Source organism: Macaca mulatta, chromosome X, assembly GCF_049350105.2.
Source record: "Macaca mulatta isolate MMU2019108-1 chromosome X, T2T-MMU8v2.0, whole genome shotgun sequence".
In the NCBI taxonomy this organism is placed as follows: Eukaryota; Metazoa; Chordata; class Mammalia; order Primates; family Cercopithecidae; genus Macaca; species Macaca mulatta.
Genome location: NC_133426.1, coordinates 76,734,428 through 76,965,640, shown reverse-complemented (window position 1 = coordinate 76,965,640; position 231,213 = coordinate 76,734,428). Strand labels below are relative to the sequence as shown.

At 42.3% G+C, this 231,213-nt stretch overlaps 8 protein-coding genes and 1 pseudogene across 18 annotated transcripts; 4 read left to right on the top strand and 5 right to left on the bottom strand.

The window, feature by feature from the left end:
* Positions 1–4,367: 4,367 nt before the first annotated feature.
* Positions 4,368–16,187, top strand: LOC106995235 (uncharacterized). Its single transcript, XM_028841917.2, has 4 exons — positions 4,368–8,854; positions 9,260–9,662; positions 12,221–12,337; positions 15,628–16,187. The coding sequence occupies exons 1-3, from the start codon at positions 8,654–8,656 to the stop codon at positions 12,319–12,321; spliced, it is 705 nt and encodes a 234-aa protein (XP_028697750.1). The 5' UTR covers positions 4,368–8,653; the 3' UTR covers positions 12,322–12,337; positions 15,628–16,187.
* On the bottom strand, positions 10,137–20,342 carry GDPD2 (glycerophosphodiester phosphodiesterase domain containing 2). Of its 4 annotated transcripts, none has more exons than XM_077988030.1 (17): positions 20,163–20,342; positions 18,798–18,939; positions 18,452–18,565; positions 18,084–18,187; positions 17,688–17,781; positions 17,434–17,493; positions 17,076–17,174; positions 16,804–16,897; positions 16,534–16,679; positions 16,326–16,408; positions 16,081–16,231; positions 13,835–14,056; positions 13,487–13,635; positions 11,065–11,212; positions 10,855–10,937; positions 10,577–10,605; positions 10,137–10,483 (listed from the first exon to the last, which is right to left on the bottom strand). In XM_077988030.1, the coding sequence occupies exons 2-17, from the start codon at positions 18,876–18,878 to the stop codon at positions 10,431–10,433; spliced, it is 1,710 nt and encodes a 569-aa protein (XP_077844156.1). In that variant the 5' UTR covers positions 18,879–18,939; positions 20,163–20,342; the 3' UTR covers positions 10,137–10,430. The 4 variants fall into 4 exon arrangements, with proteins under 4 accessions (XP_077844156.1, XP_028697749.2, XP_014983118.3 ...); XM_028841916.2 differs by having other exon boundaries at positions 18,798–18,914; XM_015127632.3 differs by lacking the exon at positions 18,798–18,939.
* A 2,290-nt stretch (positions 20,343–22,632) lies between these two features.
* Positions 22,633–154,582, bottom strand: KIF4A (kinesin family member 4A). Of its 2 annotated transcripts, none has more exons than XM_015127630.3 (31): positions 154,428–154,582; positions 154,000–154,140; positions 153,771–153,885; positions 147,484–147,674; positions 144,507–144,596; positions 141,342–141,508; positions 141,010–141,104; positions 106,791–106,907; positions 105,981–106,156; positions 102,305–102,366; positions 93,817–93,949; positions 92,012–92,070; positions 91,791–91,896; positions 85,019–85,075; positions 83,850–84,035; positions 71,425–71,528; positions 70,339–70,483; positions 69,482–69,592; positions 58,966–59,049; positions 58,368–58,481; positions 47,277–47,432; positions 47,054–47,154; positions 41,095–41,224; positions 39,748–39,918; positions 38,969–39,076; positions 37,911–37,988; positions 37,464–37,559; positions 36,737–36,925; positions 25,468–25,584; positions 23,676–23,798; positions 22,633–23,397 (listed from the first exon to the last, which is right to left on the bottom strand). In XM_015127630.3, the coding sequence occupies exons 2-31, from the start codon at positions 154,117–154,119 to the stop codon at positions 23,194–23,196; spliced, it is 3,705 nt and encodes a 1,234-aa protein (XP_014983116.1). In that variant the 5' UTR covers positions 154,120–154,140; positions 154,428–154,582; the 3' UTR covers positions 22,633–23,193. The 2 variants fall into 2 exon arrangements, with proteins under 2 accessions (XP_014983116.1, XP_077844155.1); XM_077988029.1 differs by having other exon boundaries at positions 154,000–154,321; positions 154,428–154,548.
* Positions 75,861–76,244, top strand: LOC106995233 (trafficking protein particle complex subunit 2-like protein pseudogene; annotated as a pseudogene).
* Positions 154,583–154,649: 67 nt separating the features above from the next.
* PDZD11 (PDZ domain containing 11) lies at positions 154,650–157,981 on the top strand. Of its 2 annotated transcripts, XM_077988034.1 has the most exons (8): positions 154,650–154,717; positions 154,984–155,059; positions 155,226–155,325; positions 156,075–156,158; positions 156,415–156,471; positions 156,760–156,858; positions 157,247–157,307; positions 157,463–157,981. In XM_077988034.1, the coding sequence occupies exons 3-8, from the start codon at positions 155,239–155,241 to the stop codon at positions 157,495–157,497; spliced, it is 423 nt and encodes a 140-aa protein (XP_077844160.1). In that variant the 5' UTR covers positions 154,650–154,717; positions 154,984–155,059; positions 155,226–155,238; the 3' UTR covers positions 157,498–157,981. The 2 variants fall into 2 exon arrangements, with proteins under 2 accessions (XP_077844160.1, XP_014983107.1); XM_015127621.3 differs by lacking the exon at positions 154,984–155,059.
* Positions 157,982–160,348: 2,367 nt separating this feature from the next.
* RAB41 (RAB41, member RAS oncogene family) lies at positions 160,349–162,358 on the bottom strand. The gene is made up of 6 exons (XM_077988035.1): positions 162,235–162,358; positions 161,988–162,043; positions 161,724–161,777; positions 161,205–161,310; positions 160,954–161,065; positions 160,349–160,628 (listed from the first exon to the last, which is right to left on the bottom strand). The coding sequence occupies exons 1-6, from the start codon at positions 162,356–162,358 to the stop codon at positions 160,487–160,489; spliced, it is 594 nt and encodes a 197-aa protein (XP_077844161.1). The 3' UTR covers positions 160,349–160,486.
* Positions 162,359–162,735: 377 nt separating this feature from the next.
* ARR3 (arrestin 3) lies at positions 162,736–179,295 on the bottom strand. 3 transcript variants are annotated; one of them, XM_015127617.3, is made up of 17 exons: positions 179,119–179,295; positions 175,343–175,380; positions 175,045–175,075; positions 174,834–174,894; positions 174,592–174,636; positions 168,265–168,464; positions 168,052–168,111; positions 167,805–167,872; positions 167,033–167,168; positions 166,762–166,846; positions 166,425–166,497; positions 165,923–166,060; positions 164,292–164,375; positions 163,988–164,011; positions 163,755–163,807; positions 163,467–163,476; positions 162,736–162,898 (listed from the first exon to the last, which is right to left on the bottom strand). In XM_015127617.3, exons 1-17 carry the CDS (start codon positions 179,164–179,166, stop codon positions 162,808–162,810), a joined length of 1,245 nt encoding a protein of 414 aa, XP_014983103.3. In that variant the 5' UTR covers positions 179,167–179,295; the 3' UTR covers positions 162,736–162,807. The 3 variants fall into 3 exon arrangements, with proteins under 3 accessions (XP_014983103.3, XP_077844158.1, XP_077844159.1); XM_077988032.1 differs by lacking the exon at positions 163,467–163,476; XM_077988033.1 differs by lacking the exon at positions 163,467–163,476 and having other exon boundaries at positions 174,997–175,075; positions 179,119–179,290.
* Positions 179,296–184,796: 5,501 nt separating this feature from the next.
* Positions 184,797–195,348, top strand: P2RY4 (pyrimidinergic receptor P2Y4). Of its 3 annotated transcripts, XM_077987486.1 has the most exons (3): positions 184,797–184,887; positions 185,427–186,473; positions 191,583–195,348. In XM_077987486.1, the coding sequence occupies exons 2-3, from the start codon at positions 185,434–185,436 to the stop codon at positions 191,641–191,643; spliced, it is 1,101 nt and encodes a 366-aa protein (XP_077843612.1). In that variant the 5' UTR covers positions 184,797–184,887; positions 185,427–185,433; the 3' UTR covers positions 191,644–195,348.
* Positions 195,349–205,696: 10,348 nt separating this feature from the next.
* AWAT1 (acyl-CoA wax alcohol acyltransferase 1) lies at positions 205,697–211,875 on the bottom strand. 2 transcript variants are annotated; one of them, XM_028842011.2, is made up of 8 exons: positions 211,724–211,875; positions 210,663–210,770; positions 210,350–210,420; positions 209,243–209,447; positions 208,118–208,289; positions 206,422–206,621; positions 206,060–206,220; positions 205,754–205,917 (listed from the first exon to the last, which is right to left on the bottom strand). In XM_028842011.2, exons 1-7 carry the CDS (start codon positions 211,797–211,799, stop codon positions 206,066–206,068), a joined length of 987 nt encoding a protein of 328 aa, XP_028697844.1. In that variant the 5' UTR covers positions 211,800–211,875; the 3' UTR covers positions 205,754–205,917; positions 206,060–206,065. The 2 variants fall into 2 exon arrangements, with proteins under 2 accessions (XP_001083656.1, XP_028697844.1); XM_001083656.4 differs by having other exon boundaries at positions 205,697–206,220.
* Between the last annotated feature and the right edge of the window lie 19,338 nt (positions 211,876–231,213).

Below are 231,213 nucleotides of genomic sequence, written 5' to 3'. Positions count from 1 at the left end.
CTTTCTTTCTTTCTTTTTTTTTTTTTTTTTTTTTTTGAGACGGATTCTCATTCTGTCACCCAGGCCGGAGTGCAGTGGTGTGATCTCAGTTCATTGCAACCTCAGCTTCCCAGGTTCAAATGATTCTCCTGCCTCAGCCTCCCGAGTAGCCAGGACTACAGGCTCCTGCCACCATGCCCGGCTAATTTTTGTATTTTCCTTGTAGAGACAGGGTTTCATCATGTTGGCCAGGCTGGTTTCGAACTCCCGACGTCAAGTGATCCACCCACCTTGGCCTCCCAAAGCGCTGGGATTACAGGTGTGATCCACCATGCCCGGCCCTCAGAGATTCACCCTTAATTCAACAAATATGCATGGAACACTTGCTATGTGCCAGACACTGTTGTAGGATTTGGGGATATAGCAGCAAACAAAATAAAACAGAACAAACAGAACAAATCCCTGCCCTTGGGGAGCTTACCTCCTAGTGAGAGGACACAGACAAAAATAAACACAATAAATAAGTGAATTATGTAGTACAATAGGTCCTCATTTAATGTTGTTGGTAGATCCTTGGAAACTGTGACTAACTGAAACAACGCATAACAAAACCAATTTTACCATAGGCTAATTAATATAAACAAGAGCTAAGTTCCTATGGCATATTTCTGGTCACAAAACATCACCAAGCTTCTAAATAAAGACCCAAAACACTTCTGATATTAAACATTGAAATAAATATGAGCTATGCACACATATAGAAAGATTAATGAAAATAAGTAAATAATTACCTAATTTTTGGTGAACCAGTGAGTGACAGCAGTGGAAGTGGTGGTGGGTTGAACCAAGGAATAAATGTATGCCAAGTGAAAATTGTGAGGAGCACCTCCCTACCACCATGCAGTTCAAAAGCAAACAATCACGAATATGGTGGACTCGATGAGCACTTTCTTACCTCATAGTTTATTGTGCATTTGTATGATTATCAACTACTTTACACATTTTTATTTTACAATACTTTGTATTCATCCATCCATCCATCTATCCATCCTTCCATGCATCCATCCATCCATTCATTCATTTTTCAATCTGCTTATTTCAGTTCAGGGTCAAGGGTGGCCAGAGCCTATCACAGCAGCTCAAGGTACAGGGCAGGAACCAATCCTGGACAGGATGCCATTCCGTCACAGGGTGCACTCACACACACACCCACACTCACTCACACTGGGACAATTTAGACATGCCAATTCACCTAACGTGCACTGGGATGTGGGAGGAAGCGCAGTACCCTGGAATACCCGGAGAAAACCCACACATACATGGGGAGAGTGTGCACACTCCACACAGACAGTGGCTCTGGCCAGGAATCATTTTAGTTTTTTCTTTTTTTTTTTCCCTCATCAATGTTATAACAAAATGATGTTGAAGGAAACAACATTATTCAAAGACGTGCTGTGTATATGGTGATAAGTGCCATGGAAAAAAGAAAAAGTAGAGCACAGTAAGATGGATTGGGAAAGGTAGGGGAGGATACCAAGTTGTGATTTTTTTTTCAAGTTTTTTGCCCCCACAGTTTAATATGAAAGTTTTCAAACATACAGAAAAATTCAAAGAATTTTACAGTGAACACCCAATTACCCACCGCCCAGGATTCTCATTAACATTTTGCTATGCTTGCTTTATCATATATCTCTCCTCCACATATCCTCTCCAACATTTTTAAAAATGAAAATTTACAAACATACTAAAATATTGGAAGAATAATACGGTGGGCACCACTGTATGTCTTCCTCATCAAGTCAACAATTTGACTTGTTTTGACTTGTTATATTTGCTCTATCTATGTATCTATGTATCTATCCATCTATCTATATTTTTTGAACAGTAGGTGTTGCTCACTCACTCAGGCTAGAGTGCAGGGGTATGATCATGGCTCACCATTATTCATCTGTAAGTTTTGATAACTTCCTTTAGCCATTCTTTGTTTGCTGGCAAGAAATTCTCTTAGCTTTCCTTTGTCTGAGAATGTCTTGATTTCCCCCTCATTTCTGAAGGATATTTTCACCAGATATAGCAGGCTGGAGTGCAGTGGTGTGACCATAGTTCACTGCAGCCTCGAAACTCCTGGCCTGAAAGTGATCCTCCTGTCTCAGTCTCCCAAGCAGGCTGCTGAGTAGGTGGGACTACAGGTGCACACCACGCCTGGTTAATTTTTTTATTTTTAGTAGAGACGAGGTCTCATTATGTTACCCAGGCTGGTCTCAAACTCCTGGCCTTGGGTAATCTTCCCGCCTTGGCCTCCCAAAGTATTGGAATTACAGGTATTAGCCACTGTGCCTGGCCACATTTGAATTCCTTTTCCTCTGTAGGTAAGGTGTTGTTTCTCTCTTGCTGCTTTCAAGTTTCCCATCTTTAGTTTTCAGAAGTTTGATTATGGTGTGCCTTGGGGTGAATTTGAGTTTATCCTATTTGGGGTTTGTTCAACTTCTTGAACCTGTTCATTTATGTCTTTTTCCAAATTTTCAGCCATTGTTTCTTGAGTAATTTTTTTTAGCCCCGTGCTCCTTCTCTTCCTCTTCCACATCTCCAATTACGTAAATGTTAAGTCCTTTGTTATAGTCCCAAGCATCCCTAAGGCTCTGTTCATTTTTTTTTTTCTTTGAGACTGGGTTTCATTTTGTCACCCAAGCTAGACTGCAGTGGCACAATCACAGCTTACTACAGCCCCGATCTCCGAAGCTCAGGTGATCCTCCCACCTCAGCCTCCTGAGTAGCTGGGACTACAGGTGTGCATCACCACATCCAGCTAATTTTTGTATTTTTAGTAGAGACAGGGTTTCGCCGTGTTGCCCAAGCTGGTCTTGAACTCCTGGGCTCAAGTGATCTGCCCACCTCAGCCTCCCAAAGTGCTGAGATTACAGGCATGAGCCACTGTGCCCAACTCTGTTCATTTCTTTTTAAGTCTATTATTTTCTCATTGTTGTTCAGATCGGGTAATTTCTAATGTTCTATCCTTATGTTCACTGATTCTTTTCTCTGTCCTCTCCATCCTCCTTTTGAGCTCATCCACTGAGTTTTTTAGTTTGGTTATTATAGTTTGTTATAAAAGTTTTGTTTTTGTTTTTGTTTTTTTTTTGAGACGGAGTCTCGCTCTGTCACCCAGGCTGGAGTGCAGTGGCCAGATCTCAGCTCACTGCAAGCTCCGCCTCCCGGGTTTACGCCATTCTCCTGCCTCAGCCTCCCGAGTAGCTGGGACTACAGGAGCCCGCCACCTCGCCCGGCTAGTTTTTTGTATTTTTTAGTAGAGACGGGGTTTCACCGTGTTAGCCAGGATGGTCTCGATCTCCTGACCTCATGATCCACCCGTCTCGGCCTCCCAAAGTGCTGGGATTACAGGCTTGAGCCACCGCGCCCGGCCATAAAGTTTTATTTGATTCTTCATTGTATCTCTTATTTATTTGCCAAGACTTGCTATTTTTTAAATTTGTTTTAACCTTGTTTGTAATTGCTCATAGATTGCTCATAGAAGCATTTTTTTTTTTCTTCTGTTGGCCACTTTAGAATCTTTGTCAGATAGTTGAAATCTTTCTCTTTCTCATTCAAATTGAAGGTCTCCTGGTTCTTGGTATAATGAGTGAATTTTTTTTTTTTTTTTTTTTTTTTTTTTTTTTTTTTTAAGACACAGGGTCTCACTAGATTGCCCAAGCTGACCTTGAACTCCTGGGCTCAAGTGATTCTCCCAACTCAGCCTCCTGAGTAACTGGGACTATAGGTGCTGGGCTTAGATATGGAGTGATTTTTATTGCATCCTGGGAATTTCTGGATATTATAGTATGAGACTCTGGATTTCATTTACATCTTTTGTTTTTGGTAGGCTTCTTCTGACACCATTTTCATCAGAGGAAAGGGCCACTGCCTGGTTACTGACAGGTAGAGGTTCAAGTTCAATTTCCTTCCTTGGCCTTGGTTGGTAGGTGTAGTGGGGGCTTCTCCTTTTTACCGTGCAGGGGTAAAAATTCCAGCTCCCTACTAGGCCTCCACTGATGCCTCCCTAGCTGGAAGGGGCAGAAGTGCCTTTTTACTGTTCCCCAGGTGGGCTTCCACTAACACCACAGTCAGGAGGTAGAGAGATTTTGGGAGGGGAGGAGAGGGAGGCTAGTGGCCTCACTAAATGATATGTTGTGGTGAAAGTCCTGACTCACCACCAGGCCTCCTCTGACACTGACACCACCCAACAGGAAGGGGGTCTTGTTATCCCTTGGGGATGGAAGTTTAGGCTGTATACTCAGCCTTCTCTGACACTACCCCAGAGTACGGGGGAGCCTGGCCAGAGTGAAACTCTGGGTTATCTACTTGGCCTTTGCTGGCTTGGGTGCAGCTAGTTTTTTGTTTTTTTTTTTCTGTGGTGTGTGGTTGCAGTGGGTGGTTACTGTCTAAGAGTTTTCTGTCTGGCCAAACTCCATTTCCTGGTCTTATGGCTAGAGAGAACAGGCCAGTTATTGGTGTTTACATTTTTTTTTTGTCTGTGCCCATTGGCATTTCCAGGCTGCTGGCTTCTCCAGTACCTGGTCTGGAATATTTGATGCAACAAGAAAACCCAGGGAACTCATCACCTCGAGTTCAGGTCACTGGGGTTCCTAGTTAGTCTGCCCCCTTCCTCTTCTTTCATAGTCTTCTTATGTTTGTCTTATATATAATGTCCAGAGTTTTAGCTGTACTTAGTGTGAGGAATAGGGAGAGGTGTGTCTATTCTAACTGGGTCCATAACTGGAAGTCTTCCATCTTTTTTAAAAAATTAACTACATCAAGTTTTTGAAGAGTGCCAGTCAGTTGTTTTGGATTTGTCTTTTTCCTCATGGTGTCATTTATCTCGTTCCTTTATACAGTACTCCCCCTCTTATTCATGGTTTTAACTTTCCATAGTTTCAGTTACCCATGGTCAACTGCAGTCTGAAAATATTAAATGGAAAGTTCCAGAAATAAACTTTTTATAAGTTTTAAATTGTATGCCGTTATGTAATGAAATCTTGTGCTGTCCTGCTCCATCTCACCCAGGATGTGAATCATCCCTTTGTCCAGTGTATCCACACTGCATACACTACACACCTATAAGTCACTTAGTAGCCATCTTGGTTATCACTTCAGAAAAATACAGTATACATAGGGTTTGGTACTATCTGCTGTTTCAGGCATCCACTGGGGATCTTGGAACATACTACCCATGGATAAAGGAGGACTACTGTACCCTGTATTTACTGTAAACTGGAAATTAAAATAGAGGGAATCTTAAATAGGTTGGTCAGGGTAGGCTTCACCAAAAACGTGGCATTTGAGCAAAGAATTGAGGAAGGTGAGGAAGTGAGCCATGCAGAAGAGTAAACCTGGCAAGGGGAGACCAGTGCAAAGGTCCTGGGTAAGGAGTGCAAAGGTCTTGGTAAGGAGTGCATCCGGCTTGCTCAAGGAACAGCAAGGAGAATCAAGTGGCTTTAACAGAGAGTAAGGAGGGGAGAATGCCAGGAGACGAGATCAGAGATTTAATAAGGGACCAGATTGTGTAGGACCTTGTAGACCAATGTAAAGATTTTGGCTTTCCTCTCAGAGAGATGCAGTGCCATTGGAGGGTTTTGTGCAGAGAACTGGCATGATGTGACTTGGGTTTAGCAGGATTGGTATAGCTTCTTTGCGGAGAACAGGCCATGGGGCGAGGGTGGAAGCAGCGAGACTAGTCAGGCAGCTGCTGAAATGATCCAGCTGAGAGGTGGTTGTGCCTTGGACCAGCATAGTAGCACCAGAGATGATGAGAAGTGGTTGGATTCTGGGTGTATGTTGAAGGGAGAGCTGAAAGGATTTGCTGACAGACTGGATACAAGGTGTGGTTCCAAGGATTTTTTGCCAGGACAACTGGAGATGTGAAATTGCCATCAATTGAGATAAGGACAGTTTTAGGAGGGGTCATTTTTTGGGGAAAAGGTCAGCTGTTCAGAAATGAGCATGTTGGGTTTGGGATGTTTATTAGATATCCAATTGGAGATGAACACAGGCCCTGTCACCAAGGTGCTCAAAGTGAGAGAAATGGAAATATGGAAGCAGATCATTACCATACCCGTGAAAAGCGGTATTTCAGGAGGGTGTATAGAAAAGCAAGTTATCAGTTCTGCTTGTTGGGGGGAAGGGGACTTAAGAAAAGTTTCACAAAGGAGATGATATTTTCAGTTTGGTCCCAAAGGGTGACTGGGCGTTCATTAGGCAGAAAAAAGAAATGTATTGTTTTCTGTACTCCTAGAACTGGCACACAGTGATTGCTCAATCAGACCCAATCCAGTCACTATTTTTGTGTTTGGACATTACTTAACCTCTCTGAGACTTGGTATTGTAATCTGTGAAAAGGAAATAATCACAATGTTCTTGTGAGGGTTGAATGTAGAACACTTAGCACACTGCGTGGTACATAGTGGGTTAGTGTTAATTATGGTCAAATGAATGGATGAATATCTTCCTTAATGACCAAATCTAGGCTGGGCTGGTAACCCAGGAGCCTAGGCTTTTATATGATTAACAGTTTGTCAATAGAGATTGCTAGACTCCTTTCAACCTCTGAACTGCTCTGATTGAAAAATAAGCATTGATAAGCCTCGATTGAATGGAGAGGGTCAAACTGTCCTCCTCAGGCCCCTTCCTTATCCCCTTTTTTGTCCTATCCCCTTTAACAGGTTCCTTCCTCCCTTCCTCCCACCCTCCCTCTCTCTTCATTTTTTAATGATTGTGAGCAAAATCCCTTCAGATTCATAGCGAGCTTCTCCTCATTCCATAGGCTCCCTGCCGCTCAGACTGGACTGGGTTGACAAGGCTGGGAGGAGGTCAGCCACACTGAGACACTGTGACACTTAACTAGGGAACCCCCCTCCCAACTGCCAGGGCTCCAGTCTGAGACCCCAGGGAGACAGTCGCCCCCTACGGACCAAAAGCAGCCCCACACCGCTGCAGGCAGCTCTGGTTGCTAGGCAACCAGGCGATGGAGGACTTCAGGAAGGGATTTTCAAGCAGAGAGACCATTTCTCTCCCCTTCCACCGCCTCTCCTGCTCCTTCAGCAAATAGACGGGGTTGAGACCGCGGTCCGCTGCTGTCTGATAAACTGGGCTCATTCTTGAAAATAGAGTTTCACTGGGTGACCTCCATTTTGTGTGTGGTGAAACGATCTCTCTTGCCCCAAATGTGGTTTCATCTGGGGGCTGGAGACTCGGGTCGCTGAAGGTGGAAGTTTCTGATTTGCAAGGAGGGGAGGAGCATTGTTGTGGGTGTGCACCCTTAGTCAATGGGAATTCTAGCAAATTGAGCTTGCGTGGGAATAATTTTGATCAGTCCATCAAGATTTCCTCACGATTCCCAGTGTATACATTAGGAATCTCTTACGTTAGCCCATTAAAATAAAAAGGTCCATTGGAATGACAATATATAAAGGATCATTCATACCTCATTGGGGACAAGTTTTCCGTGGCTTTCATGAATACGGTTTCTCTCCAGACAAGGGAGAGATCATGAGGTCTGTGAATCCCTGTGAGTAGGGACAGAGCCCAACAAAATGGAAAGAAATAAAAAGAATGGCGGGGTTGGGGGTGTGGTAAGCACAGAATCTGGCAGCTTCTGAGCTCTGTGTCTGGTTTGGGGATCCCCAGCTCTGTGCCCCCTGTGTTAGGACCATGCTGAAGCACTCCATCCTTATGAAGGCTGTGAGGGACCAGAAATCCATAGCTTTTCCTTCTAGTAACCTAGCATTCTGGCCCAGGAGTGGGCCCAGGCAGGCCAAGGCCATGACCAAAACAATCTTTCCACTTGGGACGCATCTCTTCCTTCTCAGCTAGTACAACAGAAGCTTGATTGTGGCAGAGCCCCAAGCCATGGCAAGCTTAGGGGAGAGCTGTGCCCAGGAGTCTCCTCGTGGGCTTTCCCTCCAGAGTTCCAAGGTAGAGATACCAGGGTGAGGTAACTGGCAGCCAGAGAGCATCTGGCCCAGCCACTGCTCAGTCCACATCTCCACAGGGCATGGTGGCAGGGGACGCTTCTTGCTCTCTGTGTTTCCAAACTGAACTGGGTCGGGGCTGTGCTCCTGCTCTATTAATAGCCCCCTAGCCCAGCCTGCTAGCCCCAAACCCGGATGCCAGGAGCGGTGAGTCAGCAGCTAAAAATAACGAAGAGCAACTACATCCGAACCCCAATGAGCAGCTCCCCCGGGTCCTCCGCCCTTAAGTTTTTGTCAGTGTCAGAATCCAGCCCAGGGCCTATAGGTTAAGCCGCTATAGCTGTCCAGTTCTCCTGGGAAGAGAGTGAGGATTTCCCGTGGCAGGCTCAAGGTTGCGTACCCAAGGCTAGGGGCTAGGAGAAAGGGGTTAGAGGCTGGGGCTGGGTGCTGTCGTTCCGGTTGGGGGGCCAGACGCTGAGGTTAGAGGACCACAGCTGAGAGTGTGAGAGCTGAGAGGTTGGGGCTGCAGGGATGGAGTTACTGGAGGTCTTCAAGGTGAGGTTGGGAGGTGAGGGGAGGAAGAGACTGGGCGATTGGGAAGGGACATTAAAGTAGGGATGGGGGAGGAGGTACGTGCTGAGAGGTGACAGCCGGGCAGTACCAGGCCGACTGGGGGCCCTAGAGCTAAGGCTGGTAGCCAGTCTGACAGAGGGGGTATGGATGGGGAACCGGGAAAAGTAAGGGAACGCTGCTCGAAAAGGCGGAGTGTGGGAGAGACCTGCCCGGTACACAGCGGCGTGGACCCCCAGGAAGACCAGGACCGGAGCACTGATTGCGGCGTTCGTTCTCCGTGCGCCTCCAGCCTCCCCACGCGTCGCATGCTGGCACCCCCGCCCACCGTGCCAGCTGCAGGCCAGGTACGTGGGCGCGGCCGGCCGCCGGAGCCGGAGTGTGCAGTGATACGCAGAGAGGGCGGGGCGGCCAGAAAGGGAAGGGGTGGGCCCGGGAGAAGGGGGCGGGAACACGGATTCAAACTCGCTTGCGTCCAGCCGGAGACCGGAAATGGCCGGGGACTCACTGGGAACTGTAGTTCCCGCGGCTGCCCAGCAACCGAGGGTGGGGGGGGCGAGTCTTGTCCCGATGATGCCAGTGCTGCCCCAGGGTCTGGCGAGAGAGGAGGAACCGAGAACCGGACCTCCCTACCTGGCCAACTCCTTAGTTCTACTTCCCTCCGTGTGGAGATACGAACTAGGTCGAATGTGGGTGTGGCGGAAGACTGTGGGGTCACCACAGAGCCCCTCTTGTCCCCGTTTTTGCCTTAGGCCCTCCCTGCTTCTACTAGACTCTTCATCCTCGGTCAGCTCCGCACTGGCCACCTTAGCTGCGGAGCCCAGGGACTCCCGAGCCGCAAACGCATTGGGGAACTTGCTCCTCGAAGGGAAGGCTGGGCCGGAAATTGGACCCTGCTCGCAGCCCAGAGGAGCGAAAACTTGTGGAAATCGGACCTTGCCCTCGGAGTCCTGAGTCAAGGACACGAGTCCCCAAGCGGCACGGAAAACAGGTGGCATTCAGCAAATACGTCACGGCGACAACGGATGCGGCCCTCCTCTTGGGGCGGCCACAAGGTGGAGCTACAGCGCAACCCTGCACCGCGCGCCTGGCCTCCGGACGCCCCCGAGGTGGCTGCTCTCCCGCGGGCCTCCCGCGAGTCCTTCATTGCCGCAGGTGATTCTCCTCCCACCTCCAGTCCACCTCCTCCCATCTCCCCATGATGGCCCCTCAAGGTCGTGTCCCATCCAACCACAGATGGAAGGTGCTTCCTCTCCCCAGCCCCTGAGCCAAAAAGATTAGGCTGTGACCAAATGGAGATTACATTCTTTGAGTAACAGATTAAGACAAGATACAGGAACCAACCTGCCTTGAAGAAAAGGCTGCGCACAGCAAAAAGCCACCTGTAAGCACAGAATTACATGGCTAGACGGGCTCTTCAGCTTCTGGCCTCTAGGCACGAAAACAGCTAAGTTGCAAGGGTCGGGGAAGACAGTATATCGTGGAGTGGCGATGGTGTCTCTATCATCTTACCGTTCTCCGGGAAAGACCATTTCGTTATCTCCTTCAGTCCCTCTTCCAAGCTATTCCCACCCCGACACACCCTGTGCCTTCTATGCAAGAACACGTGCACACAAGTCTGAGACATTATCCGAACAATCTCTCTTTTACTTCCTCTGTTCTAGTTTCATCTGGAGAGAGACCATTCATGACTCACTGTGTTCCCAAACATCTCAGGTCAAAACCCCAAGGGGAGCAGATTCCATAGCAGCTTAGGGAATGCCCATCACCTAGGCAAGGGGCCCTCATGGTTCAAAATCTCCTGTTGGCAAAGCTCCTCTCACTGCAACCCACCACCCCTGAAGCATTCCATTTCAGCTGCTCTCCAACCCTTGCTGTTTGCGCAATGTAGACTGCCTTGGGTGGGGAGGCAGGGCAGGGCATTCACTCCATCATGAAATTGTTGATCCGCGTCAGCAGCACTGCTGTTTCCAAGCCTGGGGAGGAGCGGGAGGGTAGGTCATCTAGGGAGTTAAGCAAGGGGAAAGCTACAGGAGGAGAAATATGAGGTGAGGGGAGAAAGTTCTTACCAGTTTTCCCTCTCTTCTTAACAAATCTCCTGTGGGGAGAAAAGCTTCCCATTGTGAGTTCAGCTAGCTTCAAGCAGGCCCTTCCAGCCCCCACACCTGCTCCCCTAAGTGCTTTTCCCATGTTCAAGCCAATTTGATAGTATAAGGAAGGGCCTAAGAATCTCAAAGGAACTAAACAGACCCTCAGCCCTGGGCAGCATATGTGAGTCTGAAGCAGCCTCATCACCAGGGCCCTGGAGAAAGTAAGGACCCAGAAAGCTGAGGCACAAAGCACTCACCTTTGGAGGAGGAAGGTCCACAAAAGCAGCGTGGTGGAGACAGAATTGGTAATGACCCATATGATTAGGTAGGTTTGAGGGGTCTGTGAAAATAGGAAAAGGTCCCAAGGGTAGTATATCAGGGGAAATAAGTAAGGAAGAGAGGGACAGAATTAAGGAAAACCAGGGATGGGAGAAAAAGAGGAGAGGTGACAGTCCCAGGGCCCTTACAATAAGCCAGATAGGGTAATGCATCTGCTGCAGCAGCTGGCAGTCGTTGGTGGTGACCGAATCCACCCCTGCACACCAAAGCAGGGAGAAGAGCCAGGGTTTGTTCACTACAAATAGGTTCACCGAGACATTATCCTTGTGCAATGCCCTGTGAAGGTGGGAAAGAAAATAGGGAACATCCAGAATCATGGTGCACGGGACCTGGGAGGCAGCCCCCTGCCTGTGCTTGAATCTACAGTGCCACTGCCAAGGAGGTGTCAGCTCTGCCTTTCCATAGCAGCCCCTGACCAACAGTGATTTTCCTTTCATAGCTGAGCTCTGTCTTCTGGTGGATTCCGCCCATGGGTACTAGCTTTGCTATCTGGGGCCACACAATGTCTCTCTCCCCTGGGTCCTGAGCAGAGGCCCTGTCTCCCTGAGCCTTCTCTAGGCCCCACAGCTCCAGCTCCTTCAGCCATTACTCTTATTATTTCCTTCCCTGTACAAGCCTCTCTAATACGATATATTCCAATTTATCAATGTTCCTTTGAAAATATGGGGCCTGTCTCTGAAAATAATATCCCAAATAGGCTTGGACCAGCCTTTTTTTTTCGAGACAGGATCTTGCTCTGGAGTGCAGTGGCACAGTCTTGGCTCACTGCAGCCTCGACCTCCTGGGCTCAAGTGATCCTTCTGCCTCAGCCTCCAGAGTAGCTAGGACGATAGGTTGGCACCACCATGCTCAGCTAAGTTTTTTTTTTTTGGTAGAGATGGGGTTTTGCTATGTTGCCCAGGCTGGTCTTGAACTCCTAGGTTCAAGTGATCCTCCCACCTTGACCTCTCAAAGTGCTGGGATTACAGGTGGGAGCCACCATGCCTGGCCAACTTGGGTCAGCTTTGAATAGAGCAAAACTATCTCCTCCTGTCCTCTGGGCACTATGCCTGTATTCAGGTAGCCCAGAGTCAGGTTAGCCTTTGGCAATGTTACATCCCACTGATGACTCACTACGTATACTGTTCGATAAAAGCCCTGATCTTTTTCACACACGTTCCTGTTGATGCCAGTGTCTCCTCTCTGGTCTTCATGCAACTGAAATTCTTTTGGGCCCCAAATAGAGGTCTTTACATCTATCCCTGGTGCATATCATCTTGCTAGATTTGGCCTATCTTTTCACAGCACCTAGACCTTTCAGGGCATCGATTCCATCATCAGTGTATTCATCACCAATTCACATCATTTGGAAACGTGATCAGCAGTTGATTAGCAGCTGGTGTTGACCAGGACAAGACTAAGGTGAGAGCCAAACCCTATGTCATGTCTTCCTCTTTGGGGATAACTTGGGGAAAGAAATACTTATATAGCTAGGTGAAGTGGCTCATGCTTATAACCAGGAGGCTGAGGGCGGCAATGGCTCAGGCCTGTAATCCCAGCACTTTGGGAGGCCAAGGCAGGAAGACTGCTTGAGGCCAGGAGTTTGAAACCAGCCTGGGCAGGTGGTAGGAACCTGTCTCTACAAAAAAAAAAAAAAAAAAAATAGCCTTGCATAGTGGTGTGTGCCTATAGTCCTAGCTACTCAGGAGGCTGAGGTGGGACAATCACTTGAGCCCAGGCGTTCAAAGCTGCAGTGAGCTATGATCAGGCCACTGCACTACAGCCTCGGTGACAGAGCGAGACCCTATCTCTAAAAAAATTTTTTTAATTAAAATTCAAATTAAAAAAAGAAATATGTATGATAACTGGGCTATCATTCAGTTCACATTTTTCTATCTGAACACAAGGACCTTATAAGAGGCTTTAGCAACCAGATGCTTTGAAGTCCGTCATGGTTCAGCTGGGTCAGCTTCTGGGGTTCAGCTCACATCTGGGACTCTCCCCGATTCATGCTGTCTTACCCTGATCTCTTTGTTGTGGAATAAAATCCTTCCCATGGCCTACAAGGTCCTACCCAATTTGACCCCTGCCTGCTTCTCTAGCTTCCCCTTCCCCTTGCTCATTAGGCTGCCGTTCCTGTTCTGCAGCTCGTAGTTAGCTCCTTGCGACCATTCAGGTCTCAGCTTAGATATCACCTCTTTAACCAGCCTTCCTAATGTGGCTGCACCCACCTCCCTGCTCCAGCCCATCACTCCCAAACCTAACCACTCTTCTACATCTCTCTGTTTTGTCTTCATAACACTTTTTCACTTTCCAATATGCATGTATTTTGTTAAGTGACTTATTCTCTGTTTCTTTCAGTAGTACATGCATTCCACAAAAGCAGGAACCTTGTCTGTCTCATTCGTGTTGTGTCCCCAAAGCCTGCAATACTACCTGATACATGGCAAGTGTTCCGTAAATACTTGTTGTATGAGTGAATGAATGAAGAGGCTTTGCTCTCCCTGAATTGGTTCTTCCCTGCCATTAAGCCTCATGTGATCCCCTTGGTTCCTTTCCTCTAGCGCTCACTTGATATCCAATAGTGGCAGATCTTGATAGGGGAGGTTGAGAAACTGGGGCCTCTCAGTTCTGTTGCCTCCCTGATGTCCATATATCTGGCGCATTCCAGGTGCCCGTCGTTGGACATTAGCACGATCTTCATCTGGTAGCCAAAAGACCTGTGGTTCAGGAAGGATGGGTGTGAAGCTGGGGAAGACCTAGGGATTCCAAGGGCAGGGACGGGGCAGAGAGGTTTGACCACAGAATGGGGTATGTGAGCTGGGGCAGGGCCCTGGGGCTAGGGGCAGCCTCAAAATCATCATCATCATCATGGCCTAGGGAAGGCAGGGTGGGGAGAGGGGGTCCTGGAAACATCACCATGGTTTGGGGCACCCTTGCATTCAGCACAGTCTCCAATGTCTGGATCACAAAAGTGTCATAGTATGTGTGGTTTTGTGGGGGTCGGCGCAAGTCGAACATGATGGAAAGGTTGAGGGCTGCGGCTTCCTCCAATAGCTCTTCTAATGCTGGTACTGTCTGATTCTCAGCCTCTTTCTGATCAGGGCCTGCCAGCGGTTTGGCACCCCAGAAGGGTCGCCTCTATAAGAAAGAACAATTATTTCAAGACCAGAAGAGGCCTCCCGGCCTTGCCCCCATCCTCACTATCTTCACTCATATCTTCCACTTGGTGTCCAGCTTCTTTCCACCTCTGAGCCAGGGCCTTTTTCCAAACCGTGGCCTTCTTCCAGACCATCTAACAACTTACTCTGTGACCTCAACCTCCTGCCCTTCCAGTTTCCTAACTTCCTCTCTCCCACTACATCTTCTCGTTGGTCTCGAGGAGACCTCTGCAATCTTGACGCTTTGGTTTCTTCCCAGTTCATCAGCCCCTTTCTAGCTGCACCTACATCCCCTACCCATGGTTCATCCACAGCTTGAACTACTTTTCCATAGCACTCTCAGCTCCCTTTCTGTCCCACTTGCCCTACAACTCCCAGACTGATTCAATTGTACAATTGTCTGCCTCCTCTACCACTAGAACTGGGGACTGAGCACTGCCACGGGCAGAGTACAAAATGTGGGCTCTTGGCACTGCAGTCCTTATTTTTCGCTCTCAGCACTGTTTAGCAATCCTTTTACTTGCTTTTGATTTGCTCCCTCTTCCATTCCCCCTAGTGTTATTCCCAGCCTCTGCTACTCTCCTCTCCTCTCCTTATTCTCAATGAATGACCTCACTTCCTATTTGCTGACATGGATAAAGCTAGCTATCTAACACTTATTAAGTACTTACTATGTGCCAGGCAGTGTTCTGAGTACTTTATGTGTATTAACTGATTTAATCCTCCCGATAACCCTACAAGGTAGGTACTGTTATTATTCCCATTGTACAAATGAGAAAATTGAGGCACAGAGAGACTTAAGAAATGCTGCCTCGGGTCACACAGCCAGTAAGTGGTGGAGCCAGGGTTTAAACCCAGACATCCTTTGCTCTTAATCACTCTGATCTGATATGATGTAAAGAATTAAATGGAAAAGAAGCAAATTGCAAAAGAGTCTGTGTAATGATTCTATTTGTGCAAAATAGAGAGAGACTGTGTGTTTGTGTATGCAGATGCACCTTGACTTATGATGGGGTTGTATCTTGATAAACCCATTTTTTAAGTTGAAAAGATTGAAAATCAAAAATGCATTTAATATACCTAACCTACTAAATATCCTAGCTTAGCCTAGCCTACCCTAAGTGTGCTCAGAACTTACATTAGCCTACAGTTAGGCAAAAATCATCTAATACAAAACCTATTTTGTAATGAAGTATTGAATATCTCATGTGATTTATTGAATATTGTACTGAAAATGAAAAACAATTGTCATGTGGGTACTCTAAGTATAGTTTCTACTGAATGTATATCAATCTCAAATCATCATAAAGTAAAAAAATCATTAAGTGGAACCTCAGAAGTCGGGAACTGTGTGTGTGTCTGTGTGTGTGTATCCAACTGTTAACAGTGAATATTTCAGAGGGATTGGACTATGGGAGACTTTGATTTCCATGTTATTTCTTATTTCTCTGATGTTTTACTTTTTACAATGAACATGTATTACTTTTACAATCAGGGAAAGAGGAACTGAAAAAATTCAATATCCTTTTAAATATTTTGTACCACTTACAGGATTGAAGTTGACACTTCTGGGCCAGGCATTCGGAGATCTTCAAGGCCAAGCCTCTGCTCCCTACCACTCCCATGAATTGTCTCTCTCAGTTACATTCAGCCACACTTTATTCCTGGAAACACCCTTTTTCAGACTTCTGGGTTTTACATGTCCTCTTCCCTCTGATGGAGTTCCCGTTCCCTGCTTTGTGCATCTTAGGAGAAGACTCTCATCTTCTCCTGTATGAATCCACTCCTGATTCTCTCCCAGGCAGGAAAATGTTTTTCTTGCTCTGGGTTTCCTGAATCGTCTGCTGCCTAGGCTCTCTACTAGGTGGAAGTGACTTGAGTGAGAGCACAGACTATGTTCTTATTGCCTAGCACAGGGCTGAGCAAATGCTTATCAACAGAATGAACTCTGCCCTCTCTGAGTGTCCCTGTAGGTGGCTGCCTCTTTGCAGAGGCTGTCCTCACCTCTAGGAACCAGGACCCAGCATTGAGTCTCTTCAGTTCAGCCCAGGAGAAGTCACTGCTGTGGGCTGTGATTCGGGTTGGGAATACAGAGGCTACATTCGTGGTCCTGCTCAGGTGCTCATCATGCATGAGGAAGGGGACCCCGTCGGAGCTGAGGGCACAAGGGGTGTCAGAGGGCCAAGCTCTGGGGCTGGTCATCATATCCTTCAGCGCCCCCAGGTCCCCTAAGCCCCAGCTTCCCTCACCTGACCATCACATCAGTCTCAAACACAGTAGCTCCGCATTCAGCTGTCTTCCGCAAGGACATCAGGGTGTTCTCGGGAGCCAGCTGTGAAAGGGAATAGGCGATGAGGTAGCAGGGGAGGGTGGGAGACTGGGAACCCACAGGCCTGGCCGCTGTAGCGTGGACGAGCAGACCTTCCTGACCCTCCCAGCATTCTGTCCAACACTCACCATGGGGGCCCCTCGGTGTCCCACCAGCCCAGGTTTGGGTGGTAAGTCACTGGGTTCCATGATGCAGGGTGAGGAGATGCATAGTGGGGCCAAGTAGATGACCAGGACAACTCCAAAAAATAGGAGCAGTAGCAGAATCTTGGGACCTGTGGGGAGTGGGGGACAGGCTTTCAAGAATGGGCAAGGGGAGAGCTCTGGGGACGGAAGGCAGAGTGCAGGTGGCAGAGCAGGAGTGGCCAGCAAGGGTGAGTGGGGCAGTGGCATTGGCACCTCTTCGGTGGATACGGTAGAAGGTATCAGCCACAGGCCAGGCCAGGAGGGTGATTCCAGCGGCTGCTCCAATATGAAGGAATGGGGCTGTGGCCTGTGGACAAGAGCTGGTGAGGCGGGCTCTTCTCCAGTGCCCCTCCCCGCTTTCCTCTTAGGGCCTGACTGCTGGAGTTGAGAGCTACCTGTAGTCTTGGGGGAATAGGAGCAAGATATGTTCTAGAGTTGGCTGCAAGCCAAGGCTCCTGCCTAGACACTGGAGATTGGCCACTCACCTGCAGTGACACACGCAAGCTATGCCACTCCTGCTGCCATTGGATGTCCAGTCCCACAAGGCCAGCGGCCACAAGTAGCATAATGAGGAGCAGCAGCACCTGGGGGCCCAGGGATGAATGAGGCCTCTTGGTCAATTTGGGCTTATGGTCGGTGAGCTGCTCCTTCACTCTCTGGAGAGGGGACTCGACCCTTCCCTTCCCCTGACACATCTACTTTCCTCCTTTCACTCAACAAATACTGGGCTTCAGGTCCTGGGCTTGACCCCCCGGGGGTATAAAAGTGAGGTCCTCAGCAAATAGCCAGCCAAGTGCTGGGCCCAGTGGCCCCCTCTCCCATGCATTCCCATCCCTACTGTACCTTGTGGAGGCTGTGCAGATGCAGGGGCTGTCTACAAAGCCGCAGGAGCAGGGCCAGGACCTGGGGGCAGAGAGTGGTGGGACTGATGGGGCACCAAGAGGGGAGCAAGGTTACTGAGGTGGGCTTCCCAGGCTGGTACCTCCCTCCTGCCCAAGAATTAGCCCCTCCCTCAGTGGCCAGGATGAGAATAGGGAGCTAGAACTAAGCAGGAAGGAAGGCAGAGGTGGGGTTAGGCCAGCGGCCTCCAGACCCACCAATAGCAAGGATGCATATGTGACCAGTAGAGAGATGACCAGGAGGAATGCCAGGGACCAGTCCATCCAGTGTCCCCAGCGGCGGAAGAGGAATCTGTGGGAGGGGAGAGGGAAGTGTCCAAGTGGGGGAAGGGGTGTCAATAGTGGCCTGAGGGGAGGTGGGGTGGGTGGATCCAGGAGGACTAGAAGGGAGTGAGTTCTCCTCACGGGGCCAGGGGCTCCAAGGATTGAGATTTTGTGGAGGGATTTTCTAAGGAGATTGGGTAGCAGCAGAGCTGGGTTTGAGGAGCTGGGCAGGGCTGGGGGATGACTGGCAGTGGGGCACCTAGGGGTCCCAGGGTGGGGAGCAGGTTGACATGTATGCTGGGGAAGCGGCGGGGGGAATCCATGACACACTCATTGAAGTTGTGCAGGTCATTGAGAAGGACGAGCCCGATGTACAGCCAGCCCAGGGAGAGTAGGAAGGTGAGGAAGAGCAGGCCAAACCAGATACAGTCACACTGCAAAGGGGCAGGAGAGAAACTCACAACCAATACCTACTTGAAGCTCAGAGTCCCCAGCAGGTGGCAGCTGAAGGGAGCTGCCTGCCCCGTGTTGGGCTGCTCTGCTCAGGGGGCAGCTCTTTCCATATTTTAGGGAGATTTTCTTCCTGGGAGAGAGAGCCCCTTCCCCCAAGCTGTCTATGAGCACAATTGGCCTTCTTATCCCCTCCAGTGGGCCTCTGCCTTCTGACTTCCAGCCTCCCCCCTCTATCCCTACTCCACCTTGCTGGTTTGCATCCTCTCTCTGGGGCATTTCCTCCAGTGGCAGCTATACAGGCAGTGGAGGCAGCGGGCCCAGACGGAGCAGCAGCCGGGGGACTCAGCCATGGTGAAGGCCTGGGGGAAGGGACACTCAACCATCAGGGACCCTGGCAGAGGGCAGATCCCAGTCCCCCTCCCAGTGTATCTGAGGAGCCCGGGGGAGGAGCAGAGGCCTGGGCCGCTGCTCAGCAACGGAGGTCACGGGGCAGGCCCAGAGTGCCAGACTGGATGAGGCGAGCAGCCCCAGCTGCAAGCCTGGCAATGGGAGACAATCTCCAGAGCCTTCGTTTCCCTTTAATCTTGGTACCTGGAGAGTCAGTGGGACACCCAAGAGGTCCAGCCTCTTTTCGGGCAGGATGCATATCCACTGTCTCCAGCTTCTCCCCATTTAACAGCACACACCTCTGGGGATGGAGTGCTTGCCCTGGGGGTAAAGAACTCAAGAGAAACTGCCCAGGGTGGGGCAAACTCAGTTCAGCAAGTTAAAGCAGGTTTGGCCAAGCTGGAGGCAGCCCCATGCTGAATTGCTTTCCAGCCCAGGAAGCAGAAGTAACCTGAAGCAAAGGTTCCAGTTCTGACCTGGGGCTAATGAAGGCCCAGCTAGTTGGCCAGTTGCTATGGTTATAGAGATTATTCAGATCACAAATCTCTGAAAGATCCTCTGTGTCCACCTCCCAGGGGACAGAGGGCACTGCCAAGAAGAGGAAGACTTGAGGTGAACGTGTTGCCTGGGTCACTCCCAGTCTTCTAAAGGAATCTTTGGATTTTCAAAATCCAAAGCCTCCCCCTCAAGTCCTGCCCTTTCCTGCCCAGTCATCCCCCCACCCCAACCAGAAGCCCAGACCCGCCTTCAGGAGCCCCACCCTCTAAGTTAGCTTTGGTCAAAGGACAACAAACGCAGGGCAAAGGTGTGAATGCGGGGTGTGGTTGTCTTGGGGCAGGGGACCCCTGTACCTTATGCTTCTGGGTTTGGCTGACTGAGCTGATCCCCAGACTTGGCTGGGTATGTGACTGATTCTACACGAGAGGGTGTGCGATTTGTGTCAGCATTTGTACTTGTGTTTGCACAACTGGCTGTCGGTACAATACGATTTCAGGTGACTTTGAGTATGTAAAGGAGCCCCTGGATACACCCAAAGTGTGTGAGCATGTGTGCATGTGGGCTGAGGGACAGGACCCCTTGTCCTCCGAGCTCCCCAGAGGCTATGGAGTCTTAGAGGGGTGCACAGTGGCTGGGTCCGGTAAGGAGGAAGGTGTGGCTGCTTCTGAACTGCCCTCTTTATGCTGCCTTGGGAAAGGAGGGTTAGGGTAGGGGTGAGGAGCTGGAGCTGGGGGAAGGAAATCTCTCCCCTCTCTGAGACCCTTCCCGGTAAAAAGCCAACCCAAAGGGAAGCCCTTGCCTCTGCCCATCTTGGAGCTGGTTTGATAGCCTGCCCTAAGCTCTTGCCTCCCCTGGGGTCCTACCCCTGTGCCCCAGACACTGCCTTCCAGAGTCCCCTCCCTTCAGGAGCTGTCTGTAGGATGGGATCAGGGTCTGAGCAGCCTGAAAACCCCAAGTAGGGGAGCTGACAGGGGTGCCATTCAATCCCCCGGTCCAAGCCCAGCGGGATGGAGCTGGTCTCTGCTCCACAGCTCCCATCTGTAGCCCCCCAGCCTTCCCGAGCCCTCACACCTTTGCTCAGTGGCAGCTCCGCTCCACTCTGCTCTCTGCACTGCTTCCCAGCTCCTCTCCGAGTGGTCTGCCTCCTCCCTTTTTCAGTCGTCGGTTCAGCCCTATGAGTCAAACAGGTGGCACTGTTGCCACCTACAGGAGGCTGTGTGGGTCCTCTCCCTAGGCCTGCAGCTGCTCTGTGGCCTGGGCACAGCCCGGGTGGGAAGATGGAAGGCAGGAAGGGGGAGGGAGAGCAAATCTGCTTCTTTACTTGCTGGCGGTCAGGGGGCTTGGGGTGAGGAATTCCTTTGTGCAGCCTTTCCCATCCCTCTGTCCCTCCTCCTGTTCCCCTCCCAGTCACTGCCGGGGCTTTGTCCTGGCTCAGGGAGGCGAGGGCTGAGGGCACAGGCTGGCGGGAAGCTGGGGGGGAGGTGACCACACAACTTTGCAGCTTGGCAGTGAGGAGAAGAGGCCCAGCCAGCCCACTGGAAAGGCGTGTGTGTGTGTGTGTGTGTGTGTGTGTGTGTGTGTGTGTGTGTGTATGTATGTGTGTGTAAGTCTAACATCAAGTCTCAAGCTCCCTGGGAATACAGCCTTGATTCATTAGGCCCCCTCCCCTCTTGAGCTCCTACTTCTAATTCAGCAAGGTGCATGTATAAGAAGCTGCAGCCTGGAGCGGTGTCTCACACCTGTAATCCCAGCACTTTGGGAGGCCGAGGTGGGTGGATCACCTGAGGTCAGGAGTTCAAGACCAGCCTGGCCAACATGGTGAAAAAATACAAAAATTAGCCAGGCATGGTGGTGTGCACCTATAATCCCAGCTACTTGGGAGGCTGATGTGGGAAGATTGCTTGAGCCCGGGAGGTCGAGGCTTCAGTGAGTTGAGATTGTGCTACTGCACTCCAGCCTGGGCAACAGAAGCTACAAGCTACTTCCTGGACAGCAAGTTGCCCTGTTTCTGGACCAGAGGTCCCCATGGGCCTTGTGGATCCTGGGTGACACTAGTAGTTCTCCCGTCTTCCCTCATCACCCGACAGGAGATGCTCATTCAGGACTTGTGTCATTTCTGCTGCCTTGTCCCTAAGGCATATGAGTCTCTTTCCAAGAATCCTTTGAGGAGTGTAGTGTATATTGGGGTCACAGGCTTTTGGAAGATGAACACATACAAAAGATGCTGTTACTATAGCATCAGCGGGGAAGGGCTGGTTAGCACACTATAGAGTTTGCTTAGCGCTAAAGCACAGGGGTCTGGGTGGGATGGGGGCCAGGGGCTGGCTTGATTGACCTCTCCCTCTACATTATGCCTGATGCGGTGACTCGAGGTCTGGGGGCTATTAGTGCAGTGTTGGTAGGAAAGGATGTTTTCTCTGGGGATAAGTCTGCTTACCCCTCCCCCACCACACACTGGCTTTCAAACAGTGAGAAGGAAGACTGGCTCTCTTATGCCAAGAGCTGGCCCCCCTCCCACTCAGCCTTCCCATTGTGTCCAGAGGCTCTAGTTGGCAATGGCAGAGGCTCCTTTGCTCCCTCGGCATTAAAATGCAAAGAGAAGCAGGGCTGCTTGCTGGCAGGAGGCCAGGGAGGACCAGCAGGTCACCTAGTCCATTGCAGGCTTCATTCTAGGCAGACTGTTGCTCAATTTCTTTTGCTTGGGCTCTGGTGGATTCTAGAGGAGTCTTGGCTTTTGAGTTTTTGGGGATGGTTTGGGAGCTTTTTTTGGAAGAAGGGTTTTGGAATTCAGAATGCATAGATATGAAGCGCAGGGCTTGTGAGCACCTCAGAAGACAAGGCCAGTCAGCAGCCTGTGTATGGTATTCCAGGGCTGGCCCCCTTTTAGCTTTAAGCAGAGATGGAGAACCTGATACATTGTAAGGCATAAGCATCTTTCAAAGGAGAATGCAAGGAGCCAGTGCCGTTCTGTCCTGGGACTGGACAGCAGTATGGTGCAATGCCCCTCCTGCACTAAGAAATCAGGCTGCAGGGCATTAGAAGTGGCCGCTGCTGGCACTCTAGAGAGTTGGCTAGAGTGAAGCTTGGATGGTAGCTCTGCATTCGGGCCCTAGCTCACTAACTTTGTGACTCTGGGTAAGTTACTTAACTTCTTTGTACCCCAGTTTCCTCAAATGCAAAATAAGGACATCTATCTATGTTGACCTTTTTGTGTGTGTGTGTGAAGAACAAATAAAATTGTGGCAAGAACATGGAGATGGTTAGTAAACGTGGTTTCTTCCTCCCAAATCTGGAAGCCAGGCAGGTTCTACAGTGGAGGTCAGGCCACTGGCCTTGCTAACGTGATTCTGATTTCTTAGGGTAGCAGAGCAACATAAAGACATGTCACACTCCACACTACCTTCTGGGAAAGAGGGCGGCTACAATAAGTCAGGGAGGCTCAGGTACTTGTAATGAATCCCCTTAATAGCTTCCTCAGGGGCTCAGGAACACAGGTTGAAATTTTATTTCTCCCTCTAGCACAGAAGGATCTTCCCGAACAGTAGATGGGCTAAGGTTTATTTACTTACTTAACATTTAAAAATAATTCATTTACTTCAACAACATGGAAGACAATCGAGAGTACTATTGAAACACAATTCAGAGAGGGTCAGGACAGTACAGATCACAACCCCATTCCTGAGGTGGAATGAAAGATCTAAACCAGGCCTCCGTCCTAGGCCAGGCTCCTCCGTTAAGCAGAGACAACCAAAAGATAAGAAAGCCTTGGCCTCATCCCCGTCATGAGATAGCCTGAACTGCTCACAAATAAGAAATAACTTGATGATTTTGAGGACTGGTTCCTGATGAGTCATTAGGAAAGTCAGTTGGTTCTCTCTTCAGTAGGTGGTTTGGCACCCTTCTGGAGAACAGCGAGTAGTAGTCTGGAGCTGGAGGCTGAGGGCCAACATCCAACAAAGGTTACCTTCTTTTCAGTAACACTTTTTTCCTTTTTTCAACAGCAAGAAACCTGAAATCCAGAGAAGTCATTTAAAAACCCCTTCTGGCTGCAACCTGAAAGATCTCCCAAGCCAGACTGAGGGTAGAGATGATGACTCCAACTTCAGTGGGCCTCTTCTTCGATAGGGGAGCAGCCAGAGAAGAAGCTGGTGTTGCTGGCCAGAGCTCGTTTCTTTTTCTTCCCTGGAGCCTTATTTTCTTGGTATTCTGTTGCTACATGTTTCAACTCTGGGAGGTCAAAAAGGGAGGGAGCTGGGGGAGTCTTCTTTGACGGCACCTGCTCCACGTCGCACATCTCTTTCAGGATCTAGGAGGGACAGAGACAGGTATGAATAGGCTTTAGAAAGGGGCAGAAGCTCAGCCCAGCCGAGCTGCTATAGATGCTCGACATACTCCCAGTAGTATGAGGTATTCTTTAAGATCATTCCATGGAAAAAACCAGACTCTAGTCTATGTGCGACCCCTAGTTCCCAGCAAACTGATTACACCTTTACTTCACCTGCCTCTCTTCTACTGGTCCGTCATAGATAACGCAGAGAAGGATGCTAATCCAGTTTTCCAATGCCTGCCTTTTAGCCCACCTACCTTGCTATTGGGGGTGGCACAGACGGGATTAAAGAAGCTTAATCCTGGGGTCACCTCCGTAGGATCCTCCAATTTGAAGGAGCCTTCAGAATCCTGGGTCCGTTCAACAGTGCCCAAACTATCCTGAAAATCAAGCAGACAGGCATATTATAAATTTGGCTGCAAATCAGTCTGCTCCCATTCAACCAAAGAGGTAACAGTTCTAAGTGCCTGATTAGTCAGCTGAAGCAAGTCTTAGGGAGGCCCTGCTTGGGGAGGTCACAGTGTTTGACATACTCTATCCCTGAAGGAATGGAGCAATGCTTGTAGGTAGCCTCTGAAGGCAAAGACTAGGTAGTGGCATGGGACATCTCACAAGGCCAGGTTTAAAGCAAAGAAAACCTTGGTCATTTGTTTGACTAAACTCCCCCTCTCTACAATTTGCGATATCCCTTTTAGCATCTATACTGGGTGTTGCCTGTATTAGTATTCCTTTCAGTTAACGAAACTGATTCTGAGAGAGACAGATAGAGATGGGAGGAGGGAGGGAGGGGCCATGCCCCTCTGCCTGGAGGCCCTTTCACGGAGCTACTACATGACTCTTGAACCCAAATTGAAAAACCACAGGAATAGAGGATCCTCAAGGTCTCTGCTACTTCTACAGTTCTTAGCCTGACTTCTGGCTTGCCTATGTATATTACAAGTTTTTTTTTTTTTTTTTTTTTTGAGATGGAGTCTCACTCTGTTGCCCAGGCTGGAGTGCAGTGGCGCGATCTCAGCTCACTGCAAGCTCCACCTCCCAGGTTCATGCCATTCTCCTGCCTCAGCCTCCTGAGTAGCTGGGACTACAGGCGCCTGCCACCACGCCCGGCTAATTTTTTTCTATTTTCAGTAGAGATGGGGTTTCACCGTGTTAGCCAGGATGGTCTCGATCTCCTGACCTCGTGATCTGCCTGCCTCGGCCTCCCAAAGTGCTGGGATTACAGGCGTGAGCCACTGCACCCGGCCAGAGGTCTTTTTAATAGAAGATGCAGGCTGAAACTTTTCACATGTGGATGTTCAAGAAATGCATGATGAATCATCATCAGACCGTGCTTGCTAGAATTATTGTATATCACATAGAGAGCTGTAGTAATGCATTTTTGCTATTGCACAGGTAGGTGTAAGGCAGGTATAGGGATCTGACCTGCTTGGTGCTGCTCTTCCCAGGGCACATTTGGTTTTCCTGAGTTTGCTATTCCTGGGAACAATATTAAGAGGACATTTAGATTAACTTGGTTTACAACAGTGACTATTAGAAAGGCCTGGTTCCTGTGGGTCTTTTCCTAGAGCCATGGAATAGCTAGCTGGTTGCCATGGAGAGAGTCTAAGTAACGAATGTCTCAAGATGTCAGAAGGATTAACTTCCTGGAAGCTGCTACCTCAGCACGTGGGTCTTACAGTTCCAGTTAAACCTCTGGACTAGTTTCTAGTTTGATCTTACATGTCTATATGCCTGTGAATGCCTGCTCTCTTGTCCTTGTCGTCTCAAAAACAGTACTGAAACTTTACAGCCAAGCCTGGGGGTAGGGAGCTCTATACCTGGGAATCTCCTGGGAAGCACTGTGGTTTCTGAAAGGGGTATGTGAACAGGCGAGCAGCAAGGAAAAAGGATTGAGAAGTGAACTGTCTCTTTTCCTGGGTTCAGAGGGAAGGAGAAGGGTAGGAAGAGCTGTGCAGGAGACTCCAGGTTTCAGGACGGAAGACAGAAAAAGAGGGTGGAAACTAGTGGGAGGTCTGAAGGGATGGGGAGAGGAAACAGCACTGATCCTACCTTGCCTTGCTGGCGGTTCCGACACTTTGTGGGGTCACAGCAACAGTCCACACCACAGTCTGACTTTTGCTTCCTGCACCCACACTGCTTGTTTCCACACCAGCCCTTGCAGGAACACTGCAAAACAGGTTTGCAGAAAGACACATTACTGAAAGGGTTAGAAGACTAGTTTAAAATGACTTCCCTTCATTTGCAAGCTTTTCTAGAAAAAAATGGAAAGTACTATTATCTACCAACCTTCAATCTCCTTAGTCCTCTCTTCTTTGGTGAAACAATAATCACCAAGAACTGTCACAGGTTTAAAGAGAACAAGTCTTGCAAGACAAATCCATTTTCTTTTCTTTTCTCTCTTTTTTTTTTTTTTTGAGATGGAGTCTTATTATGTCACCCAGGCTGGAGTGCAGTGGCACGATCTCTGCTCACTGCAACCTCCACCTCCCAGGTTCAAGTAATTCTCCTGCCTCAGCCTCCTGAGTAGCTGGGATTACAGGTGCACGCCACCATGCCTGGCTAATTTTTAAATTTTATTTATTTTTTTGAGACGGAGCCTTGCTCTGTTGCCCAGGCTGGAGTGCAATGGTACGATCTTGGCTCACTGCAGCCTCCGCCTCCTGAGTTTAAGCAATTCTCCTGCCTCAGCTTCCCGAGTAGCTGGGATTACAGGTGCCTGCCACCACGCCTGGCTAATTTTTGTATTTTTAGTAGAAACAGGGTTTCACCATGCTGGCCAGGCTGGTCCCGAACTCCCGACCTCAGGTGATCCACCTGCCTCGGTCTGTCAAAGTGCTGGGATTACAGGCATGAGCCACCATGCCTGGCCACCTGGCTAATTTTTGTATTTTTAGTAGAGATGGGGTTTCACCACGTTGCCCAGGCTGGTCTCAAACTCCTGACCTCAGGTGATCAGCCCGCCTCGACCTCCCAAATTGCTGGGATTACAGGTGTGAGCCACCGCGCCTGGCTGAAAAATCCATTTTCTTTTGGACAGAATACTTGAAGGACGGATCAGAGGGATAGCATAATGCAAGGCAACTGACAAAGACTCTTGTGACAACTTTATGGGCAAAGTGAAGAACTGTGAGCTGGATGGTAGTATAGTTAAGTACATTTAAAAACTGAGTGTAGTTGCTCAGTATTTTTAGAATTACCAAACTGTACTTTCATCCAGCTCACATTTCTGCATTTTGTCCAGTGTTAGTCTGGGCTTTGTCCTTACCACATTTTGATAAATCACTGATGATATGAAATAAAATCATTTACATTTGATAGCACTTTACAGTTTTCAGAGTACTTTCATGTACATAAATACAAAATCTCATTTGAATCTCATAACTAGTCTATAAGGTAGGCATATTTATCAGCTCTAACAATGACAGAAAGCTGGAAGGATGAGTAATATGTAAGATAAAAGAATCACAATTCAAAAATATTTTGACAAGCTGGACTTAAGGTGTGAAAGTAGAAAGAAAGAAAGTTTGTAAGTTTGGTATTTAGGTTCCCCTCAACTCAGTCATAGAAATACAATATGGAGAGTGATCTAGCTTAAAAGTAGACCGTGCAGTGGCTCATGCCAGTAATCCCAGCACTTTGGGAGATCAAGGCGGGTGGATCGCTTGAGCTCAGGAGTTTGAGACTAGCCTGGGCAACATGGTGAAACCCTGTCTCCACCAAAAATACAAAAAATTAGCCGGACATGGTGGCAACCTCGGGAGGCTGAGGTGGGAGGATCACTGGAGCCTGGGAGGTGGAGGCTGCAGTGAGCTGAGATCACGCCACTGCACTCCAGCCTGGGTGACAGAGTGAGACCTCATCTCAAAAAAAAAAAAAAAGACTGTGTAGAAAAGGGCCTAGGGATTTGAGGTGTAAGCAAGCTCTGTGAGTCAACAGCTTGAAATGGCTGTCCCAAAGCAAATGCAGTCAGGTAGAAATCTGGAGTTCAGAAAAGATGGGGAGTAATTATTTCACTGTACCCCGGCTCAGTAGGATCCCATTTGAAATAATGCATCCTGGCTGGGCACGGTGGCTCATGCCTGTAATCCCAGCACTTTGGGAGGCCGAGGCGGGTGGATCATCTGAGGTCAGGAGTTCAAGAACAGCCTGACCAACAAGGTGAAACCCCATCTCTACTAAAAATACAAAATTAGCCGGGCGTTGTAGCGCATGCCTTTAATCCCAGCTACTCAGGAGGCTGGAGGCAGGAGAATCGCTTGAACATGGGAGGCAGAGGTTGCAATGAGCCGAGATTGCGCCATTGCACTCCAGCCTGGGTGATGGAGTGAAACACCGTCTCAAAAAAAAAAAAAAAAAAAAAAAAAGAAAAAGAAAGAAAGAAATAATGCATCCTATTTCAGGGCACCATAATTTTGTTCATGCGTACAAAAGCATAGACAATAGCAATAAAAAACCTCACTCATGCCCCCACTAACCCCCCTTAACAGTAAAATGCAGATATAACCGAGGTCTCCTATGTACTCCTTCCTGATCCCATTTGCGTCCTCCCTTTCCAGGGATAAACAGTCTACTGAATTAGGTATTTAACATTCCTATCACATTAGTTTTTTTTGTTTGTTTTGTTTTGTTTTTTTTTGGAGACAGGGTCTTGCTCTGTCACCCAGGCTGGAGTGCGGTGGCGCAATCATAGCTCACTGCAGCCCCAACCTTTTGGACTTAGTGATCCTCCTTCCTCAGCCTCCAGAGTATTTGGGACCACAAGCACATGCCACCACGCCTGGCTAATTTTTTGTTTTTGATTTTGTAGAGACAGGGTCTTGCCATGTTGCCCAGGCTGGTCTTGAACTCCTGGCCTCAAGCAATCCTCTTGCCTCAGCCTCCCGAAGTGCTGAGATTACAGGTGTGAGCAACAGCACCTGGCCACACATATGAGTTTTTGTAAAAAAACAAAAATAAACAAGAAATTGTCTTACACATTTTTAAACTTTGTATAAATGACATCTTACATGTTGATACATATAGCTCAATTCCGTTCATTTTCACTCTATGAACTTGCCACAATTTACCCATTCTCCTGATAGTGCCATTTTCCACTCTTATAAACAAAGCTGCAGTAGTGATGGCTAACATTAATGTGTGCCAGGCACTGTTATAAGGGCTTTCCGTTTATTAAACCAGTTTAATTGATAAGCATGTTTTCTTGTATGCACATTCAGGAATTCAGTGTGTATGTTTTATAAAGAGGATGTTAAACAAAAAAGAGGTGAGTGATCAGAATTACAGGAAACAATGCTATAAGAAAAATCATAGAAGAAAGTGGGATAGTTTGGCTTTGAAAAGATAGAGGTGGCCAAGCTCACAGGATGAAGGAACAGAGTGAGAAGAGACCTCAGCAACCATCTAACGACTGGTTTGATGTACGAAGCTCCTCTTAACATCCCTGGTCTAATTATCTGAAGCTCTATTTATCCTGAGGTAATAATAGTTTCTATATAACTTCTAGTCATAGAACCCAATTCTGCCATCTAAAATGACATGGAATGAGTTTAACCCCACTTCTATAGAATAACTGTTAAAACCTGAACATAATTTCTACTCCCCAGTCCCCTTCTGTCCAAATCCTCTCAAAGTTAAATGTACCTAGTTCCTTCAATGATTCACCACATGACATGGTTCTCATGTATCCTCACCACCTTGACTATACACCAATTTGTCAAAGTTCTTCAATTGTGAGATCTAGAAATGAGCACAACTTTCGAAATGTGGTGTGGACTATGATAAACACCTCCCTTGTTACGGACCCAGTAGTCCTGTTAATGAGGCCTAAAATCATTGCTTTTTTTTTCCTGTCACATCTTTGTGGATTCATACTGAGCTTATAGTCAAATTCAGGCCCTTAAATTTTTTTCATATGAGAACCATCACCTTTGCTCTGTAGTTGCTCTGTAGAAACCACAATAACATCTTTTTTCTGATTAGCAAAATAATATATATCACTTTACAAAACTTGAAAACCAAAACACTTGACTTTTAATAGTTGTGTATAATATTTCCTCATGGGGATAATGTCAATTTATTTAACCAGTCCCCTAATGTTAAATATTAAGATTGTTTTGAAAGAAATTGTTCACTATTATCAATCATGTTTTAGTAAATATCCTTGTATAGAAATATAATCTAAACTGTACTACGACTGACAAGGCCCTCCATCATCCGGCCCTTGACTACCCATCCCCTGACTGTAGCTTATGCTCAATACATTCTAGCCACACTGGCCTTTTTAGTTGTTCCTCAAGATACTAAGCTCATTCTTGCCCCGAGGTCTTGCATTTTCTGTTCCCCTTTCCTGAAATGTTCTTCTGATGCTTTTCCTGACTTGCTCTTCACTGTTTAGGCCTCAGCTTAGATATTTCCTTCTCAGAGAGAGCTCCGCAAGCACTCTTCTTTAAACAAAAATTTTTTTTAATGAGGTGGGGTCTCGCTGTTACCCAGCCTGGTCTTTGTAACTCCTGACCTCAAGAAATCCTCCCAAAGTGTTGGGATTACAGGCATCTGCCACCATGCCCAGCCTCCCGAAACACTCTTTTTTTAGTAGAGATGGGGTTTTGCCGTGTTGGCCAGGCTGGTCTTGAACTCCTGACTTCAAGTGATCCGCCCACCTCAGCCTCCCAAAATGCTGGGAATACAGGCGTGAGCCACCACACCTGGCCCCAAGCACTCTTCTAAAGTGCTCTTTTCCCATCCCACATTCTCTATGACTTCACTATTTTCTTTTCCACTCATCACTATCTAAAATTATCTTATTTTTCTGGTTACTGTGTGTCTCTCCCCACAAGAATACCAGTTTCATGAGGGCAAAGAATCTCACCTGTCTTGTTTCATGTCTTCTCAGCAGCTAGAAACAGTGCCTGGCACATAGGTGCCCAGAAAAAAATTTGTTGAACGAATAAATATATTTACATACCAATGTCTATTTCCTTAGTATAAATTCCTATAAATTACTGGGTCAAAGGATAGAAACATTTTAAAGGCTATTGATACATATTTTCAAGTTGCTTTCCTGAAAAGTATACCAATTTATATTCCTAATAGCAATACAGAAATGCCCTTCTTTTTTTTTTTTTTTTTTCAGACAGGGTCTCACTCTGTCACCCAGGCTGGAGTGCAGTGGCATGATCAGAGCTCACTATAGCCTCAACCTCCAGGGCTCAAGTGATCCTGTGGCCTCAGTCCCCACTGAGTAGCTGGGACTACAGGTGTGTGTCACCACGCCAGGCTAATCTTTTGTATTTCTAGCAGAGACAGGGTTTTGCCATGTTGCCCAGGCTGGTCTCAAATTACTAGGCTTAAGTAATCTGCCCACCTCAGCCTCCCAAAGTATTGGGATTACAGGTGTGCGCCATGGTGCCCAGCCAGAAGTCCCCTTCTTAGTCACCCTTGCCAATGCTAGACATTATAATAACAAAAAATCTTTGCTGCTTTAAGACAGGATGAAAGATGGAGTTCTATGACATGTCCTGGTGATACTTCCCCAGGATGACAGTGATCCACTGATTGCTACAGCCTGGGTAAGGTCCTTTGGCCATTTACAAATTCATCTAAATGCTCCAAAAAGGCTGTTACCTCGTCCATGTTTCTCTATTTTATCCAAGGGATAATATCATGAGAGCAGTATCTGAAGGGCTGTCATAAAGAATGATTAGGCTCTTATATAGCCAAGACCCATTGGGATGATGTATAGGACAGCACATTTCAGCTAAACAAGAAGGAACTTTCTAACAATTAGTGGAGTCCAATGGGTTGTCCTGTAAGACTGTGAGCTTCCCCCTATTAGAAGTCTTCAAGCAAGAAGAGGTTAGATAAACACCTGGTAGTGGTATTATAGCACAGTCATGACATACATGACAGATGTAGTTGCATGAATGCCACGTACATGAGCTGTAACTTCATCCTATTCTCTCTCACACCAGGAAGCAGATTAGAATGTCAAAGACAGAATGTGACCCTATCACAGGCATAACTACAAATGTATTTACTACATGTATACAGGGTGGTGTGTGTGTGTGTGTGCATGTGTGTGTGTGTATATCACAACTGCTGGCAACCCACCAGCATGTTCCAGCACCATAGTTGAGAAGTAATAGGGGGACTCTTTTTTTTTTCTTTTTCTTTTGTAGAGATGGGATCTAGCTGTGTTGCCAAGGTTGGTCTTGAACTCCTGGCATCAAGCAATCCTCCCACCTTGGCCTCTCAAAGTGCTGGGATGACAGGCATGAGCAACCACACCCGGCCAAGGGATTCTTTGTAGAGAGTGGAAAGCAGAGCTGAAAGACCTCTGTTCTCAACTTAAGCCAGTTGTTTTCAACTCTAGCTGCACATAAGAAATCTCTGGGCAGCTTTTCAAAAAGGCCATGTCCTACCTCAGACTAATTACATCAGAATATCTGGGGGTGGGGTCCCAGGCTCCATGTTTAAAAGCTCCCTTGGGGGTTCCAATGTGTGGCTAGACTTGAGAACTACTGCTTTAGAGTCCATAATTCCTCTAGCACTAAGCTCAGTGTTACACTGTACCTCATACTTCAGAAGGATAAGATCTGGTCAAAAAAAAAAAAAAAAAAAAAAAAAAAACCAGGATTGGTAAGTGATGCTGTGGCAAAAACAAAAAACAAAGAATACCAGACTAGGAATTTGGAGACTCAGGCTCTAGTCTTATATTTAATGCTTGGCATGACCTTGGACAAGTCACTTCATCCAAGTTAATCTCCATTCTTTTTTTTTTTTAATTTTTAAATTTAGAGATGGGGGTCTCACTCGGTCATTGAGGCTGGAGTGCAGTGGCACAATCATAGTTCACTGCAGCCTTGAACTCTGCGCTTAAGTGATCCTCCCACCTTGGTTTCCCAAAGTATTGGGATTACAGGTATGAACCACTGTGCCCAGGCCATTCCTTCATCAGTAAGGTAGAGGCAAGAATACCTGCTCCCTCTTTTCTGCCAAATGTGACAAATGAGAATATTTGTAAAATGCTTATAGTGCTTTAACAACGATATCTGCATGATATTGTATCCTTCACAAGGTGCTTTTGCATATATTCCTCCTAACTTCTCAGATAACATATAACACCATATAAAAGCATTGTTATGGCCAGGTGTGGTGACTCATGCCTGTAATCCCAGCACTTTGGGAGGCTGAGGCGGGTGGATTACAAGGTCAGGAGATCGAAACCATCCTGGTTAACATGGTGAAACCCTGTCTCTACTAAAAATACAAAAAATTAGCCGGGCGTGGTGGCAGGTGCCTGTAGTCCCAGCTATTCGGGAGGCTGAGGCAGGAGAATGGCGTGAGCCCGGGAGGTGGAGCTTGCAGTCAGCCGAGATCGCGCCACTGCATTCCAGCCTGGGGGACACAGCGAGATTCCATCTCAAAAAAAAAAAAAAGGCATTGTTATTAAAACCCATTTATACAACTTTGACTGTTACTTTGACTCAGGATATTAGTCCTAGAAGGAACCTTATTCATAATCTATTCTAGACCAGGGGGTCCACAACCCCTAGGCTGGGGACCAGTACTGGTCAGTGGCCTGTTAGGAACTGAGCCACACAGCCGGAGGTGAGCTGCAGGTGAACAAGTATTACAGCCTGGGCTCCGCTTCCTGTCAGATCAGTGGCAGCATTAGATTCTCATAGGAATAAGAATCCTATTGTGAACTGCGCATGTTGCGCACTCCTTATGAGACTCTAACTAATGACCGATATCTGAGATGGAACAGTTTTATCCCCAAACCACCCCCACGACCAGTCTGTGGAAAAACTATCTTCCATGAAACCCTGGTACCAAAAAGGTTGGGGACCGCTGTTCTAGACCCTGCATTGCATAGATAAGGAATCTGAGGCCCAGGGAGACTGACTTACTCAAGGTTACTCAATGAACCCGTGGCAAACTCAAGACCCATGTCTATCTGGCTTCTAGGTTACTACTTTTTCTATGATAGCACATGACTTACCCCCCAGCATCTCCTTAGTACCTATAGGAAATGTGGCTGAGTAAGGAAGCCATTAACTCTGGACAAGTCATCATTTTGGTGCCTGCTTCAGTCTCCTTTTCAGTAATCTAGTGATAGTCCCAGCCAGCTTCAGCTGGGTTGAAGCAGTAATAATAAAGGTCCTCTGTGAAACATCAAGGTCTACAGGTAATACGTCTGCAAGCAGTCTGATCAAAGAGCAGTCATAGCATCCATGTACTTTCAGATTGCCAAAAGGTAACTTTAGAGAAACTAGATTTTATGCTAACTTGCTCCCTTTAAAGTCCAGTTATATTCACTTTCCAAATTATAAAATCAGGAGAAAAGCCTAGAAAAGAATAATTCCTCATTGTTTTAGACATAGGATTTATCACTAATAGCAAATATTATTTACTTGCAATATTTGCTATATACTTCTATGTTGCCCTTTTAAGCTTAGAGCAACAGTGCTATAATAAATATATGAAGCTTTCCGTGAGGACAAGTATACCTGTATTCACCTCACATTTGGAAATTCCTTTCCAGAGCTTTAGGCCCTCTACCATTTTTCTTTTTTTTTTTTTTTTTTTTTTTTGAGACAGTCTTTCTCTGTCTCCCAGGCTGGAGTACAGTGGTGTGATCTCAGCTCACTGCCATATCCACCTCCTGGGTTCAAGCAATTCTCCTGCCTCAGCCTCCCAAGTAGCTGGGATTACAGGTATGTGTCACCACGCCTGGCTGATTTTTGTATTTTTAGTAGAGATGAGGTTTCGCCATGTTGGCCAGGCTGGTCTTGAACTCCTGACCTCAGGTGATCTGCCTGCCTTGGCCTCCCGAACTGCTGGGATTACAGGTATGAGCGATGCCTGGCCTCTACCATTTTTCTGTGTGTACTTCTCAACTCTGCCTCCTATTACTTAGCTGACCTTTTAATCTACATTCAGTTCATGCTCTCTACTTCAAGTATAGTAAAACATCCATAAATGTTTGTTGAGTAAATGAATGAAAGACAGACACTCTCTGCCCCATTTTCTCTAAGTGTCCCAACTCTGTTCCACTACCATCTTCAGGTCTTAGGAATATGCTATTCATTGTGCCAGAAATGTCTCGCAGTTGCTCCCAAGACTGTATTTCCCTTTCTGTCTTACAACACAGCAATAGTCACCTCTTTCATGGCATTTTCTTAAATTACACCTCCTTGGTTTGGCTTTATAGTCACTCTTAAAAACTTGCGCGGTGGCTCACGCCTGTAATCCCAACACTTTGGGAGGCCAAGGTGGACCGATCACCTGAGGTCAGGAGTTCGAGACCAGCCTGACCAACATGGAGAAACCCCATCTCTACTAAAAATACAAAATTAGCCGGGTGTGGTGGCGGGCACCTGTAATCCCAGCTACTTGGGAAGCTGAGGCTGGAGAATCACTTGAACCCGGGAGGAGGAGGCTGCGATGAGCCGAGATTGCACCATTGCACTCCAGCCTGGGCAATAAGAGTGAAACTCGGTCTCAAAAGAAAAAACACAACAAACAAACCAAAAACTCCCCAGTCCATTTCCCTGAGATGAATATGCTACCATATTCTCTATGGTAGGCTTCTATTCCTTTACCTTGTTTTCCCATTAGATCATAAACTCTCTGAAGCTAAGGATGAGTTCTTAGTTTCACTACGAGCACGATATGTTGCATTCTTGATGATTCTGACTGACCAAATGACTTACCACCATGGCTGTCTATATCTTATGACTTGCTTCATCCTGGTGCTGTGGGTTTATAAGGCTCAGTTCCCCAGGTGATGAGCTATAGGCTAATCAAATCAAATAACGTAGGAAGCCAGCTAAGGTAACTTGTGAACTGTTCTCTTTAAGTGGAATGTGGCTGCAGGGCACAGTTGGGGGCCAACTGTAATGCCTGGGAAGTTAATGTTTCAACATAAAACATCTAGGTTTGAGTAGGACTATCATTGTGTAAGCAAATAAAGCATGCCTAAGTCAGATTGTTCCTAACTAGCCTTAACTTAATGTGTTTGAACTTAATTATTAGCTTTTTCTGTAATTCCTTTTGTTCCTTAGCCTAGGGAGTGAAATCACTCTGTTAGGCAAAGATAAAGTACACATTCAACTTCTGGTCTAAGGTTTTTACTGACATAACCATGATGTGGGGGAAACAAACTGGACTTGGAGTCAGAATATTTGGTTTCTAGTCCTGACTGTCACGTAGTTTTACGACCTTGGGCAAGGTCGTTTCCCTCCTGTGGGTCAGGGGTCCCTCTGGAAAATGCAAATAATAAATATCTCACAGGATTTTTTTTTTTTTTTTTTTTTTTTGAGACGGAGTCTCACTCTTGTTGCCCAGGCTGGAGTGCAATGGCATGATCTCGGCTCACCAGAACCTCCACCTCCCGGGTTCGAGCGATTCTCCTGTCTCAGCCTCTCGAGTAGCTGGGACTACAGGCATGTGCCATCACGCCCGGCTAATCTTGTATGTTTAGTAGAGGCGAGGTTTCTTCCTGTTAGTCAGGCTGGTCTCAAACTCCCAACCTCAGGTGATCTGCCTGCCTTGGCCTCCCAAAGTGCTGGGATTACAAGTGTGAGCCACGGCGCCTGGCCCTTCACTGGATTTTTTGTGGTGATTAAAAGTGGTAATATATATGAGAATGGTTTATAAACTGTAAAATGCTATAAAAACATGAAGAATTGTTATGATCATTTTGGTATCAGCTTCAATGAAATGGTATGGAATATTACCTATTCAAATTGATAAGCAGCTGAAAACAAGAAGAGAGCCAACTTGTGCACTCAAGCAGCCCTCTATACTAGCCCCAGGTTCTACACAGAGATGGCCCAACAAGTCCCCCCTTTAGTGGAGTCAGCGCCTCTAAATGGTAGCTAAAGGGTATGGGGCCGACACATTCCTAGATTCAGAAAACTATCCCAGTGGCAGTGAATGAATACTAAGAATTAGAACCCCTGACAAAGTCGAAGAGCTAGGCCGGGCGCGGTGGCTCATACCTGTAATCCCAGCAATTTGAGAGACCAAGGCAAACAGATTGCTTGGGGCCAGGAGTTTGAGACCAGCCTGGCCAACATGCTGAAACCCTGTCTCTACTAAAAATACAAAATTAGCTGGGTGTGGTGGCGCATGCCTGTGATCCCAGGTACTCAGGAGGCTGAGACACGAGAATCACTTGAACTTGGGAGGCGGAGGTTGCAGTGAGCCGAGAATGCGCCACTGCACTGCAGCCTGGGTGACAGAGTGAGACTCTCACTCCAAAAACAACAACACAAAACAAAACAAAAAAAGTTGAAGAGCTGGCTCCTACCCCTTGGATGTTCTTCCTGGACACCTTAACTAATTTTGTTGGCTTCCATTCCTCATCATCCCCCTCATCATCGTCACCATCACCATCACCATCCTCATGCTCATTCACAGAATGCTCTGAACAATATTTTAGATCCTCGATGTCCATGCTTTGCTCCAGGAACTTTTCTTTAACACGAGAAGGTTTTGGCTAAGAAAAAAGGTTTGGAGTAGTTTAGTTATTTAATAAAAATTAAAAACTACATATGCATCATATCTTCCCAGTAACTGTTGCCAGCTATATTCTCAGAGCAAAGATTTCAGACTCTCTCAAATCCACCCCACTTGGCTTTACCAATCAGAAGAAATTCTGCTTTAGCCTTTGGCTTTGCAGAGTCTTTGAAGGCAGTGAAATTGGAGGCTGACCAATCTGAGGGAGGAAAGGGAAACTCATGATATGATGAGATAAGTATCTTTGGATGGACAGCTGAACATTATTGCTCTTTTCTCCTGTTCCTCCTCCTCAGTTATGTTAAATAATGCCTGTCCGTGGCCCAAAGTCAGCCTTCTGAGGAGTGAGAGTGCCTACTTTCCTTAGGATTGAACTGTAGTTTTATCTGGGACTCCAAAGAAATGTGAGATGCTAGAATTTGGGAATTTTAACTGTCAACCTCTTATAAAGGGCAGTTTTAGCACACTTACCCCAAACCTACGCTGTGCAAAGGTATCACAGGCACTGATCATTTTACCTTAGGTGGGACATATTCAAAAGAAGAGTCTGGAGATAGAAGGGTATCCTTAGGAAGATGTTTCTGTCTGCTGGCTACCTGGAGGAGGGTCAGTTTCTATTTGAAAAGAAGAGACAAAGTATATAATGCAGGGCAGCTTCTGGGAGTATTCATGACTAAAACAGATACCAGACCTAGGCTAGCTCAATGTTAAACCATAGTAAAGTGAGGCAGGATTATAGTAGAGTACGTTGACTCCCACTTTCCAATATCAACAATATTAGATTCAGAAAATGACAAATTTAAAAACTTATGTTTATTCCACTTTGAAATGCACAGGTCACATGGAAACTAAATATAGACCTTATGAAATAGAGCCAAGTCACCACAATGGGGACTGGTCCCAAGAGCTGGCCTCAGTAGCAACAGGGTCTCTTAGGGCTTATCAAGTGGGTGGGAAACTATTACCTGCTTGATGATTTCATTCTCTCGGAGAAGCTGCTGATTTTGCTCACACACTTCTCGCATCTTCTCAAGTTCTTCATCCTATTTCCAGATAGTGCAGTGATATGTGGGGTTATTTTGGGCACTACATGTGGGTTACCAAACAACTCACATAGATGAAAACATACTGCTGCCAAGTTGTTGGCAGCAGATGGTTTTTGCACAGCAGGCATTGGCACCCAGAAAAAAATGTCTGATTCCCAGTTCCTAGGTGACCTGAATGCCACTTCTATTCCAATGCACCCCAGCAGCTCTGACCACACTCATAGGAACCACGGACTCTGCCTGACAAGCCTTCCTTATTCTTTTCCACTCCTTAGCTTCATATCCCTTATTCACATTGGGATGCTGATTAAGAAACCCGCAGAAACTTAGCTCTATTTTCTTGAAGTCTATAAATGCTACTCTTTACCCTTCTTAACACAGACCAGGCAGTTTACTTGCCACTTTAATAAGCCTGACTGAACTACCTGGCACCTAAGACAACCAGATCCATGCATACAACCTTAACTAGTTTGCTTATGTCTTAGATGGAAGGTGCCAAGGAAACCCTACAGACTGGTAGTTCAGGAAAAAGATTCTAAGTTAGACTAAAATAGTGCTACAACATGCTACTAAAGGGTGTGGTGTTCCTAGCCTCTGGAAGAAATTCAGACCCCAGGCATTTTACAAATATGTCAGATTTGAATGTCCCTAGGATTCTAAGTAACTACTGGATGATTTCATTTCCTTAACTCTTTAGAGCTCAGGGTTGAGGCCAAGAACCACAAGGCCTCAGAGTCTGGTATGGAGTATGTGCTGCCATTTTGGTACCAAAAATGAGGTTATTCCTATATGTGGCTACACTCTAAGTACCCCTAGCCTGATCAAATAGGGCCTAAAGGCAGTAGAGGCTACCATTATAAATCTTTTTTCCAGTAGGTAATTAACTATCTGCTGCCAGTACAAGGGTCTAAATGAGACAAGATTCTCAGTCAGTACTGTGAAACTCATCTCTGGAGACCTCTCCCTCTTGATCATACCTGACACTTCAGTGTGCTCAGCAGCTGCTGTTCCTTTTCACTGACTGATTCCTCTAACTGCTTCTCTGCCATTTGGCTTTGCTGCAGCTGGCTGAGAAGGTACAGCACCTAGAGAAAGACACGACCCAATGGGTGATAACAAAGGTACCAAAGGGAAAAAGAAATTTTGACTTAGTTCAAGCAGTGATCCAGGTGACTGCTCCCTTGTGATTTAGAAGTAAACTGTTCTCATTTGCTCTCATGGCATGAAGTAGTGAGTACAGCATGGATATTTCTCAGCATAGTTTTTTTTTTCTTTCTGTTGCCCACGCTGGAGTGCAGTGGCACGATCATGGCTCACAGCAACATCTGCCTCATGGGTTCAAGCGATTCTCCCACTTCAGCCTTATGAGTAGCTGGGATCAGAGGTGCACACCATCACACTCAGCTAATTTTCTGTATTTTATTGTAGAGATGGGGTTTCACTCTCCTGGACTCAAGCAATCTGCCTGCATTGGCCTCCCAAAGTGCTGGGATTACAGGCACGAGCCACCACGCTGGGCCTGTTTCTCAGCATGTTAATATTCATATTTAAGTTGGAAACCAAGAGCCATTGTCACTGGTATGTATAAAGTTAGACAAGTCACATCTCTGCTTCAGGTTTCTTCTTATTTGCAAACTTTAGAAAAGGCCACATGGATTTTGAAAGAAATTTCATATCCCCACTTTTTTTAAAAAAAACTAACAATACAAGGCAATGATAGTTTCACAGTGTAGCTTCTTGGCTTGCTAGAGTTTACCTTCTCTTGGTGCTGTTGCTCCATTCTGACCAGCTCAGCTTGTAACTCTGTCTCTATCTCGGCAAAATGATTTCGTTCCTCAAACAGCATCTTCTGCATGTCAGCACAGCTGGTCTTGCTCTGTTTCAGGCTACTTTCAAGTTTGCTGACCTGTATTTTGGAGGACACCAGCTGGAGGGAATAAAAGAAGATCAGTTTATTTGAAGAATGACCACCTTTCTTTCCCCCTTTCAATAGGCAGGATAACGTCAGCTTTCTTGAAAGGGTCTGAGAAAAATTCCTCCACGTCCAAGTCTATTCTTATTTTTTCATGTCATATGGATTCCAACATTGAATAGTAAATATACTATTGTTCTATTCCCAGGCCAAGAGTCCACATTTCTGCTGAGACATGTATCTTGGGGCTAGAAGCCACTGCTAAGGCCATTTTATTTCTTGCTCTGCCTCAAGGTAAGAGTAAACCTAACCCGAACAGTATCTGACAATTACAAATTCTGATATTTAAGAAGTTCTTCCTTAATTTTTAAGCGAAATCCACAGGACACACCCTTATGGCCAATTATGTCCCATTTCAGAATGTCTATATTCACATGTTAGAACTCGTAGACTGAGACTGCAGATCTGGCTCTTCAGGCTACATGATATCCTACACTGGCCTAGTTTTACATTCACTACTAGCCCAGATGGTGAACATCATAAGTATCAGTGTTCACAAGACTGATCAAGATTTCCTTAGTAGAACAAATCTGCTAAGCTAACACAAAAATGTATAAAGGGTAGCATTGTTTAAACTTGTAGGTTTGGAGTTTGTATGCTTGTCTTGAGTGAAAATGCTTCAATCACCAGAGGCAATCAATTTTCATTCCTCTGGTGACAATGTAAGGTAAGGTGACATATCATTTTAAAGTCAGCAAAGATGGCTTTTCCTTAAAATGAATCTTTATATGTCAAAAGATGCTTAGGTTTTCCGTTTTCTAGACTGGATCTTAAATTTTTGAATATACATCTCATAGGGGTTTTAAAAAGTACTACAGTATAACAGTTGATGTTTAGCCAGTGACCCACTATGGCATTTTGGTCTTTCCTAATAACAACAGCTAACATGCATTCAGCACTTGCTATAGGCCAGTCACGACGGGCATCAATTTGTGAGTCATATTATATTTTTGTAAGTGACTGGCCTGTACTTGCTTACACCAACTTTTATCTACTAAACCCTCTAATGTTAGTGTTATTGGGGTTTCTACCATGAAAAGTGACAATAACACTATGACAATATTTCAAGGCTAACATCTCATTTCAATCTACACAGCCAGCCCCCTAACTGCTGGTTAGAGTGATGTTTACCTCTCCAATCAAGTATTTCAGGGCACACTTGGCTTCCAGAATGGTGGCAATATTCTCCCAGCGTTGTTTTGGCCTGTCTTCACTTTCTGCATCCAGCAGCTTCTGCTGTAGGTCAGCAATCTGAGCACTCCTTCAGGGAAAGAAACAGTGAGCCTTACTGCAAGTAGCCTGAACATCAAGGAGAAGGGGGAAGAGCTCTAAGGAGAAACTTCAAATAATTTTATGGATGGAGCTATCAGTTAAATATCATTTAAATAATGTTTGAGTCATCTGGTTAGGATTTTACACAGTATCGCAAATCCTGTAACAAACGACTCTAGTGGCTCCAGTGGTGCAATCGGTTAGCGTGCGGTACGTATAAGACAAAGGACTCTAAGAGACTATCTAAATGGTTTTATTCTATTAAATACTGGTTGAAATAAATGGGTCATAAAGTGGGACTTGGAAAGACTTATCACAGTAAGGCTTCTGTTGTAAGGGATTGAGTAAAATATGTTAGTTTGTCTTGGGGCCATATAAGCTCAGACTGTGACATGGTGGTCCACCCATGCAAGGATAAGATTCAGGTTGGAGACCTGAAGGAAAAATCTCAAAAGAACAAACAGGTAGATATGCTCTTTACTACAATCGAGTACCAAAATGATACCCAGGGCTGGCGTTGTGAGAGGTTATCTTGATGTGCCTGCCACAAGACTGAGAAGTTTCTAAGAAGACTAGATATTTTGACCCTGGTTATAGCTTCTGGGTACTTTCTGATCAAGTATGTCCTAGACCAAAGTCTCCACAGTATTTCAGTTTCATTAATAGTTTTCTTCTCAAATTTCTTGTGTCTAGTGAGAAAGAGCATACCAGCATGTGCTTCATATGCAGTGATAAGTTTGGTACTATAAGGAAGATGGGTATGAAAATAATCTAAGACTGTAGTTCTCAAATTTTGAGGTCTCAGGACTCCTTTACACTCTTAAAAATTATTGAAGTCATCTAGGACATTCTGTTCACATGTGTTATACCTATAGAGATTTATAGTATTAGAAAGTACAACTGAAAAAAAATTTAGCTGGGCGCAGTGGCTCACGCCTGTAATCCCAGCACTTTGGGAGGCTGAGGCAGGTGGATCACCTGAGGTCAAGAGTTCGAGACCAGCCTGGCCAACCTGGTGAAACCCCGGCTCTACTAAAAATACAAAAATTAGCCGGGCATGGTGGTGGGTGCCTGTAATCCTAGCTACTTGGGAGGCTGAGGCAGGAAAATCACTTGAACCCAGGAGGTGGAGGTTGCAGTGAGCTGAGATCGTGCCATTGCACTCCAGCCTGGGAGACAGAGCAAGACTCCATCTCAAAAAAAAAATTATTAATTCACTTAAAAATAATAAACTTAGGCCGGGCCAGGTACTTCATGCCTGCAATCCTAGCACTTCGGGAGGCCGAGGCGGATAGATCATGAGGTCAGGAGATCGAGACCATCCTAGCCAACATGGTGAAACCCTGTCTCTACTACAAACACAAAAATTAGCTGGGGGTGGTGGCGCGTGCCTGTAATTCCAGCTACTTGGGAGTCTAAGACAGGAGAATTGCTTGAACCAGCAAGTCGGAGGTTGCAGTGAGCTGAGATTGTGCCACTGCACTCCAGCTGGCGACAGAGCAAGACTCCGTCTCAAAAAAAAAAAAAAAAAAAAAAAATCATACACCTATTGGCCGGGCGCGGTGGCTCACTCCTGTAATCCCAGCACTTTGGGAGGCTGAGGCAGGTGGATTACCTGAGGTCAGGAGTTCAAGACCAGCCTGGCCAACATGGTGAAACCCTGTCTCTACTAAAAATACAAAAAATTAGCTGGGCATGGTGGTGGGCGCCTGTAATCCCAGCTACTTGGGAGGCTGAGGCAGGAGAATCGCTTGAACCCAAGAGGTGGAGGTTGCAGTGAGCCGAGATCGCGTCATTGCACTCTGCCTGGGTGACAGAGCGAGACTCTGTCAAAAAACATAAAAAACAAAAACAAAAACATAAACCTACTATACATTACATATTTTCTGAAAAGTAGCATTTTCTGAGATAATAAACAGTAAGAAAAGGGATTATTTTACATTTTTGCAAATCTCTATAATGTCTGGCTTAGTTGAAGACAGCTGGATTCTTATGTCTCACTCTGTATGCAATCTTTTGTGACATGTTGTTCTAGTTGATGTAAATGAAGACAATCTGGCCTCACATGAATATGCAGATGGGAAAAGGAGTATTTTAATAGCCTTTTCAGATAACTGCAAATAGTCTTCTTTGAGACTACACTAAAACTCAACAAGCGGTACCTCCTTAAGAGTTAGTTGCAATGTTGAATCTGAAACTTATTAATAAACCTTTTTGTATTCTCTCATATTAAAATTCATCAGTCTGTCTTGCAATCTGAATGGCTCATTTACCAATACATGATTCTATAAAATGCCATTTGGACAATATTAGTCCAGAGTCATGCAGATCTTCCAAATGTTAACACATTTCATTCTATAATATATATTTTTAAAAATCACACTTATTAATATCACTACTGGTCTTATCAGAAAAGTTATGAAAAACTGTCAAGTTCACAGTGGCAGATACAAGTTTTCCAAATCCAAATTTTGTTTGAAAGCTCACATTTTGTCTTAGGTAGCACTGTCAGCTGTTTTCCTTAAAGCAACAGGCTTGCTCTGTTCTTTTTGAGAAAATGTCTGCCAAGTAACCAAGTCTTAATAACCACAGTTTGTCTGTCAGTTGTTCATTGAAGTAAAAATGATGTCCCATGAAAAAAGAGGCCTATTGAGCTCACACCTCAAACAATCGCACACAGTGCTTTTCTGGAGACGACCATATTCAGCATGCAGCAGAAGTGCTTTCTGTGTTCTTCCTGTTTTGTCACACAGGCTGTAACACAGACATGAACTCCAGGGTCCAGATTTAGTAAAATGAACAACTTTCACTGCTTTTGCAACACCACTCTTAATTAAGACTGGCTTGGTTTTTTAAAACCTGAGAGTATGTAGTGGTGAAGCATACAATAACTACTAGTTCAGGTTGGTGCCACTGCTTTCATTCAGCCTAGGGTGTCAGCACTTTAGCCCACTATGGCGTTTGCATTTTCAGTGCAAATGCCAATGTAGCAAAAAAGGCAAATAAGGCCTTAATATTATTATGAAAATAGTTTTGATCACTTGGACTCCCTGAAAGGGCCTTGGAGCTCCCCAGGAATCTGCGGACCACACTTTGACAACCCTGGTCTAATGTAGAGTCCTTTCCTTCAACAAGCTTACAGTCTGTCTTTAGAATGACAAAATTAATAAACATAAAACAATAAACATAAAGATAACATGTCAGCAGTATGTCATAGTTGAGTATCATAAGTTCTGAAAGAGTTTAGAGAGGAAGGAAGATTAGTGAGGGATTAAAAAGTCAGGGAAGGCTTCTGGAAGAGGTGGGGCACAACACTTCGGAGTTGTCACCTATCATTGGCCCTTTCCTATCTTTTCTGACAATTCATGTCCCTTACCTATTCCAAAATTTAGTTTAAGTCTCATCAGTTCTAAAAAATTTCTCCTAACTAAACTCACTTCTAATTCCTTCTACTTGGCACCTGCCCTACATTTACATAATCATTTACTTACACATATGGTATGCAGGTAAATTTTTAACAACCAGCACTTAAAAAACCAGCCCTTGGCTGGGCACAATGGCTCATGCCTGTAATCCTGGAACTTTGGGAGGCCGAGGCAGGCAGATCACTTGAGGTCAGGAGTTCGAGACCACCCTGGCCAACATGGTGAAACCCTGTCTCTACTAAAAATACAAAAATTAGCCAGGCATGGTGCCACGTGCCTGTAATTCCAGCTACTTGGGAGGCTGAGGCATGAGAATCACTTGAACCCGGGAGGCAGAGGCTGCAGTGAGCCAAGATCATGCCACTGTGCTCCAGCCTGGGCAACAGAGTGAGACTGTCTCAAAACAAACAAACATAAAACAAAAACAAAAACCCCAGCCCTGATTTGTAAGTTTTGTCAGTTTCTGTGGTGTAAATATTCTCACCATAATCAATTGTAAACTAACAATGGTTTACAACATTCTTGAAATTTTAACAAATGATTCCAGGACACCACTGTGAGTAATGATACTATTTCCACCTGAGAGCAAGGGCAAACTCATCTATTTTTTCTGTATATCCCAACTGCATCCAGTGTAGCACAAAGCAGGAACTCAAAGGTTGAGTGATTTATAGATGTATCCCAAGATAAAGTTAGTATGTATTACTAAAACCAGATTAAATGATCCCAAGGTCTTCTGGACAATAAAAATCTATTATCCTAAAACACGATAAAATCTCTGTCAGGGTTCTGTTCCTTCTAGATTTCATAAACTGCTTAAAATAATCATGATTAGAAGAGGCTGTGTAGCATAATTTCTGGTGTAGGGCCAGGAGATGAGGGACAGAAGAACATTCATTGATCACTTCTTTTCTTTTTACTTTTTAGAGCCAATACGAGTGACCATGGCCCAGGGAACACCGCCTGAAGAGCTCCTGAGAAAGTGCAGCCTTCACTGAGCCCTTCTATTCCTTCTCTTTTCTTTCTTTTTCCTTCCTTTTCTTTCTTTTTGTCTGTCTGTCTTTCATTTTTGACACGGAATCTCACTCTGTTGCCCAGGAGTGCAGTGGCATGATCTCGGCTCACCACAACCTCCACCTCCCAGGTTCAAGAGATTCTCCTGCCTCAGCCTCACGAGTAGCTGGGACTACAGGTGCGTGCTACCATGCCCGGCTAATTTTTTGTATTTTTAGTAGAGATGGGGTTTCACTGTGTTAGCCAGGATGGTCTCGATCTCCTGACCTCATGATCTGCCTTCCTCGGCCTCCCAATGCTGGGATTACAGGCGTGAGCCACTGTGCCCGGCCATTTTTTTTTTTTTTTTTTTTTTGAGACGGAGTCTTGCTCTATCGCCCAGGCTAGAGTGCAATGGCACAATCTCGGCTCACTGCAACCTCTGCCTCCTGGGTTCAAGCAATTCTCCTGCCTCAGCCTCCCTAGCAGCCGGGATTACAGGTGTCCGCCACCATGCCCAGCTAATTTTTTTTGTATTTTTAGTAGAGACGGGGTTTCACCATGTTGGCCAGGCTGGTCTTGAACTCCTGGCCTCAGGCAATCCACCTGCCTTGGCCTCCCAAAGTGCTGGGATTACAGGCATGAGCCACCGCACCTGGCCCATTGAGCACTTCTAATATGCTAAGTACTGTTATGTACTTTACTAATTTAATTTAATGCTCATGACAACTTTACTTACATGTTATAGCTATTTTCTTGATGATCTCTAAAATTCACCTTCTGTGTTGTTGCTATTCTATTATCATTTCTTTGGTTCCTCTAAAATTCTGTTATTGGTTCTACATCTTAGAGACACCACTGCATCAAAAATTATGGTGCCTGACTCTAGTTATCAGTTAAAAAATAATAAAGAGAAAAAAATTGTGCTGTATTGTAAAAAGCATGGGCTTTGGAATTAGAGTGTGTTTTGAATCCCAGCTCTGTTGTTTGTTAGCCAGTTAATTACCTTTGGCAAATTTCTTAAGATCACTGAATTTCCTTTTAAAAATCAACCAATTAACCAGTTTATTTATTAAAAAGCCAGTCAAATTTAGCAGCGAGGGGGCTGTATACCAACTTTAGTGACACTAATGTTAATAAGTTCTGATAACCCACTTCCATATGACCAAGTTAATTTTAGATCTCTAAAATGAGAAGAATGATACTTACCTCATAAGGCATCAAAGGGATTGAATAAGAAAATGTATCTAAGATACCTAGTACAGTGTTTGGTTTAAAAAAAATGGTTATTTTCTCGCGTTTTTCCACCATCACAAGGCTTTTGAATCACTGGATTAATAGGTTCTATCTTTGATTCCAGGCATAAATTTTTATAATGGCTTAGAGATAGTCCCTGTTACCTGAATTCCATTTCAGTCTCTAGGCTTTCAATCTGCTTTGTAATAGAATCTTCTGACTCCGAAACTTGACCACGCACTTCAGTAAGGGAGAATGTACGCCTCTGTAAATAATAGTGGGAACAAGGGTGAAATACTAAAAGGAAAGTAATCCTCCAAAGCTATAAGGATTTCTGGCGAATGTAGAGTCTGATTACTGGCAACATTTTTTCATAAGGGTACTTACCCGGAGTTTAGGAGGTGGATTCTCCCCAGATTCCTTTTTTTCTTTGAGTTGAGCCACATCTTGAGCCAGGATCTTTCTGTCTTCAAGGAGGTCATTCAGATGGCGTTTGGCTTCCTCAGTACTGACCATAACCTCAATTTCGTTTCCAAGCCAATTCTGGAAGAGAAATCAGTGATGTCTGGGTTAGGGATGAGGAATCACTGGCTCATGGGCTAGATTCAGCTCCAGACTTAACTTATTTGAACCAGAGCCCAAGTAACTACAAGTGTGATATCCATTCATACCTACACATACCAAAAATGTCAGTACCTCTCAAAGAGCCTTTAACAGCAACATGCCAAAAGGTCACAAGAAAGAGACTTTCTCCAGAAAATCTTTCTCCAGATTCCTAGTATTTCTATGTGCCCTGTTCTTTATTTTCTCCATTTTTTCCTTTGCCCTTAACATAATAAAAAATTGAATATTTTATGATCTATTCTATTTAATAAATATCTATTTTTAATTTTTAAAGTAGATGAATGGGATTTTTAAAAAAGGAAACAAAATTCAGTAAATTCACTTTTTATTTATTTATTTAGACAGGGTGTCGCTCTGTCGCCCAGGCTGGAGTGCAATGTCGTGATCTCAGCTCACTGCAACCTCTGCCTCCCAGGTTCAAGCAGTTCTCATGCCTCAGCCACCCAAGTAGCTGGGATTACAGGCAGGCGCCACCACGCCTGGCTAATTTTTGTATTTTTAGTACAGATGGGGTTTCACCATGTTGGCCAGGCTGGTCTTGAACTGCTGGCCTCAAGTGATCCACCCACCTTGACCTCCCAAAGTGCTGGGATTACAGGTGTGAGCCACCATGCCCAGCCAAAACTCACTTTTTAAAACAGTAACTATCCCTGAGAATATTTCTGCTTTTAATGAAGGTATACCATGCTAATAGTAATCAAAAGAAAGCTGGAGTGATCATATTAGAATCAGATGAAGTAGAATTCCTATCAAAAAATAAAACTAGGGATAAAAAGGATTCATGATAAAGGAGCCGATTGTTCAAAGAATATAATCCTTAATGTTTACATCCCTAATAACAAAGCACCAAAATACATGAAACAAAATCATGTACAAGTAACAAACAGCAAGATGATAGCTCAAACCTACCTGTATCAATAATCGCATTAAATGTAAATGGTCTAAACACCCCAATTAAGTTGTAGAGATTTTCAGATTGGATTTAAAAAGCTAGACATGGCTGGGCACAGTGGCTCACACCTGTAGTCCCAGCACTTTGGGAAGATCACTTGAGGCCCATAGTTCAAGACCAGCCTGAGCAACATAGTGAGACCCAGTCTCTACAAAAAGTAGAAAAATTAGCCAGGTATGGTGGTATACGCCTGCAGTCTCAGCTATTCAGGAGACTGAGATGGGAGAATCACTTGAGTCCAGGCATTTGAGGTTACAGTGAACTATGATCATGCCACTGCACTCCAGCCTGGATAACAGAGTGAGATCCTGTCTATGGGAAAAAAAAAGCTAGACCCAAATATATGCTGCCTATAAGAACCACACCTTGGCTGGGTGTGGTGGCTCACACCTGTAATCCCAGCACTTTGGGAGGCTGAGACAGGTAGATCACTTGACCCCAGGAATTTGAGACCAGCTTGAGCAACATGGTGAAACCTCATCTCTACAAAAAATACAAAAATTAGCCAGGCACAGTGGCATGTGCCTGTAGTCTGAGCTACTTGGGAGGATGAAGTAGTAGAATCATTTGAGCCCAAGAGGTTAAGGCTACAGTGAGCCGTGATTTTGCTACTGCACTCCAGCCTGGTCAACAGAGCAAGACCTTGTCTAAAAAAAAAAAAAAAAAAAAAAAAAAAAAAAAAAAAAGAAAGAAAAGAAAGAAAAAGAAAAAAAAGATAAAAAAACACACCTTAAAAATGAAGGCACAAATAGGTTAACATTAAATACACCATGACCAAAAAAAAAAAAAAAAAAAAAAAAAGAACATGCTAACATTAATAAAAAGAAAGTTGGAGGGGCTACAGTAATATCATACAAAGTAGATATTAGAACAAAGAATATTACCAAGAATAAAGAAGTCCATTTCATAATAATACAGGGGTCAATTAATTCTAAATGTAGAACTCCAAGGAAAACCTCCATAATCATATTTGGAGATTTCAATACCTATTTCCCAATAATTGATAGGACGAGTATGCAGAAAATCAGCAAGGATACAATAGACGTTAACAGCACAATCAATTAAATCAACATGATTGACATTTATAGACACTCCATCCAACAACAGCAGAATACCCATTCTTCTCAAGTACACATAGAACATTTACTAAGATTGATCATACTCTGGACCATAAAATAAGTCTCAATAAGTTCAAAAGGATTCAAGTCATATGAAGTATGTTCTCTGACCATATTAGAATTAAATTGGAAATCAATAACAAAAAGACATTTGGAAAAATCCACAAACATTTGGAAACTAAATAACACTTCTAAATAACCCATGGTTCAAAGAAAAAAAATCAATAAGAAAATTAGAATGTATTTTGAATTGAATGAAAATGAAAACGTAACATTATGAAAATTTGTGGGATATTATTAAAGGAGTACTTAAGAGGAAACTTATAGCACTGAATGCCTATATTAGAAAAGAAGTAAATCAATGACCTTAGTTTCTTCCTTAAGTAAAAAAAGATGACCAAAATAAATCCAAAGTATGCAGAAGTAAAAAAAAAATAAGATCCGGGAGGCGGAGCTTTCAGTGAGCTGATATCACGCCACTGCACTCCAGACTGGGTGACAGAGCGAGACTCTGTCTCAAAAATAATAATAATAATAATAGTTATAATAATAAGATCAGAGTGGAAATTAATGAGTTGGGAGTTGTTTTGAAATTTTTTATTGTGGTAAAATATATATAACATAAAAATTACCATTTTACCCATTATAAGAATGACAAACCTCCAGCTGGACTGATTGAGAAAAATGAGAAAGCATACAAACAGGAATGAGATAGTTGACATCATCACATATTTTTAAAATTTTAATTTTTAAAAACAGAGATAGGTTCTTGCTATGTTGCCCAGGCTGGTCTCAAATTCCTGGGCTCAAGTGATCCTCCCATCTCAGCCTCTCTAAGTGCCAGTATTATAGGCATAAGCAATCGTACCTGGCTGAGATTTTACAGATATTAGAACCATAAAGGAATATGATGAACAACTTTATGCCAATACATTTGACAACTAAGATGAAACAGACAAGTTCTCTGAAACACACAAACTACCAAAGCTTACTCAAGGAGACTTTGAACAATCTTTTATCTATTTTTAAAACTTTATTTTAGTTAACATCCCTCTCCCCAAAAAGCAAAACTAAGCAAGAAACATAAATCTCTCTAGTCACAGATGGCTTTCCTGGTAAATTCTACCAAATTTTTTAGAAAGAAACAATATTAATTCTACACGAAATCTTCCAGACATTTGAAGAGAAACGACTACTTCCCAGCTCATTCTGAGGCCAGCATTACCTTGATACCAGAAACAGACCAAGGTGTTACAAAAAACTACACATCAGTATCCCTCATGAACACAGATACAAAAATTTAAACAAGATTTTTTTAATGTATTACTGAATTTAATAATACATAAAAAGGATGATATATCACGATTAAATAGAGTTTATCTAAGAAATGCAAGGTTGGAATGGAATATTACACAGCCATAAAAAAGAACAAAATCACATCCTTTGTAGTAACATGAATGTAGATGGAGGCTATTATCCTAAGAGAATTAATGCAAGAACAGAAAATCAAATACCACATGTTCTCACTTCTAAGTGGGAGCTAAACACTGAGTACACATGGATAGGAGGAAGGGAACAATAGACACTGGGGCCTACTTGAGGGTGAAGGGTGGGAGGAGGGTGAGGACTGAGAAACTACCTATTGGGTATCATGCTGATTATCTGTGTGACAAAATGATCTGTACATGAAACTCTTGCAACATACAATTTACCCATGTAACAAACTTGCACATGTAATCCTTGAACCTAAAGTAAAAGTTGGAAAGAAAAAAAAAGAAATGCAAGGCTGGTTCCATATTTGAACATCAGTCAAAATAATTCACCAAATCAACTAACTAGAGACACAAAGTATTTCAAAAAAATTAACTACAGTTAATAAACTTAATGGTGAAAGACAGAATGCTTTCCCCCTAAGATCAGGAAGAACAGAAGGATGTCTATTCTCACCACTCCTATTCATCATCATCCTGAAGGTTCTCACCAATGCAATAGGGCAAGTAGGAGAAATGATAGACATATAGATTAGAAAGGAAGAAATAAAATTGTATTTACAGATAGCATGATAGTCTACATAGAAAATCCTAAAAACCTATAAAAAAGCTAAAATAATAAAGGCATGAGATAAAAGTTAATATACAAAAATAAATTGTATTTCTATATACCAGCAATAAACAACTAACTGGATAAACAATTTGGCATTTTCTTACAAAGTTAAGCATACACTTATCATATGACCCAGCAGTCCCGCTCTTAGGTATTTACCCAAGTGAAAAAATTAGTTTACAGGCCGGGCGCGGTGGCTCAAGCCTGTAATCCCAGCACTTTGGGAGGCCGAGACGGGCGGATCACGAGGTCAGGAGATCGAGACCATCCTGGCTAACACGGTGAAACCCTGTCTCTACTAAAAAATACAAAAAAAAACTAGCCGGGCGAGGTGGCGGGCGCCTGTAGTCCCGGCTACTCGGGAGGCTGAGGCAGGAGAATGGCGGGAACCCGGGAGGCGGAGCTTGCAGCGAGCTGAGATCCGGCCACAGCACTCCAGCCTGGGTGACAGAGCGAGACTCCGTCTCAAAAAAAAAAATAAATAAAAAAATAAAAAAATTAGTTTACATAGAAACGTGTATGTGTTTTTAACAGTAGCTTTATTCGTAATTGCCAAAACCTAAGGAAAAAAAAAACCCTAAGATATCCTTCGACAGGTGAATGGATAAACAAACTGTGCTATATCCATACAATGAAATACTACTTAACAATAACAAAAACATGCAAACTACAGATACACAAACAACACAAATTAATCTCAAATGCATTATGCTAAGTGAAGGAAGTCATACTATATGTTTCTATTTCTATGACACTGATGGAAAGGAAATACAATAATGACAGAGTACAGATCAGTGTTTGTCAAGGACCAGGGGTGTGAGAGGAATTGGCTGTAAGAGATATAGGGGAGTTTCTGGGGATAAGAGAACTATTCTGTATCTTGATTGTTGTAGTGGTCACACAACTGTACATGTTGTCAAAACACATAGAACTGTACAACAAAAGGGTAAATTTTATTGTATTTCAATTATGCCTTGACAGAATAAATTAGGGAAAAATCCATGTCATTTGCCATATAACAGAATAAAAACTGACCAATCAACTGTCAGATCATCTCAACAGAAACAGAAGAAAAAGCTCCCGAAAAAACCCAACATCAATTCGTAATAAAAACTTTTGCAAGCTAAAAAAAAAAAAAAAAAAAAAAAAAAAAAAAAAAAAAAAGGAACTTCTTCAACCTGATAAAAGACATATACCAAAAGATCTATAGCTATTATCATACTTTATGGTGAAAAACTGAATGCTTTCTGCCCAAGATTGGGAACAAAACAAGGTTGTGGCCTCTCACCTAGTCTATTCAATATTGTACTGGAGGTTCTAGCAAGTGCAATAAGGCAAGACAAAGGTTTAAAAAAAAAAAAAAAGCTGGAAAAAACTGCTTTAAAGTTCATATGGAACCAAAAAAGAGCCCGCATCTCCAAGACAATCCTAAGTCAAAAGAACAAAGCGGGAGGCATCACGCTACCTGACTTCAAACTATACTACAAGGCTACAGTAACCAAAACAGCATGGTACTGGTACCAAAACAGAGATATAGACCGATGGAACAGAACCGAGTGCTCAAAAATAATACCACACATCTACAGCCATCTGATCTTTGACAAACCTGACAAAAACAAGAAATGGGGAAAGGATTCCCTATTTAATAAATGGTGCTGGGAAAATTGGCTAGCCATAAGTAGAAAGCTGAAACTAGATCCTTTCCTTACTCCTTATATGAAAATTAATTCAAGATGGATTAGAGACTTAAATGTTAGACCTAATACCATAAAAATCCTAGAGGAAAACCTAGGTAGTACCATTCAGGACATAGGCATGGGCAAAGACTTCATGTCTAAAACACCAAAAGCAACAGCAGCAAAAGCCAAAATTGACAAATGGGATCTCATTAAACTAAAGAGCTTCTGCACAGCAAAAGAAACTACCATCAGAGTGAACAGGCAACCTACAGAATGGGAGAAAATTTTTTGCAATCTACTCATCTGACAAAGGGCTAATATCCAGAACCTACAAAGAACTCAAACAAATTTACAAGAAAAAAACAAACAACCCCATCAAAAAGTGGGCAAAGGATATGAACAGACATTTCTCAAAAGAAGACATTCATACAGCCAACAGACACATGAAAAAATGCTCATCATCACTGGCCATCAGAGAAATGCAAATCAAAACCACAATGAGATACCATCTCATACCAGTTAGAATGGCGATCATTAAAAAGTCAGGAAACAACAGGTGCTGGAGAGGATGTGGAGAAATAGGAACGCTTTTACACTGTTGGTGGGATTGTAAACTAGTTCAACCATTATGGAAAACAGTATGGCGATTCCTCAAGGATCTAGAACTAGAAGTACCATATGACCCAGCCATCCCATTACTGGGTATATACCCAAAGGATTATAAATCATGCTGCTATAAAGACACATGCACACATATGTTTATTGCGGCACTATTCACAATAGCAAAGACTTGGAATCAACCCAAATGTCCATCAGTGACAGACTGGATTAAGAAAATGTGGCACTGCCGGGCGCGGTGGCTCAAGCCTGTAATCCCAGCACTTTGGGAGGCCGAGGCGGGCGGATCACAAGGTCAGGAGATCGAGACCACAGTGAAACCCCGTCTCTACTAAAAATACAAAAAATTAGCCGGGCGCGGTGGCGGGCGCCTGCAGTCCCAGCTACTCAGGAGGCTGAGGCAGGAGAATGGCGGGAACCCGGGAGGCGGAGCTTGCAGTGAGCCGAGATGGTGCCACTGCACTCCAGCCTGGGCAACAGCGTGAGACTCCGTCTCAAAAAAAAAAGAAAAAAAAAAAAAAAAAAAAAAAAAGAAAATGTGGCACATATACACCATGGAATACTATGCAGCCATCAAAAAGGATGAGTTTGTGTCCTTTGTAGGGACATGGATGCAGCTGGAAACCATCATTCTTAGCAAACTATCACAAGAACAGAAAACCAAACACCACATGTTCTCACTCATAGGTGGGAACTGAACAATGAGATCACTTGGACTCGGGAAGGGGTCATCACACACCAGAGCCTATCATGGGGAGGGGGGAGGGGGGAGGGATTGCATTGGGAGTTATACCTGATGTAAATGACGAGTTGATGGGTGCTGACGAGTTGATGGGTGCAGCACACCAACATGGCACAAGTATACATATGTAACAAACCTGCACATTATGCACATGTACCCTAGAACTTAAAGTATAATAATAATAAATAAATAAAAAAAGACACACACACACAAAGCACAGAACAGAAAAGGAATAAAATTGTCCATATTTGCAGATGACACAATTGTCTAGGTAAAAAATCTTAAGAATTCTACAAAAAAGCTTTGAGAACCAACAAGAATATCTAAACAACTGGAAATGGAAATAAAAATGCCATTTTCAATATCATAAAAATATGAAATACTCAGGAATATGTTTGACAAAAGATGTACAACACTTGTACACTAAAAACTAAAATGTTGCTGAGAGAAATTAAAAACCTAAATAAAGAGATGTACTGCATTCATGTATCTAAATATTCTTAACATGTTGATTCTCCTCAAATTGATTTATAAATTCTATGCAATCTTAATCCAACTCCGAGCAAGCTGTTTTGTAGAAATTGACAAGATAATTCTAAAATGTATATGGAAATGCAAAGGACCTAGTTTTCCCAAACAATTTTGACAAAGAACAACAACTTTGGAGGACTTACACTGCCTGATTTCATGATTTCTTAAAAAGCAACAGCTTGAACCGGGGAGGCAGAGGTTGCAGTGAGCTGAGATCGCGCCACTGCACTCTCCCTGGGTGATAGAGGGAGGCTTCGTCTCAAAAAAAAAAAAAAGGAAATATTTGTCAAACTCATGGTCACTAAGATTTCCCCCTAAGTTTTCTTCTAGAAGTTGTATATTTTTAAGCTTTTTGGTATTGGCATAAAAATAGACATATAGATCAATAAAACAATCTGAAATAGATGTATAGATATTTGATTTTGACAAAGGTGTCCAGTCAAAATGAATCACAGACCTAAACGTAAAGCTTAAAAATATACAACTTCCAGGCCGGGTGCGGTGGCTCAAGCCTGTAATCCCCACACTTTGGGAGGCTGAGACGGGCGGATCATGAGGTCAGGAGATCGAGACCATCCTGGCTAACACGGTGAAACCCCGTCTCTACTAAAAATACAAAAAACTAGCTGGGCGAGGTGGCGGGCGCCTGTAGTCCCAGCTATTCGGGAGGCTGAGGCAGGAGAATGGCGTAAACCCGGGAGGTGGAGCTTGCAGTGAGCTGAGATCCGGCCACTGCACTCCAGCCTGGGCGACAGAGCGAGACTCCGTCTCAACAACAACAACAAAAAAATACAACTTCCTAGAAGAAAACTTAGGGGGAAATCTTAGTGACCATGGGTTTGACAAATATTTCCTTTTTTTTTTGAGACGAAGCCTCGCTCTATCACCCAGGTGGAGTGCAGTGGTGCGATCTCAGCCCACTGCAACCTCCGCCTCCCCGGTTCAAGCAATTCTTCCACCTCAGCCTCCCGAGTATCTGGGACTACAGGCGCATGCCACCGGGCCCGGCTAATTTTTGTACTTTTAGTAGAGACGGGGTTTTGTCATGTTGGCCAGGCTGGTCTTGAACTCCTGACCTCACGTAATCCACCCGCCTTGGTCTCCCAAAGTGCTGGGATTACAGGCATGAGCCACTGCACCCAGCCAGCCAAATATTTCTGTTTTAAATTTTTTTGAGACAGGATCTTTCTCTGTCACCCAGGCTGGAGTGCAGTGGTGCGATCATGGCTCACTGTAGCCTTGACCTCCCAGTCTCAAGTGATCTTCCCACCTCAGTCTCCCCGGTAGCTGGGACTAAAGGCGTGCGCCACCATGTCTGGTTAATTTTTTAAAGTTTTGTTTTGTAGAGACAGGATCTCACTTTGTTCCCCAGGCTGGTCTTTAACTCCTGGCCTTAAGCAATTCTCCTGCCTCAGCCTCCCAAAGTGCTGAGATTATAGGCGTGAGCCACTACACCCAGCCAAGATTTCTTAAGTAAGATATGAAAACTGTTTAAGTATAAAATAAAAAAAATCAATAAATTGGATGGCATTAACATAATAAAGGTTTGCTCTTCAAAAGACACTGTTACAAATTGAAAAGGGCAAGCCACAGCCAGGGAGAAAATATTTGTAAAACACAGGAAGTCCTCTGTTAAATATATTTAGAATATATAAAGAATTTTAATTCAATAATAAGAAAAAGATAAACAACCCAATTTAAAAATGGGAACAGATTTGAATAGATATTTCACAAAAGAAAACATACATATCGCAAATAAGCACATGAAAGGATGTCCAACATCATTAGTCATTACAGAAATGAAAATTAGAACCACAATGAGGTTCCACTACCCCCACACACACAAAATAGCTAAAATTCAAAAGACTGACCATACTAAGTATTGGTAAGAATGTGTAGCAACTAGAACCCTTATACATTGCTAGCAGGAATGTAAAATGGTACAACTGCTTTGGAAAACAGTTTGGCAGCCACTTACAAGTTAAAACATACACCAACCATACAAGAAAGCCATTTTATTCCTAGCTATCTACTCAAAAGAAATAAAAAAAATCCACACAGACTTGTGCGCAAATGTTCAGTGCAATATTTGTAAGAGCCAAAAACTAGAAACACCCAAGTGTCCATCAACAGGTGAATATAAAAACAAATTATGGTATAGCCATACAATGAATAGGATGCCACTCAGCAATAAAAAGGAAAGAAGTTGTATATGATATATGCAACCACATGGATGAATCTCACAATAATTGTGCTGAATAAAAACCAGAAAAAAATACATACTGTATGATTCCAGATGAAAACAAATCCATAGTGACAGAAAGCAGATTAATGGTTGCCTGGAACCATTGTGGGGATATAAAGAAATATATATGAAATGGGGAGTAGAGGGGTAGACCGGGGAGGAGAAGGAGGGATTACAGAGGGATACAAAGAAAGTTTAGGCAATGAAGCACACTGTCATTATCTTGACTGTGGTGATGATTTCATGGGTGTATACATGTGTCCAAACTCACCAAACTGTATACTTTTTTTTTCTTTTTGAGACAGAGTTTCACTCTGTCACCGAGTTTGGAGTGCAATGGTGCAATCTTGGCTTACTGCAACGTCCGCCTTCCGGGTTCAAAGGAGTCTCCTTCCTCAGTCTCCCAAGTAGCTGGGATTACAGGCACCTGTCACCACAGCCAGCTAATTTTTGTATTTTTAGTAGAGATGAGGTTTCACCATGTTGGTCAGGCTGGTCTCAAACTCCTGACTGCAGGTGATCTGCCCACCTCGGCCTCCCATTGTGCTGGGATCATAGGTGTGAGCCACCATGCCTGGCCAAATTGTGAACTTTAAATATGTACAATTTATAATATGTCAATTCTATTTCAATGAAGCTGTTTAAAAAAGTAACTGAACCTCAACAGGGGCAAGGATAGAAAGAGTTCTATACTCCTGGTCTTTAACAACAGTTCAAAGACATTGCTATCTTTAGGAAATAAGGCTTTCAAGTAGAACTTTAGATTTTGCAGTGTTTACTTCTAAAAAAAAGAGAAAAAAAGCTATTTCTCCTTTTCTCCTGTTCCCAGCGTTCACAAGAGAAATGGCAGTTCAAGTTGTTCATACCTTCACTCGAGCTGCAGTGCCTTCCATTCCACGGCTCTGAGTCTCTTTCCGCTTATCTGCAACCTCCCGTTGTTTCTGGAGAGCATCCTTGAGACGCTTGTTGGCAGCTGCTGCCTAAATAAAATTGGCACATAGTAATGTTGAATGAAAGGTAAAAAAAAAAAAAAAAAATCCCATTTCTAGCACATTAGTAAAGATAAAAATTACATGGGTTTGAGTTCCTATAGGAACCAGGTTTATAAATCTCCATGGACATAATGAACAGCTACTGCTTTGGTGCCTAGGGGAGGAATACACTTCAAGGAAGTTCTGCAGACTAGGTGTCTAGAAATGTCACATATCAATATCACTTTGTTTTTTCAGGAAAGGCTCAAGTCCAATTAGGAAAAAATCCTTATTTGAACAGTACCATTTTTCATCAAGTTTTTATCTGCTCACAGGTCATGGCATATAAACAGCAATCAAGATTTAGGAATTGCTTGTGAAGACTGGCATCCCTGGTTTCTCAGGACACTTGCTCGTTTAAAGGATATTATTTTGCAAGCATTTAAGCCTGAAGATGACAATATACTTGACCTAGCAGACTGAATTTTCTTACCTCCTCTGTTTTACGTCTGAGCACATTGGATTGTTTCTGGAAGTTTCTTTCAAGTTTCAGCAGCTCATATTGCCTCTTACGGTCCTGACAAGAAAAAAGTCAGATATGAATTGCTGTTCAGCTAGCTAAAATAAAACCTTATACTATAACTAAGGCGTCTCTCAAGACATCCTTGATTTGTAAGGTTAACTACAATACAGTGAGCTGCCTTCATCTTCTCCTATGAGTCAAAAACTCGTAGTTCTAGAAACCATGTTTGTGTGTAGAGGGGAAGTAGTTTTTCCCTTTGGCTTATTGCTCTGTGGCCAAATTCTTGAGTCTCAGTCATAAGTCAACTACTAGAAATAATATCCTAGAATGTGAGGTCTGGAAGGAAGCTTAAAGATCATCTAGTGAACAGTCTTTTCCACATAGGTAGTTATTGACAGAGGTGGGATTCAGGTCTCCTGATAAATAGACCAGTATTCTTTTCCCATCAACCCTACCTGTCTATCCATTATAAAACCCGGGTGGCTGGCAAAAAAGAGAAAGCCTATCACATAGCCAACCACCTATAAAATTAAAGTAACTTGCAGCTAAAAAAAAGAGGTTTTTCATTTTTGAACTAAACAAGGTTAACCTGGGTACACACAGACATAAAGATGGAAACAATAGACATTGGGGGCTCTAAAAGGAGGGAGGGATGGAGAAAGTGGGGCAAGAGCTGAAAAACTTCCTATTGGGTACTATATGGGTGATGGGATCAGTAGAAGCCCAAAGCTCAGCATCACGCAATATGCCCTTGTAACAAACCTGCTCCTGTACCCCCGAATCTAAAATAAAAATTAAAACAGGTTATTACTGAATGTGCTCTTTCTTCCCAGAGATTCAAGATAAAGAATACCAAGAAATACTATGGGATATCACCTGCTTCAGCTGAGCACACAATATTTAACTGCTTTGATTTCTTGGCCCTTTCCCTCTTCTAATAATCCATTAAGCTCCTTCTGGCTTCACTTGTTCCTATCGAATCTGGATAGAATGGTCAGCCATTTTTGTCATGTCTTTGCCAGCATACTAGAACAATTCATTTCATTCAATAGTATAATATTTACTGTGCCATCAACTACATACTAGGCACTGGGCCAGGTGTCTATGATACAGAGATAAACATGACACGGTTACTACTCTTACAGAGATTACCAGAGAATACAAACACCATGCAACACAATTATAATAAAATAAGATGTGTGTTGAAATGGGAAGTCAAGATAATTAAAGAAACACAGCCAGAGGACTAAGCTAGTCCAGTGAAAAGAGGAAAGTCAACAGTCTTCTTAGCACCAGACTTCTTGAAAGAGAGGTCTATGTTTAGTGCTTCCAATTGTCATTATTGCTCACTCCATAATCCCCTTGTAAGTAGTTCCTACCAATTGTCCTGGAATTTCCTACTTGTTAAATTCAATGGTCTTTTTACAGTCACCATCTTCTTTGGCTTCTCTCCCAGCATCGTTAGCACTACCAATAACTTTCCCATACCATCCTAATTCTTTTCCTACCTTACAAATTTCATTGTCTTCTTTTTATTTTCTTATACATGAAATAGATTCTCAGCTGGGCATGGTGGCTCATGCCTGTAATCCCAGCACTTTGAGAGGCTGAGGCGTGTGGATCACCTGAGGTTAGGAGTTCAAGACTAGCCTGGCCAACATGGCAAAACCCTGTCTCTACTAAAAATACACAAAAATTTGCCAGGCATGGTGGCATGTGCCTGTAGTCCCAGCTACTCAGGAGGCTGAGGCAGAAGAATCGCTTGAACCCAGGAGGCAGATGTTGCAGTGAGCCAAGATGGCTCCATTGCACTCCAGCCTGGATGACAGAGTGAGATCAGAAAAAAATAAAAAAAGAAGAGATTCTCTTCTTAGCCTTCTTTTTCTATATATTCTCTGTCTCCATTATCTCATTACTCCCAAAGTTTCATTTTTCACCTCTATGCAGACAACTCTTTTTTTTTGAGACAGAGTCTCCCTCTGTCGCCCAGGCTGGAGTGCAGTGGCTCGGTCTGTGCTCACTGCAACCTCCGCCTCCTGGGTTCAAGTGATTCTTTTGCCTCAGCCTCCTGAGTAGCTGGGATTACAGGCATGTACCACCAAGCCTGGCTAATTTTTTTGTATTTTTAGTAGAGACGGGGTTTCACCATGTTGGTCAGGTTGGTCTCGAACTCCTGACCTCGTGATCCACCCACCTTGGCCTCCCAAAGACAACTCTTAATTGCAAAGTCCAGTCCAACTTCTCCCTTGAACTCTAGGCCAACATTATCCAATATTTTCTAGGTCTCTCCATCCCAAAGATTATTCTCCTAAAACCAACTCTGTCTCTTCAAACTAGCTGTTTCCTCTGACTTTCCAGTCACTGAAAAGCCCGTGGTACTTTTTGTTGCCCTACTTCCTTCATTTTTTGAAAGGTAGATTTTGCATTAATTATGATTAAAATCATTCACTAAACATTATTGAGTGTGCACTACTTGCCAGTCACTGCTCTAGACATTGGAAATACAGAAGTGAGCAAAACAAAGATCCTTGTCAATGTAGAATATATATTCCTGTAGAAAGTAAAGTTGTCATCACTTTATAGAGATGTCTCCTTTCTTCTTTTGTTCTTCTTAACAGTTTTATTGAGATATAATTCACATACCATACAATTCACTCATTTAAAGTACATGATTCAGTGGCTTTTGGTACATTCACACAGTTGATGTAAACATCACCACACTTAATTTTAGAACATTTTCATTAACACAAAAAGAAATATACTGCTTAGTGATCACCCTACAACCCCATCACCCCACCCCAAAGCCCTGGACAACCACTCATCTATTTTTTGTCTCTACAGATTTTAATGTCCTACTCTGGATATTTCATATAAATGGAATCCTATCATATATGGTCTTTTGTGATTGGCTTCTTTCACTAGGCAAAATGTTTTCAAGCTTCATCCATGTTGTAGCATGTATCAGTACTTCATTCCTTTGTATGGCTGAATACTACTCCACTGTATGGATAGACCACATTTTATTTGCCCATTCATCAGCTGATGGACATGTTGGGTTTTTCCACTTTTTGGCTATTATGACTACTGCTGCATAAACATTTGGGTACAAGTTTTTGCATATATGACATATTTTTGTATCTCCTGGGTAGAAAAAACTAAGAGTGGGATTGCTGGATCATATGGTACCTCTAGGTTTTTATTTAGCCTTTTGATAAACTGCTAAACTGTTTGCCAAAGCAGCTATATCATTTTCCCATCCTACTGACAATGTATGAGGCTTTCAGTGTCTCCACATTCTTGCTAAGACTTACTATCATCTGTCTTTGTTTATAGCCATCCTAGTAGATGTGAAACTGCATCTCATTGTGGTTTTGATTTGCATTTCTCTGATGGCAAATGACATTGAGCACCTTTTCATGTACTTATTGCTTTGCCCATTTTAAAACTGAGTTATATTTTTATTGTTGATTGGTAAGAGTTCTTTTTTTTTTTTTTTTTTTTTGAAATGGAGTTTCACTCTTATCGCCCAGGCTGGAGTGTAATGGTACGATCTCGGCTCACCACAACCTCCGCCTCCCGAGTTCAAGCGATTCTTCAACCTCAGCCTCCCCAGTAGCTGGTATTACAGGCATGTGCCACCACACCAGGCCAATTTTTTTTGCATTTTTAGTAGAGATGGGGTTTTTCCATGTTGGTCAGGCTGGTCGTGAACTCCCGACCTCAGGTGATCTGCCCGCCTCGGCCTCCCAAAGTGCTGGGATTACAGGTGTGAGCCACTGCGCCCGGCCGGTAAGAGTTGTTTATCTATCTTGGGTGTAAGACTGTTATCAGCTATATGATTTGCAAATATTTTCCTCCCAATCTATGGACTGGCTATTAACTTTCTTCTTCTTCTTCCTTTTTTTTTTGTTAGAGATGGGGTCTTGCTATGTTGCCCAGGGTGGGAATCAAACTCCTGGGCTCAAGCAATCCTCCCACCTTGGCTTCCCAAAGTATTGAGATTAGAGGCGTGAGCCACCATGCCTGATCATATTCACCTTCTTGATGGTATTATTTACAATGCAAAAGCTTTTAATTTTGTCTCTTTTTTGGTTAGCTGTTTGTACTTTAGGTGTCACATCTAAGAAATCATTGTCTAATCCAAAGTCACAAAGATTAACACCTATGTTTTCTTCTAAGAGATTTATAGTTTTAGCTCGTACATTTAAGTTTTGGTCTGTTTTAATTTTTGTATATGGTATGAGAGCAAGTTTCTTTCTGAGACAGAGTCTCACTCTGTTGCCCAGGCTGGACTGCAGGGGCATGATCTCAGCTCACTGCAACCCCTGCCTCCCAGGTTCAAGTGATTCTCCTGCCTCAGCCTCCCGAGGAGCTGGGATTACAGGCACGTACCACCATGCCCAGCCAATTTTTTTGTAATTTTAGTAGAGACAGGGTTTCACTATGTTGGCCAGGCTGGTCTTGAACCCCTGACCTCAAGTGATCCACCCGCCTCGGCATCCCAAAGTGCTGGGACTACAGGCGTGAGCCACTGTGCCTGACCACAAGTTTCAACTTCATTATTTTGCATGTGACTATCCAGTTGTTCTAGGACTATTTGTTGAAAAGACAAAATTGTTTTCCTCATTGAATTGTCTTGGCATTACTGTTGAAAATCAACTGGCCGTAAGTGTGTAAGTTTATTTCTGGATTCTCAATCTTATTCCATTGACCTATATGTCTATCTTTACACAGTACCACACAGTCTTGATTACTGTAGCTTTGTAGAAAGTTTTAAAATCAGTAAATGTGATGTTTACAAATTTGTTCTTCTCCTTGAGTGCTTTGAATAGTCTAGGTCCCTTGCATTTCCATATATATTTTAGAATCAGCTTGTGAGTTTCTGTGAAGAAACCAGATGGAATTTCATTGGGATTGTGTTGCATCTGTAAGGCAATCTGAAGGGTATTCCATCTTTAGAATATCAAGTCTTCCTGCCCATGAACGTGGGATATCCTTCCATTTATTTAAGGCTTCCTTAATTAAATTCAATGATGTTTAGTAGTTTTCAAGTATACAAGTCTTACACTTCTTTTGTTAAATTTATTCCTAAGTATTTTATTTGTATTGATGCTATTATAAATGGAATTGTTTTCTTTTCTTTCTTTTTTTTCTTTTGAGACGGAGTCTCGCACTGTCGCCTGGGCTGGAGTGGTGCAGTGGCGTGATCTTGGCTCACTGCAACCTCCACCTCCCGGGTTCAAGTGATTCTCCTGCCTCAGCCTCCCGAGTAGCTGCGATTACAGGTGCCCACCACCACACCTGGCTAGTTTTTTGTATTTTTAGTAGAGACGGGGTTTCACTATGTTGGCCAGGCTGGTCTCGAACTCCTTACCCTATGATCTGCCCACCTCAGCCTCCCAAAGTGCTGGGATTACAGGCGTGAGCCACCGTGCCCAGCCCTGGGATTGTTTTATTAATCTCATTGTCAAATTGTTAATTGCTAGTATATAAATATACTACTGATTTTCCTTTTTTTTTTTTTTTTTTTTTGTTTTTGAGACAGAGTCTTGCTCTGTAGCCCGCTGAAGTGCAGTGGCCTGATCTCAGCTCACTGCAACCTCTGCCTCCTGGGTTCAAGTGATTCTCGTGCCTCAGCCTCTCAAGTAGTTGGGACTACAGGCATGTGCTACCATGCCTGGTTAATGTTTGTATTTTTAGTAGAGACAGGGTTTCACTGTGTTGGCCAGGCTGGTCTTGAACTCCTGGCCTCAAGTGATGTGCTTGCCTTGGCCTCCCAAAGTGCTAGGATTACAGGTGTGAGCCACCGTGCCTGACCACAACTTATTTTCTTATATTGATCTTATATTCTGCAACCTTGCTGAACTTATATATTAATTCTAATAGACTTTTAGTGGATTCTCTAGGATTTTCTACATACAAGATCATGTCATCTATAAACAGAGATAGTCTTGCTTCATCTTTTCCAGTTTAGATGCCATTTATATATTTTTCTTCCCTAAACGTCCTGGTTAGAACCTCCAGGACAATGTTAACTAGACATGGCAAGAGTGGACATCCTTGTCTTGTTTCTGATCTTAGGGGAAAAGTATGCTCTTTTTCACCATTAAGTATGTTAGCTGTGGGTTTTTCATACACGCCCTTCATTGCACTGGGGAAGTTCTCTTCTATTCCTAGTTTCTTGAGTGTTTTTATCATGAAAGAGTGTTAGATTTTTGTCAAATGCTTTTTCTGTGTCTATTGAGATGATCATGTGGTTCTTGTCCTTTTTCCTACTGATATGGTATATAACATAAATTTTCCATATATTAAACAAACTCTGCATTTTTCGGATGGACCTCACTCGGTCATAAGTGTATCATCCTTTTTTTTTTTTTTTTTTGAGACAGTGCCTCACTCTGTTGCCCAGGCTGGAGTGCAGTGGCATGATCTCGGCTCACTGCAGCCTCTGCCTCTTGGGTTCAAGCAATTCCCATGCCTCAGCCTCCCGAGTAGTTGAGATTATAGGCATATGCCACCATGCCCAGCTAATTTTTCTTTTTTGTATTTTTAGTAGAGACAGGGTTTTGCCATGTTGGCCAGGCTGGTCTCAAACTTCTGACCTCAAGTGATCTGCCCGCCTCGGCTTTCCAAAGTGCTGGGATTACAGGTGTGAGTCACCATGCCCAGCCTATCATCCTTTTTAAATGTTGATGGATTCAGTTTGCTAGAATTTTGTTGAGGATTTTCATGCCTATATTAAGATATATTGGTCTGTGGTATTCTTTTCTTGTGATGTCTTTGGTTTTGGTATCAGGGAACATAAGCCTCATGGAATGAGTTGGGAAGTGTTTCCACTGCTTATAGTTTTCAGAAGAGTTTCTGAGAAATGGGTATTTCTGTCTTTTTTTTTTTTTTTTTTTTTTTCTGAGACAGAATCTCACTCTATTGCCCAGGCTGGAGTGCAGTGGTGTGATCTTGGCTCACTGCAACCTTCGCCACCTGGGTTCAAGCAATTCTTGTGTCTCAGCCTCCCAAGTAGCTGGGATTACAAGTGTGTGTCACCACACCTGAATAAGTTTTGTATTTTTAGTAGAGATGGGGTTTCACCATGTTGGCCAGGCTCGTCTCGAATTTCTGACCTCAGGTGATCTGCCCACTTCAGCCTCCCAAAGTGCTGGGATTACAGGCATAAGCCACAGCACCAGGCCAAGAAATGGGTATTTCTTCCTAAAATGTTTGATATAACTCACCAGTGAAGCCATCTGTGCCTGGGCTTTTCTTTGTGGGAAGTTTTTAAACTACTAATTTAACTTCTTGTCATGGGTCTATACAGATTTTCTATTTCTTCTTGAGTCAGTTTTGGTAGTTTTTGTCTTTCCAGGCATTTGTCCACTTCATCTAGGCTATCTAATTTGTTGGCGTACAGTTGTTAATAGTAATTCCTTATAATCCTTTCCTTCCAGCAAGACTAGTAGTGATATTCCCTCTGTCATTCCTAACTTTAGTAATTTAAATTTTCTTTCTTTTTTTTCTTATTAAGGTTATCTGAAGGTTTGTCAGTATTTGTTGATCATTTCAAAAGACCAACTTTTGGTTTCAATGATTTTCTGTTTTTTTTCTATTTTGTTTTTATTTATTTATTTATTTATTTATTTATTTTTGAGACGGAGTCTCGCTCTGTCGCCCAGGCTGGAGTGCAGTGGCGCGATCTCGGCTCACTGCAAGCTCCGCCTCCCGGGTTCACGCCATTCTCCGGCCTCAGCCTCCCGAGTAGCTGGGACTACAGGCGCCCACAACCGCGCCCGGCTAATTTTTTGTATTTTTAGTAGAGACGGGGTTTCACCGTGGTCTCGATCTCCTGACCTTGTGATCCGCCCGCCTCGGCCTCCCAAAGTGCTGGGATTACAGGCGTGAGCCACCGCGCCCGGCCTATTTTGTATTTATTAATTTCTACTTTAATCTTTTTTTTTTTTTTTTTTTTTTTTTTTTGAGACAGAGTTTCACCCTTGTTGCCCAGGCTGGAGTGCAATGGTGCAATCTTGGCTCAGTGCAACCTCTGCCTCCCGGGTTCAAGCGATTCCCCCGCCTCAGCCTCCCAAGTAGCTGGGACTACAGGCATGCACCACTATGCCCGGCTAATTTTGTATTTTTGGTAGAGAAAGGGTTTCTCCATGTTGGTCAGGCTGGTCTCAAACTCCCGACCTCAGGTGATCCACTCGCCTTGGCCTCCCCAAGTGCTGGGATTACAGGAGTGAGCCACCGTGCCCAGCCTATTTCTACTCTAATTTTTTAATGTTTCCTTTCATCTACTAGTTTTGGGTTTAGTTTGCTCTCTTTTCTTCAGTGTTTTAAAGTGGAAGGCTAGGTTATTGGTTTAAGATCTTTCTTCAATTAAAGAAAACTGAGATGCAGTCTCACAATTTTGCCCAGGCTGGTCTTGAACTCCTGGGCTCAAGTGATCCTTCCACCTCAGCCTCCCAAGTAGCTGGGACTACAGGAGCCTTTCGCGTTTTTTAATATAGGCATTTACAACTATAAAATTCCCTCCAAACACTGTTTTAGCTGTATCCCATAAGTTTTGGTATGTTGTATCTTTGTTTTTATTAATCTCAAAGTATTTTTTAATTTCCCTATGACTTCCTTTTTGACCCATTATTTATTTAGGATTATGTTAATTTCTTCATATTTGTGAATTTCCCAAATTTATTTTTGTTACTGATTTTTAATTTTATTCCATTGTGGTTAGAGAACAGATTTTGTATTATTTTCAATACTTTTTTTTTTTGAGACAGTCTTGCTCTGTTGCCCAGGCTGGAGTGCAGTGGCACGATCTCAGCTCATCGCAACCTCCATCTCCCAAGTTCAAGCGATTCTCCTGCCTCAGCCTCCTGAGTACAGGAGATCACAGACATGCCACCATGCCCGGCTAATTTTTGTATTTTTAGTAGACACGGGGTTTCACCATGTTGGCCAGACTGGTCTCAAACTCTGACATCAGGTGATCTGCCCACCTTGGCCTCCCAAAGTGTTGGGATTACAGGCGTGAGCCACGATGCCTGGCCTGTTTCAATACTTTTAAATTTATTGAGGGATAAAAGGGTTAGCATATGGTCTATCCTGCAGAATGTTTCATGTGCACCTAGGAAGAACATATCCTGCTGTTGTTGGTTGGCGTAGTCTATAGATGTCTGTTAGGTATAGTGTATAATCTAGCATATTACATAAACTATAGACCAATATCTCATGAATATAGATATGAAAATGCTAGGTATTATATTGTTGAAGTCTTCGATATCCTTACTGATCTTGTGCCTATTGTTCTATCCATTATTAAAGTAGGGGCTGGGTTCAGCGGCTCATGCCTGTAATACCAGCACTTTAGGAGGCTGAGGTGAGAGGACTTCTTGAGCCCAGGAGTTCGAGACCAGTCTGGGCAACATAGTGAGATTCCATCTCTACAAAAAATAAAAAAGTTGCCAGGTGTGGTGGTATACAGCTGTAGGTCTAGCTACTCAGAAGGCTGAGGTGGGAGGATTGCTTGAGACCAGGAATTTGAGGCTCCAGTGAGCTATGATTGCACCACTGCACTCCAGCCTGGGCAACAGAACAAGACCCCATCTCTAAAAAAGAAAGAAAATAAAGAGATGGATTGAAGTCTCCAAATATTTATTACTGTTGATTTGTCTATTTCTCTCTCCATTTCTGTCAGTGTTTGCTTCATATATTCTGGGGGCTCTGTTGTCAGATGTATATTCAGGCCCTTATAATTCTTCTGGATTATACAATATCTTCTTGTGTTCTGGCCTCTGTTTCTCAATATTACAGTTTGCTCTATACATTATTCCCAGATATGTCTTTCTAAAGCAGTATTATGTTGATAACACTTTCTAAAAACCCTTAAAAATCTTTATGCTACTAACAAAATGAGTTCAAACTTCTTGGATCTTTAATAATCCAGCTTCGACTTGCCTTTCCAATGGAATGGTCCACTACTATACTTCACCCTAGTTGGACCACTTGCCATTCCTTGACTATGCCTACAAAGTTGTCATCTCTATTTCTTTGATCTATCTATCTGGAATGCTTGTACTTATCTCTATCAAAACCCTTCCTATTATTCAGGGCCTATTCAGCCATCATCTTTTCACTCCAACTGCAAATTTGCTTTCCTTTCTCTTAGTTACTTTGGTATTTTATTCTTATAGCCCAAATCTCTTTCTTCCTTGTATTTGAGAAATCCATGCTTATGTCTTACCGTCTCCTTTAGATAAGACATTCTTCAAGGGCAGAGTTTATATACTACTAATTTTTCTATTTCTCACAGTGCCTAGTAGATAGTACTTTGAACATAATAGACATAGTAGACATTTAATACAAAGTTGTTAAATTCATGAAAATGTCACACTTTTGGAGACATGAGGTATTTGAAGAGAAGCATCAAAATTGTTAGTCAGCTCAGAGAAGCATTTATTAGCTAGGCCTTCAAGAAGTTTTAGTTACTTACTCGTTCTTTTAACTGTATTACTTCTTTGTCTTTTTTCTGCTTCCACTGTCTAAACTTCTCAGCATCTTCTTTCATTTGACGCATTAACTGTACCCGCTGGTTTTTCATCATCTATAAAAACAAAAACCAGCACAAGTATTAGTCATCTGCACTTTATTCTAGGCTGGTGCGGATGGACAGACTTACCATTAAGAAGAGAGAAAAGCCAGAACTAGGCTGGGAAAGCGGTCCCCAACAGATTTTCTGATTAGGCTTATAATACCCTTGCTATGCTTGCACAGGGTTTCCAAGTATAGACTACACAAGTGAACACTGAGAAGACAGTAAAGAAAAATGTACCTACAAGCTAAATCCAGCCCTAAATTCACTGTATACAAATGAAATTTCAAGGAAACATCTAAGCCTCCAGGACAAATCTACCTAGCAACCACTGTATTCTAAAGGTTTCAGTACAAGTAGCCTGTAACCACCACTTTGTTGGTGCCACAAGTTGAATATTCAATAACTGAGAATTTTCTCTAGGTGTCCGTCATCTTGTTACTACTTCAGGAAATTATGCTGCGTGATCATGGAAGGTGATCAGGATATAACCACTAAGCATGGAGATGTCTTTGTTCTTTGGTTTCAGAGACTCTAACGCTAAATTTTGAATGTCAAAGCAAGGTTATACTGAGCAGATCCTAGATGACCACTAGTACAATGTTCTGCAAAAGTGGCATTTGTGGAAATTCACACACTTGAAATGATTGCCCTGCCTGCTATTTTCTCACCTGAAAACACCTCTGGTGTATTTCTAAATGGAATACCTATGTTTGTAAATTCCAATGGGAGTAAATGCAAGGATTAGAATTTATTACCCGTATCTCCTGGTTCAGTTTGGAGACAGTACGCTCTGTGGATTCCTTTAATTTCAGAAGTTTGGACTGCTCATTCAGTTTCTTCTTCAGTTCAGCGATTTGACCCTCCAGCTCCTGGAGACGTTTGCGGCGGCGCTCACTCAACCTAAACACAGATGCTGTAGAAGTGAGGACTACCAGCAGCAAAGCCTGACTTCAAAAGACATAATACTAGACTCCCAGATTTACAATCCTGACATATACAAAATAGGTGACTAGTCACATAGCCATCTTGAAAAAAGAATACCACCCAAACAACCAAACCTGTCTCAATAATAGGAGCTTAATACAAAGAGTAAGACAACTTTTAGTACACAGCAATGCAACTGCCTCAATATACGCCGCCCCTTTTGCATCAGAATGGTTCTTTGAAGGCATTTCACTTCACTTTAGCTATGAAGAATTCTGATGACTATTATAGAAGTCTGAGATAGAAAGTAAACATTCAGCATAACTTTTACAAACATGAGCTTTAGACTCAACCAAGAGATAAAATGGAGTCACTGAGTAAAAAGAAGGTAGCGTAGCCCATACAGCAGAGGTCTGAAGGAGAGTAGAATGTTATAGTTATCTGCTTTGGTTTTATTCTTAACTGGTAAGAGATGGCTAGATTGATTTTTTTAATCACTAGCCTGGACATTAATTCCATTCACAAGCTAATTTACCATTAGCGCAGGGACAAAGAAACTGCTGTTATCTAGTAAGTGTGATAATCTTTCAAAAGCCAGCTCAAGCGCTTTTTACAAAGCCTTCCTTGATCATGGTAGCCTGAATTGATATTTCTCGCCTCTGAACTCTTAACACAATTACTGCCTAAGAAATTTATTTGGCTACTAATCATGTGCTGTGTTATGACATTCTTTTACTGTCAACTTGAGACGCTATTTAAAATTGCAATTATTTAACCACTTTTGTGTTTAGGTTTCCTCTTCATAACTACGTTTAAATCTTTAGGGGCAGTAAATGGGACTTCTACTTCTCTATTTCTTGCAAAGCTCCTCACACATAGTAGGGACTTGAAATAACATTTATTAACTTTAATCTTACTTGGCTTGGTTGACATCTTTCTTTGCTGTCTGAAGTTCAAGAACCAATTCTTCCTTTTCCTTTTGCAGATTGATGACTTCTAATTCTAGCTCTTTTATGTTATCCTAGAAAGGTTATAGGTAAAAGAGAAAGAAGACATTACATGGCACAGGAAGAAAAACCACTTCAGCATTCCATGTCTCAAGGAACTATGCATTAAATTTTACCACTTCGATTGCACGCTGAAAACATTTATTCTTGATTTGATGGAGATTAAAATTACGTAGTAGGAAATGTTTGGAATCTGAGGGTCTGGGTTTTAATCTTGACTGCCACACTTAATAAGTATCTTTAAGGAAAGTCACTTCATCTTTTAGTTTTGGTTTCTGTTCAGAAAAGAGTTTATATACGTGTGTGTGCATGAATGTATATGTGTGTGTATATATACTATATCATATATATATATATATAGTGTGTGTGTGTGTGTGTGTGTGTGTGTGTGTGTGTATATATATATAGCCCAGATTGGTCTTGAACTCCTGAGCTCAAGTGATCCTCCCGCCTCTGCCTCCAAAAGTGCTAGGATTACAGGTGTGAGCCACCACATCTGGCCCTTCTTTGCTTATTTTCTTTCTTTTTTTCTTTTCTTTTCCCTCCTTTCCTTCTTCCTTTCCTTTCCTTTCCCTCCCTCCCCCTTCTCCCCATCCTTCTCTGTCTCTCTCTCTCCTTTCTTTTGAGACAGAGTCTCACTCTCACCTAGGCTGGAGTACAGAGGCATGATCATGGTTCACTGCAGCCTTTATCTCCTGGGCTCAAGTGATCCTCCCACCTTAGTCTCCTGAGTAGTGAGGACTACAGGAGTGTGCCACCAACTTGGCTAATTTTTGTATTTTTTTGTAGTGATGGGTTTTCGCCATGTTGCCCAGGCTGGTCTTGAACTCCTGGGCTCAAGCGATCCTCCCACCTTGGCCTCCTTAAAGTGCTAGGATTATAGGCATGAGCCACAGCACCCAGCCCCATAAATCTTAACTGTGAGTATGACTATATACTGACTCCTGTGAGTCCTCCTAGTGAATCATTCGATCTAGGTGAGCTCTTAGGGACTCCCAAAGGTTTCCCTATCTATGTCAATAATTAATAATAACACCTACCTCACAGGGTTGTTGGGAAGATCAAATAAGATAAAAAGGTAGACACTTTGTAAACTGTAAAGAGCTGCACAAATATTCTTATATTCAGAACTTTCAAACTTATCTATTCAATAACAACTGCAGTTCTGCAAGCATTTAGAAAAAGAAGTCTAGAAACTGAAGTTTGACAGTGGAAAATCCAAATTCCATCCTATTCTCATAACCAGAAAAGATTGGAGAAAACTGACTGGATGAGTAGTTGGCAGGGAAGAAGATTATATGCAGACCCTAGACCAGTATTAGACTGACAAAAAGAAGCAGAGGCAGATTAGGTGGGGTTATATCAGAGAAGCTTTCTAAATGCTTTCTAAATAGGCTAGAGCTGTTTTCCAAGCAATGTACTCAGTCACTTCAGTATAACCACTGAAAATCAAACTTTATAGTTACCTTGCTTTTTTTTTTTTTTTTTTTTTTTTTTTTTTGAGACAGAGTCTTGCTCTGTCGCCTAGGCTGGAGTGCAGTGGTGTGATCTTGGCTTACCGCAACCTCTGTCTCCCAGGTTCAAAAGATTCTTGTGCCCCAGTCTCCCAAGTAGCTGAGATTACAGGCACCCACCACCACACCTGGATAATTTTTGTATTTTTAGTAGAGACAGGGTTTCACCATGTTGGCCAGCCTGGTCTCAAACTCCTGACTTAAGTGATCCACCCACCTCGGCCTCCCAAAGTATTGGCATTACAGGCGTGAGCCACCACGTAGCCTACCCTGCATATTTAAAATCACTAACAACATGGGTGTGTATGTATGTATGTGTATATTCATATATTCTTTATATGATAAATATATTCTATATTAATCTATACTTACAACATAGAAAATATATTCTATATTTTTACTTATAGAAGTAACATATAAATATATTTATATAAAAAAATAGATAATACATATAAAGGTCAAGTTCCCTTGACTGCCTCACCCCTGCCAAAATTCCAGTCCCCCTCCAGAAGCAAGCACTGTTACCAGCTTGATGCATATCTTCCATTTTTTCTAGACATTTACATATTCAAATATTACATAGCTAGACATTTACATACACAGTCATATGTCACTTAATAACAGGAATACATTCTAAGAAATGCATTGTTAAGCAATTTCATCATCGTGTGAACATGATAGTGTACACTTATACAAATCTATATAGTATAGCCTACTATACACCCAGGCTATATGGTATAGCCTATTGCTCCTAGGTTATAAAACTGTATATCATGCGACTGTACTGAATACTGTGGGTGATTATAACATAATGGTAAGTATTTTGTATCTAAACATAAAAATGGTACAGTTAAAAATACAGTATTATAATCTTATGGGACCATCATTGTATCCATAGTCTGTCATTGACTGAAATGTCATTATTTGGTGCATGATTATATATTAAATAAATGTATTATATATTACATATCACTTAATATCTATTACTAGAATATGTAATTGATGTAAGTAAATATATAGTATATACACACACACGTGTGTGTTTATACCAATTAAAATGTGTTAAACATAGACTTTTATATATATATGTTATTCTGTAACTTGCCTTTTTTTACTTAATTAGTCATGGAGATTTATTTATATCAGCATATATAGATCTGCCTTGTTTTTTTGCCATAATGAAATATTCTGGTACATGCCTTCTGTGCACATGTACAAGGTTTTACTAGGGTAGAGAGAAGTGGGAATTACACAGTCATGAGGGTATACATTTTCAATTTTTATAGACCTGCCAAATTGTCATCCAAAGGGGCTATTCCACTCTTGCCAGCTAAGTACGAGAGTACTTTGCTTGCACCCTTGTCAACATTTGATATTGCTACACTTAAAAACTATTACCAATCTGATAGGTGAAAAATAGTTTCTATTCATTATATATACCACATTTAGTCCCTAATTGTCTTACCAACTCCACAAGGGGGAATTATTCAAAAATTTAAGTCCTGGTTTACTACAACTCATGGTAATCTTCATTAATCAGACCCTATGCCTCCCCCTATTTTTCTCTGGCAATTCTTTACAAGTGACAGGAAAAATACCATGCAACTCAGGAGGCTGAGGTGGGAGGATCACTTGAGCCCAGGAAGTCAAGGCTGCAGTGTGCTATGATCACGCCACTGCACTCCAGCCTGGGCGAGAGAGTGAGACTTTGTCTCTAAATAAATAAATAAATAATTGAATTAAAAACTGCTTTTATTTCTTAGAGGAAAAAAAAGGGTGATTCACATGTGAGTAAAAGGTATTGATTACATTAAGAATTTATTTCAGGCCTTGTGCAGTGGCTCACACCTGTAATGCCAGCACTTTGGGAGGCCGAGGCAGGCAGATAACCTAAGGTCAGGAGTTTGAGACCAGCCTGGCCAACATGGTGAAACCCTGTCTCTACTAAAAATACAAAAATTAGCCAGGCATGGTGGCGCAGACCTGTAATCCCAGCTACTCGGGAGGCTGAGGCAGGAGAATCGCTTGAACCCAAGAGGTGGAGGTCGCAGTGCACAGAGATTGCACCACTACACACCAGCCTGGGTGACAGAGCAAGACTCCGTCTAAAAAAAAATTTATTTCTTCTTAACTTAATCAAGCATATTTGATGCCATGGGGAAAAGGACGAGATATCTTACTATAGCTATAGCTCCTTACTAGCACCCCTTTGTAGAGTTAGAAATACAATGGGCGGGGCACCCAGTGCTGGTCCTCTCAAGACGGCGATATGCATCCCGGTGATCACCAAGGAGAATTACCCTCTCTACATCTGCAGCACCCCCATGGAGAGCGAGCTGAGGTTCCAGTACATGGTGTATACATCTCTGGACATGGTGGATGAGAAGATCTCTTCAATGGGGAAGGCCCTGGTCAACCAGAGGGAGCTCTATCTGGGCCCCCTCTACCCCACAGAGGACTACAAGGTCTTGCCTCATAAGTCACTAGAAACTCTCGACCAGTCCCTTTGGACAAATCACTTGAGACCATGGAGTTCAAAGACGTTCCAAGAGTAGTAATGTAGCTTGTCCATGATGACATGTGCCAGTAGCCACTATTTTACAAAACAATATGGCCTCTGCAGAGGAGGTCCGCCTTATTCATGAAGTCTCTGGTTTTGCAGTTAACTTTCTGGACCAGGCATTGATTCATAAAGAGGGTGAGGCATCCCAGGTGCACATAGAAACTCAGAGTCTGAGTGGCTCGGTTCCTGGAGCCTGAATTGGGTAAGGCTTAGCTGCCTGCCCTTTGCTTTTCCAGTAAACACCAGTTGCCCCAACGAAGTATCTAGGCATGCACCCAGTGTGGTCACTGCAGGACCAGCCCAGCCTGGGCACTGCCTGTGATTCAAGGTTGCCAGACTTCTCCAAAGTGAGGACACACAGAGGGCCCTCAGCTGGCAGGTTCTTCACCTGCTTTCCCAGCAGTCCTTGTGTTACAAGTGCATTCCCTATCCAGCTATGCAGACAGAGCTACACTACCATCTCCAAGGTGAAGTTTGTCATGGTGGTGAATCCCTCCAACACAGCTCTTCGAGACAATGAAATCCACAGGATGTTCTGGAAGCTGCACAACTCCTACATAGATGTGATGTGCAACCCCTTCTGTAACCCGAGGACAATATCCAGGCCAGGGACTGATAACATGGTGATGTCTATGATGATACAGGTCTGCTGAGTGAGAACTCTGCCACCAGACACTGCAAACAGAAGCTTCAGCATGTGACTGTTGTGGGGATGTCTGCCTCTTCCTGAATGTGATGACCATGGCATTTGGGGCAAGGCTCCATGCATGGTACACCTCAAATAAAAGTCTTGTGAGATGAGATTTGGCTTTTTCCTTTTGTGTTAGCAGAGGATTCAACTAAGGAGAGTTTAGCTACGGATCTTTAGTGGTGTGGGCAGAGGTTAGTGACCAGACACAGCAGGAAGTGTGCCCCCAATAGGCTCGAAGCAGGGGAGGCAGGGGTGCCTGGAGCTGAGAGCTCTGGAGCCCACGGGACCTGTGACCACATGGGCTGCCTCTGCTGTTCCCTCTGCCCTTACTGTGGCTGCCCATTGGCTGAATGGGTGGGCTGGTCCATAGGGGTTAGCCTCCTGAGCCCAGATCCAGCCTAGGATCTAGGGGCAAATGCGCCCTTCCCACGTGCGCATTCCCATGGGGGAGGGCCCTCCTCTTTCTGGACTTGGCCTCCATTCTTCGCATGTGGTCCAACATCTGGACACAGCCCAGGCCTTAGAAGAAGCCCTTGTGAAATTTGGAAGGCCTCAGGGCAGCCTGCTTCTGAAACCCTGGAGTGGCAGACTCAACGTGCCCTTTCCTGCCTGTTGGTGCAAAGTAGGTTAGGATCCGGCTGCTGCTCTCCAGATCCCTGGGCAGGCTGCTCTGGGAGCACATGGCTAGGACGAGCCAATTGAATCTGCTCTTTCTGCCCAGAAGCCCTGCAGCCAAAGTCCAGATAACGACCAGGCCTGAGGTGTCAACCAGGACAAGGTGACAGTTCAGGTGGCCCAGGCCTGCCTCCCCAGTGTCGCTTGTTGACGTGGCTGAGTGATGACTGCCCAGGGCAGTGGCAGAGGCCACAAGGCCCACCCATGCGGCTGAGTCCTCGGCACACTCCTCACTCCATGTGTAGTCAGTGTCAGCGGGGTTGAGCAACCAAGGCTCAGCCTGCTGAGGAGCCCCCTTCCCTCCCCAGCCCATCCTCCCACCACCCCCAGCACTGGTCTAGGACTACAGAGTTTCTCAAGGACCTTCCAGGATCCCAGAATCCCCTGGGAGCAGGTCAGGCTGTTAACATGGGTTAGTCAGGGGCGGGGCACAGGGAGGTGAACTTTTTCTCTACACATCTTTGGATTTTCATGTCTTCCAATAAGTGCAGTGTTAATTTTATAAATTATAGAAGAAAAAGAAATCAACTAGGAGTGTGTGTGTGAAAACAGCATGCCCCAGGCCTCCCCCGCCCCAGGGTGAACTGGAAGCCCTGAAGTGGGCTGAGGCATGCCAGGCAGCTGATTAGGGTGCACGTGGGTCACAAGCCACCCTCACAGGGTTAAATATTTAACAAGAGCCTCATATTTGTTAAGACAAGGCAGGACCCCAGCCCAAGCACCTCTCCCCTGCAGCTAGGCATGAAACCTTTGGCTTTTAGTGGGGATCACCCCTGCCTAAGTCCTGGCTGTGGTGGGGACTGCAAATTGTTAACCCAGCATCTATTATCCTTCCTCCCTACTAACAGAATCCCAGTGCTTCTGCCCAATTCTGATAAGCGGGCAGACAAAAGCCATGTCCTACCCTCCCTCACAGCCCAGGGTGGGCAGTTGTAGCATGCAAGTGGATGGTGTCGGGAGAGACTTGCAGGAAAGACCCTGCAAAGGGAGCTCAGCTGACAATGTGCAATACCCTTCACCTTTGCCTTCTTCCTGCCTGGAATGTGGATGTGATGGCTGATGCTCAGCCAGCTGTCTTGAGAGCATGAGGACAAGATTCACACCCTAAGGCCAAGGAAGCAGAAAGCAGGAAGGATCCTGGGCCTTTGCTGCTGTACGTGCCCCAGACTACTTATGTTCAGCTTTTTTTTTTTTTTTTTTTTAATGTGAGAAAATAAATATATCCCTCTCTGGTTAAAGAAAAAAAAAAGAAAGAAAGAAAGAAAGAAATACAATGGGGGAACACATATCCCCATGTTTCCAGGCAAGAGTACAAGAAAGGAAGAATCACTTCTCAGCCTTACCAGTAATCCTTTGTTTATCCTGGAAAAGCCAAAATACATTTGACCTTAAAGAGGCTGCATTGTATGTCCTGTTAATATGGACAATTGAGTGACATATTTAACTTACTCCCTCCTGAAATCCCATGAAAATGAACAAAAAAGGAGGTATAAATCAACAAGAATGAAGAGAGATGAGGAGAGCAGTTGAGAGATATCAACAAACTTTTGGAAGAAGAAAACAGCTGGATAAGAAGTAATTGACGTCCAGAGTGGAAAAAGCTAAAATATAACTCCTACAGGACAAATATCAAGAAGAAGCAAGCCAATACGTACCACGGAGGCGCAGAGTGGAACAGAGGCTTCCTTTCTAGAGAGGCCGAACCTAACAGGTTGGACACAGCTAATAGCAGGGATGCAGTACCATACTGCTGACAGGGATTAAATAAAAGTCTGTCTATGATTGGAGAGACTTCAACTCCCTTATTTTCTCTGGGTTACTAGAACGATGGCATACCACCACTAGGCCCACACAACTCTAGGCAAAAGAATAAGAGTTCTTTATTGGAAATTGATTAGCTTAAGAGAAATCCATGCACATACAACTTGCTATTGGCTTTTAGTGCCTCCCTCTTAAATATGAATGGATAGCCATGGCTCACTAGAAATTTGAGGAAAGTGTCTTACCTGAAAGACAGACCAAAACAAACACATTAGAGAAAGGAAATCTGGAGGAAACAAAGGCAAAGCAGGAAGAAGAAGAAAACCTTGATAAAATTTAATTCCTATTCTTAGAGATGGGCTGTGAATCCACACAAAAAGAATAAAAGGCTATAACAAGGAACAATTACAGGATCAAAAGGAGACCTTGGAAATTAATAACCAAATGAAATAATTCACTAAGAATGAAGGGAAATCTCCCAGAGTGGAATAAAAAGACAAAGAAATAGAAAATAGGAAGAAAGAGATCAGAAAAGTAGAAACTAAATCTAAGAGATCCAATATCTAAGAGAAGCGCAAGAAAGAGAAAACAGAGAAAATGTAGAGATAGCATTATCAAAGAAATGATAGGAAAAAAACTGCCCAGAAAGGAGTACACATTTCTAGATTGAAAGGACTAGTCAAGCACCAAGTACAATAAATGAGAAAAGAAGGCTGGGTGTAGTGGTACATGTCTGTAATCCTAGCACTTTAGGGTTGGGAGGCTGGGAGGATCGCTAAAGACCAGGAGTTTGAGACCAGCCTCAGCAACATAGTGAGACTTCATCTCTACAAAAAATAAAAAATTAGCCAGGCATGGTGGCACATGCCTGTAGTCCCAGCAACTTGGGAGGCTGAGGCAGGAGGACCACCTGAGCCCAGGAAGTTGAGGCTGCGGTGAGCTGTGATGGCACCACTGCACTCCAGCCTGGGCAACAGAGCAAGACCCTGTCTCTATAAAAACAACAAAAACAAACAAACAAAAAACAGGAAACCATACCAAGGCCCATCATTGTGAAATTAAGTAACACTTGGGGACAATGAAAAGATCCTGAAAGTTTCCAAAGTAAAAAAATATATAGGTCTATTACAAATAATCCAAAATTATAATAGACTTCTCAACAGCAATACTGGAAATAGAAGACAATGGAGCAAGGCCTTCAAAATAATGAAGAAAACATTTCTATAGAATTGTAAAGTATAAGAATTTTGAAAAAGCAATTTTCAGACATGCAAAGCTTTAAAGTATTTCCCTTTCATGTATGCATTCTCAGAAAGCTATTGGGGTTTTATTCCACCAAAGCAAAGGGGTATACTAAAGAGGAGGAAGACATGAAATCCACGTCAACACAGAGATGAGAAAGAAATGAAGCAAATCCCCAGGATGATGGTACCAAGCTGGTGGCTGGACAACAGCCCTAGAGAAAGCAAACCAGGAGAGAAGACTCCAGAAGGGTTGTTTTCAAAAAAGAAATGGATAAATTACCTGGTGTGTCTGACCACAATGAAGAGGTTTATAGTTTTTTTTTCTTTTCTTCTTCTTTTTTTTTTTTTTTTTTTTTGAGACACAGTCTTGCTCTGTTGCCCAGGCTGGAGTGCAGTGGCGCTATCTTGGCTCACTGCAAGCTCTGCCTCCTGGGTTCATGCCATTCTCCTGCCTCAGCCTCCCGAGTAGCTGGGACTACAGGTGCCTGCCACCACACCCAGCTAATTTTTTGTATTTTTAGTAGAGACGGGGTTTCACCGTGTTAGCCAGGGTGGTCTCGATCTCCTGACCTCGTGATCCGCTCGCCTCGGCATCCCAAAGTGCTGGGATGAGTTTTATAGTTTTGTCAAGAAGTTTGGAGATAAAATTATTGACAGGTATATAGAAAACTAAGTAAATGGAAAAAATGTTATCTCTAGAAAATACAAAGAGCTATACAAGAAAAGAAATGCAATCATACTATATGGCTCAATTTTAAACATATTTACATAATCAGAATAATTTAAACACTAAATATTCATTTAAACAAAAAGGGTGATATAACCATTTTGAATGAAGAAAGTGAGGCAGTGTGCACAGGTGGTGGGATAAGAGAGCTACATTCTTGTCTTCCACTGTGGGAGGTCAATAGATAGTTATCTAAAAAATGTAACATAATCACACTGCCAATTCTTATCAAGAAATATGGAGGTAAATGTCAGAATAGGAATAGAGAACTATTTTGAGTTTTCTAAGTATTATAGTATTTGACTTTAAAAAATGATATATATGTATCTGACATAGAAAAAAATTAAGTTTTTTTGTTTGTTTGTTTGACACAGGTTCTCACTCTGTCACCCAGGCTAGAGTGCAGTGGTGCAATCTCGGCTCACTGCAACCTCCACCTCCTGGGTTCAAGCGATTCTCCTGCCTCAGCCTCCCGAGTAGCTGGGATTAAAGGCATGAAGCTAATTTTTGTATTTTTAGTAGAGACAGGGTTTCACCATGTTGGCCAGGCTGGTCTTGAACTCTTGACCTCAGGTGATCTGCCTGCCTTGGCCTCCCAAAGTGCTAGGATTACAGGCGTGAGCACCATGCCCAGCCACAGTTTTTTGTTGTTTGAGATGGTCTCACTCTGTCACTCAGGCTGGATTGCAGTGGTGTGATCTCAGCTCACTGCTGCCTGGACCTCCCTGTGCTCAGGTGATCCTCCCACCTCAGCCTCCCAAGTAGCTGGGACTACAGGCTCACACCAGCAGGCCCGGCTAATTTTTGTATTTTTTGTGGAGACAGGGTTTCGCCATGTTGCCCAGGCTGGTCTCAAACTCCTGGGCTCAAGTGATCTGCCCAAGGCAGCCTCCCAAAGTGCTGGCATTACAAAAAACTAAGTTTTTTAAAAGTTAAAAAAGACCATGATAACAAAAGGGAAAAAAACCTCTATTGGCAACTCAGGTATTATTTTGGAAGCAACCTCTAATCTAGGGGAAAAAGTGGTGAAAATTAATTAGCAGAATCACTTTTTTTTTGTTTTTACTCTGAAAATGTATGAGAGCTGGTAATTTTTTAAAAAGCATGAGAATTTGTTGTAGGGTCCTGCAGCCCCATCCATTCTCTACTGGGCCCTGGTATCCCGCTCCTCTCCTAGCTCTGTCGCTGAACGCTGTGCCTTAGTTTACTTCTCTGCACCGGGGGCTCACCCCTAGACCATTCCCAGCAGCTTCCCAGGTGATGTCGGTACCCCTAAGGCTGGGCTTTGCCAGCTGTGGCCCGGCTCCTTAGTACTGCCCAGGAGGCACCAGGTGGCTGAGGATGTGACTGTGGGCATCATTCTAGGCCAGTGGTTCTTGTATTGCATTCCAGCAGCAGGAATATCACCTGGGAACTTGACAGAAGTGCAAATTATTGGCCCCACCCAAGACCCACTGAATTAGAGCTTATGGAGTGGGGACCTGCAAGCTGGGGTTTTAAGGAGCCTTCCAGATGATTCTGACATGCATGAGAATCTGCCAACTACTGATCTAGGCCAGTCATTAGTGTAGCCTGGGGAGGGACTGGGGCTGTCTAGACCAAGAACAGGTGGAAAACACTAGCCTCATTTGGACTCCTGAGACTGGGAACCACCACCAACAAAAACCAACCCTATAGTCTCTCCTCTTGGAAGAGGAAGATAAGTTGGAGGGCCTGGAGAAAGCATACATTTTTTTTCTTTCCCTGCTCCTGGCTTGGTTACAGCTCTGCTCACCTCTCTCACTTGTCTTGGTTCTACAAAAGGTTGTCTAGATGATGCCAGCCAGGCAGGGGGTGGAAGTCCTGGGGAGGCAGGAGGCAGAAGACCCTGACTGTTTATCCCTTGGGAACCTCACCATAGGCCAGATGGCCCGCCTTCGAATGGAAAGAATCCTAACTCCACAAGGAAAGAATCCTAAACCCCCCGTTCCTCCTCCTCCCAACCCCAGGAAGACCTTGTAGACAGTGCCAAAAACAAACAAACAAACAAACAAACAAACAAAAACAGCTCCAACCCCCAGCAGCTGGGAAGACAGCCAGAAGCTGTCCTTCCTCCTCATTCTGGCCCCCCTTCCCAGCCCCCAATACTGTGAACCTTCTTCCCATTCAGCCTGGTTTCCTGGTGAAGGTCCTGCAGTCGTGGGCCCTGGGGGACCCCCCAAGGAAAAGGCCCTCAGGAGGGAAGGGACCAAGGGCATCCTTGGGCCAACTGTCCACCTCTCTTGTCCACTGTTCTCTCCTCCCCACTTCTGTCTTCAAAAGGCTCCTTCCCAGGATGGATCGGGTGCTAGGACAACTAGAATCCAATCCAAAAGCTCTCCCTGCCCCTGTGTCTTTTTTCAGATGTGAGAACAACTGTACAGTGTAAACTTATAAAGTGATTTTAATGGTTATAGATTGGAAATAAAGTATGTCATATGAACAGCTGCCATGGGGGGAAAAGAAAGCATGGGTACTAGAGCTATTCCTCAATATAAGCATATAATACCTTGGGAGTAGTAGGATATAGCTGGATGGGAAAACAACCCACTCTTCCCCCTACCACCCATCCTAATATCCCTTTGTCTGTAATCACAAACAATGAGAAACACTGGTCTACAAGGGAAAATAAGTCTGGAGCAAGGGCCATTTCTTGTGGGTAACCTGAAAGCCAAGGATTTGCCTTTAAGTAAAGACCTGATTATTAATTGGCAAAGGCCACTTAGAACTACTATTAGAAAAAAGTTTAGCCATTTGTCAAGTCATGTGACATCCACTAGTCTCTTCATAATTCATACTATAACCCAGACTATTTACCAAAAGATGTATTTTTCTCAGAATCCAAGCATAGTTATTAGAATATAATTTTTCTGTAAGTAGGGACCACATTTATTATAACGTTATCAAACTATTTATTAAATACCTGTGGCATAAGGTAAGGCATTAAATAGATTAAATGGAACAAAATTACAGGCTCCCTGTCCTGAATGTATCCTTTTTTTAAACCAACAGTACAACTCCCATTATACTATATACATTTTGTTGTCTTTTCATCATCAAAAATGGTATGCTTGTTGTTTTCTTCCCATTCAGTTTAAGAGACTGTAGACATGAATAAATACTGCCCTAGGAAATAGTTTACCTGGTATTGGTACTGAATGGGCTGTAGTTGGCTGTCATTCTGAGTCATCTTCCTAGCCAGGGCCTCTTTCAGTGCAAGCGCTTTATTCAACTCAACCAGCTCCTTAGACATCTGCGCTTGACGGAGAGCATGCTGAGTGGTAAAAGTGTCAGAAGACCTGTTCGTCTCTGGACTGGTTTCTACTTGCTGGAAAAAAAATCAGGATAACGATTTATAAGAGAAACAAGCAAATGAAGTTCCTTAGGCACTATTTCATCAAGTCTCACAGGCACTTCTCCATTAACAGTATTTCTGTTCCTTTACAACGGTGGCTCTGCATACATTTGTTTTAAGTATCTGAAATAAACTGAGCTAGCCTCGTTCCCTGCTCTCTCAAGCACCTTATTTCTTATATACTTTAATGGACTCTTTTAGTACCAACTACGTTTCTTTGCTCTTTCCTTCGTTGATCTGGATGGCATTTCTTACTTTTACCTCATTCCAAGGGGTCCTTACAGGAGAGAAGGTCCTGGAAATTGAGAAAAGGGTTCATTTGTTCTCACACAGCTGACCTCTAGTACCTGATCTAGTATTTTCCTTCTTTCAGAATGTGAAAACTACTGACATAGATTCATTTTAGGGATAAAAGCCTGTCTCAAGCAATCCATCATCCAGCCTTTCATTTTGTCTTTATAACCTTTAGTCAACATCTAATACATTTTATCTATCCTTGTGATCCGAACACTCAAATTATTTTTCTTGGTTCTTTTAGCCCCTAATATCTCATCCATAGAAAATTATGCTGAGAAAAAATTCTCTTCAATTTCTCCTCTAATGCTTTTTTGACTTTGCCATAATTTCCTCATTTTTTTCCTCTCCTCATTTTTAACTTGCTGGACGGCTGATGCAGAATACTAGCCTCTAACAAGAAATCTGTAAGCTGGGTTGCAAATATGGAACATTACATCCTTGAGAAGTCCTGGCCCCCATTACCAGTTATACTATTAGTGGTAGAGCCTATGCAAGGTAGGGGTTTTATGAAGCTGAGATTTACACTAAAGATTTCTGGATTTCCCAGGCATTCTACGGAGGTTGGTAACAATCACAGGTTCTCTTTTTCAGTTGAGTGATAAATTATAGGAAACAGCAGTTAGAGCTCCTGGTTCCACACAAAGGGACCAATTACTTACAGCTTCTTGTTCCACCGCAGTATCAATGGCTGCAGCCATGCAAGCAACAGTTTCATCCTGCAGTAACAAATGTTTTGGTTTAGGGAAAGAGTCTGAAGTAAAGCTTACTAGTGGATTTTATATTGGTTATTGTTAATTTTTTTCAAGTGTATACAGAGACCGTTTAAGGTACTGAACCCATTTTATAGTCACAGAAATCCCAAAAGCCACATGTTTCCATTTCCCATCTCTCAAGAGTCTTTCTTCTTCATAAAGGACAATTGTGTAGTTTTTATAAAAAATAAGGTCATGTGGCAATTGACATATTTCTTGCACTTCTCCTGAAGCCCTGCCACAGACAGTTGGGCCAGAGTGAAACATTTAGCCATTCCAACAGGCCAAAGTTTAACCCATTTTATGGACTCTACCCTTTCTTTTTATGCATCTACCACTAAGTATACCTCTACTAATGTACAAGTCTAGCCAATTCTTATGGGGGCATACCATTCTACAAACAGACATATCGAATAACGGCAATGCATCAGAAAAGTAAATAGAATGGTTATTTTTTATTTTTATAGTCAGTCAAGGTAGTAGGATCTTCCTCTATAAAGAAATAATTGCCTGGCCAAGCACGGTGGCTTATGCCTGTAATCCCAGCGCTTTGGGAGGTCAAGGCAGGCAGGTCATGAGGTCAGGAGTTCGAGACCAGCCTGGCCAACATGATGAAATCCCATCTCTACTACAAATACCAAAAAAAATTAGCTGGGCGTGGTGGTGAGCACCTGTAATCACAGCTACTCTGGAGGCTGAGGCAGGAGAATTGCTTAAACCTAGGGGGCGGAGGTTGCAATGAGCCAAGATTGCACCACTGTACTCCAGCCTGGGTGACAGAGCAAGACTCCATCATGAAGAAAAAACAACAAACAAACAAACAAACAAAAACAGAAAGAAATAAATGCCTTAGATGGATACTCCCAGAAAAATATGCTCATGAAGTCAGATAAAGGTACTGCAGCCTCTGTCCCTCATGTAAATAAGAACTGATCGGCCGGGCGCGGTGGCTCAAGCCTGTAATCCCAGCACTTTGGGAGGCCGAGACGGGCGGATCACGAGGTCAGGAGATTGAGACCATCCTGGCTAACACGGTGAAACCCCGTCTCTACTAAAAAATACAAAAAACTAGCCGGGCGCGGTGGCGGGCGCCTGTAGTCCCAACTACTCGGGAGGCTGAGGCAGGAGAATGGCGTGAACCCGGGAGGCGGAGCTTGCAGTGAGCTGAGATCCGGCCACTGCACTCCAGCCTGGGCGGCAGAGCGAGACTCCGTCTCAAAAAAAAAAAAAAAAAAAGAACTGATCATAAAGATATGGAATCAGGCCGGGCGCGGTGGCTCAAGCCTGTAATCCCAGCACTTTGGGAGGCCGAGACAGGCGGATCACGAGGTCAGGAGATCGAGACCATCCTGGCTAACACCGTGAAACCCCGTCTCTACTAAAAATACAAAAAACTAGCCGGGCGAGGTGGCGGGCGCCTGTAGTCCCAGCTACTCCGGAGGCTGAGGCAGGAGAATGGCGTAAACCCGGGAGGCGGAGCTTGCAGTGAGCTGAGATCCGGCCACTGCACTCCAGCCTGGGCTACAGAGCAAGACTCCGTCTCAAAAAAAAAAAAAAAAAAAAAAAAAAAAAAGATATGGAATCAATCTAAGTGTATACACACACCACATTTTATTTATCCAATCATCCATTGAAATACCATGGACTACTACTGGAATAGTAGTAGTCACACCATGGAATACTACTCAACCATAAGAAGAATAGAATCATGTCTCTTGCAGCAATGTGAATGAAACTAGAGGCCATTATCTTAAGTGAAATAACTCAGAAAGTCAAATACTGCATGTCCTTACTTATAAGTGGGAACTAAATAATGTGTACACATGGACATAGTGGAATAACAGACATTGGAGACTTGGAAGAGTGAAAGGGTTGGGGGTTGGTGAGGGATGAGAAATTACTTATTGGGTACAAAGTACACTATTCAGGTGACAGCTACAGTAAAAACCCAGTCTTCAGTACTACCCAATTTATCTATGTAACAAAACTGCACTTGTACCCCCTAAATCTAAAAATAGAAAAAAAGAAAAAAGATAAAAAAAGAACAGATCATATGGTATTACTCCAGGTAACTAGGAGGAAAAGGGTAAGCGCTAATTCTTTGGCATATTATTTTTTGGGGCATTCAAACAACTGCCACCTAGAAGGGAAACCTAAAACTACTTAATAGGGCTAATTTGTTTACAGGCTATCATATTAGCAAGCTCTGTTCTCACCACTGGAATTTAGGCTTTATTTGGTATTGTAAGACATGGATTACCACTTCTGTGTAAGTGATTCTCCAAAGCCCCGGGAAAAGAGAATTATTTCCAGGAAGTCATGTAATTAAGGAGGTCACAGGTGAAAGAGCTATTAGCTCAACAGCTAAGAATTTAGGGTTAGCACATGGAGTCTCTATACCACCCCTATGAAACATTACATAGTTGTTGAAACTTAACTTCTAGTACCTTTAATGTGAGGAGTGAAGAGACCCCTCTTCTCTCGCTCTTTTTTGAGACAGAGTCTTGCTCTGTCACCCAGGCTGGAGTGCGGTGGTGCCATCTCAGGTCACTGCAATCTCCACCTCCCGGGCTCAAATGATCCTCCCACCTCAGCCTCCCAACTAGCTGGGACTACAAGTGTACACCACCACACCCAGCTCATTTTAAAACTTTTTTGTAGACAGGGTCTCACTATGTCATGAAGGATGGTCTAATTTTATTTTATTTTTTTGTAGGGACAAGGTCTCACTGTATTGCCTAGGCTGATCTCAAGCTCTTGGGCTCCAGGGATCCACCTGCTCGGTTTCCCAAAGAGGTGGGATTACAGGTGTAAGCCACTGTGCCTGGCCTGAAGAGATCCTTAATAAGTGCTATTTACAAAGCATTTCCGTTACTCTGCCCAGAAACTCCCAACCAGTGAGGCTCAAAGAGAACTTAAAGGAAGCTTCAGTATTCCCATATCCTTTCTCATAATGATTTATAGTACTGGTGACTCTCCAAGTGCAGGACATACTAAATTATTCTTAAAAAGGATTTTAAAAATCTATAAGGGTTACCCTTTCCTCCCTCCCATGTTTCAATTTTCAGTATAAGGACTAATAAGAGGCCTATCCTAGATTATTAGGGCCTATAACACTGGCCTTTGGAGACTTTCTCTAGTACCTTCCAGACAGTTAGGATCAAAAGTAGATGGGCTAATCCTTGAAGAAGATATGTTGTTACTGTGGGTTTATCTTTGGCTTTTGGCCCAGAGAAATTTTACAATACTAAGGTTTAAGCTTAGGGCTATGGTGACATGTTCTGCATAAACATGGCAGAATTCTGCCTCTATAATTCTAAATGTAAATATACAACAATAAGATTTATTTCAGTCTCACAGCCCTCTTTCCCCTGATTCCAAGACTATAACCAAGAACCTCTTAAAAATTGTGATTTCAAAAAGGTGATGGTCAGGGGAACAAGGCCAGGGTACATTGTGCTACATTAACCAGCAATGTCCTCCAAGATGAAGTTTGTGTTTGTAGGCTGTACCATTACTGGGCGTGCAAAATGCTTTTTATGGAACTGGTCTTGGAGGAGGGGATATAAACAAAAAAGATCATTTGATTTTGTAGGAACTGAAAGGACTGCTTGAATTTCCTCACAGGTAACTGTACAAGGAGGTTTGCTTGAATTATATTTTAAAGGAAGAAATGGTACAGTTTAGCGCTTAAGGCCCCAGGAAGAATATCTAGGAACAATGGTTGCCTTTATAATGGAAAAGGGGGTGTTCACTAGTCACTTAAAATAAAAATAGTTTTAATCCAGAATGAAGGGCACAAGCACTTACTTTTGAAACATTTTGCTTTCACTGTAGTGAGTCTTAATAAAAGCCACAGGATACATTGTTGTGTATTTCCAAAAAAAAAATATATAGCTGGGAGGGTCTCCGAACAATAGATGTGGAGAACTCTGATTCAGGAGTCCAGCAGGACTCCTGGATAAAAGGGCTTACTCTGCCTAACTGTGACAGTGGATGGAAGGCAGGAACTTCATCAGTTTGTGGCAATCTTTAGCACCCTCCTACTGTGTGTGCCAAGTACATTTTAGTGGCAGACACAGTGATTCTGCAGAGTTCCTCTGAGCCAGCCACCACTAGCAACTCCCTCTACAGGCACACCAGGCACCAGTCATATTGCCAGATTCTCACTGAAGATGCTTTATTCTATTAATTTGGTTCCACGGGTTTCCTTCATCTTTCCCATGTGACTCAAAGCCCCAGAAATGAGGTGGTATTAATCCTCTAAGATCAGTGTGATGGCCATGAACAATGGTGGGTACCCTGGGTCACTATTTCTGAGCTTGTAAGTTTTGGCTCCAGTGGGCTTCTGCAGCCTAGATTATCTTAATACTAAGGCAGCTCACACAAGGTTTTCATATATCAGATGTTTCAGTTGCATTTGAGTGGCATTATAAATGGTGAAATTTAACCTTGTGATAGCCGTTGTCTAACATGTACTCTATACTTCAGCCACATTGAAGTTCTTACCATTTTTTAAACTTTCATACCTCTTTGCTTTTATATATATCTTTTCCTCTATATATAGTCTAGTCCCTTTTTAAAAAACTTTATTCATTTTATGTAAAAACTTCTAAAATTTTCCTTGTGGAGCAGGGCTAACTCATAAGCAGTGCGCCCAGAATTGGCCTGTCCCTTCCCTTTTGTCTGCATGGCAAACTCCTATTCATTTTTAGGACCCAGTTTCTTCTATGATGCCTTCCTGAATTATCTGGACTAACAGTTAATCACCCTTTGTTTTATGATCCCACTGCACTTTGCTCATATTGCTGATATAAAAGAAAACACACATGAGAGAGGGTTCCCAGTTTTCCTTGCCTTCAACCCTTGCCTCCTTTCCCTGTTCTCCCTATTTTGCCACCTCTCCCACCTGTGAACCTTGACCAACTGAGAAACTGCAAGGCTTGTAAGAACATCTCTCAAAATATAGTAACAGTTATCAGGATAGGATTGCACCAGTATGTTCCTGAGGAAGAGGTATAAAAAAATGAAACAATCTCCAACCAAAAGTTTCACAGCAATTAACATAAAAAACTGTTACCTGAGCTAAACCACAAGAACATACACCCCTTCCTTCTCTTTACTCTATAAAACTCCAATCTTGCTTTACTTGGGAAGTTACCTGGAGTTCAGGCGTGCCCTGAGTGCATCAGCTAAATAATGCTGCTTCTTCTTTTTATTTTTGAGATTAAGTCTCGCTCTGTCACCCAGGCTGCAGTGCAGTGGCACAATCTCGGCTCACTGCAACCTCCACCTCCTGGGTTCAAGCGGTTCTCTTGCCTCAGCCTCCCGAGTACCTGGGACTACAGGTGCATGCCACCACACCCGGCTGATTTTTGTATTTTCAGTAGAAACGGGATTTCACCATGTTGGCCAGGCTAGTCTCGAACTCCAGACCTCAGGTGATCCGCCCACCTTGGCCTCCCAAAGTGCTGGGATTACAGGCATGAGCCACTGCACCCGGCCGAATAATTCTTTTAACCCCTATTTGAATCACTTAAATTATCTCCTTTTGACAGTAATACAGCATTTAGTAAGATTACATAGCTAGGAAGTAGCAGAACTGGCTGCAAACTAGGGTCTGTGTGGTTCTAGAGCCCAGGCTCTCAGTTACTATACCCTGTTAGATAAATGAGCTGTCATCTTGGACAGCTCCTGACAGCTTTACAGTCCTCCTTATTCTAAAACACTGCCTAATAGTCTTTGGGGAATTAACTCATTTAATGTTTTAGAACTGGTCATCATAATGAGTCCTGACAATATTGTATGACACTTTTTTATTTCCTCTTCAAGAATAAATCTATGTGTGGATAATTTTGTGACACAATATTGACAACTCTAGAAAACACTGGGCAAGACCAGGGATGACAGTCTCACGGTTCTGGTAAAATTAAAATCTCTGCCCAAAAGCTAGGAATTACCACCAGGCATTTGCATACACATTACTGTTTCAGAATAATAAACAACAGAGTGTAGACGGAACAAAACCAACCATTACCACTTAACATAGTATGTTATAGTATAATTTCAATTTTTTTTAAAGCATATATGCCTAAGGACTAAGAGATGGAACACCAAAACAAAAATAGATTTTTAGGGGTAGTGGGATTGTGAAAATTTTTCTTCTGGGAAAAACAACAAATAACCACTCCCATCCCCAAAACACACCTGCCACTACTATAATGGTTCTAAAAATAAACAAAAATGGGAACTTATGGTAGAACATTCAAACTTACTTATTATTGGTTATAAAAGAGGCTTATGGTATTCCCTGGTTGCTTTAAGCTGTCAGAATTTAGTTTCTTTAAAATTGGGGTATGACACAAGACCTCTTTTTAAGTTAGCCTACACTGTGAGGACAGCAAATCAATGACTGCTGCTCTTGCTACCTAGGCAATTTTGCACTGCTATGTTGTTGCTTCTGGTATTTGATTAGAATACTGAAATACTAATGTGCATTATATATGTAACCTATGAGTGTTTTAACAAACTCAATATTCAGATCATATCAAATGCTTGTCCTCAAGCAGCTCACAATCTAGTTTTTTCAGCAAAAGGTACAGAGTTAGAAAGGCTCATATATGTCAAGAGAAACAAATGAAAGTAATATGCCTATTTACAATGCCCCTACTTGGCTTACCGATAACTGGGTAATCAATTGCTGCAGGTTACAAATTATCTCTACATTTTCTTTCAATTCCTGGTCTTCCAAAGTCTCTACTAGCTTTTGAAGATCCAGTTTGCAGCTGAAAATTCAAACAAAAAGAACCCAAGGGTTATTCATATGACAAAGGCCAGAGGCTCCATGATTATATACTAAGGTGCTATAGGTTGCTAACAAATATCTGGTGGGCAACTTACGCCGCATGCTGCCTGAGCTCTTCTAGCTTGGCGTTCATTTTTTCATTCGCTTGTTCTGTCTGCAACAAAGACCCAGGAGATCATCAGTGGCAGTGCCTGACAGCCTCACATAATTATGCTCTCCTACTCCTATGAATTAAAAGCTAGGTAAAGAGGCTGTCTCCTTTGCTATAACAGAGGATTTAGTGGGCTTTGGTTATTTTGTGAAAAATGTGTTTTTTAAGAGTCATGGAAATTAGCCCTTCAGTCAACATGAGCTACTAAAAATAGCATCCGAGCAGCTGGGTTTTATGCTTGCCATGAAACTCAGACTATGGGGTGGAGTGTGAAGCCTTAATTCCATAGAGAACTTTGCAACTAGGGGGAAAAAGCAATATTTCCTGGCATGTTAGTCCCTGCTGTTTGCAAAAAACAAAAAACAAAAAACAACAAAAAAAAACCCCCACTTACTTTAAATTGCCTCCTACACTACACTGTTCCCTAGCCCCAGCATAAGGGCATTTAAAACATAAAAGGGCCTCACACTAAATTTGAGCTGAGATTTTTTTTTTTAAGTTATACTATCTGATATGGTAGGCTAGTTTTAGCAAAAGACAGCAAGAAAAAGGGTACGGCACAAGAATGATGGTAGAGAAAGAAGAAACGGCAGAAGGCAGCTTACGTTTTGGGAAGGGTGATTGATATTTTCAGTTTTATTTCAATCACAGTATCTGTAACATGCTGGATGCTATAACAGATCTGGAAAGAATTGTTTATATAGGACAAAAATGTTGTGCTTGTTATGAAGTTCTGACAGGATATCAAACAATAAGCCTATCAGGCAGAGACTGTAACAACCTTATAAAGGTCGGATGAGTATGTGGCTAGAATAAGAAGTAGTTTCTGTTACATCAGCCTCATTCACATACATGTGAAACGCAGCTTCTAGAGTTACTTCAAAGCACAAAATACAGCACTGGAGACAGAAAACTGTATATAAAAATCCCCTCTATCCCATTTTCACCCTCTGTTAGTAATGGACAATACAATGGACGTAGGATTTAGCCCACTTGAAAGAAATCTTTAAGCAGCTTATCTTCCTTGACTAGAGAGCACAATGATGCATGAAGGTGTATATATTACAGAGGTTCAATTATATTTTGGTGGAAACTCATTTTTGCTTCTGGCAATAGCCGTGCTATCAAAAATTGAGTTGTATTTAGACTAGTAGAAAAACCTTAGTGATAGAGCCAGCATGCACTGATCCAGGAGGTTACTGACAGACAGGCAGGTAGTAGGAGTCAGAACTCATGTAATCAGTTATATAGTGATCCACTATTTGGAAATCAACCATATGGAAAATGAATTAAAATTAATTTCCCAGCTGTTATATCTCACCATGGCAGCTGTTAGTATGGGATATGAAATGTGACAACATTAGGGGAAGAGAGATGGAAAATAACTAAAATCTCAGAGAAGGAATGGTTACTTAGTATTATGGATAAAGATTAGGCAGGACTTAAGGTGATAGAGGTACTTGGTTCTTTACTTTCTGGTATTTTTAAATGAATCTATTTTAAAATGGGATTTATATAGATTCTTTGTGGTAGATACATAGGTATTCACTGTACAATTCTTTTAACTTTTTTGTATGTTTGATTATAAGCCCACATATTTACCCCAGAGGGACTCCCTGGAGGATATGGTAATACAAATACATTTCTTTCAACATAACCTGTCTCTCATAATGAAAAGCATGTTAAATATTTTGGAAACTAAAGCCAGTAAATGTTCAGATTGCTAGTAGTTTATTCTTGGGGCCTTACCAAAATGATCCTCTCCAACATCTGGGCTGTCTGACCAGCTGCCTCACTCAGACCACGACTTAATTTTTCATTCTCTTCTACCAGGGACTGATTCTTCTCCATTAGGGATTGTAGATTCTCTGATGGTTCTACACTAAAACAAAGTAAATAACATATTAGAAAAATATCTGATTGATAATACCTATATCAAAGGTGGATAAAAATATATCCCATAGCCCTTTTGGATAGGTAGGGGGATTAAGTTAAAATTATACCACAAAAGTCTGGGAAAAGTGTGTCCAACCCAATCTATCCTCCTACTCAGGTAGAATATTGGGTGTACAATAAACACATCTCTGAAGTACTTCAATGGTTTGGAGAAAGGTAATAATTCAGAGACAGATATGGTTGCAACAGGAATGACTAACCTCTATCTTGACTCTTGGTTAGGATCTTTTCTGTTTGTGTCCTGTAGGTATGAAGTTATAGCTAACTGGAGCTAAAATACATGTTGTCTCCCTTTTCTTCCCACCCTCAATCCCTCATTAAAGATTAGGGAAGTAGAGAAGGGAGAGGTATGGGGGAGGTAGAAGTGACACCACTCAGGGTCAAAATTCAACCTAATCAACATAAATATATTTCCCATTTACTGTAAAGTTTAGGGAAACAGCATTTGAGAAGTCAAAAAGTTGAAATGATGACCAGTAGCCACTAAGAAAACATTTCACAATTCTTTATAAATAAGTGCTCCCTTCTAAATGCTTGCTTTGCTTGAAACTTATGACCCATAGCCTCTTGTTCATTTGTCTATCAATTTTAAATTGCTTAGAGTGAGTCAAGACAACAATGGTGTCCATTTCAAATATGAGGAAAAGGGAGGGTCAGAAATAGCTTGAAGGAATACATATAGGTAAGAACCTTTGGAATGTATACATATCACTTGATATGTTTTTTGTTTTTTGTTTTAATCCAGTGGGATGAAATGTTCAAAAGACTGGAAAACAGGACTGGTTAAAAAAAGATCAGAAGAAATATGAAGATTTGATCTGAGGAAGACTGAGGGGGAAAATGAATAGTTGTAAGGCTATGAAAAAGAGAAAAATAAAGGCCAGGGAACAGCTGTTCTCAATCTCAATAAAGGATAGAAAAGGACTTCAGGAATAAAGTAGATGCCCTCTCACCCATCTTAAGACCTCCATCAATTTTTATAGAAGATCTTAGAAGGCACTTTATCAAAAGTTAACAGCAAGGTCACACAATAAGGTCTCATATGACACTGTTGAGCATTTACTAAGACTCTTATGAAGGAATGTTCAATTAAAATGCAGACTATAAAAATAAGCTATTAGTAAATTTAAGTGTTATTTCCTTATTTATTAAACTGAAAACTTCCATGTGTCATTCATGTAAGCTGACAAGCTGACAAGCTTCAAAGTAATGATCCTTTTAACTCAATCATTTTTTATTTCCCTAAAAAATTTCCAGGATTTCTCTAAATGGGAAAATCATATTTAAGTTTAATTGTTGATTTTTCCAAGGAAAATTTAGCACATAGAAGTAGGTTCTTCATTGTAATTTGAGGCAAATTATTGAATATTTAAATACTACTGTAATTAATAATAGTTAACACTTCTATAGCATTATGGGCTAGGCTCTATTCTAAATACTTTATATACATTAAATTTTTAAAATTCTCCCAACAGCCCCTATGAGGTAAGTTCTACTGTTATCCCCATTTTACAGTTGGGGAAACTGAGGCACAAAGAAGTTAAATAACCTATAGCCACACAGCTAGTAGGTAATGTGAAGCTGAGATTTGAGCTCAGCAGTCTAGTTTCAGAGTCCATGCTCTTAACTATTATGCTGACTACAGAGATAGGTACTATAAGAACGCAGAGAATCCTGGATATAAAAGTAAGGAAAAAAAAAAGAGTTCTTGGCAAGATTATAGATATATTATAGGACTACATGATATAGGACAGCCATGTAATGGGTAAAATCTTTAAAAGTAAAGCAAAAACAGGACCAGGGCCAAGCAAAGATCAGACTGAAAAAGAAAATATAACAGAAAACCAATGTTTTCACATGCTATTTAATTGCCAAGGCTAGGAATTCAAGTAAACTGAGCATGTGCAAATTGACCAACACTCACAGAAAATAAATACAAAAGCTTCAATAACATGTTAAAAAACAAAAGAACATAGTCTAAGGACAAAAAGTGAAAACATTCATATATGTAAAATGTACTTTTTGTTAACAAGCCTTATAAAATGTCTCTAAAAATATAAATATACATTCTTAAGAAAAGGAGCATCTTTATTTCTCGGTAAAATATTGAACAATTAAGTTTAATTGTTTGATTCATCAACTGTTTCTTAGAATCCATTACTTTTGCAGCTGAAACTATTTCCTTTAGTATATTCTAGACAATCAGAAGTCTGGAACTTTTTGTGCTAAACTGAAAGGAAAGGAAGATGGGTCAATTGCTTCTAAATGAGTATAGTGAGAATAAAATGTAATCAGGAAACCCAGAGTCAATTATCTAAAGGGGGAAAATTAGGAAGAAAGAGGTAGTCATCTCTGGGTGATGAAATTATAGCAACTTTAAGTTTTATTCTCTATACTTCTCTAAATGTTCTACCAGAAGCAATTAGTCACTTTTATAATCAGAAAAAATGAGTAATTGAAAACAAAAATATTGAAAGAAAGTAGGCTCACATCATGCATAAGAATAAATACCAAATGCAAAAATGAAATGTAAAAAATAAAACGACATTATTACTAGAAGAAAACATGGGTGAATTCCTCTTTTTTATTTATTTTTGAGACAGAGTCTCGCTCTGTCGCCCAGGTTAGAGTGCAGTGGTTCACGCCATTCTCCTGCCTCAGTCTCCCGAGTAGCTGGGACTACAGGCGCCTGCCACCATGCCCAGCTAATTTTTTGTATTTTTAGTAGAGACGGGGTTTCACCGTGTTAGCCAGGATGGTCTCGATCTCCTGACCTTGTGATCCGCCCACCTCGGCCTCCCAAAGTGCTGGGATTACAGGCTACCGTGCCCGGCCGAATTCCTCTTTTAACCTTGGTGTGGGGAACGGCTTTCTAATTGTGAATCCAGAAGCATGCAGAGAATGTAAATGGTATAGCCACTTTGGAAAACAGTTTGGCAGTTTCATAAAAAGTTAAATATATGACCCAGCAATTCTATTCCCAGGCATTTACCCCATGAAAACACATGTCCATATAAAAACTTACAAGTGAATGTTTGCAACAGCAGTGTTCATAATAGCCAAAAAGTGGAAACAACCCAAACCTCCATCAACTGGTAAATGGATGGACAAATATGGCCTATCTAGACAATGGAGTACTATTCTGCAAGAAAAGGGAAGTGCTAACACATGCTGTAACATGGATGAACCACAAAACATAAGTGAAAGAAGCCAGACAAAAAAAGACTACATCCTCTATGATTCCATGTATACGAAATGTCTATAATAGGCAAATCTATAAAGGCAGAAAAGAGATTAGTGGTTGCCTTGGTCTGGGAGTGGAAATGAGAGTGATGGCAAATGGGCATGAGGAAATTTTTTGGGGTGATGGACATGTTCTAAAACTGAATTGTGGTGACAGTTGTACAACTCTGTAAATTTAATAAAAATCATTGAACGGTACACATAAGATGACTGAATTTTATGATATGTAAATTTTAGCTCAATAAAGCTGCTGAAAAAATCCAGAGGCAATAAAAAAATAAGCTTTACTACATAACAATGATAACTTTCTGTATGACAACATCATAAAGTAAAAGAAAACTGACAAATTCGGAGAAATTATTTGTAACACACACCACAGACAAAGGGCTAATATCACGAATATATAAAAAACTGTCAAAAATAAGGGCCAAACAGGGTTGCTATTATAAAAAAAACACATTGGTGAGGGTGTGGAAAAATTGGAACTTTTGTGCACGGCTGGTGGAGATGTAAAATGGTACAGCCAGGCTGGGCATAGTGGCTCACGCCTATAATCCCAGCACTTTGGGAGGCCGAGGCGGGCAGATCACAAGGTCAGGAGATTGAGACCATCTGTGAATGGTGAAACCTCGTCTCTACTAAAAATACAAAAAAAAAAAAAAAAAAAAAAAATTAGCTGGGCGTGGTGGCGGGCGCCTGTAGTCTCAGCTACTCGGGAGGCTGAGGCGGAAGAATGGTGTGAACCCAGGAGGCGGAGCTTGCAGTGAGCCGAGATTGCGCCGCTGCACTCCAGCCTGGGTGACAGAGCGAGACTCCGCCTCAATAAATAAATAAATAAATAAATAAAATAAAAAATAAATAAAAAATGGTACAGCCACTATGGAAAACAGTATGGTGGCTTGATTTAAAAATTAAAAACAGAACTACCATATGATCTAGCTATTTACTTCTAGGTATATACCCAAATGAATTGAAAGCAGGGATATGATCAGATATTTGTACACCCATGTTTTTGTTGTTGTTGTTGCTTGTTTTGTGTGTGTGTGTGTGTGTCTGTTTTTTTTTTTTTTTTTTTTGAGACAGGGTCTCACTCTGTTGCCTAGGCTAGAGTGAGTGGCATGATCACAGCTCACTGTAGCCTCAGCCTCCCTGGGCTCAGGTGATCCTCTCAACTCCAAGTAGCTGGGACTACAGGTGCACACCATCATACCTAGCTAATTTTGTATTTTTTGTAGAGACGGGGTTTCGCCATGTTGCCCAGGCTAGTCTAAAACTCCTGGGCTCAAGTGATCTGTCCACTTTCGCTTCCCAAAGTGCTTAGGATTACAGGCATGAGCCACCACGCCTGGCCCATGTTTTTTTGTTTGTTTGTTTTTAAAGAGACGGAATATTACTATGTTGCACAGGCTGAAGCGCAGGAGCTATTCACAGGTGCTATCTTAGCATACTACAGCCTTGAACTCCTAGGTTCAAACAATCCTCCTGCCTCATCCTATTGAGTTGCTGGGACTTCGGCATGCACCACCATACCTAGCTGTACACCCATGCTTATAGCAGCGTTTTTCACAATAGCCAAAAGATGTAAGCAGTCCAGGTGTCCATCAATGGATGAATGGATACACAACATACAATGAAATATTATTCAATCTTAAAATCAAAGGAAATTGTGACATATGCTACAACATGGATGAACCTTGAAGACATCATGCTAAGTGAAACAAGCCAGTCACAAAAAGACAAATACTGTATGATTCCATTCATATGAGGTACCTAGAGTAGTCAAATTCATACAGACTGAAAGCAGAATGGTGGTTGCCGGGGGCCAGGGGGAGAGAAAATGAGGAGTTACTGTTTAGTGGGTATAGAGTTTAAGTTTTGCAAGATGAAAAAAAGTTTTGGAGGTGGATGGTGGTGATGGCTGCACAACATTGTGAATGAACTTAAAGCCGTTGAATTGTATGCTTAAAATAATTAAAATGGTAAATTTTATGTTATGTATATATTACCACAATTTATTTTTAAAAAGAGGCCAAAGGACCAAAAAACCCAATAGAAAAATGAGAAAAGACATGGACAATTCACCAGCAAAAGGGATAAAAGTGGCCCTTAAACATAAGAAAAAATGCTCAAATTCACTCATAAGAAATACAAAGTAAAACAACACTGAGATAGCATTTCTCAACTATCAGACTGCCAAAAATTGAACAAGTATGACAATACATTCCATTGGTGAGGCTGTGGGGAAACAGGTTTTCTCATACACTGCTGGTAGGAATGCAAACTGGTACATCTCTTCTGGAGGTGAATATACCTTATAAAGGTACAAATGTACTTACCTTTTGTCCCAGCAATCCAACTTCTAGAAACCTACCCTTAAGATAAACCTCTGACAATACAAAAATATATACACACAAGTTATTCACTGCAGCATGTTTGTAATTGCAAAACATTGGAAACAACCTAAATGTGCATACATAGGAAAGGGGTTGAATTGATATGTATGGCACATGTCCACAATAAAAGTACTATGCACCTGCAAAAAAGAATGAGGAAGACTTCTCTGAACTGGTTAGAAATGATTTCCAGGAAATACCGAACAAAGCAAAGCCACAAAGAGTATAAAATCATTACATACAGTACCCTACCATTCATATGAGAAAAAAAGGTGATATAATAAAATACACAGGTATCTGCTCATTTGTACAAAAGAAATACAAGAAGGCTAAACCAGAAACTAAAGAGATGGGTTAAATACAGGGGTAGGGAGAATAATGGTAGAAAAGAGGTAGAAATAAGGGTGGGAAATAGGAATGGGAACAGAGTTGCAGGGATGGAGAGGGAATGACATTTACCTCACTGAGTGTATCCTTTTTCCTTTTTGAAAAAAATTGTGGTACATGTATGCATTAAGTAGTTTCTCATCACCCACTCCCCTCAAACTTCCTACCTTTCCTAGTTGCCAATGTCAATTGTTCCATACTCTAGGTCCATGTGAACACATTATTTGGCTCCCACTTGTAAGTGAGAACATCCAGTATTTAACTTTGTGTTTCTAAGTTGTTACAATGTACATTATTCAGGTGATGGATACACTAAAACCCCAGACTTCACCACTACACAACATCCATATAATAAAATTGCACTTACATCCCATAAATTTATACAAATACAAATTGGAAAATCATGGGAAACATATAAACATAAAACTTACCATCTTAATCACCTTTAAGTGTGCTATTCACTAGTGTTAAGTATATTCACATTGCTTGCTGTGAAACAGATCTCCAGAATGTTTTCATCTTGCAAAACTAAAATTCTATACCCATTAAACAACTTCCCTTTCCCACCTACCCCCCAGTCCCTGGTAACCACCATTCTACTTTGTTTTATGAATTTGACTACTTTAGATACCTCACATAAGTGGAATCGTACAGTATTTGTCTTTTTGTGACTGGCTTAGTTCACTTAGCATATCTTCAATGTCCACCCATGTTAGCAAGTGACAGGATTCCCTTCCTTTTTAAGGCTGAGTGATATTCTGTTGCATGTATACACCACATTTTATCAGGTCATATGTTGATAGACATTTGGGTTATTCTACCTCTTAACTATTGTGAATAGTGCCACTATGAACATGGTCGTGAAGAAATCTCTTTGAGACCTTGCTTTCAATTATTTTGGATATACACACAGAAGTGGGATTGCTGGATCATATGGTAAGTCTAGTTTTAATTTTTTCAGGAACCTCCATGCTGTTTTCCATAGTGGTTACATCATTTTACAATCCCACCAACAGTGTACAAGGTTTCCAATTTCTCTATATCTTCACATCTTTGTCAACACCTCTTATTTTCAGTTATTTATCTATTTATTTATATAATAGTAGCCATGCTAATGGGCATGAGGTGATATCTCACTGGGGTTTAATTTGCATTTCTCTGCTCTAAGTATATCCTTTTGTATAACTCTGACTCTTAGATCCATTATGTTTCACATACCTAAAATATAAACAAAAAAAAGTAACTAAGATTTCGGGGGAGAGTGCCTAAAAGGGAATACAAACAGTAACTGTGGGAAACGTTATCTTGCTTAGATTCTCTAAGCCTAAAGATAAAAAGAACTGTACAAAAATGCTGTAATCTATTTCATAAAAAGTATTTCCCACAGAGATATAGGCTAATAATTCTGAAACTACTTTATGTGTATAGTAGAACTGAACAAGTAAATAAATAGATTGCAGATGAGAGCTGGGTTTCTTACTGTTGGAGAAAGAAATTACAAGTAAGGAAAGGGGAAAAACCAAAATGAACCCTGTCACATTGGAATAGTATCAGAGGTGTCCGTATAAACTCATGGTTTGTAATATATATGCAGATAGATATATTCAAAAATATAGATGAAGGTATATGTGTATGTTACTACACATGTAGACTATTTCTGAGCTCTACCTGCTCAGAGTGCTTAGAAGCAGTAAAACTCTAGTAACAATAAACACAGCTGGCACTAGTACCCAAATCTTGGTTTCTAAACACAATTTTCCATCGACAAAAAAAGAAAGGAACTAGGGCTCCTTGGAGACATGGCTGATTCCAGAACTGGGGGAGGGAAAAAAAAAGATGAGTTTGGAAACTCTTGTAGAAATGATCAAAAACTTGAGAAGAGCCAACCTGAAGGAGCTCCTAATGGACAAAGCAGGAACAATTTGAGCAAAAAAACAAATAATAGTGCTGGATGTTAACCCATAGAATAAAATAAATATCCATGAATCTATACAAATATAACTAGATGTCAAACAAATGAGGAAAAAGAGACAGCTCTTCCTCACAATAGAATTCCAATTAATAAATTTCTGAGGCCAGAACCCATGCTCTTTCTGTTACATTAGGCTGCTTTAAACATAACTAAGTCCTAAATAGTCAGCAAAATTGGTAAGATCCTTACCTTGACACCAAGTGCTAGCAGAAACCAGGGAAAAACTATTATTAGGAAAAATAGCCTCTACTAGAATACACAATTAAAATTAATCTATGACTCTTACTTTATAGATCCAGGCAGGGTACCTCCATGGGCTTGTAGCAACAAGACTTGTAGCTGTTGTACCTGGGAGAAGCAAAGAAACATAATCAGCTAGCCACCAACCAAATGCTACTCATCCCTTGGCAGTAAAATTACCACAATTAGCAATAGGGTAATTTTACTAAATGTCTATGAAATCTAAGGCAAATAGCATATCTTAGATACTACCAAAGGCATCATACATAGTTGATGATCCAATGATAACAGGACAATCAGCATTACATGAACAACTATTAAGTAGAAGATGAGTTGTCCATTTTATCTACATCTTAATGAGTTTTTACTGAGCACCTATTTTTCTTTTTTTTTTTTTTTTTTTTTTTTGAGACAGAGTCTTGCTCTGTCGCCCAGGCTGGAGTGCAGTGGCACTTCTGCCTCTCAAGTTCAAGTGATTCTCCTGCCTCAGCCTCCCAAGTAGCTGGGACTACCGGCGCCTGCCACCACATCCAGCTAATTTTTGTATTTTTTGTAGAGACAGGGTTTCACCATGTTGGCCAGCCTGGTCTTGAATTCCTGACCTCAACTGATCCGCTGACCTCATCCTCCCAGTGCGGGACTTACACGTGTAAGCCACTGCTCCTGGCCTTGAGTACCTATTTTTCAAAATCAGTCTCAGCACTGGGCTAGACAATGTTCGGACATATAAAAATAAAATACGACTCCTACTCCCAAGTTTACAATCTAGTTAAGAAAGATAAGCCTAAAGTCTAAAATAGTAGGAAATAATACAAGACAGAATAAGCAAATTAACAAAAACCGAAATAGTCAAAGGGAGGCTTCATGTAGATGGATCTTAAACCAGAGCGCATGTATAAGCATCCTCTCCCATTCCCTCCTATGACACAAGGGGAGTTGTTCTCCCTCCCAAGACTGGTCTTCTTGCATGTGCTTTGGATTCCTACTCTTCTCGCCATCTTATGAATCTTACTCTGTTATCCCTTCTCTCTTCTATATTTTCAATTTCTCCCTTTCTATAAGATCCTTCCTATTAAGATTAAAACATGTTCAAGTCTCTCCCATCTTAAACAAAACAAAAGCGTCTTCCCCAACCCCATTTCCTATCTCCCTTACCCTATTTCTCTCTTTTTTCACAAAGTTTGAGAGAGTAATACACCAATTGCCTCCATTTTCTTTTGCTCGCCACTCGGTTGCTCCTCGACTAACTCCAGTATGACTGCCTACATCATTCCAATGAAATAACTTGCCCAAGTTAAAAATGAGCTGCATGTCACCAAATCCAGTGAGAATTTTCCAGTCTTCATTTTACTTGACTGACTGTTTGGTAGCATTTGGCTTACAAGACACATTTTCCTGGTTTTCCTTCTATTCTTTTAACTCATCTTCTAAGTCTCCTTCTTGGTTCATCTTTGCTCCACTTGTCCTTTAAATGGTAAAGTCCCCCAAAGCCAGTAGGAGTTTTCTTACTTACATTCTCCTTATATTCTCTTCTGAATGTCTCATCTCTGCCTCTGGTTTCTATTACCTGAAACTGGTGACTTCCAAAATTACCTCAAGCACAGATCTTTCTGAACTTCAGACTTTTATATTCAACTATCTACCTGATATTTCCACTTAGTTGTCTGGTATCCTCAAACCTGGTGCTTTTCCAGTGTAACCCAGGTGAGTGAATATCCAGTTCCAAATGCCAGAAATCTGGGTGTCATTCCCTTATCTAATTCATTGGTTTCTTCTTTCTATCACCACTGCCAGCACTCTAAGTCCAAGTCATCATTATCTCTCGCTTAGACTACTGCAGTACCTTCTTAAATGATCCCCATGAATCTACTCTTGCTTTACTACATTTCTATATAGCAGCCAGGCCATTGTTTAAAAATATAAATTATCAAGTTACTACCTGGCTTAAATCCTTCTTAACATTGTCCATGAGTCCTGGATCAGTCCTCTGCTTTCCCTCTAGCCTTATCCTAGAATACAGGCACATCTCAGTTTATTGTGCTTCACTTTACTGCACCTCACAGATACTGTGTTTTTTTATAAATTGAAGGTCTGTGGCAACCCTGAATTAAGCAAGACTATTGGCACCATTTTTCCAACAGCATATGCTCATTTCATGTCTCTGCGTCAACAATTTTTTAGCAATAAAGTATTTTTAAATTAAGGTATGTACATTGTTTTAAGACATAATGGTATTGCACATTTAATAGACTACAGTATAGCGTAAATATAACTTTCTATGCACTGGAAAACAAAAAAAATTGTGACTCACTTTATTGCAATATTTGCTTTATTGTGGTGGTCTGGAACCAAGCCCACAACATCCTTAAGGTAAGCCTGTACTCTTTCCTTGCTTTCTGCGCTCTAGCCACACTGGCATTTTTTTTTTTTTTTTTTTTTTTTTTTGAGACGGAGTCTGGCTCTGTCGCCCAGGCTGGAGTGCAGTGGCCGGATCTCAGCTCACTGCAAGCTCCGCCTCCCGGGTTCACGCCATTCTCCTGCCTCAGTCTCCCGAGTAGCTGGGACTACAGGCGCCCGCCACCTCGCCCGGCTAGTTTTTTGTATTTTTTAGTAGAGATGGGGTTTCACCGTGTTAGCCAGGATGGTCTCGATCTCCTGACCTCGTGATCCGCCCGTCTCGGCCTCCCAAAGTGCTGGGATTACAGGCTTGAGCCACCGCGCCCGGCCCACACTGGCATTCTTTGAGGTCTTCAAATGCACTATACTTCTGTCCTATCTCAGACCCTTCCAGCACTTGCTATATGGCAAGTACTGTTCTAAGTGCTTTACATGTATTAACTCATTTAACCCTCGTGAAAACCCTAAGAATAAGGTATTATTATTATTTCTACTGTACAGATAGGGATACCAACGCACAGAGAACTTGCCCAAGGTACATAGCTAGTGAGTTACAGAGCTAAGATTTCAACATGGGCAGGCTAGTTGCAGTGTCAGTGCTCCTGGCCACTATACAGCTATCCCTATGTATATGCAGGGGATTGGTTCCCCTGCATATACATTTTTGTATACCCTGTGCGTATACAAAAATGTACACACATAGTCCAGTCCTGCAGTCAGCCCTGCAGAATCCACATGTACAAAAAGTTTACACATGGGTTTCTCATTCTGCAAACATCATATTTTTGATCTGTGTTTGGTTGGACCAAACTCCTATTGTTTGAGAATCAACTGTACTTTGCCACCTATGTTTCTTCTCTCTAGAACTCTCTTCTTTGTTTTGTGCAGTGATTTATTTTCCTTCTTCTAGTCATGCCCACTTCTAATCTATTTTCTCTATACTTGCTAGAGTGATCTCCCCAAAACACACATTTCATCATGTCACCCTCCTACTTAAAACTCTTCAATGGCTCTTCACAGCTTTCAGGTTGAATTCCAAATTCTTTAACAAGTCATATAAGGAACTTCAGAATTTAGCCCTTGTCTACACCTCTCATCTCATCTCTCACTGCTCACTTCTTCTTTATCAGTGAACTCTCCAGTGCTACCCCCAATCTTAAATGGACAGCAAACACGTTAATAGGAGTTATTTTAAGAGGTCCCCAAACTAACATGCCTAACCAACATCTCTAAACTTCTGATAGAGAAAAAACTGAGAAACAGAAGCTCTACCATTCCACTCACATACTTGTAATTTTTCCCGTCAAATTTTAAGTTCCTTATACCTGTTGCTTTAGATGATTAAGTTCAGCTGTCTGGGGATCAATATTAACAATAGGTTTGTTCTTGATTTTTCTTGCTCTGTCAGCATAGCGAAGGGTATTTAATGTTTCCTCTAGATTGGAGTCAGCGGGACTCACACAGGCTATCATAAGAGTATGGCTATTACCTCCTAGAGAATCTGAAAAAGAACAATAAAGAATAATGAAAGGAAATGAAATCAAACAAGTAGGATATAAGCAAAGCTGTCCATTCGGGTTGGTGACTTAAAATTCAGAGCTACAAGAAAACGTTCTTAATGTTTTTTATATTGAAACAATGGAAATATATAGATATCTAAGATTTCTGATGCGATATACATTTAAATCCTATTGCATGTGTCCCCATTCTCAAAAGGGATTGTGATTTCAGCAGTTAATCAGATTAAAACAACTGGGGCCTGGCCTAAGTAAGTTAGGAGCCACTCGTGAAATTAAACATTCTTAGGATGCCTCCTCTAGGTGGATCTTAACTCTCCAGGGAATTCTGCTTAGCAGCACTAATAATTAAAGAAACAGTAACCAAATTCATTTTCAGGTGCAAAGTACAAAGTACAGTTGGTGCACCGCAGATTTCTTGGCTCTCAATGTCATATATGAAGACATTTTTCCATTATCTTAGAAACCTGCTTGCCAACAGCACTCTCTCATATTTATCAATTAGACAACTGTGTATGTCATAGTCCAAATAGCTGGCTTTTTACCTGTTTCATCTTTGCTTTCTCAGCACTATCATTTTGAGTTACTCTCTTATTTTTAGAGGCACTTTGGGCTTACCTTGAAGCAGTCGAGTCAACTTGGAATCTCTGTAGGGCACAAAGCCACCCTTTTTGTCATCTCCAAGAGCACTGATTACATTTCCCAAGCATAGGAGGCCTCGGTTAATATTAATACCTAATAGCAGGAAACGAAATTTAAATTGCTTGGTAACGCATCCAACATATACCGACATTTCTTCTGAGAAACAGAAAAGAAATTAAGACCCCATAAAAATATTGAGTCATCACAACAAATAAAGAGAATTTTAGACCAATACCCCTGATGAATATCGATACAAAAATCCTCAATAAAATACTGGCAAACTGAATCCAGCAGCACATCAAAAAGTTTATCCACCATGATCAAGTGGGCTTCATCCCTGGGAATAAAGGCTGGTTCAACATATGCAAATCAATAAATGTAATCCAGCATATAAACAGAACCAAAGACAAAAAGCACATGATTATCTCAATAGACGCAGAAAAGGCCTTTGACAAAATTCAACAGCCCTTCATGCTAAAAACTCTCAATAAATTCAGTATTGATGGGACGTATCTCAAAATAATGAGCTATTTATGACAAACTCACAGCCAATATCATACTGAACGGGCAAAAACTGGAAGCATTCCCTTTGAAAACTGGCACAAGACAGGGATGCCCTCTCTCACCACTCCTATTCAACATAGCGTTGGAAGTTCTGGCCAGGGCGATCAGGCAGGAGAAAGAAATAAAGGGTATTCAATTAGGAAAAGAGGAAGTCACATTGTCCCTACTTGCAGATGACACGATTGTATATTTAGAAAACCCCATCGTCTCAGCCCAAAATCTCCTTAAGCTGATAAGCAACTTCAGCAAAGTCTCAGGATACAAAATCAATGTGCAAAAATCACAAGCATTCTTATACACCAATAACAGACAAACAGAGAGCCAAATCATGAGTGAACTGCCATTCACAATTGCTTCAAAGAGAATAAAATACCTAGGCATCCAACTTACAAGGGGCCACTGCTCAACGAAATAAAAGAGGACAAAAACAAATGGAAGAACATTCCATGCTCATGGAATCAATATCGTGAAAATGGCCATACTGCCCAAGGTTATTTATAGATTCAATGCCATCCCCATCAAGCTACCAATGACTTTCTTCACAGAATTGGAAAAAACTACTTTAAAGTTCATATGGAACCAAAAAAGAGCCCACATTGCCAAGACAATCCTAAGCCAAAAGAACAAAGCTGGAGGCACAACGCTACCTAACTTCAAACGATACTACAAGGCTACAGTAACCAAAACAGCAAGGTACTGGTACCAAAACAGACAGAACAGAGCCCTCAGAAATAATACCACACATCTACAACCATCTGATTTTTGACAAACCTGACAAAAACAAGAAATGGAGAAAGGATTGCCTATTTAATAAATGGTGCTGGGAAAACTGCCTAGCCATATGTAGAAAGCTGAAACTGGATCCCTTCCTTACAGTTTATACAAAAATTAATTCAAGATGGATTAGAGACTTAAATGTTAGACCTAAAACCATAAAAACCCTAGAAGAAAACCTAGGCAATACCATTCAGGACATAGGCATGGGCAAGGACTTCATGTCTAAAACACCAAAAGCAATGGCAACAAAAGCCAAAATTGACAAATGGGATCAAATTAAACTAAAGAGCTTCTGCACAGCAAAAGAAACTACCATCAGAGTGAACACGCAACCTACAGAATGGGATAAAATTTTTGCAATCTACCCATCTGACAAAGGGCTAATATCCAGAATCTACAAAGAACTCAAACAAATTTACAAGAAAAAAACAACCCCATCAAAAAGTGGGCGAAGGATATGAACGGACACTTCTCAAAAGAAGACATTTATGCAGCCGACACATGAAAAAATGCTCATCATAACTGGCCATCAGAGAATCAAAACCACAATGAGATACCATCTCACACCAGTTAGAATGGCGATCATTAAAACGTCAGGAAACAACATGTGCTGGAGAGGATGTGGAGAAATAGGAACACTTTTACACTGTTGGTGGGAGTGTAAACTAGTTCAACCATTGTGGAAGACAGTGTGGCGATTCCTCAAGGATCTAGAACTAGAAATACCATTTGACACAGCCATCCCATTACTGGGTATATACCCAAAGGATTATAAATCATGCTGCATACAAAGACACACGCACACGTATGTTTACTGTGGCACTACTCACAATAGCAAAGACTTGGAACCAACCCAAATGTCCATCAATGATTGACTGGTTTAAGAAAATGTGGCACATATACACCATGGAATACTATGCAGTCATAAAAAAGGATGAGTTCATGTCCTTTGTAGGGACATGGATGAAGCTGGAAACCATCATTCTGAGCAAACTATCGCAAGGACAAAAAACCAGACACCGCATGTTCTCACTCATAGGTGGGAATTGAATAATGAGAACACTTGGACACAGGAAGGGGAACATCACACACCGGGGCCTGTTGTGGGCTGGGGGGAGGTGGGAGGGATAGCATTAGGAGATATACCTAATGTAAATGACGAGTTAATGGGTGCAGCACACCAACATGGCACATGTATACGTATGTAACAAACCTGCATGTTGGGCACATGTACCCTAGAACTTAAAGTATAATAAAAAAAAATGTATCCATCACTGCTATATTGAATATATAATATGTCATTAGACTTAAAAAAATATTGAGTCATCAATCTTGAGAAAACTTCTTAATGTTGTTCACTTTTTGGAGTGCCTCTTTAAGTAAAGGACAAAGGTCCAAATGTTGGATATGTACGATTGAGTCCACTGGCACTTCTTGCCCTTTCCCATGGAAACAAAGCGGACAGATAAATAACTATCACCATGACAACCATCTGCATAGTTATTTACTTTTTATATCCATTATGATAATCTTTAAATTAATGCTGTGAAATTGGATGAACAGGGTTTCTTTTTTTTTTTTTTTTAACATATCATTATCATTATTTTCATTATCATTCTCATTTTACAGATAAAGAAAGAAGCTCAGAGGTCATACAGCCAACAGACACATGAAAAAATGCTCATCATCACTGACCATCAGAGAAATGCAAATCAAAACCACAATGAGATACCATCTCACACCAGTTAGAGTGGCGATCATTAAAAAGTCAGGAAACAACATGTGCTGGAGAGGATGTGGAGAAATAGGAACACTTTTACACTGTTGGTGGGATTGTAAACTAGTTCAACCATTATGGAAAACAGTATGGCGATTCCTCAAGGATCTAGAACTAGATGTACCATATGACCCAGCCATCCCATTACTGGGTATATACCCAAAGGATTATAAATTATGCTGCTATAAAGACACATGCACACGTATGTTTATTGCAGCACTATTCACAATAGCAAAGACTTGGAATCAACCCAAATGTCCATCAGTGACAGATTGGATTAAGAAAATGTGGCACATATACACCATGGAATACTATGCAGCCATCAAAAAGGATGAGTTTGTGTCCTTTGTAGGGACATGGATGCAGCTGGAAACCATCATTCTTAGCAAACTATCACAAGAACAGAAAACCAAACACCGCATGTTCTCACTCATAGGTGGGAACTGAACAATGAGATCACTTGGACTCAGGAAGGGGAACATCACACACCGGGGCCTATCATGGGGAGAGGGGAGGGAGGAGGGATTGCATTGGGAGTTATACCTGATGTAAATGACGAGTTGATGGGTGCAGCACACCAACATGGCACAAGTATACATATGTAACAAACCTGCACATTATGCACATGTACCCTACAACTTAAAGTATAATAATAATAAATAAATTAAAAAAAAAAAATGATCTGCCTAAGGTCAAACAGCTAGTAAGTGGTAGGCCTGAGATTCCATTTCAAGATTTCAGTCAAGTCCTACGCTCCTTTCATTATACCATACTGAAATACCTTTCCTACTGCAGCTTTAAAAAAGATAAAGATTATTTTCCAGTTTGTTTAATTCTGAGGTTTGCTTCTTAAACATTGTAATAACCTCTGAAGTCCTGCTGAAGCAACTAACTTCCCATTATTAGCCTTACTGTGGAAAAGCTATATCGTATAATAGTTAAGTACAGTTGGTATCAAATAGGTTACAATCCTGGCTCTGTCACTGACTAGTTATATGATCTTGGGTTAAGTTCTTTCATAAAATGAGATAACCTTATTGGGTTGTGGTAGGGAATTAATTAAGATTCTATATATGAAGCAAAGTTAAATGATAAATAAATCATGCCATGGTTTGAACGTTTGCGTCTCCTCCAAAATTCATGTTCAAACTTATCCCCCAATGTAATAGTATTAGGATATAGGATCTTTAGGAGATCATTAGGCCATGAAATGTCTACCTTCATGGATGGGATTGGTGCCTGATAAGAGGACTGGAGAGGCCGGGCGCGGTGGCTCAAGCCTGTAATCCCAGCACTTTGGGAGGCCGAGGCGGGCGGATCACGAGGTCAGGAGATCGAGACCATCCTGGCTGACACAGTGAAACCCCGTCTCTACTAAAAAAAAATACAAAAAACTAGCCGGGCGAGGTGGCGGGCGCCTGTAGTCCCAGCTACTGGGGAGGCTGAGGCAGGAGAATGGCCTGAACCCGGGAGGCGGAGCTTGCAGTGAGCTGAGATCCGGCCACTGCACTCCAGCCTGGGCGGCAGAGCGAGACTCCGTCTCAAAAAAAAAAAAAAAAAAAAAAGAGGACTGAAGAGAATTAGCTAGTTGCTTTTACCCTTCTGTCCCTTCTGCCACGTGTGGACACACCATTTATCCCTTTTCCCCATCTGCCATGTGAGGCTGCCAGGATGTCTGTCCTCACCAGTCATTGATTCTACTGGCACCATGACCCTGGACTTCTCAGCCTCCAGAATTGTGAGAAATAAATTTATATTGTTTCTAAATTACCCAGTCTAAGGTGTTTTGTTATAGCAGCACAAATGGACTAAGATAAATGGTATCTTATTGTTAGCTCTACTCTACCTTTTATATAGCTATCCTTTGGAATTCCTTATAACATGAAACAATTATATTTATGAGATTCCGAACTCGAAATTCCTGACTGCATCCTACTATCCTTCCATTTCTTTGGATCCTGTTCTTCACCCTTTTTTTGGACTACCAATGTACTGACACTTTCTAATACTGTCAGTAGATCAGTCTCTTCTGGACCTTCAACTCTTGCTCTGAACCCTATGGTTGATAATTTCAATTACATTTTCCTAAGAACTCACTGGACATATGATCTTCTACCATTCTCACCATGTCAATTCTCAACCACAGGTTAAACCAACTGTGTGCGTGTTATGTTTATTTGTAGGCTGCAATACTGAAGAAACAGCATAACCAAACAGATGAGATCCACTATAAACATGCTACCTAACCTTAGCTGAACCCTTGGTCAATTGTTCATCTTTTCTTCCTCATTCCTACTTTACTAACTTTCTAATCTAACGAATCTAATTCACCATGGCAGCTATTATACAAACTCATCATTTTTAAGAATATAAACCTATCTTCACTTTCTAATGGTAGATGATTTCACCAAATACTTTATAGAGAAGAAAGTTATCAACAAGGGCTCCCCAACCTCCCCTCTCCTTACCTCACATTCATTCTTTTGCTATTACTTATTCCTTCATCCTGCCCCTTGTTTCAGAGGAAATAGCTGCCTTTGTTTTCAAGGTCCTGCCTTCTGCCTCTGTTTCTATTCCCTCCATTTCCTCTGGGACCCTGATCCCTTATCTTCTCCCTCTCTCTTAGATCTTCCACTTATTTTTTTCCTTCACTAATTCCTTCTTTTTAGCCTATACTCATGCTCAAATCTCTCTAATCTAAAACGAAAATAATTTTCTCAATTATCCCTTTGTTTTCCTCTTATTACCAACCAGAATGGGTACCGCTTATCCTCTCTAGGATGTGAAGGAAAGCCTGCTGAGATTTATCAAACCTGCCTGCTAATACCTGTAATAAATCCTATGTTAGTCCATTCTTGTCTTTTCCTTCCCTTTTTAGCCAAACAAAACATTGTGTTATTTTATTGGCCCATATCCCAACTAGATGTAAAGGAGAGACTGCTGAGGTTTTTCAAAGCTGCTGAGCAAAACTTCCATCTATAGTTTCATATAGGAACAAAACAAAATTCCGGATGAACCCTGAGAAGAATCTATGGCAATGATCCAAGCAAGAACCATAGACTTAAGGATAAAGTGGGTGTATTTTTTCCCTTCTTCTTCAAATGAGAGTTGGGGCTCAAGAATAGAAAAGAGCTAAGAGACATGAATGTTTCTCTAGAAATAAATCACCACAAAACAGGATTTGATTTCCTGTTGTTAAGACATTAAAATGATAAATTATTGACAAAGATGGAGTATATATCACAAAGATGGGGAAGAACATATTTGCAGAGACTTAAAAGTTCTGATTAAGGACAGCTATGAAGAAACATGAAGTTTTCTCCGGAAGAATGAGAACAGATCAAGTAAGGAGAGTCAAAAATGCTACTTAATACCTTTGGGTGTTTGTTCACTATGGCAACAAATAAATAATAAAGGAGAGATTTTAACTTTAAAAGAGAAATATAACTTCACAGCTATCATGGAGGCACATTACAATAGTTTTACAGCTGGAATAGAAAAGCATATTTGTAAGAAAAAAGAAAACTGAGGCAGGAGAGAAATGAAGTAGATCTATATGCAGTGGTTCTCAACTGGAGGCAATTCTGCTTCACAGAGGATATCTGGCAATATCTGGAGACATTCTGGTTGTCACAACTTAGGAGTGGGGTATGTGTGCTACTAGCGTCCAGTGGGTAAAGGCCAAAGATGTTGTAAAACATCCTACAATGCACAGGACAGCCTCCTTCCCCGTAAACAATTATTTGATCCAAAATATTAATGGTGCCACAGCTGGGAAACCCTGTTCTATGTGTGAAGAAAATATGTATGGGCCTAAAGCAGGTAGTATGGCTGAATAAATGAGGGTGAAAAACAGAAGTATGCTATGATAGATGGTCTGCCTGGTCAAAGAGAAAGGGAATGATTGTTACTGAAATGGATCACAAAACGTATAAAGGCAATCAGTGATAGGGGATACAGCAGGAAAGGCACTTGATTAGGAGAGAGAATCTTAGTTAAAATTCTGCCTCTGCCACTTACCAATGTGTATAATACTGAACTAGCCACTGAAACTTTCTTTTATCCATAAAACAGGGATAATACCGATCTTACCTAATGGGACTGGGATAAAACTCAAATGTGATTTGTAAAGGGTTATCTATATTTAAGTTATTATTAACATAGTAGAAAAACTTGGATAATCTGAATACTTACTAAGTCACATGAGGCTGAAAGCAGAGTACTTGATAAATCCCTTATCTACTCTGCTGACTGTTTATTTACCCAAAAGATACTACGAGTGAAGAATAAAATGGCTGTTTTGGCCTTCAAGTTGACACACAAGGAAGAATTGATTATAGAAGTAAAAAGATGGGAATCTGATTGAAGGATACCAAGGAGCACAGTCAGACATCAGTGTCCCAGACTTTAAGAAAATAATCTTCAAAATTCAGGAAAAAAGATAGTTAGGATCCCAGGAACACAATGTCTAAAGGGGAAAATAACAAAAAAAAAGAAGGCTTTCAAAAAATAAAATTATAATTAGTCATAAATTATTCTAATAAAATATCAATGTAGCTACACAGGAACGGGCTTTCAAATAACTTCCTATATAAAAAGAACATATACAGCATTATGGGAAATTCTACTCAAACATAGGAAACTGAACACCAGCGTATCTCTCCTGTTCCTCCTAAGACACCACTAAAAAGAATAAAAAACGTACTAACCCACTAGATCACAGAGCACAGAAGAGGAAATATAGTAGGCACAAGGTTGCAACATATTTTTAGAGTACAGATTAAGAAGCAATAACTGACTTAGCAAGATGGAATAAGCCTTAACTTAAAGTGTTTGCAGAGGGAAAATAATGATAATGATAGTGATAAAAACAGCTACGTTTATACAATGTTTATAGTACTGTTCAAGGTACTGTATACATATTAACTAATTCAATTTTCACAAGTCCTATAAAGGAGATATTATAATTATCCCTGTTTTGACAGATATGAAAGTTGAGGCACAAATAAGTTAGGTAACTAGACCAAAGTCACCCAGCTACTAAGTGGCAGTCAGAATGCAAATGTAGGCAGTATGGTTCCAAAGTCCATGGAGTCTTAATCTCTGTGCTCTAGGGAAGGAACCTACTTTGTTCACTTGGCAACAGGTTCTGCAGAAACAGGAGAACCTTAGGGTTAAAAAGATGGGGGTGGTAGAAAATCTATATGATATACAGAACTCCTGGACTCTCAAGTCTCCTTTCCAGAGCCATGCAACTCCTGTGTCCTCCATTCTCAATCTCCCAGTCTACTTTATGGGATATGCTTTCTATATTTGCCCATTAAATGTTGATACTCTCTGGGAACTGTCTTAAGCTCTTTTGTTATTATATATACTCTCTTTGTGGGATCTCATCCATGCCTAGAGTGCCAATAAATACCTATATACTAATGACTCCCTAAATATATATGTTCAAACCAGACTCTTTCCTGACGTCCAAATCTGTATTATGACTACCTACTGAATCCCTCTAGTGGACTATGCCCACGTGGCATGGCACAAAAACATTGAAAAAAACAGAATTTATCTTTCCATGCAAACCTATTCCAATTCCAGCACTGTTCCTTTCAATTATCTCACCATCTAACCTGTCACCAAACCAACAGCAAATCTGAGTCATCTTGGACACTTCCTCTTTTCTCACCCCACACGTCCAAATCCTTTATTCATTGTGCTACATATTAGAGACACAAAGATGAATAAGTCAAAATCCCTACTCTCAAGGAGTTCATAGTCTAAAGGGAAAGAGAGACATACAAACAAATAATTGCAAATACAATGTTAGAGGAAGAGATACATGTGGTTAAGATGGGTTCTCTTAGGAGAGAGTGGTAAGCTTTACCTGGGAAGGTAAAAGGCAGCTTCAGAGAATTAAAGTTAGAGCTGAAATGTGAAAGATGACTAGGACAATGATAATGGAGGAGGGAAGAGTAGGAAATAAGAGAGTTAAGGGCATTCTAGGCAGAGGAAGCGTCAGATGCCAAGGCACATGTTTGTGTGAGAACACAATACATTTAGGAATTACAAGTAGTTCAATATGAGTACAATGCAAGTTATGAGATGGAGAGAGATAAACAATGAGGCCAGGGAACAGATCATAAAGGGCCTTATATGTCATGGCCAAGTATTTGTATTTATCCTATAGGACTGTGGTTTTCAAATCGTACTCCTCAGAACCTTAGGGATAATTCAGGGAGCCCTAGAGATACTTGAGTTTCTACAAATAACAATTTGGATTTTGTTTTAAATATTATTTTTTATTGTGGTAGAATATACATGACATAAAATTTACCATTTTAACCATTTTTATTTATTTATTCATTAACTTTTGTTTTCAGTTCAGGGGTACATGTGCATGTTACAGGGGCTTGGTATATAGATTATTTTGTCACCCAGGTTATAAGCATAGTACCCAATAGGTAGATTTTTGATCCTCTCCCTCCTCTCATGCTTCACCCTCAAGTAGGACATGGTGTTTGCTGTTCCCCTCTTTGTGTCCATGTGTTCTTAACGTTCTCACTTATAAGTGAGAACATGCGTAATTGGTTTTCTGTTCCTGCATTAATTCACTTAAGATAATGGCCTCTAGTTCCATCCATGTTGCTGCAAAGGACATGATCTTGTTTTATTTTATAGCTGCATAGTCTTCCATGGTGTATATGTACCACATTTTCTTTATCTGGTCTATTGTTGATGGGTATTTAGGTTGATCCCATGTCTTTGCTACTGCGAGAAGTGCTTCAGTGAACACACATGTGCATGTGTCTTCATGGTAGAATGATTTATTTTCCTTTGGATATTGTATTACTCCATTTTCACACTGCTATAAAGACATACCCAAGACTGGGTAATTTATGAAGGAAAGAGTTTTAATTGACTCACAGTACTGCATGGCTGGGAAAGCCTCAGGAAACTTACAATAATCGCAGAAGGGGAGGTAGGCACCTTCTTCATCAAGTGGCAGGAGAGAGAGGTGAAGTGCAAGCACAGGAAAAACTGCCACTTTTAAAACCATCAGATCTCCTGAGACTCACTCACTATCAAGAGAACAGCATGGGGAAACTGCCCCCCATAATCCAATCACTGTCCTCCAGGTTCCTCCCTTAACACATGGAGATTACAATTTGAGATGAGATTTGGGTGAGGACATAGAGTATATATTCAATAATGGGGTTGCTGAGTTGAATGGTAGTTCTGTTTTAAGTTCTTTGAGAAATCACCACACTGCTTTCCACAATGGCTGAACTAATTTACATTCTAACTAGCAGTGGATAAGTATTCCCTTTTCTCCACAACCTTGCCAGCATCTGTTATTTTTTGACTTTTTAGTAATAGCCGTTCTGACTGGTGTGAGATAGCATCTCACTGTGGTTTTGATCTGCATTTCTCTAATGATTACTGATGTTGAGGATTTTTTGATATGCTTGTTGGTCATGTGTATGTCTTCTTTTGAAAAGTGATTGTTACAACCCATAGAGTGGGAGAAAATCTTCACAAACTATACAGCTGACAAAGGACTAATATCCAGAATCTACAAGGAACTCAAACAAATCAGCAAGAAAAAAACAAATACTCCCATCAAAAAAGTGAGCAAAGGACATGAACAGACACTTCTCAAAAGAAGATATACAAACAGCCAACAAATGCATGAAAAACTGCTCAACATCACTAATCATCAGGGAAATGAAAATTAAAACCACAATGAAATACCACGTTACTCCTGCAAGAATGGCCACATAATTAGTAAAAGTCAAAAAACAATAGATGTTGTTGTGGATGTGGTGGAAAGGGAACAACACTTTTACACTGCTGGTGGGAATGTATATTAGTACAACCACTATGGAAAACAGTATGGAGATTACTTAAAGAACTAAAAGTAGAACTACCATTCAATCCAGCAATCCCACTACTGGGTATCTACCTAAAGGAAAAGAAGTCATTATATGAAAAAGACACGCACATGTATTGTTTATAGCAGTACAATTAGCAATTGCAAAAATATGGAACCAACCTAAGGGCCCAGTGACTAACCGGTGGATAAAGAAAATGTGGTAAATATACACATTGAATACTACTCCGGCATAAAAAGGAATGAAATAATGTCTTTTGCAGCAACTTGGATGGAGCTGGAGGCCTTTATTGTAAATGAAGTAACCCAGGAATGGAAAACCAAGTATTGTATGTTTTCACTTATAAGTGGGAGCTAAGCTACAAAGACACAGAGCCATAAGAATGACATAGTGGACTTTGGGGACTCAGGCCAGGGGGAGGTTTGATGGGGGTGAGGGATAAAAGACTACATATTGGGTATAGTATACACTCCTCAGGTGATGGGCACACTACAATCTCAGAAATCACCACTAAAGAACTTATCTATGTAACCAAAAACCACCTCTACCCTGAAACTATTGAAATAAAAAAATTAAAAAAAAAATAATGGCCAGGCACGGTGGCTTATGCCTGTAATCCCAGCACTTTGGGGAGCCGAAGCGGGTGGATTGCTTGAGCCCAGGAGTTCTAGACCAGCGTGGGCAATGCGGCGAAATCCTACCACTACCTAAAATACAAAAATTAGCTGGGCGTGGTAGTGTGCACCTGTAGTCCCAGCTACTCAGGAAGCTGAGGTGGGAGAATCACTTGAGCCTGGGAGGTCAAGGCTGCAGTGAGCCAAGATTGTGCCACTGCACTCCTGCACTCCAGCTTGGGTGACAGAGTGAGACTCTGTCTTAAGAAAAAAACAAAGAAATTGTGATCACAAAAATAGCTATAATATTCTTATGGCTTTAACATTGACTTAATGTTATACATTTGAACTTACACATTTACATGAATCTAAAATGCTTTTTAATCTATTTCAAATGTTAGAATTTGTTATAAGGTTTTATTTTTAAAAAAGCTCCTATGCTTTTAAAAGAAGGCAGATTAAAATCTGTTGTAGACAATGGGAAACAAACAAAAGGTTTTAAAGAGGATGGAAACATGACCAACTTCGGATTTTATAAGTATTACTTTGTCCAGGAGTTCACAACCAGCCAGGGCAACACTGCAAAACCCTGTCTCTACAGAAAATACAAAAATTTGCTGGGGACAGTGGCATAGACTCACAATCCCAGTTACTCAGGAGGTTGAGGTGCAAGGATGGCTTCAGCCCAGGAGGTTGAGGCTGCAGTGAGCCGTGATCACACCACTGCACTCCAGCCTAGGCGACAGAGTGAGACCCTGTCTCAAGAAAAATAAATATTAAGTATTACTTTGTTGGTCATTTGGAAGGTGGACTTGGGAGTAAAAAACTGGTATTTAAAAAACTCTTTACCATTCTTTTCTTTTTTCAAATGATTTTATTTACTAGAATGCACAATTTTTAAAATATGCAAATAAAAAGCTTAAAACCTTGAAAAAAAGAAAGAAAACATTTAGAAGGTTATTTTAATGGTTCAGATGACAGAACTCTGAGAACTGCAGCAGTGGAAAAGGAATGAAGGATATAGAAGTCAGAAGCACTTAAGGCATAAACATGACATGGCTAAGCTAACTTCTGGATGTGAAAGGTGAGAAAAGAGAATGCATAAAGTCACATACTAATATTCCAGGAATAAAGTACATATTTATTCTCCTAGCCAGACAACAGTTATAGAATACCTACTGTGTGTAAGGCACAGTGCGGGGCACACATAGCAGGAAAATAAGAAATGGTCTCTGCTTTTAAGGAACTCAAAGTCTAATGGGAGAAACAGATAATTAAATAATTACATGAAAAGAAACACTATGAGAAAGAGGTAACTTTATCTTGATGAGGCTTTGGGTTATAGGCTTTTGGGTAAATGCATTTGTCAAAACCCAGCTAATATACACTTAAAATTTGTGCTTTTCATTGTACATCTTATATTAAGAATATAAATATTGGTCGGGCATGGTGGCTCATGCCTGTAATCCCAGGACTCTGGGAGGCCGAGGCGGATCACCTGAGGTCAGGAGTTCAAAACCAGCCTGCTCAACATGGTGAGACCCTGTATCTACTAAAAATACAAAAATTAGCCAAACATGGTGGTGCAGATCTGAAGTCCCAGCTACTTGAGAGGCTGAGGCAGAAGAATCGCCTGAACCTGGTAGGCCGAGGTTGCAGTGAGCCAAGACTGAGCCACTGCACTCTAGCCTGGGAAACAGAGCAAGACTCGGTCTCAAAAAATAAATAAATAAATATTAAATGCCAGTTAATAATAAGCAAGCTGAAGTAGTTAGGAGGAAGTATATTAATTTGTGCAATTTACTTTAAAATGTGTTTTTAAAATGAATATAGATTGACAAATGGATAGATGGACAGATATGTGATAAAGCAAATACAGTAAAATGTTAATTTTACTATAGGTATAGGGGTATTGTAAAATCAACTTGAAGTAACTTTGAAAATTTTTATCAACAAATGTTAGAAAAAACCCACTATGTGAGCATGAATTTATGGAAAGATCTTGACCGAGAGCAGAGGTTTCATAGGTGGGTAACATCTGAATTGTGAATTGAAATATTAGTACGAGTTTCCAGGCAGACCAAAAGGGAGAAAGAACTCAGGCATTCAGTGAGGACCTATGGCATGTCAGGCGCTATGCCGGGGCCTAGGGATTCAAAGATGAATATGACTCAGTTCTTGCCTTTGATTGGCTTGCTGTCTACTGGGGAAGTCAGGTAGTTAAGGAGATGACTGTAATACATGGTTGGGGCAGTGTTAGTGTAGAAGAGAGGTAAGCACTAGATAAGGGGTACCTACTCCGCATTGGGGGAATTGAGGTGGTCAAACAAAGTTTCTTTAAGGGGATGAAATTGGGACTGAGTGCAAAATTGAATAAGCCACATGAAGATAGAGGGAAGGCACTTCTGCAGAGGGAACAGAAGACACAAAGACACATAGATGAGAGAGTATGAGGCACACTTAGTATGGCTAAGCAGATTGCAAGTAAAGAGTGGGGAGAGGAAAAGCTAGCCAGGGAGGGCAGGCTAGAGCAAAAAGGCCGTAAGGAAGCAGCATGGTGCAAACTGATGAGCTCTGGAAGAGCTCTTAGCAGGGAGACACAGTTTAGGAAGAATACTCTGGCTGCTGATTGGTTGATGACTTGAAAGCATACCTAACTGAAGACAGGGAGACCAGTTCTTGTTATAATCAAAAAAATGATGAGGGCCTGACATAAGATAGTGGTAGTAGGGATAGAGAAAAGAGAGTGAGGTGAAAGAGGAAAAGTTAGGACTGACAGGTCTCAGTGACTGATGAGATTGGGGAAAGGAGTCAGAGTAAAAAAAAAAAAAAAAAAAAAAAAAGGGAGTATAGAACAATGCCCCAGTTTCTGTCTTGGCTGACTGGGTGGATGTTGATATTATTCACTGCAGGTGATGGAGGGACCAGTTTAACAGCAACAGGGAGGAATGAGGAGTTCAGTTTTAGACATGTGGAATGGGAGGTGCCTGTGGGACATCCATGAGACTCCTCACAGGCAACTATATTTACATACTTAAATATGACACATGAGATAGGGGCTCGAGATAGAGGTTTAGGATTGGTAGCATACAGGTAGGAATTATAAGCATCTAAGTGGGTGAAACCACTTCCAGAGGGAGGGTGACAGGGTGATGGGCATGAACAGTGGGAAGAGAAAGAAAAAAATCCCAGGACAAAGCCTGGATTATGTTTCAGATAGGGTTGAGTGGAAGAGGAGAAGCCTGTGAAAGAGTCTTCAGAAAAGTGAGAGGAAAATCAGGAGAGGGTAGCATCACAGAGTCAAGAGGAGTGAGATTGTCCAGAAGAAGGGGCAGGATGTCAGACCTGCAGAGTTACCAAGTCAGAGGAGGACTGAAAAGAGCCTAACGGATTCAGTTGTTCAGGTCATGGGTTGACTTCAAAAGCGATAGTTTCAATGGGAGGAGGATGGCGGGGTGACAAAAATGCAGAATGAAAGGAAAAGGGAGGAGAGGAGTAGTAAGAGGAGGATGAAATATTTTGGCTAAGTTGGGGAAACATTAGTATGCTTCTACGCTGAGGGCAGAAAGTCAGTGGAGGGGGAGAAGTTAAAACAGGAGGAGCAAGAGTGCTTGATGGAACCATGTTTCTGAGGCAGTGGGGAGAAAACCCAGCAGAAAACACACAGGAGTAATGACACAGAGATCTGAAACAACAGAACTGTTTGGAAAAACAATGAGTAGACTGCTGTGGCTGGAACCTTGTAGTTTGTGGGAAAATGGGGAGAGATGAAGCTAGAAATACAGAGGCACCCGAAAATGACAATGTAGTCCTGTGGTACTAGAGAAATTTCAGAAGAGAAAAAATACATTAGAAGATAACATGATTTAAAAAGGCAATGTCAAATACCCCAACACTTAAGTTGAGCCTTAAAACGTGGTATGTTGTAGATAGTTTGATTGCATGTTGGGGGGCACACACTACATTCTGGGCAAGAAGAGGAGATGGCTGTGATGAAAGTGTGCAAAGACCAGAATTAGCTGGGCTGGCGTGGAGTGTGGGTAGGGAAGCTGTGAAAGATGGTCGAGGAGGTAGGCTTGGGACTAGGGTATAAAGGGTCTGGAAGACTTGGCTATGTTTTTTAGACTTCATCTTGTAAGCAGCTACTTCAAAGTTCTATTCAGGTGAGGTGCCATGTAAAAGATGTTATTTTTAAAGATACATATGTAATTCATTTATTTATGTATTTTTATTGATACACGATATTTGTACATATTTATGGGATACATGTGATATTTTGTTACATGCATAGAAAGTGTAATGATCAAGTCAGGGTATTTAGGGCATCCATCACCTTGAGCACTTATAATTTCTATGTGTTGGGAACATTTCAATTCCTCCCTTCTAGTTATTTTGAAATGTATGATACATTGCTGTTCACTCATCACCCTACTCTGTTATCAAACATTAGAACTTATTCCATCTAACTGTATGTTTATACCCATTAATCAACCTCTCTCTTCCCCTCGGCCTCCACCCCCACACCCTTCTTGGCCTCTGGTAACTATCATTCTACTCTCTTATGTCCATGATACCCACATTTTTAGCTCCCATATATGAATGAGAATATGCAGTATTTGTCTCTTTGTGCCTGGCTTATTTCACTTAACATAATGGCCTCCACATCCATCTATGTTGCTGCAAATGACAGGATTTCATTCTTTTTTATGGCCCAATATTATTCCACTGTGTATATATGCCACATTTTCTTTATCCATTCATCTGTTGAACACTTAGGTTGGTTCCAAATTTTTGCTATTGTGAATAATGCTGCAATAAACATGGGGGTACAGGTATCCCTTTGATCAAAAGGTATTTTAAGATTAACCTAGCTATGGTATTTAGAATAGAATGCCTTCTAGGAGTCAAAAAGTTAGAAGGCTATAGTTCAGATGTGCAGGGTGAGGGCATGGACTTTGTAGTGGTGGCAGGAAGAGATTGGAAGTGGATGCATCTCTACCATAGTGCTAAGGAAGAACTAACAGCAAGTAATGGGTACTCATTCCTAATTGAGGAGATCATGCTGGCTGCAATTAGATTAATGGATCAGCAAGAAGAAAAAGCAAAAGAGATTGAAAAGTAACAGTTTGAGCTAGGAAAAGAACTAGGATAGTGAGGCTTTACAAGACAAATTAAGAGTTTCAAAAAGAGTATTTTCAAGTGTTAATGCCACAGAGAGGTTGGGTAAGATGGGCACCGAAAAAAATTAGTTCTGGTAATTAAGATATCCCTGGATATCTCTTACATAGTGGTTTTGGCAAGGTAGGTAAAGACAGACTGCTGAGAGAGTGAATGAGGTTGCAGGATACAAAATCAATATTAAAAAATAAATTTTATTTTCCACACACAAAAAACAAAGTCAGAGAATATAATTTTTAAAGATTCTATTTATGTTGGTTACATGGGTTTGTTCAGTTAGTGAAAATGCAGCAAGCTATACACTTGTGGTAGGTCTACTTTTCTATTTGTACATTATACTTCAATAAGAAGTTTTAAAAATATCACTTGCAATACTGTCAAAATACAAGTTACCTAAGAATAGAACAAAAGATGTATAAGACTTCTACAGGGAAAAACACTCATTTAATTTTGATTTAATAGAATACTCAGAAACAGACTAAGGGATATTTGGGCACTTAATATATGAAAGAAACGGCACTGCTTACCAGTAGGGAAAGAATGGACTTTTTAATAAGCAGTGCTAGGACAAATGTGTATTTATATGGAAAAACAAAACTGGACCCTGCATCATACCATGTATAAAACAACAGTTTTGGGTAGATTAAAGGCTTAAGTGTGAAAGGCAAAACTGTAAAGCCTTTATTAGATAATATAGAAAAAACATCGTTAAGATCTTGGGGATTCCTTCCTCCCTCCCTCCCTCCTTCCTTCCTTCCTTTTTTTTTTTTTTTTTTTTTTTTTTTTTTTTTTTTTTGAGATGGAGTCTCGCTCTGTCGCCCAGGCTGGAGTGCAGTGGGGCAATCTTGGCTCACTGCAATCTCTGCCTCCCGGGTTCAAGTGATTCTCCTGCCTCAGCCTCCCGAGTAGCTGGGATTACAGGCGCGCGCCACCAAGCCCAACTAATTTTTGTATTTTTGTAGAGACCAGGTTTCACTGTGCTAGCCAGGATGGTCTCCATCTCCTGACCTCATGATCCACCTGCCTTGCCCTCCCAAATTGCTGGGATTACAGGCGTGAGCCAACACACACGGTCTAAAGGATTTCTTAAGACACAAAATTAAAAAGAAAGTGAAAACACAAGCCAGAGAGGAGGGAGAAGATATGTGCAAAACATACGGGGTGGGGAGATTTGCAATAAATATAACTGACCAATGACTAGAATCTATAGTATATTAAGAATTACTTTTAATCAGTAAGAAAAAGACATTTAATAGAAAAATGAGCAAGACTTCAACAGACATTTTACTGAAAATACACGTGGTCAATAAACATATGAAAAAGTGATCAACTCCATTAGTAATTGAGGAAATGAAAATTAAAACCATAATAAAGTATCACTCCACATCTACTATATTGGCAAAAATTAAAAATTCTCACAAAACAGTGGATATAGAGCAATTAGGATTCTCATACATTGAAACAAACTTTGAAAGACAGTTTGGTATATATGTACCCTATAACCCAGTGATACTACTTCTAGGTACATATCCTAGAAAATTCTTATACATATGCATTGGGATACACAAACAAGAAAGTTCATATGGGCATTGTTGACAATAGCCAAAAACTGGAAAGAAATGGAATATCCTTCAAAAGTAGAAAGAATAGTGGTTCAGTCAAATGATAGATTACTATACAAAAATGAAAAGAAATGAACTACAGCTGTATGTAATGTAGTAGATGAGTCTCTCAAATATTTTAATTGGAAGAATGAAGGCACAACAGATTATATACAGTATAATTCCACTTACATAAAGCTTAAAAATAGACAAAACTATATTATGCTATTTACAGATATATACACAGGTGGCATTGCTATCAAGAAAGCAAGGGGAGGCCGGGCATGGTGGCTCATGCCTGCAATGCCAGCACTTTGGGAGGCCGAGGCAGGCAGATCACCTGAGGTTAGGAGTTCAAGACCAGCCTGGTCAACACGGTGAAACCCCATCTCTACTAAAAATACAAAAATTGGCCAGGCGTGGTGGCACACGCCTGTAAAACCAGCTACTTGGGAGGCTGAGGCAGGAGAATCGCTTGAACCCAGGAGGCAGAGGTTGCAGTGAGCCAACATCACGCCACTGAACTCCAGCCTGGGTAATGGAGTGAGACTCCATCTCAAAAAAAGAAAAGAAAAGAAAGCACGCAAGGGGGGCCAGGTGTGGTGGCTCACACCTGTAATTCCAATACTTTGGGAGGCTAAAGCAGGAGGATTCCTTGAGCCCAGGAATTCAAGACCAGCCTGGGCAACATAGGGAGATCCCAACTCTAGAAAAAACTAAAAATTAGCTGGGAATGGTGGCATGTGCCTGTGGTCCCAGCTACTCAGGAGGCTAAGGAGGGAGGATTGCTTGAGTCCAGGAGGTTGAGGCTGTAGTGAGCTGTGATTGTGCCACTGTACTCCAGCCTGGGCAACAGAGCAAGACACTGTCTCAAAAAAAAAAAAAAAAAAAAAAGGCAAGGGAATTGACATCACAAAAGTCAGAAGAATGGATACCTGGAGAGAGAAGGAAGGAGATCATGATCTCGGAGGGGTATGCATGGGTGCTGGAAGTGTTTTGCTTTCAACCTGAGTGGTAGTTACATAGATGTTTACTTTATAATCATTTATTAAACTAGATACATGACATAACTTATGCAATGTTCTGTATGTATCCTACGTTTCACCAAAGAAGTGAAACTAAGAGTTAATCACATGTATTGCTAAGCAGTGTAAGCTTTTTTGAGAAGCCTGAGTCTAAAGGGAAGGAGATAGGACAGTAGTTACAGGAGGATTCAGGATTAAAGGAATTTAGGTACGTATATCCACCAAAATACCTGTACAAGAATATTCATAGCATTATTCATAACAACTCCAAACTGGAAATTACCCAAATGCCCATCCAAGAGTAGAATGGATAAATTGTGGTACACTCATCAGTGGAATACTATATAGTAATGAAAAATAAACAAATTACAACTACATGCAATACTATGGATGAACCTCACAAGCATAATGTTGAGTTAGGGTTATCAGATTTGGTAAAACAAAAAAAATATAGAACATCCAGTTAAATCTGAATTTCAGATAGATAATGAATCATTTCTAACATAGGTATATTCCATACAAAATGATGTCATTTATCTGAAATTCAAATTTATCTAGGCATCCTGTATTTTCTCCGAAGATCTAACATTGAGTGAAAAAAGTCAGACACGAAGGAGTCCATACTACAAAACTAATCTAGGACTAAAAGTCTGGACAGTGGTTACTCTTTAGGGAAAAGAGTGACTAGAAGAGAGCACAAGTGGCATTTCTGGGATGCTTAGAATACTGTTTCTTCACCTGGGTGCTATTTACATGTATGTATTTCATATTGTGAGCATTCATTGAACTGTATAATGATGACTTGATATCATTATGTATATTACATATGTATGTAATATACATAGATATATGTATATGTAATATATATGTATATGCAATACATATATGCATATGTATATGTCATATATATTTATGTGTAATATGTATATTATACTTCAATTGAATAATCTACCTATTATCCATCTGTAATCTATTTATAATCTATCTGGCAGTGGCCTAAATATGTTTTATATTCAAAATCACAACAAAAAGTAGGGATAAACTTCACAGAAAATGTACAGCACTCACACTGACTGAAGGGAGAGAAATACTTTGAATAGGTAATTTAATCAGGAATATAAATAGCCTATAAATATAAAAGTATGTTCGACTTCACTAATAACTACAGAAATGAAAGTGAGACACCATTTTTCACTTATCAAATTGGTAATAATACTTAGTAGAGAATTTAGGAAAGTGAATAATCTCATCATTCCTTCATGGGAGTTTGGTAGCATCTGTTTTTAAAAGGTACATGAATTTTGGGAAGACAGTAAGTTGAAAATATTCCAAATCGCCTCTATTCCCAAACCTGATTCATTGACTGTTCTTGAGCCAAGTAGGTGCTGGGGCCAGCCAAAAAAGTAGGTTGCAGGATGGGTCTGAGGCCTGAGAGTAAGGGGTGATGTAGAATTTTTCACCTCTGGAACAGACAAAAGCCCTGGCCTAAGAGTTTGGTGTAGCAGAGCCAAAGTGCAAGGACGGAAACATGGTCCATGGTAAAGGCTTGGCCCATACCACTCTGACCTCCTAGGGGGAAAGAATACTGCTTATGTGAGTGTGCCAGGTTCCCCATCTGAAAATGCTAAGAAAACAATGAGATGGGTTGGGTCTTCTCCACCTTGAGACTAAGAAAGCACAAGGAAACAAGAGTACATAGAGGCCTCCTCCTGATGCCTCCTCATGGGTTTGACAAGCTGACTGGCAATATTCCTGCTAGCTCATGGGCAGAAACCACTGTGCTTTTCCCACTCACTGGGCTGCTATGACTTCAGATACTCCAGGATTAGACTTCAGACCTGGAGAGCAGACCAAGGAAAATAACAATACACCTAAAGGGACCCAGAAGCCAAAAAGAACATGCAGAACACTTAGAACAGGACTTTAATGAATAGAGTTGCTGAATGAAACAGACAATTTGCACTTAAAAAGGACTTTAGAACTAAAAGAATTAAATACCATTTACCAACAACAATAGCAATTATCATTCCAAATAATAAAACATTAAAACCATTCTGATTTAAATCAGAAACTAGATTCCCCTGAGGAAAGCAACTTTACTGGTCTAGGGTATATCTGCTGACATTTTTCTCATTGCTAATAAACATAAGAGAATTAAATAAAGGAATAAATATTGGAAGAGATAATTTTCTTCTTACTGACACAATTTGATACCAAGAAAACTCAAGGCTCTAGTTAACAAAACCTATTAGAACAGAGCTATATTATCAAGATGAATTGATCTCACGAATGTAATGTTGAGGGAAAAAAATCAGTTTCAGAAGACACATATACCATGAAACCCCTCACGTTAAGTTTAGAAACATGCAAAATGTCACTACATATCATTAAAGGATATAAGAATAAAGAAATTAATGGAAAGGATAAACACCACATTTAGAATGGTGACTAAATTCACCCCTTAGTTTGATACAGCCTGTCCTAATTCCTTACCACTCGACTGACACTGCTCTGACAAAGATCACCCAAAACCTCAATGGACAAATCTGTTTACCTCTTCTCACTAATCACGCTGAAGCATATGACATAGGTGACAGTACTTTTTGTTTATAAAAACTCCTACCTTGGTTATCTAGATACTATGATCCTCCAGTGTCTCTTCAGCTTCTCTCATTGACTCATTTACACTTGGCCCTTAAATATGAGTGCTCCTTGCTCATATTTAGTATTTATTAATATTATTTAATATTTACTAGTGGATTTCATTGTCTAGTCTTTCTCTGCACAACTTTCCTACCCATGGATTCCAAATATTTATCTCTAGCTCAGATGTTGCTTCTAAGCTCTTGTCCTGACTTTCCTATTTCTTCCTGGATTTTTCTAATATGTACTCCAAATCTGACACGTCCAAAATCTTTCCATCTGCTGTCTGCTTCCTATATAGCTATCTCTTGTTTTCTCACTAGCTTCCCTTCAACTCTTGGCATCTGCCACTTGATATAGGACTCAACTGTGATTCTGTCATAAACTTCTTTGCATCACGAGTGAAATCTGACACTTAGGTACACCTTCTTTCCCCCAGTCCGCAGTAATGCAACATGTAACAATATTCTGCCGGGTCATACCCACCCTCTGAAAATATTCCAGAGGGGTTAGCAACTTTCTTAGTTCTTGATAAGTAGAAAATGATTTCCTCTAACAGTGGAGGACTTGCCTTTGACAATGGCAGTTTGGTAGCCAAAGAAAAGTTAATTCCACTGGTAAAAGCCATATCCCTAAAAGCTTCTTCCACCCATGAAATCTACTTCAAATATTGACAAGCACCTTAGCAAGCTCATAGGGATCTTAGTTCAGCTGAGATTGTATATAAACATCAGTAGAGCCCCTATATTCCTCATTAGCCACACTCAGAGCAAGTAAAAACACAGATGATGGAATTGCTAATTATGAAAAGACTACTATTTACTAAGAATTGCATTAAATGTTTTACAAATATGAGTTCACTTAATTCCCACAACTCTATTGGAGAATATATTCAAATCCTATTTTACAAATGAGGAAATTGAAGCTCTGAAGCTAAGATGGGCAACCCAGAATATGTATGTAAAACCCTCTAACACAATTGAGTAAAATTCCTTTAGAGTCCCTAAAAGTCTTTGAAGAGGCTGCCAAGTGGGAAAGCCACCAACTTCCTGTGAATCCATCACTGGTGGATCACAAACCGTGACATCCTCAAGAGACTGAAAGCAGATCAATCAGACCAACATAAGAAAAAATATGCAGGAGAGAACTGATGTAAAAAGTTGGCAGCAACTGCAGGAGTACTACAGACTTGAAGGTAGTGGATTCAGAAAACAGGAGGAAGCTCTGGGACAATGGTCAAGGTATCTGGTTGTGGTACTGGAGCAGGAGTAGGACCACAGACTAGCAGTCAGTGATATGACAGAAATAAGTCCAAACACACACACAAATATAGAGGGTAAAACTACCTGTTAAAAGAGAACATCATCCCTAAGCAGTTTAATAAAAGAAAAAAAAAATTTAAAAAGAGAGAGCATCAGATTGGGTATAAATGAAAGGATAAATTAATTAATAAAGTCAAGCTACATAGTTTCTGTAAGATAGGGATGGAAAACATACCAGGTAAGGGTTAACAAAGAGAAAGTAGGTGAAGAAATACTTATTAGACAAAACAGATATAATCCTCTAAGAAGACATATGTCATGACATTTTATGCAGTTGGCAACATAGCTTCAAAGTATAAAATATATAAACAAAGAAATACAAGGAGAAGTGGACAAATTATTGGTCATACTATGAGAAAATAACATACTAAGTAAATAACAAGAAAGAACATGAGGATCTGAATAATACAAGTAACAAGCTCATCTAATAGGTATATATAAAACTATATACCCAAGAGAAAATATACTCTTTCAAAATATAAGCAGAATATTAATAAAGACCAAATAAGTATAGGCCAAATTTCAAAAAACACAAATCACATACATTTGTTGAACATACTGCAATACATTAGAAATTGACAACAAAAGGAAAGACAGAAGCACCTTCTAAATAACTCTTAGGTTTGAGAGAAAATGCAAGAGTAAATATCTATTTAGAAATGAGCAGTAAGAGTACTATTTCTCAAAATTATAAGATTAGATTGAAGTGGTACTTAGAGAAGATGTATAGCTTTAAATATATCTTTTTAGATAAGAACAATTGAAAACAAATGAGACATAGTTAAATGGTATGTGCAAATACAAGATAAAAAATTGGTCTTGAATGTGATTAAGCCTCTAGATCTAACTACCAATTTATAGGAAATAGAGAATGAAAGTGAAACATGTGAAACTATATAGGCATCCAATTAGCAAAATTCACACTAAGGGAAATTCTACAAGACAACTTGATTTCTTCAATAAACAAATTCCAGGGACCTGAGGGGTAAGGAGAGATAGAGGAGGTACCTATAGATTAAAGGACAGTTAGGCCTTGGCTGTGCAGTGGCTCACGCCTGTAATCCCAACACTTTGGGAGGCTGAGGTGGGTGGATCACCTAAGGTCAGGAGTTCAAGATCAGCCTGGCCAACATGGTGAAACCCCATCTCTACTAAAAATACAAAAATTAGCTGGACGTGGTGGTGTGTGCCTGCAATCCCAGCTACTCGGGAGGCTGAGGCAGGAGAATCACTTGAATCTGGGAGGCGGAGGCTGCAGTTAGCCAAGGTCATGCCACTGCACTCCAGCCTGGGCAACAGAATGACACTCTGTCTTTAAAAAAAAAAAAAAAAAAAAAGACATTTAAAAGACCTATTGAGCAATAACAATGTGTGAACCTTGTTTGGATCCTGATCCAAATTAAAAAAATCTATGAGACAATTAAAAATTTGAACACTGACTAGATATGTAATTTTAAGGCAAGTATTATTGTTAATTTAATTTTTAGGTATATATATATATATATTTTTTTTTTTTTTTTTTTAGAGACAGGGTCCCACTCTGTGGCCTACGCTGGAGTGCAGTGGCTCAATCACAGCTCACTACAGCCTCAAACCCCTGGGCTCCAGTGATCCTCCTGCCTCAGCTAGGACTACAGGTATATGCCACCACACCTGGCTATTTTATTTTTGATTTTTGTAGAGATAGTGGGGTCTCGCTATGTTGCTCAGGATGGTGTCAAATTCCTGGTCTCAAGCAATCTTCCTGCTTTGGCCTCCCAAAGTGCTGAAATTATAGGCATGAGCCACTGAACCTGACCTAGGTGATTATATTTTAAGAGTTCTTAATTTCTACAGATACAAACTGAAATAAATAAAACAATATATCCGTGATTTGTTTCAAATAATATCAGAGGGAGAAAGTGGGCGTTATATAGACGAAACAAGACTGGTCATAAATTAGTCATTGTTGAAACTGCATGACAGGTATATTAGGGGAGGCATTCATTATACCATCCTGACCTCTTTGGTATATGCTTGAAAAGCTTTTTTAAAAAAGAGAAGAAAAGAAGTAAACTCAGCTTTCAACCTCAAGAAGCAGTAAAAAGAACATAAAACAAAACAAAATAAAACAACTTAGGAAGAACTCAGTAATAGAGTAATAGTAAAAATTGGAAAACGGTAGAGTTAATTTGTCAAATGTGATAGAAAAAATAGAGAAGATACATAAACAATTGAAATGAAAGTAGAGACATACCTACAGATACAGAGATTAAAACTACAAAGTAAATCTATTTGCAATATTATATTATTAAATTTGACAATCAGACAAAATGAATAATCTTCTTTTTCTTCTTCTTCTTTTTTTTTTTTTTGGACAGGGTCTCACTCTGTCACCCAGGTTGGAGTGCTGTGGTGCGATCTTGGCTCACTGCAGCCTCGGCCTCCTGGGCTCAATTGATCCTTCACCTCAGTCCCCCGAGTAGCCAGGACTACAGATATGTGTCACCTTGCCTGGCTAATTTTTTATTTTTTGCAGAGACAGGGATCTTACTATATTGCTCAGGCTGGTCTCCAACTCCTGGGCTCAAGTGATCCTCCTGCCTAGGCCTCCCAAAGTGCTGAGATTATAGGTGTCAGCCTCCGTGCCTGGCCAAAATGAACAATTTTCTAAGAAAATATAAATGACCAGAATTGGCTCAAGATATAGAAAATCAAATCTCGAAGAAACCTTCAAAGATAATTTCTGTGTTATATCAACTGTACCAGAGCATACAAAAAATGTAAAAAACTGGAACTCTCATACATTGCTGGGGTGTAAAATGATACAAACCATGTTAGAGAACTGTTAGGCACTTTCTCATAAAGTTAAACACAACGCTTGCCCTCTTCTATTCCTAGGTATTTATCCAAGTGAAATGGAAACATATGTTCACAAAAAGACCTGTATACAAATGTTCAGAGTAGCTTTATACATAATAGCTAAAAATTTGAGATAACCTAAATTCCCAACAATAGGAGAATAGAAAAACAAATAGTGGTATAATCATAGAATTGAATACTACTCAGCAATACAAAGGAAAATCACTAATCAAAGCAAGAACATGAACAAATCTCAAAAAACACTATGTTGAGCAAAAGAATCTAGGCACGCGCACACACACACACACACACACACACAACCATTTTGAGATCTCATTGTAATGAAGTCTAAGAACATGCAAAATTAATCTATGGTGACAGAAGTCAGAAAGTCGTTGCTGGAAGTGGAATGGGGGAAGAATGGATTGACTGGAAAGGGGCACAAGGGAAGTTTCTGGGAAGATGGAATTGTTTTATATGATATTTTTGGTGGTAGATATATGAATGTATATAACTACCAAAACTCAACAAACTAAGCATTTAAGGTATGTGCATTTTACTGTATATAAATTTTTTGTTTGTTTTTGAGACAGTCTCACTCTGTCACCCAGCCTAGAGTACAGTGGCGTGATCTTGGCTCATTGCAACCTCCGTCTTGTAGGTTCAAGCAAATCTTGTGCCTCAGCCACCAGAGTAGCTGGGACTACAGGCATGTGCCACCATGCTCCGCTAATTTTTGGATTTTTAGTAGACACAGGGTTTTGCCACGCTGGCCAGGCTGGTCTCAAACTCCTGGCCTCAAGTGATCTGCCCTTCTCGACCTCTCCAAGTGTTGGGATTACAGGCATGAGTCACTGTGCCAGGCCAATTGTATATAAATTTTACTTCAAGAAATAATATATTGAAAAAGGTAACTACATGAGGTGATTGATATGCTAATTAGCTTGACTGTGGTAATCATTTCACAAATTATGCATATATCAAAGTATCACATTGTCTAAACATTTACAATTTCTGTTTGTCAATTATACCTCAAGAAGGCTGAAAAAGAAAAAAAAGCTATTGCTCCCTAAGTAGCCAATTTTATACATTAAAAAACAGAAAAAATATGTAAGAAGAAATACACACACAAGGCATGAATGAAAAAGATCAATAAAGTTAAAAAATGAGACTGAGGAAAATATATGCAATATATGTAACTAAGGCTTAATATCCAGAATATATAAACAATTCCTACAAATCAACAAGAAAAATACAACATGAAAGAAGAAAAAATAAGCAAAGGGTATGAACATGTAATTCATAGAAATGGAAAGAGAAATAGCCAATAACATGCAATATTCAAGACAGGCAAAACTAAAAAGGTCAATAATATCTAATATTGTCAGTAGTATAGAAAAACATCATCATTTTTTGTAGGTAGAGTGGATAAAGAGGCAGACATTTTGGTGTGCAATATTTAATAGTATTTACTCAAACGTGTATGCCCTTCAATCTAACAATTCCTCTTCCAGGTACATAACAGAGAATACTCTCACATGTTTATCATGTACAAGGCTATACAGTGAGGCATCAATTTCCAATAGCCAGAAATTGGAAAACTGAAATGTCAACCAAAATAGGAATAAACAAGGTAGACTCTATACTGTGGAATCCTATGTAACAGTTTTTTAAATGAAGTAGACTTATACACATGGGATACAAAAAAGATCTCAGGTCAGGCGCGGTGGCTCACACCTGTAATCCTAGCACTTTGGGAGGCTGAGGCAGGCAGATTGCTTGAGCTCAGGAGTTCGAGACTAGCCTGGGCAACACAGTGAAAGCCCATCTCTACTAAAATACAAAAAATTAGCCAGACATGGCAGCATGTGCCTGTAGTCCCACCTACTCGGGAGGCTGAGGCAGGAGAATTGCTTGAACCCAGGAGGCAGAGGTTGCAGTGAGCCGGGAGGCTGAGGCAGGAGAATTGCTTGAACCCAGGAGGCAGAGGTTGCAGTGAGCCGAGATCATGCCACTGCACTCCAGCCTGGGTGACAGAGTGAGACTGCATCTCTTAAAAAAAAAAACAAACAAAACTCAAAGTTGTATCACGAAGAGATAAAAGCAAGTTGAAAAACAATATGTGTAGCATGATGACATTTATCTTTAAAAACACAGAAACACCAATAAAAAACATATGTATACATGAAAAAATCTTGAATGATACCCACCAGTCAGATGAAAGTGTTCACCTCTGGATTAGGACTGGGTGGTAAATCAAGGTAGATTTTATCTTCATCTGTATTGTTTGTATTTTTATACGAGAATCTATTCATGTATTACTTGTATAATTGAAAGGAAATAAATAAATTAGGCAATGCCCAAACATTTCAAGGTATATAAAAACTATATTACTATATGTACACATACACATATGCACAGAAAAACATCTGGTGAAGATAAACATCAAACTTAATAATCATGGTTAAACAAAAGCCTAGCCAAGAGCTTAAAAGGTCTGGGAAATGAGGTATCATGGGAGGAAGTGGGGATTAAAAAGTTCAGATATATTTCTAAAGGTCTAGAAAGTTGTCTGAACGTATAGGGCTGTCCACATGCTCAGGAAAGGCCTAAAAAGCCCTAAATTTTGCATCTTTGGCTGACTTTGAGACTCTGTTCAAGCAGTGAAGGCTAAAGCAGAGTTGTAAGTACCTGAGTGTTGAAGGCATGCCCAAACACAGACACAAAGCTCTTGGCAAATGCTGGAAGATTTATAGGTTCAAGGCATTTAAGTAACTGAGACCAGTCATCAAGTAACCACTAAATTAACTGAGAAGACACTTCTGTGATGGCAAACTACAGGGAATCCAGTTTACAGAATCAGTCCAGGAAAGTCACTAAACAAACAAAAACAAGTAAGATTTATCCTAGGAATACAAGGTTGGTTTAACATTCAAAAATCAATTAATGCAGTACACCATATCAATAGACTAAAGAACAAAAATAATGTGATCACATCAATAGATGACAAAAAAGCATTCAACAAATACCCATTCATGATAAAAACACTTAACAAACTAGGTGTACAAGGGAACTTCCTCAACCTGGTAGGGCACCTATGAAGAACGAAGACTGAATGCTTGTCCCTTAAGATCAGGAACAAAACAACATTCATTCTCACCACTTTTATTCACCGTTGTGAATAAAACGCTTCTAGCCAGGACAAGTAGGCAAGAAAAAGAAATAAAGGCATCCAGACTAGAAAGAAAGAAGTAAAAGTATCTCTATTCACAGGTGATATGATCTTGTACATAGAAATCCTAAAGCATCTATTTAAAAAACTATTAGAACTAGCAAGTTCTGCAAGTTTGCAGATACAAGATCTACAAAACTCAATAAACAAATTGAAAATGAAATTAAGGAAACAATTGCATTTACAATAGCATTGGAAAGGATAAAATACTTAGTAATAAATTTAACAAAAGAAGTGTAAAACTTATACTCTGAAAATTAAAAAAAATAATTATCAAAACATATTTAAAAAGAATTAAATAAAAAGAAAGATACTCCAAGCACAGTGGCTCATGCCTATAAACCAGCACTTTGGGAGATAAAGGCAGGAAGATCGCCTGAGGCCAGGCATTCAAGACCAGCCTGGGCAAGAAAGTGAAACCCACATCTACAAAAAAAAAAAAAAAAAAAAAAATTAAAAATTAACCAAGAGTAGTGGTACATGCCTATAGTCCCAGTTACTTGGGAGGCTGAGATAGGAAGATTGCTTGAGCCTGGGAGGTTGAAGCTGCAGCCATTGCTTTCCAACCTGGGAAACAGAGCGAGATCCTGTCGCTAAAAAAAAGAAAAAGAGGCCGGGCACGGTGGCTCACACCTATAATCCCAGCACTTTGGAAGGCCAAGGCTGGTGGATCACTTGAGGTTAGGAGTTTGAGACCAGCCTGGCCAATATGATGAAGTTCCATCTCTACTAAAAATACAAAAATCAGCCAGGCATAGTGGCATGTGCCTGTAGTCCCAGGTACTTACTTGGGAGGCTAAGGCAGGAGAATAGCTTGATCCTGGGAAGCAGAGGTTGCAGTGAGTCGAAATCACGCCACTGCACTCCACCCTGGGAGACAGAGTGAGACTGTCTCAAAAATAAAATAAAATAAAATAAAATAAAATAAAGATAAAAATTAAAAATTTGAAAAAATTTGAAAAAGAAAAAGAAAGACATCTGATGTTCATACATTTGAAAGACTTAATATTGTTAAGATGGCAATACTTCCCAAGTGGATCCACAGATTCAGCGAAATCTCTATAAAAATCCCAGCTGGCTTCTTTGCAGAAATTGACACGTTGAACCTAATATTCATATGGAAATGAAAGGGACCCAGAATAGCCAATACAATCTTGAACAAGAACAAAGTTGGAGGACTCACACTTCCCAATTTCAAAACTTACCACAAAGCTACAGTATGAAGACATAAGGCGTAAGGCATACAGATCAAAGGAATAGAGACCAGTTGCTTCTTGACAAGTATGCCAAGACAATTCAATGGGAGAAAGGATAGTCTTTTCTTTTTTTTTTTTTTTTTTTTTGAGACGGAGTCTCGCTCTGTCGCCCAGGCTGGAGTGCAGTGGCGCGATCTCGGCTCACTGCAAGCTCCGCCTCCCGGGTTCACGCCATTCTCCTGCCTCAGCCTCCCGAGTAGCTGGGACTACAGGCGCCCACAACCGCGCCCGGCTAATTTTTTGTATTTTTAGTAGAGACGGGGTTTCACCGTGGTCTCGATCTCCTGACCTTGTGATCCGCCCGCCTCGGCCTCCCAAAGTGCTGGGATTACAGGTGTGAGCCACCGCGCCCGGCTGATAGTCTTTTCAACAAACGATGCTGGGATAACTGTATATACAGATGCAAAAGATTGAAACTGGACCACTCTTCACATCATATGCAAAAATTAACTCAAAATGGGTCAAAGCCTAAATGTGATATGAAAGGGCATTCTTCCAAAAGATATATAAATTGCCCATGACCACATGAAACAATGTTCAACATCATTAGCCATTGGTGAAATATAAATAAAAACCACAATGAGATACCACTTTGTACCCACTAGGATAGCTATAATTAAAAAGGCATAATAACAAGCAAATCTGATGGCCCAGGATTTTGAAAAATAAATAAGTAACAAGTGAAAATGTGGAGATACTGGAACCCTTATATATTGCTGGTGAGAACATAAAATGATGTTGTTGTTTTGAAAAACAGTGTGATGGCAGTTCTTCAAAAGGTTAAACATGGAGTGACCATATGACCCAGTAATTCCACTCATAGGTATACACTCAAGAGAAATGAAAACAGGTCTACAGAAAAACTTATACACAAATGTTCATTGCAGCATTATTCATAATAACCCAAAATGAAAACAACCCAAATGTCTATCAAGGGATGAATGGATAAATAAAAACATGGTATTTCCATACAATGGAAGATTGTTTGGCAATAAAACAGAATTAAGTACTGATACATGCTACAATATGGATGAACTGTGACATTACGCTATGTGAAAGAAGCCAGTCACAAAAGACCATATATTGTATAATTCCATTTATATGAAATGCCCAGAATAGGCAAATCAGCAGAGACAGAGGATTGGTTATTGCCTAGGATGAGAGGTGAGGAACATATACTGGGGGGAAATAAGGAGTGAATGCTAATGGGTATGGATTTCTTTTTGAGGTGATGAAAATATTCTACAATTTATTGTGGTGATGGTTATACAACTCCTTGTGAATATACTAAAAATCAGTGAATTGTATACTTTAAAAGGGTGAGTGCTATGGTACGTTAGTTATATAATTATATCTTCTATTTTTAAAAAAAAATTAGACAGAGTTACCATATGACCTAGCAATTCCATTCCTAGGTATATACCCAAGAGAAATGAAAACATTTGTCCACATGAAAATTTACACACACAAGTTCATAACAGAGAAAACTGGATATGACTGATGAATGAACAACCATAATGTGGCATATCCATACAATGGAATATTGTTCAGTAATAAAAAGAAATGAGGCCGGGTATGGTGGCTCACGCCTGTAATCCCAGCACTTTGGGAGGCCGAGGCGGGTGGATCACTTGAGGTCTGGAGTTCAAGACCAGCCTGGCCAACATGGTGAATGAAACCCCATCTCTGCTAAAAAATACAAAAATTAGCCAGGCATAGTGGCACATGCTTGTAACCCCAGCTATGGGAGGCTGAGGCAGTAGAATTGCTTGAACCTGGAAGATGGAGGTTGCGGTGAGCCAAGATCGTGCCACTGCACTCCAGCCTGGGCAACAGAGTGAGACTCTCTCTCTCTCTCCAAAAAAAAAAGGTATGAAGTACTGATATATGATGCAACATGGATGAACCTTGAAAATCTTAGGTTAAGCCAGTCACAAAAGACAATATATTGTATGATTACATTTATATGAAATGTAGGTTAAGTGGTTGCCTAGGGCCAGGGAAGGGGGTAGGAATGGGGAGTGATTGCTAATGAATATGGGGCTTCTCCTTGGGATGATAAAATGTTCTAAAATTAGACTATGATGATGATTGTACAACTGTGAATATACTAAAATCCACTGATACGTATAGTTTAAATGGGTAATGTTATAGTATGTAAATTATATCTCAATAAAGCTGTTAAATAAAACAACTTGGAACTGAACACCTAAAAGAAGATAAAGAAAGCATAACAGCCTTTAAAAATAGTCTTAGCAAAGCTAAATCTCAAGTGCAAACATAGAACAAAAAGGGTACTTTGAATGACACTCAGAACAAAAAGCTGAATAAGGAAGAAACAGGTCTGCACTCAGTGGCAGCAGTATAATAATGATAAATGATAGAAGTAAAATTCCTCGATTACTATTTTTCCTTCTGCCTTCTCAGTTCCCAAGAGAGAAATGAAGCTCAATATGAGTAAAGAGGTAGTAAGCGTAAACCCAACTGCTTTAATAAGAGTTCAAATATCTTGGACCAGATGAATTATAGCTAAGGGAACAGAGAGTAATTTCAAATGAGACTGCTGAAGCTATGTCAACGACCTTTGACGAATCACAAAGAAATATGTTCCAGAAGACTGGGCAGATGCAATTTCAATTTTCAAAACAGGGATAAAAGTTAATTCCATAAATTACCAACAGTGGGTTTGATATAAGTCTAGAGTGGATTATTACAGAGACAGCATGCAAGAGCCTAGAAACAGAAGAATAAGCACTAGAAGCCAACCTTGAATTCACCAAGAAAAAGCACTTTAGGCTAAAAACCCTTATTTCTTTTTTGTATTGTTACTAAGCTGGTAGCTATGAGAAATACAGTAGATACGGTATATCTGGATTTAGCAAGGCATCTGATGAACTATTTTATGATATCCTTAAGAACAAAATTGAGATATATGAGCTGGATGTTAATTTTTATTAGACAGATTAATAATCACTTGAAGATCATTCCCAAGGCATGCAGATTACCAGGTCACTATCATGTTAGAAGAAGGTTTCTAATAACATACATCACAGGGTTCTTCTAGCCTTAGGAATTTCATCACTTTTCAAATTCAACAACTCGAATAAAGGCATGGAAATTGTGCTGAGGTTTATATGTGACAACATCTGGAAGAGATGGTGAATACTTAAATGAAAGAATCAGGATACTGATTTTAATTATAAATAGTTGGGGTAAAACAAAACAAACTAAAACTAAAACTAAAACTTGCCTGGACCAGATGAAATCAAACCAAGGGCCAGATCCAAATCTCATACCTGAATTAGAGAATGAGTGCAAGGGAAAGAAACAATTTTTCACTATTTCTAAAGTCAGCCTCAAATCTAAATCGTAGTTACTGTTAGAATGTGATCTCAAATCCCAGTCGAAACACCACCAATACCAACAAGAGTACTAGAACTGTTTATCTACAACTGTGACCTTAATTACTCTCTTACCCTCTTTTAGACGATCCCCTTCAGCCTTGGTTTTCTTCTGTCTTTCTGATCCAGCAAGGTCTACAAGATGCAGCTTGGAGCGAAAGCTGCTATTCCTGTGATAATGAAAGGAAGACACAGTGAGAATGGTACACAAGCTTGAGACTAGCTGAGTATCAAAGCTGACCTGTCAGCTCTCGTCTTCTTTCAAGTCAGTCAAAGTGGCTCCATTAGTCACTCGTGCTCACAATACTGATGTCTGACGATTTGCCAAATCAATTGAAGCAGCAGCCTAATGTTTAACCTTAATAGAACTAATACTAAAAATCTTGACTCTTTAAATTGTAACTTACTTGTCACTTTTCTTTCTTTGCTCTATGGAGATTGTAAAGATGGCATGAGATCGGGACGACTGGGAGTTCATAGCCGTGGAGGCCACAGTCCTAGAGTTGTTGCCCTGCTCCAAACAGGAAACAGTATCCAAGGCAACTAAAACAGTCTTCTCAGTGAGTCCCACAATCTAATTGCAAGAAAGAGAAAATTCCCTTATGATTTATACTTCAAATGCTTGGTCAGAAATATACGGATTTCTGGTTTAAAAAATGCCTTGATGCTCTAGTAGAACCTCAAATAGAACAGTCATGGTGATAAGAACTGCTTTAACTAGCAACTCTGTGAAGATAGCTGGAAACCAAGGTCTCCAATCTTCCTTAGGAACTTCAGAAACAATGGTGCCAGTCAATACTGGAGCTAGAAAAGATCTCAAGATTTTAGGGTAGTAACGGCTATGTGCCTTCCAAGGAACCCCAAGTGAAGTTAATTTTGGTCCCAAGGAGAGCAAGTACAGCACAAACAGTGATGGCATTTCTCTTTGTTACCTTCACCTCTATCTGACCCCATGCTCCTCTCTGTACCTCTCATTCATTTTAAACCTCATTTTCACTAGAGGAAATAGCATGGTACAGTTTCCACCGGATTAGGAAGCCAGGAAAACAGGGCCCCAGGCTTAGTACTGTATTTACCTGGGAGAACTTATACAAGTTGAATCTCTTGGAGCCTCTGAGGTGATTGGACTAGAGGCTTATGAACTCTTTTCTAGCTCCAATATGCTATAATTTTATTACTTCATAGCTCCCAAACTTACTTCTGTGGCCCTAATTTCTAGTCTTTTATTTCTAATGATCTACTACTTATACTCTGAAATCAGTCAATTATAAACCAAATTCATCTTCTTCCCACAAACACTAATTCTCTCTACTATAATACTTCTCCATTTCTATTAATCTTGTCTCATAGTCTCAAAAACTCACATCGCCTTCAACTCCTCCCACTCCTCCATATCCTGTCTATCACCAACTACTAGTCATTCTCCTTTTGAATCCATCACTTCCTTTTCCTTTATACATCTACTTGCCTAGTTCAGGCCCATATTACTTCACACCTAAAAAATAAGCAACAGTTTCCCCAACTGGTCTTCCTCATCCTAGTCTTTCTCCTTTTCAATCCATTTCTGTTTGGTTTCCTAAAATGTCACCAACCTACTAAGCCCTGTGCTAGATAATGAAGATACAAAGAGATTTCCAAGTACTCCCCTGACCTCCAGGTTAGGGTGAATTCCTTATAAGAATGAATTCACATATCACTTGTAACAGAGTTGGAGAGATACACACATAAGATAAAAACTTCGTAAAAGTAGCCATAGTAATCCCTCACTCAGAAGTTTTACATAGTTTATATATGGTTCACAGGGATAGAAACTAAGCTCTTTAGCCCGGCTTCATAATCTGGTCCTAACATATCCCCTGTTACTTCTCAGCCCAAATCCTCTAATTCAGACAGACTTGTGTAGTCTTATTACCCTCAGGTGTATATTTTCTGCTTTCCTGCTAAAGCTATTCCTTACCATAAGAATATCCTTGTTTATTTTCTCTACCATTTAAAGCCTATCCATGTCATCTGAAGAGTGTTTACAAACTCGTCCTTACCAATTTGTGTCAGGAACTTATACTTCCCTGTATTGCAAATCTCACCTCAAACAACTCTTAGGACTTAATTCCTGCCTTAACATGGGGCACATAAAAGATCTTGAAACAGGGTCAAGTGCTGGCTCAGTACAATAGCATGTATTTTGTCCAGATTTCTTTCTTTTTTTTTTTTTTTTTTTTTTGAGATGGAGTCTGGCTCTCTCGCCCAGGCTGGAGTGCAGTGGCGCGATCTCGGCTCACTGCAAGCTCCGCCTCCCGGGTTCACGCCATTCTCCTGCCTCAGCCTCCCGAGTAGCTGGGACTACAGGCGCCCACAACCGCGCCCGGCTAATTTTTTGTATTTTTAGTAGAGACGGGGTTTCACCGTGGTCTCGATCTCCTGACCTTGTGATCCGCCCGCCTCGGCCTCCCAAAGTGCTGGGATTACAGGCGTGAGCCACCGCGCCCGGCCTTGTCCAGATTTCTTATCCTCACTATCCAAATCATCTTTGTATATTCCAAGCTCATCAGGGCTGATCCTTTAAACCTTGCATTAGTAGCTGGCTAACAACTTAATGCCCCAGAAAAAAAAAATCAGCAGCACAGGCACCTGCCCCTCACTGGTACCCCAAATCTTCAACTTTCTTTTTTTCTTTGTGCAAGGGAAGAAGGGAAGGAGGAGTAAGATATTATTCCAAGTTTTCTCGAAGTACTACCTAGTCTCTTCTACTTCCAGCCTCTGATTTTCCGACTCCTGAATACTCAAGCTCTGCCTGTTTTCAACACTGACTTCTGGATCTGGCTCACTCCCACATAGGAAACTCTCAATTTTGCCTCACATTTTCTGTTCAGTTCTAGCTCCTCATCTTGCATCTATACCATCTAACAGAAGATTCTCAAATAAGCTATCTCTTCTTCCTATGATACTTACATGTTTTAAAAATTATATATTGTTTAACTTTTCAATTTTAAAAATATCATCCCAAAGCCCAGCACAATGTCTATTACAGTGCTGTCCAATCGAATTTTCTATTGGATATAGATATGTTCAATCATATCCATGCATTAGTAGCTGGCTAACAATGACCCAGAAGAAAATACATGAATATGTTCTGCATCTATCTGTGCTCTCCAATATGGTTACCACTAGCCATATGTAGCTATCAAGCACTTGATATGTGGCTAGTGTGCCTGAGGAACTGAATTTTTAAAATTTTATTCCATTTTAATTTGTTTAAATTTAAATAGTCACTTGTGGCTAGTGGCTAACATACTGGACTGCTCAGCCTTAGAACTCTGTAAATAATATTTAGTTGATATTAGCATTCCTCTAGGTAACAGGAAGGTGACAAAACTGAATGTGAGTCCTTCCTTGCTCCCCCACAAGAGCTCCCATCTAGAAATTTTAGATTAACAAAGGGACTTAGGACCACACAAAACCTGACTCAGATGATAGTAGTCATTTAAAACCACAGTGGCAGATAAAAGGGATGTGAACTTTAGTATTATAATTGCCAAAATTTTTTAATAACATCAAATGAGAGACAAACACACCTTTATGCCTTCCTTAGGATCCTCCCGTATATTTATTTGAGCTTTCTCACGAGATGGGCATAGAAGATCCAAAATTTCTTCATTGTAAATCTGATATTGTTGAAAATAAAGTGGCAAAAACAAGATGTTAACAGTGGTAATCTCTGGGTGGTGAGATCATAGGTAATTTTTAAAATTATTTGTGACTTTCTACATTTAAAAATTTGTTCATAATGAACATGTATTACTTGTAGAATTAAGAAAAGGACCGTAACCCTATAGGTAATCACTTGATGTTTTATAAGAATGAATTCACATATCACTTGTAGCAAAATTGAGATTGCTTTTTATTATTATTATACTTTAAGTTCTAGGGTACATGTGCACAACATGCAGGTTTGTTACATACGTATACATGTGCCATGTTGGTGTGCTGCACCCATTAACTCGTCATTTACATTAGGTGTATCTCCTAATGCTATCCCTCCCCACTTCCTCCACCCCACGACAGGCCCCAGTGTGTGATGTTCCCCTTCCTATGTCCAAGTGTTCTCATTATTCAATTCCCACCTATGAGTGAGAACGTGCAGTATCTGGTTTTTTGTCCTTGCGATAGTTTGCTCAGAATGATGGTTTCCAGCTTCATCCATGTCCCTACAAAGGACATGAACTCATCCTTTTTTATGGCTGCATAGTATTGCATGGTGTATATGTGCCACATTTTCTTAATCCAGTCAATCATTGATGGACATTTGGGTTGGTTCCAAGTCTTTGCTATTGTGAATAGTGCTGCAATAAACATACGTGTGCATGTGTCTTTATAGCAGCATGATTTATAATCCTTTGGGTATATACCCAGTAATGGGATGGCTGGGTCAAATGGTATTTCTAGTTCTAGATCCTTGAGGAATCGCCACACTGTCTCCCACAATGGTTGAACTAGTTTACACTCCCACCAACAGTGTAAAAGTGTTCCTATTTCTCCACATCCTCTCTCTTAAGACAGAGTCTCTTAGGAACAGCAGACACATGAAAAGTTACATGGCAACACAAATTCAGTTCTTTGATGGCATCATAATAGCATTACATTAACCCATTTTGTTAAAATATGAATAACAGGTACATAGATGGGGGTGGATGGAAAAGGAAGAAGTGGTAGCTAATATTTCAACAGGAAACAGAATTGTAAGTACTTACAACAGTGTTTAGCACATATAAGCACTACATTTGTTTGCTATTACAGCTATTGCTATTATTTAACATATCATGATCTGGAGTTATTTTGATACTCAATTATGTTGGCCACAACTAGGTTAATCAAGAGACTTGAGAAGGCTAATCTAGCTGAGCACAGTCACTCACGCCTATAAACCCAGCACTTTGGGAAGCCAAAATGGGAGGATCACTTGAACTCAGGGGTCCATCACCAGCCTGGGCAACATAGTGAGACCCTGTCTCTACAAAAATTTAAAAATTAGCCAGGCGAAGTGGCATGCGCTTGTAGTCCCAGCTGCTTGGAAGGCTGAGGTGGGGTGGGAGGATCGCTTGAGCAGGAGCTGGAGGCCCCAGTGAGCTATGATTCTGCCACTGCACTCCAACCTGTGAGAAAGTGGGACCCTTTCTCAAAATAAATAAATAAATACAATTAAAAACTGCCTTTAAGGTCTCACTCTGGGGCTCAAGCAATCCTTCTACCCTGCCTCAGCCTCCTGAGCAGCTGGGACTGCAGGCGTGCACCACCTCGCCTGGCTAATCTTTAAATTTTTTTGTAGAGACAAGATCTCACTGTGTTGCCAAGGCTGGTCTCAGACCCCTGGGTTGAAGCGATCCTCCCGCCCTGGCCTCCCAAAGTGCTGGGATTACAGGCATGAACCACCAGGCCTGGCCAAGAAGGCTAATCTTAATGATGTAATCCTCTGTCTTCCAGTTCTACATCTCTTTACCTGTTAGCATGTTGAGATTGAACTTCAGGATAAAGTATTCACATACAATTTATAATTGCATGCTTAAATTATATAAGTTTAATTATTACCCCCTAAAGGATAAGACATCACTGCTATGGAACCAACTAGCTAGCTTCCCAGAAGCCATCAAGTTCTCTAAACATGTGTTTTTGGTGTTATGAAGTTAGATATAATCGGCCAGTCAACAACTATACTAATATACACTAGAACACAAACTCCCATAAGGGCTAGAATTTTTGTTTTGTTCACTGATATATACCAAGTACCTCATATACCCAAGTGCCCAGAATTGGGCCTGGCACATGGTAGGTTCTCAATAAATATCTGTTTACACACTCTATCACCACTTATACAGTTCAATATTTCAGCTGGTTTTTATAACATTCTTCATGAGGCAACAGCATTATCATTTAAGTCTCAAACAGTAAAGGGAAATCAAACACTCTTCTGCAGACTCTACAGGTAATCAGTAACAGAGGCTAAAATCCTATCTGCCAGGCGTGGTGGCTCATGCCTGTAATCTGAGCACTTTGGGAGGCCGAGGCGGGCGGATCATGAGGTCAGGAGATCAAGACCATCCTGGCTAACACAGTGAAACCCCGTCTCTACTAAAAATACAAAAAATTAGCTGGGTGTGGTGGTAGGCGCCTGTAGTCCCAGCTACTCGGGAGGATGAGGCAGGAGAATGGCATGAACCCGGGAGGCAGAGCTTGCAGTGAGCTGAGATCACACCACTGCACTCCAGCCTGGGCAACAGAGCGAGACTCCGTCTCAAAAAAAAAAAAAGAATTCCTATCATCCTTTTATATGGCAATGCCAATTCCTCCAACAATCAAATTAAACAGACTATTCTAACACCAAGGAAAGAACTGGGTGGGTGGGAGCCAGATCCAACTGAGTCAGTAAGTTTTCTCTATCAATTCATTAAAATGCAACTTACTAATTTGAGTCATGTCAGGAAAAACCTGATTTGGATTTATTTTTCGACCCACAGACAATTTCGAATTCAGAATAATTAAACGTAAATTGCTTACCTCTAAGTAAGACACTTTCAGAGTAAATTCAAAGTCACTCTTTTTATCAATTTCTTTGAAGAGCAGTTGTATTACCCTAGGAATAACCCCAACTGTTGGTTCATTCTCTTGCTCTGCAGTGTATGCACCTCCCATCGAATAGGTTTTTCCAGAGCCAGTCTGCCCATAGGCCAGGACCGTTGCATTATATCCTGGCAAAATAGATGTCACATGCATAGTGGTGTTTAAACATTTTCATCTTATCAATATACTCCATTTCCTTCAGCAATTATTTGTAATAAAACTGAGATTGCTCTCTTAATACAGTCTCTTAAGAATGGCAGACACAAAGAAAAGTTCTATGGGTACCATGACCTTGCACTACTCAAAATAAGCAAAAAACAAACACAGAAAAACAAAACAAAACCCAACCCTAAAATGTGTCCCCCTAGTGATAGCCCTTAGAAGCTAGGAAATCAAACACTTAAAGATATGACTGACTAAATGAAGGTGGCCAAGCCACTGTCAAAAGTCATTTGGAGCTTGAAAATTCTGTCTTCCTACCTTCTGAACTCTCAGAATGCATCTGGACCATATTATCAGGCTCCTTACAGAAATATCATCATTTAAGCATAATTCAATGTGATATATGTCCTTTGCTTTTATTGAGAATTGATAAAGACTCATCCATTCAGGAGCCAGGTTCTGTGACTCATGCCTGTAATCCCAGCACTTTGGGAGGCTGAGGCAAGTAGACTGCTTTAGCTCAGGAGTTTAACATTAGACTGGGCAACATGGTGAAACCCCGTCTTTACTAAAAATACAAAAACTAGCAGGGCATGGTGGCGGGTGCCTACAATCCCAGCTACTTTGGAGGCTGACACAGGACAATCACCTGACCCTGGGAGGCAGAGGTTACAGCGAGCCTTGGTCAAGCCACTGCACTCCAGCCTAGGTGACAGAGCGAGACCCTGTCTCAAAAAAAAAAAAAAAAAAAAGAATCATTTATTCAAAGATGTTCACAATATAGTTAACTGAAAAAAGAAGCTTAAAAATAATTGTTAAATATCAGTGTATGGACAGGAAAAGTTCAAAAGTATATGCATTATTAACATTTTGATGTTTACCTCTGAGAAACAGGATGGTAAATTTTTTTTTTTTTTGAGATGCAGTCTCGCTGTGTCACCCAGGCTGGAGTGCAGTGGCGCGATCTCAGCTCACTGCAACCTCCACCTCCCAGTTCAAGCAATTCTCCTGCCTCGGCCTCCCGAGTAGCTGGGATTATAGGCGCACACCACCATGCTCAGCTAATTTTTTGTATTTTTAGTAGAGATGGGGTTTCACTGTGTTAGCCAGGATGGTGTTGATCTCCTGACCTTGTGATCCTCCCAGCTCGGCCTCCCAAAGTGCTGGGATTACAGGTGTGAGCCACCGCACCAAGCCATAGGATGGTAAATATTTTGTGTTTTCTTTTCCCCCATTTGTATTTTTTAAATTATTAAATAGAAGGCACTATTGAACAGAGGCTTTTTCGTTATCACTTATGTTAACAGTACTGTCTGCAGAAAGACCCATAAAGTATGTTTCTGTTTGAGTTTATTGGCCAGGCGTGGTGGCTCACGTCTTTAATCCCAGCACTCTGGGTGGCCAAGGCGGGCAGATCACTTGAGGTCAGAGTTTGAAACCAGCCTGGCCAACATGGCAAAACCCTGTCTGTACTAAAAACACAAAAATTAGCTGGGTGTAATGGTGGTGCCTGTGGTCCCAGCTACTGGGGAGGCTGAGGCAGGAGAATTGCTTGAACTCAGGAGGCGGAGGTTACAGTGAACCGAGATCACGCCACTGCACTTCAGCCTGGGCCACCGAGGGAGATTCAGTTTCAATAAAAAGTATATTTCTGTTTGGGCTTAGTTCTGGTAAAAATGTTTATTTTGTAGATTAGTTTTTATATTTTCTCTTGTCAGATAATCCAAATTACTAGTTACTCAGCACTCCCTCTCCCCATTTTTTTGAGACAAGGTCTCACTCTGTCACCCAGCCTGGAGCGCAGTGTGTGCAATCACAGCTCCGCCTCCCAGGCCCAAGTGATCCTCCCACCTGAGCCTCCAGGAGAGTTAGGACTACAGGCACGCGCCACTACGCCCAGCTAATTTTTTTGTATTTTTTGGTAGAGACGAGTTTCGCCATGTTGGCCAGGCTGGTCTCGAACTCCTGACCTCAAGTGATCTGCCCACCTCAGCCTCCCATAGTACTGAGATTACAGGTTTGAGCGACCATGCCCGGTGGGCATTTTCGTTTTATCCCATAAATTCAAAGTTTAGATTGAAGCTAGAGGAAGATAAACAACTGTAGCAAGATTTTATAAAGAAACAATTAGACAATAGATAGGTTATTCTCACTTTAACTTCAAATGTTACAGTCGTGTGCCATATAATAGCATTTCAATCATGTGGAATGTATTTACGATGGTGAAAAATTCCTGTTGCTTCTTGACTTAGCCATTATAACACTGCAGTGCAACATGTTACATGTTTGTGTTGATGCTGGGGTAAAGAAACCTACTTCACTGCAGGTCATATAAAAGTATAGCACATCTAACTATGTACAGTATGTAATGCTTTATAATAATAAATGATTGTTACTAGTTTATGTGTTTAGTATACTATACCATACTTTTTATCATTTTAAGAGTATACTCCTACTTATGATAAATAAAGTTAACTGTAAAACAGCCTCAGGCAGGTCCTTCAGGAGGTATTCCAGAAGAAGATATTGTTGTCATAGGAAATGACAGCTCTATGGATGTTAGTGTCCCTGAAGACTTTCCAGTAGGACAAGACGTGGAGGTGGAAGACAGTGATATTGAAGATCCTGGCCCTGGGTGGGCCTAGGCTAACGTGCATGTTTGGGTCTTAAACAAAAAGTTTAAAAAGTAAAAAAATATATTTTTTTTTAAAAAAGAAAAAAGCATACAGAATAAAGATGCAAAGAGTGAAAATGTTTATTCAGCTGTGCAATGTATTCGTGTTTAAAGCTAAGCATTATTACAAATAAGTCAAAAAGATTAAAAAAATTAAAGTTTATAAAGTAAGAAAGTTATAAGCAGCTAAGGTTAATTTATTATTGAAGAGAGAAAAAATGTTTAATAAATTTAGTGTAACCTAAGTATCCAGTGTTTATAAAGCCCACAGTAGTATACAATAACGTCTTAGGCCCTTACATTCACTCACCACTCATCACTGACACACTCAGAGCAACTTCCAGTCCTGCAAGCTCCATTCACGGTAAGTGTCCTATACAGGTGTACCAGCTTTTACCTTTCATATTGTATTTTTACTTCACCTTTTCTATGTTTAGATCACAAATATTTTCCACGGTGTTACAAGTGCCTACAGTATTCAGTACAGTAACATGCTTTGCAGGTTTGTAGCCTAGGAGCAGTAGGCTCAGGTGTATAGGAGGCTATACTATCTAGGTTTGTATACATGCACTCTACGATGTTCATACAATGACAAAACCGCCCAATAATGCACTTCTCAGAAGGTATCCCTGTCATTAACTGATGCATGATTATAACTTGCTACTTAATTGTACGGTAGTAGCTTCTAAAACTATAAGCATGGCACCTAAAAGGAACTACAAATCCAAATTTACTTCAAGGTGAAAAAAATAATGACCTTAGGAAAGTCTGTCGCTTATTAGTGTGGCAGACATGTTGTCAAGGAACACAAAGCAAGCTTTCTCTGTTAAATGATCATCATATTTTTGTCAAAGCTGTTATCTGCTATTTACCAAGATAATTTTGCAGTCTGAAGGAAAAAACCCTTTAAACGTTGAAACAATGTTTTAATCTAAATGAAAACTTTGAAGTTTTGAAAGAACTTGTTGGTCTAAATGAAAGATCATAAGAAGATGCTAAATTGAGATTTTCACTGTAATAGATCGCTGGTAGTAGCTGGCATGACTATGGGGCAAGAGAATAACATTTCATAATTTTCTGCAATACCACAGATATACGTAGATAGCAATAACTTGGGAAACGAGGTTTTAGTAGTTTTTACAAAATATTCAGGGCTCTGTGGTACCAGGAGTTCAGAGTACAAGAGGGTGCTGTGGAGCTGACTATAAAAAATATTGGCTTTGTTTTTGCAACCAAGGGCAATGTTAAGCAAACACATGTATATTGGAATCACTTTCTACTTTATGTTGCCTTTAAAGAACATAATTTAATTCTATCAGTTTCCCAAGTTAAGAATATAAAAGTAGAACTGTGGTGCTCTTACTAAGCTGTGGAGGGATAGCCTGAGGAATCTGACCAGACAGTGAAGGGTCTGAAAACCATATTGTTTCAGGAATGGCTAAAGGAAAGGCGGGGATAATTAAAGAGAAGAGAATTAGATAGAAACATTTAACGGTCTTCCAAATACTGTATGTAAAAAGGAAAAAGATTAACTTTATAGCGGAGAAGCCCAGCAGATTAACACCTTAATCAAATGATCAAAATGAACATCAGTAGTAATAGAATAAATCAAAATCATGTGCTGCCCAATAGGCTTCAGTGAGAAGAAAACAGCACCACTTCTGTGATATTCCTGCTAAAAGATACACAACTTGAATCTAATCATAAGTAAACACCAGACAAAACAATATTGAAAAACGGTTTACAAAATAATTGGCCTGTAATCTTCAAAGTGTCAAAATCATAAAAGTCAAAAAAAGACTAAAGAATGTCAAAATCATAAAAGTCAAAAAAAAGACTAAAGAACTGTTTTAGAATGGAGACTAAACAGACAGCAAAACTAAATAAAACATGTGATTTTGAACTAGATCTTTTTGCCATAAAATATTTACTGGGACAATTGGTGAAACTTCAATGGGGTTTCAGGAATAGATGGTAGTAATGTAGCAGTGCAAATTTTATTGTTTTGATGGCTGTATTGTGGTAACTTAGAAGAAAGTCCTTTTTTTGTAGGAAATATACACTAAAGTATGGGGGGTATCAGGCCAACAACTCATCTCAAATGGTTCAGAGAAAAAATGTTTTTTATGCTGTTCTTGCAACATTCCATACGTTTGAAATTATTGCATTAATATCTTAAAATTTTGAAACAAAAATTTCAATGTTCCCTGAGCCAATCATTAAACAAAAAAACGTGAAAAAATATGTGAATAGCTGTTGCCTGGAAGAAGGCTTCTAAAGGGATGAACTAACATCACCGGGTAGAACTTATCAGGAAGCAAATTTCATCTCAATATAAAGATCTTTATAACATAATTAGACTAGTCCAAAACCCAAATCTCAACTGGACTACCTGTGAGTCAGTGAGTTCCCTGTTAGACACTGGCAGTTCACCTAACAGATATTGTTAGAATGCATTTTTCTTTGGATGAAAAACAAACTAGATGATATACAAATGTCTCTTTCAACTTTAAGGCACTAGCATGCCATGATTCTTCTTCTTGTATATGAACCTCTGTTTTGAATCTTGAATAACCACTGTATTAGAATAATAATTAGACATCTCTCAGGCACTGCTCCCTTCTTTAGAACCCTGCTATGGTCTTCAACAGCATTAAAGACTTAGCTTCCGCAATAAAGATTATTAACTGGTCATAGTATTCAGAGGCTTTAGGAACTCCCCTTTTCCAGCTAAAAGAATTATACTCGTTATTCAAGACCTATCTCAAAGTTTTCCCACTCTGTGAATTTCACCCCAAATTCCCCAAGCAGAGTTAGAGTCATCCTTTTGTTTTTCATACCACTTTGTATGAGAGCAGAGCTACTTCTATAGGACTCACTCTGTTGTATATTTTTAACTTGAAAAATTTTTCTTCTAAAAGGTAAGTACAAAAAATTTAAAAATTTTTATATATTCAAAATAATTTATGTAATCATCTACCTCCATTCCTATTCCCTGGACTTTGAACTCCTTCGACTTTGAGGGCCTCGAAGCTATATTGTTTGTCACCTGAATCCCTCAACAAGCTTTGCAGTGCCTGAGCCTCAAGTAGGCTGGCACGCTTATCACCTTCAGCAACCACCACAGAGTTTATAATCTAATGAAGTTCCAGGATAAACACAAACATATACAAGTCAAAGATGAACAGAACCACATAGAGCAAATACAGAATAAAACTAGCTTCAAGGGTAGAGAGACTTTCACAAATGTTATTAGACTAAGGGCTTTTTGAAGTCACGTATCATGATTCATCCGTTCCTGTATTTGCAGCGCCCAAGCACAGTGCTTGGCACATCGTATATGCTCAAGGAATATATATGCTATGATCGAGGAATCAAATCGCCTCACCTTTAAATACACCTTTTATGAGTGGCGCCACTGCTGTATTGAAGACTTCTTCCTGTTCAGTAGAGGGATCAAACACAAAATCGTAGGTGAAGGATTTATCTGTACCAACCACCACCTAGAGAGAAGGCAAGGGACAAGGCGTAAGGGAAGAAATGAAAGGCAAGACCACACCCCTCGTTACCATTTGGCCCCAGCTGTTCAGACACAGGCTCTGGACTCTGCTACGCACCTGAGGCTCCCCGGGCACGAAGGAAAGGCACATCTGGCAGCCTTCGCTAATCTCTTTGGGGACCAGAGGGCGACAACGCAGCGCCACTCTTACAGGAATTCCCTTCACCTCTTCCTTCATGATCCTATCTCAGCACCGTCTCTGCGAGGGGGAAAAAGAAGGCTCGCTGATGAATGTTAGCAGGTCAGCAGGGGTGGGAGGGCGTCCTCCTCGGTTCCGACCCTTCTCAGCGGGAACACTGCCTTGGGAGATTCACTCTCCAGGACTTGGCCAGGGCTGGACCGTCCGTCAGCCCTGCACTCTAAAGAGAGTGCACGCGCGTCTGAAAGGCAAAGAAAAAACTCCAACGGGGACAGCGACAAAGAACCAAAGCCCTAGGGTACCGGGAAGAAACAGGTTCTGAGCTAAGGTGTGCCCCCGTAACTCACCAAACTAAATGTCCCTTCCCCGTTCTCCACGGGTCTCCAGCCGCCCTGTCCCAGACGGAGCTTTAACCGCCAAGTTTCAAATCCGTTCCGGAGACGCCAACCAATTGCAGTGCGGACTGCCGAGGGCGGAGCGCGCACGTCGGCGCGCGCAGGCCGGCGCGGTGGGAAGGGGAGGGTCAGTTTGTTGCACCCTGGCCCGGCCTCTTTTCCACCCTGCGGAGCATCCGCTTCCGGTTCCCAGACTGAATTGGCGGTGAGCGGAGTTTGAGCTCGCTGTGGACTGCCCACTGGTGAGGTGGTGCGGCGTTTATGCGGCCGAGAGCGCGGGACTCAGGCAGAATGTGGGGTGGGGACGTGGGAGGTGGCTGGTCAGGTGAAGGAAGGGTCGATCTGGGGACCCTACCATTACTAATCGCATCTAGGAAATGTGGGGCGGTGCCTTGCCCCGAGTCCCTGCGGATAGTTAACACTCGCTTGGGCTTCGAAAGTAGATCTTTTTAGACTCGACCCTGATTTCCTCTTCTCCAGGTTTAAGACGGTAACATCTGTTTTGCAGGATTGTTGTGAAAAATGAGGTCCTCTTTCTAGAGTACCTGGCAGGTTGCTTGGCATCCAGAAGATGTTTAGCTAAGTTAAGAGTTTTCTTCTTCCTTCCTGCTCTCCTCCAACCTTAACACCTAGATGTGGGCTGTGCCCGTAGACTGACTGCCTTGGAATGGGTTGGAGCTGCTTTCTGAAACTTGCTGGGCTGCTCTCCCTTTTGAACCACTTTTTGTCTGTTCTGATTCACTCTTCCAGGGCCTTGCCCGAGATGGACAGCCGGATTCCTTATGATGACTACCCGGTGGTTTTCTTGCCTGCCTATGAGAATCCTCCAGCATGGATTCCTCCTCATGAGGTGGGAACCATCTATATTCCTGAGTAGGAGATTTTTTCCCCCTGGGCATGAGATGATGCATGAAAGGTAGGATGGCAGGGTTAGAAGGCGACATGGAGAGTGCATCTTAGCACTTGTAGCCAGAAGACCCAGAAGCTGGATTCTGAGCAACAGGACCCATTGGGAACTTCTTTGTGGAAGCCTCCTGCTGGGGTCTATTCACACCGGTTAATTCTGGAAATTTGGAGCCTTCCTTTCCATACTGTTAAGAGGCGAAGGCCAGGCGCGGTAGCTCATGTCTGTAATCCCAGCACTTTGGGAGGCCGAGGCAGGCAGATCACATGAGGTTGGGAGTTCGAGACCAGCCTGACGAACATGGAGACACTCCGTCTCTACTAAAAATACAAAATTAGTCGGGCGTGGTGGCACATGCTTGTAATCTCAGCTACTAGGGAGGCTGAGGCAGGAGAATCGCTTGAATCTGGGAGGCGGAGGTTGCGGTGAGCCGAGATCAAGCCATTGCACTCCAGCCTGGGCAACAAGAGCAAAACTCCATCTCAAAAAAAAAAAAAAAAAAAGGTGGAGAAATGGGGAGCTACTGGGCTGTCCCAATGCTGTCCATCTGCTCATTTAGTCAGTGTTATCTGTTCTACTTAAATTAAGTCTATGACCTTTCCTTTTCCTGACTTCAGGGTGATTCATTAGTGATCCAAATGAAGGTAGGTATGAAGTAAGACTGGTAAAATTTCTGGGGTTGCTGTGTCTTGCAGAGGGTGCACCACCCAGACTACAACAATGAGTTGACCCAGTTTCTGCCCCGAACCATCACACTGAAGAAGCCTCCTGGAGCTCAGGTGAACTTATGAAACCTTATTCCAGGCTAGATTCATCCATACCAGAAATTGGCAGTGTTGCGGGGATGGATTGGAAAGCAGGTGCAGATGTGAGGAAACTTTCCTTCTTGTGGACAGAAAAGCTGAGATAACACTTCTACAACTTCTGACTTTCCTCTCAGGGACACACAAGCTGAGCTATTGCACGATGATGCTACTAGTTGTTCTTGTGTTTGTGGTCTCTATTGAGCCCCCATTCTGTGCTCTTGTCTTACAGTTGGGATTTAACATCCGAGGAGGAAAGGCCTCCCAGCTAGGCATCTTCATCTCCAAGGTATTTATGCCCAGTAGGCAATATGGATAGTTACCTCCCTTTGTTAAATTAACAGATTGCAGAACCCTAATGTCCCAAAGGCTGAGAGGATGACTCAGTGGATTCATAGAAGGGGTATAATGGAGACACCCCCTTTCCCACTTTAAACTTTTCATTTGGCAGGCCATCTGTCTGCATAGATTATCACAGAAAAACAATAGCACCTTACATTTGAATAGCACCGAATTTCACTGACAGTCTTCTGCAATTATCGCATCCCAATCACATGTATTCTCTCTTTACCAACAGGTAATTCCTGACTCTGATGCACATAGAGCAGGACTTCAGGAAGGGGACCAAGTTCTAGCTGTGAATGATGTGGATTTCCAAGATATTGAGCACAGCAAGGTGAGCACAGTACTTGGGCTGTGGTGCTGCAAGAAGCCATCTCAAATAGGACATATTGGACAGGAGTAGCCTCATCTGTAACTTAATAAGAAAGCATTTTGCTGGGCACTGTGGTACATGCCTGTAATCCCAGCTATTTAGGAGGCTGAGACGGGAGGATCACGTGAGCCCAGGAATTTAAGACCAGCCCAGGCAACACAGCAAGACCCTGTCTCAAAAAAAAAAAAAAAAAAAAAATAGAGAAAGTAAGCACCTCTCCTGGGGAAAGTACCAGAGGGAAGCAGCTATTAGTGATACAGAGGTTGGAGTGGCAAATCCCTTTCCCCATGTTACGATTCTGTCTTGGGTCATATCTCTTCATTTGTACAAGCTGCTGTGTTCCTTCCAGGCTGTTGAGATCCTGAAGACAGCTCGTGAAATCAGCATGCGTGTCCGCTTCTTTCCCTATAGTAAGTGCCACTTTTTTCACTTTCCTGACAGGGCCGTAAGTAAGAACTCTTTAAATACTGATAGCTAGAGGCCCTACAAGTTGGGGATAGGGAATCGGGAGCTCAAGTGTGAAGATAACCTGCTCTGTTCCTCCTTTTCTTCTTCTTTCCTTCAGATTACCATCGCCAAAAAGAGAGGACTGTGCACTAGAAAGTTGCAGCCCACAGCCCTTCATGTGAACTCTGCCATGACATGCTAACTAGACTTTAGGAGAGCCACTTCTATTTTCAGCCCCTCCCTGGAATAGTGAGTTGGGAGGATGGGGAGACAGCTAACCAACTGAATTACCCAAACTGTATTGCACTTTTAGTTCCCTAGTTTTCTAGGTGAGCTTCATTCCCTGAAAGGAGGATGATATCTAGGCATAACCTAGCCTGTGAGGAACCTAGTTAGGAAAGACAGCTGACATTTATTGAATACCATGTACTAGTCCCTTACATATGTCATATTTTAATTATAGAAATCAGTAGCAAAAAGAATCTTGGGGATTTTCCATCTGACTTCCCTGACCATCTTATCCCATCCTTGTACTACCAGAGGATTCATACACTTTTGAGACTCCAAAGAGACCCTGATTTCACCCCTTCCTCCTCCTAGCCTCTCCCCCAAAAAGTAAAACACAATGCTGAAGAAATATTGGTGTGGCTTTTGAATGTTACCAATTAGATGTAAAATGCTATTGAGGGAAGAAAAAGCTCTTCCAAAGAGAGGAGCCACTGGAAGGAACAGAGCAACACTAGACCTACCTTGCAACTACCTATGATGTCTGACCAGAACATTAGGGAGGCCGAGGAACTTTAACCACAGTATAACTAAGGAATGGCATAGAGTGAGGGGCACTGAAAGAAACTGCCTGTTCCCCTAGGAGCTTTGAACATTTCTCTGCAGGGGACAGTATTAATATAATTCTCTCTTCTTTCTCATATTCTTTGATCTGGAACATAAACTAAGGAAGGGGCTTAGATGCATTTCTTTTCTGAGGCAGCAGTCAGAAATTGGTTCACAGTTTCCAACTTGTAAGTTGAGTAGTACTAACTGCTGACTTCTCCCTTTTCTTCACCCCAGCCCCAAATAACATTCTGCCATGTTCCTAGATCTTTAGTTACCAATCCACCATTACAGGATTCCTGGTCACGCCTATGCCATCGCCACTGACGTGTTCAAAATACCAATTTGGAATTGAAAGTTTTCTAGTGTGAGGCTGGGTGCGGTGGCTTATGCCTGTAATCCCACCACTTTGGGAGGCCAAGGCGGGCGGATAGCTTGAGGCCAGGAGTTCGAGACCAGCCTGGCCAACAAGGTGCAACCCCATCTCTACTAAAAATACAAAAATTAGATGGGCGTGGTAGCACACTGCCTGTAATCCTAGCTACTCGGGAGGCTGAGGCAGGAGGATTGTTTGAACCCTGGAGGTGGAGGTTGCAGTGAGCCAAGATGGTGCCACTGCACTCCAGCCTGGCTGACAGAGTGACTGTCTCAAAGGAAAAAAAAAAAAAGTTTTCTAGTGTGGCGTGGGGTGATGTACCCCTATGATGAAGTCCCAAAATTTGCCTTGAAAGAATCCTGGGGAACTTAAATATATATTTATAGACCCATCTACTGGACAATGATTCTGTTAGTCTGAGGTGGAATCTGGAAATCTGGATTTTTAAAGACGCAAAGGAAATAAGCAAATAAGTCTTCAAATGTAGGAAACATTGTTCTAAACAGTAGTACTATACTGTATGGGGAAGGTCTGGTTCTTCCTATATATCCCACCCTAGCTCTACTGACATACCTCTTCTAGAGCCTCAGTGCTATTGTTAGGTGGCAACATCCCTTGAGAGCAGAGCTGGAGGTAGAATTAATGTAGCTGTCTCTATGCTTCCTGGGAAATCCTGTTCTATGCTCCTATTTGCTGACCCCCTGCCCCGCATTGGCCACGAAAGAAAGAAAATAGTAGCTTGGTTACTTCCATAAAGGCATGTTGGGTGACTTGGCTGAATGTTGAGGTCCAAGACTCTCCCTGTGGTTAACAGGTCTTAAAAAATGTATCTAAGAAGTATAAAAAACATGGTAAAAAGTCCCAGCCAGGTGCCATGGGCCTAAGAGGCAAAAACCCTCCTGCCCTAAATTGGTTCTCACTTGAGATACTTGGATTGGTTCTATGTTAGGGCACCAACATGAGATAATTGCATTGTGGAAATATAGGTATAGTGTGGAGAAAGCACAAGCAGTAACAGCCTTAGGTTAAAGAACCATTTATTGAGGGTGTACGTAAACAACAACAAACAGTGGAGAATGAATGGTATTGGCCTTTGAAGTATATCAGCTGCTATAGAACTGTATTCTCTACAGATGTCTTTTAGCCATCAGAGAAGGTAAGGTAGAATTCCCAGGTGCTGCAAGAAGCTTCCACCCAGTAGCTGTGAGATGCAGTCGGGAAAAAATGACAGCACTTTCAGGGGTTCTGTTTTTACCCCAAGCCTAGGAATTGGAAGAGAGTAAGTGGCCATGTATCATAAAACGAGGTGGGGAGGAGAACTGGCATGGCAACCCCAAATGTAAGAAATCCATCAAATGAGGCAGAGAAAGCCTAAGCTGTCAACGGGAACAATAGCTTCTGTTGCCTGACTCCTCGAAGGATTCCAGTTCGATTTCAACTGCTGAAGTGTGTGTTAAGGAAGCTAATACAGTGAGGTGACTGGAGTCAAATCTCAACACCCAGGGTCAGCTTCTAGGAGATGTAGAAGAGGAATTCTGATCTTACAATCCCTCTCACCTAAAGGCAAACCAACGAACTACTTTGGGCTAAAGTTAGTCCTGTTTTCCCCTTAAGTACCACTCAGGCATCAGCTCAGCAAAGGAAACTTACCTTCTCTACTTGTATACTCCCTACCCCAGCAAAGCTAGGAAAAAGGATACTCCCCTCTTTCGGTGGAGGTAAAGTCCTTGTGGAAAGAAGGGCAGAAACCACACGCCGGAACAGCTGTGTGTGTGTGAATGGTGACCAAAAAAAAAAAAAAAGGAAAAAAAAAGGTCAGGTTCAGAGGCTGGAATAATTCAGGGCCTTTGAGATACATGATGGGGAGATGAATCTTGACCCCCACCCCGCAAAAGATAAGCCAAGGTTATCCAAAAGAGTAAACAGTGGTGGTAGCTACAGACAGAGTGCAGTTAAAGTATTATAGAAAGAAACAAGTATTACCTTTTTCACGTTGTAACCGGTTTTGGCACTGGTCTCAATAAACATCACATTGAGGTTTCTGGATTTTTCTTCACCCTCTTCTGCAGTGACTTGTCTGGACGAATCAGAAATGATGAAAAGGGCCAGAGTTATTGGATATGGATAGATTCTTCTGAGGTGTAATGATGCTTACCTAGCGCCAGGAACTCTAGAAGGCTTAAACCCATGACCCATCTGATTACAGGGTGAGGACTCTCTCCTATACCCCCCACATATCCTTGTGCCCTGATGGGACGCCCCCCTGTCCTTCCCCTCCTGCAGTGCTGGTAGTGGGCAGAGGAGACTAAGGTAACTCCTCCCCAAGTAAATAGAACACAGTTGACCCTCCCCATAGAGACTGAATTTTAGGTATGCCAGAAGAAATTGTAGTTATACTTTACCTTTTGTTATCCAAATCAATCTTGTTACCCACCAACATGATGACAACATCGTCACCTCTTTCTGCTCGTACATGTTCTACCCACTTATCTGTCTCCTTAAAAGAACTGATGTCTGCAAGAGAATATGTTGCAGAGCGTTGAAACATTTAGGAGAGATTTGGAGAGAACACTTCCTCTCTGCTAATTTTATCAATCTCCCTATCAATCTCTTTATAATCCCCTTTTGAAATAAAACATTGCATAACACCCACTTGTGATGTCATAGACAACCACTGCAATAGTTGAATCACGAATGTAGCTAGGAATTAGGCTGTGAAAGCGCTCCTGGCCAGCTGTGTCCCATAGCTGCAGCTGAACCTGCATAAAACAAATGTTCAGGAAGAAGATGGGGAAAGGTAGAAAAGAAACTAGCCTTTTTAAAAAGCTCAGACCTAATAAAGGCAGAATACAAAAGGTCGGGGAGAGTGGATCCCTGAGAAGTGGCTGCTATAGCCTCAAACCAAGTGGCCTATAGTCCTAGGACAGGTCCAACCAATTTCAATATACTGTTTTGATTCAGGAAGACCCTACAGCACAGCAGATTTAAGGATTCAAGGTCTCTTGGAGTTTATGTTACAGTTGGAGATTAGATGAAGGCAGGCAGAACAAGAAACATCATAGGGCTTGGTAATTTGAAGAGGCTTCAGTTTTTTTGATGGTGCTACCCAACTGTGATGAATAGGCCTAAGGGGTTGAAGTGTAGGGTTTGTGGTATGAGAGTTAACACTCACTATTTGGTCCTCCAAGTACATGGTCTTAGACAAGAAGTCAATTCCAACAGTTGCCTACAAAAGAAAGTGAGAGACACTCCAGCATTCCCTCTATTCCCAATATGAGGCAGTCTTAGAACCCAAAGTGGAGAATGACCCTTCAAGAAGTTGTCCTGGCTCCACTTCCCAATGCTTATAATACATAACTTTGAGGAGGAGAATCTCCAGGTGAGTCCGCCAAGAAGAGCGGCAAAAATGTACCATATGACTTGGTGATGGGCTTACCTGGCAGGCGCAGCCGAAGCTGTTGTACATGAAGCGGGTGATGACGGATGTCTTCCCTACTGTGAGGGAGTTAAGCAGGCCAATCGTTGCCCTCGGTGCCCTTTCTCCCCCCAATGTTTCTATGAGCCCTCCCTCTTCCCACTCCAACCTTTCCCAACAAGGAGGAACTCGGTTCCCCAGAGAATGCCCCACCCCATTTCATACCAATTACACCTCCCTGTCCCCAAAGCCCAACCCAGACCCGCACCGCTCGGCTCTCCCAGGAATAAGAGTTTAGATTTGCACAGAGACTGGTATTCGGTTCTTTCGGCAGCCTCCAGGCCAAAGCCTCCGGCCTCCATCCAGGCCTTGTCGTGACCAAAGGCAGACATCGCTTCAGGTAGGTGGCAGCCAAAATGGCTTCCGACGCTCAGCCTGCGCCTCCAGACGTCATGCCATACTCTACTGACGTCCGCTGACGGCCATTGGCTTCACACCCAGGCCTGGGCACGGCCACGCCCCCTCGGCCCCCTCCTCACAGCTTGCACTGTGCCTCGTGTTCAGCGCAATCCTATGGCCACTAGAGTGGGGTCATGGGGTGGAGAGAGGGATGGCCACTGACCGTGTCACAGGAAGTTGGGGTCAGTGTAAGGGAAAAGCACGGGCTAAGTGTAGTGTAATCACGGCGAAGGGGTGGAGGTGGGGAAGATTGTTCTCAGCAGTTCCATGATCCTCCAGGAAGAGGAAATAGGCAAGAGATCGCCAGGCACATCTGAACACACTGATTTATTAGAGTGTTACAGTGGGGGCTCCCACACAGACGGGCACCAGAGCGAGGTGCTCAGCTCCCCTCATCTCCCTCGGCCTCCGCAGCCTTCTGGTTCTCCTCCTCGCCTTTCCGCGTAAACTCCTCGATGACTATGTCCTCAGAGCTTGCAGAAGCAGCAGAAGAGAATGGAGGGTTAGGAACCCCTTTCTGGGTGTCCTCCGTGTCCACTCTTTTTTCCTGATCCCAGAAAAGTGATCCCCTCCCTGCTTCCCAGCTAGGCTCCTCGGCCCCCTCTTGGTGCTCCCACTCCTCCATCAGCCACTCTGGCTTGTTTCCTTCCATTCCCGCCCAAATTTCCCAGCACAAAAGTCCCCCAGGAGCACTGGAAGGGAAATAAGGATGAGGGGTGGGAAGGAGGGAAGGTATCAAAGAATGAAAGACGAAAGAAGTAAGGGCGAGGGGGTGGGGGAAAAGGAAAAAGAAAAATGGGAAGGGGATGAGGGGGAAGGATGATTCCAACAAGAGCAGAAGGTGGAGGGCGGGGGGGATGCAGAAAGGGAAAGGAGGGCATATGAAAAGCACCGAACTGTGACACGAAGCTAAGCCATATGTTTCCACTGCACACGTATTGAAAGCACCCCAGGGAAGCATTTTCACATTTCCATCATCATAACATGGAGGGTGGCAATGGGAAGAGGGGAATGGGGCTTCCCAGTCTTGTATTCCATTACCTAGCAGCCTCTGTAGCAAGCATGGAGAGGGAGGGAAAAAATGGAGCTGAAGCTGATTAGGGGCTCTTCGGTTCCCTGAAGAAGTATCTTTACTTCCCCCTCCCCCTTCCCAATCCTTCGTCTCCAGCACACACGACACACACACTTCCCCTGAAAACCTAGACACCCAGCCTACCTATTGCTATTCCATCCCCAGGCAAACTGCTAGTCTCCAATTCATGAGATCAGAATGGCTTGGACCCCAGTCCTCAGGACAACCGTTCCTGTGAGTTCCACCTGGTCACTCACCTTGAGATGGCTTCGGATGGATCAGGACCAAGGGTAGCTCCACACCAACATCGCTGCAATGATCCCAAGGTGGAGTTACATCTCCTCTCTCTACAAGCCCAATCCCTGGACCTCCCTCCCTTAGTTTTCCAGTCTTTGGATGCCCTCAGACCCTCCCGAATCAATCATTTTGCTCTCCTTATCCCCTTGTCCTCCTCTTCTTGCCCAAGTCCCCCCACCCCACAGTCTCTCACCTGGCTGTCAGGTCTCCTAGGATGCTGTGGGTAGAATGACACCCAAAATTAGCAGCAGGAAATACAGAAGGGGCAACCTAGTTTCACTAGGGGATGAGGGATCATAAGACCTAATGAGCCAGCCACAGAATGGGTTTCTGGAAGGGAAAGTGACTTGCTCACTGAGCTCACCGTTTTGGGTACCTGGTCTGGGAGAAGGGGTGGGGAATGGTTTGATTGGGTCAATCTAACTGGGAGAAAAACAGAAGCGAAAAACCCTTGACTCCTCAGCCCCTTCCCAGACAGACCCAGAACCCTCACTTACCCACCACAGGACACCATCAGGTTGACTCTGACTTTGTAGGACACCAGGATCCCCAGCAGCTCTTTGTCCATTCCAGGTCTAATACTGGAGGTTGTAGTATTCGTTTTGGGGTGTTTAGGAGCATGAGGAGTAATTCATTCAGTCCCCAGTTTCTTCTCATGCATTCCCATCACCACACCCTATTATGTTTAGTCTTATCGTAGAATATCTCCCAGGCTCTAACCTCTCCTACCCATTGAGACCACATTTCTCTTCCTAACATTCACTTTTACCATGTCACCCTCTGCTCAAGAGCCTACATTTTGAATATAACAACTAGTCTGCCTGACTTTCAAGACCCCTAACGACCTTGCCCTATCTAGCCTCTCTAACCTTTTCCGCCCTAACTCCTGGGATACAACCTAAGCAGACCCATCTTCTCTCCGTGATCAGAACATGCCATGTGGATTCCCACCTTCTAGCCTTGGCCCATGCTGTGTCCCTAGTCTAGAATGCTCTCTTTTTTCCTCTGTTGGTATCCAGATCCTTCACATTCTTCAAGATCTAGCTCATTCTACCTCCTCCAGGAAGCCCTCACCAGCTCTCCTGGCTTCTTTTAACTTTGTGGCACTTTTACTCTGAACCACGTGCACTAACATTTAACTGTTGGGTTGTATTTGCATCTCTCTTTGTTCCTCATCTAGGCCATAAATTGACTGAAGGCTGTCTTAAACTTCTTTGTATTCTCCACATTGCTTAGCATAGGAATGAGCATGTAATAGGTGTTCAGTAAAAAACCCACTGATTGAAAAATAAGACACTGAAAGCTGTATGAGCTTGAGAAAATCTCTTCATTGCTCTGGGCTGCTGATCTCTTACATATAAAATAATGCAGTTTGGATGATTTCTAATGGTATTTCTAGCAATAACAGTCTATAGCTACTTGATTGATAAGGGTAGGGAGAGATGGAGGGATTACACTTGACAGATGGTGGCAGGTGGTTTTTGGTGGGAGACACATCTAACACTAGGGCCTCCGAAGGCACAGAACCAAGTGAATGACTTCCTAGAATTCTATTCATTCCTGTTGCATCATTTTCCTTTTTTGCCCTCCTTTTCCTCCATTTCTCATCTCCTAGTCTTCTACTCCATCTTTATCTTTTCTAGAGAGTAGCTTCTGTAGAGATCACAGTATTCAGAGCCGGATGACATGTGATATAATCCTGTCTACGTCTACCACTTAACAGCGATGCCACCTTAAATGAATTCCTTCTTCTCTCTGAGCCTCAGGGTCCTTAAGTGTAAAAGGAAATAAGAACACCTATCCAGGCTACTTTAGTGGGGTTCTCACAAAGATAACATAGTACATATGTAGGACCTTTGTGAACTGTGAAATCGTATACAACATAAGGATTGCTTTCCTCTCCATGTTTTCCTTTTTTCTGCCTATGACCTAAGCCTGCCGTTGGTCCCACAGGCATTATTGAGCTTACTGCCGGCCCTTAGGCCTGGAGGAGTCTCTGAACACTGCCCTGGAGACACTTTAAAAAATGGATAGGCTTCACTGAAGATGAAACGTCAGAGCTGTAAATGTAGCATGTAGAATGGTTGAGGGGTGGGAAATGGAGGCTGAGAGTTACATTTGAGCTTACATCGTGCTAGAGGCCAGGTTGGTATCTTCATGCTTAAGTTTGCCATCCAGTGCCAGGCCCCGTTTCTGGCAGCTGGCAGCCAGGATTGGGGTTACTGCAAAGCTCTGGGAGAAGCTGGAATTGGCAGCTACAGTCTCCCTTCAAAAGAAGAACAAGAGAAGAATCTAGGCTGGGCTTGCTGACTAAGCATACTTTTACTCCCAAGAGTATCTTGTACAAGATTATACAAGAACCTACTGGAGTATCCAAGAGAGGTGACATGTTTACTTGTGAAGACTGGGGGGAATTAGTTCTGGTGGGAAATCCTTATGCCCCTGCCCTCGCTCAGCATCGTGATGGGATTCCTGGGGGTAAGTTGCATCTCCTCCATCTAGTTCTCCTGGGAATCCCTCCCTGGGATCTTCCACCACCCTTTTTCCCCCAACCCCCTCACCTGCTTCCTGGACCTCTTTCCACCACCCCACCCCTTGGCTCTCTGACCCTAGCCCCAGCGCCAGCTCACGTGAATTCCTGAATGAACACAGTCTTGGAGTACTTGTCTAGTGAATACAGGACAACATCTGTGGTCTGGTCAACTGAACAAGCCAGGAAAAGCACATGATTATATCAGTCAGTCATCCTTGAGACCCCAGCTCAGTGTCCTTAGTTGTGACCTTATACATAGGCACACTATACATGATGCAGTAAGACATGCTCATTGACACAATAAGATATGCATTTTGACAAGCCCATGTTAGAGGGAAAGCCTAGATGAATGCAGACAGGTAAGTGAGGCAGAATTTTGGAAAAAGACCTGTGGCTTTGGGACCAGGTGCACAGGGATGGAAAAAGAAACTCACCTGAAATCTTGATTTTTTTGATGACCTTGTTGGTGCAGTTGTTGATGGAAACATTGACAGAGATGGGTTCTCCATGGTAGTGAACCTAAAGCAGGAGGAGGGACCCATGTCAAGGCTGGAGGAAGAATGCACAGATGGAGACCTAGAACCCCTGCTTCCTTAGCACTGTTGTCACCCTGGCTCCCATCTCTGCCTGCCCAAGTAGGAAATCAGTGAAGAAAGGGCATCAGAGGGGTTCTGGGGTGGAAGGCAAAAAGTGGGGGTCACAAACCTCACTGTCCATCCAGGCCTGGAGTTGTAGGGGCTGAGCTGACAGAAGGAAGCGGCGGATGGTCTGGGCTGAGGGGCCAGGGCCTGCCTCTGGTGGTGCAAATTGTACTTTCCGGACAACCAGCCGCACATAGTCTCTGAGCAGAGACCAAGGGATTAGCCAGAGCGTCCTCCTTTCAGACCCACAGACCTCTCCCATGCCACCCCCATAGTCCAATCGTTACTTAAGAATGGGAGCAGAGGAAGGCCTCCCTCAGAGAACTTTTCTAGTCCCTTAATGCAAGTATGTAGACCAAAGGTTAGTAAACTGTGGCCACTGGCCAAATCTGGCCTGATGCCTGTTTTCCTATGGCCCACGAGCTGAGAATGGTTATATTACATTTGTAAATGGTTGAAGTAAATCAAAGAACAATGCTATTTTATGACATGTGGACATTACATGAAATTCAAATTTCAGTGTTCATAAGTAAAGTTCTATTGGACACACAGCCACACTCATTCATTTCTATACTATCTGTGACTGCGTTTGCACTACAACAGCAGAGTTGAGTACATGCAACAGAGAAATACTGTTTTTTTTGGCCCATTACAGAAAAGTTCGCTGACCCCTGCCCTAGATCAAAGAAGATAAGTCAGAGGGGGCTCAGAACCGGGCGTCACTGGTGGCGATGATGCTGTGGAGGTTAGAAGTGGGGCTATTTCTGTCATGAGAGCAGGATCTGTTTCCTGGCAGAGGCTGGAGGCAGGGATTTTTGGGGACAACCAAAGAATACCTCTTGGAGACTGTCTCCTCCGGGTTTTCAGCACAGAAACTCTTCACTTCAAAGTCAATCCCACAGGGCTGTAAAAGGACAAGGGCAAAGAGAGCTAATTTCCAGTGCTGTCCTCCCTTCCTCATGGGCCTATAAGAAAATGCCTGACCTCTTTCCTTAGCTGTCCATTTCTCCAGTCTTGACTATCCCACTGTTCCTCTTCCCTGGCACTACCATCTGTCCTTCTTTCTTAGAACCTAGTCCTCACCTTTCCTGAATCTTCAGGACCTGGCTGCAGTGTCACAGAACAGGGCAGGTTGGTCACCATCTAGGGGACAAAAAGGAGATCAGAAAAGAAGTAGAAAAGAAAAGAATACAAACAAATGCAAAAGAAATAGGGAACCCTCTCCCTTGTCCTTCTTGAGCTTCCTCTCTTAATCTTCCCTGGAGACCTTGCCTGCCCAGGGCTTGGGGTCAGTACCTGCAGGGTAAAGGGGTAGGCATTGTCCCCTAGCTTGTGCAGCAGTCGCTCCTGTAGAACTGTGAGGGGCCCCTTAGGGCTGCTGGATTCAGCTGGGACCACTTGCAGGGTCTGCACATACAGATCTTTTCGGAATGTCAGACCAATCACTTCCAAGTCATCACGGCCATAGCGAAAGGCACATGTCAACATGACAAACACTGCAGACATAGGAGGAAGAGAGTGGCCTGTCAGGCCTGAGTGGGAAGGGGAATCTTAACTGAGTCAAGAAGACACAGACAGGTTGTGTAATATGATCGAAGGCTGGCCGGGCGCGGTGGCTCACGCCTGTAATCCCAGCACTTTGGGAGGCCGAGGCAGGTGGATCACAAGGTCAGGAGATCGAGACCATCCTGGCTAACACAGTGAAACCCCATCTCTACTAAAAAAAAAAAAATACAAAAAATTAGCCGGGCATGGTGGCAGGCGTCTGTAGTCCCAGCTACTCGGGAGGCTGAGGCAGGATAATGGCATGAGCCCAGGAGGCGGACCTTGCAGTGAGCCAAGATCGCGTCGTCACTGCCCTCTCCAGCCTGGGCGACAGAGCAGGACTCTGTCTCAAAAAAAAAAAAAAAAAAAAAAAAAAAAAAAAAAAAAAGATCGAAGGCTATGGGCACAAAGAAAAAGATTATTAATACATTTGACTGCAGTAAGATTTATATTAAAAGTCTTTATAAACAAAGTCTTCTTTATGTTCAAAGTCTTTATAAACAAAGAAAAAATGGAAAGCCTGGGAGAAAATCTTTGCAACACATATAACACACTGAAGTTTAGCGTCCAAAATATGTAAGGACTCCCACACGTCAACAATAATAATGTACCAGTATAAAAGTGTGCAAAGAATGTGAAGAGGCCCTTGCAGAAGTGTGCAAAGAATGTGAAGGAATGGCCAATAACATATGAAAACATATTTAGTTTCATTAGTAATCAGATAAACGCAAATTAAAACCACAACGAGATAAGACTTCACACACATCAGATTGTCAAAAAATGTTAAATCTGGCAACATTACATGTTAATGAAGATGTGGAGCAAAAGGAGTTCTTACATACTGCTGGTGGGAGTATTAATGCAACCAATTTGCAAAACTATTTGGGATTATCCAGTAAAATTAAATCTGCTCATAGTGTATGAACTGGAGATAATCTAAAAATCTATCAACAGGAGAATTGGTAAAAAATGTATGGTATATTCACATAATGGAACACTAAACCAAGGTTGAAATAAATGAACTAGAACTTCAAAGAATGCCCTGTGGTTTGTATGTGGCCTCTCCATAATTCAGGAGTTGAAAGTTGATGACCATTGTGATGGTATTAAGATGGCCATTAAGAGGTGATTAGATCATGGGGCTTCTTTGTTCATGAATTCCTTTATGAACGGGATTAAGACCCTTATAAAGGAGACCTTTTGCTCTTCCACCTTCCACCATGTAAGGACACAATGTTTCTCCCCTCTGGAGGATACAGTAATAAGGCACCATCTTGGAAGCAGAGAGCAGCCGTCATCAGAAAACAACCTGCTAGAGCCTTGATCTTGGACGTCCTAGCTTTCAGAATTGTGAGAAAATAAATTTCTGTTCTTTATAAATTACCTAGTCTCAGGTATTTTGCTGTAGCAGCACAAACAGACTAAGACCTGTGTCAACATGGTTAAATCTCAAAATTTATTGAACAAGGCTGGGCACGGTAGCTCACGCCTGTAATCCCAGCAATTTGGGAGGCCTAGGTGGGCAGATCGCTTGAGAACAGGAGTTCGAGACCAGCCTGACCAACATGGTGAAAACCCATCTCTACTAAAACACAAAAATTAGCCGGGCATGGTGGCATACACCTGTAATTCCAGCTACTCAGGAGGCTGAGGCAGGAGAATTGCTTGAACCCGGGAGGCGGAGGTTGCAGTGAGCTGAGATTGCACCATTGCCCTCCAGCAGGGGTGACAGAGTGAGACTCTGTCTCAAAAAAAAAAAAAAGCTACTGAACAAAATATCTAGCTGCAGAATGATAGGTACAGTATGTTACCGGTTATATAAAGTTTAAAAGCATGATGATGACAATATCAAAGTTGATCATAGACACATAAATATGGAGTAGAAGTATGGAGCCATCAAGAGAATAATCACCAAATTCAGGATAGTCGTTATCTGGGGAGGGAGGAGAGAAGGAGGAGAAGCAGTGAGTAGGGAGGGAGGAAGGCAAACTGGATCAGGGAAGGACACGCAGGAGACTTTAGTTTGTTTCTGTTATTCTTTTTAAAGCTTGGTGATGAGTACAGGGTATTCATTACATAATTCTCTATGCCTGAAATATTTTATCATGAAAAAGAGAAACAATAATATTTAGGGCCAGAATACCTGGACCTGAATAGGACTTGCACAAATCTCTTGATTTCTCTGGGTCTCAGTTATTACACCTGTCAATAATAGGACTGCTCTAGTAACTCTACATATGCTATTTAGACCTCGAAACAACCCTCTGAAGTATTATTATCTCCACTTTACAGGCAAAGAAAGTGAGCTCGGAGCTGTTAAGCAATGGTTCAGGATTTCAACCCAGGCCTGTCTGACTCCAAAGCTCAGGCTCATAGGTGCTCAACTTAACTCATAGGATGGTTGTGAGGAGTTGATGTATTAGAAATCCCTTTGGAGGCTGGGCACAGTGGCTCACACCTGTAATCCCAGCACTTTGGGAGGCTGAGGTGGGCGGATAGCCTGAGGTCAGGAGTTCGAGTCCAGCCTGGCCCACATGGTGAAACCCTGTCTTTACTAAAAACACAAAAATTAACCGGGCGTGGTGGTGGCCACCTGTAATCCCAGCTACTCGGGAGGCTGAGGCAGGAGAATCGCTTGAACCTGGGAGGTGGAGGTTGCTGTGAGATGACATCACACCACTGCACTCCAGCCTGGGCAACAGAGTGAGTCTCCGTCTCAAAAAAAAAAAAAAAAGGAATCCCTTTGGAAACTTCCAAATAATTATAGATGTGGATGAAGATGATGATGATGATACTGACAGAAATGGAAGAGTTATAATTGAACTCATACTTTGTAACTGGTATCTAAGATTTGAAAGAAATCAAGTGAGAGGCAGATAGAAAGCATCTGAAATGCACTAATGGAATGTAGAATGGAGTAGAGAGGGATACCTGTCCAAGTACAGGGTGACAGAGGTTGAGGCAAGGAAAGATATAGAACAGGAATGTGTAACCTTACTTCTATCAGGGGTTCTGACCCAAAGAAAAAAAAAAAAACTGCCAACAGCAGCACTTGAGTAGAAAGCAACTTATTTTAGTATTTTTAAGAACTCAAAACATCAAACACCGGATTATTTGCTTTTAAAATTGAGAATGAGGAAAATGAACCTATATTCAAAAGATACAGCAAAGCCTGAAAGTATTGATAATATCGGTGTTTATAAGGACTGGGGCAATATGGGAAGCCTCATGCACTGCAGGAGTGAGATTTAATTGGTATAAGCGTTTTAGAGGGCAATTTGACAATGGGTATAGAAAGCTTTAAAAATGTGTGAATGAGGCCGGGCGCGGTGGCTCAAGCCTGTAATCCCAGCACTTTGGGAGGCCGAGGCCGGGCGGATCACGAGGTCAGGAGATCGTAGACCATCCTGGCTAACACGGTGAAACCCCGTCTCTACTAAAAAATACAAAAAACTAGCCGGGCGAGGTGGCGGGCGCCTGTAGTCCCAGCTACTCGGGAGGCTGAGGCAGGAGAATGGCGTAAACCCGGGAGGCGGAGCTTGCAGTGAGCTGAGATCCAGCCACTGCACTCCAGCCTGGGCAACAGAGCAAGACTCCGTTTCAAAAAAAAAAAAAATGTGTGAATGCCTTTTGGCCGTTAATTCCTCTTCTAGGCATTTAGCCTAAAGAAATAATTGAACAAGTGAGAAAAAGATGTGCATTGCAGGGCATCGTGGTATCCCCATACAATATAGTACTAGGCAACTTAAAAAGTTATAGATTTGTATATATTGACACAGGTTTAAAAGATTATAAAATATTATTTGTAGTATAGCATTTTAGTTAAAATTTTGATGTTTGCACAGAAAATATGAATAAGATCAAAAGATTAGTGATTAAAGATGGTAAGGTTACACAGTCTCTCCTTCATCATCAAATGTTTTCTAATTTTTCTACAATGGAGACAAACCTAATACTTTTCAAAAGATACAACAAATAGATTCACCTTTGTTCTCAATTATGGCCAATTATAGTGTGAGAAAGGAAAGAGAAAGAAAGGAAAAAGGAGAGGAAAAGAGGTGGCTGGTAGGAGGCAGGGTGAGAGAAGAAATGAAAAAGATGAGGAATGAGACAGAAAAAAAGGTCAGGATGGGTGAGGCAGAAGGGGATCTAGTAGCACCTGAGGTAAGGATGTTAATCAGATGACTTGTTCTTGGAATTGCTTTCTGTTCCTGTGTTGGGAGGGCAGCAGACTAAGACATCAGCTGCATCATGCAACTCCTACCCCCAACTGAAGCTCTAATTGGCTCTCTAGCAATTTAGAATTGTCCTTTTTTTGCATGCTAGGAAATAGCTTGTTTTTATTTTCTTTTAAAGTCAGTATCTATTCTAAAGTTATTAACGTATAGTTGTGTTTATTCTACAAAATATATGTTAATTGTCTGAGCATCAGAAAATACAAACAAAAAGACAAATCAAAGCTCCACCATAATATATCATGTTCCACAGATAACTACTGTTCATATCTGTTATGTGTGCTTCTCAACTTTGTCTGTTGCTAGAATTGAACGCAAGGCCACCTTAGGTATTTTTTACTTTTCTCTCATTGCCTTTTTGAAGTTAAACTTTGTATTTTGAGATCACTGTAGAGTCACATGCAGTTGTAAGAAATTATACAGAGAGAGATTGTAGATATATTTTTGTTAAACAACAGTTTGTTCACACTATCACATATACTGCCCTATCACTGGCCTTTATCACTCCACAGTATAGATTAAGCATATTTTACATCCACAAATGTACCTTGATAAAAAAAAAAAAAAACATTAGAAAATATGACGCAAACAAGACAATCTTCATAGAGGTAACAAACCATGTTGAAAAACTAAGAATAAACAAGAAATACGCGCAACTTAAGAGAAAAGTAATATAAAACTCTACTAAGGGGACATTAAAAAAAGATTAGAATAAAAGGAAAAATTCATTCTCTTCCTGGAACAACATATATTTTTAACTAAAGATTTCTTTCCAGAGCTTGTGAAGATTTTGTAGAAATGTGAAAAAATGATTTAGGTTTTAGAAATATAGAATACTTGGGAACCTTAAATAAGTTGGTTAATTTATGAGTCTATCCCAAAGTTCCTCTGATATTTAAAACCGACTTGATTGCTTCTTCACACTGCTTAATCTGAGAGATTTAGGCTACTTTATTCTCCAATATCTAACAGTTACATCCGAACTAGTACTCATCAACCCATTCAGCACCTTTTTCAAATCAACCCCAATTTTCAGTCTAGTTGGATCACGGTGGGGTTAATCCACAGTGAGAAATTAAAAGGAAAAAAAGCAGCAACGACAACAACAAAAATCAGCATAATCTTGATCTGTAGTAGTGCTGCCAAAGTAATGTTTCTTACGGTTACTTCCTGTGGTTGTTGTTTTGGTTTTTGTTTGGGAATTTTTCCTTGAATAAAAGGTCAGTTTCACTACACAAAAAAGGAGATGGAAACACGTATACCAGAGGTTGCAAAATGGCAGCCTGAAGGTCACATCTAACCAACAGAAAAAAAAAAGTTTATAATCTATCCAGGCTTCTAAAGTCTTTTAGTGAGTTGCCAACATTTGAAAATCAGGAAATCTGCATTAAAATATGGATTTCTGACTTATTGGATCATTCTATAGGCAGTCTAAGATTCAGATCAATAGCCAAGCAGGGCCACCACCAGTAATAATAGAGAAAATCCGAAATTCTGAAAGAAGCTATTTTAATTTCAGCACGAGTGTAAGTTTTGTGCAATTTTGAAAAATAAAATTTAATTTATGCTTTAGATATTTACTTTGAATATGATTTGGGTAAGGGGACACCATAATCTTTTCACACTTTGGGCCTCTAAAAGTCTTATTTTGAGCTTCATTTACAGTTCCTCGTTAACAATTATAAAATTTGGCCACACTGGGCTGGAATTCCCAGTTGTCAGCCTCCACCAGAGAAGGCATTCGCAGTTCCTGCCACTTTCTGGTTTTCTTATACTCTGGTGCAATCCACTCATCGAGTTACCTGTCTGAAACACACAAAGACCGACAAGGATTTCCACTTACACTTTCGACCTTTTAAGTACTCAGGATCAACCAGGACTACACCATCTGTGGAGAGAAGGACAGACAGCACTTTGGTCAGGAAAAGCTCTCAAGACTATGAAATAGAAGATGATCCCTGAAATGGTTCTTCCCATTCTTCCCTTTAATTTGCCTCCTTTTCTGCACAGTCTCTCCTGGACTTTCTTTTACTCCCTAGTTTCCATTCCTCTTTCCCCAGGCTTCCCCTTTTTGGACTCACTGACCAATGGGTTCCACCATGTCCACATGGTCCACGAAGTCCCGTTTCCCCAGGTAGATGGAGAGCTGTTGTGGAACAACTTTGCATGTTATTCTCACAATCATTTTGGAATGGATTCCCCTGAAGCCCCCAACCCAGATCCCTGAGACCTTGAAGGATGTACCCACCTATCCCTTTTGCCCTCTCATTTGCCCAGCTGGGCCAGGTTCTCTCACCTTCCCATTGGAGCTGGTCTTCTTAAACACCCTATGGGGAGAAAACCAGAAAGAGGATGGAGAGGGGGATTGGAAGTGCAGGGAAGAGGAAATAAGGGAAGTGGGGAGAAAAGAAATATTCTTAGGATTAGGAGAAGAGGCTCCAGGAGCATAGGATGGGGCAAAGGTAGAGATAATCGGGATAGAATCCAAGGACACAAGTTAGGGAGAGATTGGAAATCCCCCTACCCCAAAGGGAAATACTTGGATTGGGGTAGGGAGCAATTCACAGATTCAAAAGATTAGAAGGAGTTCTTACTTGGACATGTTGGCTATATAGTTGATGTTGAGCCTTTTCTGCGAAAAGGGAAAGAAGAAAGGCTCAATCATTTCATTTCCATTCTTCTCACCCCACTCCAGCATACCATCCATATACACCTAGTGTGATGTAACCTTTCTTCCTTAGACAGACACCTCACCCACATCAAGTACCTCCTATTCTCCCTTCTGCCAAGGGTACTTCTTCAGCCGTATTCTTGCCCATCTTGGGCAAGAGGGGAAAATAAACTTTCCTATTTTGTACAAATCATTGACTAACCATACTATCTATTCTCCAGAAAGGGCCAAACTTCCTAGAATGGCTGGGGGACTCTTGAGAGCCCTCAGAGAGAAGGAACTTCTCTGGAAAGAGGCTGGACAGAGGTTTCCATCCAGAAAAGTTTGAGAAAAATGTGTTTCTTGGTCTGTATGAGGCTAGACATCCCCTGGCACACACTAGGTGCCAAGACATGTTTGTGGGATACATGAATGAATGAATGAATGAATGAATGAACAAATGAATGGATTCTGTCTCCTTCTGCTACTGCAATGGATCCTGAGCCTGAGTTCACCTCATGATGGCCTTGACTGTCAACAAAGAATGGAGAAAAGTGTGAGAGAGAAGGGGTTGGTGCCTTCATACTCTCAGTTTTTGGTGACAGAAGTCTCTTTGGAGGTTGAAAGTCCTCCTTGAACCAACTCATCCCTCTCATTGCCTTCCCTAGATTTTCCCATTCTTATCCCCGTCCAGGTCCCCAGGGGCTAGGCCTTTGGGTGGGAATCCTTAGAGAGAGGGAGATGTCTCTCTAGGGCTTCTCTTTGATGCTTACTGAGCCTGGCCCAGGGGGTGAGCTTAGGGGAGCTTCCAGAGGTCTTTGGAGGGTCTCTAGGCCTGAATGTCTATAGGCTATGTCAGGAAGGGTGTCCCTCAACTGCTGCCTGATATATTAAGGGGGATGCTAAGAGCAAGGGATATAGGGTTTAGTATGGGCTAGAAGTCGAGGGCTCTGGAATATTACCTGGGGAGAGAGATGAAGTTCACATCAGTCTCCAGCTCTGGTTGCTATGCCTGCCTCCCCAGCCTCTTATACCCACAGTCCTCTGAGTGTTTTGATTGGTGGGGGTCATCAGAAAAGAATAGGGTTCTTGGGGGGGGGCATGAAACACTGCTATAAATAGTTCAGGTGCCAAGAGTTTGGAAAGCAGATTAGTGCCTAAAAGATTAGTGGCTAAAAGATTAGCAGGCTATTGCTGCTGGGACAGAGTGGGGGTAGGAGGTTGATTCTGATGATGTTAAAGGCAGGGGAGTTTGAGAAGGGTAACTTCAGGATTTTGGCCTTGTGAGGCCTTGAACCTGAGAACTGGGATCAAAGTGGAGTTGGAGGTCTTAAAGGTGAAGCATGGTGGGGGATTGAAATGGGAGGGCTCAAAGTATAGGCCTTTGTGTTTTTGAAAGGAATACCTTGTGTCACACTCCAATCTTTATATCAGCAGCTCCAGGCCACACAAAAGCCAAGGGTATGGGAAAGAGTACCTCGTCCCCAAGCCGCCCACCACTTGGGACATTGGACTCTTGAAGCTGATGTTTAGAAACCCCGATTATCCCAGCTTATGTGCACAGCAGGAGTCAATCTCCTGTAGGTAGTGGGGGCAGGAGTGGTGGAGGGGGAGCTGAGTGCATTGAGCTGTGTGTGCACATGTCTGTGAGCCTTGAACTTCTCTTCTCGTTGGAGAGGAAGGTAATATAAGATTCCCAGCCCGGGGACAGGTTCTTCTGGCAGGACATGCATGTCGAGGGAATAGGCGGCTGACATCTTATCACCCCTACCTAGGGTAAACCTCCTCACCCCAGCTCTTGACTCTGTCCAATCCCTGAAACTAAGTCCATGCTGTAAGCAGCTTCTCTTGCCTCGTATGACCGCTCATGGAATTAGAGATATTTCTGTCTCTGCAGCTGCCAGGACCCCCACAACAGCAACAACAAAGTAATCTTCCTTTCTTGACTGTCCTTCCCACAGGGCCTAGGCTCAGGCTTCACGGGCATAGAAAATGTAGAGACAGAACCTACAAGCTCTGGGGTTTCAGGACTCTGACCTCCTTCACCTCCCCTTACAGCAGTCTAGACATTAGTACTTATCTATAGACATAGCCCTTAACCCCAACCTCCACAATGCGGTGTCCATTCCTCAGAGGATGGCTATGGCTATGACTCAGAGGGCTGGGCAGGGCCTTCCCTAACTCCTGCCCCTCACTGAGGGCCCTGGACAGCTGTCCCATATTCTCTTTGCACAGTTCACGGTGTCAGCCCCTGCCATTCCTAGCCAATATGCATCTCAGGGCCTGGTTGTTTAGTTACTATAACTCTCTCCTTCTCAGGGACTTTCAGATAGTGTGAGAAGCCCAGATTCTGCAGGTACCACAGTGGGATAGGAACTGATGCTGGACATACAGGAAAGACTTGTATACATGCCAAGGTTGGTGTCTGCGAGGAAGGTGAAAAGTCAGAATGAATCTACTTTTCATGCCAGACATGGCAATATTCAATGGCAGGAGAGGAAGGCCTCTCTTCTTGTATGCTTATTTTTATCATTCAGGAAACCTTTCCCAGAATCTCTAGAATGACTAGTGGTCAGCCTATTTTTGTCTTTAGACCCACACTTGAGGCTCCTACCTCCCTTTTAGGTACTCAATCCCACTTTTCTTCTCTTTCTACTCAGATCCATGGACCTCTCAGTAGGAAGAGAGTAGATCTGCTAGGTCTTTAATTCATTATTATGATGGAATGTAAATCATTACTCTTTTCCAGAAGTTTGTGCATTTCTTGACTGAGGTAAAATTCACAAATCTTAACTGCAGCTCAATGAATTTTTACCTACTGTGGCAAGCTTAATTATGCCCCCCAAAGATGTCAGGTCTTAATCCCAGGAACCGATGAATGTTACCTTATATGAAAAAGAGACTTTGCAGATGTGAATAAATTAAGGAGCTCGAAATGGGGAGATTATTCTAGATTATCCAGGTGGGCCCTAATGTAATCACTAGTCTCTTTATGAGAGAGGGGCAGAGAGACTTTTGACTCTGAAATAGGAGGCAATATGAGGCCTGAAGTAAGATGCTAGGCTGCTGGCTTTGAAGACGGAGGAAGGGGCCATGAGCCAAGGAATGCAAGCAATACAACTCTAGAAGCTGGAAAAGACAAAGAAATCGATTCTCCCCTAAAGTCTCTCACGGCCACAAGATGGCTGTTCCTGCTCAGGCATGGCCCTGCTGAAACCTTGATTTTGGCCCACTGAAACTGATTTTAGACTTCTGACCTCCAGAACTGTAAGAGAAGAACCGTGTATTGTTTCAAGTCACCAAGTCTGTGGTAATTTGTTACAGCAGCCATAGGAAACTAATACACCTGTGTAAACGCACATATAACCACCACCCAGGTTAAGATATAGAACATTTCCATTCCCCCAGAAAATTTCTTTGTGCCTCTTTCCAGTTAGTAGCTTCCCGAAGAGAACAGTCACAAGTTTCACTTTGACCTGGAATACTTGCATTTTACGAGGATGCAACAGTAAGAAAGCAAAGGAATGCATATCTAATGGAGTTTCTGGCCCCTATAATACATTGGTGGGGGAAATATTTTTAGGTCCTTACCCACCCTCATTCTGTACACCTGGATGATATCTCCAACCAGACCTTCCAGTTAGAAAATGATGATCAGATCTCTGCATGAGGAAGGAGTGGGTTATTCAGTAAAAGGTTGTAGCAGACAGAATTGCTTACCAACTCAATAGTCATCTCCCTCTTCCTCCTTGTGGGAAGAATCCCCATTTTTAAGGTATTTCACCCTCCTCCGCATGGGTCTGTGCTCCTCTATGCCACTCATGGTCGTTTTATCCCCCTTGCCAGTGATCAGCTTAGTTATAGGCATGGTGAAATTCAGGCCACTGTGATGTGAGAGGAGGTATGCTGGAGAGATTCTGGGAAAGGTTTCTTGAATGATAAAAATAAGCATACAGGAAGAGGCCTTCCTCTTTTACCATTGAATATCGCCATGTCTGGAAACAATGCCTGACCGACAATAGCCACCCTGTGACCATGAAAGTTGCTAAATAACATGCCAAGGTTTCAAATCGGAGAGATGGAAAGAATCAGGATTTTTTAATGACATTGTTGAACTGCTGAATTAATCAGCTCCAAAGCCACCCACTACTGAACTTATATGCAAGATAATATATTTCCTTTTTTAAAAACAGTCATCTAAGTTGGGATTTTCTGTTATTGCAACTGAAAACATAGCAAAAGATTCAAGTGGGATGTGGATGAGGCATTAGCTCAGTGGGGGAGGATGGAACGGAGATAGATGGATTAAATCGCAGAAACAGATTTCCTGTGCTGTCCTAGGCGCTGAACAAACTAGTCCTGGTCTCCACTCTAAGGTTGTTAACAGCCTTGCTGGAGATAAAGTTGGGTGTGTAGAAAGACAAAAAGGGCACACTACAGATAATACATATGAACAAAGCTAACTTGGGTACAACTATGTGGAGCCAGTCATTTCCCCATGATTTCATTAGTAAGTTTAGACATCCAGGGCTTCAGATCACTACTCCTTTCCGTCAAGGTTGAGTGACTGTCTTGTTCCACTTACTCTCAGCAAGTAATTCCATTTGTTCACTTCATAAAGAAAATTCAGGGCCGGGTGCGGTGGCTCAAGCCTGTAATCCCAGCACTTTGGGAGGCCGAGACGGGCGGATCACGAGGTCAGGAGATCGAGACCATCCTGGCTAACACGGTGAAACCCCATCTCTACTAAAAAATACAAAAAAACTAGCCGGGCGAAGTGGCGGGCGCCTGTGGTCCCAGCTACTCGGGAGGCTGAGGCAGGAGAATGGCGTAAACCCGGGAGGCGGAGCTTGCAGTGAGCTGAGATCCGGCCACTGCACTCCAGCCTGGGCGACAGAGCCAGACTCAGTCTCAAAAAAAAAAAAAAAAAAAAAAAGAAAGAAAATTCAGCCAATTGGAGTGGACCTCACACCTTCCAAATACACCTATACTTTAATTCTCAATAACGACAATGAGGGCACTCTGCTGGGTTCCTTACATGCATTGCTTCATTGTCTTCTCACAACAAGCTAGGTGCTAGCATCCTCATTCTACATATGAGGAAATGGAGGTTCAGAAAGACTTATCCATAGTCACAGCTGCCAGGCAATGGAGCCAGAGTTCAACCCTAGGTCTGTCTGACTCCAAGCCTGCATTTTTTCCACTATATCACTTACCTTCCCTCCCTCATTTTCTTCCCTCTCCCTTCCTTCCTACCTTTATCCCTCCTTTCCCTCCTCCCTCCCTCCCTCCTTCCCTCCTTCTCTCCCTTCCTTCCTTCCTTCCTTCCTTTCCTCTTAACTCAGAGAAAGATATTAGAAATCATGCCTCTTCTCCGTTTCCTTCTTAAAGCTCCAAGGAAACAGAAAATCTTGCAAAGAAACTGTCATCAAGACAATTATGAATAGTAGATGTGAAGGGCCAAGAGGGAGAGGACTGGAACAAACTGGAGGAGTAGGGCAATGGAAGGGTGTCAGCAATAATGGTATTTGTACATCTTATTTATCTCTGTCATGAGAAAAATAGTAAACTTTTTCTGCATACTAAATTCCAGACGTCAATGAGATACCCAAGTGTGTGTGTCCTGTAGCAAACAATATATATAGGGCTTAGATTATAGATGTGGGAACCATTCAATTCAACAAATTATAATTAAGTTATTCATTCATTCAACATTCAACAACTATTTATTGAACACTTACTATGTGCAAGGTACTTGTTTTCTTAACTCTGAGTTGGAAGGCATTTTTATGGGGACAGCAGAGAATATAATTGGAAATAAAATATCTAGAACATATGTTATAATAACTTCACCTGGAAGGCTATGGGAAAGACAGAGGTACAATGAGGTACATGTTCTCAAGGAGCTCTGGTTCTGGTATGGGGGTGGGAGGATCAGGAGGAGATGGCCAAAACCACAAATGAGTATAATTCTAGGCTGCCTGTGGTATATGCCATCTCTGTAGAAATGAAATGTGATAAAAGTGTGAGAGAAGGAGAGATGCATTTTGATTAGAGAGAGATCTGTATGCTGGAGTCTCTTGGCCATTACCAATTTTTGATAACCTCTGAGTCATAGTTGAAATCATGAGAGTAGATGTTCCAAGAGAGAAGGGGAAGAGAGGGTGGGGGTAGGGGGGAGAGAGATGGTGGAGAGGGAGATAGAGGAGAGGAGAGGAGAGGAATCTTTGGGGTAAGGCTCACATGTGGGGAAAGTAGGGCAAAAAAGAGCCAGGGAAGGGGCCAGAAGGAACATCCAGAGGAAGAGGAGAACCGGAGTAAAGCAAAGTCACAGAAACCAAAGTAAAGAAGAGTTTCACAGAAGAGAGTGAGGCTGATCCGCTGCATTCCATTCCTCTTGGCCCCGGGTGAGGATAGTAAAAGCCAATCAGGGGTGCTGGTTGGGGAGGGTTGGGAGAGGTCTTTTCCTGAAATAGCCACTGGGCGGCAGTGGTGGCAGCAGCAGCCGCTGCAGCTGTGTCGGGACCTGCAGAAACGTAGCAGAGCTAAGTCAGGGGAAATGTAGCAGAGGTGAACCAGCCTGAAGCAGTGGGAGCAGGAAGCTGGCTCAGGCTGGGGCTTCTGTAGTGTAGTGCTTCTCCTTGGGTGTACACCAAACTTCAAAACACGCTTGTCCACCTCTGCAGAGGCCAGGTTCATCCCTGGGAGCAAAGCAGTAATAAAAAACACTTGCAGCACCTTATAAACTTGCAGCATTTTATGGTTCACAAAGTGCTTCCACACCTGGTAACCAATTCAATATTCAAGAAACCCTTGGTGTTATCATTCCCATTTCACTGGTGAAGAATGGAAGTTACAAAGAGGCGCCCAGGCTCACATAACTAATAAGTGGAAGAGCAAGGATTTAAACACAGGTCCGTCTGGCTTCAGAAACCCGGGCCTCTTATGCAGTGTCACAGTAGTCAGCTGCCCAGGACTCAGGTTATGACTGTGCCCTCCACTGCTACCTTTTATTCCACCCCTTACTCTACCACAGGGCAAGGATCTTCAGTTTCCCCATCCAGGTTTCTGAGCTTTCTGAGAGATCTAGATTCTAAATTCTAGAGCCTCCTTTGCAAGTCCGCCTCCTCCTCTCACTCCCGGTATCCAGCTGGGTGACATTCTCAGGACCTGAGGATCAAGTAAATTCAGAGTCCCCATTGCTTCTCAGCTCCATGCAGAGTGGATTCTGCTCCAGCCTGCTCACCCCTCCCCAAAGGCACTGCTTACCTCATCCTCAGAGTCCTCCAGACCGGGTTTGCCTCTAGTGCCTAAGACATACTTACGGAGGCTTAGTTGGCTTCAGGAGCCCCAGATCCTGAGCTGCTGACAGTCCCTACACCTGGCTCTCAAACCTCTAGGCTTGTTCTCTGCACCTTCTCCACTATATTCAGACCAAGTCTCTGGGAGTGATCAAGAGAGATGAGGGGTACTGTATAGAAAGGGGTAGAGTCTGTATGGGAAATGTATTGGCTAGTATCCTCCAGGAGGCATGAACTGTCTCCTGGCCATCTCCTCTTACATGTATAACAGGCATCTCAAAATTTACAGGCTGAAAAGTGAACTCCCAGTCTTTCCCCTAAACCCACTCCTATCTCTGTCAACAGTAACTTTATTCTTCCAGCTGCTCAGGTCAGGCATCTTGGAGCAATTTTTGACTCTTCTTTCTCTTATACCCCATATCGGTAAATCTCGCTGTCCCTACTTAAAAAAAATATATCCAGAATTTGACCACTTCTCATCATCTCCGTCACTGTGATCCAAGCTACCATCATCTCTATCAGCAATAGCCTCTTGACTGGTCTTCCCCCTGTACCTCCAGCCCTGCAGTCTATTCTCAACATAGAGCTGGCCAGTGAGCCTTCTAAAATGTAAGTCAGATGACACCTCTCTTCTCTAAATCCTAAGTGCCTTCCCATTCACCAAAGAGTCCTTTACAACGGCCTCCAAGGACCTTCATGATCTGGTCCCTGCCAAACTCTCTGACTTCATTTTTTACTTTTCCCCTTCTCACAACACCTGGCCTTTATTCAAAAGTCACCCTTAATATTTATTTATTTACAGACAGGGTCTTGCTTTGTCATTGAGGCTGGAGTGCAGAGGTGTGATCATAGCTCACTGCAACCTCGAACTGCTGGGTTCAAGTGATCCTCCTATCTCGGACTCCCAAAGTGCTGGGATTAGACGTGTGAGCCACTGTGCCTGGTTTCACTCCTAATACTTAAAAAAACGACTCTCTCTATTACCCTTTTCCTTCCCTCTTTAATTTTTCTCCATAATGATGATCACAATCTACATATTTTACTTATTAATTTTGTTATCCCCCAGTAGTATGTAAGTACCATTAGGGCGGGAGTTTTTGTCTATTTCGTCTACTCCTAAGGAATTACCAGTAACTGGAACTGGACCAGGCAAAAGTAGACTCTCAGTAAATATTTGTGGTTTTAAAAAAAATTATTTATATTTGAGACAGGGTCTCACTTTGACACCCAGATTGGAGTGCAGTGGCGCGATCACAGCTCACTGCAGCCTCAACGTCCCAGGTTCAAGCACTCCTCCTGCCTTAGCCCCCCATGTAGCTGGGACTTCAGGTGCATGCCACCACGCCCGACTAATTTTTTGTATTTTTTGTGGAGACAGGGTTTTGCCACGTTGTCCAGGCTTGTGTTGAACTCCTGAGTTCAAGAGATCTGCCTGCCTTTGTCTCCCATAAATATTTGTTGATTCTTTCCTGGATCATAGCTAGTGGCTTAGAGAGGCAACTTAAGCACAGCAATTAAGTCATGGATGCTAGAGCCTGATCCAAAGGCAGGCCTGCCTTGGTTCAAATCTTGACTCTACCACTAACTAGCAAGACACCTAAACTTTCTGTGCCTTCATTTTTTCATCAGCAGAGCAGAGACAATAATAGTACCTAGTTCATAGAGAACCTATGGAGTCATTAATAAGTATAAAGCACTTAGAAAAATGCCTGTCACATACTAAGTGCTATATAAGCATTCGTTGTAATGATATGCATATGAGATTGAGATTTGTATTAAATATCAGTAGTTTAGATTTTCTAAAATCTTTCAATGTGTTGTCCTGCATTTGCCCATGTGAAAATTCATTTCCCATGTTTCTGCTCGCTTACACAGACTTGTATGATCCCCCTGTAATCTATCTCCAGGGGCCTGGCTCTTCATCGGTAAACTTGGATGTTTCCTCGTGTGCTTCCTCCTGCAGTCATTTCAAAGCTGTTAAATAGTAATCTCGCTGGGCCCCAGTTTCCCAATCTGTACAATGAGTAGGGTTGGACTAGGTCATTGTAAAGGGCCTTTCTAACTCTTTGGATCTCCCAGATGGGAGGAGGGACAGGCCCCACCTCCAACTCCACCTCCTTGGATATGCCCTCTGGCTGCCAAGGGGAAAGGTGACAGAGTCAGCTGAGCTCAGCTTCAAGGGGACCAGGTAGGAGACGTGCCAAGGTTCTTGGGCAAGGGTGGCAATGGGGCTCCTGGGCTGTAGGCGGGCAGTGGGGAAGCTGTCATAGGTAAATGTCATCTGGAGACACTGTGACCAGGGCACTAGGAGAGGCGAAGGCACTGTGGGGAGAGACACTCCTCTTCCAGGGACACAGCTGTGATGAGGAGTCAGGAGACACTTTGTGTCTGGGTATCTTCCCACTTTGGATAGTGCTGGGAGGCCTCCACCCTCTTAAGCCAGCCAGGCTCTTAGGGACAGAGTGAGCTGCAGAGTGAGAACAACCCAAACCCACGGGCTGCCTGCCTGAGCCCCAGCACTGCCTGCTGCCCACCACTCCCCAAGCTGGACCAAGGGAGCTTGGGTAGGGGCCTGGCTAGCCTGAGTGCACCCAGATGCACTCCTGTCAGCTCTCTCTAGCGCTTCAACCACTGCTCTCCCTGCTCTCTGCGTTTTTTGCCCCAGCTCAGGGATAGGGGTGGGCAGGGAAATCCTGCCACCCTCACTTCTCCCCTTTCCATCTCCAGGGGGGCCATGGCCAGTACAGAGTCCTCGCTGTTGAGATCCATAGGCCTCAGCCTAGGTCCTGGCAGCAGTGAGGTGGAGCTGGACTGTTGGTTTGATGAGGATTTCAAGTTCATCCTGCTTCCTGTGAGCTATGCAGTTGTCTTTGTGCTGGGCTTGGGCCTTAACACCCCAACCCTGTGGCTCTTCATCTTCCGCCTCCGACCCTGGGATGCAACTGCCACCTACATGTTCCACCTGGCATTGTCAGACACCTTGTATGTGCTGTCGCTGCCCACCCTCATCTACTATTATGCAGCCCGCAACCACTGGCCCTTTGGCACTGAGATCTGCAAGTTCGTCCGCTTTCTTTTCTATTGGAACCTCTACTGCAGCGTCCTTTTCCTCACCTGCATTAGCGTGCACCGCTACCTGGGCATCTGCCACCCACTTCGGGCACTACGCTGGGGCCGCCCTCGCCTCGCAGGCCTTATCTGCCTGGCAGTTTGGTTGGTCGTAGCCGGCTGCCTCGCGCCCAACCTGTTCTTCGTCACAACCAGCACCAGAGGGAACACCGTCCTGTGCCATGACACCACTCGGCCTGAAGAGTTTGACCACTATGTGCACTTCAGCTCGGCGGTCATGGGGCTGCTCTTTGGCGTGCCCTGCCTCGTCACTCTTGTTTGCTATGGGCTCATGGCCCGTCGCCTGTATCAGCCCTTGCCAGGCGCTGCACAGTCTTCTTCTCGTCTCCGATCTCTTCGCACCATAGCTGTGGTGCTGACCGTCTTCGCTGTCTGCTTCGTGCCTTTCCACATCACCCGCACCATTTACTACCTGGCAAGGCTGTTGGAAGCTGACTGCCGAGTGCTGAACATCGTCAACGTGGTCTATAAAGTGACTCGGCCCCTGGCCAGTGCCAACAGCTGCCTGGATCCTGTGCTCTACTTGCTCACTGGGGACAAATATCGACGTCAGCTCCATCAGCTCTGTGGTGGTGGCAAGCCCCAGCCCCGCACGGCTGCCTCTTCCCTGGCACTAGTGTCCCTGCCTGAGGATAGCAGCTGCAGGTGGGCAGCCACCCCCCAGGACAGTAGCTTCTCTACTCCTAGGGCAGATAGATTGTAACACGGGAAGCCGGGAAGTGAGAGAAAAGGGGGTGAGTGCAGGGCAGAGGTGAGGGAACCCAATAGTGATACCTGCTAAGGCGCTTCCTCCTGTTTTCCAGGCTCTGGATAGAAGCCCTCGCCCTGAGGGTTGCAGGGAGACAGGGACATTATGGGTGATCTCATCTCTCATAACCCCTTCAGTTGCCCACTCTTTTTTAGCCAATGCCAGCCTTCTACTCCTTTCTCATTGTTTCTGTCCCTTCCTGGGGCCATTGATCCTACAAGTCTTCCTGAAAATCTTCCCCAGTCCTCTTTCCCTGTCCCATTTCCCCCACAGCCTCCTATAGCATGTGTTTCTCCAGCCAGACCAGAGCATTCAGCTGAAGGGGTGGATCAGGCAGAGTCATCTCAGGATTGGCCTGACGTATCTGATGGTGATAACCAGAATCAGGAAGTGGAGGCAACTTCCATATCACAGATGCCAAGGATGTGCCATATGCAGCACCCACACCAACTTCCTGGTTCTCCCTCAAAGACAGCTTAGTCTTGCTTACCGAGGCACTGCAATAGGGTGTGATCCCAGGGAGCCTGCATGCCAGGGTCCCCGCATATAGCTGGGGGCCTGACACTGTTGAACTAGTGCGCAGCATGAATTAAAGTCCTGTGATGGGGTGGGGACCTTAGCTGATAACAGCCTTTAGGACAGGAATGGGACTGGACCTTCTTTATGATGTTTGCTCAGAACATGTATATGACAGCTCTCCTGTACTTAACGAAAGGACAAGTGGATGGCTCAGACTGAGGGGGTGGAGCTCTCATGTCTATGGCTGTAAGTTCCGGCATTGAGGAGTAGAGCAGATTTGTGCAGAGGATGGTGGTGACAGGAATTGACGCCCAGAACTAGCGTTTCACTGATCTCTCCCCTTTCTCTAGCTCCTGCCCCAAATAAATGATAAATCTGCCACCAGCTCTTTCAGATCAGGCTTCAGGACTTTGAGGCCAGGGTGGAGCACTAGGACTGGGAAGGTTCCTTTTAAAGTTTCCCACCCATTCATTGCTTCTCTCTTCCAGTGCCATCTTAGCACTTACAGGCTTACAGGATCAAGTTGCGGAGGGGAGCGGGGTGCATTGGAAATTGAGAAGCTAACCCCTAAGCCTTGGGAAGTAAGAATTTCTTGGTAGGCATTCTTGAGAAGGGTGGGCTCACACTTACAGGCCTTCTCCCTTTGAAATCACCTTCCAGCCTGTTGGTCTCCTGAGTCAGACCCCAGCCTTGCCTTTCGTTTTTTCCCACCCTTGCTGACCTGTCTCTGATCTCTTACTTATCTAATGATACCAACTTCTTATTGGCTTCTAAGGGGTCTCTCTCCGTAGAGTAGGGCTGGGGCTGGACTGCAGAAAAAAAATGACTTCAGTTTTCCTAAATTTCCCTTTTTGTTTTTTGAAAGGCTCCCACTTTCTCCCTAGATATCCAGGACCTTCTTGCTACGCAGGACTCCTGCCATTAGGAGTAAATGAACCGACTTTTTTCTCCTCTTCTTACTGGTTCTCTCAGTCTCACAGCCATTGTTACATACACTGTTCCTCATCTGCACTCTCTTCCTTTTATTCCTATGACCATGGCCTCTTTGCCCATCACCTCCCCTAACCTGCTGTCCCCACCCAGTAAAGCTGCTTTTTCCATCCCAACTGACTCAGGCCAATTTTCTCATCTGTTACTTTAGGGCTGTCTTCCCTTGCACTTTAGCTTTAAACACCTTGACTTTCACCTTGGGCCAATCTCCTTTCTTCTAGGACTGGAGGAAATTGCAGATGAAACCAGAGGACAAGGCTGGCTTGACTCACTAAAACTTCACATCCTGGAGCTACGTCTAAGCTCTCATTCCTCTTAGCCTGGTGTGTTCCTAGAGAACATTCCACAGCAGCTGTTTCCTGTCTTTTCCACCTCCACAAAGCCCCAAATTCATCTCCTTCTTGTGATCTCTTAAGAGAGTTACCTTGCCTCCTGCAAAACTGAGAAGCTCTAACGCTTCAACTTCCAGTTATCATTCATGATAACTACTCTATATTTGCCCTGTCTTTCTGCCTTTCTTCCCTGAAGTTCCCAGAATAAGAGGTGGTCCCCTTTCTTATTCCTTTGTTTACCTCTCTTCATTATTTCAAGTCTCTTCCATCACCCATTTTATCCCACCTTAAAAACAAACAAACAAACAAAAAAACAAAGCATTACCACTGACACCTTAACCCTGCTGTCGTTTGTCTTTTCTTTTCTTTCCTTTTTTTTTGAGACGGAGTCTTGCTCTGTCGCCCAGGCTGGAGTGCAGTGGCACAATTCTTGGCTCACTGCAACCTTCACTTCCTGGGTTCAAGTGATTCTCCTGCCTCAGCCTCCCGAGTAGCTGGGATTACAGGCATGCACCACCACGCCCGGCTACTTTTTGTATGTTTAGTAGAGACGGGGTTGCACCATGTTGGCCAGGCTGGTCTCGAACTACCTACCGACCTCAAGTGATCTGCCCTCCTCAGCCTCCCAAAGTGCTGGGATTACAGGCGTGATTACACGCCTGGCCTAGAAACCTTTTATTGTAAATATTCTCCCTGGTTGCTATAGTCTTTCATGTCTATTATTTCAATTGCCTCATAAAATTATACCTGTCAGTAGATTACATTTTATTTGACTATTCCCCTATTATTGAATATTTAGATATATTTCAATTTTTCTGTGCTTTGAACATCTTAATGTGTATAGATTTTTTCTCCTTTGTAATTCTGTCTCTAGGATAAGTTCCCAGAAGCGGGATTACCAGACCAAAGAGCATGAATGTTTTTATGGATCATGATTGCCAAAAGGACTGCAAAAATTTTCCACACCACAATGACATATGAGTTGTTCCAGTTCCCTTGCAGTGCTAGCATTGGACTTTAGAAGAAATCTCTTTAGATGGTTAAATATTATTTTCATATTTTTTCATTTCTTTGATTACTCATGGGATTGAACTCTTTCCCATATGTTTACTCTTTGCATCTTTCTTCAGTTGGCACCCTAGTGGTATTCTTATATATCTAAATGTATTCTTTTTTTTTTTTTTTTTGGTTTTGAGATGGAGTCTCGCTCTGTTGCCTGGGCTGGAGTGCAGTGGCCGGATCTCAGCTCACTGCAAGCTCTGCCTCCTGGGTTTACGCCATTCTCCTGCCTCAGCCTCCCGAGTAGCTGGGACTACAGGCGCCCGCCACCTTGCCCGGCTAGTGTTTTTTTTTTTTTTAGTAGAGACGGGGTTTCACCGTGTTAGCCAGGATGGTCTCAATCTCCTGACCTCGTGATCCGCCCGTCTTGGCCTCCCAAAGTGCTGGGATTACAAGCTTGAGCCACCACGCCCGGCCCATGTATTCTTTACTTAATATACATGCTATCCCTTTGTCATTATTTGATGTAAATATTTATCTTATTTATTGTGATACTTTTAATTTTAGTTCCTTATTTTATCCTCTCGCTTTAGAATTTCTCTCCTCATGCTTTTATCTCTCTGATTGCTTTCTATCTCCTTTGCTGACTTCTCTTTTGCTCCTTAAGTAAATAGCATTCCTGAGATCGGTCACAGAGTCATAGCATTTGGGGATTATTTAATGCCCTTTGTTCATTGGACTGTTGATTTTGCCTCGGAGAGACCATACATGCAGGTGACTCATAGTCCTTGAGAGTACCTCAGAGATCATATAGGGTCTGCGCACCCCCTCACTTTACATTGAAGGAAATAGGCCCAGAGAGGTGGCTTGCCCATGACTCAGTAAGTTAGTGGCAGAGAAGAGGCAAAGTCCCAGGTCTCCTGACTCCCAGGGCTCCTTATATACCATTACTTCAAGCCAACTCAATTCTAGGCCTTCCCTTCTCCCAACCTCCACCTCTACATCTTCAATTGCCTACTAGACAGTTTCACTTGGACCTTCCATTGTTAATTCCACCCCAAGATGTCAAAAGCAAAACTCCCTGAACCAGTTTGTCTACCTGTCTTGCTAATTTCTGTTCATGGCCTCTTCTTTCAAGTCAGCTAGGCTTGAAAACTCTCAGGCAAGTTCAACTCTTGTCTCTCCCTATTTCACAGGTTCTGACATTTCTTTCTTCATCTTGCCAATTACAATTGGCCTTCCTTTTAGTCTCAGCACTACCATTCTAATACTGGCTTTTGTCACCTTATCCCTGACTGTCATAGGCTCCTAACTAGTCTTCCTTATCTCCAATCTCTTCCCATCGAAAGGCATCCTCTAAAATGCATATTGCCAGATTAGTCTACCCACACACTGCTTTCAGAGTTTCACTGTCTTACTCAAAATTCTTTCATAGTTCACTATTGTCCACAAGACAAGTCAAAATCCTTTTGTCAGAAATTCAAGAGGGTCTTTTGAATCTTATTTTCCATTATCCCCCAGTAAAAGTCTCTCTTCTAGATCTAGCTAAATTTGTCTTTTCGTTCTTTCTCCAAACAAGACTTGGGTTTTCTCACCTCTGTCTTTATTTTTCCTGTCCCCCACACTGGAATGCCCTCCCTTTCTTCTTGGGCTGCCCTTTTTCTATTCAGTTTCCAAGGCCAGGCTTTAGTCCTGCTTCCTGTTCGAGGCCTTCTCTGTTGACTCTTACCCACAGTGACCTTACAGGTCACTCCTAGAGCAATTATTGTCTCTGTCAGTCATTGGACACTTTTATTGTCTTCTAACATTACTTCTACTGTTATCTTGAATTGTTATTTAACTATTCATGTACTTTTGTCTTGAGTTCCCACCTATAAACCCCTTGAGTTACTGTGATAGAAAGGAAAGAGCATAGAACAGAAAATCAGAAGACCCAAGTCTGAGCTCTGGTTCAGAAAATGGGGATCAGGTGTGTCATCTTGAATGAGTCACTCAGACACTCTGAGCCACAGTTTCATCATCCGTAAAAAGAAGATAATAATCTCAGCTTTAAGTACCTCTTCAGATTCTGGTGAAGCTCTAAGTACCTCTTCAGATTCTGGTGCTTAATAAATATTTTCTGAATGATTATATGTTAGTAATTCAGTTTATTGTTTCTTCTTCCAGGTATATTTCCACTTTGAGAGGCCACAGGAACCCCAAGGAATTAAAGCCTAGGGGACTTTAGGAACAAGGGGGGTAGGAGGGCATTGGAAAGATGTTTTGAGGGGAAGTAGACATAACCAGCATCTTTCACATTCCACTCTGTGGGCTAATCACTACTTGGCCTGTCTGTAAGGCTAACCTGGATGTAGGGAGGAGGGGAAGGTGACGCATCCTGAGCTTTCACTTTGCTTATGTTTTCTATTCCTTCATCCAACAATCCCCAGCTGATTAAGTTAAATGCTTCACTCAGGACTCTGCTCTCCTTCATTGATGTGATGAAAGCCAGCATTTTGGTAAAGGAAGCGATAAGGTGTGGTAGAGAGAAGGAACAATTTTCATGAGATAACTGGATTTGGCTTTGAATCATTGATCTGATACTCGCTAGCTGCATGATCTCAGACACGTTACTTGATCTCACTGAACTTCAGTTTCCTCATTGATAAATTGGGATAAGAACACCCATTTCAGAAGACTGTTGCAAAGAGTCAATGGAGTAACGGATGACGAAACATCACTTACAATTCCTGTGGGTGGGAACTTCCTTTCAATGGTTTTCAACTTTAGCATAGCTGGACATGGAACAAGAACTCCCATTCAAGTACTAATCAGGCCCAACCCTGCTTAGCTTCCTAGATCATGAGATCGGGCACGTTCATGGTGGTATGGCCATAGATCATGGAACTAGAACTCTGTATTTGAATCTGCTGCTTAGATGTGATAGTTAAGATCATGACAAAGAAAGAACCTTCGAGTGTGAGAAGCAGAGGGCTAAGAACTGATCACCAAGGGATGGCCATAGCGATGGATTGGGAGGAAACAGTTTGGGACTCTGGCATTGCATGAGGGAGAAGAGAGTTTCAAAAACAGGGTTTAGGATAGTTATTTAAAAAACAAAAACAAAAACTTTGAATAAAAAAAGAGAAAGATTAAGAAAGCAATCAACAGTGCCAAGTGCCTAAGAGAATTCAAGGAGGATGTGATGGTCAGAAACACTCAAAAAAAATACTTGATTCTCTGCAAAACTGGGTTTATGCATACAATAGATAATAGCCGATGGCATTGACTAAGAGGACAATTTTAAATAACTTTTGTAATCAAGAACTTTTTACATGCATTTCTTGGTGACCACACCTCTTTCCAAAGTTTCTTGATGACCACACCTCTTTCCAAAGTTTTCAGAATAACCCAGTTAATGGGTTACTTGCCATAACCTACAGAGCTGCTATTTCCCATATGAGATGAGATGTGGCTTGTCATCAAAACGAAGAGCAGAAATACCTGAGTGGAACCAAAGAGTGAGTCTGTCTATGAGGGTACCTTGGTATAGGTTTGATTACCAGAGCTTAATGTATTTGGGTCACAAGATGGGAAGAAAAATTATCCCTTCTTCAGTCAAAGATACATTATTAAAATGTAAGAACTCTCCCAGAGAGAGAGGAAGATGAAATCTTTCTTGAAGCGGGCTGGTTATTATTGTCTATTTTGTACCACAGTTTGGGGTTCTAGTCCTGTTTTTGGATCTACTGATGGAAAGAAGGAAATAAATGTACTGGGGCCAGGTGCGATGGCTCGCGCCTGTAATCCCAGCACTTTGGGAGGCTGAGGCAGGTGGATCACCTGAGGTCGAGAGTTCAAGACCAGCCCAGCCAACATGGTGAAACCTTGTCTCTAGTAAAAATACAAAAATTAGCCAGGCATGGTGGTGCACGCCTGTAATCCCAGCTACTCGGGAGGCTGAGGCCGTAGAATCGCTTGAACCTGGGAGGCGGAGATTGCGGTGAGCCGAGATCATGTCACTGCACTCCATCCTGGGTGACAGAGCGAGACTCCAACTCAAAAAAATGAAAGAAAACAAATGTACTGGGAAAACTCAAGAGAAGAATCAACTGATATCCTCTCAGGAATCACCACGCTGATGGCACCTGCCCAATTTGTGTTACCTCTCACTGATGTTTAACTTACTGCTCTTTGTACATCTCATTCCCTTCACTAAATCAATAGCCCTCTGTCTGCAATGTGAATAAAACATTGTTTTTTTTACCCACTCTAAATATTGCTAGATCCCTTTCCAGAGGGTAGCTGCTGTTCTGGTTCTTTGAGGATTTAAGCTGGTTTGATTTTTTTTTTTTTTTAACATTTTTGTCTTTATTTCTCTAATGAAATTTTCTCAAGTACATTTTCCAGGTGCTACTAAGTTTTGAAGGGGCTGGCTTTAATATTGTTAAGCAGGTTTCTTTACTACAGGATTTATCTGGAGCCCTTAACATCATAATATCCACTGTGAATTTCTAAGAGGAGGGGGTTCTATATATAGTACTTAGCAGACTTATGGACCAGGGAACCATTTTTTCCTGCAAGGCACATCTCAAGGACCTCCTATGCCAAGACACATTTTAGGAAGCACTGTTCTAGTAAGAGAAACCTACTATCTGGAAACCACCTAGTCAGAGGGCAGGAGTTAGCTTATGTCTCTGCACTCCTAGATTTCTTCTCTTCTTCTCTCCACCATGGGCAGATACAGACCAAGAAAAGTTCTTTTCTTTTTTCGTATGTAGAAATGTAAAAAATACTTTTCTACATTTTCCAGGAAATCACATGGCTTTTCAGATTCAATGGAAAAGTTTTTCCCCTCTCCAAATAATAAGTAAAATACTTTTCCTGGAAACCTTTCCCTTTTGAGGTAGTCCATCAATTAGGAATGCATTTGACTGTATGTAACAGGAACCCATGGGGAGGGCTCAACAAGTTATGTGTTTCTTGTGTGTGTTTGTTTTAACAAAAATCCCCAGGTCAGCAGTACAGGGTAGGTGCAGATGTTCAAGAGAATGCTTACAGCTTCCTGCTTTACCATCTCTTTAATGTATGTTTTTCATCTTTGTGGTTATAAAATGGCTGCTCAACTTCCAAGCACCTTGTCTGTGTTATACATGGGAGGAAAGGAGTAAAGGCATATAGCAAGGGGCTAAACAATCCGGTCAACTAAGCCTTTTTTTTTTTTTTTTTTTTTTTTTTTTGAGACGGAGTCTCACTCAGTCGCCCAGGCTGGAGTGCAGTGGTGCGATCTCAGCTCACTGCAAGCTCCGCCTCCCGGATTCATGCCATTCTCCTGCCTCAGCCTCCGGAGTAGCTGGGACCACAGGCGCCCACCACCACGCCCAGCTAATTTTTTGTATTTTTACTAGAGACGGGGCTAATTTTTTGTATTTTTAGTAGAGACGGGGTTTCACCATGTTAGCCAGGATGGTTTCGATCTCCTGATCTTGTGATCTGCCTGCCTCAGCCTCCCGAAGTGCTGGGATTACAGGTGTGAGCCACCGCGCCCGGCAGCCCTTTTTCTTTTTCAGGAAAACAATAGCCTTTCTGGAAACACCACCCAGTAGTCTTCTGCTTACACTTCACTGGTTAGAGCTAGGCAATGTACTCAGCTTCCCATACACATAACTGTACATTGCTGCCCCAAACAGGGTGTTCTCTGAGTAAAGAAGACAGGGATAATAGGTATTGGGTAGGATACTAGCAGGGTCTGTTACATACTGCTTGTTTTTTTTCTTCTGACTTAAAAACTGATTTTCCCATGATAACGTTCTGTTATCAAATACAACCAAACTCCTTTCTGAGAAAGTTCTGTAACAAAAGCAAGATTAGCAGTATGCAATCTTCTATCACATCTGTTACAAACTTCTCGGAAAACCAAGAACCTAATAAATCTTGAATTCAATAATTGAAATTCTTCCAAATTGTCTTGTACTCATTGTGTACATACTATTGTAGTCTGATATTGTCACTTCCGTTTCACATGCAAAGTTTTATACAGTCTGCATGTGAGAATGCTTAATGTGTAGTAAATCAGCATTAATAACCGTCAACCGAATTTGAGCAGTCATCCAATAGATCGAGTTCTTAAGGACGTAGTTGTCTGACTTACTTCTCTGTCTTCCCCAGTGCCTAGAACATAATAGGTGGTCAATAAATATTGCTGAATGAAGTGAGTGAATGAATGAATATCTGAAGTGTCCAGGAAGACCTGTCAGGGCCCTGTGTTATCAAGGAAGATCTAGCTCTAAGTAGGAAAGGACCAGCCTGCCAGGTGAGAAGATAGCAGAAAAACCGAACTGTCAACAGTTGATTCAAAAGCAATTCTTTATATATCGGTTAATTTTGGTGCACCAGAGATGGTTTTGGAAAACTTTTATGCATTTTTAAATATCTTTGGTTTTCAAAATTTCAGTTTTTATTTTTAATTTATTAAGGCATTGCCAAAATAAGTTTATTTTTAATTTATTAAGCAGGGCTGGCATAACTGTCTAAAAATGAATTAGGAATAAAATTCCAAAAATGTAGGAGCAATAATCCCACATCTGAAAAGTTATGGAGTTTTATTAAATTTTTGAAACTTGGCCGGGTGCGGTGGCTCACGCCTGTAATCCCAGCACTTTGGGAGACCGAGGCAGGCAGAGGTCAAGAGATCGAGACCATCCTGGCCAACATGGTGAAACCCCGTCTCTACTAAGAATACAAAAATTAGCTGGGCATGGTGGCATCCGCCTGTAGTCCCTTGGGAGCCTGAGGGAGGAGAATCCCTTGAACCCAGGAGGCGGAGGTTGCAGTGAGCCGAGATTGCGCCACTGCACTCCAGCCTGGTGATGAAGTGAGACTCTGTCTCAAAAAAAAAAAAAAAAAAAAAAATTTAAACTTAAACTTGCCTTACATTATTACAAACGCAATGCATTATCACTACACAAGGATCATAAAATACAGACAAGCAAGAACTCTGTGGGGCAGGCAATGATTTATTAGAACCCAGAAAACAATAAACATATGAAATAATTTGGTAAATTAGACTTTATCAAAAACTTGTAAAAATTGCTAGAAACAAATCCGCAATGCAGATTTTTTTTTTTTTTTTTTTTTTTTTTTTTTTTTTTTGAGATGGAGTCTTGCTCTGTCACCCAGGCTGGAGTGCAATGGTGCAACGTCAGCTCGTGACAGCCTCCGCCTCCTGGGTTCAACCGATTCTCCTGCCTCAGCCTCCCGAGTAACTGGGATTACACACACCCGCCACCACACCCGGCTAATTTTCGTATTTTTAGTAGACACGGGGTTTCACCATGGTGGCCAGGCTGATCTCAAACTCCTGAAATCACGTGATCCGCCCAGTTTGGCCTCCCAAAGACTGGAATTACAGGTTTGAGCCACCGCACTGGCCAGAAAAATTTCAAATAATTCGTACAGCTGCTTCATCCTCAAGGATAGACAGCATAATTGCCCACTCCTTAAAGGTGAACTATTGAGAATTCTTTCCAAAGAGCACAGAGTGGAAAAGGGGAAAAAGAGTAACTTTACAGTGGGGAAACTTGACAAACACTACCTCAGCCAGGTGATCAAGGTCAACAACAACTCTGATAAATCTTGTTGATACTATGTGTCTTAGTTATAAGGTGATGACAAATGGCACTTTACTTCTGTGGTCTTCTTCCCTAAAACCCATAACCTCAGTCTCATCATGATAAAAAACGTCAGACAAATTTCAGTAGCAGGACATCATACAATGTACTTGACCAGCATGCCTCAAAAGAGTCAAGGTCATTAAAAACAAGGAAAATCTGAAAAACCATCAAAGCCAAGGGGAGCCAAACATATAATACCTTAATGTAATAGGATATCCTGTATGGGATCCTGGAACAGTAAAAGGACATTAGGTAAAAATTAAGAAAATCTCTGAATAAAGTGTAGTTAATAATAATGTATCAATGTTAATTGTAAAAACTATACCATACTAGTGTGAGATGTTAACAATAGGGAAACTGTACTATCTCAATTTTCAGTAAATCTAACACTATTCCAAACAATAAAGTCTATGAAAGCACAAACAAAACTTTGCTCATCAAAAGAGACCATTACTGGCTGGGCACAGTGGCTCATGCCCGTAATCCCAGCACTTTGGGAGGCCGAGGCAGGTGGATCACCTGAGGTCAGGAGTTCGAGACCAGCCTGGCCAACATGGCAAAACCCCATCTCTACTAAAAATACAAAACTTAGCTGGGTGTGGTGGTGGGATCCTGTAGTCCCAGCTACTTGGGAGGCTGAGGCAGGATTGCTTGAACCCAGCGGGTGGAGGTTGCAGTGAGCCAAGATATTGCCACTGCACTTCCAGCCTGGGCAACAGAGCAAGGCTCCATCTCCAAAGAAAAAAAAAAAGAGAGAGAGAGAGAGAGAGACCATTACCACATGAATAGACAAACCAGTGACTGGGAGAAAATATTTGCAAAACATCTGTCTGACAAAGTACTGGTATCTAAGATGTATAAAGAATTCCTGCTGGCCGGGCGCGGTGGCTCAAGCCTGTAATCCCAGCACTTTGGGAGGCCGAGACGGGCGGATCACGAGGTCAGGAGTTCGAGACCATCCTGGCTAACACGGTGAAACCCCGTCTCTACTAAAAAATACAAAAAACTAGCCGGGCGAGGTGGTGGGCGCCTGTAGTCCCAGCTACTCGGGAGGCTGAGGCAGGAGAATGGCGTAAAAACCCGGGAGGCAGAGCTTGCAGTGAGCTGAGATCCGGCCACTGCACTCCACCCTGGGCGACACAGCGAGACTCCGTCTCAAAAAAAAAAAAAAAAAAAAAAAAGAATTCCTGCTAACACTCAAGAATGAGAACACAAACAGCCCCACAAAATAGGCAAAAGATATAAACAGGTACTTCAAAAAAGAAGATATATTTATTAGTGGCCAAGCATGGTGAAAAATATGATCAACATTATTAGTCATCAAAGAACTGAAAATTAAAACCACCAGGGGATACTATTACACGCTCTCCAGAACAGCTAAAACTAAAAGAACTGATCATGCCAAATGTTGGTGAGAGTGTGAAACATCCAGAAATTTCCTACATTGTTGATGGGAGTGTAAAATGGTACAAACACTTTTGGAAAGAGTCTGTTAGTTTCTTATATAAGTAAACATACACCTATCTTATGACCCAGGAATTATATTTCTAGGTATTTACCCAAGACAAATATATGGCCATATAAAGATGTTTATAGTTGCTTCACTTATTTTTATTTTCTTTTTTTGAGACAGTGTCTCACTCTGTCACCCAGGCTGGAGCACAGTGGCATGATCATGGCATACTGCAGCCTCAACCTCCTGGGGTCAATTGATCCTCCCACCTCAGCCTCTCGAGTGGCTGGGACTACTGGAGCTTGCCACCACACCTTGCTAATTTTTCTTCTGTAGAGATAAGGTCTCATTTTGTCAGCCAGGCTAATCTTGAACTTTTGGACTCAAGCAGCCCTCCCACCTTGCCTTTTGAAAGTGCTGGGATTACAGGCATGAGACACTGCGACCGATGGCTTAAATAAAGTCCACCATAAAGAAGATTAGAGAGTCACTATTCATACCTTGATGTATATCCTTCCAGATCCTTTCTTATGCACAGATACAAGAGGCATTGTAAACTTACTTTGACCAGGCCGGGCGCGGTGGCTCAAGCCTGTAATCCCAGCACTTTGGGAGGCCGAGGCGGGCGGATCACAAGGTCAGGAGATCGAGACCACAGTGAAACCCCGTCTCTACTAAAAATACAAAAAATTAGCCGGGCGCGGTGGCGGGCGCCTGTAGTCCTAGCTACTCAGGAGGCTGAGGCAGGAGAATGGCGTGAACCCAGGAGGCAGAGCTTGCAGTGAGCCGAGATCGCGTCACTGCACTCCAGCCTGGGCGACAGAGTGAGACTCCGTCTCAAAAAAAAACAAAAAAACAAAAAAACAAAAAAAAACTTACTTTGACCAAATGCTGAATGGCCAAGTTTTTTCCTTCCAATTTTTATTTTAGGTTAGGGGGTACACGTGCAGGTTTGTTATATGGGTAAATTATGTGTCACTGCGGTTTGATGTACAGATTATTTCATCACCCAGGTAGTGAGCATAGTACCTAATAGATAGTTTTTTGATCCTCACCCTCCTCCCCTCTACTCTCAAGTAGGCCCTGGTGTCCGTTGTTCCCTTCTTTGTGTCCATGTGTATTTAATGTGCAGTAGTTGGTTTTCTGTTCCTGTGTTAATTCGCTTAGGATAATGGCTTCCAGCTCCATGCATGTTGCTGCGAAGGATATGATTTTATTCTTTTTAATGGCTGCATTATACTCAATGGTGTATACCTACCACATTTTCTTTATCCAATCCACCATTGAAGGGCATCTAGGTCAATTCCATGTCTTTCCTATTATGAGTAGTGCTGTGATGAATATACACGTGCATGCATCTTTTTGGTAGAATAATTTTTATTCCTGTGAGTATATACCCATTAGTGGGATTGCTGGGTAAAATGGTAGTCCTATTTTAAGTCCTTTGAGAAATCTCCAAACTGTTTTCCACAGTGGCTGAATGAATTTCCATTCCCACAGTGTGTAAGTGTTCCCTTTTATCTGCAACCTCGCCAGCATCTGTTATTTTTTGACTTTTTGATAGTAGCCTGAATGGCCAAGTTTTAAAGTCAGTATTCAACTGAAGTTCAGGATGAAGTTGAATATCAATATCTATTTTAGCATGAATCCCTGGTATATAAGAATAAATCTGAAACTTTATTAAAAATAAATATTATTACAACTTAAAATTTTTGGTAGCAGTTTTTAAGAAATTTGACCTTACAGCGAAGGAACTATAATGTGTCAGCATTGTGAGCAGCATGAGTGTTCTTGCGCTCACTGTTTTGCACATTTTCCATGTTAAATAAATGTTTACTTTCAGATGAAGTCAATGGAAGAGCACAATTAGTGGCCTAAATGGGATTAGTTAATTAAAAATTAAATATAGTTATTAGAAGTTATTTCTAGTGTTGTTAAGACTAGTACATCAAACAATTCTGTTAAGATTAGAATTGAGATATAATTTAATTTTTTTTTTTGAAGCAAGGTCTCACTCTATCTCTCAGGCTGGAGTGCTGAGGCATGATCACAGCTCACTGCAGCCTCAAACTCAAGCCATCCTCCCACCTCAGCCTCCCAAGTAGCTGGGACCACAGGCGTGCACCACTATGTCGGGCTAATTTTTGTAGAGATAAGGTCTCATTATGTTGCCCTGGCTGGTCTCAAACTTCTGGGCTCAAGCAATCCTCCCATCTCAGCCTCTCAGAGTGTTGGGATTACAGGTGTGAGCCATTGCACCTGGCTGGAATATTACCTATGATATGAAAGTGATCTTCTTATGTCCCCTTTATACAGCATGGAATATCTTATGTACTGACTATTTGTGTTCTCCACCCTATGATTCTTATGTTAATATCCTAACCCCCAAGTGTGGCAGTATTTGGAGATGGGACCTTTAAGGAAGTAACTGAGGTTAAATTAGATCATAAGGATGGGGCTCTTATCTGATAGGATTAGTGTCCTTACAGAAAGAGACACCAGAGAGCTCCCTCTCACTTTCTCACCAAGTGCATTCACCGAGGAAAGACCATATGAAGTCCTAAAAGCAAGAAGGGTGGCCATCTATGAGCCAGGAAAAGTGCCCTTACCAGGAACCAAACTTGCTGGCACCTTAATCTTGGACTTCCCAGCCTCCAGAACTGTGGGAAAATAAATTTTAGTTGTGTAAGCCATCCAGTCTGTGGTATTTTATCATAGCAGCCCAAGCCAAGTTGTACAGAGTACATTGGCCAAATTCAGTGACTCTGCCTAGGATTTATTACATCTACACACACACCCACACACACCCCTGGGTTTTATCGTGTATATGTTCTAATTAATTGGTTAACTCTCCTGTAACTTTTAAAGCTTTTCATGTAGGAATATAATTAATTTATTTTCTTATTAGTAAAAACATTTAAAAGTGATTAGTTTTTCTTTCAGTACCAATCTGTCAGAAACCCACACATTTTTAAAATAAATTATTTATTTTGGATTAATTTTACATTTACAGAAAAACTGCAAAGGTGATGCACAGAGTCCCCAAATACCTCTCGTTCAATTTCCCCTAATGTTAACATCTTACCGTGGCACATTTTTCATAACTGAGACATTGACATTAGTACATTACTATTAATTAAACTCCAGACTTTATTCAAATTTCACCAGTTTTTCCACTAATACTGCTTTTTTCTGTTTCAGGATGCAATTCAGGATAGCACGTTGCATTTAATCATCATGGCTCCTTAGTCTCCTTTGGTCTGTTAACAATACGTCTTTCCTTGTTTTCATGACTTAAATGATTTTGAAGTCCTAGTCAGGTATTTAGTGAAATATTCCTCAATTTGGGCTTCTTTGGTATTTTTGTCATAATTAGACTAAGTTCTTGGGACTGGAGAATAGCACAGAAGTGAAATACCCTTCTCATCACAAGATACCAACATGATTTATCACTTGTGACGTTGTAACCGCCCAAGGGGCTCACCTTGCCTGCTGCCTAGACAGAGCCAGTTCATCAAGAGAGGGGAACTGCAATAGAGAAAGAGTAATTCACACAGAGCCAGCTGTACGGGAGGTCAGAGTTTTATTATTACTCAAATCAGTCTCCCTGAGCATTCAGGGAGCAGAGTTTTTTTTGTTTTGTTTTCGTTTTTGTTTTGAGATGGAGTCTCACTCTGTCACCCAGGCTGGAGTGCAGTGGTGCGATCTCACCTCACTGCAACCTCTGCCCCCCAGGTTCAAGTAATTCTCCTGCCTCAGCCTCCGGAGTAGCTGGGAATACAGGCTCCTGCCACCACGCCTAGCTAATTTGTGTATTTTTAGTAGAGATGGGGTTTCACCATATTTGCTAGGCTGGTCTTGAACTCCTGACCTCGTGATCCACCCGCCTCAGCCTCCCAAAGTGCTGGAATTACAGGCATGAGCCACCACACCCGGTCAGGGAGCAGAGTTTTTAAGGATAACTTGGTGGGTGGAGGGAAGCCAATGAGCCAGGAATGCTGATTGGTCAGAGATGAAATCATAGGGAGTCGGAGCTATCTTCTTGCACTGAGTCAGTTCCTAGGTGGGGGCCGCAAGATCAGATGAGCCAGTTTATTGATCTGGGTGGTGCCAGCTGATTCATCAAGTGCAGGGTCTGCAAAATATCTCAAGCACAGATCTTAGGAGCAGTTTAGGAGGGTCAGAATCTTGTAGCCTCCAGCTGCATGACTCCTAAACTGTAATTTCAAATCTTGTGGCTAATGTTAGTCCTACAAAGGCAATCTAGTTCCCAGGCAAGAAGGAGGTCTGCCTTGGGAAAGGGCTGTTACCATCTTCGTTTAAACTGTAAACTAAGTTTCTCCCAAAGTTAGGTCAGCCTACGCCCGGGAATGAACAAGGACAGCTTGGAGGTTAGAAGCAAGATGGAGTCAGTTAAGTTAGATCTCTTTCATTGTCTCAGTCATAATTTTGCAAAGGCGGTTTCAATGTTAACCTTGATTGCTGGGTTAAGGTAGTGTTTGCCTGGTTTCTCTGCTGAAAAGTATTTTTAGGTTGGGGCAAAAGTGATTGCATTTTTGCCATTAAAAGGAATGTTTTTTCACTTCCCACACTCCATTCTTTGGAATAGAATTGCTAAATCTAGCCCACACTTGGGGGTGGGGAGGAGATTAAGTTCTACCTCCTGAGGGGACGTATCTACATATATTATTTGTAATTCTTCTGTAAAGATTTGTCCCTTTCCCACTATTTATTTGTTTACTCATTCATTTATATCAATATGGAATCATGGATATATAATTTATACTTCAGATTATAATTCAACACTATGTTACTTATGTTATTTGTCTTATTGCTCAAATTGTTTCAACTTTGGCCATTGAGAGCTTTTTCAGGTTGCTCCTATGTCCCCTTGACACACCACACCTGCCTCAAGTGTTTTCTGAGCACTTCTTTGCTTTCTGATGCTTGAAGATGCTCCAGGATGATCTGGTATTTGCATACATTTTTATGTGCGATATTTACATTTCATTTATTCCTTCCAACATATTCTATTAATGTCTCTAAATTTATTTTCTGAGCCAGTTGTCAGGAGAATATTTTTTATTCCAATTCAGCTGTGGGCTCTAATTCTACCTTAATTATTTATTTCTAAGTTTGCTGTATTGTATCCTGTGATTATACTAGGTAGAATTTCTGCCTTTTACATCCTAGTTAAAAGTATTTTTATTTTCAAATACATAAATAATGGCTGTGAATGATTCATGTACACTTTAAAGACAATGTAATTCCCTGTCCTGCTCACTAAGTCCTTATCATTTGAAAGCCTAGTCTACATTATTTATTGTATTATTCAGCTCTGTACTTTCCAGCCTTATCGCAAATCAATCCCTACCAACAAGGCTATAGAAGAATGAAGGAAGGAGTAACTCATTTGGTCTGGTGAAGGCTTCACTGGGAAGGTGAGATTTGATGTAGTCTTAAGAGATGAGCGCGATCGTGGCTCACTGCAACCTCTGCCTCCCAGGTTCAAGTGATTCTCCTGCCCCAGCCTACCGAGTAGCTGGGACTACAGGCATGCACCACCACACCCGGATAATTTTTGTAATTTTGATGGAGATGGGGTTTCACCATTTTGGCCAGGCTGGTCTCGAACTCCTGACCTCAGGTGATCCACTCGCCTCGGCCTCCCAGAATGCTGGGATTATGGGCATGAGCCACCACGCCCCCATGGAATTATTTTTTTCTGTGCAATAGTCATTAACATCTAAGGAACATTATTGGTACCCAGAGTAAAATTTAGGATTTTTTGGTGGAGGTATTATAGGAACAGTAAAGGATTTAAGCAGGGAAATGACAAGTCAGATATAAGTTTTAGCAAGATTGCCCTGGAAATAGTATGATGGATGGGTTGATTAAAGAGGGCTTTTCTAGAGGGAGTGGAAATAGTATTGGAATGTTGAGGGCTTTGACTAGATTATGACTGTAGAAGGGGAGAAGGGGACAGGTTGGATTAATATGAAGGTGGTAAAATTGATACAATTTAGTGATAAGTTATGAAGTTGGGAGAAGGACGATGACTCATTGGGTATGTTGAGAGGTTGAGGTGCTTGTTGGAGATTGGTAAATTGGATATATCGCGCTCTTTGCTTATGAGGAACATCTGGGTTAGAAATAGATGTCTCAGACCTGAAACAGTAGAATGTGAGAGAAGAGGATGGGACTCTACCAAGACCCAATATTTAAAGGTTAAGCAAAGGGAAAGAAAAGCTAGTAGTCTAAATGGTCTTTTAACTTTTGGTCATTTGCTGTGTTTTTAAGTGTCTCTTGTTGGCTGCCTCGTGAAGGAAGAGACATTTGTGTTTTTATTTACTCTTTTAAGATTCTCAGAATACAACTTTAAGAAAAACTTTTATTTATTTATTTATTTATTTATTTATTTTGAGATAGAGTCTCACTCTGTCTCCCAGGCTGGAGTGTAGTGGTACCATCTCGGCTCACTGCAACCTCCGCCTCTTGGGTTTAAGCAATTCTCCTGCCTCAGCCTCCCGAGTAGCTGGGACTACAGGCGTGCGCCACCACGCCTGGCTAATTTTTGTCTTTTTAGTAGAGATGGGGTCAGGCTTGTCTTTAACTCGTGACTTCAAGCAATCCACCTGCCTTGGCCTCCCAAAGTGCTGGGATTACAGGCATGAGCCACTGCGCCCGGCAAGAAAAACTTTTAAACAGAATTTAGTAAGGCTTTAAAACATAGATATCAAGTGTATTCCCCACAGTAGGCTATGAGGATGGTTGCAAGTGCCCTGGGACTATGAAGTCAGAGGATCATTATGACAAGGTGACTTATGGGAAATGCCCGTGCCAACTAAAAAATGATCCTGAGTACCTTTTATCTATCCTAAAGGCATGCTTGTCAGTGGTGTGGGCATAAGATAAGCCTTTATGTCTGGGGATGGCAGATGACCACACAAAAACTTGTACATACATGAGTATTTAAAGCAGTACTATTCATAACAGCTAAAAAGTGGAAATGACCCAAGTGTCCATCCGGTGGTGAATGGATAAACAAATGTAGTATACCTATACACACTGGAGTGTTGTCCAGCCATAAGAAGGAATGAAACACTAATACGTGCTACAGCATGGATAAACCTTGGAAACGTTATGCTAAGAAGCCAACCACAAAAGACCACATATTGTATTATTCCATTTATATAAAATGTTCAGAATTGGCAAATCCACAGAGACAGAAAGTAGATAGTTGCCCAGGGCCTGGGGGAATACGCAGTGACTGCTAATGTGTCCCAGGGGACTCAAATGATGACCAGGCATCAGGCCCCAGCATGAGGGGCAGTAGGATGCCTTCCTTTGAGGAATGACTGTGTGCAGCTCTTCAGAAAGAACTCCTATAAGGGCCCTGTGGCAAGAAGGCAAAGAAGGAATTCCTCATGTCCTCCCCTACCGCATATAACCTCCCTCATCTCCTGCCTCTCTTTGGTTAGTGGCAGGCGAGTCTCTTCTTCAAGGCAAGCACTTCTGTGCACCTGGGCATGCAGTACCTTCATTCACAGGAAAAACAGCTTTTGGGTCTCTGAGCAGCCATAGTGGGTCTTATGCTGGTCAAACAGTTTGTGCAGAGCATCCATATAAAGTGCGTGGTATTTGTCCACCATCTCCTGGCTTGGGTTTTCAATTTGGGGCAGTGGCAGAGGCTCCCCAACTGCCAAGAGAGATGGGAAAAGAGAAAAGGAAAGTGTTAGAACCTCCTCTTCCTTTAACCTCCCTCTCCTACCTTTGGCCTGACTCTCGCATCCCAGATCAGCTCCCACCTTCCCCTCTGCTGCCGTCTTCTTTGGTGGGGCCAGGCTGAGGTTGAGGTTGAGAAACCTGAGGTGGCATTGGGGCTGAGAGTGGCACTCACCCACAGTGACAATAGGCCTGGCGTATGGCAGGAGCCCAGTGGAGCCTTGACAGAAGCTTTGTCCATAGAAGACACAAAAGTAAAAACCAAAGATACGGCGGAAGCAGCTCTGGAACTTGTACATCCTGCTGTCCTTATGGAACAGCACCTGATCATACACCTCAGTTTCCCCAAAAGTGAAGGTGGGGACCAGATGAGCCCTGTAGGAAAACTCCAATTTATTTTCTAAACACAGTCTAGGATGAGACCCATCCTGGAAGAACATTTGTTTGCTTGCCAGGCCCTCATCTATTTTGGTGAAATCCCGGTGACACAAAGCATTTTTTCTTGCACTAAACAGGGTTTCCCTATTTAATGTCTCTTGTCATGAAATTTTCAAGGCCAGTGAGAGTGCTGTCTCTGGGCCAGGATTACAAGGGCAAGATATAGCGGGGTGGGGGGTGGGGGCGGTGGTCAGGGAAGCAAGAGAAGTTGAGCAGAGATCCCCGGAAAGACCCATATCATGAAAAGTTTCCAGAAGGTGTCAAGGAGGGGAATATCCAACTCTGTTTGTATGAGTAGAAAGCACAGAGAAGATGACAGTAATTTTGCACAGATGCCCATACTTTATGTGATATGCCCTTCACCCAGGGGGGCAATGCATAAAGTGTTCTGTCCTTGGGTTATAGGATTAGAGCAGAGAAAAGTTGTTTCCCTTCCACAGACCATGAGAATCCACCCTGAACAGTGCCCTGGGTAGTCAGGCTCAAATTCCGTGAGGGAGAGAAGAGTAAATCTCTCTTACACAAATCTTGGTGACTTGCTAATAACAATCTCTCAGCACTTTGACATATGTTACATTACTGGTTCCTCACGGCAAAGGCCGTGGAGGGCACAGTGGAGGATGCAGAAGTACAGGTTCAGAAAGGGATGGTCACTCAGGCAGTCAGTGAGTGGCAGAACCTGGACTAGAACCCGGGACTCCCAACTCAGAGCGCTCTTCCCCTACATGATACTTCCAACTGGTGAACAGGCCCCTCAGGCAAGGTCCTTGGAAGAAATACTCCCCTCTTCTCTAAGTCTGCAATAGGACAATTGTCCCTGCGTCCAGAGAGCTGGCCTGCTGACCCAATGGGGCACTCTACAGCTCCAGCCCTGGGCCCCTAAATCACAGTGACTAACATTTATTGATCTCTTATAGTGTGCCAGGGACGTGGTAAGTGTTTTGTGGGGTACATTCATTTAAAGCCCACAATTACCCTATGGAGTAGGTACAGTTCTTAGCCACATCATTAAGATGAAAAACACCAAGGCTCAGAATGGTTAAGGAACCTGTCCCAGAGTGCACAGTCATGGAACCAGGATTTTAAATCAGGCTCCTGACTCCCAATCCTGCACACACACTCATTACACTGTACTGCCCCGTGCACTTACCGTTAGCAGACTGGTGTAGATATCAGTATTGATAGAGATAATGTGGGCGTCATCTATATGCCAGCGCAGCTTTGGCCCAAGCCCCTTGATGTTGAACCTGGGTTTATGGTTTGACCTCTCAGAAACTAGTCGAGCTAGCTCAGAAGGACTGGATGACCCATCTTTCTTACTTGGTAGTATGTTCCTTGAGGGCAAAATTCACATCTGATTCATCCTGGCCTCACCTACAAGGTCATGCTGCTCAGGGAACACCATGCACTGCCCCTCTGGGGGGAGCACCTACCCATGCTGGAGGGCTGTGCGCACGAACCCCTTGCGCTTCTGGAGAATGAGGGTGGTGGTGTTGGGCACACTTTGCAGGGCCTCACCCACACCTCCCACTACAATGCCCACGAGGTTGCCAGTGCTGTGGCTCAGCAGATAGTCGATGGCTGGCTGGCTCACGGAGCACACACCTAAAGAGAATCAAGGAGCAAAATGATCAGGAGAGGAGAAAATTGCTAAGAGAGAACACTCTATTCTCTGCTCTTCACTGGCTTGTTCCCATAGTTCCTAGGAGGAGAGGAGCAATGAGGTGGTACTAAAGAGTGTGAAGAAGAAAGGTTGTTGACAAACAGAATAGCTCATGTTGAGGCAAGATCTTCATTTTGCAGGAGGCACTGAGTCAAAACTGGTAGGAAGGTTTTCAGTGGGATAACCAGAAGGACTTTCTGAATCCCATGTATAATGGTACCCTTTTTTTTTCCCATTAAGAGAAACAGCTATTATTTATTGAGCATATACTCTGTGGCAGGCATTGTGTCAAGTTCTTTTTTTTTTTTTTTTTTTTTAAGACAGAGTTTCGCTCTGTCACGCAGGCTGGAGTGCAGTGGTGTGATCTCGGCTCACTGCAACCTCTGCCTCCTAGGTTCAAACGATTCTCCTGCCTCAGCCTCCTGAGTAGGTGGGATTACAGGCGCCCACCACCATGCCTGGCTGATTTTTGTATTTTTAGTAGAGATGGGGTTTCCCCATGTTGGCTAGGCTGGTCTCGAACTCCTGACCTCAGGTGATCCACCCACCTCAGCCTCCCAAAGTGCTGGGATTACAGGCGTGAGTCACTGCGCCTGGCCAGTGTTGAATTCTTTACTTGCATCATCTCCCTTAGTCATCATCCCACAACTGAGGTCAGACTGTTTTCATCTGCACCACTTTATGGATGAGGAAACTGAGGATAGTTTGCTCAAGACCACGTAAGTGGCAGAGCTAGGTTCAATCCCAGGCAGCTTAGCTCTAGAACATGTGCTTTTGACTAGTATGCTACAATGACATGGGGGCGGGGGGTGGGGAGGAGGGGATGGGATTTAAAAGGGTGCATTTCCAAGCAGAAACATGGACCAGAAGCTCCAGTAAGTATGGTCAGAAGCACCTTTGGCCATGAGGTACTCCCTAACAAAGGGGATCTTGAAGAACCAGGACAGCGTGGCCAAGTGAGGAGTGATGCCTGGGAAAGTCTTCGAGAAGCCTGTGGCCTCAGTGCAGAAGTTGCAGAAGGCACCAAAGGTCAGGAGGCCGTGGGGGTGAACCCCCATGAGGTAGTTGTGCTCAGGTGACAGGTCCTTTGTCTTCAGGATCTGCAGCCGTGGAGAGAAATGCCAGAGGTGGTGGAATGAGATTACATGGCAGAAACAAGGGTGGTGACACTTCGGGGATCAGGGCGCTCTCTAAAGCAGAGCTTTCCGACAGATTTTCTGAATGGGTTTCAGGAGGGCTGAGATATTGGTCTCTGAGGCTATTGGACAACAATCTGGGACAGCTAGAACTGCCAGATCTCCTGCCTGCGGCTAGAAGTAGCCTCAGCCATCTATGTCAGTGTGCTTTGTGCAAGTTATCATTGTCTATGAACACTTTTGTGAAGAAGATCAGGAAGCTTGGCTCTAAAAGTCAGGGCAGTGTTTGTTGTATACTCCAAAGAGTGCCCTGAGGATCAGCATAGCAGTACATTTCTGGAACCTCTTCCTGGCATTGTTTCCCGCCAATCCCCTTCAGTGCCTGTCTAAGTAACTTGTATTGAACTTGGAAAATCCTGCTTAGATATCACCATGTCTGTGAAGCCTTTCCTTATTCCCCATCTGAACTACTTCTGCACCTTGTGCCAAACAAATAATATACTTTATACTAATGTCCTCCCCATTAGATGTGAGCTCCTTGATGGCAGAGAATTGCATCCTACTCATTTCCCTGTGCTCCTAACATGTGGTTCAGAGTAGATTTTCAATCCATGCTTATTAAACTGATCTGAACGGTGCTTGCCTTCCGTCTGTGTCAGCTGGCAGGTGATGCCAAGGGTGTACAAAGTTTCCTAGCAGAGTATGGAGTGCTCAGTAGAAATGTTGAATCTTGAAGTATATTTAGCATAGACTGAGACTTCCCTGGGATACTTATCTTCCTTATGGACAACTCTAGTCATGTGGCATAAATGACTTTTGCCTCAGAGTTTTGGGAACTCTGAGGACACTGGGGAAGAGATACTTACCGTAATGGGGAAATAGTCCCTGATGTGGGTCCAGACACACCAGTTCCTTACCCAGGCCGAACGCCTGCCACCTGAGACAAAAGCAGTAGGGGATGATGTCAGTGTATGCCACCCCATACGTTCCACGGGCTCAGGGATTCCCTGGCATGGCTCTGCTAGAGAGGTGGGAAAGGAGGAGACCCTAGGATGGTCCTGTTTGGCCCAGCTCCTGTGGCTCTGAGAACTTGGATGAGGAGCCTGTGGTATGGCAAGTGGGACTCCCTGGCTGCAGGTTCTCATGGAACATTCTTCTTTCTAGGTCTGTGAGTCTTACCTCGCTCTGGGGTCTTCCAGTCCAGGAACAACCAGGCAAGGTAAAGCGCTGGTAGCGGCCACAAGGATGTAAACAGCAAGTAGATGAACAGTGGCTGCAAGATCCAAACTGATGAGGGACCAGGTTAGACCAAATTTGTGCTGCCAGCAGAACTTGACTATGTCCAGTCCTATCACCAGCCCTCCACATTACCTAAGCCTCTGGTCCTGGCCCTCAACACAGTCCAGGTCCTGTTCCTCATCGTCCATGTCTACTTCTACTTGTCCTTCAAACATTTCCTCTATCATCTACCATACACAAGCCTTATTTCTCTGCCTACCTGTCATCCCTGTCCACCTGCTTCCCTGTACAGCCACTATCTCTGTACTCCTGCTCTCTACTTCCTACCAGATTTTTTCCCCTCCTACCCCCATTTGGTAACCATCATTTTCCTCTTGTCTCCTGTCTCCCTCTCTATCCATCATCCCTCATTAAGCCACTAGCCCACTCTCCCTCACCCCTATGCTATCCATATCTTCCTACACACTGCCCACTCAGCATCTGCATCCTTCTACTATTTCCTATCCACGATGCTTGTCCTTTTGCTCATTCACCATTCTTTCCATGGACACTGTCTTCCCCCATGCTACCACCACCCCACTCCCAGAATAGACAACTCTATGGTTCAAACCCAGGCTATACTTCTTTAAGTCTGGGATGCTAATGTTTCCTCTGTCCTATTCCCCATGATCATAAGGGAGCATTCCCTGGGCCTCGCTTTTCCTCTCTAGATAGTAAGGATTAGGAAGTGGCTGAAATTAACTAGATCTACTCATATCCATCATGACCCTGTTCCATCCCCCGCCCCTCCCCCTACATATTCTCACTGTCTCCTGGGGCTCTATCTCATTCTTCTCCAGGGCACTCATGGAACCCGAGACTCCTTGGTTTTACCCTCTAGTACAATCTTAGATGGTGGAAAGGCTCGAGATGAGACTTCACATGGCCCTGAAAGTCACCCTAGATCTGGCCCTGGCTTCTGACTCTGGCTTCTTGCTATGCACTCTTGGGTCAATACTCACAGATGGCAAGGTAGCTCAAAGGCCACTGCAGAAGCATCAGACTCTGGAAGTGACTAGGCTGCTTGGAATGAGGCATGATTCTTGGGAGCCTGAGGGAGGCAGAGATCTCAGAACAGTGTTCCAACCAAAGGTGCTACCAGCCTCTGGAAGTTCACTTAATCGTGAATGCATATGACTATGAGGAGTTTGTACCTGCCCTCTTCCCTCTTGTCCTTCCCTGCCCCCCACCCACTGCAGGGGCAGGTTCTGAAGTACAAGGACTGCCCCGTCAGGTCTGGTCCAGCCCATTTGCCCTTTGACTGTCTTTCCTAGGATTATTAGCACATCAAGATGGAGAAAGGTGAGAATGACTGCCATGTAGTCGGAGTGACACAGGGACCTAGAGAAGGTGAAACCCCCTCACAGGCTACTCAGAAACTGTAAGGATTGTGACCTTAGGGAGATGACTGCTGAGAAGGGAGTTCTGGGGATTTGTGGTGTGGGGAGCACCTGGGATTTGGCCTTTGTTGCCCTGAAGCAGGCTGCTTTGGGGCTGCTCCACTTTTAACTTTTATTATAAAAATTTCCAAACACACAAAAAGCGAGAAGATGCAACAAATTTTTATCTTCATGTTCACCTTCAACAACTATTAATATTTTTCCATACTTGTTTCATTTATCTCCCCACCTTTTTTTTCCTTGGAGTATTTTAAAGCAATTCTAAGATAGCATGTCATTTCACCCCTAAATGCATCACTGTGCATCTACAAAAAAATACAGATGTTTTCTTCCATATCACCCTTAACAAATTTAATAATTCCTTAATAATATCTAATATCCAGTCCATATTCAAATATCTTTCTATATAGTTGGCCAATTTGAATCACATCCAAACAAGGTCCACTGGTTATATTTGGATGTTACGTGCCTTATGTCTCAGTCTCTTGCTCTTTGTTTGTCACGATAAAATAGAACCCAGATACAGAAAGCCACTTAAAACAAATGTATTGGTTAATGAATTGTTGTAAGACAAACACCTTGTAACCACCACTTGGTGAAGAAGATGAACTTTTCTATCCACCCCAGGATGCTCTCCATGTGCCCCATTCCAGCCACAACCCACTTCCTCCTCCCAAAGTAACCATCGTCTTGACATTCAGAGTCATCTTTTCCTTGCATTTCTATGGTTTTCTTACCTAATTGTACTTCCCTAATGACTATGGTTTAGTCTTCCCCATTTTAAATATTGATTTGTCCTTGAAGTTTTCTCTCTCTTTTTTATTTTATTTTATTTTGTTTTATTTTTTTGAGGCAGGATCTCACTCTGTCACCCAGGCTGGAGTTTAGTGGTGCAAACACAGCTCACTGCAGCCTCAATCTCTGAGGCTTAAGTGATCCTCCAGCCTCAGCCTCCTGAGTAGTTGGGACTACAGGTATGCACTATCATGCCTGGCTAATTTTTTATTTTTTGTAGAGATGGGGTGTCACCATGCTGCCCAGGCTGGTCTTGAACTCCTGAGCTCAAGAAATCCTACCACCTCAGCCTCCCAAAGTGCTGGGATTCCAGCATGAGCCACCACACCTGGCCATTTTTACTTTTTATTTTGGAATAGTTTTAGATTTATGAGAGAGTTGCAAAGATAGTATAGAGAGTTCTCTACACCCTTCATGTAGCTTCCCCTTTATGTTAACATCTTATTAACAATGGCATATTTATCACAACTAAGAAACCAATACTGGTGCATTTATATTTACTAAACACCAAGTTTTATTTGTACTGTATCAGTTTTTTCCACAAATGTCCATTTTCTGTCCCAGGATCCCATTGGAATCTCACATTGCATTTAATCATCATCTCTCCTTTGTCTCCTCCAATCTGTGACAGTGTCTCTGTTTTTATTTTATTTTATTTTATTTTATTTTTTAACCACATACTCAGATTGGGTTAGTTTCTCGGTCTTTCCTCGACTTCCATGACTTTGGTGCTTTTGAAGAGTTTAAGTCGGTTCCCCCTCAATCCCTTTCCTTTCCTTATGCTTTAGCTGTTGAAGAGCTCACAGGATTTGACCTGTAGAATTTCCCACAGTTTGGATTTTGCTTATCTCATACTTACGGTGCTTCAGCATGTTCCTCTGTATTTCTTGCAGATTGATAGCTGGATTCAAAGACTATAGTGATTCAGATTTGATCCCTTTGTCAAGATCTTATTTTTCTTTTAATATAGAACAATCTCCCTTCCTCCCCTCCTTTTTTTCCATTGCCACTGACTTAGTGAAGACTGTTTTTCTCTGGAGTAAGCCAGTCTTCCAAGCTTCCATGAGCAGGGGTGGGGTGTGGAGCGTGATTCCTAGGTGAGTCTCAAATACAGGCCAAAGTGGGAGGGGGGAAGCAAAGCCCTCACTTCTCTCTTTGACTCTTGTAACTTTATGCCCATTAAAGCAAATGTGGTTGTGTGTGTATGTGGTTTTTGGTTTTGTTTTTTGCTTTTTCCACCTGAAGATTGCATGCCTCTAAAGAGATTGGGACCATATCTTATTTGTCAGTTTATCTGCTCTTAATGCCTGAAAGCCCTAGGGCCTTGGTGTTAAGAGAAGGATCAGTAAGTGAGGATCTTAGTTTGGGGTCTATGGTTGGATGATTTCTCACATGTAATGAGATCACTAGAGTCCTATGGGGGCATATGTCCTGGGGACTTGAGTGGGGGATGAGAGGCCATACAGAAACAGAAGACAAGGAACACATTACAAAAGGGGAGAAGAAAGAATGAGAGAAAGGAAGGAAGGCAGGTGCTCACCTTTGATGCACTTTGGCAAAAGAAAAAGTTCTGCCTACTTTGCCCTCCCACTCCAGGTCTTCCTGTTTACTGGAAACCAGCCTGGCCCTAGAGCAAATGTTAGCACTCAGGTCTCACGGCACCACTGCCCTACTGATGTGTTGACATCCCGTGGTTGAGGATGGAGACTCGCCCCTGACAATATGAAGGAGATTAGCACTCTGTCTTTCCGGAATAGAATATCCTGGGCCTACACCAACTCCCTCTCCATGCTCTCTCATCCTTGTAAATTGTCTTCTCCAGGAAGCAAGCCTCCTGGGTTAACTTTTAATAATGTGTGAATTCTCAGTTTTTCTCCTGTATTTCCTCCTGCCTCCCCTAGAAAAAAAAGGAAGTAAATTGTTGAGAAGACACTTGAGCTAAGAGAGTTGATCTGTATATATATTTTTCTTTTTAGCACTAGATCCCAACCATCGCCTAAGTATTTTAACGTTTACAATGCCGTGGCTCTCCACATGATAATATGTAACAAACTAAAGCCACTGTGTATATTACATAATGACAGTATTTATATGCATTTGAAAGAAAAGTGTGCTGCAAGCATATTATTTATTCATTCTAATCAAGGCTTGGGTCAGGTAGAGGTTTCTGGAATCCTTGTATAATTAAGTTACTCTTCCACTCCTCAGAGGTTTGCACCTCCAGGTTGGAAACAATGGCTTGCTTGCTTTTTTCCCAAAATGGAAATTTATTTCCTTTTATTTCTGATTATGAAAATAATCCATGTAAATCATAAAATTTTCAGAGCCCTCAGAAAAGTATAAAGGGAACAAAAGTAATTCATAATCTCACTATCCAGAAATGACCACTGTTAACTGTTAACATCCTGGTATCTATCTTTCTTGACTTTTTGTCTATATAAGTATAAGCATAGGTATAGTGTCACTGTTAAGAGTTCGGGTTCTTGAGTCCAACATATCTAAGTCTGTATCTCAGCTCTGCCACTTAAGTGAACTATGGCAGATGATTTAATTTCTTAGTGCCTCCGTTTCCTCATAAGTAAAACAATAATTATAATACCCACATCACAGGGTTGTCATGTAGTTAGAATAATTCATGTGAAGCACTTTGATCAGCACCTTGCTCATATATATGATCATATTAAAAACTCAATACATGTTAGTTATTATATATATATTAACCAAAATGGGATTATATTCTATGTCCCATTTTGTAACCTGCTTTTTCACCCAAAAATATATCGTGGACATTTTTCATGTCAATCTTCTTCTATAACATCGTACATAGCATTTCATTGTATGGGTATGCTGTAATTCATTTAACCAATCTCTTATTATGGAGGAAGCACTTATTTTTAGACCTGTCTCTTCCACACTCTGGTCAGATCTTTAGCTCTTTTAATGGTAGGTGAAAGGTCACTGATCAGAAACCCTCCCATACTTGGAGCCTTCTCAGTGGCACTGCTATGTCCTCTCCCCCAGCACTTTCTAGGAGTTAGTGTGGTACAGAAAGTGAAATGCTTTTTTTTTTTTTTTTTTTTTTGAGACAAAGTCTCACTCTTGTTGCCCAGGCTGGAGTGCAATAGCATGATCTTGGCTCACTGCAACCTCTGCCTCCCAGGTTCAAGCGATTCTCCTGACTCAGCCTCCTGAGTAGCTGGGATCATGGGTGTGTGCCACCACACCCGGCTAATTTTTGTATTTTTAGTAGAGATGGGGTTTCACCATGTTGACCAGGTTGGTCTCGAACTCCTGACCTCAACAGATCCACCAGCCTTGACCTCCCAAAGTGCTGGGATTATAGGTGTGAGCCACCGTGCCCGGCCTGTGAAATGCATTCTAAAGCTTCCATCAACCTGGGTATGTTCCAGGCATCAGGCAGCCAGGTCAGCAGAATCAGCCTCTCTCTCCAAGGAGATGACCATGTCTGAACAAAGGGCTTGATTTTCTTCTCCAAACAACTCAGGAGGCAAGCGCTGTGGTCTGAATGTGTCCCCCAAAGTTCATGTGTTAGAAACTTAATTCCAAATACAATGCTGTTAAGAGGTGGACCTTTAAGGGATAATTAATGTCATTATCACAGGAAGGGGCTAGTTATCATGGGAGTGGGTTCATTATCACAAGAGGGAATTCGTTATAAAAGCGAGTTTGGTGCTTTCTCGCTCTCGCTCTTCCTCTTCTGCCTCCTACCGTGGGATGACGCAGTAAGAAGACCCTCACTAGACGCAGGCCCCTTAAGTTTGAACTTCTCAGACCCCAGAACTAGAAGAAATAAATTTATTTTCTTTGTAAATTACCCAGTCTGTAGTATTCTGTTACGGCAACACAAGATTGTCTAAGATAGCGCGTTTCATGAAGGCCCCCAGTATCCTATTAGACCTGGCAGGGCTGTTGTTTGGATTCACCTCAGTTAAACTGAGGAAATGTTTAAATGCAAGCTAAGTCCAGGGCTGAGGTGACGCCTGGAAAAATGGGATTTGTAAGTCCCATCACTGAGGTCAGCCTGTACCCAGGATAAACTAGGTAAGAAATCTGTGTTTCATCAGTGTCTTGGTTTCTAGGCTTTTCTATTGTTTTGTTTTCCTTTTGAGAAACATTCAGTCAGCTCACCTGAACTAATGATTAGTGTTTTACAACTTCCTAGGCCAGAGTGTCTGGGGCATCCAGGGATTTTCTTGGTATCTGGGTGGTCCTGGCCACCTTGCCTGAATTACATATTTTTTAAAAATGTAATAGCTAAAAGAAAACCTGGGAATGTGGAGAACTGGTTGTTAGTAAGGACATGATCCTTTCCTTTTGTTTTTGTTTTCTTAATATGACATCAAGAAATTGTAGTAATAATAATCTTTGACTGATGACATACTTTCATTGTTTTATGAATGTCCTTCTTTTCTATCTATCCTATCTGTCCTTCTTTTCTATCTATGTATCCATGTATCTGTGTATCTGTCTATCTATCTATCTATCTATCTATCTATCTATCTATCTATCTACCTACCTACCTACCTACCTACCTATCTATCTTTATTGATTCAGGTTTTTCCAGTTGGAATTTCTCTCTGGAGCACTACACATGTAAAGTACTGTCTTGCCCCTGGATCACAACTTAGCAGCTAGTTATCTGGCCTTGGCCTTCTCTTTCTACTCTGAGAGCTGAAGGCATCTTCCTGATGCTACAGCTTTGGTAATAGAATTCTTCTTTCACTTATCTTCAGTCCTTGGCCTGTAAGCATTCATCAGAGCAGATTCAAACTCTCAAGTGATTTCTGTCACAATAGGATGTGGGCAGCAAATAGCTAAAATAGGTCACAGAGGATGAAGAGGTGTCAACATTCTTCTAAGCCAATGTTTGGTCATATGAGGATCCAGGTATCAAGACGCAACTTGATGTTCTAAGATCTGGAAGGTCAGCAAGTGGGGAGGTCAAGGCAAAAATAAGCCAAGAGGGAAGGCCATTCCAAAAGGTGGCAAAGCCAGTGGAAACCACCCAGGCCTAGTCCTAGGTCAAAGGTTAGTAGATATCGAAAGGGCAAGTGATCTTGGTCTCTCTGTCTGGGTGATTAGAACAATCAGACAGGAGACTTGCCATTTTCGCACCTGCTTTGACATGCTGGGCCAGGCTGTCATGCAGTGTCACTGGCTAACCTCAGCTTATACCCAAGTTACCCTACCTGCCTCTGGCTTTCTTCCTTTTCCTTTTAAACATGTTTTGGTGCAAAACAATTGGATGAATTCATGCTGTAGGGTGTGTGTGTGTGTTTGTAAATAGCCAAGGTAGGGGCAGCAAAGATCAAGGATTTATTTAATGCAGTGTGATAGCTGCAGGAGCAAACAATTGGATGAATTCGTGCTGTAGGGTGTGTGTGTGTGTGTGTGTGTGTGTGTGTGTGTAAGTAGCCAAGGTAGGGGCAGCAAAGATTGAGGATTTATTTAATGCAGTGTGATAGCTGCAGGAGTGAAAACCATGGTGTGCAAAGAAAGAATCTGTCATATCACAGAATGTGCCTAGGCAAATGCTATCTGGGAAGCTGCTTCCATTTCTCCAGCATGACTGAACTGTGAGGGACTGAGAACCCATCAGTCTGAAGGGCAATGGTTTATTGGCTGCAAACTCTCCGGGGCTTATGCACCCACCAGGGACTCTTTCTCATTCATTCTCAAGTCCAGGAATGGCTGCCTGCTCCCACTGGGTAACAGTCATTCATCTCATACATTATACCCTTCATAAGTAGGTAACCCCATTGGCCCCTTAATGTTTCTGGAAGATCTTAGTTTCCCACTCTTTTTACCTTTGGTGTCAGAGATACTACAGGAGACATAAAGAATCATAAAACTGGGCCAGGCGTGGGGGCTTGTGCCTGTAATCCTAGCACTTTGGGAGGCCGAGGCAGGTGGATCACTTGAGGTCAGGAGTTCAAGACCAGGCCTGGCCAATATGGTGAAACCCCATCTCTACTAAAAATACAAAAAATTAGCTGGACATGGTGGTGGGCACTTGTAATCCCAGCTACTTGGGAGGCCGAGGCAGGAGAATCACTTGAACCTGGAGATGGAGGTTGCAGTGAGCTGAGATCGCGCCATTGCACTCCAGCCTGGGTAACAAGAGAGAAATGCCATCTGAAAAAAAAAAGGGGGAATCATAAAATTTTTCATCTTACCTTCTGGGAAGAAGTAGCTGGTGTGGCTTGACGTTTCCAAGGCCTCATCTTTATCTTCTAAGAGATGGCATACTTGCCAAAGTTACTGTAGCTGCTGGGGCTGTGGGTAGAGAGGGATGCCCTTCACTGCAGGGTAGTGGGGAATTACATCAACTTTTATTGTCCTTAACCTGTTCTCAAAACTAAACTAAACTTAGTGTATGGTTTATTCAGCCTCTGGGAATGAGAAAAACATCTTTTATGCCCCAGAGCTGTGACCTGTTTACAGAGAGGAGGCAGGGAGACCTAGAAGGAGTCGAGACCCACAAGCTGAGCCAGAGGTTGCAAACTCAAGTGTCTGTAGGGATCGGAGATACAGAGATGAGGGAACCAGGCAGAGAGTTGTAATAGGGAATGGTGGGGACTTGGTTGACCCAGAGAGGGCGTGTTCCTTCTAAAGGCCTTCAAATTTAGTTTCTCCAACTTTTCTTAGAAAAAACTTCAAACATACAGGAAGGTTGAAAGAATAGTATAATAAACAACTGTATATCATCTACCTCTCAAATTCAACAATATTGTGCATATTTATTTCATCTCTCTGTACATATGCATATATGTACATATGTATGTGTGTCTTGTTTTTCTGAACCATTTCAAATTTAAAAACAACCATAACTGTGCTGTCCACATAAAACACAACTACAAACAGATTTAGCCCAAGGGCTGCTAATTTGTTACCACTGGGGAAGGGCTGGTATGAGGTGCATAGACCAAGTGTTGGGTGCCAAGAGGAAGTCCTGGTAGTGCAATCAGTAGCCGAGAGATCTGGCGTGCAACAAGGGGTGGATTAGCAGAAACAGGCATGGCCTTCTAGCTCCTTCCCTATCTTCTTGTTTCTGAAAAGAATATGTAATGCTTTTCAGATCTACTAGGGATTTTTTATCTTTTCCTTTTTGTGTTAATTATGAAATATATCATGCATATAAGAGAGTTGAAAGAATAATATGCAAATATATGTGCGTCTGCCCTCTGACTTAAGAAATAGATGCTGCCAGTAGTTTCTAAGGCCCCTGTGTGCCTCTCCCTGTTCTCGTTCCCCTGTACCCTCCCCTACCATGAGTAACTGATGTGTTTGTCTATCATTCCCTTGATTCTATTTACAGTTCCATCGCATATGTATGTCTTCCTAAACAATAAAACGTTTAGGTTTGTCTGCTTTTGGCATAGAAACATTACACACACACACACACACACACACACACACACACACACACAGAGTATTCTTCTGTTACTTGATTGTTTTCACTCAACACTATGATTTTGATACTCATCTTTGTTTACATAAGCAGCTCTGTTTTTTGTATTCCATTGTATGAATATGGATGTACCACAGTTTATTCATCCATGTTCTTATTGATGGACATTTATATTGTTTTTTCCTATTATGTACATTGCTTCTAGAACATTCTATTTTATGTCTTCTGGTGCTCATGTGCAAAAGTTTCTCTAGGATCTATAACTAAGAGTGGAACTGCTGGGTCATATGGTCTGTGTGTATTCACTTGTACTAGAGCCTACTAGATTGTGTTTTCCAAAGTGATTGTATCAATATATGCCTTTGCCAGAGTGTGAGAGTTCACATTGCTCCATATCCTCTGTGACACTTGGCTTTAACTAACTTTAAAATTGTTGCCCATCAGTTTAGTGTGAGATGCTACCTTGCTGTGGTTTTCATGTGCATTTCCTTAATTACTAACGAGTTTGGGTGTGTCAGTTCATATGTTTATGAGCAATATTTCTTCCAGAAAATTCTTGTTTATGTTTTTATTGATTTTTCTATTGGTTGTTTTTCTCTTATTGATTTTCAGGAGCTCTTGATATGTTCCATATATTAATCCTTTGTCAGTTAGGTGCTGGAACTGTTGACATACCAATGTGCGGTGAGGTATAGAAGACATAGCCTCCAGAGCCAGACCATGTGGATTCAAATCCCAGCTCCATTTTTTACTAACTGTGAGATCTCACACAATTTAACCTCTCTGTGCCTCAGCTTCCTTAACCTCTTTGAGCTTCTTTGTTCTCATCTGTGGAGTACCTAATTCATATGTTATAGTGATGATTAATTGAATTAATATGTGTAAAGTACTTAGAATGGTGTCTGTTTCATAGTAATCAAGACATAGTTAAAAAAAAAAAACTTTTATTTTAGGTTCCGAAGTACATGTGCAGGTTTGTTTTATAGGTAAACTCATGTTACAGGGGTTCGTTGTACAGATTATTTCATCACCCAGGTACTAAGCCTAGCACCCATTCATTATTTTCTCTGATCCTCTCCCTCCTCCCTTCCTCCACCCACAAGTAGGCCCCAGTGTCTGTTTGTGTCCATGCGTTCTCATCATATGGCTCCCACCTATAAGTGAGAACAAAGGCATAGTTTTAAATAAAATGCTCCTCTGAGAGTGGACATTTAAAAAAAAATTTATAAAGTACCTTTTATTTTGTTACAATGTTTTCTCTTTTAAATTTCTAACAAAGTAATAAATTCAAGTAATAAAAAATAAAATAGTATGGAGGGTTTATGACGAAAAAGAACAGTTCTCTAACCCTCTCTCCACTTCCTAAGGGTAAACAATTTTAACTCATTTTGGTTTTAATTCTGGAGATTATCTCCCTAAGTCTAAACAATATGCTTTGATCTGTTCACTGATGTATCTGAAGGGCTGTTGACAACACTTGGCACATAGTAGGTGCTCAATAATATTTGCTGAATGAATTCGCCTTTTCCTAGTTGGTAGATTGTCTTTTCACTTATTTATTTATTTATTTATTTATTTATTTATTTATTTATTTATTTGAGAGAGAGTCTCACTCTCTCACCCAGGCCCAGGCTAGAGTGCAGTGGTGCGATTTTAGCTCACTGCAACCTCCACCTCCTGGGTGGAATTCTTGTGCCTCAAGGAATTCTTGTGCCTCAGCCTACCAAGTAGCTGGGACTACAGGTGCATGCCACAATGCCCAGCTAATTTTTGTGTTTTTTGTAGAGATGGAGTTTCACCATGTTGGCCAGGCTGGTCTCAAATTCCTGAACTCTAGCAATTCGCCCACCTCAGCCTCCAAAAGTGTTGGGATTAAAGGCGTGAGCTACTTTGCCCAGCCCTTTTCCCGTTTTTAGAGATTTTTTTTCAAGTTCTTAATTTTAATGTGGTTGAATTTATCAATCCTTTCTCTTGAGGTTTATACTTTTTGCGTGTTGTTTAATCAATTCTTCCCCATCTGAGGTTTTAAAGATAGTTTCCTATGAATGTTCTTCCTGAATTTAAAGTCTATTTTTCTTAAAAATTTATTCATAACTTTAGGGAAAGGAAAGGGCTGCAAAAATAGCAGGTTTCGATAGTTACAGAAAAGAGTCTCCACAAATATTGACCCGAGTGATTCTCAGTCTGTAAATGGAGCTGGGCTAAGCCTCTTGGCTCCTCTTCAAGCTCCTTCCTTGATGTTTTTAGTCTCAGGACCAAGTCTTCCATCTTAGCCCTCCTCTGCCAACCACTGCTACCTCACATTTTCTCTAGCTAAGATTCCTTGAAGAAAAGTACGAGTAAAAAGGCTTAAACGAAATCTATTTTATATCTATCTCATTCATTTGTTCAACAAATATTTATTGCGTGTTATGTTTCATGCAGTGTTTAAGTGCTGGGGTTACAGAAGTGAAGTAGACAAAGTCTCTGTCCTCATGATGCTTACATTCTAGGGAGAGAAGACAACAGCAAACATATATAATATAATATAATATAATATAATATAATATAATATAATATAATACAATACAATATAATACCAAGCTGTGCTACATTCTGCAAAATAAAATAAATCAGAGTAAGGGCGCTGGTTAATGGGTTGCAATTTTAGATAGGTTGGCAAAGGAAGGCATGTGGCTCTAGGGGAAAAGTCACTGCAGACAGACAGAATAGCAGGTACAAAGTCCTTGAGGCAGGAGCATGCTTAACTTGTTCAAGGGGCAGCAAGTGGGCCAGCGTGGCGAGCAACAAGTAGAGAAAGGAGTAGGAAGTGGGGTCAGAGAGGTAGTGGTAGGGTTAGCCATGGCAAGTCTTTGAGGACATAAGTTATCTTGAGTCATCAATGACTCCCTATTGGGTAGTAGCAAGGACTAGGGCCGGATTTCTATTCTGGTCTCTTGGTCCCTGGTTTCTCTTCCCTTCACTACCCATTTAATCTTTTGAAATTTCCTTTTGCACTTGTCACTTTCAGGTACTATTGCTTAGGAGATAAAGGCTAAATTTCACAGCCTCTGAAAGCTCTCCCATGTTGTTCCCTCTACCTGGAATACCCACACAGCTCTTCTTTGCCCAAGGTTGCATGACCAACCCAGTCAAGACAAGAAGCCAGTTTTCTTGACTCTCAGTTGTAACAATAAGAACATATTAGAACTAGAATGATTTCTGTTAGTTGGGATGTAGGTTCAGTGCATGTGACAGAGATCCAAAATAAAATATGGCTTAAATAAGTTAAAGATCTATCTCTTTCTTCCTCTCAATCATCACAAGGTATGTGCGTTACTGTGGCAGTTCTGCTCAGTGAAGTTGTTAGGGGCCCGGGCCCCTCCATCCCCGGGGTGTTGGCCTTACTTGCATTATCCATGCCGGTTCATCACCAGGTCTCCCTAGACCATTGTGATAGCCTCTTAATGTCCTCCCTGCTTTGGCGTTTGCCCTTTTAAATTCTATTTTCTACAAGACAGCTAGAGGAAGGCTTCTAAACTGTAGGCCAGATTTTGCCATTCCCTGCTCAAAACCCTTCCAATGATGAGGACAATCTTTAGACACTGATGTGGAGTGACTTTCAGAATATGTTTTAGTGAAAAAAGCAAGATACAGAGCAGCATATATAGTAATACTACCTTTTGGGCTGGATGGGGGGAATAAAAAAATATATATTTTATATATCATATTATATACATTATTATCTATTACATATAATAGATATAATATATATCTATTATATATAATAGATCTAGAAATGCTTTTTGTTGCAAAAAGTACTCTAGAAGGAAAACAAACCCCAGATTACCAAAAATGGTTATCTGTAGAGAGAGGGAAGGGACAGGTTAGAGGGGGTGGAGATGGAAGTGGAATGTCTCTGAATATACTGTATCATATCAGCTAATAAGTGTGCAGGGAGTGATAGAAATAGAAAAACATTATTGTACAACCTCTGATGAAATAATAGTGTCAGTCAATGATGATCATTGGCTGCTAAAACCATGAGGTGAAAGGTTGATGTGGAATGTCACAATGAAAAGATCACGCTGTCACCACCTGCATTTCTGATCAATCTTAGAGTCACTAAAAGTGGGGCAACCCAATGTGAAGGACCTACCTATACTGATTCTTACCTCTAAAGTTAATCCCGAATCGAAACAAGCCTTGGACTAACTTTCAGTTTACAAGAAATGGAATAAAGGAACAAATTAAAAGATACCACAGGGAAGCAAACAGAAATCCAGAATCCAGGACTTTTTACAGGACGGTAATCTAGTTTCTTTAAGAAGTCAGTGGATCCGGGCTTGGAGACATGTACCTGTAGTCCCAGCTACTCGGAAGGCTGCAGGAAGATTGCTTGAGCCCAGGAGCTCTGGGCTGGAGTGTGCTATGCCAATGGGGTAACTGCACTAAGTTTGGCACACGTTTGGCATTGATATGGTGACCTCCTGGGAGCAGGGAACCACCAGATTGCTTAAGGAGGGGTGAACCGAGCCAGGTTGGAAATGGAGCAGGTCAAAACTCCAGTGCTGATCAGTAGTGGGATCGTGCCTATTAATAACCACTGCACTACATCCTGGGCAACACAGTGAGACCCCTTTTCTTAAAAATAAGTCAGTTGTATGAAAAAAGTGAGGGACAGGAGATGAAGGACTGCTTTAGATGAAAGTAATTTATGGGACGTCATAAACCAACTGGAAACAATTTTTAAGGCAATGAGGGAAATTTGACTATGGACTGAGCATTAGATGATACCAAAGAATTAATTTTGTTAGTTGTGATAATGGCTTTATTTTTATGTAAGAAAGTATTCATATTTTTCATATGTGACATATGTAAGGGTGAAATTTGCTTTAAAATACTTCAGCAAAAATGGAAAAATTGAGATAGATGAAGAAAGTGGCATTATCTTGATAATTGTTGAATCTAGGTGATGAATTTATGGAGGTTCATCATACTATTCTCTCTACTTTCGTATCTGTTTAGAAACTTTCATAATAAAACATTTTAACTCCTCCAACAATTCCTCTTCTCACTTAGAAAAAATATCCAAAGTCAACACCTTGATCCTTGAGGTCCTACTTGATCTAGTCCCTATCACCTCTCTCACCTCATCTTCCATTCTCCCCCTGTTCATTTCACCCCGGCCAGTTACCAGGCCATCTTGCTGTTCCCTAAACATGCCAAGTAGATTCCTTCTCAGTGTTTTTGTCCTTACTGGTCCCTTTGCTTGGACTGTTCTTCCCCCAGTGGCAGCTGGTTGCCTCACTTCATTCAGATCTCTATCCAAATAACAAATTTCCAGGAAGGGTCTCTGTCAGCACCCCAGCTAAAGTCGGACTCCCGCTGAGCCCTTGATTTTTCTTCATGGTACTTGTCACTACCTAATGGTGTGGCTTGCTTACTTGATTGATTGTCTGCTTCCCTAAACTAGAATACAAACTTTCTGAGGGCAGAGTCTTTGTTTTATTCAGTGCTGCAATCCCAGCATCTGTTAGGTTGGCGCAAAAGTAATTCTGTTTTCTTTTTTTTTTTGAGACAGAGTCTTGCTCTATCACCCAGGCTGGCATGCAGTGGTGCGATCTTGGCTCACTGCAACATCCACCTCCCTGGTTCAAGCGATTCTTCTGCCTCAGCCTCCCGAGTAGCTGGGACTACAGGCACGCGCCACCATGTCTGGCTAATTTTTGTATTTTTAGTAAAGACAGGGTTTCACCATATTGGCCAGGCTGGTCTCGAACTCCTGACCTTGTGATCTGCCCGCCTCAGCCTCCCAAAGTGCTGGTACAGGCGTGAGCCACCGCGTCCGGCCTTAGTGCAAAAGTAATTCTATTAGGTTGCACCAACCTAATAGAACAGTTCTTGCCACATAATAGGAACTCCATAAGCATTTGTTAAAATAACCAAAGAACAGGGTAGTGATGACTTGAAAGCACTGAGTGATTTGTCAGGTTGACACATTTGCTGAACTGCTAATCCTCTACGAACACCATGTGCTATAATGACCTGTATATGTCATATGGTGTGAGAGACCTCGGAGATAAGAGTGAGGCATCTCCCAGACTCTGCTTGTCTTCAGGGAGGACTTGTTTGCACAGATGCTTTTGGGCTGTGTTACCTGGCTCACCGCCAGGCAGTTGGTTTGTAAAGGGGGTGGAGCCCTCCTCCAGCTATCAGCGTGACTGCTCTGTTTTCTGACTCACCAGTTCCCTGTCCAAGGCCATCCCTAAGCTCTGTTTTCTTCCAGTTACTGGCGAAAACAGGAAAACTGGTTGTTGAGAAAAAGTGCCACCAGGTCTTGGGAGCCAGCATGTGGGCTCTGAATGTTTTTAGTTCTTCCTCAGACATCATGCCTTGAGACTGTGGTGGTTTATGCTGTGGAGGCCTGAAAAGAGTGGGTTCCCTGTGACAGTCTTGGACCTGGTAGCAGCAGTGAGTCTGAAGGTCTGTTTCCTTCCCTCAACAAGGAACCGTTCCCCTATCGACTTTACATCCAACCTCTCTCCCTTGTCCCTCTTGATACTTTCTTGTTATGTGGCGACAGGATAGAAGTGAGCTTGGGCCTGTGGCACCTGAGGGGTGCCTGAGCAGAGGCCCCATTCAATTCTTTTCAGCTCCACGAATGCTAAGGGACCTTGACCACCGATTTTGCTGCACATGAAGATAATAGTGTTGTGCCATTGGGTTGGAGTCTTGCTTCTGCCTAGAAAGCACCAGGGCCAAGGAAAAACCTTTGTAGGCTCTGAGGAGGGCCCCACTGTTTTCTCTTAAGGGAACAGACACAAAAGAACTGCAAGCAGAGGGACTCTAAATCCTGAGCCCATCTTCTGGGAGTCCCTTCAGTTTTTTCTATTATTTTTATGGTTTAATGATTTAAATGAAACTCTTTAATTACAATACACTTAGGTATACGGCATGACATTTTAGTTCTTTTCTCCAAATAATAGCTTACTTTCCCTGTAGCAGCACTTATCGAACAATCCACCTCTTCCTTGTTTATTTGTGAGGCTTCCTTTATCCTGTATTCAGTGTGTGTGTGTGTGTGTGTGTGTGTGTACACACAGACATATATATATATGTTATTTCGACTTTATTCTTTCAGATGAATTTTAGAATAAATTTCTTACATTTCAGACAAAACCCTGTTAGTATTTTATGTACATTAAACATTCAATATAATCTGGAAATAATAGCTTCACAACATTGAATTGTCTCATCCAGGAACATGATAAATCTCTCCATTTATTCCCACATTCCTTTACTATCTCATTAATGTTTGTAGCTCTTTCTCCCATTGTGTTTTCTAATCTGGTTGTTTTTGGTATATAGGAAAAGTTTATTTTTGTGTATATTGTTTTGTATTTAGCTGAACTCTCTTATCAATTCTAACAATTTCTCAGCTTCTTCTCTTGAGTTTTTAAAGTAAACAACCATATTGTTTGCGAATAACTTATAGCTTAGTGGTTCCTGGGCCAAGTTCAGACATTAGGCTATCATAAGGTAAACTCAAATTCTATTGGCACAATATAATAATACATTGTAATTTGTTCCTGAAGACTCATCTCACACTGTAAAAATACCAAAATTGATCATGAAAATAAATGAAAAGAAAATCCAAATATATTATTTTAAAAACTCTTGTTACCTATGTAAAACCAAACACTCAATAGAAATGTTATATCATAAATGCTTCTTTTGGATTGACTAGCCTAAAAAAAGAGAAATGCTTCCTTTGGAGGATTATTTTTTCTCAGGGAGTGGACTATCTCAGATGCCTTAAAATAGACATCCATTGTGAACATATGAAAAACTAAATTTGTACACTTTAAAAGAATGAATTATATAGTGTATTAGTCTGTTCTCATACTGCTAATAAAGACATACCTGAGACTGGGTAGTTTATAAAGGAAAAGGGTTTAATTAACTCACAGTTCAGCATGACTTGGGAAGCCTCAGGGAACTTACAATCATGGTGGAAGAGGAAGCAAACACATCCTTCTTGACATGGCAGCAGGAAGGAGAAGAATGAGTGAAGAGGGGAAAAGCCCCTTATAAAATCATCAGATCTCATGAGAACTCACTCACTATCACAAGAACAGCATGAGGGTAACCACCCCCATGATTAAATTACCTCTCGGCCAGGCACAGTGGCTCATGCCTGTAATCCTAGCACTTTGGGAGGCCTAGGCAGATGGATCGCCTGAGGTCAGGAGTTCAAGGCCAGTCTGGCCAACCTGGTGAAACCCTGTCTCTACTAAAAATACAAAAATTAGCCGGGCATGGTGGCAGGTGCTTGTAATCCCAGCTACTCAGGAGGCTGAGGCAGGAGAATGGTTTGAGCCCAGGAGGTGGAGGTTGCAGTAAGCCAAGATTGCATAAGACTGCACTCCAGCCTGGGAGACGGAGCAGGACTCTGTCTCAAAAAAAAAAAAAAAAAAACGAAAAAAAACCTCTCACCAGGTCCCTTCCATGACACATGGGGATTATGGGAACTATAATTCAAGATGAGATTTGGGTAAGAACACAGTCAAACCATCATTCTGCCCCGGCCCCTCCCAAATCTCATGTCCTCACATTTCAAAACACAATCATGCCCTTCCAACAGTTCCCCAAATTCTTTTTTTTTTTTGAGACAGAGTCTCACTCTGTCATCCAGGCTGGAGTACAGTGGTGTGATTTTGGCTTACTGCAACCTCTATCTCCTGAGTTCAAGTGATTCTCGTGCCTCTAGCCTCCTGAGTAGCTGGGATTACAGGCACCCACTACCACAACTGGCTAATTTTTGTATTTTTAGTAGACATGGATTTTACCATGTTGGCCAGGCTGGTCTCGAACTCCTGACCTCAGATGATCCAGCTGCCTTGGCCTCCCAAAGTGCTGACTTTACAGGGGTGAGCCACTGCACCTGGCCATTCCAAAGTCTTAACTCATTCCAGCATTAACTCAAAAGTCTAAGTCCAAAGTCCCATCTGAGACAAGGCAAGTCTCTTCTGCCTATGAGCCTGTAAAATCAAAAACAAGTTAGTTACTGCCTAGATACAATGGGGGTACAGGTATTGGGTAAATACACCTGTGCCAAATGGGAGAAATTGGACAAAACAAAGGGGCTACCGACTCCATGCAAGTACTAAATCCAATTAGGCAGTCATTAAACCTTAAAGTTCCAAAATGATCTCTTTTGATGCCATGTCTCACATCCAGGTCACACTGACTTGGGAGGTGGGCTCCCATGGTCTTGGGCAGCCCTGCCCCTGTGGATTTGCAGGGTACAACTCCTCTCCTGGCTTCTTTCACAGGCTGGCATTGAATGTCTGTGGCTTTTCCAGGTGCATGGTGCAAGCTGTGGATGGACCATTCTGTGGTCTGGAGGATGGTGGCCCTCTTCTCACAGCTCCACTAGGCAGTGCTCCAGTGGGGACTCTGTGTTGGGGCTTCAACCCCACATTTCTCTTCTGCACTGCCCTAGCTGAGGCTCCCCATGAGGGCTCTGTCCCTTCAGCAAACTTCTGCCTGGACATATAGGCATTTCCATACATCCTCTGCAATCTAGGTGGAGGTTCCCCAAACCTTGATTCTTGACTTCTGTGCACCCACAGGCCCAACACCACGTGGAAGCTGCCAAAGCTTGGAGCTTGCACACTCTGAAGCACAGCCCCAGCTGTACCTTGGCCCCTTTTAGCCATAACTGGAGCAGCTGGGACACCAGGCACCAAGTTCTTAGACTGCACACAGCAGGTGGGGCCTGAGCCCAGCCCACTTAACCTTCTTTTCCTCCTAGGCCTCCAGGCCTGTGATGGGAGGGGCTGCCGCTAAGGTTTCTGACATGCCTTGGAGACATTTTCCCCATTGTCTTGGTGATTAATATTTGGCTCCCGGTTACTTATGCAAATTTCTGCAGCCGGCTTGAGTTTCTCCTCAGAAAATTTTTTTTTCTTTTCAGTCACATTGTCAGGCTGCAAATTTTTCAAACCTTTATGCTCTGTTTCCTTTTGAACACTTTGCCACTTAGAAATTTCTTCTGCCAGATACCCCAAATCATCTCTCTCAAGTTCAAAGTTCCTCAGATCTCTGGGGCAGACACAAAATGCCACCAGTCTCTTTGCTAAAGCATAGCAAGAATCACCTTTACTACAGTTCCCAACAAGTTCCTCATCTCCATCTGAGACTACCTTAACCTGGACTTCATTGTTTGTATCACTATCAGCATTTTGGTCAAAGCCGTTCAATAAGTGTCTAGGAAGTTCCAAATTTCCCCATATCTTCCTGTCTTCTGAGCTCTCTAAGTCTCTAGGAAGTTCCAAACTTTTCCACCTTTTCCTGTCTTCTTCTAAGACCTCCAAACTGTTCCAACTTCTGGCTGTTACCCAGTTCCAAAATCACTTCCACATTTTTGAGTATCTTTACAGCTGCACCCCACTCTCTGTGGAGCCAATTTGCTGTATTAGTTCATTCTCATGCTGCTAATAAAGACATACCTGAGACTGGGTAATTTATAAAGGAGAGGTTTAATTGACTCACAGTTCAGCATGGCTGGGAGGCCTCAGGAAACTTACGATCATGGCAGAAGGGGAAGCAAATACATCCTTCTTCACATGGTGGCAGGAGAAAGAAGTGCCCAACAAAAAGGGGAAGAAGTCCCTTATAAAACCATCAGATCTCGTGAGAACTCACTCACTGTTGCAAGAACAGCATGAGGGTAATTGCCTCCATGATTAAATTACCTCCCACTGGGTCTCTCCCACAACACGTGGGGGTTATGGTAACTACAATTCAAGATGAGATTTGGGTGGGAACGCAGCCAAAC

What these genes read in the sequence shown, in the direction of transcription:
- KIF4A (XM_015127630.3), bottom strand. Translation starts at nt 154,119, where the DNA reads ATGAAGGAAGAGGTGAAGGGAATTCCTGTAAGAGTGGCGCTGCGTTGT. An exon ending in GAGCTCAGGCAGCATGCGGC is followed by an intron (nt 91,897 to 92,011) that starts GTAAGTTGCCCA and finishes TTGAATTTTCAG; the next exon opens with CTGCAAACTGGATCTTCAAA. An exon ending in GTGCCACCCCCAATAGCAAG is followed by an intron (nt 23,398 to 23,675) that starts GTAGGTGGGCTA and finishes TGTCCCTCCTAG; the next exon opens with ATCCTGAAAGAGATGTGCGA.
- GDPD2 (XM_077988030.1), bottom strand. Translation starts at nt 18,878, where the DNA reads ATGGGGAGAAGCTGGAGACAGTGGATATGCATCCTGCCCGAAAAGAGG. An exon ending in GTGTCCCACTGACTCTCCAG is followed by an intron (nt 18,566 to 18,797) that starts GTACCAAGATTA and finishes CCCTTCCCCCAG; the next exon opens with GCCTTCACCATGGCTGAGTC. An exon ending in ATTACCCTATCTGGCTTATT is followed by an intron (nt 10,938 to 11,064) that starts GTAAGGGCCCTG and finishes CTATTTTCACAG; the next exon opens with ACCCCTCAAACCTACCTAAT.
- P2RY4 (XM_077987486.1), top strand. Translation starts at nt 185,434, where the DNA reads ATGGCCAGTACAGAGTCCTCGCTGTTGAGATCCATAGGCCTCAGCCTA. An exon ending in CCTGAGGATAGCAGCTGCAG is followed by an intron (nt 186,474 to 191,582) that starts GTGGGCAGCCAC and finishes TTCTTCTTCCAG; the next exon opens with GTATATTTCCACTTTGAGAG.
- RAB41 (XM_077988035.1), bottom strand. Translation starts at nt 162,358, where the DNA reads ATGTCTGCCTTTGGTCACGACAAGGCCTGGATGGAGGCCGGAGGCTTT. An exon ending in ATTCCTGGGAGAGCCGAGCG is followed by an intron (nt 162,044 to 162,234) that starts GTGCGGGTCTGG and finishes CCCTCACAGTAG; the next exon opens with GGAAGACATCCGTCATCACC. An exon ending in TGTACTTGGAGGACCAAATA is followed by an intron (nt 161,311 to 161,723) that starts GTGAGTGTTAAC and finishes TGTTTTATGCAG; the next exon opens with GTTCAGCTGCAGCTATGGGA.
- AWAT1 (XM_001083656.4), bottom strand. Translation starts at nt 211,799, where the DNA reads ATGCCTCATTCCAAGCAGCCTAGTCACTTCCAGAGTCTGATGCTTCTG. An exon ending in GGGACTATTTCCCCATTACG is followed by an intron (nt 209,448 to 210,349) that starts GTAAGTATCTCT and finishes CCACGGCTGCAG; the next exon opens with ATCCTGAAGACAAAGGACCT. An exon ending in CAGGCCTATTGTCACTGTGG is followed by an intron (nt 206,221 to 206,421) that starts GTGAGTGCCACT and finishes CTCTCTTGGCAG; the next exon opens with TTGGGGAGCCTCTGCCACTG.
- ARR3 (XM_015127617.3), bottom strand. Translation starts at nt 179,166, where the DNA reads ATGGGGATTCTTCCCACAAGGAGGAAGAGGGAGATGACTATTGAGTTG. An exon ending in GTACTTAAAAGGTCGAAAGT is followed by an intron (nt 168,465 to 174,591) that starts GTAAGTGGAAAT and finishes CTATGTCTGCAG; the next exon opens with TGTTTGTCATGTTGACATGT. An exon ending in GTCCTGAAGATTCAGGAAAG is followed by an intron (nt 167,873 to 168,051) that starts GTGAGGACTAGG and finishes GTCCTTTTACAG; the next exon opens with CCCTGTGGGATTGACTTTGA.
- LOC106995235 (XM_028841917.2), top strand. Translation starts at nt 8,654, where the DNA reads ATGGATGGGGAACCGGGAAAAGTAAGGGAACGCTGCTCGAAAAGGCGG. An exon ending in CCGTGCCAGCTGCAGGCCAG is followed by an intron (nt 8,855 to 9,259) that starts GTACGTGGGCGC and finishes TTTTTGCCTTAG; the next exon opens with GCCCTCCCTGCTTCTACTAG. An exon ending in CGAGTCCTTCATTGCCGCAG is followed by an intron (nt 9,663 to 12,220) that starts GTGATTCTCCTC and finishes ATCTTTTCACAG; the next exon opens with CACCTAGACCTTTCAGGGCA.
- PDZD11 (XM_015127621.3), top strand. Translation starts at nt 155,239, where the DNA reads ATGGACAGCCGGATTCCTTATGATGACTACCCGGTGGTTTTCTTGCCT. An exon ending in TAGGCATCTTCATCTCCAAG is followed by an intron (nt 156,472 to 156,759) that starts GTATTTATGCCC and finishes CTTTACCAACAG; the next exon opens with GTAATTCCTGACTCTGATGC. An exon ending in AAGATATTGAGCACAGCAAG is followed by an intron (nt 156,859 to 157,246) that starts GTGAGCACAGTA and finishes TGTTCCTTCCAG; the next exon opens with GCTGTTGAGATCCTGAAGAC.